Genomic DNA, 283,932 nt, shown 5'->3' with positions numbered 1-283,932 from the left:
AAAATCTCTGTGTTGGACACGGATCCGATCCGTGTAATCTGGACTGACCTTTTTACACTACAACATTTCAGCATGATGGTTATCCGTGTAGAGGGCTCGAACCGTGTCAGAACCAACCCTGCTTGGGATGTGGGTTGAAAGCTCTCGATCCATGTCGAACATTCCAACTCGTAGCAAAAGCCGTAGTGTGAACACTCCTGGGTTAAGTTTTTTATCTGTGTGGAGTGAGTGTTGAGCCGTCCCGGACTGTATTATGGGACCTTTCTGCTTCCATCCGTGTTAGGATTCTGGCACTAGGTGGGTTGAGAGCTCTCGATCCATGTCAAACATTCGAAGACGTGTTGAAAGCCGTAGTTCCTGGGTTCATGTTCGATCAGTGTTGAGTGAGTGTTGCGCCATTCAAACACTGTAGTATGGGAGTTTTCCCCTTCGATCCATGTTATGATTCGGGCACTAGTGTGAAACGATTATACAAGACATTGATCGAAAGTTACACGTGTAACCCTAAAAATAATTTTGCGCAGAGCTAGAAAGCAGAGTGATTTTGAAGCATGTTATAGGAGTGTTTTATGGAGTCAACAAAGATTTGACTTTAGCTGATTTTGACACAGATTGGACAAGATAGCGTGAAAAGATGTTTAATTACACTGCAGGTATCTTTGTCAGATTCCCTGTACACACAGGGACACTGGTTGTTTCAATTCACATTTTATATATAGGACTGTTTCACCTTTAAGCTCAGTTTGGTTACATTGGTTTAAATTGAAGACAAAAACAAGGTGTAAGTTGTTGAAATTGAACAGCTTACCGAGACAAATAATTGTGATGGAAAGGAAGCAGATTGTTCATTGAAAAAATGTCTTGTTTTTTAAAAAACTCATTATAAAGAATAGTTGCTCAGTGATTTATTCAAAGACAAATGTTTCTGCTGGTTGTAAGGATTGTATTGTTTGTCAGGTCGTACAGCTTCATGGCTAGGTTCATTTTCTTCTTCTCAGCATTTTGCTTATCTTCTAGCTGGAAAGCATAATTTTGTTTGACAGTTTTCATTGTTCTGTTTAGTGAAATTTCTTTGTTGGCTGCTTGGATTTTGTCAGAGTCAATGTACACAAACAGACTTTTCCAAAAGTGTACGAAGATGTTTGAGTAGTCAACACCCCCCCCCCCCAGGAGGTAGTAGGTAGTAACCTCTGGGACGGACTTAACCCTCAGGTTGATCATATAGTGTGTTACCATGCCAACGGCCAAGTTTGTAATCAAGTTATCACACATCAATCTGTCAGTGAGATTTGCTCTGTGGACTGCACTCTTGTTAACTCTTAGGGTGACTACGAGGGTCTATTAATAAGTATTGGCAGGCGGGGATCACAGGCACTGATGGTTATCGTTGAGGTGTCAGAATAGTCAGAAAATCTGCTGTCATACACGCACGCGCACACAATTCACTCTATATAGTGGGTGCGTTCGTTTAGCTTCCCTGGGTCGACCCCGGTGTGTGGTGGTGTTTTTTTCCAGGACGAGCGTGTGCAGATAATTACCCAGGCTCGTCCTGGAAAAAAAACCACACCACACACCGGGGTCGACCCAGGGAAGCTTAACGAATGCACCCACTATGTGAGTGATTGGAGATTGAGTAGAGAATTCTGAGGAAACATCAGTGTTGAGCTTTAATCTGAATTCAGTCTTTTTATGTCTGCCTGGTGAACAAAAAAAAACACTTCAATTTTCTTTAGATACAGATAAATCCTGCTCTTTAATCTAGGTACTTCTCTAGTGCTGAGTATACTGTTCCCAAAAGCTCCTTAGAATCTATAGCTCCAGGAGTTACTAAAAGATTGAAACGACATCATTTCAATGTACTGTGCCTCCTAAGATCTCGATCCAAGTTTCAGACTTTCTTTGTCAGCAATGACTCTCACCCCTGGTTCATGGAAGAAGTTATTAGCACAACAAAATTATGCTTATTAGAATAATGTTACCAGCCAAAGTACCATTTCACATGTACCATTTTGACAGGTATCCTGCTCATTTTGTAGTAGGAAACTTTTAAGCAATATTTTTTGCTGAAGCACCTCTATGGAATTGTGTCCAGGGTCCATGGAATATCCTCATTTAACACCACTTTGACAAATTTCCTGGTTTGTTAAATAACCACCGTGATATACCCAGTATTAAATTGGTTACTGAATCTATCAATGTGCCCCAGGGAGTTTCGATCCTGGACGGTTCAGTCAGTATTCAATAACAACTAATAGAAAAACTAAAATGCCAGGAAAACACTCATTGAGATGCAAGTCTATATTTCATGGTCTGGCTCCGGCAATAATGTTTAAATCTAATAGAAGAAAATGATTACAGAAGAAGCTATGAATCCTCATTCCACCTAATTGACTGTGTCATCAATCCCTGCTGACAGAGAGACATCGTCAGGTCAGAGGTCAAACTCACTGGAGCCAGCTAGTCTTAGTAGATATTTTGTAGGTCAGGAATTCTAAGCACAGCTGAAGTGTTTCCTGCAATCGTGCTTCATTTGGCTCTCCATAGACTTCAGCTTCCATCTGTCTCCCACCGAAGTCCTATATCACACAGTTATAGTCAGTCACAGAGTTCTTGTATTCATGGCTGCACAATGCACGCCAGGCAATTAACTTAGAGCAGCGTGGCACGGAGGCCTATACTGCACAGCTACATAAACTGAACCCATACAAGCCTGTAAGCCTGAGCTGGTGGATTTTGAAGGTAATTTCTTCGCTGGTTTTGTGTGTGTGAGATAATGTGATAAGCGAACCAGGTTTAATTGACTTTATTCTGCTACTGTGTTTCTGACATTTACTCTGGGGGTACGAAGTTGTATACAATCGCTTGAAAATTGAATTACACTACAGCCGCTCAGAAATGTGTTAATAACGTTGGGTTCTGAACTTAAAGATGCGCGGGTTCACTGCAAATGTAATTTATAATTTTTTTGCTACGTTTTGTTCGGTATTTTTTGTATAATATTGAAGTGAAATTAGGTGCATTTATTGATAAGGCTTTCATGAAATTACCAAGCTTGGTTGGCTATTTTTAGAGAATCAACCAATTTGGAAATAATTTAGTTTGAGGTGATGGAATTATTACTGTGTATTGGTGAGTGTGGTTACAGACAGCATGCCTTGATTTTATCTTTGAAGAGGGCAAGGCCATTTTCATTTTGCAAATGACCTTGAAGGGTTACCAAGGCAAAGACCAGGGGCCAATTTCATAGAGCTGCTTAAGCAAAAAATTTGCTTAAGCACGAAAATAGCTCGCTTATATTTCACATGTTACTGGCAAAAATTTTATGCAATATACATTGCTTGAGACTGGTATTTAGCTATTGTTTACTTAGCATAACAATTGAGTGGAGTCTTGGCTGGTAATCTTATTTTACTAAGCAAGGATTTTTTTGGTTAAGCACAATTTTGTGCTTAAGCAGCTCTATGAAATTGGGCCCAGTTCAATCCCTTGGTCTCCAGGTTCTATGTGTTATTCAAGGCTTGAGATGATGTTTTTTAGCATAATTATTACTTTTTGTTCCATATTCAGGTATTAAAAAGGCAGTGGACACTATTGGTAATTACTCAAAATAATTATTAGCATAAAACCTAACTTGGTATACGGGTAATGGGGAGAGGTTGATAGTATAAAACATTGTGAGAAACGGCTCCCTCTGAAGTAACAGAGTTTTTGAGTAAGAAATAATTTTCCACGAATTTGATTTCGAGACCTCAGAATTAGATTTTGAGGTCTCTAATTCAAGCATCTGAAAGCACACAACTTCGTGTGACAAGGGTGTTTTTTCTTTCATTATCTTGCAACTTCGACAACCAATTGAGCTCAAATTTTCACAGTTTTGTTATTTTATGCATATGTTGAGATACACAAAGTGAGAAGACTGGTCTTTGACAAATACCAATAGTGTCCACTGTCTTTAAGATAGAGGTAATGTGAACTAAAACAGTGGGGCAAACTTCTTGTTGAATACGATGATGAGATATTGGCAGATGAGACATCTTAAGCAATCCATCCGACAACACAACACATTACGACCGTGCTCCACAACCACTCCACAGCACGTTTGTTTTGAGGACCGTATTGACTTATTTGTCTTGAACCATTACACTTGTTTTCATCACAGCTACATGGCAAGATAGAGCAAGGGATAGCACTGGTGTTGATTCCCCTATGGGTAGGTTAGTGAGGGGGGGGGGGTTGGATTTTCGGAGAGGATGTTTTTGCATATTGCAAACTAGACCATGAGATTGGGCTGAGATTGCTTTTCGTGGCCATGCATTGGTAACATATTGTGCGTGATTGCGTTCAGTTTCATCATCATTCGGCATAGACTTGCGTCCGTGGCCGCCTCGTCCTCAGGTTGTAATGGTGGCGCACTCCTGGAGTTACCGCCATCACCTGGTGTCTTTCAATCGCTTCTCGTCTCAGTTCTTTGACGCTTCTTCCACTCCACTTTGTGACGTTGTCTATCCAGCGCAGCTTAGGGCGGCCTCTGCCTCGAATTGTGCCTGTAGGCAGACCATCTATAGGCCTCCCTGTCTCATCGCATGAGCGCACCGTTCAGTTTGCTCTACTTATTATCTGTTTACCTGTTGTCGATCACACTAGACCGGGTTGAGTGCTTGTTGCACTGTCTGATTGACATGTTTAACACCATTTTTTCCGCAGGGCCCCAATTTCAAACAGCCTGTAAGCACTAAAACTTGCACTAAGCATAGAAAAATCTTGCATAGCTTAAGCAGACTACCTGGCTAGAATAGGTTGTACATGTAGGAGTGCTTGATGCACTGTCTGATTGACATGTTTAACACCATTTTTCCTCGCCGGGCCCCAATTTCATACAGCCTGTAAGCACTAAAACTTGCACTAAGCATAGAAAAATCTTGCATAGCTTAAGCAGACTACCTGGCTAGAATAGGTTGTACATGTAGGAGTGCTTGATGCACTGTCTGATGGACATGTTTAACACCATTTTTTCCCGCAGGGCCCCAATTTCAAACAGCCTGTAAGCATTAAAACTTACACTAAGCACAGAAAAATCTTGCTTAGCTTGAATAGGTTCATCGGGTTTACATTGTTGCCAGTGGTTCCAAACTGTCAAAATCATATTTATAAGGGATCTATTTCTGGTCTAAGAGGAAAATATTTTCAAATTGTCTGGATTTGTAATTGTCCTCCACATTGCTGCTATGTTCAGTGCGAATGTCCACACTTTCACTTTAAGGACCTTGTATTGCTTTGTGGATCCACATAATGTCTGCTTCTAACCAGCCCTGAACAATCGCTAACATCAACCAACAACATCTGGAATTGAAACATGCCTCCTGCTCGAAATAAACCAATGATGCATCTCGCTGTGACTGACCCCCCCACCTCTCCCTGCCCCTCAAGAATCGTCACAAAATGATGACTCTATTGTAAAGCACCGACTTTGTTTTGATTCTCCACCGGGATGAGTTTTTTGCCTCGATAGAATCATGAAAACCAATGATGCATCTTGTCGTGACACCCCATCCTCACCCCACCTCTCCCCGCCCCTCAAGAAGCGTCACAAAATGATGACTCTATTGTAAAGCACATACTTTGTTTTGATGCTCCGCCGGGATGACTTTTTTCTTTTCGCCTCAACGCCTGACTTGCAATCATCCCAGTGTCCCTAATCTCTAACCATCTCAATCTGATTTTCTGATCTCACGGTTCTTGCTTTCGCTGAACTGACGTAAATCTTTGACGTAAATCTTTTGACGCGTTCACCTCCAGCGTGATAAGACGAGTAGCAAATTTGTCTGTATCTAAGTCACGCTATAAACCCCAGGACAAACTACTTTATATAGTGCACTAGGGAAAGAAGATGTTGGGTTCAGTTTATTTCCACTCCATATCAGTTTGCTTGGACAATAGTAAACATGCAGTACTTTTTGATTAAGTGGCGAGAGTGTCTCAGATTAAGCTTGTTGGTTGGATATCCCCCCCCCCCATATTTATGTTACTAGGTTAAGGAGGTACTGAGTAATGAACCTACAAGTATAATGTAACATCCAATGATTAAGTTTACACACGAGGAGGTCACAGGACAAACACTTACAGGACAACAAAAAGCTGGAGAGGCTCAATGCACTGCAGCTTTCACTATAAGTTAAAGGCAGTGGACACTATTTGTAATTACTCAAAATAATTATAAGCACAAAACCTTACTTGGTAACGAGTAATGGGGAGAGGTTGGTAGTATAAAACAATGTGAGAAACGGCTCCCTCTGAAGTGACGTAGTTTTTGAGAAAGAAGTAATTTTCCATGAATTTGATTTCGAAACCTCAGAATTAGATTTTGAGGTCTCGAAATCAAGCATCTGAAAGCACACAACTTCGTGTGACAAGGGTGTTCTTTCATTCATTATTATCTCGCAACTGCGACGACCAATTGAGCTCAAATTTTATTTTATGCATATGTTGAGAACACCAAGTGAGAAGACTGGTCTTTGACAATTACAAAAATAGTGTCAGGTGTCTTTGATACGAATGTGAAGAGTCTGTAACTAAATTGTCTTGGTAAACTTTTCTTCGTTTTTTTCCTCAAATTGTCACAGGTTAGTTTTATATATATCTACATTTACGTGTATATAGGATTGAAACAATTAAACTATTTCAAAAACCAAAGGTATACTTTGCCTTTAAATCAACTGCCTCAAGGAAGAAATGTAAAGGCTCTGCAAGTTGAGTTGTGTTGGAATGTACGCATTACATGCAACGCAAATGTGGCAGTCTGGACTGCAGGCCTGGAAGTACACGTACGCCACAGAGGCCATGGCCGATGTTGCCCCTGGTCTTGGCCTTGGTGCCCCTTCAAAAGTTTCCCATAGACTGTAAGATTTTCCAATGGAAGGGCCCTTTGCAAAATTAAAATTGCCTTGCTCCTTCAAAAATTAAATTCCAGGCAGTCGGGACTGGCTCGTGAAAATAGACACAAATATTTCAGTGTCAAAAGAACCATCACTGTAAAAACGGACTGGGGAGACTGGAGACGGGTGATTCAGTGAGTTCAAACTTTAATTTTAGATTTCTCTCTCTTAGTCATTTCAAAGCTGTTGAAAGATCTGAGGTGCGTGTATTGTATACTTCGGATATTTTTGCTTGTTTTAGACATTACATTAGTCATGTACTGTGCATTATTTGTAGATAAGAGTTAATTTTTTGGTTCATTTAAAAATGTTCAAACAATTGCAGTCAAATGACCAAATCGTATTTAAGTTTACAACTTCAAATACATTCAGTTCACAAAAAAGCAAAACTTTTAGAAAAAAAAGGGAAGATAGAGATTTAAATCAAATTGGTATCACAAAAGGTGGAAGGTGGCTAGTTGGGTAATGAAATCAGACTTGTAAATTGAACTGGAAATGCCGCTACTACTGAAATTGGCAAATACACAGGTTAGTATCCTCACAGTATGATGCATTATGCTAAAACAGTAGCTGTCGTCCTGTGCCAGTGCAAGCATGACCTTCTTAAGTATGCACCTGGCATATTGCTATTAGATAAACAAGTTCTGTGTATCTGTCTTGGAATGTGTCTCCGTGACCTACTAAGAAGGACAGCACAATTTTTGAGGATGCTCTTTGAGCAAAATCAGATTTTGTTGTTCAATGATATCCAAATAACACGTCAAAGATAAAAATCTTTCCTTGACTAAAAAAGGAATACGTAATCTGTACTCACTGAAGGTAAAAACCATCTCTACTTAAGACAAGAATGCCCAGGGCTTGTTTTTTTCCCCTTAAAGCCTTTGACAAGAGGCTACATGCTAAATGAAGTATCCTTAAGCACCGCACTGGCCTATGATGTGATTTCTACCTGCTGTACACATGCATCGGTAGATTTAATTGCTGTGTTTGCCACGTGGTTATTGCCCGCCACGGGTCACAATTATCACATTTGACTGGTTCGCACCGACCGCGCAAAAGGTGCACGCACCTCGCGGCTCTCACCGTACCAGATAAACACGTACTTGGGCGCTTCTTGCTCTGTGTCTGTCAGGCAGTAATTCAGCAGAAGTTTGACCAAACGGACGGATGCCGATGTGCTCCACTTGTTTTATTAACGGACCCTTTTCTAGGAATTGTCTCCCGGACATCACTCCTGTTTTTCTACTTCTTGATCCACGTCTTTTTTTTGTGTGGTTTCGTCGGCGGCGCGTTGAAAAGTCGCGTTTTGGGAAAATTGAAATGGCGCAACCTGAGACTGAAGAACAAACGGTGAGTTCTTGTGGAGTCGTTTGAATTATTCATGATATGGATTTTTGTGTGTACGTTTGTGAATAATGGATGGTCAAGTCTGTAGCTTTGGGTCTTTACAGTGGCAGGGTTCTCTGGCACATGTCAAGCTGGAAACAACTCGACATATACTCATGATTCTTATTATTATTATGCATTTAGGTACGCTATTCATGGTAAAACCATATCACAGCGTTTACAATAGAAAGAGCAATATATTAAACATTATACAAACAAAACAACAATAGAAAATCAATTAGGAAAGAGGTATGTTTTGAGAACCTTCTTACACGGCACATTCACTGATTGAGCAGATTTAATATAGGAGGGAAGTTCATTCCACTCTTTAGCTGCTTTAACAGTCAATGTACGATCTCTCGCCTTACTGTGAGTCATGGGAAAAGTAAGGCGAAATGGATCTGCATTGGAGCGAAGATTTGTACGCAAAGGTCGATACAACTCAAGACATTCATTCAAATACACTGGTGCCTGATGGTGAAAGAATTTGTAAACAAATAAAAGAATCTTAAATACATCCTCTGTTTAATGGGAAATGAACTGCTGCCTATGTAAGAAAATTGTCGTAAAGGCATGCCCTGTACTGGATAAGGGGTCCAGTCCTTGGACCAATGCTGCTGTCTATATGCCAGGAGTTCTTGGTCTTGTTTCAACACAAGATTTGTAACAGTTCATTTGGTCTCACAGCCTCCTTTAAACAACCACTTAAAGTGAAAACACACCTCAGGCCAATAGATCCACTATTTGGTATGTAATCTGTGTTTTGTTTTGAGCTTTCTTTGTAATAGCGGCCTGAGCACTTATGTGGATATGTTCGCGCTTTATAAAACTTCGTTATTATTACTATTATTACATGAGTGCATGGTTCTCTCCAGGAATTTTTCAAAACTGTGGGAGGTTTTAGAACTAAACTTTGACCTAAAAGCATTCAGTGGTTTCTTCCCTGCCTTTCACTTCTGTGGACCCTGGTTTGAACCCCACCTCAAACCGGAGCCTTGCATGTGGATTGGGTTTTCAGTCCCAACTGATTGCTCGGGTTTTCCCCATTTGGGGTTTTCCTCCCACATTTAAAACCAAACCACTTCTGGTTTCGTACTGTAATAAATAAATAAAATAAAAAGATCTCTGCTATTAAACTTCGTATTTTAATATGGAAATTCGCATCGGGGATAAAGAATATTTTGTTTTACCCATACACCGATGTGTGTTAGCACCGTAAACTCAGTACTTTCCCGAGTTCTGTGAAAAAAAAAATCACAGGCATATTATTCGGGTGGGATTCAAACCCATGACCTTTGCAATTTTAGAGCAGTGTCTTACCAACTAGACCACCGAGATTGCCCAGTACACACGTTGGTGGATACTGGGCCCAATTTCATGGCTCTGCTTACCGCCGAATTCTGCGCTTACGATCACGATTCCCCGCTTACTTGCAAGCGCCGAATTTCTGCGCTAGCCTTGTAAGCGTAGAATGCCTAGTAACGTGGAGTACGCACGCGCAGAAGCCAAAATTCGCCGCTAACCCGTGAAATACGCTTGCGTAAGCACAGAATTTCCTGCTTCCGTAAGCGCCGATTCCGTGCTTACGGTAAGCAGAGCCATGAAATTGGGCCCTGGTGGTGAAAACCAAAATTAATACACTTCAGTTTGCCAAACATAACTTAATTGGCACGCTCCCTTCATGGAGGAGATTCCAGGTCAATATGGGATGAAATTCTAGGCAATCGCTCCAGCCAAAATTCCCAAGATAAGGTCAAGCAACCTCACAGGTATTCAACGTACTTTTGAATGTAATTTTACACCATTCTTTGGTTTAAGATTAATTGTCTTTCGTTCAGATATAAACAATGGCTGTGTGAGGCTTGTTTTTATCAGGTCTCTGTACTATAAATGTAATTGCATATTTTTATTTATGCTCAGAGACGATTTTGTTTGCCCAATTTGTACATTTGGCACATTTTACTAGTTTGATGCATAGAAAACAAGTTTTGTGTGATGCTCATATTAAAGGCAGTGGACACTATTGGTAATTACTCAAAATAATTATTAGCATAAAACCTTACTTGGTGACGAGTTATGGGAAGAGGTTGATGGTATAAAGCATTTCGATAAATGGCTCCCTCTGAAGTGACATTTTCGAGAAAGAAGTAATTCCAAGATCAAGATCAATCCCAGCCCTTTGTGAAAACAAAATGGAGGACAATATATATTTGGTTTGCGGTAACACCATGTGTGTATCTACTTGCCAGGTAGAGTTTGTTCTTAGAGAACTGTCTTGCTTTATTCTACTACCGCGGAGTAGATGTTCGGGAGACTTCTCAGTTCTGAAAATAACTGTCCTGCTTTTTAAAACTATTACCGGGGCGGATAGTGTAGAAAATAGGCTGGGACTACTTGTACTTTAGCATATAGGATTGTGATTAACTGTAATACCGCGGAGTCCGTTCTTAAATTGGTCTCAACGTTTCGACTAGCTTGCTCCAAAATGGAGGACCTATTTATAACGAAGCAACTTAATCTGAGTTCATTTGGAACATTTACCTGAAGTTAAATGTCAAGTACTGATGAAGCTTAATACCTAGAAGTGATTGTGATTGACATTAACAGGTGCTTCACCCCACATGAATCACACTGCTAATCATATTGCCAAGCGCTGTCTGCAGGGATGTGAATTCTCTGTTTTAAACCGGAAGTCCGTTTAAAAAAAACTCCCACCCCCCCTCCCAAACAAAAAAAATAAATTTAGATCAAATTCATAAACAAATGAATACAAAACCATATGGAGTTGTAAACTGAAATTTTGATTTTCAATTATTTCTTTTGACCCACCCACGCACAATGAGGAGGGGGAAAAATAAATATAAATAAAACATTGATTACTCTGAATTACCCCTAAGGCTTTTATTGCTTCATCCAATCTCTCTTAGTCCAAACATACTGATATGACTTTCCTCAAGGCTGGTGGAATTCTGAGCTTGATCACCCGAATTTCTAGGGATTTACAATAATTTTCTACTCACAAAGAGCACTTTTTTATCTTTGTACAAAGGTTTATGCCTATCCTATCCGGAAAAGGTACATCTGTTCATTTGAAAAGAAGAAATTCAGCATTTAAGCTCGAGGAATTAGTTTAAATATGACTGTGGGTTTAACAAAGAAAAACTGATTTGCTGTCTGAAGTAGAGAACTTAATGATCTTTCTTTATTTAGAATGTAATCTGACGATAGACAATCCATTTATTCCATATTAATTATTCTTCACCCTTTTTCTTCCGCTGATTTATGTTTGTGAATGCCAGAAAATTTGTTCCCATCGCTGGATTTCTTATGTTGGGTTTCGCCAAATCAAAATAAGCCAACGGGGAGCGTGCACCAAATCTTTATCAAAACACGAACTGTGTTTTCTCAAATTGATGAAATCTTCACAAGTTGGTTGTATGATGTGCATTGGAAACTAGAGCATTGGAATAAATCCACTCCTCCAGAAACAATTGATGTATTATCGTTTTCGATTATTCGATCTGTTTTTTGTTGTAAGCTGTAAACAAAATAACATACGCAGATTGAGATTTTGGTTTGCAGCCCCAGTTAATATCATAAAATGCCTTAATTTGTCTTGTTTGATTGTTTCTTACACAAAAACATCTAATTCTAATGAATAAACTATGTTGACCCAATTCAACTAGGTCCATTTTCATGGCTCTGCTTACCACTCTTAGCACATAATGCTATGGGCTGTAAGCGCGGAATTATGCAGTTTAGGAGTGCCATGAAACAGGGCCTGGGCCCAATTTCATAGAGCCGCTAAAGTAGAGAATTATGCTTAGCAACATTCTGCTAAGCAAAAATAAGCAGGATACCAGTCACAGATTGTACATGGGACATGGTACTTTGGCTGGTCACCTTATTCTGGTAAGCATAGTTTTGATGTGCTTAACTACCTGTTTTGCTTAAGCAGCTTGATATCATCCGCCATTTGTTTTAGACAGATTCCCCCCATGGTGCTGTGCAGTGCGCATTCAAGGGGAAGTCTGTGCAATTAGATGCTCACTATATCTTTACAAAGTATTATTACATGCAATTTGACTCTTAAAATGGCAGACCGTGAGCGGACAGTAGCCGCCACTGACGTCAGGAGAAAAGGGTCCACACAAGGATTTGGACAATTACACATGGAAATAAATGTAAATGAGATTGGAAAAGAAAGAAAGAAAAGAAGAAAAAAAAAAACGAAGACGAAACCCCGTTATTGTAAAGGATAGGATTCTTTGTGGCCGGTAATAATGCAGGGAAGAGCAGTGCGCTTGAGTGAATAAGTAGAGCTTCACCTTGACACATTGCCTCATAGCTAACCTTGTACATCACTTCCAATCACAAGACTCCTCCTCGCGGAACAGATGGTCGGCCTCAAAAGGCGTTTCGTTATGACACAGTGGCAAACATAGAAATTGTGTCTATAGTTCTCGACAAAAAGTGGTCAAGGAAAAACTCATCCAATTTGCTGTGGCAAACCTTACAAACTGAGCTGTGGATGAATGTGTATAGAAATACAAAATAAATCAAGGAGGAAAAAAAACGTCCAATTTGGTATGGCAAACCTAGCAAACTGGGCTGTTGATTATTGTGTCTAGTTCTCAACAAAAAGTGGTCAAGGAAAAAACCCATCCATTATGTGTGCAGCCTGTTTGTGTGTAACACATAATTTAAAAGAGGGGCTCCGAGGTCAAATTGAGGTTTGTAATCCACTCAATTTCCAAAAGTCCTTATGAAAATTGGGCAACCATTTCAGGTCTCGAAATTCAAGTTAAAAGATGATCAGAAACATTGATCTGAAGTGTGAATCACTTTTAACTGCTAAGCAAAGTGTGGTGTCACAATTAAATACTGATAACTCATCTTAAGATGATAGATCTTTAGGAAATGGAACACTGTTAGAGTGCTGTAGACATGTATGACAATTTATGTGTAAGAAAAATATTCCTGAAACTTGGATAAATAATAATTCATTTAGATGTTTATTTCAAAGAACTTCTTGAGAACGATTAACACAGTTACATACCACCAGAGATCATTTTTATACACAGCTCCCGAACTCTGAAATCAGTTTCAAACACATGTTTTAGGAATTTCTTTCATAAAGCCTTTAGGCACAAAAAAACTGCTTAACAGAAAACAGGTTACCAGCCAAAATGTTTAATAAAGTTTACATTGTTGCAATTGGTGCCCCACTCAAATTTGTGCTGGGAAAGAAATTTGTCAAGCAGTATTTTCTGCTTAACAGCTTTATGAAACTGGGCCCAGATCTTTTCAAGAGTTCACTTAAAACTCATCTGCTTAGCATGTGACTTTTAACCATTTTCTCCGACTGTTTTGTTCACATCATCTTGTACAACTTCATCTTGCATTTTTGTGTATATTGTGTGCAGTTTAATGGACTGAACATGCTTATTGACAAATAACAATAACATTATAGCTTTTAATACTGGCGATTCTAAGCGCATTAACCTTAAAGGCAGTGGACACTATTGGTAATTACTCAAAATAATTATTAGCATAAAACCTTTCTTGATTACGTAATGGGAATTGATAGAATAAAACATTGTGAGAAACGGCTCCCTCTGAAGTGGAGTAGTTTTCGAAAAAGAAGTCAATTTCCACGAATTTGATTTCAAGACCCAAAGTTAAGAATTTGAGGTCTCGAAATCAAGCATCTGAAAGCACACAACTTTGTGTGACAAGGGTGTTTTTTCTTTCATAGTTATCTCGCAACTCCAACAACTAATCAAGCTCAAATTTTCACAGGTTTGTTATTTTGTGCATATGTTGAGATACAGCAAGTGAGAAGACTGGTCTTTGACAACTACCAATAGTGTCCAGTGTCTTTAAATAATTGCAAAGAGATGAGGTCTTTGACAGAGATTTGAATGAGTCGGTAGAAATTACAGACATTGAGACAGAGATTGAGGAAGGTTTAATTCTTCTTCTCATTATTATCATATTTCATCTCATAGATTATTTGGAAAAAGAATTGACAAATTATACCGTCCTTTCAAAATGAAAGGAAACGGAATCTACTCTACACACCGCGCAAGTTACACGCCACATTACGTGTAATCAAAACAATTATGATAAATCCAGTGCGATATTAAAAAATTTGTTCACAGGCATGCAGACACTATGCAGCTTAATGTCCCATACAAATGATGTGTGAATACCTAATACCATCTAAGAATACAGTCCTCTGTGTTAAAACGTCTCTCAAACTACGGGAGGTGTTCAGGGGACCATCTTTTCTCTTATTATAATTCATTAAGAATCATCAACGGTTACCGACTACGTGTGTGCAGCGTATTTTATTGCTTCCTGTACCTGGGCGGCAGTTACGTTTTACAGGACTAACTGTAGATTAACATCATCATTAGGTCAATCAGGGTTGTTTGCAGCAATTTATAAAATAGCCTAAGATCCACTCATTCAAATTTTTCCAGAGATACTAAAAAGGTACTTTTAACTTTTGCAAAAACAGCTGGGCTTATAGCTCAAACCATTTACAAGACCAGAGTTTTGTTGTACAAAACTAGAATTGAAAATAAAATAAAGAAATTAAATAAAAACTAAGAAAAAAAACCCATAGTAACAATTCAAGTCCTTTTTTCTTTTAACTTGAGTTTCTTTTCTTCAAGTGCTTAATTATTGCTAGCCTGATTAATGTTTTAAAACAACACCTCTTCACTTAATTGCTTTGCATGTGATAACAACGCATATTGTAATTCTAACTCGCAATGGGCAATTCGAGATGAGACATAATGATAATTTGCAAAGTTCAGCAGCATAATGTACATTTTGAAGTCTTTGTGGCTACCTGGAGCGATAAAGCGTGAACGTTGCCTTATTAGCGTCCAGGGCGATGTTTCATCACCTCGTTGTCATGAGTCCTGGCGACGTCGGCTCGTTGCATCTGATTGGTCACGGGTGTCGAGCAGGAGCTCTGCGGGGTTCGGTCTCTCTCTCTGAGCTACTACTAAGGTCAGAAACATCCCGGGATCTTGTCTCGTTAATACGAGGTGCTCATCTGAGGCTAAGCAGGGGGAATGTGATCCTGGTCATTGCTGTTTAACCCTTTCTCCGTTGAGTGAGAGTCGGGGTCTACAGGCTGCAATTATCCTCCACGCTGCGTTGGATGGGATTTATATTCTTGTGTTCAAAAGGATTGTTAAAATTAAAAGCTGAATTCTTTTGACGGTGGTTTGGCAGTAGTCAAAAGCTGGCATCATGATTCTCAAAGATGGTGATTTTAAGGTAGGCTTAAGATGTTCGGATCATAAATTAAATATTTGTTTGGATACAAATTCTCCTGCACATGACTGCAATTGAGACTTTTGCAGATGTACGTAAAAACATCCACTTCTATTCACTCTTTCAAAACATCACTCAAAACACACCTCATGTTGATAGATCCATTCTTTGGTATGTAATCTGTGTTTTGTTCTTTGTGATTTTTGTTTTGAGTTTTCTTTGTAATAGCGCCCTGAGGACTTTTGTGGATATGTTTGCGCTTTATTAAATTTTGTTATTATTACTATAATTACATGAGTGCATGATTCTCCCAGGAATTTTTCAAAACTGTGGGAGGTTTTAGAACTAAACTTTGACCTAAAAGCATTCAGTGATTTCTTCCCTGCCTTTCACTTCTATGGACCCTGGTTTGAATACCGTACTGGAGCCTTGCATGTTGGTTGGAATTTCAGTTAGTGTGTGTTTTTTTAATAAAGTTTTTTTCCTTCATATTTTGGGGTTTCCTCCCAAATCTAACACTGCTATTTCTCATCAGTTTTTCTACACATGTATCTTCAGGTGTCTTGGTTTGACTACAAGGAACTATGATAATAATGAAAATGGAATTAATGTTAGGATTTTATGTATCTGTAAAGCAGTCATGCATTTACTATATCCACTTCAGTCAACCCTCACTATTAAGAGAGCTGTTATCCAGAGGTTACGCATATAAAGAGCAAATTCTTATATCCCCCAATTGTCACTTCTGCTTTGGGTGTCTTCACTTTGATGTCAACGGTTCCTGTTATGAAGATTTGCCCCAGTCCCAGCAGTCTTGTTATTAACGAGAGTCGACTGCACGCCATAGGTGTTACTCTTAGATTAACTGTGTAGGATGATGATGACAGCACGTTATCTCATCATAAAACGGGAAAAAACTCATTCGCTCCTTAGACCCCAAACATAACCTGACAGGACCCCTTAGCACTCTGGGTTCATGCCCGCAGGCCAAATGTAACGAGTGCTTGCTAGTAAAAGTCTCCGGGCTGATAAATGATCTCATGATCAGTGTGTCTGACAAGGCTCCCGGAGATAATAAGCTCGGGATGATTCAAACTGATATACCCTGTGCACATAATGGGCACTACTCTGGGGACGACACAAGTAGTCATTACTGAAAAAAACGCCTGTGGGAATCCGAAATTGATGGGTTGTTTCTTATTGGAACGCACGCAAGACAGCCATCATTGAAGAAGTGAAAATGAACAGAGCTTACCATTACGTTTGCTTTGTGTACACTTGACGGAAAGATTTCCAAATCATGCCACTACTTTTTCACTTATTTTCCACCAAAGTAAATTAGATACTAATTTATTTCATAATGAATGAAAAATTGGTGGCGGGAAACGGATATTTTTCCCACTTGGCAATTGTTAATGACCGGGAACTACCTGGGACATGGTTGATTTAGCTTTATTGTAATAATAAATCAGGGGAACTGGTTCATTTTCAGGCATGATACTCTTTCTACCTTAGTCTGTTTTCAATTTCTTTTGCCCTCAAGAAAAAAATCTGAAAGATTGTTGTTTAAGGCCTGAGTCTCCTAGGTCCTAAACGGTGTGTAAAAATGTAGGCCAGCCCTGGTATTTGATAAAATGTTCCCACTTTGTCACAAGGACCAAAAATCATGCCTGCATTTTGTATTTTGCCCTTCCGGCCTCCATTTGGTTTTATTGACTGACTGGGTGACTGGGAGAAAAACAAAATGGCTTACTTCTACATGACATAGATCTGCTCAATGAGAGTATGCATTTATTTTGTGAAACATCAATGGAGCTGCACCCCTCAGTTGACCCACACATGATATTAGCTTTACGACCCCCCGCAGCACCCCGCCGGGAAATGGCTTTTTGAGCGTCTCTATAGTCTATCAACACATCCACAGCGATTGGTTTAAAGGCACTGGACACGTTTAGTCATTTTCAAAGACCAATTTTCTCATTTGGTGTATCCCAACATATGCATAAATAAACAAACCTGTGAAAATGTGGGCTCGATAGGTGGTTGAATTTGCAAGAGAATTATGTTGCGTTACTTTGTGTGCTTTTAGATGCATGATAACAGTTTTTAGCTGAAGTCTTTTTTTTTTATTTGAGTGAGAAATTACCTCTTTCTCAAAAACTACGTTACTTCAGATAGAGATGTTTCTTACAATGATTTATACTATCAACAGCTCTCCATTGCTTGTTTTTATGCTAAAAAAAATTATTTTGAGTCATTACCAATCGTGTCCAGTGCCTTTAAGGAAGTTTTTTCACCTTTGCATTGTAACTTGAGACACCTCTTCCATTTCCAATCAATCTTAGAATACCAATCCATTTTCATTTGAAGATGAAACCCATGGCATTTGGGGGAGAAATGAGGTGTGTTGCTAAAATGACAAGGTCTCCCCAACGAGCAATCAATGCTAATAAACCTCCCGCTTCGTACTAGCTACAAGGAGGTGTAAGTTTTACACAAGTGCTTTCTGCATTCTAATAATCTATGATGCATAATCACTGAATAATCATTTGGGAATCATTCATGAGTCATTGTCAGCAATATCACTTTTATGGAGAAACAAGCCAAAAATAGACCAACAGGGGTGAAGTTTTCAAACTTTTTTTCTTCTGAACCTTAAATGACAAAATGTATTTTAGTTTAACTTCCAGATAAATAACAATCAAATGTGCCGATGTAATTTCAATTAAACTTTAAGCCCCTTTTTCTCTCACACTTCTTGGTGGTTCTACTTTCACAACTTCTGAAATTATCAACAAATAAAAAATAAATAAAAAACAATTACCTCGGTCGATAAACCACTAGTTTTGCTTAATCACATTACATTTTCTTTCTCAAACTTATTTTATTGTTAGTCCCTACAAAAATTTGACCAGGTATTCATTATTTTCTTTTATTTACAAACACTGATCACCAATTCGTATATAACCTTGAGTATCATAAAATATATAACTAGGTTGGCACAGATCTGCCCCAATATACTCTATTTTTTTAATGGAAAATGTGACTCAGTGTACTTTTTGTTTTGGATAGAACAATTGATTGATCAATGATCTGGGTCACTTTATGGCATTGTTGTACAAAATTATTAATTTGTCATGTCTTTTACAGTGACGGCTGCCCATTCTTTTTACCAGCCAGTGCTTGGCAAAAAACTGGCGATCATTATATTGCAAAAACAAAGGTCCATAGAATGGAAGACTGTTGTTGTGGTCTGTATATTTTTTCTAGGCATGTTGGTGATGATGCCACTTGTACTATTCATGTACCGGGTATGCTTTTAAATATGGCTTTGTTTTAATAAAGATACTGGGTCCGATTTTTTTGCAAAGGGTGGCTGCAGTGTTTTTTTAATGCATTTAAACGATTAAACATGACTTTTTAAACCTGAAATATTTTGTTGTATTTTTTATTAAATGCGCAAATATTTTAAAAATGGTTTTCAAGAGATGAGGGGAACCCACCCGGCCCCTAAAAGGGAGCCTTCATTTGCATAAACGTGACGTCATGTCGGTAACCCGAGCCGTCGGGCCCCCTGGCTGTGTGATAGAGACGTGTGCACTGTGTGGCCTGGTACCTAGGCGCATGTAGTTCAGACTTCAAGGTGTGGGCTACAATTATTTTTGTCCAGAGGCTGTTGCCACCTACTCCTAGGGCTGAAACAGGGTTACCCCCTTTTACAGTCCATACGGATTATTATTTTGTATGCAATGTTGGGATACACCAAAGTAAGAATACTAGTCTTTGACAATTACCAAAGGTGTCCAGTGCCTTTAAGGAATGAGATAAAATGTCTCAGTGACTAGGGGTAAAAATATTCATGCGCCGTGAGTGTCAAACTTCCCAGGTACAAATGCGCCCTATAGGTTACTTATTATTTAAGAAACGGCAGACCCAAAATTGTGGACAGTAGCCATGTGTCACAGAGTCTATAGGCTTTTAGAATCTACTCATTTGTTTTTCAAGTTTGATTAATCATAGGGGTTGGGTATTGCTCTATAAATGTCAGAGTGAATATTGTTCTAATCACTCATCCCTCCCCCCCCCCCCCCCCCCCCCTGCAGAACGGAAATTGTTCAGTCTCAAATAGACTGAAACATTTTGGAAGGAATACGATACTGAATTATCGGATGATGGTCAGCTAGATCTTTTATTTTTTTCTCTTTAGAGTTGAAACTGTCAACTTTGAAAGATATTTGTTTTCCTCCTTATCTGTGATTATTCCTATATAATAATGGTTCATTTTGGAATCAAGATTTGTTTTATGTAGCTGTGTAATTTGTGCATGCAGTAAAATTCAGAGGGGTTGGAATTGAAGGACATTAATAGCCAAGGTTTAAAAAAAAATGGTTTTGGACAAACATTTATCTTTTGACACTTTATTCATACAAATTATTTAAAAATTGTCAAGGTTTCAACTAAAGTTTTCAACACATTTTTGAGACTGCTCAAAATATTTACTTTTATAAACGTTGGGTTTAGAAACAAATTATCAAGTTTTTGTGAATCGACATTTTTTGTTGGAACATTATTCTAAATTCAATTAAATTTTACTATTTCATCACAGTTTACAAGTAAAAAATGAATTTTGTTTTCCTTTTGTGCACTAAAAACATTTAAATAAACACAGATTGAAAGACAAAATTACAAATGCATAACAAATGCATATGTTAATCAAAATGCTGGATTTCTACTTAAACAACAAAAATATTTGATTGGAGTAGATGTTACGAGTGAATAAGATTCTTTATCGCTGCACCATCCCGTCGATATTAAATCTTGAGCTCTCAGAGTAATGACCTTTTCAGAGTAAAGAATTCATGAGCCTCGCTCACCATGAGGTCTTGGCACTCAGGAATGTTGCATCCTCATCTTCTTAACTTGGCAACATCATCACTTCTAGTCTTTATTCAAGGCGCACTTTGCATGCTACATGCTTAAAGACACTGGACACTATTGGTAATTGTTGAAGACCAGTATTCTCACTTGGTGCATCCCAACTTATGGAGGAAATAGCAAACTTGTGAAAATTTTGAACTCATGTGGTCGTTGAAGTTGCGAGAGAATAATTGAAGTAAAAACACACTTGTCGCACAAGTTGTGTGGTTTCAGATGCATTGAATTCGAGACCTCAGCTGAGCATTGAATTCGAGACCTCAGCTGAGGTCTCTAATTCAATTCAAATATTTTAGTGAGAAACTACTCCTTTCTCAAAACTACGTTACTTCAGAGGGTGCCGTTTCTACTATCAACAGCTCTCCATTGCTCATTAACAAATAAGTTTTTTTGCTAACATTTTTTTTGAGTAATTGCCCATAGTGTCCAGTTCCTTTAATAACTCTATAGACTGTCTAGTTTTGTGCATGAATCAAGTGTGCTGCAAATGCCTTGACTAAAGGCTACATTCGTTCATGTACCATACCAGGATCGAGCAGGAGGTACACATTCTGTTGCAAAAGTGCACTCTGCATGATCCTAGTTATGTGGTTAAGAACTGTTCAAAGTAATTACTCATAAAGATGCCAGCAGAAGTTGTTTTTGTTGAAGGTAATTTGCTGTCATGTTTTCATGCATTCAGCGTTGTTCAAGAAGCCACTACATGAACTATAAAAAAGTATAAAACATGCATACTGCAGATCAGTTTGATGCTTTGAATAATTTCTGAACATTTCACGCTGAAATAAAACTGCTTTTGTTCAAGGACGGAACTCAGTCCTGTATCTCGATAAAAGCCACTCTCTCTCTCTGCGCTGCAAACCCCTGGCATCCTCAGGAGTCAATTTAGATATGCATCACTAGTCTCCCGTGATAGGGCCACATCTAGGCTATCACCGCGTGCTATCACTAAATTAATAGCTTCATTGCCATGGTTACCTGGGAATAGTGTCGTCGGACTGTGCATACATGTCAATAACTGCTAGAGAAGATGAGTCTCAGAGGGATGGGTATACTAGCCCGTTTGGGGTATACTGGTTGTCCGCTTTTGAACTTTGTTCATTGTGATGAATGTATTGAGGTGTGTGATAAGTAGGGGGGGCTTAAGGAATACCCCCATCGGGATAAACATAACTGTTCTGTTAGAAACGAAGGGACATGTATACTACCTCGTTTGGGGTATACTGGTTGTCCGCTTTTGAAGCTTGTTTCATTGTGATGAATGTTATGCGATGTGTGATAAGTGTGGGCTGTAGGTATACCCCAATCTTTCCTTAAGCTCGTCTCTAGAAGTGGTTAGACTGCAGGACTTGCATTCACAAGGTTGTGGGTTCGAATTCTGCCAAGCTAACTGCTGATTTCACAATGAATATGTTTTTTTGTCTAGTTCCTGAGTAACAATTTCTTGATGTGTGCAATTCATAATTATAGAGACGTTAAGCAAATGTTTGTATGAAAGAGATTGGCTACTGCCAGCTTGGCGTTTATAATCGCCATGTGGGAGTTTACGGTTTTCCATTGTTGTAAAGACTTATAGTGACTGAATCACAAGTTCTTGATTTGTGCAATTCATAATTATAGAGACGTTAAACCAATGTTTGTATGAGAGAGATTGGCTATTGCCAGGTTTGAGGTAATAATCCCCGTGTGGGAGTTTGCCGAGTTCCCTTGATGTATTGTTGTCTAGTTACTGAGGCACAATTTCTTGATGTGTGCAATTCATAATTATAGAGACGTTAAACCAATGTTTGTATAAGAGAGACTGGCAGTTGCAGCCTTCACCTTGGTGTAAATATTTCCTTCTTTTGGGAGTTTGCCGAGAACCCACCTTGACAGGAAGTTCATCTTCAAAAAAAAAAAAAACCTTCCACACACCACTAGAATTTTGACCCAATACAGGAGCCATTTTCCGATCATGGTCAGATGCTTGTAATTGCTGGCAGAGATGATGTTAATATTTGCCCTGCTTTGAAGGGAAGCCCCAATGACAAAACCCAACTAAAAATCAATAGATACAGAACACTTGATGAGGTGGCCATGCTGGCAGGACTAAAAATCAATAGCCAGTGTATGCATTTACTGTGGTGTTTCTTGAAAGTAGTTGGGGGGGGGGGGGAATCGAAGGCGCACTTGTTGTTTTTCACTCCGTTGTGTTTTGAGCCACAGCTACCTTTGCAATTATGTCCAATGCTGTATCATCGCGTGTTAAAACTCCCAGTTAGGGAGAGGGGAGCAAAGGACGTGTTTGATGCTGACTGTCTTTTATTGGTTGCTGGATGGATGGGAGGAAAGACTGTATTCTCGCGTGTTAAAACTCCCAGTTAGGGAGAGGGGAGCCGAGGACGAGTTGACTGCCTTTTATTTTATTGATTCCTGGAATGGACAAGAGGGATGTTACTGTGATGGCTGGCAAAGGAGTGTGGGATTGAGCGACAGGCGTTGTGTTGATGAACGGTTTGGATGCGGAGACCTTTTCTTGGAATGGTGGTTTTTTTTAACAGAGAATTTTCTGTAGTATAGTGGCTTCATTATCAGCTGTGTAATACAGTGTGGACCTTTCAAGCTGGGGTATAATTTCTTTCCTTCAAAGTTATATTTAAATATTTCTTACTAAATTTTGGTATACGATGTCTAAATTCTTGAAGTGTTTTACTGTGAGGTTAACGGTTCTTCTTGTTTTCCTCCTTCTTATTTTCCTTCTTTAAGGATCTACTTTAAAAGTTTTATTTGGGGTTTCGTGAATTCCTGTTTATTCCAGTTGTTTTATGTATGTTTATTGCCTGCTTATTTTACTTATTTTAATCTGCAAAACGCATTGAGCGGATTTTGGGAGTTCCTGCTTGTGAGTGTGCATATTCCGCTTAACCAGGCATTCTTCGCTTACACAGCTAGCACATAAATTTGGTGCTTGGCCTGTAAGCGAAGAATGGTGATCGCAAGCGCATGCTCATAAATATAGCTCAGTGCCGATCGGTGCTCAGTGGAATTGGACCTTGGATGTACATTATATCGGACTGTTGGAACACCTGCACAGACTTTGTGAAATGTAAACACCAAAATTCCCAGAAGATGGAAAAAAACTACGCTGCCCCTCCCCCCCCCCCCCCAGTGTTGAAGAGTAGGAATTAGTGTACTGAACAAAGGAATGTCCACACAGTGTTATTTACAGTGTTGAAGAGTAGGAATTAGTGTACTGAACAAAGGAATGTCCACACAGTGTTATTTACAGTGTTGAATTATTTACAGTGTTGAAGAGTAGGAATTAGTGTACTGAACAAAGGAATGTCCACACAGTGTTATTTACAGTGTTGAAGAGTAGGAATTAGTGTACTGAACAAAGGAATGTCCACACAGTGTTATTTACAGTGTTGAAGAGTAGGAATTAGTGTACTGAACAAAGGAATGTCCACACAGTGTTATGTACAGTGTTGAAGAGTAGGAATTAGTGTACTGAACAAAGGAATGTCCACACAGTGACTGCATTACAGAGCTGTGTGAGTGTGAGTTTTTGCGTAAAACTCTGATACTCATATGTGTTTCTGTGAGGAGGTATACACAATCAAACTGGGGACCTATAAGAGGACAATAGGGTCCACGGTTCGGGAAAGGTCCACAGTTGGAAAACTGCCGGCGTATACACACTTACGTGAGCGGTTGTAGGCAATCTTTTGTATACATCTAACATTTGGATCTTCTCCTCTATTTGTTTTTTTATAGAGTTCTGACCCACTAGAAGACAACGATGAATCGTTTGTTCTAATGGCGGTCTTCCATGCAGTCGAAGATGGAAACCTTCAGGGAATTAAGGAGCTCGTGGAGAACCTCACAACCTTTGACCCCAACCAGAAGAACAAGGTATGTAAATGGTGTTTGAAGCTTTGCATGGTGTGGATAATAAGAGTAACTATAAATATAAATATGAATAGTAAACTTGCGGGTACAACCATGCGTAAAATCTCTTTTGAAGGAGCGGTGGCTCTGAAAAGAGCCGGTTTGGTCTCGACCTTGCGAACAGTATACTTTTCTCTGAAGACGAGCAGAGTATACTGTTCGAAACGTCAAGACCAAACCGGCTCTTTTCAGAGCCACCACTCCTTCAAAAGAGATTTTACTCATGGTTGTACCCGCAAGTTTACTATTCATATTTATATTTATAGTTACTCTTTACAAGGTATGTGTCTAATATTTATAACCGGCGTGATATTAGTGTTCTTCTTGGTTTGATTAAAATTATTATTTCATTTATTAATTCTGGTTGTGAAGCCAAGTACTCTCAGAAAGGCAAACTTTAATCACTATACTAGCCAAGAACCGAATGGAGAGAAGATGTTGGAGGAAAACCCAGGTGAATTAGTCCAGGGACAACTCATACAGTCAGGTTCGGACTGAAAACCCAACCTACAGAGTGCCCCCAGTGTGATTCGAACCAGGGTTCCAGAGGTGATAGGCAAGGCAAGATACCACTATGCCATCCCAACCACCACTGTGTTCAGTAAAATCAAAAAGACATTCTCTTTTTGAAATGAAACTGAGCCTTACCTTGCCATCAGATAAATCAAGTATATTTGTTCTGGGTTCTTTTACGTACGTTGCAAAATACTTGGGACCTACAACTTTTAATGGACGAAGCGGTACTGGTGAAGTGTTTTGCGTGTCAAGACCCAGACTCAGAAACACCAGAGCTTGATTTAGGCAGGTCTGCATACCGCTCGGTCATGACACACCTCTGAATTTCTAGATTTGTCAACTTGGTTTTTTCTTTCTTTTCTTTTCTCTTGCAGCATGGAGAGACTGCTTTGCATATGGCGTCAGGGCAGGGTCACAAAGACATTGTTGAGTATCTCTTGACTAAAGGATCCACCATAGATATCAAGGATAAGGTCAGTAGATTGCTAACCTCCACCCCAAGCGCTAGGCTTTATGCTCTACCCCCAACCTTTGGTAAAGCATCAGGGCCCAATATCATGGCTCTGCTTACAACCGAATTCTGATTTTTTTTTGGTCAGTTTTTCATCAGTCTCTCAGTAACGTTAGACTGTATTTACAACGTTTTACAAAGTTAATTATCTAAAAAAAAAAAAAAAGTTTTATTTCATTTTTTTTTTAAATGACTGCCTTTAATTAAAACTTTATGCTCCTTCTGTTATTTTTGATGCACCTGCAGGAAACGGATTTACATTTAAACTGTGATTTATGCATTTATTTTGTAATCAAACTGCGGTAGTAAAATCTTGACATGTAACAACGCCCCCCCCCCCCCCCCATGCAATGACTGACGATTTTTGCTGGCCTGGCGGATTATGCAAAGGGTCACTACTTGCCTTGACCAAAACATTTATTTTCTCCTTTTCAAATCATTGCAACCCTGATGCTTTTAGTGAAACACAAAATCAACCGACGCTGCAAGAGCGATGGATTCGCAGTTTGCGATATCATCTCAAGTGTGACAGTGATGGTCGCAAACAGAGACTCCTTAAAATCAACTCCGTGTCACTTTAGGGAATGAAACCCTCTTCCCACATGTACATTTTCCCACCGAGTTTATATATTAAAAAAACAGTTGACAGACTTGCTTATTTTTTCTCAGTCTAAAATAATTTACGTACTATGCCTTTAATGTCTATTCATGATTTTCCTTGAATTAAACATAACGTTATTTGATGACTATTTTGTCATGTTCCTTGACTGCATTGATTGCTACTTACACTCTTAACCATTTTACTAAAAGGGGCCAGACTGTTAATCATTCATTTCTGTATTAATCATCTCCATACGCCCAGACTTTGTTCATCTTTTTTATTTTTGCACCGCAATTTTTAAGTAAAATGTCAGGAAAACTAACAAGAAACAGAAATTACATGGGTATTTTTAGTTATAAATTCCATGTTTAACATTGGAAACATTGGAAAATGTCATCTCAGTCCCAAACCTTTTCTTTGACCCCATTGTTTGAGCAAAAATTTGTCAAATATTGTGGCCGTTGGCGGCCGCTCTGGGCATTTTGGTACAAGACGCTTGCAGACTCTATGGTCTAAATCGGTTACTAGTCAAGTTGATTTGTTGAAAACTGAAGGTTGCCGTGTGAATTTTGCAATTACTTCACCAGCGTCTTCACAAGCGTCTTAAATGCTAGCTGTCGCCGAGTCAGGTTGCGTTATCTTCACGTTGCTGAGGGCAGGTGCTTTGTCTGATTCCAGGTCTTGCATAGTAAATGATGCATTAAGATCGATGCATACCTACAGTACATGATGGTGAAACGTGCTCACCACAGTTTTGTCATTCTCAAGAAAGTACTTTGAAAAACAGACAAGCATGATAAATCAATAGACAAATCTATTGGACAGTGGCATAATTTTTATTTTATTTTATTTTTTGTTGGGGGGGGGGCTGGCATGTCCCTCCCTCCATTAAGCTTTGATGTAGTAGTTTCAATGTTTTTGAAACCATTTCCATATTAATACTCAAGCCAATGTATTGGTATTTTTCCTTTGAGTTAGATTATCTCACACAAAATGGCACATAGGTCCTGAAATCCACTTGTTTAAGAAAAATACGAGCGGAGAGTTTTAGTTTTTATCGGCCAAAAGTGCCCCCTAGAAAAAATGGTGCCCACCTTAAATTTGAGAGTTAGCCCAAATCGAGGTCTCTACTGTGTCAGCCCACTCTGTTTTGAAATCTCGCCTCATTGCAACACTCTTCTGAGGAGGAGCAACCCAAGACGGTCAGAGATAAGAAGCTCCACTCCTTGATGGAGGTTGTCCTCTCCTACTCCTAGATGCCCTTGAGCTTTCACAGTTAATCTAATTGTTTAAGGTACAGTCTGTGACGGACTGTTTCCCATAGTAAAGCTGCCGCCAGATTAAAATGTTATCCTCTCTCAAATCCCTCTCCAAATTTTTTAAACAAAACTAAAAGCGCAAGACTGTCTCTTTCTTCTGGCCAATTACATTTACTTTGCCAGGGGGGGGGGGGGTGTGTGCAAATCTGCGTCTTTGAACAGCTGTACGTGGTCGGTGCCGTAGGGGTCTTATAGGAATACAATTTGCATGAAACATAAGCTGTCTTGACCTGTACCTTATTATAATCTGGCATTTAGTTGCCGGATTCAACCCTCCTCGAAAGATGGATTAAAATTGCTGAATACGGACCCATTTTTGCCTTTACACTAGCCGTTAATCCACCTTGCCGGATTCAATCCGGGTCTGATCCGGGTTTTGGGATCTAGTGTAAACGGGGTCTTAGAGCCAGTTTTCATCTGATGTTTGTTTGTGTTTTTTTTTTAATTTTTTTTTTTATAGATGATCTTCCTGTCAAGGGAACTCGGCAAACTCACACAAGGGGATATGAAGGGGATAGTCAAGAAATTGTGATTCAGTAACTAGATGACAATACTTATTCTAGTCATTGTGAAATCGGGGGTTTAAGCCAAAAGCCATATCAAATAAGTATTGTCAGCTAGTTATTAATCTTAGTAATCAGTATTACTGTTGTTTATGAAATGTTCATTCTAGTCGTTGTGAAGTCAGCGGTTAAAGTCAAGATTAATAACTAGATGACAATACTTATTCTAGTAATTGTGAAATCAGCAGTTAAAGCCAAGAGTAATAACTGTTCTGCTGTTGTTTATGAAATGTATGGTTCACTTCACTGATGTCATTAACACTAATTCTGCAATTAAAACGCACGTGGCACCTTTTATTACGGTTAATCCTGTAAGGCCAAATTAGTGACCAAGCAAGCAGCTTCTATCAAAATGTTAATAACCGCTGCAAACCGCGGCAACTTTTAACCGCCCTCTAGCCTGTTTTGATGACATTACTTCCGCAGCAGGGGTCCAAATCAGCTGGCAAGTGGTAGATGTGTTGGGTTCAAGTGCCTGATATTTTCTATTGGGTCGTCGGCCTGAATAATTGCGAACCGCTTGCCTAAACTACATGTACAAATAGTTTCTAGTAAGGTTTGCGATCACACTTTGTGAGACAGAATCACTGCAGCCCAGAGACTGGCACAAACTTCTCCACCATGCAAAGTTTCAAACCCTACTCATGTACATGGGGTAACTTTGTAGAAATCAGGAAACTGTTGAACCAAATACTGTATCAAAACAAATTACTCAGAAAGTATTTTTGTAGAAAATATTCCCCCCCCCCAAAAAAAAAAAAAAAAATGAAATGAAAACATAAGTCATTATACTAAGGCTGTGTCTGAATGTGCTACTGCAGCTACGGCTATGGCTGTTGCTATGGGCAACCTATGTTTTATCATTGTTCATGTGACATGATTAGGCCGCAGCCGCTAATCTGGACACACGGTTTTATGCGTAATAAAACACGTTTGGTAACGACTCTGAAAAGTAATGGCAATAAAAAATTACTTGGTAAAAAGTATACATACATGTAGCAGCTTTTGATAGTATAATGCATTGCGAGAAACTTTTCATTTTGAAATATGGAAATAGGAAAAAAAAAAAAGGAGAACAAAAAAAGGAAAAAGGAACCTAAAAAAAAAAACCTTTAAAAAAAGGAAGCGTTACTGACAGAAATGCAGATTGTGTATTTCAATTGTCGATTATTCTTCCTGTTCTTCCAGATTTTCAGCAATATCTCAAAAACAGTACCACCTTTTGGAATGAATGTTTCACTAGTTAGTTTTATGGTATTGGCTACAACTAGGATGGAAACAATTGAACAGTTCCAAAATTCAAAGGTATGCTTTCCCTTTAAGCAGCCTCTTCTAGATGCAGGGAGAGACATACAGAAGAAAAGAGAAAAGCTTTGGGGTTTAAGAGGAATTTGTTATCCTCAGTTGGTTGCGTGCCTCGACGGAGGCAGACAGGGGATGGTAGATCTCCTTTCCACTTAGACCTGATATGAAGCAAGAAATTATCTTCCTGCCTGAGTGCTCTTTGGATGTAGCAGGATGTAACCATCCATCCCCTTTCCCCCTAGAACATATAATCTCATCTTGTAAAAATCTATCTTAATAAGATTTGGTACATGTCGTTCTCGACTCCTGTACGACCCAATATTCAAGTTGGAATGAAATTAAGCCGTTGCTGCTCAACCTATTTTACAACTGCTGGTTTTCAACGTCAATGTCCATTTCATTTTTAACATGCATGAGTCTCTGCAATCATCTGGTTAGTTTCAAAGCGATAAGCAAATTTTTGTGCTAACTGGGGCAGACAAATTTCCCTAAGCAGAAGTGTATTTCACAGGTTTAGCAAGAAAATTAGTCGGCCAGCTTGCACGTTCACCGTCAATTTACGATACATCATTTATTTTCACACAGGTATTTTCACCCTATTTGCCCCACAAATACACCAATCTCATTTCTAATATAATGAATATTTGATTAAATCTAAATATTTGATTATCTTGTTCTCTTGGCAGCATGGGGATAATGCAATATACTGGGCAGCCAGGCAGGGCCAGGTCGCCTTGATAGAGTACTTAAAGGAGAATGGATGTCCACTGAATGACCAAAACAGGGTAAGTTTTATCATGAGTAACGCTCGGAGAGAGTAAGAAGTAACTAAAAAATAGTCAACTTGTGCTGTACAACCATGTTTTAAATTTCTTTTGAGGGAGTTATGGCTCTAAAATGAGCCAGTGTTGTCTCAACGTTTCGGACAGTTTCGTCTCCACACCAGCTGTTTTCAGAGCCAACACTCCGTTAAAAAAAGAGATTTAATACATGGTTGTACCCGAAAGTTGACTATTGTTTTAGTTACTTCTAATTTTTCACACCATAAAAAAAAGCTTAAAACACCACTTACTAGGAGAGAGTGTTGCATAAAATACCAGGGTCTGGTACTTGTTTCCTGTAAAGGCAAGACAGCTTATCAATATGAATGGAACTGTCTCTATAGTCTTGTACCAGCGCTTTGTAACTTCTGCAAAAGGCGCTCTATAAATATTATTTATTATTATTATTATTATTAATTGAAATGTAAGCGGTTCATTGTGACTAAGCAAGTAATTGTTCCAGACATATTAAGCCTTCTGGATACATGTCTAGATAACTTTCTCTACCTCATATGTCTTGCAGACGAGAGAGACTCCATTGCACGTTGCCTCTCGTTATGGGCAGGTAGAGGCAGCTCAGTACCTATGCAGTCTGGGTATTAACGTTGATATTCAAGATGAAGATGGGGAGACACCTATACACATCTCGGCATGGCACGGTTACATGAATATTGTACAGACGCTGTGTAACACATCTGCTAACTTGGACCTCAGAAACAAGGTGGGTAGAGAAGCTGGTGTTTTTTCTGTAATTTTGTTCTAAACCTCTACATCTACATCTACATCTATCCAGCTACTTTTCAAAGCCTATTCAGCAGTTTGACAAGCTCTGCAGAGCTTTTGATATTTAATTGTGCTTTTCTCCAACTTGGCTGAAAACGACTAAGTTATTGACAAAATATGAAAATTCCTAAACACTTAAATACTGTAAAAGAATATCCAAGTAGAATGCAAATTAAATTTAAGTGACCAAATCTATAAAGAGAAAAGAAAAAATCCATGTAAATAAATCATTTTAGGTGTAACTGAGTTCTTTGATGTGCATTTTTACACAATACACATGGCCCATAGCTTAACTGCTCAGCCCAGACACACCACAACTCACTTCTGAGAGAATATAATTAGCTGTTGCAAACTGCTTACCAACCAAAAGGACCTATGGAATAAATTCAAAAAGTAGTTAATGGCCCGATATTTCGACCTTTGCAGAGTCTTTCTCAGGCTGAACTCTTTATTCTCGTTGGCTAAGTGATTTAAGGTCCTTAATTGCAGTTTCATGTCCCTAATGATCAAAAGGGCACTAAAGGAAAAATGCTTTTAAATATGAAACAAAATATATGGTAGGCAGTTTGCAACAGCTAATTCTATTTTCTCTATTTTTTTTCTATAACAGGATGGTGAGACGCCTCTGATCTGTGCCTCAGCCAGGGGCCACTTAGAAATCGTCTCAATTTTAGTCAAATCCAGAGCCTTCCTTAATAACAGCGACAAACAAGGTCTTTCAGCGCTACACCACGCTGTTAGGAGACACCACTATAACATCGTTAGGTATCTATGTGAAAATGATTGCAACGTCAACATGCAAGACAAGGTAAACTGCCTAACTTGGTGTCGTAGGCTTAGTGCTTTGAGGTCCTTAAAGACAGTTTCATATCCGTAATGATTGAAAGGGTGCTAAATGAAAAATGTGTATTAACATTTTTTTTTTATCCACACAAAATATGTTCTTCTTAGAAAGTGAATGTTCCTTTTTGCCTAACAATTATCCTGAGACTTCTCTTGATCACTCTGCAATTTCACATTATTTGTAATGATCAAAAGGACATTAAATGAAAAAGGCAAATAATCATACAAATAATTAAAATCAATAAGCAACAGTTTTACTTGATAAAAATAAAAAGCAATATTCTTCATCCCAATTGCAAATTTAACATCAATTAAAACTATTTGGTTTTCTTCTTACACTAAAATATTTCTATGTGGCAAAAATTATAAAATATTTTGTTTTTAAATGTTTGTAAAACTTTAAAAATTTTGTATTTTCATGTAAATATTCATTACGATAGCTTCAATAAAGCCCTCTTTTGTTTTGATTTGTGCAGTTTGGTGAGACGTCACTTCATGTGGCAGCAAAGGATGGTTCTCTTCATATCTTAGAATTACTGCATTGCGCTGGTTGTAATGTGGACACATTAAATAAGGTAGGTACACGGGTTTTTATTTTGTTTGCTACTCTATGGGTAGTTATTGGGCATTGGTAGTACTGTAATAAATAAATCAGTGACTAATTGAATGACTGTTTTGTGTATTCTAGTGTGAATCAACTGCCCTTCAGTTAGCTGCTAAACATGGCCACATAGAAATAGTCAGGTACCTGTGCCTTGCTGGATGCAAACTGGACCACAGAAATAAGGTACTGTACCCCTATAATCAGATTGATACAATACAAACTTAATTAATAAGAGCTGTCATGTTTATGATACTTTGTAAATGATTGCAAACCTTCTCCTAATATTCATTATCCTTGATGCAAAATTAATATCTTTCAGAAAACATTTCATTGGTAAGGCTGTACGATATCTGTCAGAGACTACAGGTTTGTTTAATTATCCCAAGTTAATAGTATATTCCTTCATATTTTATAACAGGATGGTCTAACGGCAGTACAAATAGCCACATTAGAGGGCCATGAAGATGTGGTGCTCATCTTTAAACAGTTACAAGGGGTAAGTTCTTCAGCCGTCGATTTCACCAAACTCTTCCTAACTTAGGATTAATCTTAAGACTTAGGACTGCACTGTATTATGTAAACCTTAAGATTAATCCAAAGAATACACAGAAGGAGACTTTTTCTGATCTCTTTGCCTCATTGGTCAGTTATCATTACCAAATTATGAGTTCTGTTAATTTAATTTAAAGGGTCTTTTTCAACAATTTGTCCATCTACAGGAGAAGATGAGAGAGGTTTACGTCCACCAGCTCAGCTCAAGCTCTGGCCCCCTGTCAAGAATCCGACTGAAGATCTTCGGCCACCAGGGGGTGGGAAAGAGCTCGCTCATTGACTCGTTGAAATGCGGCTACTTACGAGGGCTGTTCCGCCGTTCCAAGTCTAACCTGAGCCTGATCGGTCGGTCGGCGACGAAGAAGTACATGGCGAGCAAAGAGAACCTGATGGGGAGGTCGCTGTCGACGAGTAGCGCTGATCAGGATTATAACGGCACCAGAGGAATTGACGTGTCTCAGATTAATATACCAGGTAGGTTTGTAGGATAAGGAAAGGATCTTAGTTTTACAGACCAGGGCCCAAATTAATGGATCTGTTTAGCGTAAGCAAAGAATCGGCTCTTAGGGAAGCATGGAATTCTCTGCTTACGTCAAGCCTATTTCACAGGTAAGCAGGAAATTTTTGTTTGTGCGCTTGCTAGACATTCTTCCCTTACACAGCTAGCGCAGAAATTCTGTGCTTGCACAGTAAGCGGAGAATGGTGATCGCAAGCACATAACTCGGCGGTAAGCAGAGCCATGAATTAGGGCCCAGATCTGATCTCACAAACTTAATGAGGGATAGACATCATGATGTCATTAACAGACATTCTACTGATTGGACTTCACTGTTGGCCAGATGTTGGGTATGTTTTGTGCTAAAAGAAAAAGAGAGCCAAAGGTCTTGTTCAGTTTATCCAAATGTTTGTTACTTCGGTGTTTGGTATAGCAGCATTCTGCTGTGATTACCACAGTCTACTCAATGCATTCTGAGTCCAGTTTGATCAAACAAACACCACATTTTCACCCGACTTTATCTCACTTTTATTTTCCCTTTTTACAAGGTGCCGGTGATTACACAGTAATGGAGTTCCCCGGTGCCGAGTCGTATCACACCAGTTACTGTCACTTCATGGACGATGACGGTGCCATTAACCTCATCGTCTTCAGACTCGATGACACCTTTGAGGATCAGCTGGCACAAGTCACTTACTGGATGAACTACCTCAAGTCTAGACTGCCGGTGTCCGAACCCATCGGTATGTTAATAATTACAATAATACTGAGTTCTTATACTCAGACTCCAATAAAATAAACAAGACACAATTGTTGGAATACTGCCACAGTCTGCTCTCACTTCGTCACAGTCATTCGTAGGCCTTTTATCCTTTATGGTGATAAAAGGAATTGTAAAGCGCTTTATCACACCCCTAGGGGCGTATCGAAGCACACAGTATTTTTTCCTAGAAGGGATGTGGAGCTTTGTTTTGAAGTATGAGACCATAGACCTTTATCAAGGTGCAGCCATCTTGAATTTTGCCCATTGGTACCAAACCGAGGCTGGAAGAACAAACAAGTCTGGTTCCTAATTGCAAGATGATTATGAGCATTCATTATTGTTATTTGATACGAGGAACATGACCAAGATGGAGACAGCATGATAAGGTCTATTCCTTTAAAACACCGTGCTATGAATTACAAGGTGATGTGGCCAATCAGACCAGGAACTCCAGGGCGAACCCCTTCTCTTTAAGATAAGTGCACTGGGTTATTACGTGCATTACACAACACATGTTTATTACTTTTCTTTTTAACCTCAACCCATCCTGTTGTCAGGTCACTGTGGCAAGTACAGCCAGCAGATGAAAATTGCCCTCGTAGCGACCCACGCAGACTACCGTACCTGCCCCAAGCTACCCTCCGGTGAGCTGATCAGCGGAGAGGGAAACATCGTCCTGTATCAGATTAAGAAGAGCTTCGGGCGGCTCTTTGATATCTGTGAGATGCTGTTTGTTGTGGATGCTAATAACTCCCAGTCCAGAGATATGAAGCTTCTACGAACCCATCTGTCTAACCTCAGGAATGCAGTGGTCAAGGTACGCCATGATTGATACTAATTAATAATTATGGCTTCTTTTCTAGTGCTCATATCCGTCCCTCATGGCGCTCCAACACTCAGTATTTTCCTGCAAAGAAAAAAAAAGCTGGGTTCAGAATACGAAAAAACAAGCAAGCACTGAAAAAGTTAAAGGAACGCTACAGAATTGAAAAGGAACAAAAATGGTTAAGATCACAGATTTACATCAAACTTACACGGTCTAATGATCATGATAGTAGAAAACATCCCTTGAAATATTTCTGTCTGAAATGTCATATTCTATGAGAAAAAAATAATCTAACTTATCTTTCACTTTTATTTTAGCATCGATGCAATGCAAAATTTGTAATGGGTTTTTCACTATTCTCTCGTGACCCAGATGGCCAATCGATCTCAAACTTTTACAGGTTTGTCAGTCTATGTATATGGTGGATTTCATTAAGTGCTTACACTACCAGCAACTGTTTGGTTAGCAAAAACCAATTAACTAATGTTCCTTTAAAAGGAGTATGCCTTAATTTTTTTATATTTTTTTTAACATCATCTACAGCAAGAGCCCCCGCTTACAGTCCTCTGCGAGGCAGTCCTTTCCATCTTGCCAACATGGCGTAAGAATGAGAAGTGCCAATCCTTCCCGGTGCTGACGTGGCAGCAGTTTGAGGATATGGTTCACACCCAGATCAATCCGCTGGCTAGTGAGCCCCACCTTAAGGATGTAGTCAGACAACTTCACTACATGGGAGAGGTAAGCTCAAGACAATTGAACAACATTTTTGTATAGAGGTTAAAGACACTGGACACTATTGGTAAGTGACCAGTCTACTCACTTGGTGTATCTCAACACATGCACAAAATAACAAACCTGTGAAAATGAGAACTCAATTGGTCGTCGAAATAAAAAAACACCCCTGTCACAACAAGTTGTGTGCTTTCAGATGCTTGATTTCGAGACCCCAAAATCTAATTCTGAGGTCTCGAAATCAAACTTTGTGGGAAATTACTTCTTTCTTGAAAACTACGTCACTTCAGAGGGAGCCGTTTCTCACAATGTTTTATACTATCAACAGCTCCCCATTACTCGTTACCAAGTAAGGTGTTATGCTAATAATTATTTCGAGTAATTACCAATAGTGTTCACTGCCTTTGAATAACCATAACCCTGTCTCCTATTGGTGATTTAGGATCCATCTTTACTCTAACAAAATCCAACACTGTCAGTGACTCTAACACCCTAAACTGTTATTGTGGTATAAAGCATGATCAGTTAAAACAAAACCCTCTTGAGGGATTTCCAAAGATCCTTCGTCACTCTAACATAATCCAACACCAACAAATTCATCTTCCATTTATACCCCTGGGTGAAGACAAGCAAAGCTTTTTGCTCAAGCACACATGTGTCATGATCAGGATTCATTTAGTCCATGCATCACATGCTTTCTTTGGGCGCATTAAAATCTTTGCAAATTTTTGCTTCATGGATAGTATAATATAGATATTTTTGTTGCATAAAAACCATGTCCTCAAGCTCGAAACAGGGGTATTAGTCCCCTGCTTCACATTTCAAATAGGCTGAACTCTTACTGGTATTACTACAGTCAGCTTTTATTATTGGTCTGCAATCTGAGAACAATTTTTTTTCTAAGTTTGGATTTTGACACTGCTGATCCTTTGCAGAACCCAAGTTTTTCTAAGATTGCATTTTGTTACACCTTTTAAATGTTGCATCAAATCCTACTGGAGTGTTTTGCTTTTGTTTGACCAGGTTCAGTGCTTCATGAGTGAGCTCCTTCAAGAGATCATCTTGATCGAGCCTCGATGGCTCTGCTCAAACATCATTGGTCAACTCCTATCACCTGATACCACAGACCAGCCCTACGGCCAATATAGCGTCCATTACATCCAATCCGTCTTCCCGGAAACAGACTGTGTCGATATCGTCCAGTTGCTTGAGGCGATGGACATCTGCACGCAGGGAACGGTGTGCGAGTTCCCCTCGTTGATCAAGAGTAATACGCCGCTTGGGATATGGGAGAAAGAAGATGAGAATGGGAATTTGAACGTTTATGGAGGAGTACGTCTACAGATCGCCGAATGCACGAGTGTCTTGCCGATCGGACTGTTTGCTCGAATTCAGCTATCATTACGGAGGAACTTCCAGCAAGATGTGGAGGATCTGGACACAGATTTAGTCTTGTGGAAGGACGGAGCTAAGTGTGTGAGCGGAAGCATGGAAGCCTTACTTGTACTGACTAACGAGGGACAGGGGATCGAGGTAAGGGTCCGAGGGATCAGTGATACACGGCAGGGCTGCTTTGTCTTTATGGAGGATCTGGTCCACTTAGTAAAGAATGTCGTTGAGGAATCCTATCCGGGTTTGCTGCTCAACCAGGACATGTTGAGCCCAACCCAACTCCGCAACCACGATCGCTTCCTCATGACCTACGAGCCTAAGCACATCTTCCAGGCGCAGATCAGCAAGGAGCGAACCGTCCAGAATGAGATCACGGAAGAGATGGAGTCCTTCACCGATCTCTTCTGCTTCGGCAGCGACTCCATCGAGGCCAACACCATCCCCGGCATCGACCTGCACATTGTGGACCTCCCCGAGCTGACCCGGCGGCAACTGAGCATGCTCCTTGACCCCCCTGACCCCATGGGTAAAGACTGGTGCCTGATGGCGCTCTCCCTCGGCATGATGGATCGGGTACCTGTCTTGGATCCGTTGAATAATCGATGCGGTCCCGAGGAGTCGGACAGCCCAACGGAGAGAACTTTGCAAGAGTGGGGCAGTGACCCCGGGAGCACCATCGGCACCCTGATCAAGAAACTCAAAGATCTCGGACGGGAAGACGCAGCCAGAGTCATCCTGAACAGCATGCCATTGTATAAGTTTCTTCCAGACCCACAGGCTATGGAAGAGGGCCATCTGCGGATCAACAGCACCCCAAACAACTCGTCGAGTACGGTCGCTTCAAGATGAGGGGTCTACACATTTGCCACTAAGATGCATACGCACTTCATTTTTTAACTTGAACACACCTCGTGTTAGCCTGAAGGCCTTGTCACAGGAGGCAACTTTTACAGGCAACTTGGAGGCAACCAACTGCGCTGCATGCAAAAGGAACACTTTGATATGATCACAAAGAAAAATATGTGAACATTAATATGTGAATGCTTTTTCTTCCATGAGATTGCCTGAAACTTGTTGAATGTAAGTTACCTCGTGTGACATGGCCGTAATATCACTTCATCAAGCTAAAGTGACGATGTCATTAGATATGAAATGTATAGTTCATATAGCCAATGAAATATTTTGTTGTGCCCTAATACCAGTGTTTTCCCATAGCGTTCTGTATTCAGATTACTGGTGAGAACAATGCAAAGTGGCAACTGTTTTGGGACAGTTTCTAGATTGTAAGACCAAAAATGTGTTAACAGTAATTTTTTTGACTAGACTATCTCTAGGTGCTTTGCCATTAAGATTTTACATGTATTAAACATACAATGCAATTCTAGGGTTGTATCTTTTTTGTATATTTCACTTATCACTAAGAGACTGTTGGTTTCTTCCCCTTGGACCCTAACCCTCCAAAATCCTTCCATAACCTCATTCAAAAATGAAGGATGCAGAAGGATTGATCGCTGTTGGCCCAAATAAAATTTGCTTATCACTGGGTCAGGCTTAGCAATCTTCACCAAGTTAATGCAATTCACCAGACACACAAGGCCTGAAGGCCACTTCAAGGTGTGGGCTACACTTTTTTGTTTTTTTCCGGAGGCTGTTGCCACCTACTCCTAGGGCTGAAACAGGGTTACCCCTTTTACAGTCCATACGGATGTAGGCTTGGGTATCATCAATTCGAAGCCTGGCCGATAGAGCAGAAAGCACTACCTCCCCAATTTTACGTAGCAAGTGTCACAATCGGGATTCGAACCCACACTCTACTGATCAAACACCAGAGCTTGAATCCGGTGTTCTTAACCGCTCGGCCATGACACGCCACAGTGACCATAGATCGGAGTAGAGGCTGGATAGTTGAGGATTGTAGGCATATAACAATTACTTATTACTGGGTTAGGCAAACTAATCTTATCCCAAGTCCAAACTTTGTTGATTTGAATTGGCATAAGAGTGGAGGATAGTGGAGGATTGAAGAATGGAGGCTCAAATAACAAAGTGCTTATCATTGGGCTAGGCATACCAATTCTATCTAAGTCCAAACAATTTGAGATGGAGTGACACAGGATTTTGGAGGATTGAGGTAACTTGAAGGCAGATAGGCCTAGGATGTAAGTTAATGGTCACCTTGTGTTTGGTGTTTTTTTAAACACCTTCAGTTTCACGGGTTGTCTCACTTTGAATACACAAGAGATGGTGATAGTTTGTAGTCCATGCATAGTCCAAAATGCACTTGGTTATTTTTCTAGCAGAGTTGATTTGAAATGGGACGTCGGAACAAAACAGTCGTATCAATGCAAAATGACTACGAATGATTGAAAAATGTTTTATTTATGGATTTTTATAATTTATAAGAGGAAGATGTTTTTTGTTTGCTTGTGTTCTTGGTTTGCTAGATTGTACTCGTTGTTGTGTGTTAATTTTCCTGTTGTGTTGATTTTCTTTTTATTGATTTATTTAGTGTTTTTTTGATGGGCGGTGGTATTTAAGTTATCCGACGCATTTAACTAAAACACAAATGTTTCCCGACATGAAATTGTTGGATGTCAAAGGCTAAGAATTTTAATTTGGTCTGATGGATTTGTAATCTCCTTTGCAACAATTGCGAGTTTACTCTTAATTTTGATGACAAATAATAATAATAATAATAAGACATTTGTAAAGCGCCTAATGCAAAAGCCTCTAAGCGCAAATAACACTTTGTTGGTCCTAAAGCTTTACTTAGCCACATCTATCAAGAATTTTGTCAGAGAAATGTAGGGCTTCCTTCAAATGCCCACGCAATTTCCTGTTGACGGAAAACAAAAGATCAAAACACAAGAATTTTCTGAATGTGAAGAGAACTATTTACAGTGTCTGATTTTACAGTTATAATTAATTGTTTTTATTCAAAAAAGTCTTCCATTTTTAAATCTGGCACAAAGATGAAAACTGGTTGTTTGTTTCTAGCATGAATTTTTTCCTTTAACAAATGATCAACCTTTTTTTTCCAATCTGTACTTTATTGTAAATTTCCAAAATTTTGTGAATTTTTTTGTAAAAACCTAACAAGCATAAGCATGCATAATTTTTCATTATTTCAAAAATGAATCTACCACAAACCTGCCACGTGTATACAGTTGAACAGCGAATCAAATTTATATATAATTTTTTATTTTTTTATGATGTGACAGTTTAAAAAGTTTTCTGAGCATGGTTTGCTACAAATCGTATTCTATGTTGGATTGGTGAATTTTCAAACAATTGAGCTTTGTTATACACTGACTGTAGTTATAGGAAGTTGTGTTTGTTTTTGAGATGGTTTGTTTGTAACTTAGTTTGTCTCTTGGTTTTCTTGGGTTGAATGTTGCTTTTCTGAGGCTGAGTTTGTTTTCTGAAATTTGTTTGTTTGAGTTATGATTTAATTGCCATCTTAAGGTTTTTATTTTTTATTTTTGTTTTGTTTAATAGTCGAAGGGTAGTACAGAAAAGGAGTTTTTAAAAAGCTACACATGAAACAGATTGAATTATTTATTGAATATATACACGTCAAAATGTTGTCTGAAATACTTAAAATATGTGTGTACATTCACATGTTGACTTGGCATTCATGCATCGTTATATGTGTATTCACCTGCACTTACTTCTATTACAAGGGACTTTGAGTGACCAGAAGAGCGACCTATTTCCCGAGGCCGAAGGCCGAAGGAAATAGGCCACCTCTTCTGGTCACTCACAGGCCCGAGGGGGAATAGACGTACACTAGTTACCGAATTATGCCAGTCAATATGTGTTTTATAACACAGCTCGGTCTTAAATGTCAAATAAGAAGTTGTTGTTCACGGTTCAAGTCAAGAGAGGGCGCTGTTACCGCGGGCACTATATTCAAAGACTATTGCCCGCTCTGGTACTATTCCATTACTATATTAGTTCTGGTACTATAAATGGTTCATCCCACGTGACCGTGTTTCAGCCAACCAGAATACAGAACGAGCAAGAGGTGTGTTATAATAAATACCAGTTTTTTAGATACTGTTGATTACTTAAGAAAAAAATCATTACAAATAGTGCTATTAAGAGGATGAATAGGAAACAAGAAGAAATGTTCAGCTTTAGATATTGGAGGAAAACACGAATGGGAGAAAACCCACGCATTTAGATAAGGCTGAATACCCAATCCAAGTGCAAGACTCGAGTCTGAAGTGGGATTCGAACCAGGGTCCAAAGAGGTGAAAAGCAAAAAGACCGCTGAGCCAACCCGATCCACAAAATATAGCAACCTCCAGATTAGCAAAGACTGGTATCGCCTGTGCCACACATAACATTGGAAATTGTGTGTGAGTTTGCTGTTTAAGATTGAGTCGTACCATGCCACATAGCAACACTGGATTTAGTCAGAGGAATTACAAATATTGATAATTTATTTGGGGCTGAAACAGGCGTTGTACCAGATTTGATTCCAATCTAACACGCAAATGGCTTATTTACAGAATGGTCACCATAGATTATATACATATATTCAGTTTTTATCTTTTTAACTTAATAAAATTGTGCAATCCAGTTCCATTTTATTTAAGTTATATATATTTTTATGTTGAGTTCTGCAGTGTATATTTTTGATTATAATAGTCTCTCGTTGTTTTGGGATTTTATTTTTTAAAATAGAGTCATTTTGCTGAGTGACCATCTCTGAAGAGAAGTAGTGGTTTGTAGAGGGGCCAGTGGTCGTTTTTTTTCTTGGATGTTTTGATTGGTCAGTCCAGATGTTTGGACCCCAAATAATGGCAGGGTTCTGCTTTGGATTTCATTTTCCCTGGACACCATTGGGAGATAGATCAGTTACATGGTACACCGTATAAATAGACTCAAATCAAAGAAGTGCTTAAAATGAATTGCTTCGGATATCATTTTTTACTGGTAAATATCAAATTTTACATTTCGTTGAAAACCTTTGAAAGGAAATGGCAAGTGTAACTTAAAAATTTGGAAAATGTGTGGTGGTCGAAACTGGTGGTTTGGAAATCCTGAGTGCCGACCAATGTAAGCAGGATCCTTTAATGGTTTCTCAAGATGCCTCATGGCCTCTTTATAATCCCCATTTATTTATTTATGAACTTCCAAGATATTCATTCTGTGTGTATGTATTTGTTCATCGCTTTCATATTGAGAAGCTCAGGGTATTATAACTTGTATTTCTACAGTGAATTGGGAGTAGAAAAAAATATCTTTAGACAAATAGCCTAGCAAGGAAGGTATTAAACATGTATCCAGCACCCACCTCATTTTTTTTTTACTGACGCGGCTAAAATGTATTTGCTACATAGTCCGTGGTAAATTGACTGTGGTTATGATGGTATTTCTATGGTACGTGTTTTTGCTATACCCATGGTAAAGTGTGGTAATACTGCACTTTTGATCATTGTAATACAGTGTTTTTAAGGTCTAGATGTAGTTTATTTTAGGGTACCCTTTCTCTTCACCACCAACCACCCACCCACTCACTCAAATTCCAAAGTAATCAAACTTCCTGCCTCTTTGGACGAAGTACAAAAATTACTTCTTTATATGTGTTTTTCATGTTGGATAACAAGGTCCAGATGAATTTTAGATTTTTTGTACAACTTCATTTTTTTGTTTGCTCAAAATTTGTAAAAGTATAGCGAGTACAGGTTTTAACGGGTCAAGCTGCTACATTTGTATTTTTGTCAAAATAATGAAATAATTTCACATCGAGCCACAAACCTTGTTTGCCATTTACTCAACCTCATAATAAAAGTGCCTTGATTTTTGGCAAATTTTTTGTTTAGCTACATTTTTTGCTAAAGAAAGTATGAGCTGAGCCGGATTAACACCTTGTAGATTCATGTAAACAATAATCACATTTTGCCTGGAGCATCTGGGGCCTATACATGTAGTTTATAAAGCTGTTTAGCAGAAAATGCAGCTTAGCAAATTCCTTTGTAGCAAAAAATGAGTGCGGCACCGGTGACAACAGTATAATTTTTATGGAATGTTGGCTGGTGACCCATTTCTGGCAAGATTTTATTCTTTGCTTAGCAAGTTTTTGTGCTGACAGGCTTTATTAAAATTGGGCCCTAGGCCTATCATGGTGCTGCTTACCATAGAATTATGTGCTTAGATGTAACTTGAATTCCGCAGTAGTACATGTAAGCAGCGCCATTATTGGTCTTTGTATTTTCATTGATTCTTCTGTACAAAGTTGGGCAATGTTTTGGAGTTAACTGCTTCATATATGTATAGACCAATCCGATGCGCACCGGGCCCGCAAGTGTTGGGCATCGCGCGCCATTTGTTGCGGTGTCTTCAATGCCTAGATTGTGCACAAAAAGACACAGCTGTTGGTAATTTTCAATAGAAGGCGCTACCAATTTTGTTTCGTCGGATTGGTCTATAGCATGACACATTTCAATGTTAGCGGAGCCATTGTCTCTTCTTCACTGCTTCAATGACCATGTCAAATTTGGCGGCTACGGCTACGGCTACGGCTAGGGCTGGATCACCTCATCATCATGTGTTATTGTCCCTAACAATAGTTGTAGCCATAGCTGTAGCCGCCAACCAAGCCTGGTGTGATGTTAAGACAGGTTGTTTGGTCACTGTCTTATTCATTAATTGTATCCACTGAACGTCACAATGCATTTTATAGATAAACCAGAACCTCCATTATACAGCAAGAGCAACAGTAGGAACTCTTTTAAAGGCGGTGGACACTATTAGTAATTACTCAAAATAACTATTATCATAAAACCTTACTTGAGTAAGAGTTACATGTATGGGGAGAGGTCGATAGTATAAAACATTGTGAGAAACAGCTCCCTCTGAAGTGATGTAGTTTTCGAGACAGCACACAACTGAAAATGAGAGCACACAACTTCGTGTGACACTGGTGTTTTTTTCTTTCATTATCATCTCACAACTTCAACGACCGATTGAGCTCAAATATTCACAGGTTTGTTATTTTATGCATATGTTGAGATACACCAAGTGAGAAGACTGGTCTTTGACAATTACCAATAGTGTCCACTCTCTTTAATCGGTGCCTCTTGCAAAATATAAAGTTCATTGTATGGCAAAACTGAATCACATAGGCATTGTTGCACACACCTAGACATGGCCCTTGGTATAATGTTACGATTTAAGAGGGATTTTTGTATTACTTAATTTATTTATTTGGTGCGTGATAAGTTCAGGGCTGAATTTCATAGACATTCATGGAGCTTTCAAGCACAATAACGTTGCTTACCAGAATAAGGTTACCAGTCAAAATACCATATATTGTATACACACTGGTTTCCTGCTTATTCTGCTTAGGTGGCTCTAAGAAATTGAGCCCGGCTGTTATTGTGAGTTCATTGCCATTTGAACTATTCATAGCTAACAACTCTCATAAGTGGAGTTTCTCAAGAGAGTAGCTCCACATTTTATTTTTTTAAACACATTGTTATATAAAGTTGAAAGAGAACACCTTTGGCTTGTCTTGTTGTTTACCAGATGGGTTCATTTTTATGAAACTGCTAAGCAGAAAGAACTTCCGCTCAGCAAAGGTTACCAGCATGTCAGGTACCCTGTATAATTTTGCTTTATACGGCAAATCTGTTTTAATGAGCCATACTCTCTGCTTTGCAGCTTTATAAAAGTGGATCCTGGTTTTAAGAAAGTCTTTTGAAATGTTTGCAATGAGAACAATTCTATTTGAGGAGAAACTCTGATCACCTATAAGTAACGTTTGTACAGTGTAAATAATTCAGAAGCATGGACTGGTATGTACTTAAGTATTGCAATGTTCTTAAGAGAGAATTGTACAGGACTTTATTGTAAAAACACAAAGATTAACAAAATCTTCAGAACATTATTGAGGTATTCTTAAGGACAAGACACATAGTATTCTTAAAGGGGCATAGGATATCCTTATGTCAAGGGATAATTTTCTATACAAACTGTTGTTATTTATGTTCTTTGGAGCTGACAGGAAGACACCATGGATGTGGTTATTTGCCTTTAAGATTCATATTTATTAAATACACTGATTCTTGCAGTTGATAGTGAGAGAATTCTTTTGTGTGGGTGAGTGGAATGATTTCCTAAACTAAGACCCCCAACAAATTTAAAGCGTGAATTTTGAAAGTCCCACAAATTTAAAGCGTGAATTTTGAAAGTCCCACAAATCAACAACGTGTGAATACTTTTGATTCGTGAAATAAGTGCGTTTTTCAATTTTTGACAATTTTGTTATTAAAATGCTGGACTTACCCCTTGTGCTTTTTTCAATTTTTGACCAAAATCTGATTAAAACACTTGACTAACCCCTTGTCCTTTTTTTTAAATTTTTGACAAAAAAATGATTAAAATGCTGGACGTTACCCCCTTGTGCTTTTTATAATTTTTGACAAAAATTTAATTAAAATGCTGTAATAACCCCTTGTCCTTTTTTAAATTTTTGACCAAAATTTGATTAAAATGCTGGACTTACCCCTTGTGCGTTTTTCAATGTTTGACCAAAATTTGATTAAAATGCTGAACTTACCCCTTGTGCGTTTTTCAATGTTTGACCAAAATTTGATTAAAATGCTGAACTTACCCCTTGTGCGTTTTTTCAATTTTTGACCAAAATTTGATTAAAATGCTGGACTTACCCCTTGTGCGTTTTTTCAATTTTTGACCAAAATTTGATTAAAATGCTGGACTTACCCCTTGTGCGTTTTTCAATTTTTTACCAAAATTTGATTAAAATGCTGGACTTGCCCCTTGTCCTTTTTTCAATGTTTGACCAAAATTTGATTAAAATGCTGGACTTACCCCTTGTCCTTTTTTCAATGTTTGACAAAAATTTAATTAAAATGCTGTAATAACCCCTTGTCCTTTTTTAAATTTTTGACCAAAATTTGATTAAAATGCTGGACTTACCCCTTGTGCGTTTTTCAATGTTTGACCAAAATTTGATTAAAATGCTGAACTTACCCCTTGTGCGTTTTTCAATGTTTGACCAAAATTTGATTAAAATGCTGAACTTACCCCTTGTGCGTTTTTTCAATTTTTGACCAAAATTTGATCAAAATGCTGGACTTACCCCTTGTGCGTTTTTCAATTTTTTACCAAAATTGATTAAAATGCTGGACTTAACCCTTGTGCGTTTTTCAATGTTTGACCAAAATTTGATTAAAATGCTGGACTTGCCCCTTGTCCTTTTTTCAATGTTTGACCAAAATTTGATTAAAATGCTGGACTTACCCCTTGTCCTTTTTTCAATGTTTGAACAAAATTTGATAAAAATGCTGGACTTACCCCGTGTGCGTTTTTCAATTTTTGACCAAAATTGATTAAAATGCTGGACTTACCCCTTGTCCTTTTTTCAATGTTTGAACAAAATTTGATTAAAATGCTGGACTTACCCCTTGTGCATTTTTCAATTTTTGGCCAAAATTTGATTAAATGCTGGACTTACCCCTTGTGCGTTTTTCAATGTTTGACCAAAATTTGATTAAAATGCTGGACTTAACCCTTGTCCTTTTTCAATGTTTGACCAAAATTTGATTAAAATGCTGGACTTACCCCTTGTCTTTTTTCAAGTTTTGAACAAAATTTGATATGAAATGCTGGACTTACCCCTTGGGCGTTTTTCAATTTTTGACCAAAATTTGATTAAAATGCTGGACTTACCCCTTGTGCGTTTTTTCAATTTTTGACCAAAATTTGATTAAAATACTGGACTTGCCCCCTTGGTGCGTTTTTCAATCTTTGACCAAAATTTCATTAAAATGCTGGACTTACCCCTTGTCCTTTTTTTCAATTGTTTGACCAAATTTGATTCAAATGCTGGACTTACCCCTGTGCTTTTTTTCAATGTTTTGAACAAAATTTGATAAAATGCTGGACTTACCCCTTGTGCGTTTTTCAATTTTTGACCAAATTTGATTAAAATGCTGGACTTACCCCTTGTCCTTTTTTCATGTTTGAATCAAAATTGATTAAAATGCTGGACCTTACCCCTTGAGCGTTTTTAAATTTTTGACCAAAATTGATTAAAATGCTGGACTTACCCCTGTGCGTTTTTCAATGTTTGACCAAAATTGATTAAAATGCTGGACTTCCCCCTGGCGTTTTCAATGTTTGACCAAAATTGATAAAATGCTGAACTTACCCCTTGTGCGTTTTTCAATGTTTGACCAAAATTTGATTAAATGCTGAACTTACCCCTTGTGGCTTTTCAATTTTTGACCAAGATTTGATTAAAATGCTGGACTTCCCCCTTGTGCATTTTTCAATTTTTACCAAAATTTGATTAAAAGCTGGACTTACCCCTTGTGCCTTTTTTTCAATGTTTGACCAAAATTTGATTAAAATGCTGGACTTACCCTTGTCCTTTTTTCAATGTTTGAACCAAATTTGATTAAATGCTGGACTTACCCTGTGCATTTTTCAATTTTGACCAAAATTGATTAAAATGCTGGACGTACCCCTTGTGCGTTTTTCAATGTTTGACCAAAATTGATTAAAATGCTGGACTTAACCCTTGTCCTTTTTTTCAATGTTTGACCAAAATTTGATTAAAATGCTGGACTTACCCTTGTCTTTTTTCATGTTTGAACAAATTTGATTGAAATGCTGGACTTACCCCTTGGGCGTTTTTCAATTTTTGACCAAAATTGATTAAAATGCTGGACTACCCCTTGTGCGTTTTCAATTTTTGACCAAAATTTGATTAAAATGTGGACTTACCCCTTGTGCGTTTTTCAATGTTGACCAAAATTTCCATTAAAAGCTGGACTTACCCTTGTGTTTTCAATGTTTGACCAAAATTGATTAAATTGCTGGACTTACCCCTTGTCCTTTTTCAATGTTGAACAAAATTTGATCAATGCTGGACTTACCCCTTGTGCGTTTTTTCAATTTTTGACCAAAATTTGATAAAATGCTGGACTACCCCTGTGCGTTTTTCAATTTTTGACCAAAATTTGATTAAAATGCTGGACTTACCCCTTGTGCGTTTTTCAATGTTTGACCAAAATTTCATTAAAATGCTGGACTTACCCCTTGTGCGTTTTTTAATGTTTGACCAAAATTTGATTAAAATGCTGAACTTACCCCTTGTGCGTTTTTTCAATTTTTGACCAAAATTTGATCAAAATGCTGGACTTACCCCTTGTGCGTTTTTCAATTTTTTACCAAAATTTGATTAAAATGCTGGACTTACCCCTTGTGCGTTTTTTCGATTTTTTACCAAAATTTGATTAAAATGCTGGACTTACCCCTTGTGCGTTTTTCAATGTTTGACCAAAATTTGATTAAAATGCTGGACTTACCCCTTGTCCTTTTTTCAATGTTTGAACAAAATTTGATTAAAATGCTGGACTTACCCCGTATGCGTTTTTCAATTTTTGACCAAAATTTGATTAAAATGCTGGACTTACCCCTTGTCCTTTTTCAATGTTTGAACCAAAAATTTGATTAAAATGCTGGGACTTACCCCTTGTGCATTTTTCAATTTTTGACCAAAATTTGATTAAAATGCTGGACTTACCCTTGTGCGTTTTTCAATGTTTGACCAAAATTTGATTAAATGCTGGACTTACCCCTTGTCCTTTTCATGTTTGACCAAAAATTTGATAAAATGCGGGACTTACCCTTGTTTTTTTTCAATGTTTGAACAAAATTTGATTGAAATGCTGGACTTACCCCTTGGGCGTTTTTCATTTTTTGACCAAAATTTGATTAAAATGCTGGACTTACCCCTTGTGCGTTTTTCAATTTTTGACCAAAATTTGATTAAAATGCTGGACTTACCCCGTGTGCGTTTTTAAATTTTTGACCAAAATTTGATTCAAATGCTGGACTTACCCCTTGTCCTTTTTCAATGTTTGAACAAAATTTGAGTAAAATGCTGGACTTACCCCTTGTGCATTTTTCAATTTTGACCAAAATTTGATAAAAATGCTGGACTTACCCCTTGTGCGTTTTTCAATGTTTGACCAAAATTTGATTAAAATGCTGGACTTACCCCTTGTCCTTTTTTTCAATGTGTGACCAAAATTTGATTAAAATGTGGACTTACCCTGTTTTTTTCAATGTTGAACAATTTGATTGAAATGCTGGACTTACCCCTTGGGCGTTTTTCAATTTTGACCAAAATTTGATTAAATGCTGGACTTACCCCTTGTGCGTTTTTCAATTTTGACCAAATTTGATTAAAATGCTGGACTACCCTTGTGCGTTTTTTCAATGTTGACCAAATTTCATTAAAATGCTGGGACTTACCCCTTGTGCGGTTTTTCAAGTTTGACCAAAATTTGATTAAAAATGCTGGACTTACCCCTTGTGCTTTTTTCAATGTTTGACCAAATTTGATTAAATGCTGGACTTACCCCTGTCCTTTTTTCAATGTTTGAACAAAATTTGATTAAAATGCTGGACTTACCCCTTGTGCGTTTTTCAATTTTAGTGACCAAAATTTGATTAAAATGCTGGACTTACCCCTTGTGCGTTTTTCAATGTTTGACCAAAATTTGATTAAAATGCTGAACTTACCCCTTGTGCGTTTTTTCAATTTTTGACCAAGATTTGATTAAAATGCTGGACTTCCCCCTTGTGCATTTTTCAATTTTTTACCAAAATTTGATTAAAATGCTGGACTTACCCCTTGTGCTTTTTTCAATTTTTGACCAAATTTGATTAAAATGCTGGACTTACCCCTTGTCCTTTTTTCAATGTTTGACCAAAATTTGATTAAAATGCTGGACTTACCCCTTGTGCTTTTTTCAATGTTTGACCAAAATTTGATTAAAATGCTGGACTTACCCCTTGTGCGTTTTTCAATTTTTGACCAAAATTTGATTAAAATGCTGGACTTACCCCTTGTGCGTTTTTCAATGTTTGACCAAAATTTGATTAAAATGCTGGACTTACCCCTTGTGCGTTTTTCAATTTTTTACCAAAATTTGATTAAAATGCTGGACTTACCCCTTGTGCTTTTTTCAATGTTTGACCAAAATTTGATTAAAATGCTGGACTTACCCCTTGTCCTTTTTTCAATTTTTGACCAAAATTTGATTCAAATGCTGGACTTACCCCTTGTCCTTTTTTCAATGTTTGAACAAAATTTGATTAAAATGCTGGACTTACCCCTTGTGCGTTTTTCAATGTTTGACCAAATTTGATTAAAATGCTGGACTTACCCCTTGTCCTTTTTTTAATGTTTGACCAAAATTTGATTAAAATGCTGGACTTACCCCTTGTCTTTTTTTCAATGTTTGAACAAAATTTGATTGAAATGCTGGACTTACCCCTTGGGCGTTTTTCAATTTTTGACCAAAATTTGATTAAAATGCTGGACTTACCCCTTGTGCGTTTTTCAATTTTTGACCAAAATTTGATTAAAATGCTGGACTTACCCCGTGTGCGTTTTTCAATTTTTGACCAAAATTTGATTAAAATGCTGGACTTACCCCTTGTCCTTTTTTCAATGTTTGAACAAAATTTGATTAAAATGCTGGACTTACCCCTTGTGCATTTTTCAATTTTTGACCAAAATTTGATTAAAATGCTGGACTTACCCCTTGTGCGTTTTTCAATGTTTGACCAAAATTTGATTAAAATGCTGGACTTACCCCTTGTCCTTTTTTCAATGTTTGACCAAAATTTGATTAAAATGCTGGACTTACCCCTTGTCTTTTTTTCAATGTTTGAACAAAATTTGATTGAAATGCTGGACTTACCCCTTGGGCGTTTTTCAATTTTTGACCAAAATTTGATTAAAATGCTGGACTTACCCCTTGTGCGTTTTTCAATTTTTGACCAAAATTTGATTAAAATGCTGGACTTACCCCTTGTGCGTTTTTCAATCTTTGACCAAAATTTGATTAAAATGCTGGACTTACCCCTTGTCCTTTTTTCAATTTTTGACCAAAATTTGATTAAAATGCTGGACTTACCCCTTGTCCTTTTTTCAATGTTTGAACAAAATTTGATTAAAATGCTGGACTTACCCCTTGTGCGTTTTTCAATTTTTGACCAAAATTTGATTAAAATGCTGGACTTACCCCTTGTCCTTTTTTTAATGTTTGAACAAAATTTGATTCAAATGCTGGACTTACCCCTTGTCCTTTTTTCAATGTTTGAACAAAATTTGATTAAAATGCTGGACTTACCCCTTGTGCGTTTTTCAATTTTTGACCAAAATTTGATTAAAATGCTGGACTTACCCCTTGTCCTTTTTTCAATGTTTGAACAAAATTTGATTAAAATGCTGGACTTACCCCTCGTGCGTTTTTCAATTTTTGACCAAAATTTGATTAAAATGCTGGACTTACCCCTTGTGCGTTTTTCAATGTTTGACCAAAATTTGATTAAAATGCTGGACTTACCCCTTGTCCTTTTTTCAATGTTTGAACAAAATTTGAAATGCTGGACTTACCCCTTGTGCGTTTTTCAATTTTTGACCAAAATTTGATTAAAATGCTGGACTTGCCCCTTGTGCGTTTTTCAATTTTTTTACCAAAATTAAACTGCTGGACCGTGTGATCTTAAATTTAACCTTGTAGAGGGTCGATTACTTTGCCAACTATATAACACATTGAAGACAACTCAACTCATTTGCAATTTATATTTACAAAAAAAGTCAAAATACAGGTTAATTTACATATTATTTCAGCCAGGTACTATTCATCCTGGTTCCTGAAGACCAATCTCGGCAAACTGTTGCAGGATGCTGTACAGTTCATCCTGGTTCCTGAAGACCAATCTCGGCGAACTGTTGCAGGATGCTGTACAGTTCATCCTGGTTCCTGAAGACCAATCTCGGCAAACTGTTGCAGGATGCTGTACAGTTCATCCTGGTTCCTGAAGACCAATCTCGGCAAACTGTTGCAGGATGCTGTACAAGCTCTTCTCCTTGTCTGTTTGACCATACTCTGCTTTGAGCTCATGAAGACTGGTACCCAGCACGTCTGCACTGTCAGTGATGAGGCATGCTGACTGGGGCTTATCTTCAGACTCCTTGGTTACCGCCTGAAGAAAGAAACACAGTGAGCAAAACAAGAATAATCAATACTGGCCAAATATAAATTGGGACAAAACAAGCACAAAACAGTTCGTTCACTCAAGAATGGTTTTATTATTACTATTATAAGTCAATGAAAAGCTATCTTTGGCTGAGAGTTTTCTATTGTTTCACATGTAGACAGCCTCAACTGACAAACTACAGGCATGGAGATAAGCAAACAACAAACTGTCTAGCAAAAGCTGTATCACAAACTGTCGAGGTACCAGTCAAATACATTTTACAGAGCATGGCAATTTGGCTGGTTACCAAATTCCTGCACTTATTAAAAAACTGTTATTCTGGCATGATATTTAGTCATTGGAAAGGACTGACCTACATGTACATGTCGTGTTGGCTCCAATAGACTTTTCAGGCACCATTAATCACAAATGTTTTGTTTTCCTTTTTTTTCTTTTTCTTAAAGGCAGTGGACACTATTGGTAGTTACTCAAATTAATTATTAGCATAAAACCTTACTTGGTAACGAGTAATGGGGAGAGGTTGACGGTATAAAACATTGTGAGAAACGGCTCCCTCTGAAGTGACATAGTTTTTGAGAAAGAAGTATTTTCCCCGAATTTGATTTCGAGACCTCAGATTTAGAATTTGAGGTCTCAAAATCAACCATCTAAATGCACACAACTTTGTGTGACAAGGTGTTTTTTCTTTCATTATTATCTCGCAACTTCGACGACCAATTGAGCTCAAATTTTCACAGGTTTGTTATTTTGTTGAGATACACTAAGTGAGAAGACTGGTCTTTGACAATTACCAATAGTGTCCAGTGTCTTTAAACATCAAAACAGCGCAAGCTAATAACAAGACGAATACAAAAATATTCAACATTATAAAAAAGAAAAAACAGAAAAAGTTTTTTGCCAAGAACCAAAAAATTGGAAATCAAACTAGAGAAAGATTATCATGACTGCATTTTTCAGTACATACCTGTACTATGTCTGTGCGTAGACCGTGTCCTTCTACCACTACTTGGCTAGATAGGTGCGGTTCCTTGGACACTAGCTGGAGGCACAGACGCTGTGAATGAGCTCTTGATGATTGTACTGAGATACGAACCTATCATACAAGAACAATATTAACCACGGTGGCTTCTTATAAAGCGCACATATCCGTCACGCAGTGACACTCAAGGCGCTTCGACGTTCAGTTTTTTCGGTATGTAAGACTACATTTGAATTATGAGTAGCATGCACCAACCATGCCTATGTCTAAGGGGATTCTGTCACCCAAGTGTGCGTGTCCCCCATATGGTAAATCAACATGGGCTGAAGGAAGGACGTTATCAGACATAATTTCTACACAATTCGCTGTATGAAAAAACAAAATCTGCTGCCACACTGGCACTCAAGGTGTGATCAGGGTTTCACTTCAACAATAGGATTCCAAAAATAAAAAATTTGAGTTGATGTTATGATAAATAAGCCCATGGCCATGGGCTTATTTGTTTGTTTTGTTTGAGCCATGGGCTTTTCTGACACTACCCTTGCATAGGTAGTGCCAGATTTATAGTGGAAACCCATGATTGAATGAGTTGTTTAAAAAGGAAACTTTCAGATGGAAAGTATAAGTATCTTCACCCACAATTTGAATATTTTCCTTCACAAAATATTCTGAAGAATGTTTTGACTTACTGTTACATGGTCAAACAGATGGAAACTAGACTGACTGGTTGCGGATGTCACAGTGATGGAATAATCATCTCTCGTTATTGAGCCTGGATTGGAAAGATAAATGAACAGAAAAATAAAAAATACCACAAGTCAAAATCATTCCATATCATGAAGCAAGCATGAAATGAGACACACATTAATCTTTGAAAATCTAAGAAAAAATAAGGCATCTTTCTATATCTTGACACAAATCTTATACTAACCTGACGTCCACGAAGTCTTTCTATCTTCTGTGACATCAAAAACCTGGCCCTCTTTGTTCTTCAGTGTTACTGCTCCTTTTATTCCATACCTGAACAGAACAACAAAATTAAAGAAAAAATAAGCAACAAAATATTTGTCCTTCAGATGAGGCATTCAGCCATAAGTCTCACTGACCCAATATTTTTTTATTTATTTAATTTATTTATTATTGATATCCAACAGCGGACAGCTGCAACTTACAGGAATCATTATAAACTATATATAAATATGAGACTTTGGATCGTTGGTGGCAGCAGACTTACCAGGTAAATTCGCGTTGTTCACAGAGTTCTGAGCATGCGCACATAACTATGAAAGTAATAGATTAACCTGGTGAGTCTGCTGCCACCTTGCATCCCAAAAGTTCCACCTTTACCTGACGTCATTGCAGCAACATATCTTGAATGCACTTTTTTTTAAATCTTTTTTTTGTGTGTGTTATACTGCGCAGTGCCAAAATGAGGCTGTTTCTAAAGGCAGTGGACACTGTTGGTAATTACTCGAAAAAATTTTTAGCATAAAAACTTATTTGGCAATGAGTAATGGTGAGAGGTTGATAGTGTAAACATTGTGAGAACCGGCTCCCTCTGAAGTGAAGTAGTTTTCGAGAAAGAAGTAATTTTCAACAAATTTGATTTCGAGACCTCAGATTTAGAACATCAAGCATAAGAAAGCACACAACTTTGTGTCACAAGGGTGTTTGTTCTTTCATTATTATCTCGCAACTTCGATGACCGATTGAGCTGAAATTTACACAGGTTTGTTATTTTATGCATATGTTTAGATACATCGAGTGAGAAGACTGGTGTTTGACAATTACCAATAGTGTCCACTGTCTTTAAAACTACAGCTCAGGGTTGGCGCTGCTGCTCTGAAGTAAGGACAGCACATGTTTCTAAATAACCGCTGGACCTCAAGCCCAAGCAAAAGCCCCCCAAACCCTTCTCAGGCATTTGAAAACACACAATTCTATGCAACAAGGGTGTTCTTTCTTTCATTACTTCTTTGCAACTTTGATGACCAATTGCGCCAAAATGTCCACATAGTTGTTACTACGTGCATATGTTGGGATACACCACGTGAGGATACTGGTCTTTGACAATTACCAGGAATATACCCTGACTTTACACACAAACCTACGGTTCTTTTCACATGGTGTTACTACACACCTCACCTAATAACACAAACTACAGTTAAATCTTTCACTTCTACGGCTTCTATAAGCCTTTTTGAGGTATGGCGGACTTGATAGGAGTGCAATGTGTGGTTTGGGTATATACACACACCCAAACCTTATAGTGTTGTAGCATTGTGTCCGCCATATCTCAAAATGGCTTATGATTTTACTACCAGAAATATCAAATGTTTTGATATTTACCTGGGGATGAAGACCAGAAAGCCATTAGCCCTGAGGGTTTGGATGACTGCGTCCACCGTACAGCTCTCATCGCTCAAAGGGTCTCGATCCTTGAAGAATAATGTTTGGAATAACCCCTGGGAGTCCTGCTGAGCATGCTGAGAGGCCTGGGAAACAAATCAAATCAAATATCAAAATTATCAGTTAATAAAAGTAAGTAAATATATACATATTTACTGTTGTACTTCAACTGATACAAATGAGTTGAAGGCTTTCTTATTCACATCTACAAACAATGTATAACTTTGTAAATAGTGTTTTGTATAATCTTTTCCCGTCTCTATTTCCCGCCTTCGTGCATCACCAAGCTAATCCATCTCCACAGTACTTAAGCAGCATGCAGCATCAGAGTCCAGCTTTCTCCAGAAGACGATCAGAGCATACTGATCGAAACGTTGAGTTGAAACCAACGGTTCTTTCAGAACCACCCCAACTCATTAGAGATAGTCATTACATGGTGTTACCGCAAACTTTTCCATATCGTACTTCTACCATGCAAAGTTTCAAATCCTACTTATAGGATTGCAAGATAAATGCTATTATTGTTTTGTTTTTGTTTTTTTTTCTTCACTTGATTTGTTTAATTTATTTAATTTATTAAATTTATAATACACATTTCATTTTATGTGCTACATTTTGTACAGGCAAACAACAAGTAGTCAATAAAAAGCAACAAAAAACCCAAAATGTAACTATGACCGAAAAAAAAGAGAAAGAAAATAGATACAAATTTGCAAACTTGCATAAAATACCCAGACAGTGGTGCCAAGGAGGAACAGGTGACCAGCACCTCTACAAGGTCGGTTGCCTACCACCAAGATAGACAACTAATACCCCACCCAGAAGAAAGGATAGGGTAAAACAGGGGGGGGGGGGGGTCAAAAATAATTGAATATCAAATTTTGCTCCAAATCTCACCCTATGTTTGTTGTTTATGTGTACACATAACTCCTCTAGTGCATTGTTGCTAAGCAACTGCGTACTGTTGGCATCATCACCATCGTCAGAAATAGCAGCCATCAAAAGTCGATGCACCTAAACAAAAATTAATACTCGTAACATTGACATGTTGCAGTGCACAGTTTCATAACATTGAATAAGAATAAAATAACAAATAAAGTTCTTAACTTTGACCTTGTTAATTTACTTACAATAATATCAGCATATCGTCTGATAGGTGACGTGAAATGCGTGTAGCGATCCAGTGCCAGACCTATAAAAGAAAATTATTTTTGGGGGGTTATTTCTTCTTGCGTGCAGTAAAAAAGGATTGGACGAAAATGCACGGTGAATAGTACAACTACACACGATTTATAGTACAAAATACTCACGACTTATAGTACAAATTCGCATGATTTCTAGTACAAATACTCATGATTTATAGTACATATACTCATGATTTCTAGTACAAATACTCATGATTTCTAGTACAAATACTCATGATTTCTAGTACAAATACTCATGATTTCTAGTACATATACTCATGATTTCTAGTACAAATACTCATGATTTCTAGTACAAATACTCATGATTTCTAGTACATATACTCATGATTTCTAGTACAAATACTCATGATTTCTAGTACATATACTCATGATTTCTAGTACAAATACTCATGATTTCTAGTACATATACTCATGATTTCTAGTACAAATACTCATGATTTCTAGTACAAATACTCATGATTTCTAGTACATATACTCATGATTTCTAGTACAAATACTCATGATTTCTAGTACAAATACTCATGATTTCTAGTACATATACTCATGATTTCTAGTACAAATACTCATGATTTCTAGTACAAATACTCATGATTTCTAGTACATACATTGTATACTCATGGTTAATAGTACATACCCATGGTTTACATTTATGTCAGACGCCATGTAATGGTTCGAATAATGAATGCCATGTGACCTACAATCCTCCAATCAAATCACAAGAATCTACTCAAGTGCTGTGTAATATTTCTTATATACTATTTGTCAAGTTCTTACCATAGTGAAAGAACTGATCTCTAGGCAGACTACCAGTGGAGAAGTACAAAGCATTAGACATTGCTTTAGTCGCCAGTGAACGTAGAATCTTATTGTAGACAGGATCCTTGGGGTCAACGCACTTATCCAGAGACTCGGCTAAGGTCTTATTGGAGCTAAGAATACGAGACAATGATTAAGAACTCTTAAGAATACGAGACAATGATTAAGAACTCTTAAAAATGCTTGCTCAAGACAATCTTATAACAGTTTTGTTTCATTTATTATAGTTGTGAAACAAAGGACTCTCAGAAAAGTGAACTTTATGACTGTACTAGCCAAGAACCCAATGGACAGAAGACAAAGATGGAAGTTTCAGTTCTAAATATGGGAGGTAAGTTCAGAGAACTATTCCACGGGGAAACCCACGCAGTCAGTTTAATACATTTTTGAGTTGTTGATGTATTTTTCACGGATGGGGAAGAGTTTGTCAGATTATGCAAAAGTTGTTTCCTAGGTCGAAGCTTTATAAGGTCTTTAAACTCTTTTATGGAAGTCAAGGTCAAATTAAGTTTTGTAATAATGACCCTATAAAACCCCGGGCACATCCGCCACAAGCCTCGGCTTTTAGGATGATGCCTCCATGTGATGTGAATGTGGAAATAAATGTTTTATTGATTGATTGATTGATGGTCAATTGGGTCCTGGCACAAAGCCATTCATGGATATTTACACTAAGTTATAAAAGAACCTCAACAAATTTATGCAGCATCCGAAGGAAAGGAATGAATATTCATATTACATTCAAGCACTTGCATTTTTCTGTGACATGCACTCATTTTCCAACAGATAAAAATTCCTCATGAAAGTGGGAGACAAACTGCAAGTTTACTGACACACTAACCTTGTGTCTATCGTGAATCCTCTCGCCTTAGCGCTGTCCACTAAATCTTGAAACTGATCTTGCCTCGGAAGGGGATGGTGCCTCAACTACCAAAGGATAAACACAATAAATGCTCAAATACACCTCATAAGTGAACTTAGTCACTGTAGCTCCACAAGCTGACGAGCCTGAGAAAGCCTGTAAGGGTGCTTGCTATGTGAACTAGAAACAATGGGGTACTCTTCTTCCCTACTCTTCACGATAAGTGGTTTGGGTTCCTTTAAAGGCAAGGTACACCTTTGGTAATTGTCAAAGACCCGTCTTCTCACTTTGTGTATCCCAACATAAGCATAAAATAACAAGCCTGTGAAAATTTGAGCTCAATTGGTCATCGGAGTAGCGAGAAAATGATGACAGAAAAAACACCCTTGTGTGCTTTCAGATTGGAATAAAAGACTTCTAGCTAGAAGTCTTTTATTATTTTAGTGAGAAATTACCACTTTCTCAAAATCTATGCTACTTAAGAGAGAGCCATTTCTCACAATGTCAACAGCTCTCCAATGCTCGTTACCAAGTCAGTTCTTAAGTTAATATTTATTTTGAGTAATTACCAAACGTGTTCCTTCCCTTTTAGTGCACAACAAATTTGGGACCTACAGTTTAATGTCCGAAGGACAAAGCAATTATGGTAAAGTATCTTGCTCAAGGACACACGTGACAAAACTGGGACTCGAACCTACACTCTGCTGATTAGAAACACTAGAGCTTGAGTCCTTGGCTCTTAACCGCTAAGACACAACGAGCCAAAGAAAGCTTCTTTGGTTACTTTCAGTACCTACCAGTGCAAAGCTGGGGAACGTTTCCGAGATCTTCTTCGCTACCCAATGGTTGGCAAAGATCATACACTCTGCTATTGTTTCATGAATTTCCATTGTCTGAAAGTAAAAAAAAAAAAAAATCATCAATGAGGGAAAAAAAGATCAATAAAGTTATAAATCTTTTTAAATTACATCTGATGTCTAGAAATTCAAGTTCGCCAAGAAGCTTTATGAAGAAAAGGAGTTCTGCATCCAAACTGTTTTTACTGTTGCGCCCCCCCCCCAGCTAAATTAAAGGATTCAAACTGCCTCTACATGTAGCTACCTGTCAAGCTCAGTGGTTAAGTGGTAAGACACCAATAAGCCTTTTTAAGGTATGGCGGACGCAATAGGAGTGCACTGTTTGGTTTGGGTGTACACACACGCATTTACCCAAACCTAAAAGTATTGTAGCATTGTGTCCGCCATATCTCAAAAAGGCTTATGGCAAAGGTTGTTGGTTCCATCCCACCCAAGTTACGGGCGGTCAGGTTGGTGTAGTGGTGTCTTGCCTCGCCTTCCACCTCTGGGACCCTGGTTCGAATCCCCATCGAATGTGGATTAGGTTTTTCTGCCCATACATGATTGCATGGGCTATTCTCTGGAATTTTGCTAAAACTGAAACTTCTTCATTGTCTTCTCTCTTCTCATTTGGCTCTAATAAGTGTGTTGAGAGAGTATATCCAGAGTTAAATCCATAGTAAGCCTCATCCACAGAGCTTTGGGAAAGTACCAAGTATACATTGCTTTACACACATCGCTGTGTGGGTAAAACACAAATAATATTGAATAGATGTTAAATTTGCATCGGGGATAAAGAAGAATAACTTTGGTTTTACCCTAAAGCCCGGTTCATACTTCCTGCGATGCGAATTTCATTACGTCACAAAGGGAAATGGAGCGCGTACCAATTGTTGCGTCACCAAAATGCGCTTTGCATTCGCATTCGCAGGAAGTATGAACCGGTCTTTACACCAATGTGTGTTAACACTGTACACTCGGTACTTTCCCGAGCTCTGTGAACAAAAAACCACAGGCATATTACTCGGGTAAGTTTTGAACCATGCTCTAGAATGCCCACCCGAGTAATATGTCTGTGATTTTGTTCACAGAACTTGGGAAAGTACTGAGTGTATAGTGGTTACCGAATCATTGTAAGGGTCCAACCAAAATTAATCTAAATAATTATATAATATTGGATGGCTTTGAGGGGGGATACAAGAATATATTGCACTAGCTATGACAATATTGCACAAGTCAAAGACGAGTGCAATATTGTCATAGCGAGTGCAATGTACTCTTGTATCCCCCGAAAAAAAAGCCATCCAATATTACTATTCTTATTTATATCAGGCTGAGGACTTGATCAAAGCAACACTATTATGGCTCACCTGATTCCAGATTTTCAAATTCAATTTTAAGTTATTCAAAATCCTCATCGGAAACCGAAGCGAATCTCGCGCCGCTTGTAGAAGGAGCCATTGTTGATGATTATTATGTGCAGCTCCGTTCACTGGTTAACAACAGTGAGCGCGCGCTCTTGACTATATGGGAACCAGCGAAACTTGTTAAAATGCCCGGATGGAGCAATATTGAAGCAATATTGCTCCATCCGGGAACTTTTACTGACACATTATTGCTGTCATCCGAGTACTTTTTACGAAAGCATTCAATACACTGATATATTTTTGCCTCTGGAAGCCTGATATAAATAATAATCTTCTTTTGCCCAGATGCAAATTTACTAAAATTTAGTTTCTACCTGCTTGGGGACAAGATCCTCAATTTCTTGCTCTTCGCTCAGTTCCACTTTGACCTCTATTCCTTCTAGTTGAACAGCGCCCCCAACGACCCTGCGAGCCTTCAGGTTTCTAGCAATATCCATTAGCTTGTCCACGCCCCAACGCAGCTCTGATAATCTGAGGGGGAAAAAATTCCAACAAGTGAAGCTGAAACATCTACAGGTAAACTGTATTACATTCACAGTGAGTCAGGGTTCATGTCATGGCCAAAATATTGATCTACAAAAAGTATCCAAACCTTTTAAACAAGATACATTTTTGCACTGACACAATTTAAAAAAAATTAAAAAAATAAAACAGGCAAATATTTGTCCCTTAATGGTAAAACCAAAGAATGAACGAACCGTTTCTGCACATCTTCTTCACTCATTCCGGCCAACTCTGGTATGTCGCATCTCACATCTTTCCCATCATGCAAGTCTTGAGCAGCCTGGGAATAAAAATTAAATAAAATAGGCTACATTTTGACATTTCTCATTATAATTTTTTGTTGTGAAATGATAAAGTGGAATTATAAAGCAAGAGTACAACATTGATAAGATTATAATAGATGTTAAACTTGCATCAGGGATAATGGATATTAGTTTTGGTTTTTACCCATACACCGATGTGTGTTAGCACTGTATACTCAGTACTTTGGGACCAAAATTTGCCTGTTTTATTTTATTTTATTTTTTAATCATGTCAGTGCAAAAATGATAAGATTAAACCGTGTGTAAATCTCATATGGGAGGAGTGTTCGCTCTGAAAAAAGCCAATGTGTTCTTGGTGTTTCAAATACTCTGCTTGTCTTCAGGAGATTATTTGAAAATAGAAGTGTTCACAGATTTACAAACAACTTAAAACTCCCAATAAAAGTAATGGTGGAAAACAGTCCGTGAAATGTTTTTACCTGAAAATAGCAGTTTTAATTAGCTTTGATATCATAAGTCGGAATTCCGGTGTTTCTTCACCATTTTCTTCCGATTCAGATACAAATTCGGATTGAGCTTAAACTTTCAAAGGATTGTTATTATTATTTTTTTTTATTCAGGTCCCCAAAGGATACCGGTCTTTGACAATTACCAATTTGGCCTTGTACTTTAAAGGCACTGGACGCTATTGGTAATTACTCAAAATAATTATAAGCAAAAAACCTTTCTTAGTGACGAGTAATGGGGAGAGGCTGATGGTATAAAACATTATGAGAAACGGCTCCCTCTGAAGTGCCATAGTTTTCGAGAAAGAAGTAATTTTCCACGAATTTGATTTCGAGACCTCAAGTTTAGAACTTGAGGTCTCGAAATCAACCATCTAAACGCACACAACTTCGTGTGACAAGGGTGTTTTTTCTTTCATTCTTATCTTGCAAGTTCGATGACCGATTGAGCTCAAATTTTCACAGGTTTGTTATTTTATGCATATGTTGAGATACACCAACTGTGAAGGCTAGTCTTTGACAATTACCAATAGTGTCCACTGCCTTTAAAGAGCAGGTTTCTCATAGCTTAGGTCCTAAAGACCGGTTTATACTTTCCGCGAACGTGAATGCGATATGAATTTTGACGTCACAAATTCCCAAGGAATAATTCGCATCAGTTGAGTTGTGCTGAACTCCTGCAAAACATTTGCTGCGAAGACAGCCATGTAACGTCAAAACTCATATCCCATACGCATGAAGTATGTCCGCTGGCTTTTGTCGTTTTCTGGAGATAATTTTGTATCCAAAGAAGAACTCCCTCTGGGCAAAATAATGTATTGGAAGCCACCATTCAATTCATATTGTTTAAATTTTATTTATGAAAATAAAAATACGTCAAAGATAACACGGACCTCATAAAACATCTTGTGTGCGGATCTGATGATGGTTCGTCCATACCATACTTTGCGGACTTCGTAGGTCAGTGGGTCAAGTTGCCACATCACGCTGACCGCATAGCGATCCACTCCACCAATCAGAGAGCAGAGATCAGCGCTCAGTACCTCAGGGAGCATATCGTAACGTCGGTCAGCCAGATACACTGTGGTCGATCTGATTTAATAATAATATGAAACATTTACATGGCCAATATGATGAGCCTCTATGCGGCACACAAAGCATCAAACTTTTTTTTTTAAAGATACTAAAAGCAGTTGTTACAAAAGAAAAATTTAAACAAATGAGTCTTTAAAAAAAAAACTTAAAAATCTGAAGAGAGTCAGCTAGGGGAGTATGAAGAGGTATATCGTTCCATAATGAAGGTGCAATGAAGTGGAAGGCTCCTTGAACATAGATATTAGTGGAAAAGTTAGTTTGAGTCAGGAGCCAGCAAAGCGAAGAGAACGAACAGGAATGTTTGTATGTAGAAGGTCAGATATGTAGAGGTACGAGTGGTATTCACTAACCGGGAGTTTATTCAGATTTAATGTCGGGAACAATTGACTAGAACAGGATTTGGACAGTGCCCTCTGGATTAGTGTTCCGGCACTCTATCAACTGAGCCATCTAGCCCTAGTGGGCCATTACTTCTAAAATAACAAACCTGTGCACATTTGGAATCAAATTGTCATCAAAGTTGCAAGAGAATAATGAAAGAAAAAACACCCTTGTTGAATTACTGTATATGCTTTCAGATGCCCTAAAGGTGCTTCAGGTGAAGTTTTTTATTTTTTGAGTGAGAAATTACCTCTTTCTCAAAAACTACAATACTTCAGAGGGAGCCGTTTCTCACAATGTTTTATACTACATGTATCAAAAGCTCTCCATTACTCATTACCAAGTAAGTTTTTATGCTAACAATTATTTTGAGTTATTACCAGTAGTGTCCAGTGCCTATTAAGCTCAAACAAATGACTATATTTTAACTGTACCTCTGCCTGGCTTCTAGATCAGTCAGTGAGTTGGGTTGAACAAAATGAGACACATCGGCGATATGAACTCCAAGCTCCAGAACCTTTCCGTCTCTCATTTCGCTGTAAGGTAACAAATCAAAACAAATTGAGGTTCAATACAAAATACATGCAATCCAATGCCTATGTGTAAAACAATTTTGACCCAAATTTTGAGTTTTTGTTCAAAATCAAAAAAATCTCTCCATGTTGGCATGGTCAATTTTTCCAGATTTCGGGTAAAAAAAAACCCAGTGATTATAGGGTCTTAAATGATACAGAATGGACTACTGAATACATTTTATTTGTGCTGACTGGGTAAATAAGCCAAAGTTTGAGATTTATCGTGAATGTTTCAAGTTTAAGTAATGGTAAATTTGTATGATTTGGGGGTAAACAACATTTTAAAGTGATTTTATGTTTTCAAATGATACAGAACAGACTACTGAAGACAGTTTATCTGTGCTGACTTGGTAAATAAGCCAGAGATTTGAGATTAAGTTTGAGATTTATTAATAATTATTGTTTTGCTTGTCGTCAGTCTGTCCATCTGTTAGACTAGCTCACCGTATTGACAATGTATCATCCACATCTTCACATCCTTTAGGATCGATACTGAAGATAAGATGAGTCCGGCGGAGATCTCTACGTCCCGTCATCTCCTCCTCTGTCATCCTCCATGGATTCTCATCACTGTTGGTCGGCAACTCTTTAGTCTGAGAACAAAGATATGTAACACTTATTTCCGACAGGCGCGCATGAGTCGCACTGAACCAAATAGATTAGGAGCGACTCTAAGGCGACCCAAATAAATTTTGGTTTCAGACAGGCGATCTGAAAATAACATTTATATTGGCTTGGCTCATGACACAGGCATGCAACTGTAACTTCACCAAAAAAGAGGAAATAAAAATTAAAAAAATGATTTTGTATATTTCCTCGTTTCAACTGAAATTTCACAAATCCTTTTTTTTCCATTACAGGTCTTTGGAAACAAATCTTGATATAAAAAATATATAAAACCTTTAAGACTACTCACCTGTCCCTCAGAGAAAGCTCCGACTGATATATTGTTCTCAACTAAAATGGCGGCTATTTCTGTTTCAAGGCTTCCGATTGGTCCGAGTGAGCGTACAAAGTGACCATTGGGGTACTGGGAATCAGCTTCCCAGGTGTCTAGGCGTACAATAATCCTGAAAGAAACCACATAACAAGATCAAACTAGGGACCAATTTCATAGAGCTGTTGAAAGGAAGGTATACATTTGGTGATCACTCTTGAAATTGTCTAACTGTTGGTTAGAGCAGCTTTCAGTAATTAAGCATTTCTCTTTGAAGATATGTGGTTATGTAAAAAAAAATTTTTTTTAAAGCTATGCCGCTACCCCCAACGCTGGTAGTATTTCTATAAATTAAGAACTACACCCTTTCACCCCTCCTTAAATTTGAACTTAGTTTCTTTTCTCAAGTTCGTAATAAATCTTCGGTCTTAAACCATTGGGTAATTCCGGGTTGACAATATTGTTGCATAGGCCTGGATGATTTCTCTTAATATTTTAAAGGAACATTACAGTATTGGTTTTTGCTAACAATGCAGTTGCTGGCAGTGTAAGCACTTTATGTAATCCACCATATACATAAACTGACAAACCTGTAGAAGTTTGAGATCGATCGGCCATCTGGGTCACGAGAAAAAAGTGAAAAACGAATACAAATTTTGAATTGCATCGATGCCAAAATAAAAATGAATAAAACGCTCACTAAGCGATAAACTCCAAACGCGACAGTTAGATTATTTCTTTCTCATAAAATATGACATTTCAGACAGAAACTAGAGAATAGTAACGCTTCTCAGATTGAGTATTTCTATTCCTATAAGGGGTTTATTCTTCCTGCGGGACATATTTGTTACCTATGATCTCTGAGGGAGTCTGCCTGTTGTGTACTGATACGTATCTTAGGAAGGCGTTGATCCCAAGGGATGACAAGAACTCTCCCAGAACGAGATCCTTGCACCTGAAAATAAAACATAACAACTGAATAATAATAAAACATCAATCAAGCAGAGATCACACAGCATCTCCAAACTACCCAGTGATCTTGGTCCGGATTTCTTGGTCCATCCCGCATGCAGTAGCGCAGCTTCTCAGCGCTCACTGGCCAAGACGGTGTTCCAAATTCATAATTTCCATCACAAGATATTGAAATTTGCACAGGTGTTACAGTAACTCAAAGGACCAAACGCACCACGACAGGGCTTGAAATTCCCACTGGATAAGACCAGAATTCAAATGAGAAAAAAATTGCGTGCACAGTTTAACACTTAAATTGTTTTAATTTGGACAAGGTCTAAGAGCAGATTGATCTCATTTGTATTATGGGTAAGAATTCTTTAACACTCAACAGGATTTAAAGGAGATTTATCATAAACACTTAAAATAAAATTACAAGACTGCAGAACTTGTCCAGTCATGAGCTTAATGGCCCGATGCTAAAACTACTGGCCTTGGGCCTGGGGTCCAGTGTAAATTTCGAGCGAGCCCTGCTGAAACAGAATAACAGGGCAACATTTACTGACCTGCTTCTCCTCAGGAAAGCATGCCACATAATCCCTCCAGTGTCTCTGCATGACACCAACTACACGGCCGGTGGGTTTGCTGTTACTCCTAGCAATGTCTGATGTGTCATCCCCGGGGCCACCTGCAAGAATGAAAGGTGGAATCCCCCACAAGTTTACGATTCATCTTAAGATGAAGAATTATTAATGTTGTCATATCGATTTGTAATGTGACAAAAAATTGGATCCAGAATGGCCTCAGTTTTGAAAAATGCTGGCGAGAACCCTGATTTGGTTGTACTTACACACCGATTAGTGTTAAGCACTGTAATCTCATTACTTTCCCCAAGTTCTATGAGGAAAAACAAAACAATAGACAGCAAAACTAGTCTTACCAATGATAAAGTAAATGTAAGATACCCACCGACTGCCACAGAAATGGGAAACTTTGAATTTAGTAAAACATTTTTAATCTGCTCACCTGTTGTTGACAATGAACTGATTTTGCCCGTCCACTCGGACTTGGGGAGCAATTCAATGGCGACCTGATCTCCATGCACGGCTCGATTCCTTATCAAGAGAAAAAGGGGTTCAAATTCAGTTTCAGAAGACGGTCAGACCACAATGATCGAAATGTCGAGCACAAACCGGCTCTTCTAAGAGCCACCTTTACTCACAAAAGAGATTCTGACATGGTGTCACCCCAAACCCTACTCCAATTTCATCTCGCACAAAACGAAGCTGAGCACAACAAAAGTATGCTTACCAGAACAAGGTTACCAGCCAGAATTTCTCTGCCACATGCACAATTCTTTACTGGTATCCTGCTAATTTCTGCTTAACACAATAGTCTGCCTGTTTAAGCAGCTCTATAAAATTGGACCCTTACTACACTTTATTACTTCATTTATTGACACTGACCTGTTCTTCATTCCTGGTATGAGAATGTCTGAATCTAAGCGGATTCCACTGCCACTGTAATCAAGAAAAGGAGAGAAAATATAATAACCACCAAAAATTAAGCAAAATAAATACATGTTTACAATAACATAGTATGGTAGTCTAGTAGTAATATGCAAGTAAAGGAACACAGTTTGAAATTTATTGAGAAATTTGTTTTTGGTCAAATAATTTTTTGGGTGATTTTATGGTTTAAAATTATCCAAAACAGACCACTTTACACATTTGATATGGGTGGAATAGGTTGAGATTAATTGAGAATTTTGTAAGTTTGAAATGTTGGTCCAACAAAATAAAAAAAATCTGTGATGCCCGCATCACAAAATTTTCAGATTTTGGGTCAAAATATTTTCGGTGATTATATGGTTTCAAACGATACAGAACGGTTTACTCAAGACATATTATTTGTCTGGAATAGGCCAAAGTTTGATATTCATTGAGAATTTGGTAAGTTTGAGTATTTGGTCTAAACAAAATCTAAACAAAAACTAAATGCCGGCATCAAAAATAAAAAATAAATCGTCCAAAAATATTCGGTGATTTTATGGTTTCAAATGATACAGAAAGGACTACCAGTCGTTAGTTTACTGGCCCAACACTAAAACTGCTGACTCCAGGTCTATGGTCTGGGCCACATTTCATAGCGCTAAGCACACAAATTTGCTTAGCATGAAATTTCTTCCTTGATAAAAACAGGATTACCAACCATATTTCCATTTGTTGCATATTGCTTGTTACTTGTATTCAGCTGTTGTTTGTTTATCCTCAAAACCACGTGGAAATTTGGTTGGTAATTCTGTTTTTATCGAGGCCAAAATTTCATGCTAAGCAAATTTTTGTGCTTCACAGCGCTATGAAATTGGCCCCCTGGTCTTACTGGCCCGCCACTAAAACTATTGGCCTCGAGCCTGCGGTCCAGTGTACAACTCAAGCCCTGGGATCCTTACCTTCCTCTAGTCACATACGCCTCATCCTGGGCGTGGTATTTATTGACTCTTAAAGACCCCTCTATAAACAGTCCTGACTTGATACCGGCTGCTAAGACATCATTAGGCAAATAGTCCTGGTAGTCTTTGTTGCTGCCTGCAAAGAATAATCCATGGGAGAATGATGAGCAAGTAAACTACCTTCACTAAATCCCACCAGGGTAGAAGGATAACTAGAGCAAGCTAATCAAAATGTTGTGACCAATTTAGATGTCCCTCCACAGCAGTGAAGTTAATAATGAGAAGTCCCCTACCATCTGCCCAGGTAGCAGTTAAAAAGCAGCCGTCAAATTCACCAAACCTTCCTAACTTAGGATTCATCTTAGGACATAGGAAAAGCTAAGTTCCATATCCATAGTAGTTAGACGCATTGAACCCATCCTAAGTTAGGACGAGTTACTCATCCTAACTCAAATTAGGATTAATCCTAGCGTTTTGTGAAATCGGCTGCAGGACAGTTCCGAAAATCTAATTTGCAGCAGTACAAAAGTCTCCCGAATTCCTGAAAAAATCTACTCAGCGGTAGTAGAATATATAGCAAGACAAGTTTTCAAAAGAACATAATCTACCCAGCAAGTAGATAAACACATGGTGTTACCGCAAACCAAATGTACATTGATACCTCATCACAGGCCTTGAATTACACACAGTCTCTGGAGGCCATGGCCTCCGTTGCCCCTGGTCTTGGCCTTGGTGCCCCCTCAAACATTTCCCATTGACTTTAATATATTCCAATGGAAGTGGACTTTGCAATATGGAAATAGCCTTGCCCTTTCAACATGTTTGCAATGCCTTAAATCCTGTTACCTTTTTTTCTGTCCGTGGTGTCAGTCAGTGAAGCAGTAAGAGAGTCAAACATGTCATGAGCTTGGGTCAGTTGAGGCCAGAACACCTCCAGATATTGCTTTACGTTCATCACATGGACACCAACAGTTTCACTTCCATATTTGGCACCAGACTGAGACCACAAAACGACACATTTCAAACAATATTAATTAATATATTTAGTCGCTGTGTTAAGTACAGGATTCAAACTAGCCTCCTTCAACGTTGCATGCTCGATAGTTTCGTGGTCAAGACATCTGGACCTAATTTCATAGAGCTGTTCAAGCACAAAAAATAGCTAAGCATAACAAAACTATGCTTACCAGAATATTGTTACCAAACAAAATATGATCATCTCACATGCACTTTCTGTGGCTGGTATCCTGCTTATAGTTGCTAAGCAGATTCCTTTTTAGCAATATTTTCTGCTTAGGCAGCTCTATGAAATTGGGTCTAAAATGCAGGGTCATGTGTTTGAATCTCACTCAAGTTAAACTCTTGTCAGGTATTTTTTCAGTCGGACTCGGGACAATCCAGTGCAAATCACTTCGTTTTAATAGTGTACAAAAAATATATACTTATATGTATCTTGAAAGTGTCATTTACAAAATAATTGCTGTACTCGGAAAGTTCATGCTTTGCAAGAAAGCAAAACTTTGCAACTCCAAAGAAATACTTGGTTTGATCTAGACGCTTACTTCACCATAAAAATAAATTCTGCATGAATTGACAGATTTTGTAAACTAATTACAACTTACCTCAATGTCTTCCGTTAGAAACACAATGGGCTTCTGACCAGCTAGATGATTGTAATACCAAACACTGCTGTTGTAGACAACTCTGGTAATGACAACAAATGTACGTTAATTTCCTTTGTGGTTTAGTTTTAGATGTAGCAAACAAAAAGTTGAATCTTATTACGGTGATCCCACTGCTGCCCCTTCCCAGTGTCTTGAAGCCATTATACACTTTCGGTACAGAACAAAAAAAAAAAAAGTTCACAGATTTACAAATAATTTACAGGGTTTACAGAAGGTAATGGTGAAAGACTTCTCTTGAAATATTGTTCCATGAAATGCTTTACTTTTTGAGAAAACATTAAAACAATATCAATTCTCGATAGCGAGAATTACGGATTTATTTTAAACACATGTCATGACACGGCGAAACGTGCGGAATCTAGAGTGGGTTTTCCCGTTATTTTCTCCTGACTCCAATGACTGGTTGAGCTTAAATTTTCACAGGCTTGTTATTTTATATATAAGTTGTGATACACAAAGTGTGGGACTTTGACCATACTGTTTACCGAAGGTGTATAATGGCTTTAAACCTGGGTGTGGTCCCTTGCTGCACCGGTAGATACAGGTTGAATGTCTTCTGACTGGAACCACCAGGTAAACTTGGGTCTCTGACAAAGTTTCATTGGACACTTGGACACATTGGCCCCTTTTCCTTTGACCTTTCCCGACCTACCTGATAAGCCAGTGTTTCTCACTCTCTCCCGGTTCTCTTGCGCTATACGCAAAACGGCAAAACTCGTTGGCAAAGACGATGCAGTGATTCCTGGAATCCTTGACTTTATTTTGTAAACGCTTGTACACACGTTGTCCTTTGCTATGTAACACCTGATGAACAAACAATGGAAAGTTCTCAATATTAAAAACTTCATGACCTTTTATTTGAACAATGAAAATAGTCAGCCAACTCCAAAACAACAGGCAAAATGAGTTGTTTGTCAACCCAGCTCATTGTGTATTTAGCTGTGAAAGTAGAAACACCAAGAGATACGACAGAATAAAATCGCGATTCAAAATACATTGGCACATTTGCCTTCAATGCTAATGTAACAGGAAAGTAGTTGCTAATATAAACTAAGATATATTTTGGCATTGAACTTAACAAAATAAAACATTTAAAAAAATGTCACCCCTCTTAGCAAGTTTTGGGCTTGTTTCTTCAAGCTAATATTTCCGACACAAACTCAATTAGTTGGAACCCATCACATTTTTCAAAATTAGGTGGTTAGAAAGAAAACATGCAATTGAGAAATTATTTAAAATGGTACAAAAACTCTTATCCTTCTTACATGATGCAGCACTGTTTGCATGAAGACGATGCTTGTTAACTCAGGAAGTTCCATTATTTCTAGAAATGCTCCAGCAACATGACAGTCAGGGACAAGATAGTGGGTTACATCGGCCGCCACGAGGGAATTACCAGCTGTAGGAAAAATCACCATAAACATATCCGAATTTAAATATTAGGATTTGAAACTTTGCATGATGGAAGAAGTTGTGGTACCACCATGTGAATATCTCTTTTGAGTAGTGTTGGTTCTGAAATGAACCGGTGGTTAATTACTCTGAATTTAACTCAACTGAGTTTATTAGAATTACACATAGGCTGTTTTATACATTCCAAATGTTCTGACGCCCCTATGTTCAAAACCCTATAAATGCATTTTCCTAACCCTAGCATGTAGATCACAAACGGGGTACCGGAACCTACGGTTGTCAGAACATGGAGCAGTCAGCCATGCAGCTAGAGATATGGTGTTTTTCTAGCTGTCTGTGTGTCACTTAAAATGCATACTATACACGGTAACACAGAATCAGCCTCACAAAGGGTCAATATAAGGACTATTGTGGTAATGGCATAGATCTGGGCCAAACTGCAGAAAGCTGTTAAGTATAGACAAATACTAAGCAGGCTAAACAGGTTACCTGCCAAAAAACCATGAAGTAAGTGTATACTGGTTCCCTGCTAACTTTTGATCAGCAGAAACATTTGCCAAGCACCATATTTGGGTCTAGGCGAATTGGGTCAACTGCTTACTTTTTCTGCAATCCGCTAAGCACAGTTCGCTGTTACAAGGTACATCCTCCCGGAGATAAAGCTCCCTCACAAGTCTCACGACACGCCCCTGCCGCGTCTTCGTCTGTAACACTTTATCAGTTTTTAACATCTTGCGTGTGATGTCGTGTGCTCAACTTATTGAAGTCACAACACAAATCGTGTGATGACAGCGAAGCCCTTCCTTCATCTAGAAAGCTTTGAAGGTGAGCCAGAAATATTACCAGCAACTGGTCTCATTTAGTTCAGTAGGATTTCACCTTGTGTTTCTCCTGTTGTCAAATTTTGTAGAGCTCACATTTTCTTAGTGCTCGCTAATACTGGGAAAATATAAAATATTCAAACAACAAAATTCAGCCACATTTATTTAAATGGATTCAAAGAAATAACATGTATGCAGCTTGGGCTAATTTCATAGCGCAGGTTAACAGTAAAAAGGTTGTTGTGCAAACTAGACAAAACATATTTGCTTATATTTGCTTTGGAACAGGTTCCAAGTCTTCCAACAAGGCAGTGGACACTATTGGTAATTACTCAGAAAAATTATTAGCATAAAACCTTATCGAGTAATGGGGAGAGGTTGATAGTATAAAACATTGTGAGAAACGGCTCCCTCTGAAGTGACGTAGTTTTCGAGAAAGACGTTATTTTCCTTGAATTTGATTTTGAGACCTCAGATTTAGAATTTGAGGTCTCGAAATCAAGCATCTGAAAGCACACAACTTCGTGTGCCAAGGGTGCTTCTTATTTCACTATTATCTCCCAACTTCGACAACCATTTGAGCTCAAATTTTTCACAGGTTTGTTATTTTATGCATATGTTGAGATACACCAAGTGAGAAGACTGGTCTTTGAAAAATTACCAATAGTGTCCCGGGGTCTTTAATGATTGTTACCCAGGCCTTTTCATTAGTCATACTTAGTAATAATTATCTTTCATGGTCAAAATTATGTGATAAACCTCCCTTAACAATTTGTCTTGTTCCATGCCTTCAGTCAGCAAAATTTGATTAGTTCTTCTGCTATGTTGTGGAGTGCTAATTCGTTCAAGTTGTTCCATCAATAACAGAGGGCAATGCCATGTTTGGGGTTTCTTTGCAAGTTTGCCCCAAACAAGGCTAAATGACACACTTGGTATGGGGCTACAAAAAGACAACATTTAAGATAAAAATAGCTTTTTAGGAAGAACCAAGTCGTCCTATGCACTGGTGGCACATTTACCATAAAAATGGAAGTGTCGTGGCCAAGCGGTTAAGAGCACCAAATTCAAACTCTGGTGTTTTTGATCAGCAGAGAGTTGGTTTGAATCCCCAGCCGTGACACTGGTGTCCTGAAGCAAGACACTTAACCATTGCTTCGTCCTTCAGATGGGACGAAAAGCAGTTGGTCTCATGTGTTGTGTAACGCATGTAAAAGAACCCAGTGCACTTAACGAAAAGAGAAGGGGTTTGCCCCGGTGTTCTTGGCTTTGGCTGCTGTATATTTTGCCATACAGTAGACGTCATGAACATTGACCAATGAAAACACGTAGAAACACTCTATGTGCGACGCCATCTTGCCATTTTGCCATACACGCATGTTATGACACATAGATGATGACACATAGTGCTAGTAGTAGGGTTGCTGAGCTCAGCATTCTCCGAGTTCTATTTTTTTTATGGTCCAACCACAACTTTTGACCAGTGCAGTCATAAAACTTAGAAAGATTAAGTCTTGTTAGGTCTTAAAAAGAACCTCAAAGCCAAAAATAGTACAACAGTCAGTACAGTCGGAGTACAGCACTCTTGAAATCTTGTTGGCCCTGACTTAGTTGCGATAACGTAACCCTCTTTCTGTCGGGACGAGGGTTACGTTACTAGCCCTACAGTGAGTCATGACTGAGCATGATATTGATATTGTCTTTATTATTATTGATAGTGTATAACTTACACCTGTGGGACACTTCCAGTTTAAACTCACTCTGGCTGGATCTGTTGTAATCTATTAATTACAAACTGGACATGACATTGACAATGTCATTGTCATGATTGTGGTGTCATCAATTAAATAATCTTGGCGTGATATCCCATCATCATGGGACTTTGCCGAGTACTAAAGTAGAAGTAGAAGTGTCAATGACTCAACAAGGAACAAGCACAGTAAATACAATTACAATACAAATTACATTACAGTCGTCAATATACATGTCCAAAGTCCAGTCCAGGCTGGTAAAAATAACAAATACCGCCATATTTTTCAACTTTTAAAAGTTAAGGGACCCGCTCCTATGAGATTCAGAAACAAAGATAAGGGTCAAGGGTTAACACTTATCATACATACACAATAAATCGCCGCAATTCCGTCTATTTCAAGCAAGTGTACATTGCCCTACTTCTAGAAACTGTAAGTGTATATAAACCTTGCCCTTGGCGCGCACATGCACAAAATAACAAACTTCCTTAGGTGAGCCTCGTTCACTTAATAGTGTCAACTAGGATTCTTTCAGGCCCAAAATTGTATTTGTAAAAAATAAAAAATAAAAATTTCAAAATACTTGTTAATATTAAATATTGTTTATCTTCACTCTTGACTGTAAATAAACGTGAAATATCCAAACAACTTTAATCAATAAATAAGAATGGTCATTTATTATGTTTTGGCCATTTGGCACGTCTGAAAAAAACTAGGTCAACAAACTTTTAACCACTAAAGGTTTGTCAACCCCAAGTCCGTCAAAAAATGGTCAGATTGCATTGTTTATAATGTTAGACTTAATTTCAAGTCTGAGATCGTGGCTATTCCCTCCATGGCTTCAGCCACGAAAAACGCATCTACATGCGCCATAGAGTTACATGCGCGCCCAACTCGCAATGACGGATTTTTAATCTAACAAGCGGGCGCTATTTCAGGCAATAAAAGCCAAAGCCACGATCGCAGACTTGAATACAAGTCTATGTATGTGTCTGCGTAGGAGCACGCATGATACACATCATTACTGAATTCAGCTGCACGTCTATGTTCTTTAAATATGTTTACATTTAACTAGCTGCCGGTCTAAGTTTCTGCACACATGCAGTTCTTTAATCATCATAATCAAGTCAGATTTGACAGCTTAAAGTGAACCATTGTGTCTGCTCTTTCCATGGTCTGCAGTTACCTTCCACTCATCTATGATTTGGGATTTTTTCTGGACACAAAAAGGAAGATTTTTTGTTCCTGGCTGATCAAGTTCGTTTGCATTTCTACTCGAGCTGTAGCTCTGTGTAAACCGCGTTGACATAATTATCATGTGGTAAGTATGGTATAATCTTCCTCCGTCTCCCCAGAGCTGTGACCGCTGAATGCTGGCAGCTCTGTGTTATTTGATTGTATTGGCTGGCTGTTAATCATAATTTACACCAGGATGAGTGAAAATACGGAAATACACGAAGGAATAAAACCTGTTTACAGAATCAATAAGAAACCATCCAGAGTGGAAGTTATATATTCAACTCCATTTTACAAATCTATGATCAGTATTCTAATTTTATTGAAATGTTTATGACGAGTCTTAAGATTTTTAAAGAAAGGTAAACAACAATAAGCAGCCACAGAATGGATGATGAAGTGATTTTAACAATGGAGCACATACACTATGTTTTGTATTGAATAAAGTATTTTTAATATAACAATAATAATAATCTTTATTATTTAGTTACAGTTGCATGCCTGCATTTAGTAGGCCCTAAACTTTTAGTAAGACCACATAAAAAAAAATTGTTGATCTTCCCTTTTTTTTGCGAATGGGGAGGGAGGTTTTTTTTTTTTTTTAAGTTTTGTTGACATGCCAAATATGAAATCAAGAATAAAGAAATCATCACAATCACTATAAAACAGAGGGTTTGTGTGTTTTTGATGTTTTCAATAGTTTTGTCAAACCAATTTAACTCCTATATGACATTTTCTGTACACTTTTTCAAACAACTAAGCACAGTGTAGCCCAAGTAAATATTTGAAGAATTGTTCTTGCTTTGCCAACATGAATAAAAACCTTCTTTAAACATCTTTTCAAACCTGTACATTTTGAAAAAAATATCAGCTGAAAAGGTTTTTTATGATGGTAAAAAAAGAAAATGGGGTCGGGGGGTTTGGACGGTCGGGCTGGGACGCTCAACAATTTTTTTTTATGTGGCCTAACAAATCAAATCTATTTCTATTTTTGGGGGGATGAAGTCTTGTGAATTCCCCCCCCCCCAAATTTGAGCCCTGTACAATGAATGAGTAGACAATGAACTTGCCAAAAGGTGAGGTCTTAACCCTAACTGGGAATCAAACCAGATGTTCCTTTGTCCTATGGTTTCCTGTGGAATTACTGATCTTTGACCAATGCCTATATTTTATCATTGTCTCCCAGCCCAAGGATCCATTATCAGCCCAACACAACCACCTTGGTGTAATCAACAGCCAGACAGCATCTGGACTCCAGTAATTGATTCTTATACACAGTAAATCCCTTCAAAGATGTTCAAGGAGCTCAGCCATGGGAGTTCCGATATTGATTGGTGCGAGGATAATTACTCTGTCTTTCCATTCATTGCCGAGTTCTACAACACTGTAAGTATCACTTAAAGGCACTGGACACTATTGTTAATTACTCAAAATAACGTGTTAGCACAAGAACTTACTTGGTAATGAGCAATGGGGAGCTTTTGATGGTATAAAACATTGTGAGAACAGGCTCCTTCTGAAATAATGTAGTTTGAGACGGAGGTAATTTCTCACCTCAAATAAGCACACATATTGTGCAATAATGGTGTTTTTTATTTCATTCTTCTCTTGCTTCTTCAATAACCAATTGAGTAAAAAAAAAAATACAGGTTTGTTATTTTTATGTATATATATGTAGGGATACACCAAGTGTTAACACTGGGGTGCGTTCCACTCGCGCAAACGACTTGTAACTGTTTGCGCAAACGGTTTTTATCTTTTCAACGATTGGTGCGTATCGCGATGTCAATATGGCGGCGCCCTGAAATGAAGATGGCGCGCACCATACGTAGTTTTTTTTTAAACTTCGTTTTTGCTGCAATAGTCCTCTTTTTGACATCATTACATCAACTTATTAACTTTGTTATTCCAAATCTGCATTATAATCCACCGAAAATACAATGTAATTATGTTTGTGACAAAGAAATAATACCGTATGCTTGTCCGCCATTTTAAAAACCACTCGCCAACACCTCAGAAGTATGTTCGCCTAAAGTTGCCAACGTTTGCCAACGGTGGCGGCGAACAACTCGTTCCACTTGAAATTGTTGGCGAACGTGCGCAACTGTTGGCAACGTTTGCGCGAGTGGAACGCACCCCTGGTCTTTGACAATAATACCAAATGTTCCAGTGCATTTAAGGCAACCCTTTTGTACATTTGAATTTTAATCTTTTGGGCATGTGCAAAGATGAATGCCGGAATATAATGGATCTCAAAACCACATGTTACCCATTACCCAATGGCATGCTCCCACTTTCATGGTTGAATGATTACCAAAAGGGTCAATAATATTACACCTGGAATAACAAAGATGCCTCTGCCTTTTGTTGAACTGGTTTTGGCATTGATGCCCCTTAAAAAGTCCCCATAGAATATAAGATTTTCCAATAGAAGTGCCCTTTGCAAAATAACAATGGCTTTGCCCTTTACAAAGATGAAATTCCTGTCCTGCATTAATCCTCTATTTTTTGTGCACTTATTTATTTTGTTTATTTGTTTTGTATTTAAACCAATGGATCCTCAAAGGGTATGTTCAGACAGCGAACTATTAGTTAGACCCAAACCAGTTTAACTTTTAAGAGCAGCAGGGGGAGGTCAAAGCAAACACGACCCCATTACTCTAACATCCCGTTTGTTGGCCTGTTCATTGGTCACCGTGTGTTTACGTAATGATTACGGAGGTCAATGGGTCATCTGTTGTGAGTTAAACCGGATGTGGTCTGTTTTATTCTGTCCACACACAGTGTTAAAAGATAAACCCGAAGCAGTCTAAAGAATTAACCCCCTCCCTGGACGGTTTATTTTTTGTGAGTTGAACTCGATTCGAACTAACTTTAGAACCATTCAGACACAGAGTTGAACTCGATCGGGTTGAACCATGAGTTAAACTGACTTTAGTACTGTGTCTGAACGACCTCAAAGTGCCTTGCATTTTAAGTTTTTTATGTTTTCCTCGCCGTCCCCCTCTAGAACCCTGGTTCAAATATCGCTGAGGAACTATGTGGATTGGGTATTCATTCAGTCTGTACTTGATTGTGTGGGTTTTCCCTGGAACAATTCTCTGGGGTTTTTCACATATATATAAAACTGAAACTTTCTTCTGTTGTCTTCTCTCCATTGGGCTATCATGTAGTACAGTCACTGTGATTAAGTTTGCTTTTCTGAGAGTCCTTGGCTTTACAACCAGAATTAATAAATGAAACGAAATAAAAATGAAGATACCTGTAAAGAAAATATGTTGAAGAAATTTCAGTTAATTAGAAATATCAGTTAATCAGATGTGGGTGGAAACCCTAGCTAAGGAAAACCTATAAGGAAATCATATAGGGACTGATGAAAACCTATCCACTAACGAGACTCCATTGTGAAGTAGGGTTCAAACGAGTACGTAGACGGTGAACAGCGGGGAAGAAACCACTGAGCAAACCTTATTTTTTATTATAAGGGTCAAGGTTCAAATCACATGAGGTAATTTATAGTTCCACGCAATCTCCAAGAAGAAATTTCATTCTCACCGTGGCTTCAGTTTTCTCATTATTTTCTTGGGATAGTGAGTTACAGCTAAAAGAATGTCTGTTGTGCTGCCAAAGTGTTCCTTAAAGCCAGTGGACACTATTGGTAAATGTCAAAGACCAGCCTTCTCACTTGCTGTCTCTCAACATATGCATAAAATAACAAACCTGTGAACATTTGAGCTTGATTGGTCGTTGGAGTTGCGAGATAACTATGAAAGAAAAAAACACCCTTGTCACACAAAGTTGTGTGCTTTCAGATGCTTGATTTCGAGACCTCAAATTCTAAACTTGAGGTCTCGAAATCAAATTCGTGGAAAATTACTTCTTGCTCGAAAACTACTCCACTTCAGAGGGAGCCGGTTCTCACAATGTTTTATACTACCAACCTCTCCCCATTACTCGTTACCATGTAAGGTTTTATGCAAATAATTATTTTGAGTAATTACCATTAGTGTCCACTGCCTTTAAGCATGCAGTGCAGTTTATGGCCTCCAAGTTGCATGTAGTGTAAAAGTTGCCTCTTGTGACAAGGCCCTTGTACCAAAATGAGGTTGAGATTATTTACAGGCAACCAGTTCCAGGCAATCTCCAAAGAGAGAATTCAGTCACTTTTGAATGTTCACATAATCTTGTGGATCATTAAACATTACCCATTGAAAATTACCCAAGTGATACCAAAGTGGTCCTGAAGCATGCACTGCAGTTGGTTGCCTCCTCAAGTTGCAAGTAAAAGTTGTCTCATTTGACAAGGCCCGGCCAAAAGGAGGTCAGATTATAGCCTCGCTTCAGTAATTGATTTGACAGAAGGATAGCTCCACCTTATTATCTTGGATCTGCTCTCAGACATGCTGTCATCATTTTCAAGTGTTGCTTTGCATGATTAAGTTACAGATCAAGTTCGACAGCATCAAGTAACATTATCTCTTTAAAAAAACTAAAAGACTAAATTCTATGCAACATGGATGTCAGTTGGAGCAGATCTCAGAACTTACACGGGAATACAGCCCAGAGGCTGGTGATTTTAGCTTTGGGGTAGTAACTCATGACCAGACAAGTCTGATGGTCTTTGTGTTTTTAAAATTAATTAATTACACCTACTTGTCGAATACCTTTATTTTTGAAAAATGTTGTTCAAATGTTGGCTTTTGAATTGAACAGGCATTGTTATCTCATATCTTACTTGTCTTATAGAAAAGTAAGCTTTGAAAAATTTGAAAGATATTTATCAAACTCAAAATCACCATTTGAACAACATTTTTAGTATCATATTACCTTTATTTCAAAGACTTATATTTTTACCATTGTTACGTGACCCTTTCAGCTACTGCTGCTGGTCATTTTGTTTGTATATATCAGTAAATAAAGCATAAAGCAAGGATCTATTGTCAAATTTAAAGGCAGTGGACACTATTGGTAATTACTCAAACAAATAATTATCATAAAACCTTTTTTGATAACAAATAATGGGGAGAGGTTGATAGTATAAAACATTGTGAGAAACGGCTCCCTCTGAAGTGACAGAGTTTTCGAGAAAGAAGTAATTTTCCACGAATTTGATTTAGAGACCTCAGATTTAGAATGCGAGGTCTCGAAATCAAGCATCTGAAAGCACACAACTTCGTGTGACCATGACGCGACAATGGGTTTTTTTTTTCTTTCAATAATATCTCGCAACTTCGACGACCGATTGAGCTCAAATTTTCACAGGTTTGTTATTTTATGCATCTGTTGAGATACACCAACTGTGAAGACTAGTCTTTGACAATTACCAATAGTGTACAGTATCATTAAGTCTGACGAACGAACAATTTAACATACAGAGATTGATACAACTTAAATTTATTTAATGTAAATTTAAATGATAAAAATGGAAAATTTAATGTCTAAACATTGATGAAAGCTCCAAATTAGAACACTAACAAAAGATATACCGGTAATGATATAATACAACTTCCTTTTTGAAACCAGTAAGAGTAAAAAAATAAAAAAAAAGGCCTACGTGTTTAGTACCCGTACAACCCGTACTTTTTAGAAGGTCATTAATCAAACTCCAACTCCGATATCATTACTGATAATGATAGAAAGGAAATGAGCCAACTTAACCGTGCATGAAAACTATTCGAATTTAATAGGGATGGTGTTAAATTCGTATCGGAGATAAGGGATTAATTTGGGTTTACTCTTACACTGATGTGTTAAAACCACTATTCTAGTTTAACCGAAATCAAATAGAATTGACTGATTGATCATTGACCATCATCACAAAAAATGCATTAAGCAAAATTTTTCTGATTTGTTAAGTTTCCATGAAGTTCATTCAAACCTGTTGTCCAATGATATATTTCCTATTGTTCTACTTGTTGTTGTGTAAACTACGGTTTTCTTTCAGGCTGTCTAGTGTATTAAAATAATTACAAACAAGAGAAAAGTGTATGGGATTTGACAAGCGAATAGAAAAGTGCTTTATAATTGCAAACAAAAGTTTGTATTTTTTCCCCTCAGTTTTCCATGGCATTCAATATTTCACAGTGAATGAAAAAGATTTGTAAAGTCAAGAGAAAAATCAGCCGACAAGCTAGATTATCACAATGATTGTAATGTTTTAATTTGAGAACTATTCACACAGTTTGGGATAGTATTATAGTTTGTAACTTTAATTTTGACAACGTTTAAAGGAACACGTTGCCTTGGATCGGTCAAGTTGGTCTTAGAAAAGCGTATGTAACCGTTTGTTATAGAATGCATATGATTAGAAAGATATTTTAAAAGTAGAATATAATGATCCACACAAGTATCACTCGAAATTGCGTGGTTTTCATTTTACCTCGTCGACAAACACGGTCGGCCATTTATGGGAGTCAAATTTTAGTTAAATGGCTGACCGTGTTAGTTCGCACAGTAAAAGGAAAACCCCGCAATTTCGAGGCAAACTTGTGTGGAACATTGTATTCTACTTTTAAAACATCTTTCCAACCATATGCATTTTATAAAAAAGGGTTACAAACGCTTTTTATAGACCAACTCGTCCGATCCAAGGCAGCGTGTTCCTTTTTATATGCTGTTTGACAGCTGAATAAAGTATATTGTCTTGCTATACGAAATTGGATTTTTTAAAAAGAGACATTCGTATGTATATGTGAGCATGACAATTTACTTTATTCTCTCGGCCATGTGACGTCTCTTTTTAAAGCCATTGGACACTTTCGGTGCAGAAAAAAAAAAGTTCACAGATTTACAAATAATTTACAGGGTTTACAGAAGGTTATGGTGAAAGACTTATCTTGAAATAATATTCCATGAAATGCTTTACTCTTTGAGAAAACATTAAAACAACTATCAATTCTCGATAGCGAGAATTACGGATTTATTTTAAACACATGTCATGACACGGCGAAACGTGGGGAAACAAGGGGGGGTTTTCCCATTATTTTCTCCCGACTCCGATGACCGATTGAGCCTAAAATTTCACAGGTTTGTTATTTTATATATAAGTTGTGGTACACGAAGTGTGAGCCTTGGACAATATTGTTTACCGAAAGGGTCCAATGGCTTTAATAAATGCTCACTATGAATGCCGATCCATGGATTTCCACTTCAAGGGATAATTATTAATGATAATGTAACTGCATCAATGTTTATGCATCTCCGGATGAACTGTCAGTGCCAGTGCTATTTATAAACCTGAAGAATATTTAAAATGTATTTACACAGCATTAGGCAGTAGCCATTAGAGTTAGTTTACTGGCCGAGCTGTTTGTGGAATCTAAGAGCATCTGTGCATGACAGGTATTATGCATACAAAATAAAAAAATTAAAAATAGTGGAATTCATTCCAAGTTATATCAACGATTTATCTTATGATCATTAACATACAATTCCAGTTTAATATTTATCATACAATAACACCATTTATTAATAAAAAACATCTGTCAAAAACATACAATTTATTGATTGTCCATGACGTTTTTGCAGTGTATATGATATTGACTATTGTAACCAAGAAATTATTTAAAAATATTTCATTGAAGTTCATTTGGGCATTTAGTTTTTGGTGACATTATTATTGTAAAGAATACATCCGTTTTGTAGTTAAAAGCGAAATGAGGATATCTTCGCTCTGTCAAAAAATTCTGATCCTTTGTGATCGAAATAAGTCCTTGGGTTTTAATGGGATATTTTTTGCCAAATAAAAAACTTTCTTTGTTCTCCCATTGTCTGACATTTTTGCAGTGTAAATATATTGACTATTGTTTACAATAAATTATTCAAAAATAATTCATTCAAGTTCATTTAGGCATTTAGTATTTTGGTGACATAATATTTGTAAAGAATTCATCCATGTTGTTCTTTAAAGCGAAGTGATGATGACCTCGCTCTGTCAAAACACCCATTGTTAAACTGTCATTTTCAAAAAGAAGACGTGCTCTCACAAAGAAAAACTACTAATGGACATTTTCAGATTGCAATCCAGTTCCTACATTCAATTTCTTTGTGCTCATTTGGGGCTTGAACTCGTTTGCTCCCAAGGGAGTTGAGAAAAATAATTGACAGAGTGATGTGGGCCTTTTCCAACCTTCGGCTTGGGCTCATCAGGCTCTGATATAGATTTTGGGGCAGTGTACACTTTGCATGAAGTTTCCAACATCAAACAGAGCCTGGAGCCTGGGTTTAGAAAAGGCCTCATGATATGCTTTACATTGTAAACCATGTCCAAATAATATATAAATGCTATAACCATGACAACCACTCAATATAGAATTTCTAAATAATATACAGCTTGAATTTCTTCAACAGTGAGCTTCGAAATGAATTCTGGTCTTCTTGTCAATTTAATAGGGAACACGTCAAATTAATTTTTACTTGATTCACATGAAATACATTATTTATTTTTATATACTTCAAGAGGGAGCTTCAAAATGAATTCTGATCTTGTCAACTGAACGGTAATGCGTCACATCAATGTTTACATGATTCACAAAAAAACACATTATTTACAGAGATGCCAAGTCCAGAGGCCAGCTATGCGTGAGATTTTTCAAAGCTCACGACCTCAAGTTGATGGTTCTGATAAACTGCGTGCAATCTGAAGATTGTGCAAATTTTGTAGATTGCATTTTTTGTACACACGAGCGCGATTTGGCAATGCATTGGCATTCATTTTTTTTCCCGTCTGGCCCCAATGCGTGAGAAAATGGTCGCTGTGCGTGACTCTCATGCCTTATGCGTGAGACTTTTGGTAGGTCTGTATTTAATTATGTATATCATTTGACACATTCCCGGAACGTGTTTGGTTGAACACAGCATTACACTGTGGATGATCACTTAAATAATATTAAAGACGTCAAGTGTAGAATGGCCTTGTTACATATAGAGGAAGTACCTAGTCATTCACCTAGATATTCTAAATGTATTTCTAAGCCGAATTTGTGACCGATTCCAAAGCATTGCAGGACCGTTTGGCATTCATTCATCGTACAACCACTTTCCCTTATAATCGACAGAGCCACTTCAGTGACAAAAAATGAATGACTTTCGAAAGGGCACAATGTCAAAGTGTTGGCAATGTGTGCCTTCTTATGTTTTGGAATATTTCACAGATATTAATGCCTGCATTTTCAGGGTTTTACTAAATCGAAAGAGCCACTTTCCGAACAACCACTTCAATGACAAAATCTGAATAGCTAGAAAGGGCTCAATGTCAAAGTGTTGGCAATATTCTTAAATGTCTTGTGTTGTTCAAGTATTTCACAGATGCCTGCATTTTCAGGCTCATATTCAAATGGAAGGTATTTGGTAATCACTTTGTGAGAAGCTTTCAATACATGGTACATTTAGCATTTTGAGAAACATTGAACTTTGAAGAAATGTGGTTATGTTTATAACAGTTTGTATAGTATGTCCTTTGCAGATTGTGCATTTCTATTAGGGGTCGACATATTTGCGCTGAATTTTTGGCGATATCTCAAAAACGCGACCACCTTATGAATGAAATTTTCAGTTGTTAAGTTTAGTGTGTATAGGCCTACATGTACATTTGTATAGGATGAAACAATTCAGCGGTTCTAAAGACACAAGGTTTGCTTTTAAAACCATTTTGGTTATCGTGAAATGATGTTAGGGAAAACAAAAATGTTAAGCTTTCCCGCCTGTTCCTGTTTAGAGGCTGCCTCTTTTTTTTCATTTTCTTTTTTAATGAAAAAAAAAGGATATTATTTTCAAACTTTTTTTGGGGAAAAAAAGATACATTTTAACAATCTCAGACCACTTTTTTTGTTTAAAGCCCAGCCGATTCTCTTTACAACAAAGAGGACATCCTCCTTCCTTTTTTCAAAAAGACAGGATGCTTAAAAATGTTTGGTGTTTTTTTTGCCATAAGAGTGAAATGTTTTCTTTGATCTAGTTTTACCTATATTTCTTTGTCTCCCAGATCAGCAATGCCCTGTTCTTCGTGTTCCCGCCCATCATGTGGATCCTCTTCAAGGAGTACGCACGTCGCGTCAACCCCTCCATCAATCTCATCTGGATCTTACTGATGGTGGTCGGAGCAAGCTCAGTCTATTTCCACAGCACGCTTAGCCTCTTCGGCCAACTCCTTGACGAGGTCGCCATCTTGTGGGTGGTGTTATGTGGGGCGGGATTGTGGTTTCCACGGAGATACTACCCACAAATTTTGAACGGAAATAGGTTTGTTATTTTATGACTTCCTGTGTAACTAACTTTGAATTACTTGAATAACTGATTAAAAGCACTGGACACTATTGGTAATTACTCAAAATACTTGTCAGCATAAAAACTTTCTTGGTAACAAGCAATGGAAAGATGTTAATAGTATAACACATTGTGAGAAACGGCTCCCTCTGAAGTAACAAACTATTTAAAAGAGGTAATTTTCTCACTTAAATAATACAAGAATTCAGACCTGAAGCCATTTCTAGGCAGCTGAAAGCACATAAATTTGTGCAACATGGGTGTTTTTTCTTTCATTATTCTCTTGCAACTTCGCTGACCAATCGAGTCAACATTTTCACAGACTCGTTATTTTATACATGTTTCTGACACATGAAGTAAGATTAATAATGTGGTATTTGAAAAATACACAAATTAAAGGTGTCAAATGCCTTTAAATCATATACATGTACCAGCAACATTTATATTGACATTGACACCAGTATAAAAAAACACTCAAATAGTACAATGAATGGACATTTGCTCTATTATGTCTGACGTATGAGTCATGTCTAGCAGATCAGGGTATATTTTTGATAATTGTCATAGAACAGTATCCTCACTTGATGTGTCCCAACATAAGCATCATAAACAAACCTGTGAAAATTTTGCCCCAATTGGTCAGCGAAGTGATGCAACAATGGGACTTTTAAGATCAAATTTACAAAAATATCCTCACAATAACTTCTTTACAAAAAATCTGGGGCTTTTTTTTAGATCAAAGACAAACACAAGTATAAACATTCGGAGGACCTTATTTCATTCAATTCAGATCAGCGTCCTTTAGCAAAACTTCAACCATTTGGGAACAGAATGCACCACAGTTTTGAAAAATTCATGAGGCGAACACTGAATGGTGGTCTTTCACAAAACACTTTGCACTTGAAGTATGAACCAGGCTCGACTCAGTCATCAATTTCAGAGAAACACAAGTACATTTATTGAAACCTTTATAAAAGTCTTTCTAATTAGTTTCTCAAAAGTCAAGACCCATTCTAAAGCCCCAATGTAAAGGCTCTGTGGTTCTAATATGTATTTCCTTCCTCCATGGTAATACAAGGCTGTCTGATCAGTATTTAATTCCTATTGGCCTTTCCCAAACTATATAGACACTTTGCTAATAAAGAAGGGAACTGTGATTTCCTGTAATTTCCCAGGAGTAATTAGTAAGAATTAGCTTCAACTGTACCAGTTGGTTATCATACCAGATAACATGCAGGATGTGTTTATGTGATATTTCCAGCAAGTAAAACAAATAGTGTTTTTTTGCTCTAAAAGAAAAGAGAAACCTGCATATCTTGTCTCTTCATAACCTTTATAGCCATTGGACCCTTTCGGTACAGAAAAAAAGAAAAAAGTTCACAGATTTACAAATAATTTACAGGGTTTACAGAAGGTAATGGTGAAAGACTTCTCTTGAAATATTACTCCATGAAATGCTTTACTTTTTGAGAAAACGGTAAAACAATATAAATTCTCGTTAACGAGAATTACGGATTTGTTATAAACACATGTCATGACACGGCGAAACGTGCGAAAACAGGAGTGGGTTTTCCTGTTATTTTCTCCCGACTCCGATGTCCGATTGAGCCTAAATTTCCACAGGATTGTTATATATAAGTTGTGATACACGAAGTGTGGGACTTGGACAATACTGTTTACCGAAAGTGTATAATGGCTTTAAGGCTACCATTAGATATTTATATAATGCAACTCATGAATTTTATCTCAACTCCTTAGGCATTTTTATCAGTATGCTTCATGAATCTATCAGAATAAAAATCCAAGCTTTATAGATTGATTAAACTTTACAGGTATGGTTGTTGCATGCATAGTTGGTATGGCACAGCGACTTAGCTACTGGGGGCTGAGGGGGTTCGTGCCCCCACAATTTTCCACTACCTCCTTCCCAAGGTGCCCCACACAAAAATCAAGATTCATGTAATTATTGCCCATTAGCATTCCACTTCCACTGAGCAGAAATTCCCTTCATGCCCCCTTCTCTCTGATCTATTTCTGTAATAATGAGGTGCAAGGGTTTAGCCAGAATTTGGTAAAAGGGCATCCAAATTTGCTAGAAATTTTTAAAACTGTGTGTCCAAAATTGTTCATTTACAATCCATTTACACAAACAACAGATAGAACAGGGTGTCCAAATTTAGAACAGGGCATCCAAAAGTCACCCAGACATCCCTCTGGCTTAATACTATATGCTGAGGAGACTGTTTAGAGAAGCTCCTTGAAATCTATAACTAAGGGGTTGCCAAAAGGTGGAAACACCATCCTTTAATTTGGTACTAGTTTCAGACTTTGGCTTTTTTCGAGACGGCGACATCGGCTACAGCTAAGGCTAGAATAAGCTTGGGCGATATCGATTTATTTTATTCACGATATATATCGCCGACAATATATCGCGATGTTCGATATAATCGCGATTAATTAAATTTGACATCATCAGTCTTCAAACTCCCAGTGAAAGTTGTAGAAGAGACAGTCATAGCATAACCGATAGCATAATCGATAACGCGATATATCGCGATATTCACGAAATGATATAAAACCAAATTGATCCGATATCGAAATCGTTTTCAAATTAGTATCGTGATATTCGATGATATCATGATATCGCCCAAGCTTAGGCTAGAACAGCGCGTCTATGAGGCAAACGCGTAACGCGCTTGATCTAGCCAGAGCTGTAGCCGAAGTCGCCGTTTCGGACATGGCCTAAGTTTTCAGTGATGACTCTTACCCGTGGTGCTATAATGACTATTGTTATTGCAGGAAGCTGTTCCGTATCATCGTCACAGGATTTACGCTGTTCGGTACAATGATTGCATTCATCAAGCCAGCGATGAATTCCTTCTTCATGATGCTCATGGTCATCCCTGGGATCATTGTCATGTACTTGGAACTCAAAAGGTAGAAAACCCTCTGTATTAAGACATTCAAAAGGATCGGATTAGTAAATAAATTGACATATTTTGAAGTTGAAATCGTTCAATGCCCGTAAGTACAATGGTACTAATCATTCATGTACTTGGCACTAGGAAGGTAGTAAGCCATAGAACACTCTGTATCAGACATAAGAAAGGATCAAATTAGTAAATAAATTAACCTATTTTGAAGTTGAAAGCGTATGTTAATGCCAGTACCAGTAAGTACAATCATGTACTTATCATTCATGTACTTGGAATTCAAAAGGTTGGGACTAATCCATAAAACCGTCTGTATTAGACTCAAAAAAGGATCAGATTCGTAAATTAATTGAAATGATCCGGAGGCCAGCTCAATTCCTACATTTGATGGCCTATTGGTAAGACATCAGGGGTGGATTTCACAAAGAGTTAACACTTGTCTTATTTTGAGTTAGGACGAGTTACTCGTCCTAACTTAGGACTATAGCCTTAAGTTTTTTAATATCTCCTAGGACCAGTCCTAAGCTAGGACTAGTCCCAAAACTCTTTGTGAAACCTTGCTCTATGGTGAAACCGATCCATGCTCCAGGATTGGAAAAAGTAATTGGTGATGTACCAGTGGATTTTTCCTCGTGAGCCAGGGAACTTGCCGAGTATACAGTGCTTCCATATCTGTGCTGGTTAAAATGCAAATACTAATAATTGTTGTTCTAGTGTTTGAACTAGAAAGTTCATTCTATTTGTTTGTCTTTGTAATAAGGCACTTCACTTCACTACAAGCATCAGCTTCTAGAAGATGCCTCCATACTTATTTTGTCTGCAATATTTCAATTTACTACAATTTTTTACTATTTATAACAAATTCCCGCATTTGCATTGTTCAATATTTTTCTTTTCTTCAAGAAAGTATGGAAATAAGTGTGAGTTTGAATTGAATTGAATTGAATTGAATTGAATAGTGATGCCATAGAACAGTACACTCCAAATGTGGATGCAAATTCATACCAAGGACATAGACAATACATAGACAATATCAATAAATGGATTTTGTTTTAATCCATTGCAGGGTACACTGCCGACGTGTAGCCCGTTTGTGCCGTACCAACATGGCACTGTGGATCGTTGCGGTCTCATGCTGGGTCATGGATCGCACCTTCTGCGATTTCTGGCTCTTCGTCTCTTTCCCGTACCTTCACTGTGTCTGGCACATCCTGGTCCTTCTGGCCTCCTACGGATCTGTCGTTCTCTTCGCATACTTCGATGCCATGAACGAACATCCAGAGATGGGACCTGTGCTGACCTACTGGCCGAAAGATGGCTACTCAAATTTTGGAATTCCATATGTGGCGCTGAAATGTGTTTGTCCGAAACCATAAGACCATGGAGATTTTTTGCGGTTTCACAAAAGCAACTTGAGTTATAAAGTTCTATGTGTAAATTATGTATTGTCTGAAATCACAGTACCTATACCTTGCTTTAATTTTTAACGGTAAGCAAAGCTAGCACTGTACATGAAGAAAATATTATTGTTTTTTATAGTGAGTGACTCTTGCGAAAGAAGACATCTTGATTGATTAGAAAAGCTGCCAAAGCTTTAAGGTATACAGCCTTTTTATCTGGATCTGTCAATATTTGTAGTGAAGCAGTAGATCTTTTTGGAAGCATTTATTTGCCAGTGAAAAAAAGGTCACAAATTAGTTGGTTGCTGCCTTCAAACAATTCTTGCCACTGGTATTCAGCGTTATTATTGTTGATAATGGTGCAGACTCTTCTGACTAGGAATGTGGGCTGTCTGCCATGCACTTGTACAGACACATTTTTACAAGCATGCCTAACGCTGAATGGCACTTTATTAAAGTGCCATTCAGCGTTAGGCATGCTTGTGCTGCTCTTGTTAATGTGTATGTGTGAAACCCACAAGATCACAGGGCTTGTTGCTCAAATTATCTACTGGACCGAAATTTTGTGTGAAAGACCAGAATTAAAGTGCGAAGAAAAAACCACCAACACAGGTTAACAATTGAACTGTTAGAATTTTAAAAAGCACTATATAGAACATTTATCTCATTTTTATATTATGTAAGTAGAATATGTGCATAACTGTACAAAAAACTGAGTACAAAAAATGTAAAGGACCTGCAGATTTTATGGTAAACTGTCGTACTGCTTTACAAATGCATCAAAGTATAATCAAAACATTTTTAATCTTAAATGCCAAAATCATCTATGTCTAGCGCAACTCAAACATTTTTGTGTGCAATATTTACACAATGTTAAACCCTTCACAATAAATTCGCAAAATTCAATGTTATGTTTACATACACTTTACGCTGTGCAGTTTTTGTCTGTGAACTACATCGATTGATGACCAATTACTTCAAGGTCATTTATGACATGTTAGACCATCTTTCAAAAACACAGCTGTTTTTTATCTAAAAAGGACATTGTGCAAATCTCTGACTTTTCATTGGAAAGAGCTTAGAAGTTTAATAATAATAATAATAATAATAATAATAATAATAATAATAATAATAATAATAATAATAATAATAATAATAATAATAATAATAATAATAATAATAATAATAATAATAATAATAATAATAATAATAATAATAATAATAATAATAATAATAATAATAATAATAATAATAATAATAATAATAATAATAATAATAATAATAATAATAATAATAATAATAATAATAAAGAAGGAAACAGAGGGCTTGATTACTGCGGCGCAAGACCAGTCTCTAAGGACAAATGTAATGAAGGCAAGGATAGAGAAAGCAAACGTCTCTCCTATGTGTAGAATGTGCAATAAAGCAGAGGAGACTGTATTTCATATTGTTAGCGAATGCAGTAAGATGGCCCAGACGGAGTACAAAGGAAGGCATGACAAGCTGGCCAAGGTGATTCACTGGGATCTGTGTAAGAAGTATGGTGTCAAAGTACTTGCGAAATGGTACGACCATGTTCCGGAGAAAGTTGTAGAGAACGACCAGGTCAAGATCCTATGGGACTTTAACATTCAGACCGATCATGTTATACAACATAGGCGTCCGGATGTTGTGCTATTAGATAAGACGAAGAAGATGTGTCATCTCATTGACATAGCGGTGCCAGGTGATATAAGGGTAGCTTCGAAGGAGATGGAAAAGATCGAGAAGTACCAGGACCTGGCCAGGGAACTTGGTAAGATTTGGCAGGTAAAGGTAAAAGTAGTCCCCGTGGTGGTTGGAGCACTTGGCACCATTCCCAAAGCACTGGGGAAACATCTAGATGAAATAGGGACAAATGTGAGGGTAGATCTATTACAGAAGGCAGCGCTTTTTGGAACAGCGAGGATCCTGAGAAAGACCCTTGAGATCTAAGGCTACGGGACGTAGCCCGGCTCGAGGAGTTACCGGCACAAAGGAAAATGAGATCTTTCTTTTGCATGCTGTGATAAAATGAAATAATAATAATAATAATAATAATAATAATAATAATAATAATAATAATAATAATAATAATAATAATAATAATTGTTAGCGAATGCAGTAAGATGGCCCAGACGGAGTACAAAGGAAGACATGACAAGCTGGCCAAGGTGATTCACTGGGATCTGTGTAAGAAGTATGGTGTCAAAGTGCTTGCGAAATGGTACGACCATGTTCCGGAGAAAGTTGTAGAGAACGACCAGGTCAAGATCCTATGGGACTTTAACATTCAGACCGATCATGTTATACAACATAGGTGCCGGATGTTGTGCTATTAGATAAGACGAAGAAGATGTGTCATCTCATTGACATAGCTGTGCCAGGTGATATAAGGGTAGCTTCGAAGGAGATGGAAAAGATCGAGAAGTACCAGGACCTGGCCAGGGAACTTCGTAAGATTTGGCAGGTAAAGGTAAAAGTAGTCCCAGTGGTGGCTGCAGCACTTGGCACCATTCCCAAAGCACTGGGGAAACATCTAGATGAAATAGGGACAAATGTGAGGGTAGATCTGTTACAGAAGGCAGCGCTTTTGGGAACAGCGAGGATCCTGAGAAAGACCCTTGAGATCTAAGGCTACGGGACGTAGCCCGGCTCGAGGAGTTACCGGCACAAAGGAAAATGAGATCTTTCTTTTGCATGCTGTGATAAAATGAAATAATAATAATAATGATAAGACTTGTAATGCGCACGTATCCACCCTGCTGGGTGTTCAAGTTTGTCCACTTACAGAAGTTTGTCGAACTTGCAGAAGTCTATATGAATCATAACGCCCTGAAATCATCCGATTCGACTGCTATGACTAATTTGTCATGCATTCTAAATGAGTCTATGATATGTGTGTAGACTGGGGACCAATCACAGCAGTGTGCTCTTTTGTTAAGTAGACTTGTGGATTTTGTGGATTTTAGAAGTAAAAGGAAATAGTTCATTGTTTTAATTAATTGTTGGAAAAGGTTTTATGGTATTAAGTTTGTTTATTTTTGTGTTTTTATTACTTTGCATTTAGTTGTTGATAAGTGTTATTATGTTGTAGTAGCCCAAGATCATGCAGCTGTTTAAGCACAAAAAGTAGCTTAGCACAACAAGAATGCTTACCAGAATAAGAATACCAGTGAAAATACCATTCCACAAATACGATTTGTGTTCGGTACCCTGCTCATGTATGCTTAGTGGAAGTGTCGTGGCCAAGCGGTTAAGATCACCGATTCAAACTCTAGTGTTTCTGATCAGCAGAGTGTGGGTTCGAATCCCCAGCCGTGACACTTGTGTACTTAAGCAAGACACTTGACCATTGCTTCATCCTTCGGATGGGACGTAAAGCCGTTGGTCTCATGTGTTGTGTAACACATGTAAAAGAACCCAGTGCACTTATCGAGGTGCTAAGGTGCTAACTAATTGGGTCTCAGAATTCATCACTGCAATAACCTATCTTTCTGAAAGTTTGTATATACTCAGCGCCTTGAGTACCTTGTTTGGTAGATACGTGCGCTATATAAGACTTTGATTAGACGATATATATATATTATACTATTAGATGTAAACTTTCAAGCAATATTTGCTGCTTTAAAAGCAGAAAAATAGCTTTTAATAATTCTCTGCTCAGCAAAAATAGACTGAACATTTTTGAACAAAAGACTGAAAAATCTTATCCCTGTCAATAGCATTCAGTGTACACAAAACAAATAATGTCTAAATATTTTGGTAGGCAAAATTGCTGGTCAAAATTGCTTCCTGCTTAATATATAAGTTAATATAGAAAATGTCAATTCAACATTATTCATCAGTGCAATAAAGAGCTAATTGAAGTATTTCAGAACAGGGTCCAATTTCATGAAGGCTATCAGCACAAAAACCTGCTTAGCACAACAAAATCTAGCTTGGCAAAAACAAGTTACCAGCCAACATTCCATAAAGTTTGTATTGTTGTGACTGGTGCCCCACTCATTTGTTTTTCTTAGCAATGAAATATGTTAAGCAGTATTTTCTGCTCAAATTTATGAAATTTGGCCCTGACCTGGTAATCGATACCACTCAAGTTGTTAAAGCCTGTTCGCATTTCATGACAATGGGAGACTTTCTGGGAGGATAGAGGGCAGCAGACTTACCGGGTAAATCCATTGTTCTCAGAATTATGCGCATGTTCAGAACTACGTAAACAATGGAAATTTACCCGGTATGTCTGCTGCCACCTAGCGTTGGAAAGTCTCCTATTATCTGTGGCATCTGCATTGCGAGATTTTTAGTTCTGCAGTGCAAAGAGAGGTGTAGCATATTAATGGTCATTCAAGAATTTTGAGAAAGAACTTTAGAGTTGTGTAAACAGATCAACCGTGTGTGTGAGTCAAACATAGTAAGTTATATTTAACTTGTTGCGGTACCCACGGCTATAGGATTCAAACTGCCTCTCGCTACCACACAATGTGGTGGTCTAGTGGTAAGACGTAGATGTGGTTTAGAATGGCAAAGGTCATGGGTTTGAATCCAACCAGAGAAACATGCCCAGGTAAAGGTAAAGGTTGGTGACCTCTTGCTGGAATAAGTTATGTTAAAACAACAAGACTGCTGTACAATTAAGGATACCTTACAGCAGCAAGTTAACCTTGGTTAATTATGATGTCTGTTTTTTTAAGTGAACTGTATAATGCAATGTGTAATATTAATGCATTTGTTGGTCAGTGAATTGAGGAGTCATGTAATAATAATCAATATAGATTTATTCCTATTTATGTGATTATCGAGAGTATTCTTCTAGGTTACTTCAATCAATAAGATTATCAGTATTTGTATATTGCAGTTTGCTTTTTAAAATGTAACAGATTGTGATTGTTGGTTTACTTAAAGGAACGTTACAGAATTTGTAAGAAACAAAAATCGTGAAGATCACAGATTTACATAAAACTTACACGGTCTAATGATGATGATAGTAGGAAACATCCCTTGAAGCATTTCTGTCTGAAATGTCATATTTGATGAGAAATATTCGCGTTTGACGTTTTATTCATTTTTGTTTTGGCATCGATGCAATGCAAAATGTGTAATTGGTTTTTCACTATTTTCTCGTGACCCAGATGGCCAATCGATCTCAAACTTTTACAGGTTTGTCAGTTTATGTATATGGTGGATTACATAAAGTGCTTAACACTGCCAGCAACTGTTTTGTCAGCAAAACCAATTCTGGAATGTTCCTTTAATCTTGGACTATTCATGAATTCTACCTCGGAGGTAGAAGCCCCTCCATGGATCATTAGAAATACAAAAATGGAACTCTTCTCTGTTCGCTTTTCTAACAGTTAGACTACTATATCAAGTATAAAGCAGGCATACATTTACATTTACAACGGGAAAATGTGAAAGCAAATTACAAGTTATTGTGGAATTGACAATTCTTGCTTTTTTGGCACCTGATCTGCGGTTGGTTTTTAACTCTTCTAATTCTTAGTACATGTATTATAGATTTTTACTATGGCTGAGACCAAAGTTTAAACCAAAAATTTGAAAGTATGTGCCCAAAATTGGGGTAAGTTTTATAGGTTTTTTTATAGTGTCAAAGTTTTGAGATGAGAAATTGTTAACATCCTGAAAAGATGAGGTTGAACTAGAGAGAATTAAGCACAAAGACTGGCTTGAACAATTATGTGAAAAACACATTGTTCAGCAGCGTGTACCATCTAGTTCAGCTGTTAAGGCTGGCTTTAAGTTTAAAGGATTCAAATCCTTTATTTTTAATACTTTTTTTTTAAAAAGTTGTCTACATTTTTATCTGAATTGTGCATTTTAAGGCCTACATAATCTGAAAACAAAACTCCAACGCCTTGATCAAGGCTATATTATTATTAAACGTTCTTATTTTTGTTTTATACATTTTTATAAGTAAACTCTGAAATAGACTGGAAATATACAATGCATACATCTTATGGTAAATTTATAAGTGTATGACTTTGAGAAATGGGAAGGTTATACAAACTGAAATGGCACTGTGGCTGGCTGTGCATTGTATGGGACAATTACTTTTGAAGTGATAAGATGGGTGGACCTTCTTTCAACCTTTAACCAGAGAATGCTTGGACTTATCAGTTGATTGTGCATTGCCTTTTATGGGTATGAGTAGATGAGAACAATTTTACCTGAGAGATTAAAACCAGAAGGGTTGCTTTTATAGCTTGGGTTTTCTAAAGTATTGTTTGTTGATTCCTTGGGTTTTCTAAAGTAATGTTTATTTATTCCTTATTATGAGGTTGTTTCTATCAATGTTTTTGATCATTGTGCAAGTGCTAGGAATGTTTTCGGAAATCCTCAAAATGATTTTGTTACTTTGTTTTATAGTTTTGGTTTGAAGTCATGTAATTTTAGTAAGATTTATTTTGTTGTGCTTATCACTTTGACCTAATTTTTTGAGCACCAAATGATGGTAATCACTTATATCCTAAACTGTAATTAAAAACCCTTAAAAGTTCTTCGCATCAGTGTAAATAGGCTGTGTCACGATTTTGCGTTGTATCTTGCACGAAAATGCCCCGAACAAAGAGTTTGTTGCGCATACTTGTTTTGTGTGTACATGTTCCGGGCTATTTTAAGCGTGATATAATGTTTTGAGAATTTCAATTGTGCAGATTGAAAGTACTACTTTAAGTGATACAATGTTCTGCACTGACATGACTAAATGAACCTTGATCATGAAAGAAATTTTAAAAGGGGGAAATCGCAATGAAGACTTTGGTGTATCCCATTTTATTGTCTTATTGATAGCACCTTATAGCCTTGTTGTGTTAATGCAGTTGCCATGATTTTGAACAGTATAAAGTGCTTCCAATGCGAAGGTGTTAACATTTTGAGACAGTGTTGTCTTAAAACAAACACAACTGGGCACATGAAAAACTCATGATCTCAACAAGCTAGAAAATAGCTAACTTTATAAGGGAAGTTTTGCAAGCCCCCAAAATGTGTGCTGGAAATACCAAAACATAAATAAATCAATCAATCTTGCCATTTGCGATGATGTCAGTGTGCAATATTTAGAAACTTCTGAATGAATTTAGGGGAACATGTCTCAAGGTTTTGTTTAAAGGGCAAACCTTTGTTTTTTGGAAACGGATGATTGTTTTATTCTTTATTAACCTAATATGTATACAATAAAACTAACCATTGAAAATGTTATTTCAAAAGGTTCTCGCACTTTTTAGAATATCATCGAAAATCCAGAGCAAACATGTCCACGCAGCGCAGGGAGAATATCCCTATAGGAATACACAATCTGATATGCTTTACTGCAGTAAAATTGTTTGGATTCTAATTTTGGGGCATAACAACTGACATCTTTTTCCATAACCACATTACTTCAAATATTTCTCAACATGCTTTATACTATTGAAAGCTGATTTAGGTTTCTATAATAACCAAAGGTTTTTATTGCCAGTAATTATAAGAGTGATTACAAAATTTGTACCTTCCCGAAATCTGACACTGTGTACACTTTGAAAATCACTTCACTATGCCAAAGTTGAAAGTTTGTATGCAACGTCTCATTTAGTTGTACCATTTAGGATATAAAAGAGTTTAACATATATTTTAGATTATATGGAATTTTAAATAAATGTATGGCTTCATAAAGGGTTTTTTAAATATTGGTCGAGTTGAAATATTTTAAAATCTTTATTCAATGTAGGTATTTCAGGGGTTATAAACTTCATCTTGTATGTGGCAAGGGGATGGGTAAAGCACAGGTCACATCTTTTTAGTCTGGCATTTTTAAGGGTTAAACAATGGAGTCACTGAAATCTTAACAAGTTTGGTTTCTTTCCTGATTATGGATGTAGTTGCAAAACGATCAACGAACTTTGTATTTTAGCAGGTTTTTACTGGTATTTTTGTGTATTTAATCTAATCTAAACAACCATGGAGTAATATTCTATCCTGCTATAATTTTACCGTCAATGGTCTTTTGGATGAACTGTAGGGCCTACGCTTTCTTGATCATGTAAGATGTATTATTATAAAAGTACTACTTTTTTTCATCTTGGACAGCAGTATGTACACAAAATTAGCTTACTTCAGAAATTGTTTTGGTTTTTGTCACTCTTTAGTAAATATCGTCATAATTTGTTTCTTTTTTTTTCATTGTGACTTTGAGGCTGAGAAAAGTTATGGATAAACTTTCCGTATGGCGCCACCACTTTTTCACAAAAAGGGATGTCTATTATTATTTCATATCGAATGAATAAGTGGTGGCGCCATACGGAAACTTTTCCTAAAGTTATTTATCAATGTGTTAAGCGATGTTCAATAATAGTTGACAAATTTGTACCACAGCATTCCCTCCCTAGAGTACAATTCAAGAGGTTCAATGTCATTCTGATCAAATAATGTATATTATTTTAATCATAATATTTAAAATTTAATCATGATAACTTAAGAGTATTGAAACTACAGTATTATTTCCTTGTAGATATGTTATGGGTGATTAAAAAAGTTTAACGTTTCATTTAGGAATATCGCCAAATGAACTCTCACAAGTGTTTGTGTTTTATTATTGAAGAATTCTGTTAAATTTCATTAGGCATGTATCAAGGGAAATCCCTTGTCTTTATCCAAAATCGTGCATTTTTGTTCATTATAACATAACATGCTCATGTTGACAAATTACTATTTTGAAATGTCATAATAGTTTACAGATGAGAACAAGGTCAGCTTGTGGCAAAATTTGCTATGGCCTATAGTCCAAACCTTTGCCCCCAAAATCTGTCTTAGTCAAGTATGTGGTTAGTTTCTTGAACTGCAAAAAAAACCTGTTACTGCTTACTTACATAGTCAAAGTTGCGAGCCATGCTGTGTCTCATAGGGAAATCTGTCCCCTGGAGATTCTGATCTGTCTGGGCCCCTGTCTTTATCCGCAAGGCCTCGAAGAATGACGTCAGACGTTCAGGCTGATAGCTGTCCACTGCTGAAGGAGGAGGATTTAAAAGAGGGCGCTATCACAAGAAGAAGACTTGCTTCGCCCACAGATAGACATAAAGGTTTTTTTTATGTCTGTGGCTTCGCTCTACTGCTGGGCACGATTTCATAAAACCTGTATTGTGTAAAGCATGACATGAATAATAATTGCTAAACACAGATAGTGAGATACATTTTTCTAAACAGAAACTGGTTCCCAGCCAAATAGTCCATTCAGGCCTGCTGTGTTCATATTACTACAGTTTCCTTCGTTGCAACTGGTGCCACACAATTTTTTTTGCTTAGAAAAATTATTTAAATAAAGACAAAATAGCATAAAAGTACCCCCCCCCCTCCTGACTGGTCCCTCAATGATATTAATTATCATGAGGGGAATCCCCCCCCCCCAAAAAAAAAAAACAACAACAACAACAACGCAACTTTGGGAAACACGTTTCTCTTGAGGGCGCTGTTTATGCTTGTGTGAATAATTTGGCGCTATCATCACTCATCACACATGCATCGCGTACGATGAAATCGAGAAAATCTTGCATTTCTTAAGTTTCTGAGAGTGATACTGCGGTTCTCCAATAGGAGAATGTTGCACGAGTTGCTTCTATGCTTGGAGGGTTATCCAGGAAGTATTTTCGTGGAGGGAGAAAAGGGGATCATAAAGGTAAAAAAAAGCGATCAACTTTCAGACTTTCTTTGCCGCTTTAAGTTGCTTTTGAGTTGTTATTCTTCTTTTTATTTACACCGTGGTTAGAGTTAGACTGCAAGACTTTCAATCACAAGGTTGTGGGTTCGAATCCCTCAGCTAACCGCTGATTTCACAGTGACTAGAATAAGTTAGTATCGTCTTCTAATAAATGAGTTACAATTTCTTGATTTGTGTAAAACATAGAATAGACTAATAAGTAATTTAGAGTTATACTAAAGGCGTTTATGTTTATATTTTTTTTATATGAGATCGAGAGAGATTGGCTGCCAGCTTGGTGTTTGTATCCCTTTGTGGGAGTTTGCCGAGTTCTTCGGGAAGATCATTCAAACAAACAAACAAACAAACAAACAAACAAACAAACAAACAAACAAACAAGCTGTAAAAACCTACATAAATGATTGGAACAGTCTCCCACAAAAAATAGTAAATGCCAAGACAGTGTCCAAGTTTATAAGAAAGAGCTTGATATGCCTATTGTAACTTGGGGTATGGGGACAACCTTGAGAAGATCTTTATGCAAGGATGTGTTGCAGGTAGTCGCCGACGTGGTTGTCAAAAACATTGTTGGACTGACGGAATCAAAGAACTCACGGGCTTATCAATAAACGTTGCTTATCGATCTGCACTGGATAGACAGAAGTGGAACTACATCATAAACAGGGTCACAAAGGGTCAGCCATGACTCATAGGACGACGACGGGGTCTCAAACTAAATAAATTATCTCATAAATCAGAAGTAAGTAATAAGAGATTACAGATACTTGGCGAACAATCTTTCCCCTAGTTGCGATAACATAACCCTCCTCCGACGGCTCCTGCGATAATGGAACCCTCCTGCCGACGTGGAGCCGTCGGCAGGAGGGTTACGTTATCGCAACTATCTTTCCCCCAAACTCTCCTATTATTTTCCCGGGATTGTTGATTTTTATTACAGGTGGTTCCAGATTTACCTTTCCTCCACAGCAGTGAAGTTTGTGTGTTGAACAGGCTTTGTGTTTTAGGAATGTACTACAAACAATTCAAAGCGTTTATCAAGGAGTACGGTAGCTCCCCCGGTCAATCATTGGAACAGTCCAACTTGCCAAAGGAGGCCGCAAAAGGTAAGAACGTAATGAACAAACTTTTCAATGCTGGCATTTTTAAACACAGGCCCGATACAACCCAATACACTTACACTAAAACAGAAATTGCTGTGGTGCACTGTGCTTTTGCTTTGCAAAGTTCCAGTACAAACTTCAATTTTCCTCATAGAAGTGCCCTTACCAGAGGGGATAAGTTATGCCCCTTCGAGAGCAGAGGCCTGTTAACACAATATTAGGAAATTGATGTTGGCGCCAAGCAGCCAGCGTTTGAGTTTGTTACATTTTATAATCGGTTCAACATTTGTAAACTAAAGATCACATTCAAGAACAGAAATACAAACAGATAGACTAAAGGGATTTGACCAAAAATTTGTTTTTATTATTGTTTGTATTTTTTTTTTAAAGATCTCCTGAGACTGAAAGATGGGCTGTACCTACGAGCTTTCTGCTCTGGTCTAGATGATGTACTCAATCCGTACAGAAAAATACTGCTTCAATTAGAACAAGAGGTGAGTGTATTTAAACCCCTAAGGGTGTCATGGCTGAGTGGTGTAGAGCATGAAATACAAGTTCTGCCGTCGATTTCACAAAACTCTTCCTAACTTAAGACTAATCTTAGGACTTAGGACGAGTCCCAACCCTGCACTGTAGCATGCAGACCTTAAGATTAATTCTAAGTTAGGAAGAGTTACTCGAAGAGTAATTGGAGTGTGGGTTCGAATCCCAGTCATGAAACTTGTGTCCTTGAGCAAGATACTTTACTAAAAATTCTTTCCTTCACCATTTATAAAAAAGTACGGTTACGTAAATGCAACAAAATTAACAATATATAATTTGAGACATTGCATGGTGAGGTATCAATACATTTTGTAGTTTTTTAGTACTTGCCGAAGTGAGTGGAAAAATCCAAAAGTGAAGAGTGGAAGTTTGGTGTGTTTTTTTTCTTCCCACAGATTCTCACAGACCCACACCTGACTGCATGTCATATACAGGAGGTTCTGGAACCTTATCAGCTGCTCTTCCCAGACCTGTGGGAGGTGGTGGAGAAAATCCGATACCAGAGGGGGCATGGAGGTCATATACTGGAGATCATACACCATCATTGTAACTGCGGTAAACCAATGGTCAAGGATACCTTTCTAAAGTAAGTATCTAGAGGAATAATGGCAAGAATTTGTTCGTAAAGCGCAAGTTGTTAGCATTTTTGTTACAAGGTTTCTTTGAGGTGTTTTACATATTGGTTTTCTAGTAACTGCTGTGAGTTTTTGTTGTTGTCAACCAATTATCCAAAATCTCTCCTGGGCCCAATTTCATAGAGCTGCTTAAAGGCAGTGGACACTATTGGTAATTGTCAAAGACTAGCCTTCACAGTTGGTGTATCTCAACATATGCATAAAATAACAAACCTGTGAAAATTTGAGCTCAATCGGTCATCGAACTTGGAGATAATAATGAAAAAAAAAACACCCTTGTCACACGAAGATGTGTGCGTTTAGATAGTTGATTTCGAGACCTCAAGTTCTAAACTTGAGGTCTCGAAATCAAATTCGTGGAAAATTACTTCTTTCTCGAAAACTATGGCACTTCAGAGGGAGCCATTTCTCACAATGTTTTATACTATCAACCTCTCCCCATTACTTGTTACCAAGTAAGGTTTTACGCTAATAATTATTTTGAGTAGTTACCAATAGTGTCCACTGCCTTTAAGCACAAAGAGTAGCTAAGCATGATAAATTACTGCTTATCAAAATAAGATTACCAGTCAAATTACCATGTCACAAGTAAAAATTGTGACTGGTATCCTGCTCATTTCTTGTAGGCCTAAAGGATTATTTTCTGCTTAAGCAACTCTATGAAATTGGGCCCTGGTCAACACAAGTTGCAAGCTTATCATCAAGCTAAAGCCGAATCATCATTAGTGGCTTACAGCTGATAGAATTACATGCTTTACAAGAGCCATAAGTACTGGTAAGCAGGGTCGTAATTTTTGATTCAAGGTTCTGTCCTTGGCTAGTAGTAACAGTCCAATTTGGGTTTGATTTGTGCATCATACAGGATCATGTTTGTATGTCACTGTGTGATGTATCGTCAAGTCACAACCTGGCTTCTCCATGGCATACTCCTAGACAGACACAATGAGTTCTTTATTCATGAGTCAGCCGCACCGAGCCAGGTGGAGAGACAGCACGACGACGATGACTTGGGAATAGGCGGTGTGACTGGCAGGCAAATGAAAGAAGTCATGGTATAAACTTACTGAATCAATATACATGTTTGTTTGTTTGTTTGTTTTGTTTGTTTGTTTAGATGATCTTCCCGTGAAGAGCACTCGGCAAATCCAACGAGAGGATAAAACTCCAAGCTGGCAACATCCACTCTCTTATACAAGCATTGGTGTAGCGTCTATGAAAATGAATTGCATAAACCAAAATAAATTGTGATTCAGTAACTAGATGACATTACTAATCTAGTCATGGTTAAATCAGCGGCTGGCTTGGTAGGATTCAAACCCACAACCTTGTGATTGCAATTCCTGCAATCTAACCACTGGACCACAGTGACATAAACAATCTCAGCTTTTCGTAAAAGTAATCAAGATGTCAATAGCTTACCAGAATTCAGGTTCACACCTGAGCTTTTTTCAGCAAAATACATTTTTACAATTTCATTATAGCATGAACTTAAGTACTATTTTTGCACTGACACAGCGATTTGTGTAATGTTTGTTTTCTTTTTAAAGAGTAAATTAATTATCATCCCATACCTTTCAAAAATCATACATTTTCTGATGAGTTGACCTTTGAGCCTCCATTGACCTTCTTCCTTGTAGCAATTGAATGAAGTTGGTCGCCTTCCTGAGCGACCTATCTATACCCACTTTGCCATCAGACCAGCCATGTTGCCGAGCTATCTACCAGTCAGAATAGCAGAGAAGATTCTGTTTGTTGGAGAGTCAGTACAGATGTTTGAGAATCGTAAACAGAACATCGCTACTAAATATACAGGTGCGTGTGAGTTGGCAAGTCTTGATTGAGTCACTTTTTAGGGATTGGTGCCGGGGTAGGCATCATTGCTACAAAATATGCAGGGCTCTGCTTGTCGTAAGCAAAGAATTCGGTGCTTACAGAAGCAGGGAATACCACGCTTACTTCAAGTGTATTTCACAGGTTAGCGGGAGGTTGCTAGGCATTCTTCGCTAAATTTAGGGCTTGCACAGTAAGCGGAGAATGGTGACATGTCTTTATTGAGTCACCTCACAGAGAATTGCGCTGGGGAAGGCATCAATTTAACTTGACAATATTACTGTGTTTGTGTGTGCTTTTGTAACGGTACCCTTATTAAACACTTAAATAGCAAGTTAAAACTCTGTTCAAATGCACATTGTTGATTTGATTTAACCATAAGAAAAATTATGTGCCCCAAAACAAATCAAACAGTTTCGGCCTGCAGGGACTGATTGCCGTGTAGAGACTTATTTGGTTACACACCTACGTTCTGACACCCCTATGTTTATTTTTCTCATCTTTCTTAACCCTAACCCCAACCCTAAACCTCTTCAATAGATTTAATATTGATGGTGTACCTGTATCTACTAATAAATTTCCAGATTCCGTCTTGAGGGATAAAGAAGACATCTTTGCCAGCAGATTCCATCAGCTCAGACAGGAGCCAGACTTCTCCATCAAGAACTTTGGTGATGCTGTGGATGAAATCAGAGCTTGTGTAGCTGAGGTATTTATTCACATATTTATAAAGAAGAACTTGATGTTTTTTCATTTGTGTGCTCTGATCGTCTTCAGGAGCACACTGATTAAACCACCATCATGGCTCTACCCACCGCCGAAATTCTGCGCTTACGACCGCCATTCTCCGCTTACTGAGAAAGTGACGAATGTCTGCTGTAGTTTTTAAAGCGAAGACTGCCTAGCAATGTGAGGTTCGCACGTGCACAGGCAAAATTTTTGTTATCCATTGAATTACGCTTGAGGTAAGCACGGAATTCCCTACTTCCGTAAGCGCTGATTCTTTGCTTACAGTTAGTAGAGCAATGAAGTTGGGCCCAGTTCTTCTCAGAACCACGACGACTTGTAGAGAGGTTTATGATTGGTTTCTTCAGAAACCTCACTAGATTATATTCTCAACATGCAAGGTTTCAAAGCCTACTTTATATCTCCTGGTTTAAAAAAGGAAAATTTTGAAGGATTTAAATTTCTGTTACAAATTTTGTTGAATCGAAAATATTTAATCTTCTTACAGCACCTGTGGAAGCTTGTAGTGGAAGATTCTCATCTCATGGGACAGCTGAACACACTGAAGGACTTCTTCCTGTTAGGGAGAGGGGAACTCTTCCTCGCCTTCATTGATCAAGTCCAGAACTTGTTGAAAACGCCACCGATTGCTACAACAGAAAACGGTAAGTTTCAAACACCCAAATGAAGGATGCCACAATGAAACGCCTTTCTTGCGACACCATTATTATTATTAAATCCAAAATGAGGGTACAGGCGCACCGCTAAATGATGATCACAGATTACTAAAAGAGTGTATTGGTGACACTTCACCAATAGCTTAATTTTCGATTAAAAGGATGATGTCGTGCACAAGTATTCAGAAAAGCGTTACACAAGCTTAAAACAGTCCTCCAGTTTACACAATCTTCAAACAAAACTCAAAGCATTGATCATGGTTAGAATCTATAACAAAACACAAACACAAAAACATAGAAGACGAATCCATATCTGAAATTGACTGTTGATTTAGAATAGTTATTATTATTATTTTTTTATCTTTGAGAATTGTGATTCCTGTTAATTTTGTTTATATGCAGTAGCTACCAATCTTTGACCATCAAACTTCACAATGGGTTTATTTTACTTTCAGATGTGAATCTGGCTTTTCGTCAGGCAGCTCATAAAGTACTTCTTGAAGACGATACATCCCTGAGCCAAGTGTATCTCACAGTCGCCACCAAACCAGCCACAAAAGCTAGCGGCAAAAGTAAGCCATCCCTCTACAACAGTCTTGAAATTCCAAGACTCCTTAAGATCAAGTATCAAGTAATAAACCAAGAGGGTAAATTAAGTAATTTTTGTTTGAACAAAGTTGACCAGAGATGTTCAGGTTTAGATGTTTTAGAAAAACCCGAATGGGGAAAACCCACGCAATCCAGGTTGGGACTGAAAACCAAATCCACATGCAAGGCTCCGGTCCGAGATGGGATATGAACTGGGTTCCTTCAAGGTGAAAGGCAGAGAAAGAAACTATTGAGCCAAACTGATTCTGTTTTTGTGTTTTGTTTTTGCAGAAGGAGATCCTGTACAGCCATCTAAAGGCAGCGGTGACATCGGCTGGAACTGCCTTGGAATGACATACAATGTACAATGGCCGCTACATACAGTCTTCAACCAGGCGGCTCTGGAAAAGTAAGTGTGTCCTGTAAAACATTACTCTGTAGCGTGGCTTGGTCGAGCGGATAAGAGTACCGGACTCGAGCTCTGATGTTTAGCAGAGTGTGGGTTCGAGTCCTGGTCGTGACACTCATGTCCTTAAGCAAGACACTTTACCATTATTGTTGCGTCATTCGGATGGGATATAAAGCCATTAGTTCTGTGTGTTGTGTAAAGCACGTAAAAGGACCCAGTAAAAAGAAGGGGTTCGCCCCAGTGTTTCTGATTCGATTGGCTGCATATTGTGTCAGAGCACCTTGTAAACCATTCTCATACTTCAAAACGTAGCGCCACCTACCTTGCAAGAAAAAATACTGAGCATGGTGATAAAGCGCTGTATAAGAACCCAGTATCGTTATCAGCCAAATTTATTTTGTTGTCAAGAATGTTTTGTGAACCTTTCTTTCTGAATTTGATTTCTACAAACCATAAATACATTTTAAAAAAACTGTTGTCAACTGAAATACTTTATCAGCTCGTTTTTACCAAAGCGTTTTTTTTTTTTCTCTTCATATTTTATCAACAGGTACAACACACTGTTCCGTTTCTTACTGAACATCAAACGTGTCCAGCTAGAGCTACAGCAGTGTTGGGCTCTTCAGATGCAACGTAAACACGCTCCCGTAGACCAATCAGACGCAAGTAAATGGCGTCTCCGATCCCACATGGCGTTCCTTGTGGATAACTTACAGTACTATCTGCAGGTAGGATTAGCGAAAGTGTTGTGCCCGTGGAGTTTAAACGTGCTTTGGAGGCAGGTCCTAGTGTTGCGTTTTGTTTGCTTTTTTCTTGAAGGGCATTAAACTACTTGCAATCATTACTTTTACTATAACCAGTTACGATATTCCTCCTACTTTTATACGAGTTTTCATTTTTTAATTAAACAAAAAATTGCTAAGCACAAATGAATTTCGCTTAGCAAAAATAGGTTACCAGCCAGAATATAGGAAATGTTTGGGTGGTGTGCAGTAACTAGCAAATGGCTGTAGCTTTTTTTGTAGGTTTTGGGTATACCCCCTCGTCTAAAATTATGTATTTTTGTACCTTCAGGTAGACGTCTTGGAGACGCAGTTCACCCAGCTGATCGACAAGATCAACAATACCAGAGATTTTGAAGCTGTATGTCTCGCTCATGATCAGTTCTTGACGTCACTTCTTGGCCAGTGCTTTCTTCTCATGAAGCCGGTATGTAGAAAAGTACTCTCTCTATTATTTGAGAAATAAATTTGAATGAGTTTTAAAAGTCGTTAATTCTCTGAGTTATGAATTATATTTCTTTAAAGAAAAATTGTTGTTTTTCAAAATCTTCCAGCAAGAAACAATCAAATGTGTCAAAATCCTCAGAAATTGTTATTTTTAAAAACACTGATGTTTTGGTTTTCTCTTAACTCTTTCAGTGCCCGATCTTGTTTGCATTTTGAACATAAAAAAAATGCACCAGAGCTTTTTGAGGTTTAAATACAAATGAACATTCTCTAAAGGGTTAAACAAGTTTGAAAGTTGAATTTCTTGTTTCTTTTCACAGGTGAGTCACTGTCTGAATGAGATCATGGAGCTGTGTCATGCATTCTCTATCTTACTCATCACACATTCTGCTAGTATGACTGAGAGAGAAATGGCTCAAATGGACAAATTATCACAGGTAGGATTAAAAACTACTTCAATTTGAATGAATCGGCATCGAGATGAAGAATAACTGTTGTGTTGTTAAAGACACTGGACACTATTGGTATTGTCAAAGACCAGTCTTCTCACTTGGTCTATCTCAGCATATGCATAAAATAATAAACCTGTCAAAATTTGAGCTCAATTGGTCGTCGAAGTTGCGAGATAATAATAAAAGAAAAAACACCCTTGTCACACGAAGTTGTGTGCTTTTAGATGCTTGTTTTTTTTGAGACCTCAAATTCTAAATCTGAGGTCTCAAAATCAAATTCGTTGAAAATTACTTCTTTCTCGAAAGCCACGTTACTTAAGAGGGAGCCGTTTCTCACAGTGTTTTATACCACAAACAGCTCCCCATTACTCTTTACTAAGTAAGGTTTGATGCTATTAATTATTTTGAGTAATTACCAATAGTGTCCAGTGTCCTTACCATACACTGAAGTTTAAAAATAATAAAAGTCACCTGTAAAAGTTTCAGTTGAATTCGGTGTCCACAGTGTGTACCAACTACATCTCTGGCCTCAGCAGCATTTCCCAACAGACACAAACCCTCGGAAATCTCATAAATGATTCAAGCATGGGGCAATATCCTACCTTTTGACCTCTAGCTGAGGGCACCCTACTCATGCGACATGGTGTGCAAGAGATTGGTTACAGTTTGATTGCACCATAAGCAGAATTGAGATAGTGGCCTAATGTTTTAGTGGCCAGGCATTTCGACCCTAGCAGAGTCTTTTTTCTGCTAGGGCCAAACTGTCTGGTGACCAACTGTTTTTTGTTTACATTTATACCAAAGAACCGAAAGAACATGTGCTCAGGTTCTTTTGGTTGGTAAGCAGTTTACAACAACATTTTATATTTTCTACTAAGCGGAGTTTGTAATAATTTTGAAAATAATTCCCATACAGGGTTTTAACCGGCAGTCATCTCTGCTCTTCAAGATTCTGTCAAGTGTACGAAGCCACCATCAAGCAAGCCCGTACTTGGCGCAACTACTTCTCAGACTGGATTATAATAAATACTACAGCCAAGCAGAAGGGGCTCTAGCAACATGAATTGGGTTCTACCTAGTGAATAGCCTGAACAATAGCCTGAACAACCCAGCGAATAGCCTGTTGCACACTTTAAGGCTGCCTTGAAACCTGCCTTGGGCCTAGTCAGAATCCTTACGGATGTACCTTTGAACTTGCATTCATTTAACATGGAGATTAGCAGTCAAATCCTACATACTTGTATAAAAAAAACTTGCATGCATGTACATGTTAATAATGTTCATTATGCATGCTGCATGCAGACAAACCATCACATTGGACTAATCAAAACACAGATACGGAAAGCTTACATCAGTGCACGATTATCCTGTCTTTAAGTTAGTGGTAACAGTTAAACTTGAGGGTCTACATGTATTTGAGATTTAATCTAAAAGTGAAATCTGAAGAAAACAGTGAGTGGAACTTTCACTCTCAACAAAATGAATATGTTCAACTTTGTGAATTAGCTCAACTTTTATTTACAGTTAAGTTTCAAATCAAACATATTCATTCCCACCAGGAATATGAGATGTAAAAAATAAAGTTTGTAAATACATCCTTTATACACTAATAGTTGTATATTACCTGTAAAAAAACTAGTATAAAATGTACATATTTCATTTATTCTTATGATATACAAAATTCCCATCACTGAATGTATGGGAGCATAGAGTTTGGTCTCCTCCAAAGACTACGGAGAAATACTTTCTTTCTGACATTTGTACACAGATCATCTACACGGTAATTAAGGCTGTGTTCAAAATGGCTGTCATTTGGCTTTTTCGCGTGAATTGTTCCCTTTTGACCCATGTCTAGAGGTTGGTACCAAAAGTGCATTTTTTCTAAATTACAGGTAGCCAAAGTCAATACTGAAGTCATGGTTTTGAAAAGGACCTATGTTACTTAATAATAGAATGATCCCTGCCTAATGGAATGATTCATATCTTGGGGAATTACAAATAAATGCAAAACAAAGTCTTGAACTTGGAGCCCTTTAGGAACGCTAGGTGGCAGCAGACTTACCAGGTAAATCTATTGTTCATGGAAATGTTCTCAAAAAATAATTATATATGGTGCTACCACAAGCCTCACATAATTTCTATATCTGTATAATAAAGACTCAACAAGACAAAAGACCTTGTGGAACTTTCTATTTTTCTTAGTGTCTTAACTTCCCAAATGAGTTTCTAATCAAATTGAAATATGAGTGGTTTCCTTTCTTAGAGATTGCCTGTAAATTTTCTATAGAAAAAGTCCTATAGAGATGTAAAATCAGCCATCTTCACATGCAAATCAATCATATTATGACCAAAATGGCCACAACACTTTTCGCCACCTCACGATAAATTCATTTTCAAATTATTGAATTAACCTTTATTTATACTATTTGGCAAAATCACAGGCAAATAACTACAAAGCACTCTCATAGTAGGCTCTTGTCTTAGGCTTTGTCTCCAGCTTCATATGGGGTGTAGTGGACGAGCGGTTTAGGGTGGTGGACTTAAGTTCTGTAATTTACAGAATATGGGTGGGAATCCTAGCCTGGTCAGTCGAGACACTCGTGTCCTTGTGCAAGGCACTTTATCATAATTGCTTATCTCCATCCGGGAGTACAAAAGAGTACCGGCAAGAGCGAGAGATAATTCTATTTATGTATTCTGCAGAACTCTCCATCACCAGCTACCCAATCACCTTGACGGTTTCTCACAAGGCACTTTATCATAATTGCTTATCTCCATCCGGGAGTACAAAAGAGTACCGGCAAGAGCGAGAGATAATTCTATTTATGTATCCTGCAGAACTCTCCATCACCAGCAACCCAATCACCTTGGCGGTTTCTCACGATAGTTCCATTCATACTTTGCATGTCCACGGTATGGTACCCTGACCCCATTAATGAGGCACTGAATGACCCATTCACAGGAGACCATTGGTATCTTGAGGGAGTGCGCACGATGGAGGAGTGAACGAGGGCAGGAAGGGTCCGTCACAATCACATCACAGTCCAGACAAAGATCTGCCAACAACAGACAAAAAACAAAAATTTTTCAAAAGATACAAAATCTTAATTTTTAACAACATGCTGATACCGGCAACATTGAAAATCCTAAAGAAGAAAAATATAGAATAATTTTGCTTACAACAGGGCCCAGTTTAATAGAGCTGCTTTAGCACAAAAGTAGCTAAGCATAACCAAAGTTTGCTAGCCAGAATAAGGTTACTAGCCACAAAATAATATTTTGTGAAAGACCAGCCATAATTTGCAATCCTGGGAATAGAGTAGTATAACAAGGATTTTGTCTACAACTTGACGAACCAGGGTTCTTGGTGAAGTCTAGATGAGATGGGATCTTGGAGACAATGTGACATCCAGCCGCTATAAGTATAGATCTCCAGGAGTTCTGAACCCCTTCATAGTCAGATACCATGTAGATACTCATTCCAGCGAGGATGGAGCGATTAGGCTGACTGTAAGAATAATCATATAGTGGGTTGGTGTGTCAAAAGAAACAAGTGAAAATTGAAATTTCATTTTCATTTAAAAAATACATACATGTTAACCCCCCCCTCAAAAAAAAGAACACAAACCACACAATTTTTAATTTTTAAAATAATTTGTGGGTTGACTAGGGCGGGGCTTGGAACCCACGACCTCCTGGAAACAGACACAGTGTAAGGATTCAGGCTGAGCGAAAGCAGGTCACTGGCCAAATTACTATTACCGGCCAAAATACAATTTTGAAGCAAAATTGACTGGTTCTCTCATTACAATGGTATCACTACTGCGAGTACTTACATTTCCATCAAGGTGTTTTCTTCGATACTATCTCCGGCCGGCAAAAGATAGTTCTTATGATTCTGAAGTCTCTCCTAATACAAGAAATACCCAACACAGATAAATCAAAACACTAAAACTTAAAGACACTACAGCCAGTCAAACTCAAAACCTACTTTGAAACTTTATCTCCCCTTCTAGTTACCTAGATTTTCTGTTTGTCGAGCTGGCATTATGCGGACACCCATGTGTACTGTAGTATCCTGTGGTACAAATCAAAACACTAAAACTTGAAGACACTACAGCCAGTCAAACTCAAAACCTACTTTGAAACTTTATCTCCCCTTCTAGTTACCTAGATTTTCTGTTTGTCGAGCTGGCATAATGTGGACACCCATGTGTACTGTAGTATCCTGTGGTACATGTTACCCTCCTATGCACGGGCCAAATAGATTGCCCAAAAGTACCATACCTTCCAGGCTAGCACTAAGTTCATGCTTTTCTTCTGTGGACTTAAAGCCATTGGACCCTTTCGGTAAACAGTGTTGTCCAAGGCCCACACTTTGTGTACCACAACTTCTATATCAAATAACAAACCTGTGAAAATTTAGGCTCAATCGGTCATCGGAGTCGGGAGAAAACAACGGAAAAACCCACCCTTGTTTCCGCGCGTTTCGCCGTGTCATGACATGTGTTTAAAATAATAACGAGAATTTATATTGTTTTGCTGTTTTCTCAAAAAGTAAAGCATTTCATGGAATAATATTTCAAGAGAAGTCTTTCACCATTGCCTTCTGTAAACCCTGTAAGTTATTTGTAAATCTGTGAACTTTTATTTTTTTTCTGAACCGAAAGGGTCCAATGGCTTTAATCTTCACAGTCTCCGGTGGCATTGGCCAGTAGGGCAGCAGAGTGTACAGATTAGAGCACTGTATAATTACTACTCACCGTTTTACAGCAGTCTCTCAGCCAGAGATGCGAGATACACGGAATACCCGCTGCTAGCGCCTGGAAATATTTCTTAGTGCGACAATGTGTGTTAGAAATGAGCAAGACTTTCATCTTTGTGATCTACAAGAAAAGAGTAAAAACAAAAGAGTTCCATTAAAATAAGTATGCTTACCAGAATAAGGTAACCAGCCAAACTACTATGTCACGGACTGGTTATCCTGCTCATTTCTGTTTAGCAGACAGTGGTTTAGCAATTTTTTCTGCTTAAGCAGCTCTATAAAATTGGGCCCTGGTTCATACTTTACAAAAATGCAAAATCTAATTCGCTCAACTCTTGTGTCAAATTCGCTTCCCATTTGCTAGAAGTATGAACCGGGTCTCAGGTGGGACTAGAACCCACCAAACAACTGCCAGGTTTCTCCTGTTGATGAGGTCTGATGATATTAAAAGTTGAGAAAATAGAATTAGCTGTTGCAAACTGCTAACCAACCAGAAGGAGCTATGGTATAAATACAAACAATAGTTAATGGCCTGCATTTGAAACCAAGCAGAGTCCTTCAAGAACATTAAAATAATAGTTGTAGACTAACCTGTGACTTGTTGAAATCAGAGAGAACCAGTCCCCCTCCACTCTGTATCTGCGTGATGGCGTAGGCGCGATCGAAAGGCACTGTCTCGACCTCATCTGAAATAAAAAACAGTTTAAAATCAATCGTGGGTTCGAGTCCCACCGAGTAATATGCCTGCAATTTTGTTCACAGAGTATACAGTGCTTACACAAATCAGTGTAAGGGTAAACAAAACAAATAATATTCTTTATGATGTTAAAGGGAAGGTACACGTTTGGTAATAACTCAAAACAATTATTAACTTCAAAACTGACTTGGTAACGAGCATTGGAGAGCTGTTGATAGTATGAAACATTGTGAGAAACGGCTCCCTCTGAAGTAACGTAGTTTTTGAGAACGAGGTAATTTCTCACTTAAATAATAAAAGACTTCTAGCTGGAAGTCTTTTATTCCTATCTGAAAGCACGCAAATTCATCCAACAAAGGTGTTTTTTCTTTCATCATTTTCTCCAACTTCGATGACCAAATGAGCCCAAATTTTCACGGACTTATTTTATGCTTATGATGGTATACACCAAGTGAGAACACTGGTCTTTTACAATTACCAAACGTGTACAGTGCCTTTAAACTTGCATCAGGGATAAAGAATATTAATTTTGGTTTTACCCTTACACAGATGTTTGTAGCACTGTATACTCAGTACTTTCCTGAGTTTACGACGTAAATTTAACATCTTTTTAAAAATCAATCTGGGGACATTAGCTTCAGCATGTACAGCTTTCTATAAGGGTTCAACTTCCATCTCATTTTTAAGGTTATCAAACTCTCACCATCTCCGCTGCTGCCATCCGTAGAATCCGAGGAAGATTTCTCTTTGAGGGTTTGTCTTTTTACCTCACCGTGGGTGACAAGGAAGGCGTGATTGCGGAACAGAGTGGTTAGCTTTGGGACACCTCCCATGTGGACTGCGATCGGGGGCGAGCCTGCTGCAGGTTGATTCTCTTGCTGCTGGTGTTTACGCGGAGAGCGGCGTGGGCTTGTAGTAAGATCAGGACTGGGGAGTGCTGCTGCTGTTGCTGCTGCTGCTAATAACATGATTTATTAAATGGAAAGATATAAATAAGTGCTTTGGAAATAACACATAGGAAGAAACCCAAAAGACTTTAAACACAGGCATGATATTTGGTCCTTGGAAAAAAAGTTGGAAGATTTTATTGAGTACAGAGGCTGACTGCTAAGTAAACATTGTGTTTACTTTAATGCACTTTTCAGGCTATTTAATCACAATTTTCTGTTTTTTCTGTTTCTGTTTTCCATGAGGTCCTTGGCTAGTACAGTGATTCAGTTCGCTTTGCTGAGAGTACTGGGCTTCACAACCACAAATGATAGATGGAAACAAAAATGAAAAATGCAGAATCACCGACCTTTCTTGGCTGGGCGTCCTCTTTTCCTCGGGGATGGTGTTCCCTTTCTTCCCTGTTCTTCTGATGCCACCAGCTTCCTCTTGACAGCTTGACGTGATGGCGTTGTCTTCTCTGGTTGCTGTGGCGACTGCTGCTTTAGTTTCTCTGCCTTGCTGCTCCCCGGAGTGTCTAGAAGACGACTTCGTACTCTCGTCCGCTTGTTGTACACAACATTATCTGGGTACGTTATGGTGTATTACGTGTTAAACTGATTGTGATAATTGACAGGTCTAAGAGAAGTCAGCATACAAACACAAACAAAAGACCGACGGGTTTGTCTGGTCATGAGTTTACTGGCCCGATGATAAATCCAATGGGCTCGGGGCTGCAGACCAGTGTAACATTTTATTTCCGACAAGGGCCAAAATTCGTAGAGCTGCTTAAGCTGAAAATATAAAATAAGCACACAAAAATCGTGCTTACCAGAATAAGGTTACCAGCCAAAATACCACTTCACATATACCATTTGAGACTGGCATCCTGCTCATTTCTGTTCAGCAGGAATTTGTTTAAGGAATATATTCTGCTTAAGCCGCTGTATTTTATCAAGCTAATTAACAGCTGATTTTGTGCTTACTGTACAAGTTTCCATTTCATAGCGCTGCTAACAGTAAGCACACGTAAATGCCTTTGAGGGCTTACTGTTTTAAAATGAATGACAAAACGTACAAACAAATCCATGGTGACTGCGCAAGATGGTCGCCTAAATTTCTTGCTAACATATGAAATACACTAAAGCAAATTTTTTCTGCTACAGTTAGCACAAAGATTGCTTACCATTAAGCAGCTCTATAAACGTGGGCTTAGGTGAAAGCTGTGCTTACCCAAACTGATGACATTATTTCCACTGGTGCTGCTGCTGTTACTGGCACTACTCACAAGACTCGCTGCCTGGTCTTTAGTAAGAATCACCCTCTGCCGTTCATACCTGGACGTCTCCCGAGAAACAGTCTGCTCTATCACGTACCCGCTGGTACCCTTATCGGGGTCTTTGTAATAACCAACGACCGTCCCTGCGTAGTAGTACCCATCTCGGTCCTCCGCCATCACCGTCTGACCTCTACTCAGCCATTCCTTGATGATGATATCCGCCTCGTTGACTGATCGATGATCTCCATCGTCAAACTCTATCAGGTACCTGGTGATTTCGACAGAGAAATATTACAGCATTTGGCGGCTAGTGCATTTTCAGTCATTGTGTTTATTCAATGAAACTCCATTTGGACACCCATACAAAGATGTTTTGTTATCTACAATAACAGATTTTAAAGGCTGAAGCACAATCACACCATTGGAAAGCTACTACGTAATTACCGATCATCGACCAAGGCTTAATTGAACAGACAGCATCTCAGAGACAAATGATAGGTCTAGTGACCAGGCAGTATTATAAGTCGCCTTTACAAAATATTGACTGGTATGTAAAAAAAAAAAAACATCCAGAGATTTAGTCTATCATTGTTTGCAGTGCCTTTTCACCAGGGACCACCAAACACCTCACCACAGGGACTCAATGAAACAGTTTCCTGTGTACGCACATTCTGACGCAGTGCCTCACCACACATGGACTGTTGACATGACTACTACCAAAATACACACAAAAACTCTAATGCCTAGTAAATAAGACCACAGCTGCATGTTGCATTAGAGTTTTGCACGTTATTGTGCCCTCCAAAGCGAAATGGTTACCAAGAAAGTTAGCAAGAAGGTTGTGAGTGAAGTTGACTTACCTCGACAGTCTTTCTTGGTGGAGGATTGTACCCGGATACCAAAACCCATCCAACCACTTGGTGTAAACTTTCAGTCCAGGTAACAACAAAGCAACATCCCCTTCAACTACTGGTAGAGTCTCACCCGGTGGTGGCTCATGTAATGTTTCCAGTGGTTGGGAAGTGGAGGGTTCAGAGGTCAGTGGCCTGGTTGATTGTTGTGGAGGGGTGGACTGTCTCTTCTGACTTGAAGGGGACGGCGATGTTTTCCGGGATGCACTTGTTACTAGAGAAGATAAATCAACAAATCTTATCGTACGTTTTCCCAAACCCAAAACAAAGAAGGCTCTCATAAAAAAGATGTCACCATTTTGGATAGGGAGAGCTTACATAAGCAGAGTATACTGTTCGAAATGTCAAGACCTTACCAGTTCTCCTCAGAACCAACACTTCTCCCAAAAGAGTCTTATACACGGTTGCACGAATAGTTTTCTTATGATCAACACCATTCAAAACTTCAATCGTCACCTAATACACGCTTTTTTAAATATTACTGTCAGCTAAGTAACTGTGAAATGTGGCCCCTTGGTGTATTGCAAAGCAAGATTGATGTCATTGGAAATGTTTCCAGATAGCTTACCTTTTCTCCTTGGGGAGCTTCTTGTTGAGTCTGGTGTAGATACCACTTTTTCCCTTGGTTTAGAATCTGTCCTACCAGATGGTGAGGCGACGGGCGCTGGTGACAAGGAGGAAGTATCTCCCCTCGTCTGCCTTCTTGATGTTCGAGTTTCCAACTTAGGTGATTGATCTTCTTCATTCTCTTTCTCCAAAGTAACATCTGGTTGGGACGACTGCACAAGTTTGACGACTGTTGCTGCCGGTATTCTTTCTCTTTGAGGCGAGCGTTCTTCTGGACTCCTGGAGTCTTCGGGAGCAGTTACGGACAGCCTTTTGGCAAAGTCCGAGGACTGCTGTTGGTTAATCTTTCGTCTTGGAGTCTGCTGTGGCTTCTGGAAGATGGTCTTTGTTGACCGAGCCTCGCCGTCGCTGCTGCTAGACGACCTTGTAGCAGGGTGAGTCTTACTCCTCGTCAATGACACCCTTCTTGGACTTGAAGGGCTTACCTTCTCCCCCTTCTTCCCGATACTTTTATCCGATGCAGGGGAGCTCAAACTTCTCGTCAGGCTTGGAGTGCTCTTGTCTGATCCCGGCGAGCCCATCTTGCTGCTGGTACGGGAGATGCTAGAGAAGCTGCTTTGTTTGGACAGAGTGCTTCCACTGAGACTCTTGGCGAGGCTGGGGGTGCTGGAAGACGTCTTGGAGTACAGAGAGCTGATGTCACCCAAGGAGCCAGACGTTAAGGAGCTGCCAGAGCGAGCGGGGGAAGGAGTATCAAGACTTTCTTCCTCTTCAACAGTCTCCACAGGTGGCTCCATTTGTTTCTGTAAAAGGAAAAAGTGTAAGAATTAACTATAAAGTGAAAAGTAAATTTGCAGGTACAACCATGTACTAAATCTATTTGTGGAAATGTTGGCTCTGAAAAGAGCCAGTTTGGTCTCTCTCAGGCTTTTTCATAAAGATTAGCAGAGTACACTGTTCAAAATGTCAAGATCAATCTGGCTCTTTTCAGAGCCAACACTATAGTTAATTACTCTTATTCACACCATGCAACGCTTTGAACATCACTTAGAAAAAGTATGTATATAAATCAAATTGGAAGGCAGTAAAAAGTCAAGAACACTGCATAAATAACTTGTTTTCTCAGTTAAGAACATACAAGAACAGAGATACAAGCGAGGAGTTTGTGTCATTTTTTGTTTAAAGTTTGGCAGTAAAATCAAGAACATCCTACCTCTGTTTCCCACGACTTAATCACTTTGCCATCACTATGAAGCTCAACCCGAGTTCTCCGGTAGATACCAACTATGGTGTGGCGTGTAATCGTCTTCTGAGGTGGTGGGGGATTCTCACTGGGTTTATCCTCCGGCTAAATGCAGGCAAAAATCAAACCAAGATGGTTTTGCATAATCTAATAGTATAGCACACAATTCTTGGGCCGATTTCACAAAGCAACCACAATTTTCTTAAAAATGAGTTTGCTGCTCAGAACTATAAGATCATTAATGGAATTTCTATAAAATTAATGATCATAAGGTCATTACATACATATCATACCTACCAGCATTTATATGAAATAAACAAAAATGGGGATAAACTTGAAGATAAAAAAACAAGTCAAAATCACGAAATGAATTTTTTCCTTGCCAAACAATTACTTTGATCAGCAAACCCCATTTACCAGGAGCTCCAAATTCAGTTTGAAGCAGTTTTCGAAATCCACACAAATTGCACTATAAAGAACCTTATAACATGCTTTGCTAAGCAATTGATGGTGGGGTCATTTTCCCTCAAATCACTCCGTTTGTCAATCCTCGTTGTCACATACAACACAGAGTAATTATAATTCTACCATTAATACTCACTGATTTCACTGGCTCTTTGGGCGGCCTTTTACGAGGTGACTTCCTGAACTTCACTCCCTCTTTCTCTCTGACGGGCTTCTCTGTCGTAATCTCAGGGGAGGATTCATCAGCTAATTGGGCTTGGACTTGCGGGGACGCATGCCTTGCTCGGGAGGTCGGGGTCCTCTTCCCTCGACTCGATGGGGTCCGTCTACCTCGTGCTGATGGCGTCCTTGTGGCTGGGGTCGACTTAGAGGCTTGACCTTTCCCTCTGACGGGTGTTACAGTCTTTGGTGGCATTCCAGGTGAAGATGCAGTCGCTGTGGTATCAAATTCAACCCTATGTTTGGGTTTCGGCTCTATTTGAGGTTGTGCTCTTCGTGAGAGAGAACTTTGTGGGGTAGGCTTTTCCTTCGTCGATGTTGGCTGGCCAGCAGTTTTCTTCATCGGCGATGGTGTTTTGTTCGATTGTGAGTCCGAAAAGTCGTATGGGTCTCTCCTCCCAGCAGAGGATGTCCTCCTCGATTCAACCACTTCATCAGCAAACTTAGCTCTTTTTGTCGTTCTCTTCGGTTGACCCTTTTCCTCTGGCTTCCCTTCTGGTACGGTCCTCTTCCGACCACTTCTCGTCAGTCTGTTGCTTGAAGGTGTCCTCGGTTTTTCTGGAGTCTTCTCTGGACCTCTTCTGCTGGTCTCTCTCCGAGGCTTCTGTTTCTCCTGTCCTCTAGCCGTCCGTTGGTCTGCCCCTTTCCTCCCTCCCTGGATCATCTCTACATTGTCATCTTCTTTCTCCAGGAAACTAAATGGAATAGTCTCCTCATCATCCTCATCCTCAAGTTCCTTCTGTCCTTCTAGAACTGCTGCTTCAGGTTCCTTATATGACTTCTTAGGAGCTTTCTGAGAGAATACAAACAGATCATCGCTACAAAAAAAAAATAATAATACAAATAAATAATAAACAACTCCTTTTTGTTCCCCCTACATAGTTACTACGTACCATAGACTGCCACAAAGTACCATACCCTCCAGGCTAGCGTTGGTGCACAGGTTTCGTTTGTTTGTACAGCTGTATGGTAGTGAAACAGGCCTGTATGCTCCGTTTTTGAAAGGGCAAGGGCATCAGGGCATTTTCTTCTAAGTAAAGGGCACCCTATGAAGAAATTGTAATATTCTAATGGACCAACTCAAGTGCACCAAGAAAATGACCCGAAGGCATTTTCTCCTAGGTAAAGGGCACCCTATGAGGAAATTGTAAAATTCTACTGGAGCGATTCAAGGGCACCAAGAAAATGACCCGAGGGCATGGAGGCAATCGCCTCCATTACCTCCATGAAGTATCAGGCCAGTGACCACCCCATGGTTTGTGTACTATGGACTTGGTCTTAGCAGTCTCCTGTGGAATGTGGCAGGAGCGAGTTCGGCAGAAGAATGAATCAACAGTTATAATCCCAGGCATTTTTGACGAGAATAAAAAACTCAAAAAGTTTGATATTTTCGGTTAAAAACACCAAAACAAGAGGGCAATGAAAGAGGTAATACCTTTCGCTGCACTTTGCAGTTAGTGAAGGACGACCTTTGACCTTGGGTGGACTGGCAGCCGTCTTTGTTGCCTGGACCTTTGAGAAGACGGACGTTGACTTCTTGCTCGGACTCTCATAAGCTGCTTTCAACATCTTGTTGGAATCTTCAGGTCCTAACATAATGTACCAAACACTTCACAAGTCAGATTTACTCAACATTTACTTGTTTTTTTAATTTATGTTATTACTCACTGTTCAGCAAAGAAAAAGAATCTCCTACATTGCATGGGTTTTTAACCCTTTAGAGACCACAGCGGTCCGACTTGGCTCGTACAAAAAATGCACATATTTATTGAGAACTGTGTGAGTTTTTACTTCTTTTTTTTATATAAAAAAAATCCACCATGCCGGCTTGGTCAAGTTTTCAGACTTGGGGTCAAGTTTGTTCGTGTTCACTTTGTAGTTTTAAATGATACAGAACAGACTACTGAAGACATTTTATCAATGCGGACTGGGTAAATATGCATAAGTTTGAGATTTACTGAAGAGTTTGGGGTTTTGGTCCAAAACAAAAAAATCTGCTATGCCGGCATGGTCATACAAATTTTCAGATTGGGGATAAAAAAAAAATTATTCAATTTGACCTACTGAACACATTTTATCAGTGGGGACTTGCTAGTTTAGTTTAAGTTTGAGATATATTAAGAATTTTGTGAGTTTAAAATAATTTTAAAAAACCCGCCATGTACTCACTTGCTAGCTGAAAGTCTGGCATCTGTGTGCTTTCCTGTGTGTCTGGATCTGTACAGAGAGTCAGAGTACCAGTCTTGACTAATCTTGGAGGAGCCTCCTTCTGTAAAGGAAACAAAAAGGCTAGATTTACAAAACAAAAATATTCTTGAAACTTTCAATCTGTTTGCCTGTTAAAAAAAAAAAAAAAAAGAATATTACCCGATTGCCTGTTTATGCTTGTTTCTCCATAATGATATAATAATAATAATACGGACATTTATATTGCACAGTGACCTATATAAATATACTCTACTGCGCATAACAAGGAATACAATCAATGCAGAGAAAAAATGAAAAAACAAATACACAAACAGAGCAAGAATGAATTAAATCGGTGAAGTAAACAAATGGGTTTTTAACTTAGATTTAAATACATTAAGTGAAGAAGACAGTCTAATGCAAGGAGGGAGATTGTTCCAAAGATTTGGAGCGGCGTATACAAATGCCTGATCACCTAAAGTGACCCTAGATTTCCTAGATGGGTGAGACAACAATGTGGGGTCTTGCGAACTCCTGAGACGGTAGGTTGATTGAGAGAACGATTTCATGGTTATATTTAATATTTCCAACAAACAACGTATTTAGCTTGATTGTACCCCATCATGAAGATTTGCCTGGTGCTCTGCTGGTGCATCAGCTCTGCGGAGTGCCGGGTCCCGATCTAAGCTCTCATCCTCATCCATTATAGGTGTACTATGTCGGACTGGTGGACGGGACGACATCCGTTTCTCTCGGCTGACCATTGAGGGTAGGGTTGGACCTCCGATAGGCCTGAAGCCTCCGTCCATAGGAAGGCTCAGATGGAAGTCAATACCTTAAGGATGTGAGAAAAGAAATAAAGGATTAATCCTAACCAACCTATCAAAATCCAACAGCAACTTAATCACTGAATTTGCCATGAACAGCCCTGGCCAAGAACCCAATGGAGAGAAGACAAGGAATAAGTTTCACTTTTAGAAAACCCCAGAGAATTATTCCATGAAAAAAACCAACACAGTCAGGTAGGGACAGAAAACCAAATCCACATAGTGCCTCCGGTGAGACTCAAATCGGTGTCCCAGAGTTGGAAGGCGAGAAAAGACACCACTACGCCAACTTGCACACCCCCCCCCCACCCTAACAAGGGAGTGTTTCTTGGTACTTTACTTACTGGAGTATTCCGTAGCGTCTGTACTCTGAGACATCACACCAGGCATAGCCCCTAACAAGGGAGTGTTTCTTGGTACTTTACTTACTGGAGTATTCTGTAGCGTCCGTACTCTGAGACATCACACCAGGCATAGCCCCTAACAAGGGAGTGTTTCTTGGTACTTTACTTACTGGAGTATTCTGTAGCGTCCGTACTCTGAGACATCACACCAGGCATAGAACCACCTTTTGACTGAGGGTCTTGTTTCAATTTGTCATCACCACTTGGTGATTTCATTCTCTGTTCATCTACTGCTTGAGAGGCTGCTGCTACAAGTTCATAAAAAAAATATTTAAAAAACAACTATTACACAAGTCAACAAAATTGAAACTTGTCTTACAGACAACAATGGACCCTTCCCATGAAATATGCTAATTACATTCACGCATGCGTACAGACCCTGTTGGTTGACAAACGCCATAGAGTTGTGCACTAAGCAGACGCGCGATCGCGGCTGTGTCATGCAGCCATTAGCCGTGTACAAAACAGCACGATGTTCCCTCATTTTGCCAACCAAAATGTTAGTGCGCACACACTATAATCAATTAACATATTTCATGGGAATGGTCTATTTAATTGAGTCAATGATATTTGCAGACATGCAATTGTGTTGTATCGTTAGGGGGGCAAGCGCGGGAGGAACCAGTGACACTGTGGCGAAAATGCGTATGGCAATGGATTGTTGAATACATTGGTACCGATGGTTGACTAGGCTTCCAAACGAGTCATTTGAATGCGTGCCTCACTGCGCATGTACAGTGCAACTCAGTAGTCGACGTGCGCAATCTAACTTCTGCTGTCTTCTCTCGATGGTGTTTTTGGCTAATAAGCAATTATGTCCTTGGCTTCAAAACCAGAATGAAGATTTAAAGTGAAATGACTCACCATGAGTATTCTTCTTGGCATCAGATGAGGCGGTATCAGTGAAGCTCATCAGGGTATGAGTAGCAACTTCAGAAGTCTTCAAGACTGCTACAGGATCTTGAGGATGTCTTGAGGTAGATGGCGCGGCTTCAGGTTGTTGGGTCGGATGAGCTTCAAATACAAGACATTAATTTCTTTGTTTTAATATATTTGATTACACATTACACATCCAACATCACAATTAGCGCCAATAACATGATGCATAAGAAACAAAAAGAAATGTTCAGTTTGAAAGGGGAAACTCAGCTGTTGGGTTTTGTTTAGGTTTCCAGATACAATTTCCTTGAATTTAAATTTATTTCAGAGGAAATATTCCACAGAAAAGATTATTCTTGTATGATCTAATTAAGCTTTCAGACTCAAAATTAAATAACTTGTAGGCTCAGTGCTAAAAGGTCAATAATTGCAATTTCATACTTGTAATGATCAAAAGGGCATCCAATGAAAAATGTGTATCAATTTTAAAAACAAACCAAAACCAATAAATAATTGTTTTGCCAAACAATTATTTTGAAGACCACTCTTGACCAATAAAAAAACATTTATCAGGAGCTCCAAAATACACAAATATTTAATAAACCCCATACAAATTGCACTAATGACCTTAGTGTCCTGAGCAGACGAATTGTGTTGTTTGTACACTTACCAGTCCTGTTTTATATCTTTAAGAGGGTTTGTAAGACATTTTTTCAATTGCACAATTTGTTATAAATGCTGATCGTTATCCTTACCTGGTTGCCTAAACCTCTTTCTGGTCTGCTCTTCCGCGTCAGTCTCCGTCTCCGTCTGTGTAGGGGTATAGTGGAGCAGCCATTCATCAGATGAACCCCTCCTCCCGCTTCCTCTCTGATCCGTCTGCATCTTCTCCTCCTGAGATGACGATACTTTCTCCACATTCTGCTTGCTCGCTGTCTTGGTATTGCTTGGATCTTGGTGGCTTTGAGGCATTGAGGGGCGGACACTTCTTTCAAGAGCCTTACAGGGGGGCTTCTCATCTTGCAACTGAGGAATGGTTAGTGGAGCCTCCGGCTGTAATTATAAGAAAAAGACGAGAAATTACCTGATGTTGTCAGCAACAAAAGCTAAAATTAGTGAAGTAGGATTTTCTTTGCACGATGGGAGAGTAAGGTGAGGTCTGAACCATTCTGTACCTGACTTTGTGACTTTTGTTTCTGTACATGAGGCTCCTTTTCCAGCCTTCTATCCAAGGCACTTGCAGACCTAGGTTTATCAGCGATATCTCCCTGATCTTGTTTCTTTCTTCTTGCAGTGTCAGATTCTTCGGTAGTTCGACCAACTGTTGTTGAGGGCGGTCTACTCCTGGGGTTCTCATCGGATGTCGCTGAGGTAGTCACTTGAGCGCTCGGTTGCCAGGCCTGGGTTCAGTTAAAAAACAAAAAACTAATGATTTATGAACCAGCTCTACATCACCAATATACTAACCTATTTGAGCAAGTTTGTCAATGTGAATAAGTTTGCAATCATTTGAAGTGGTTATCTGTTTTGTGCATCAGGATTAACTTTACACTTTGGAATCGACTTGTGGAACTGACCGCACTGCTTTTTATGCATTTAAACTTTTCCAGGTTAACAAGGTTAATTCAGTAACTAGACGATAATACTTAATCTAGTCATTGTGAAATCAGCACTTAGCTTGGTAGGATTCGAACCCACATTTTTGTGATTGAAAGTCCTGCAGTCAAACCATTGGACCACGTTGACCACTGTGGCTGTGTCCATAGGCTGCAGCTGCAACAATGAAGAAGAAGCCTTTTTTTCTGACACAGCTTGATAGTCATTGTGAAATCAGTGGTTAGCTGTGAAGATTCGAACCCACAACCTTGTTTATTGTAAGTCCTTCAGTTGAACCACAGGACCATGGTGACCACTGTGGCTATGTCCATGGGCTGCAGTGGCAACAATTAAGAAGAAGCCTTTTATCCGACTTGTGAACCACCTGATTCCTGAAAAAGATTGACCTACCTGAAAGGATTCAGACTGCTGTCCTTTCCACACAGCTGAGGATCTGCCTGATGACGATTCTGATGATTGCTGTGATAATGACGTCCTGTTGCTTGATCTACTGCTGGACCGAGACTTGGCGAGCAACTCCTCTTGATTCAGAACTTGTTGCCATTTAGGAATCTTTGGAGAGAATAGAAATAATCTTATAAAGTATGCAATAGTTGCACTGAGAATAATCAACCCTAACTTTAGCTTTTGAACTAACGGCACATGCTGCTTCACATAGTGCTACCGCAAACCTCACCTCATTATACTCCCACCAGTGGCATCAATGAAGAAGAAGCCTTTTTATCTGACTTGTAAACCACCTGTCTTGAAAGAGCAGTGCTACCGCAAACCTCACCTCATTATACTCCCACCACGCTAAGTTTCATAGTAAAACCACAAAAAGAGGGAAAAAAAGCTTACTCCATCTTCGTCATCATCTGCTTCCTGTCTAGTGCTCTTATGCGCTTTAGGAGCATGCGTTGTCATGGCATCATCAGCATCATCATCTTGAAGACTGAGTTCCATTGGCTCTTCCTCTGAAAAAAAATCATACAAAATAGCCAAAATCAACTAAAGTTCCAAATTTGTTGTCAATACTACATGAAACATTCAGAATTAACTTCTTTCAATTTCTTTTTTAAATTTTCCTCCCAAATTTCAGTTTGATCCTAATCCCAAATCTTCACTAAGACACACAAACCTGTGTTGTGCCTTTTTTATAATTTGATTTCTATGACCAATTCCCACAAACAATTTTAGAAAAAAAAGAAAGAAAAAAATTAATATAAATAATACTTTAAATATCTAGGATTTGTATAACAGAGATATTTGTGGTTTATGAATTATGATAGGCTTTCTCAGTGGTAAGGATTAATGCAACAACTTGAAAGACCTCCTCACCATCTTGCTGAGTGGGTGTACTTGGAATCAGCCCAGGAACGGGTCCATATGCCCCCAACGTTGGAGGCACAATGGACCCGATGCTGTCCTGGGATAACGCTTGTTGCCCTGATAGGTGTAGACTACCTAGGGTTACTGAGGGCGTACTAGGGGAATGATCACTGTCCCCTCTGCTGGTAGGCGCTGCAGAGGAATGGGTGCTTCGGGAGTATTGCTCTGAAATAAGGAGGGAATAACAAAGATAACGAACGTAAAAATAAAATAAAAAAGAGCTTGCTGGCCTGGGCTCCAATATATTACAGACCCAAAACCTCACAGATGTTACAACTCAGGAGTTTACAGACCCTATGCTTCACAAGGAAGACAAAACTACAGGTTTTGAAACAATGTAGATTATGTCTTATCCACTTTTGTGACTGCTTCACTTCTTTCAAATAAAGTCACTGGCTCAAGGACATTTGAGAAAAATCCCTGAGAAATCACATCCCTGAAATAATTGAATGGAGATGTTTCATTCTCTTTTATGTATCTTCTAAGAAAGCAAATCAGAGTATAAAGAAAAAGTACCAATATTCACACTGGCGTAAAAAAAAATTATAACACCAAAATGCAAAGAGAAAACAAAGAAATTAAACATTCATTTACTGGTTATAAGATTCTCTACACTAGAGCGATCTTTAAAGTGGTTGCACTTACCTATCTTGTCTGGAGGTGTATTAGCGATGACTGTCCCCCAAGCCTCTGGTGATGGTTGGACGATAGTGATAGAGGCATCATCTGATGTACTTGTCTCATTCACTAAGACACTCTCCCCTGCTGGCCGATGGACATACTGCTCACTGTGGTATCCACCGCCCAAAACGTCTTCTGAACAAAGATTAAAGATGCCCAAGAGAAGACATGGAACCAATTCAAACATTTTAACTTTATAAATTAGACCTAAAAGGGTTTGGGTATGACACAAAACACAATATCCACAGATTCACATTAAACTTACACGGTTTGAAGATAATCATGATAATAATAATGAATAGGGTAGATGGCCTTAGCTTTCGATCCAATCCGGACCTTCTTCAGAGGCATAAAAAGATTTGAAGATAATCATGATATAAAGCTTTTCTTAAAATTTTACTTGCCAAGGTGCTGTCGTTTTTTTAGCAATAAGTAAAATAGTGTCAAAAAATAATTTTTGTCTCATTGAGACAAAAATTATTTTAGCATGTACACTGTGTACGTGACATTCCTGAAAACATTGCTCTGTGATTTTCACTTTTTTTCTCTCAAACACTTGACAACTAAAGAAGCAGAAACTTCCACAGGTAAACTAAATTACACATCTTCATATACAGTGAGTAGGGATTCAAAGTCATGGCCAAAAACTTGATTTTAAACAGGTATCAAAACACCTTTAACAATGCCATCATGAAGAAAAAAAGCATCAAGGGGAAGCTGCTGCAATTGCCGTTTGTTGTAAATAACCTCTTGTTAGGTGTCAAATTTGTCGATACAAAAAAAACACAAATCAGTGGTAAACAATGATTGAAATGGAACTTGGAGAAAGGAATCTTTATTGAAAAAAAGAGAGGAATCTTTAATGAAAGAAAGGCATGTTTAATGAAATAGTCAATAACAATTGAACAAACAAACGTGTAAACAATGGTGTTAGTGATGGAAAAAAAATGTGTCAAAAAAAGATGAGTTACAAAATTGGGGTGTACATGTACCATTCTTATAAGGAGGGGTTTCTTGAATTCCGTATTTGAAAGCTTCAGGGGTGGGCGGAACCAAGTTAACCGATGCGTCGTCGGAAGTGCTTGTCTCGTTGGCTAGTACCCGGACTCCATGGTAATGAGGGTGCAGGATCAGCTGGTTGTAGTCTGCTTTGGATATACATGCAGTTGGAGAAGAATTTAATGGTGTTTTTTTCATGCGGTACAGACCATGAACTGTGCAATGACACATCATTGGTGTGTTGTGATGGATGAAGATTATGATATATATAATAATAATACCTAATATCGAAGTCTTACACAGCGAACGTATCTACCAACAAGGTACTCAAGGCATTTAGTTTATACATTTTTTTTAGAAAGATAGGTTATCGAAGTTATGAAATTCTGAGACCCAATTATGTTTATCAAAGGCTTCTGAACCATTTACACCTCGAACCGTTTTGCAACCATCAAACGGTTGCCAAACTGTTCTTATTTGGACTAGGCGCCTAGCCTAACACCCGCCCCCCCAAAAAAAAAAAAGTTAAAAAAAAGTTTAAAAATTACGGTCTAAATACGAAGGAAATAAGACTTCTGTTTGTACCTTTTCTCTCCTCAGTCACCTCTGAGAACAAATCTTGCTGGGATGACTGAGGATAATCTCTCTCAGCATCTCCATCTTCGTCTTGTCTCAAGGAATCAACATCTTGACGGAGCGATGGAGAGATGGAAGATTTGGATGGGTGGTCTTTGATATGAGTGAATTTTCTGAGGATAGAGAGCAAAATTGATATCAAAACAAGTCATATATATTCTCTCTGAAAACCCGCACATGGAGTAGCCTCTTGAGGTGGTCAGACGTTAACCTACAAGGATTGTGATGTGTGGATGTGCTTTTGTTGCAGTCCAACAAGAGTCGACTGATGATGATGATGATGATGATGATGTATATATCAAGTCATAAACCATGAGGAAAACCGACTAGGCAAATTTTAAATAATTTTTGATTGATCAAAGACAAATAGATCAAATGAAGACTTATAACAACTGAGTTATCTAGCCCTAAGTTAGCAGTCTCCCTGTTTTGCTCATAAAGTAGTCAGAAGCCATTCAACCTGTCTCGGTCAGATAAACCAGGAATCACACCCAAGTTTATGATACAACCTGGGAAGTGGCAGCAGTGGGATCACCTTAAGGGGATGCGACTTTTAATTTAAAGTATCAAATAATAAACCACAAAGGAAACTGACTGGGTAATTTAACAAGATTTGGGTTAATTTATAAGTGAGACATGCAAATTTGTATTTGAAAAAAAGAAATGGGAAAAAAATAAAAATCGCCCCCAAGTCAGTGTTTTTCCCTTTGCTTTTGCAAGACTTATAATAATGTGTGGAATTCAAACGGTGTAAATTTAATAATTATGCAACTTCAGTTCAAGGGGGAAAAAATTTAAAATAAAATAAAATGTGAGTCTAACTTTGACATCCCCAAACTATTTTTCAACAATTATGCACATCTCAACTAAGGAAAATAAGTTGTTTTTAGTTGGGCCCAATACTTTGCTTCACATGAGCAGAATTGCGTCAAGTCTAACTGGCCTCTAGGCGCCCACAATGAAGTACTTTAAGAAACTTACAATGATGAAGTAGCCTGCAATCCACTACTACTACAAGATGAGCTGGATGTCAATGAGCTGAGTAGACTGCTTGATGCACTGTCATGTGAGGCTAGATAACTACTGGAATGATGGCTGCCACTATTACTGCTCAGACTACTTGAGTGGCTGTCTGTACAAAGCAAACGACTCAAATATAATTTAAAGCATAAAGTAAAAAAAAAAAAAATTCTCAATATTTTCGCTTTCGAAGGAGCACAGCAATAGGAGACTTTCCAACGCTAGGTGGCAGCAGACTTACCGGGTAAATTTCCATTGTTTAGGTAGTTCTGAACATGCGCATAATTTTGAGAACAATGGATTTACCCGGTAAGTCTGCTGCCCTCTATCGTCCCAGAAAGTCTCCCATTTCCCTCTGGTAAGGGTCACATAAGGGTTCTATGAGAGAAAAAAAAACAATTTGTATTGGAACTTTGCAAAGGGCACCACAGCAAAATCACAGGGCACCATGGCCATTGCTGTGGGTGCCGTGGGTTCATTTGAGGCCTGATAACCTACACATCGCACCAGTAGGCCAAAAAGGGTCAGGCATGCAACTGCCCGTTGAAAAAAAAAGAGGAAAATTTTCAAAGGCACAACGCAAGTGCAGAGCGAGGCAACCGAAACGCCATGGGACATGATACCCACAATGGTACCCTAGAAAATGTTGAGGTTTATTATGCTCTTAGGTGCATTTTAAGCATGTACTAGGCTTATTTTACATGATTGTAGTTGTACACTGTTTTTTTTTTTTTTTTTTCACGAAAAAGAAAAGAAACAAGAACGCGGAATTTCGCGGAAACGCGGAATTCCGCGGAAACGCGGAATTCCGCGGAAACGCGGAAGAGTTGCATGCCTGGAGGGTAGTGGCAGCTACATTTTGTTCTGATTCACCCATTAGTCGGGTGGGATTCGAACCAATGACCTTTGCAATTCTAGAGCCGTGTCTTACCGACTAGACCATAGTCTTGGTGCAAGACGTTTCTCGTTTCCTTTTCACGCACACCGCGGCCAATTCACCGACAGCGCGCGCACCGACTCACCTGACTTATAGTCCACTCACCGCCCCGGAGAAACGTCTTGGTCCGTGTGCTGATCGCTCGGGAAATTCCGAGCACATTCCAATCATGCCGTGCTGCGCTAGGCCTGCATAGCTCTGACGTAGCAGTATCAGCATAATTTCCCACAGTCTGGTATCTGTACGTCTTTGGTGCAACGCAACCAGAAACAGCCAGGCTTCCTCGTATGTTAGTTGGTGTGTAGGGCTTGTACATTTACGTTCGTCTTTTAATTTTTGTACATGATTGCTGCTAAACGAAGTGCGAATTTTAGTTTGCCCTAAAATACATTTTTAGGGAAGATTTTAAGAATTTTGAAAGTGCAATTAATTGAGGGGAATGGAATCTTAAAATGTTATGAACGAGGATGTTTAGCAACAGAGCTAACAAAAATAGATCCATGTTCACGAACATGGGATTTTCTGGCATTTTTAGTCTTAGTCCAAAGGGTAACTTTGTAGGTAAAAAAATGTATAGGGTCACAGTGCCTGAAAGTACTTTTTATGCAGAAAAAACTAAACGCTACATCCGAAACTTCCGTATCATACTCACACAGAGCTTGGTCAAAATCAACCGGTGGTCGACCACCATTAAATATCTGAGCCTATGAGTAATTTGACACGTCTTCGCGAAGATAAGAAGCCCAGCCACAACACCTCGTTGGCATTCGGTTGTGGACTGTGTGCATGTGTACAAGAAGGTACATGTACATGTCAGACATATCCTTTGCCGACACACTTGGCCACAATTAGACGTGACATGTAATGGAGGACAATTTTCGCCCAAAACTGTGCTTTATAGTTAAGTGCCGATAGCCATGCAGGATATCTTTCTTTATTTTCGAAATAATGTGCAAATATACCCATACAAGTTACAAGTTCTCTCATCCGCAAATAAAACTCTCGACTCCTCGAGTCTTGCCGATGCGGTCAGCAATATTGTTATAGTATTTGTTCATTGACTGACAATTTCTTCCCTCTAACAATCGATCGCAACCGCTGATCTCTAATTAACAATAACATAAAGATCAGTGATCGCCTTTGCATGCACAACAAAACGCACATGGTGTGTATTTCCCATAGAGCTACTTTTATATAGCTCTATGGTATTTCCCCAGGTTCCTGCCGGAGCATGATGCAGCGAGGCTTTTACTCTACTCGTCGGGTGCATGCAAGTTACCAGGCTGGCCCGCTTGTCTGTTTCCAGTTGTTGACCCACACATTGAATATGTATGTGAGGTCACATAACTCAAACATGCACACGGACCAAGACGTTTCTCCGGGGCGGTGAGTGAACTAAAGTCAGGTGAATCGGCGCGCGCGTTGTCGGTGAATTGGCCGCGGTGTGCATGAAAAGGAAACGAGAAACGTCTTGCACCAAGACTAACTAGACCACTGAGATTGCCCGGTACCTAGAGGCAATTTGAATCCTATATATTAGCAGCAGGTACCGCAAAGATTTAATAGATTGCTTGGTACCTCTGTGTCGGTTTTTATTGTACAATATATTTTTGCCTGTAATCTTGCTGTATTTTTGCTTATCTCTTTTTAGCTTAAAGCCATTATACACTTTCGGTAAACAGTATTGTCCAAGTCCCACACTTCGTGTATCACAACTTATATATAAAACAAGAAACCTGTGAAAATTTAGGCTCAATCGGTCATCGGAGTCGGGAGAAAATAACGGGAAAACCCACTCTTGTTTCCGCGCGTTTCGCCGTGTCATGACATGTGTTTAAAATAAATCCGTAATTCTCGCTAACGAGAATGTATATTGTTTTACCGTTTTCTCAAAAAGTAAAGCATTTCATGGACTAATATTTCAAGAGAAGTCTTTCAGCATAACCTTCTGTAACCCCTGTAAATTATTTGTAAATCTGTGAACTTTTTTCTGTACCGAAAGGGTCCAATGGCTTTAATGTTTTTATGAAAAAACCATCTGTACAGCGTTTTGAGATTTTTAATGTAAAATCCGACATATTAAGAATAAATTGTTATTATTATTATTGTTACCTGAGGTCCTCTTCTTGGGTATCCGTACGGGTGGATCCATGATGGGAAGTTCCCCCGGGGGTCTTGGTTCTTCTCTCGGTGGTGATGGGGAAGTAACTGCTCCTTGATCTTCCTCATTTGAATCCCCAACGACGGCAGTAGGAGCATCACTTACTGCACCGCCTCGCTCACTGCCTGGTCCTGGGTCCTCTTCACTCTGTTGTGGATCTGAAGAAACCAAGAAAGTCTGAAACTTCTCATCACTGACCATGAAGGCCTGATTAGCGTACTATAAGGGAGGCAGTAATGCTTGACAGTCTTTCTTATATGTGACGATGGCTCTAGGTAAATCGGCTGGCTCAGTTGGCAGAGCAAGGGCTTGTCCAGTTTCAAATCTATTTTTAAAATTTCTCATTGTTCATCAAAAATGTATTGCCTTATTTATTATCACAAATTACTATTTGTTGAGTGCCGGCACAGTAGGTCGTAGGTTCATTTCTGCTCTAGTTAAGTTTTTCTTTGTTCTGCCAAAATTATTTAAAATGTATCCAGTCAGTTTGAATTGTTTTTTGTTTTAAATAACAGTGTCATAGAATGTCATAGAAAATAAACTGTACAAAAAATTGTGGGCTTGGCTATTCCTTATTTGTTTAGCATTCACATGGTTTGAAAGTAGTGGGGACAAAGGGCAGTGTCTTACACTGTCCGATGTTAGACAGAACCCCGAGATAGCATTGGAAAATAAACTCACCAGATGACACGGCTGGACTTTCCTCTTGCAAGATTTCTTTCACTCTCACGGTCCTTGGTGGTGTGTTCAATACTGGGGCTGCTACCAGCTTGGGAACAGGGCTACATACAAAAGTACAGAAATTTATAACAGCAGGCGTGTTTATTTTGTTTGTTTGTTTTTACCAAAACACCGATGTGTGTTAGCACTTTCCCCGAGTCCTGTGAAAAAATATCACAGGCATATTACTCGGGTGGGATTCGTAACCACGACCCATAGAGCAGTGTCTTACCAACTTGACTACCGCGATTGCCTGGTACATGTAGCTAGAGGAAGTCAGTCAGTCATCTGAAACTATTTTGTTTTCAACCCTACACCGATGTGTGTTACGTACTGTATACTCTGTAAGTTTGCTTTTTTGAGTCTTAAGGAAAAATAAATCATACTTGGGCGAGATTCAAATCCATTAGTCGTTCTGAGATATGGTGGACACTATAAATATGCACTGTTTGGTTTGGGTAAATCAGTCTGTATACACCCAAACCAAGCGCTGTACTCCTACAGTGTTCACCATATCTCAAAAAGGCTAATCATGTTATCACATGGTTTCACCTGTTACTGCTATTGGTGTCTTGAGATGTCTCCTCTCCAGTTTCCTCATGCTCTTCTTCATCTTCCTCCTCTACCCTGTCTCCTCCCTGACCGCCATTCCCATCGTCGCCTCCTCCAGCCCCTCCTGCACCACCAGCTGCACCCTCTCCACCACCCCCCGCGGCGTCACCGCCCTGATCCCCAGCAGCGTTCTCCTGTTGAGCATCTCCTTGGTCTGGCGAGACGTGATTCGAGGCAGGATTTTGTTGCTGGTCTGTTGGTTGTGACCTTGGCTTTGTGCGTACTGTTACTTCATCGGTACGAACGTCAACGTTTGTTTTTCCAAAATATGATTTTTCTTCGGGGACTCTACCAGTTACCTGCAATTTGAAACAAAAAGTGTGAAACTCGGAAACTAGTTTTTGACCAAAGTTAAATCCAAGGCTATTGAGTATACCTTATACAGGTTCAGGTATGTACATTCAAAAATCGATAAATCCTGAAAGATTCTTTCAATAAACTTTGTCAATAAAGAAACACCCAGTGAACAAGTTTCCTTTTATGAAATTAGTAAATGCATTCAAAAAGTTTTCAACTTTGAAAGATGATATATCAAAACTCTTTTTGCTGAACAAGTCCTTAAGAAAAGTATGATTCCAAGAACCACGGTCTGAAGAATTATCTCTCTGACAGATCAACCAAATACAATTTATTTATCATCAAGCAAAACATGAACCGTTTGCAGGCCGATACTCCACAGAGGCAATTGCCTTAATTGCCCCTGGTCATAGCCTTAGAAGCGCTAAGCCTTAGTGCCCCTTGAAATGTTCCCTAGGAATTTACAATTTCCTCAGAGAAAAAACACCTTGGTGTCTTTGCCCTTAAACAAAACTGAATCATCAGCCATGAGTTTGGCTCTGCAATGCCGATTTCGTCAGAAGCAAGTATAACCAGCAGTTGGATTTGGGTTATTAAGAATGAATAACTTACCAGAACCGGGCTTGGCTGGGTTCCTCTGAGTGCAGTCAACTCCCACAGCATTCTCTGCTTATAAGGCCCACTTGTCTCTGCATTTCTCAGAATGACATCTTTCATGTCGGGGACGTCTTCGGAGTGTTCAAGCTGGGAGTTCATGACCATGAAGCAGGGCCCATCCCCTTGAGTGCCAAGGTCCGTCTGGCTGAATGCCAGGCTGTCCATCTCAACTGAACAATGAGAAAACAATGAGAGAACAATGAGAGAACAATGAGAGAACAATGAGAGAACAATGAGAGAACAATGAGAGAACAATAATAGAACAATGAGAGAACAAAGAGAGACTATGAGAGAACAACACGCGTCTGGGAACCAGACGTCGGATCCCTAGACGCGTGTCCATATGTTTTGTACACAAAGCACGGATTGAGTGGTTTTTTATTCGAGGACGAACGTGTGCAGATAATTCTCCACATTTGTCCTGGGAAAAAAATAATATGCGCATGCTTGTCACTAGTTGCGATAATCGTAACCCTCCATCCTCCCGACGGTCGGAGACCGGAGGGTTAAAACACTAATGATATTATCGAGACTGATATTATCGGTGTAACTAGCAGTTTTGACAACAACCAATCAGCGGTACCCAACCAAACACGCATCTGGACGAGCCATGGCTGTCGTATGCGTATCGGCCATTCCAGCTTGCAAACTCACCGCCTGTGTGTGTAAGCACCGATCCCCCGCACCGAGTGCGCAGCATGCAGGCATGTACATGTACATGTACTGTATGAACATCGTGCGTGCACAAACTATACAGCTCGTAAGTACCGTGTGCTGCTCCATACCCCCACATGGGTCACGCTGATTGGTTGTTGCCAAGCAAGTGCGACGTTCAAAATCACTAGTTGGCCCCGCTATGGATTATGGATATATTCGGTCAGTCTTTTGATAAGTTTTTGTCGTTTTTTCTGCCAAATATTTTCATGATGTTGTTTTAAGGGTTCCAGATGACGTTGTCATACAATAAAGATCAACTCCATGTGTTTAGAATGTCTGTCATGATTTTGGAAAGTGGAAAAAAAGGATGAATCTGATCACGAGTCTGGCAAAAACTGGTCAAAACTGCTAGTTACACCGATAATATCAGTCTTGTGTCGTAACCCTCCGGTCTCCGACCGTCGGGAGGATGGAGGGTTACGATTATCGCAACTAGCTCGTCACGTATCGTGACTTCCCGATGCGTTCGGCAGAGTTCGGGGACAATCAGCATTTGTAGTGTAGTGGTAAAACGGAGAAGTTGGGGACTGATTTACGGTAAGAATTTATCATTTTTAACAATTTTTGAGATTGCTGAGTGGATTCTCTGGTCGTCCCCTCGGACATTGAGATATCAAAGGACACATCATAAAGCCTAATTTTGGCGAGATTAAAAAAAATTAAGAGAGATTTGTGATTCCTTCGTCTTACGCGTGAGAGATATAAACCTATGAGGTTACGGGAGACGATGGAAAAGTTTCCGTATGGCGCCACCACTTTTTCATTCGATATGAAATAATATTGTATTTAATTAACCTCAATGAGATATCCCTTTTTGTAAAAATGAGTGAAAAAGTGGTGGCGCCATACGGAAAGTTACCCGAGACGATAGCCGGACGAAACCAAAATAGTTCTAGGAGTACTCTAGTCTAGGCCTACATGATTTACAAAACAAAATCTAACTATTGTCCGTAAACATGGTAAACTAGACCACACTGTCAGTGGCAGTGTCAGTTTTCCTCCCTTTTTTTCCCCACCAACAATAACTAAACTTACTGAAATTGTACTTACGATGTTTCACATGTGTAAAAACAGGAGAGATGTACCACTCGTTTTTCAAGTTTGTAACAATTTATGAGGGACAAGTTTTTCTCGACGACAGTCGCGCCATCCTTGGTCAAGTATCAACATGCTTTCAACCTCGTACCCCAAAACCGCCAATGACTCGTTGCGCGTATCCCGTCGGTCTCACCCTAAGAAGCCCTTAATCGCTGGTTGTCCAACACGTGTCTTGATCACGAGGATGATATACCTAACTGAGCACCCCTCCCCCTTGCCCGCCCTCAACGTTAGTTAGTTTAGATTTTAGTCATAGAGCCGCTCAAAATCCATACTTTTCTTACTTTATGCTTTTATATAGTATATAAAAGTATGGATTTAGTTTATTTCGGGTGGTGTCCCCGAACTGTGATGGTACAGAATCTCCGGGGAACAGAATCTCTAGTCGACCGGCACTGACACTCAACTATAATAGTTCCTTGACGTTTATATCTTTTCATTCCTCTACATACACCCGCCTCCCACAAACAATGTCAAAAGAGGGAGCCCTTTAAAAATGTTGTCGAAAAAAACCCTACATGAACTAGATTGACTGGACTAAACGAGTGTTTGACCGTATCAGAATTGGCGGCTACGGCTACGGCTGTTGCTAAGGAAGTCTTACACTTCAATGCATGATGACGCGTAAACCTAGCCGTAGCCGTAGCAGCTAATTCGGACACGGCCATAAACTGGCAATGCCACACTTATCCCTATAGCTCACACTCAAAAAAGGGCTATTTCTCTATCTATTGAGTTGTAGGCTATTATACCTTTGATTCTGCTATCCCGTGCATAGGGGTGGGGCATGGGAGACCGGTCTGCTGATTGGTACTTGAAAGGGCAATTTGTGTTGGCACAATCATGGAGGTATGTACTTTGTAGGCCTATTATAACATTGTCTCCCTCTTTCCAAAGTGATCTTGCACTCTAAAAAGTCCTCTGTCAGGATTGACCCAGGGGCATCACCCATTTCTGGGTCAGGCTGCTGACCAAGAAGCTGGTTTAAAATAAAGGGGGAAAATGATCCTCGGATTGGCGTCAGTTTGACAGTTCCGTTGTGGCAGGATCAGAGATTCTGTCCCCCGTAGATTCTGTCCCCACATATATGACAAACTGTACACATTGAACTTCAAAGAAGTAGGGTCTTTATTGAAACCGTTTTAAATTAAAGACACTGGACACTATTGGTAATTGTCAAAGACCAGTGTTCTCACTTGGTGTATCTCAACATATGCATAAAATAACAAACCTGTGAAAATTTGAGCTCAATTGGTCGTCGAAGTTGCGAGATAATAATGAAAGAAGAAAAAACCCTTGTCACACGAAGTTGTGTGTGTTTAGATGGTTGATTTCGAGGCCTCAAGTTCTAAATCTGAGGTCTCGAAATCAAATTCGTGGAAAATTACTTCTTTCTCAAAAACTATGTCACTTCAGAGGGAGCCGTTTCTCACAATGTTTTGTACCATCAACCTCTCCCCATTGCTCTTCACCAAGTAAGGTTTTATGCTAATAATTATTTTGAGTAATTACCAATAGTGTCCACTGCCTTTAAGGACACCCTGTTTTATCTGTCTTTTACTTGATGTTGTAAATGTATTGTAAGTAAACAATTTGGACACCCAGTTTTTAAACCCTTTTACCAAGTCCTATGGCTAAAATTTTGGGCAGAGGGTATTAGGCCTAATACTTCGTAGAGGCAATGAAGGCGATTGCCTCCATGCCCCCGGTCATTGCCTTGGTGACCTTTCCTCATCTCTCTTAATTTAAAAGAGTGAAAAACACCACTCTTTACATTTCGAGCTGTCCCTCATATGGCTCTTCAAAAAGAGTGGTGGCTATTTCACTCTTTTAGAGGGGTTTCACTCCAGGACAGAGTGAAAAATCACTCAAAATGATGCAAACTTCAGTCTAAAAGAGTGGAAGACCACTCGAAAAAGAGTTGTCCTTCATATGGCTCTTCAAAGAGTGCTTTTTCACTCTTTTACATTAAAAAAGATAGGTTGCCCCTTTCCCAAGGAGAACATTGCCTCCCTGCCCTTGCCCTTTCACAAAATGAAGCATACAGGCCTTGGGTATCCTCCAATCTCCCCATAATGAATACACTATTTTCCTCTCGTACGGAAGTACCCCCAGCCTGATATTTCACAGAGGCAACGGAGGCAACACTGGGCATTGCCTTGGTGCCCCTTGAAATGTTCCAGTAAAACACAATTTTTCTCATTAAGGTGCCCTTTACCAAGAATAAACTACCTTGGTGTCCTTGCCCTTTCAAAAAGGAAGCACCAGGCATATACCCCCTTTAAAATCCTCTAAAACATTCCAGAGATCCAAAGCACACAAACAATACACAATAGCGGGGATCTAAAATTAGTGTGAAACCACTCGTTTTGTCCGCCATACTACTCTTTCAAAGAGCCACATGGCGGACAACACTTTTTAGAGTGAAAGACGGGTACATGTACTTTCAACTCAATTAAGAGTGAAGTTCGTTCCAATTTCACTCAAAAAGGAGCGACACAGATATATGCACCCTCGGACAAGAGAGTGAATCTTTCACTCCATACATTAAGAGAGTACTACGCCAAATTGAGCACCAAATAGAATCTTAAAGGCTATGTAGTACATAATATTACCATTTGAAATAAAAATGTCCACAATAAATTGAGCACAAACATGTTTAATTTTTTACCTCAAAATTTATTTATTTTCTTCAGAAACTGCAAAATCAGCGATTTCAGCAAACATGACTAAAAACGCCACAGGTAAAAGCTGTCATACTTTATAATGTTACGTGTTTAGCCTACATCCGTTTAAATTTGACGCATATTTTAACATTAGATAATATATTAAACTGAAACCCAGTCACACTCTCAAACGCACGATACGTGCATTCATTTTTAGTACGTGAAAACTTTGGGGTAACTTAAACCATTGTTATTTTACTCAATACATGTACATGTACTTCGTCATGGGAAGTTCTGTAATTTTATTATTCGTAGATGGAACTCAATAACTATCCCGTGAAACTTTCTTCGAGAGCTGCATTTTGGTTACAGAATACCTGCTGAGCTAGATTTCAAAACGAAGCTAAAATTGATCTTACCTGCAAATTAGTCTCAAAGGCAGTGGACACTATTGGTAATTGTCAAAGACTAGCCCTCACAGTTGGTGTATCTCAACATATGCATAAAATAACTAACCTGTGAAAATTTGAGCTCAATCAGTCATCGAAGTTGCGAGATAATAATGAAAGAAAAAAACACTCTTGTCACACGAAGTTGTGTGCGTTTAGATAGTTGATTTCGAGACCTCAAAGTTCTAAATCTGAGGTCTCGAAATCAAATTCGTGGAAAATTACTTCTTTCTCAAAAACTATGGCACTTCAGAGGGAGCCGTTTCTCACAATGTTTTATACCATCAAACCTCTCCCTATTACTCATCACCAAGAAAGGTTTTATGCTAGTGACCACTGCCTTTAATTGCTTAGCAAAGTGTGATATCACAACATAAATCTTTTTTTTATACAGATGAATCCAAGTGATTTGTGAAATCGACCCTCAACAACGTGATTATGTTTGATCACCTTCGAGACAAACTTAAATTAAAGTTGAATGAAACATGTCCATACATCTGAGCGATGGTTCTCCTTCTCTCCTGAATATCCGATATGATACCGAAACGACCTTTCCTGTTAAACCATAAAACCCCCATGAAAAGATCACTTGCATTCGCCGTAATCGCTGAAATCAAACAATGGTTACGCACAACTCTCAGCAACTCGAGGGCTTCTTTCATCTGACCACTCGGGCGCTGTTAAAGCTCTGACGTCACGTGCAAAGTGTCTTTAAAATTGAGCCAAAATCATAATTTCCCAGCGCCCAATTTGACCTCATTAAGCGATTAAGTAACAAATAAAGTAACAAAAATACTGTTGGAAATTGATTTTATTTGGAGTGTCAAATTGCTATGCACCTCTCAGTTAGTTTTGCTCTATCAAAACCAAAGGACGGTACAACATCGGTTATAATAAAGCATTATTTGGAAGCTCAGGCTTGTCAACTTTAAAGAAAACTAATTGTTGATGTTCCAAGTGACACAATGATAATGTGACGGATGCATCATTTGGTTAATTTTACGAGTGTTCATGTACAGTAATTAATTCCTCAAAGCTTTCCGGAATTTGCTTGTGTTCTTTTTAAATGAAATGCATTCTTTGAATTTTAAAACTTGTTTGAACCATTAAAACGAGTGAGAAATAATAACAATGTCACCGATGGGGAAGTTCAACGTTATTACAAAAAGAAAAGTCGCAACTCAAAACCTAACCACAAGCGTATTTAGTTTGGTTCAGGTTCATTTAATCCCCCCTTCTCAGCATACACTCGTCCCATTCAGAAGTCATGTATCTCAATATCTGCCTAGTGTCTATACTTTGCTGTTCTCTTATAACGATGTTCTTGTTAAAACGAAGTAATTTGGCCAGTCCCGGTTTCGATTTTTTCCCCCAAACGACATTGCAATATTATTTTCTTCCCCTGCCGCTGTGATTAGCTCTTTCCATCAGATTACGTCACAATGACATTGGCCTGCTCTTTTACCAAATCATTACAATGTCGTTTGAAGAAACAAAATTAGCGTCCCGGTTGTCTTATAATTATGAGAGCCGACTGTAAATGCAAGCAAAATGTGACAAAATATCTAACATTGCATGGAAAGTATGTACCTTTGAATAAGAAGTTTTCCACATTCTGAGATATGACACACATAATAAAGTTCTGGTAAAAATGTCAAATTGCCGACTTCCACAATGAACAAAAACACATTGTCTCCCACTGTGACTGGGTATCAAAATAAAATTATGAGCATTATGGTATAAAAAAGGAAGAACAATTAGCACATAATATAATAAATTATAATTCATATAAGATTTTAAATAATTAGAGACGATTAATTGATAAGAAACAAATCTTTTGAAGCCCAAGGCCCCACCGGAAGAGTGAAGCACCTCTTTATAACCCTGACAAAATCAGCGAATTCCGTTTTTGTCCGATGTGCATTTATGCTGAACAATGTCATCTGTACATTTCCCCCCGTTATGGGACCAGTATTTTATATCTTGAGTACAAGAAGTACGTAACTTTAAGGCAATGGACACGTTTGGTAATAATTGTCAAAAACCAGTATTCTCACTTGGTGTATCCCAATATGCATAAATAACAAATCTGTAAACATTTGGACTCAAGTTGTCATCGAAGTTTCACGAGAATAATGAAAAAAGAAAAAAAAGAAGAAAACAAAAACAAACTGAGAATTTGCCTCTTTCTCAAAAACTACATTTCTTCAGGAAGGGGGCCTCTAATACGGGTGTTATAATATCAACAGCTCTCCATTGGTCGTTACCAAGTATAAGTAATTATCAAGGGTGTCCAGTGTCTTTAAGATAGGCCTACATAAAAAAAATAAAAAATTGTAACTTAACAGGAACAGGTTTTGCTAAACCGTTCAATGCTGCACCACGTAATGAATACAGTTCGGCTCAAAATGATTCAATGAAGAATTTGTCGAATAAGTAAACACAATACAGGAAGAATTAATTTAATTTAAAATACAAAATGACTCAAAGCGCCTTCATAGTCTCACTCTACAGCAAGATTCAAATTAATGTCAGTTGATTTAGGAAGATGTTTGAAGCCCCCCCCCCCCGCCAAAATGGCATCCCACAACCTCAATCCAGAGAACGATTTCGTCCATCAATTTTGTAAAGCAAAAAAAAAAAAAACTTGTTCACACTGAATATTAATATTGAGTAGCAAAAGTTGTAGCATTTTGCTGCACCCCACAGTACAAAACACTAGCTGAGCTGTAACCTTGCGCAGCTTGTGTGTGGTAGATTTGATATGCGACGACACCAGGAAATGGAATGTGGTCCCTGGGTTAAGACCAAAACAAAAGGTACCACAAAAATGGGAGACTTTCCAACGCTAGGTGGCAGCAGACTTACCGGGTGAATTTCAATCGTCCCAGAAAGTCTCCCGTTGAATCTGGTATTAAGACTATAACACGTAGCGGTGGAATTTCATAACCGATTGTGTAGAAGCTCATTTGATGCTCGATCTGCTTTGCGTGATGCATGGTCTTCACTGTGTGATTGGACTATTCTTTCGAGGTGTTTTTTTTAGGGGGGGGGGGGTGGTGTACTGCAGCAATCAGCACAAGTAGAAAATAATGTGTTAAGGTGTGGGAACATTGTCTTTCGCACCATACCAGGCATGGTATATATAGACATTCTAAAGCAACCCAAATAATTATATGACCCGGGACATTTTTTTTCAAAATTTGTTTCAAACATTTCCCTAAATCACTTGGACAATTTTAGCAGAGAATTTCTCCAAAATCTCCATCACCAGTAACACACGGTGATACCATCGTTCGTTATTTGCGGTAATACAGTCTCTTCTGTTGATAATTACAGCAAAATAAAAAGTAAATACACTCCAGTTCATATAGTATTTCTCGTCACCATTAATATGTACATCTTTAGCAATAATTATAAACGGTGGTACAATGTAGCTAGCATTTTTTAAATCTGTATAGTTATGTACACTTCCTATATACAATATATATATCAATAGTCTTGCAAAATAATATAATATTTTAAACACATTTTTAAGTAGCATCCTATATGACGTGGTTACAGGTTGTAGCTAGCCGATGCGACGCCCAAAGAGTCAGTAATACTATTGCAAAGTGTGTGTGAACCGCCATAGAGCTGAGCGTTCTTGGTGGTGAACCACCATTCCGTCTTGGCGGTAAAACAGCCAATATTTCACTGTCTTCAAACACACTAGTTCTGTTGTGGAGGGAGAGTGATGCGTTGGGCTGCAGCCTTGAGATATCTCGCAATGCACTCTCAGCAGCATTGGTGAAGTTGTCGTCGCTGGTAGTCAGCAGATCAAACACACACGAGTCAAGGTACACGTCAATGACGTTGGTCTGGCGACACTTTTCGATGGCTCTCTGTAACTTCTCCTTGTCTACGTCTTTAGTCTGTTTTAAAAACTCCACATAGTCGATCTTCTCGCGGCCGGGACAACCCCGGACGCAGAGCTGAAGATCCTCCGGCCCTTGCCTCTTGATGATCTCCTCCGGCATCCTGACAGAGAAGAGCAAATATTCACCGATTTGTCGGATGATGATCACGGTACCAATGTACCTGATGTGAATCTCCACGTGTTTCTCGGGTACAATCTCCGAAACGTACACTCCCATGCCCCGGGGTCCTGTACTCCGCGTGCCGTCCACGAAGGCTCCCGGGAGGTTACCGGTCTGGGCGAGGTACAACTTACGCTCGGCGCACTCCTCGTGTCCCTTGATGATCACGGACAACTGTGAAAATACAAACGACAACACCACCGTTAAGGTTATTGGCGAAATTGGAAATGGTGTTTTATCAAGGCTTTGTAATAAATAAACCGCATAATATAGAAGGGCCGAATACTTTGGCACGGTAATAAGGGAAATGAGGATGACTTCATCTTCTCAGGGCTAAAGTAATTGCGTTTGGTCCCAAGTGTAAATGCAGAGTGTAATTTATGTAATGAGCATCTGCTGGCACGCCGCCGCTATATTACGACGAGTCCATAATAACGGTGTGTGTTGGAAGGCGCGATGGGAATTAAATGCAGTTAATGTCGGCAAACATCAATGGCTTGGGCAGAAGGGCTGGGGCTGAACGGGGGAATATTGTATAAGTGGAAATTCATTATGAAGATCGTTTACCTAATCCTTATTCAATAACAAACACTCCTATACCATCAGATCAAATGTTAAATCCATACCAGTTAAATAATTCTATAAATGCGCAGCGGCCAATTGCAATAACTACAGATAATGCAGTTGGAACGTAAATTGCATCTTCCAAAGGTAACTTTAATAATGGTAACAAAGCTCAATATTTCTGTTAAAAGAATTTAAGAATGAACCAACGGTGTCCTTGACATGTCTGCAAATCAGCATTGGTAAACCAACAAAACACATCAAAAGGCTGCTAAGAATAAGCTCGGTTTTCAATTTAGGTCACTATTTATTTACGGGTCACATAATATTATTTGCAATTCGTGCAATGGCTTCATCCGGTTTACATATATATTTTTTAAGGAGCTTGGCATGCCACCAATCGTTGATTTTGTCGTAAATTCTTAAGTATAATTTAGCTAATTGATTAGCAATTTTTCTATAAATCTGCAAAACAAAATTCCATTCTGCAAATGCTCAACACAAACTTGATTTTTGTTCATGATTTCTTTCCACCCAAGACTGTGCTTAACTGCGATAAGACTCACTGTGACGTCACTCTGTTTTCATTGGTAACTATAATAATTGATATATACATACTTGTGTTTACATTGGTAACTAGAAGAAATTTGATAGATGGATACTTGTGTTTTCATTGGTACAACTAGAATAATTTGACCATGATTTGACAAATGCATAAATACTAAACAGCACGTGAGATATGATTACTGTGCAAATCACAAAAGAAAAAACAGTCAGCAAGCAAGCGCGCTCAGCTTTGCTCATTACATCCCTGATTTGCGTCTTCATCTTGGTACAACCAGCTTTATTGTGCACGAGGCAAAGTAAACATGGAGGATGGCAATGCTTTTGTTGTTGAAGACGACATTATGGCGGTTTTACATGACACACGAACATGTGTTATGGTGTAGGCTTATACTGTACTGGCTGCAAGCACAAAAGCCGCCTTCCAATGTATGTATTGTTACGCGATTGCATTGACGCGCAAAGCACTGCATATAATTGGATTTTTTGGTACCCTTTTGAACCTCCGAAGTAGAATATCAGAACACCTTTCATGCGTGCAATGTCTGAATAACTATGTACAATATACACATAATCTGTTCAATATAACATAGCATCTATCATACAGAGTTGAATTGTTGTGGAATAATCATTGTGATAATAACACTACGTATGAGTTGCGGAATTTGGCGGCCATTTTGACCACTAGCGAAAGCATAGAATTTAAGTGAATAATCCTTTGCTTGGGGCACAGTTCCATACTTAAGCCATGCAGCTTTTCATCCACGGCATGCAGGCATAAATTGTGTATTAAGAAATCCTGGCATCTAACAACACTGCAAATTATATCTGGGGACTGGGTTAGCCCTGACCGAGTCTGCTCAGTTGAGCGTTAAACAGGATATTCAGCTAAAAATTGCAGGCCAGCCAAGCGAAAAATGAGGCTTGGACGGCACTGGCCTTGCCACACCAAACCAGGGCTGGTAACAAAGGAGGTGCGTGGTGCTAGCGGGAAAAGGCAGCGGGACTCAAATGCGGTAAATACAGCTAGGCTTGCCCTGCTTGCCATGTAAACGGGAGGGGAAACAAAAAAATCAAATCGGTTTTGTTAAAAATGCTACATGAGTGTTGAGCTATGTTATAACGTGCAGACGATCATGAACTTTAGAAGACCTTTGAGGGTGCAAATAGCATGATAATGATGCTTGAATTGAGCCCCAGTTCGAAGTTAACCACATAGACAAAAACACCGTAAAATAAACATATTTGTGGACCGCACCATCCCCGACATTTAGAGCTGTGAAGTATAAGGTTCCTGTTGGTTTATTGATGTTTGACTGGGTTATATATAAATACAGTTCGATTTTTTAGGACGTCAACGTGAAGAAAATGACCAAGTGTTTGTTGCGTGATCGGCAAGAATTGGTTTCTACAACAGAACGAATTGAGATGACAGCAAGTATTGATTTATCGATCAATAACAGTTGCGGAAATGATCGTTGCATGACCCAATTACGTACTTAAAAGGTTTGAGATATTAATCAATGGTCAATTCAATTCGGACAAAAGGGGTTTAAAATTTGAAAAGAAGTAGAAAGCTATTTCGTTTTAAACTTCGTTAGGTGTCGCCAACTAATCTTTAAAAGGCACTGGACACTCTATTGGTATTTTAAATTACCCGAATATTTTTAGCATAAAACTTATTTTGGTAACGAGCAATGGAGAGCTGTTTATATTATAAAATATTGTGAGAAACGGCACCCTCTGTAGTACAGAGTTTTTGAGAAAGAAGTCACTTCTTACTCAAATATTAAGAGGCTTCGGGCATGAAGACATCGAATGTATTTTTTAGGCATCTGTAAGCACACTAATGTGTGCAAACTAATTGTTGCTTTCTTGTATTATTCTCTTGCAACTTCGATGACCATTTGAGTCCAAGTTTTCAAAGAGTTTTTATTTTATGCATAAGTTGGGATCTTGGCAAAATGGCACCAACATTCTTGACGAAATTGAGTTCCTGTCAGGGGAACCAACGCGTTTTACGTCAATCATGATATTAACCTTTCTAAAATTCTAGTGAGTTTTTGTTTCTTCTACTAAGCAACACTAATCAAAACTTATTGCAAATGTATTAGCAATAATTTTAACAGCGAGATTCTTCTTAAGTAGGCCGATGTAGAAAAAGATCGATCCCCCAAACAGATGTCAAAGTTCAGCAGTACTTATTCACCAGGCAGTAGAGATGGAAATTGGACTGAGGCGTCCAGTGAAAGAAGTGCAGTGTTGTGTGTTTCCAGGAGATTTTATCGCAAAATTTCATTAAATTAATAATCAGTTCTCGGCGATTCAATGGTAACCACGACGCCTTCCAAAAGGTTTGCCGTGGGTTAAATGTTAATGCTGCATCGCTAGCTTGGGAATGTATGTGGGTTGGAGTTTAAACGCTAGTGGTGCAGTGACTCACAAGACCCATGCTACCCTGGGCCATGATTATTATTATTGACGTACACGTACGTATCGGTGTTGTAGGTTCGAGGAAATAATTTTAAAGGCAAAAGTACTTTCACTTTTAATGAAAAACAGCTATATCGGGAATTTGTGGTAAATTTGTTTTTAGGCGCCAAATATGCCACCAAACGTTCAGAACTAAACCAAGTTTAAAAAATGTATTTGTTCTCCAAAACTTGATAACTTCTTTCAAAAATGTGTACACTCGAAAGCATTAAATAATGTTCTTTAAGATGTTAAGAGCGAGGCACGAGTGAACGGGTATCTGCAACTGCAACTGTTGTGGTAAAGATTGTGTATTAAGTTAACTAACATGAATTTAGAAACTTAATTTAACTTAAGTAACTGACTTAAACCCCCTGATCTTAGCCAATAAAATGCTTCTGGGAAAAACTTATTGTGCCTTGTATTTGCATGTCGCTACAAAGGCGCACTATACAACGAAATCCAAAAACTCCACTGGGCACTGCGGATTAACAATGGCGGGCAACAATAAAGAACACAGTTTCAGAACAGGGCAAAAGCCTGCAAATTGGGTTGAGGGGAATTAAAAGAAAACACTCAAGCTGATGGCTGGGCGGACAAAGGAGGCTCAGGATCGTCAACTGGTTTTTAGATCGACCGGCTTAGAATGGATAGTTGTTTGCCTACTGGCCGAACAAGGGGGGGATTTTGTGGCAATTTCGGCAGGGCTGTAGAGTTCGGCCGTACAACAATGCGAGGTCCAGTGGGCAGTTTAACCCATGGTTTAACCCGTTGAAAGTCCTTGGTCCGGCTATGGAATTGGGTGGATTAGGTGGGCAAAATACATGTGGGGGACTGATGCAAGTGATGACAGGGTGGATAGCGGAACGAGTGACGGTGGCTAGCTATCCACGGGGTCACCAACTGTACTATTATTAGTAGTACCAGCAGGCTTGAATTGTGCATAGTTTGCTGATGTTTCATTGGGAACCTTTATTCTTTGAATATATACATCAACATCAACAACAACAACAACAACAACACATTTCGATGGATACGCAGTTGTTACAATGAAAAAATCCCAACCGAGATTACTTATGCAGTTCAAAAACTATAAATAGACCTGAATGGTGCATTTGTAATAGTTTGCTGCTGTTTCATTCCGAAACCTTATTCTTTGAAAAATATGGCAGCAAAAATATACATACAAATAACACATTTCGATGAACATGGAATTGTTGTACCTTGTTTTTCATATTCAATCTTTTTCTTTCTCAACAATGAAACAAAACCCTAACCCAGATTCCCTATACAGTTTGGACTGTTTAACTATTATTAAGGTTAGGGTGATCCAAAAGGTTAGACCATGGTTGGTTAGCCGTGCAGGAATGAAAATTAGACCACCATGGACCCACCACAGCGAAAGAAGAACCCATCGATACGCCTTGGCAAGAATCGCACCTCCATGGTCAACCCCATTTACGAACAACAATATCATTAAAACTGAATTCAGATCTTGTGAAGAGATCTGAGTCATCGAAGATTTTCTCATTTTCACACTCAATTTACTCCTCCCGTCCAGTCAAGGGTGTGTGTTATAAAATAAGCAAGGGCAGGGGGCTTTAAGTTCATCGATCCGCATAAGGAGTCTGTGCTTGTATAATATTCTTTTCTAAAACAGGGCTAGCTGCATAACGAAAATGCTGTGTGCTTCAAGAAAGAGTCCATGTAATAATATACTTTTCTAAACAGCGCTGCATAATGCTGTGTGTTTCAAGAAGGAGTCTGTGCTATAATATACTTTTAAAAAACACCCTTTTTAGACAAGTATATTACAGGGCTGCATCATGACAATGCTGTGGTTTCAAGAAGGAGTTTGTGCAATAATATATTCCTCTAAAACAGGGCTGCACAATGAAAATGATGTGTGTTCAAGAAGCAGTCTGCGCTAAGTATAATATACTTTTTCAAAACACCGTTTTCAGAAAAGTATATTTCAGGGCTGCATAATGAATAAGCTATGTGTTTCAAGTAGGAGTCTGTGATATAAAATACTTTTCCAAAACGGGGCTGCAATTAATATACTTTTCTAAAACAAGGCTGCATTATAAAAATGTTGTGTGTTTCAAGAAGGAGCCTATGCTATATCATACTTTTCTAAAACAGGGCAGCGTGATGAAAACGATGTTTGATCCAAGCTTGTGTGCACGGTTCCTCTACCGCATTGTGCCATGTACATGTACCAGTTCTAAAAATGGCCGAGTAGCGACACTTTTGACCTTCCATCGCGCCCTTGACAGAACAAGGAGAGAGTGTCAACAAATTGCTCCTAATGTGACGGAATGTGGATGGCTCTGCAATATTGCAGCCAAGCTGGAATGATTTGTTGGGGAGTCGAGCTAGCTCGGCGTCCATACTCAAGATGGAGCATGGGTCTGCACATTGTGAAGGGGGTGGACGGCAAGGGAAGTGCCAGGCTAGGGGAGCTGGCCTTCTGGGGAATGAAATTGGGGCGACGTGCTGCTGCGAGAAATTACTGCCGACGCCACGGTGAATACAACATCAGCGTGCTGTGGTGTTTTCATAGGCATGGCTGTCAGAATAGCCAACTAAAAACCTCACCAAATCCATTATTCATAATAGGTGCTTTAACAGTTGATGAAATTAATTTCAGTTCATGATGTCATCAATAAAGGGGGGAAGGGTTGTGCCTTTAAACGGGTCTAGAATAAACACTACGTCTGTTTTTCTTCTTTGTATACACAACCCAGGATCAAATTGATAAGAGTGGTGCAGCTTGATTTTAAAGGACACTCCTATATTATTATTTTAAAAACACAAAGCATGAGCTAAAGCAGGTTACTAAACAGCAAGGTCAAACTGCCTTTCTGTCCACAAAACACTGACAATATTCATCACCTTGTAAATGCATTAGTCTTCTTCAAAATGACAGATGTCCTTGGCTGATTTTTCTTTCCACAAAGAAGTCCAAAAGACATGCTGGCAAACATGTAAGAATCAATTTCGAATTCTTTTATACTGTTTTTTTTTGCACGATCAATTTAATATCTGCTGATCTCATCTTAAATTCTTCAGGCTTTTCGTCTATCCTAAACTGACACTTATACATTTTTTAAAAGTATGTATGCAGAGCATGTAATAGTTTCATATAGGTCATTTTTTGGGTCAAAATATAAAAGATAATAATGGTTTATGGACTGACAATTTGACCCAATAGGAGGAGAGTCTTTATTGAAGGCTACCAAAGTCATTCTTGTGAATTGCTGATATGCATCTACAAAAAGCACCGTTTGAAGAAACTTGTTTAAAAACTAACTTAAGAGAGTCTGTCTTGAAGGCTACCAAAGTAATGCTTGTGGATGGCGTGGGCATATTATATAAAAATGGAAGCGATGTTTAGAAAAAAAACTTTTGTAAAATACAAACCTTGGTAGTAGCTGTAGCACCAGACCCATGAAGCAACTGGACATTGGTCACCTGGGCAGCGACATACTTATTGTAAAACACCGGCCAAGCTCCAGCCACCCGACACGTCTGAAAAGACCCATCGAAAGTTCTGAGGTGTGGATCCCCGAATAAGCTGCAACTCTTGAAGTTACTCTCGCCATGATAGTCGCATTTATCGTAATGTTGGACCTCTTGGGTCCGGGTCCGCATAGGAGGGGTGGCCCCACTAGGAAGAGGCGATGCTGTGACCTCTTCCTCGGCTAAAATCGCCTCGCAATTATTGGATTCCATGAGATCGGGGATGATGGAAAGGGTGGAATGGTAGTTCAGCTCCCCACGACATGACCGCGGTGGGATTCCCATCACACATTTGTTGTAGTCGACAAGGGCCTGACAGAATCTACGATTCGGTGTTCGCCGGTCGCCGTCTGCGAGTCTCTGTGAGTATTTTTCCGAACATTTTTTCAATTTACACTCCGAGGAAACTGTAAAAGGAAAATGCCAAAAGTATTAAGTTATCATTACTGATTATTTGAACATATTTTAAAAGGGGATACGCAAGGTCAAAACATTTACAAAACCACAACAAAATATAACGGACATTTCCTTTAAAAAAGTACGACAACCATGATTTTTAGTAAAAAATCTTTTCCAATCTTCTTGGCTCTCAAAAACATCTCACATAAATAAACCATAATAAAATCTAAACTTCATAGAATGAAGTGGTCATGTTTATTACATTAACCACCACAGGGCTTGCTTGCCTTTAGGAATTTTGTCCTGCTTTAAAAAAAATCCTATTTTCATTATTAACAAATCACAATAAAAAAACTTGCACTTGGATGTGGTGTTTGAGTTTTGTTGACAATGTTCTGGCAAATAAAGGAAATTCTTATAAAACAACCTCCTCAAATAAAAATTATAGCACATGCTATCACAACTATTTTCTTGATAAATTCAAAATTTATCATGGCTTTACACTAGTTCAAGGCAATCAGGTACTTATATACATTTAAATGAACTGTAAAAAGCCAACAATAAGTGCGTTTATACCGGCGTGCCAACTGTAAATTCGGGTCTCAAAGAGTGTTATACACTAAGCATTACTTCTCTTTGCTTGTCTATGCATGGCGATTTTGAACAGCTAGCACAGATCTTCATAAATAAAATACAATTCGTACATCATGTCACGTCAAAGATTGACAATGGTGGAAAAGAAAGTGTAAGGATCCTACACTTGACACGGTACACAGAATCAGTGACAATCGTATAAAGCAGTCACTAGTGTTATCCAATCATTGGATTTAATTGCAAATCAAGTCCAACACGACACCACCATCACCCTATCAGTTAACACTATATCGCAATTGGAACACTCACGGCCACAAAAGAAAACGGCCTTCAATAAGCGCTAGCACAACACATTTTTATCGGCAAATGTAAATTGCATTCCTGACAAAAGAGCCGCCAGAGAATCGCTGATCGTTTGTCCCTGAGAAGGAAAAAAAAAAAACGGCAGCAAGCAAATGAGAATCTTACCTGTGGAGATTAACATGGCGACAATGACGAGAATGTAGAGAACAACGGCCGTTGCTTGGCCATGAGACGCGCGGTGGAAGCGCTGTCCTCTACCCATAACCATCCATGTAGCTACCGCCTCACCCGGCTGCGACGGTCGTTCTGCTGCTGTAGTGATACTGCTTACACGGTTCACTCTGTTGGTACGAAAATAGAGTGGCATAGTCACACATCAATCATGCTGTCACGCCAGGCGGCGAGCTGTACGGAGCTCGGCCCGGGTAGCACAGTTTACATGGTGTCTTGGCCTTGGCCTTCCGAAACCCCAATTTTCACGACTGAATAGAAGAGTATATTGCCGCCGAGGGGCCCGGCGACAAATATAATACCGTCTGCTCACAAGTTAGAGATCGGGGAAAAAAGCGCGACTTTAAAATCCGGTTTTTCCTGGGCGCGGCAAAGAAGTTGAGGCGTACACATACAGAGCAGTGCGGAGTGAGAACTGAGGGAGTTTTCCTCCAGCGTGTTTGCCTTCTGACTAGTGACTGAGCGCTCTATACTCTTAACACACTCTCATGGCCTCTCGCCAGCTGTCACACCTAATAGAAAATAAACACCGTACGGTATGTGCTTCTCGCTTATTGGACCTCCACTCGCTGCTGCCAGCAGCACGCACAAAACAACCAACTTGTTAAGCGTTAAGCTCCCGATTCCAAGTGCACTCTATTCTCTGAGCGCTAGGCGTATTCTCAGCGGATCAGCGCCGGTGAATGAGGAATCAGGGGCATTTGTCCCGGTAAATTGTGCAAATTTCCAGCTCAATGCCTCATTCTACGGCTGAATGGTGACTTGTGAACGTCCTGCCCGGCATGAACCATGGGTACTTTGGTGCAGAGCCCATGGGCTTGCTTCGTAGATAACAAAGCCTCCCGTGGTCGTTATCGATCGTTCAGACCACCTCTTTTGACACAACGTGAACACCATGATCCAATAATCACAAGATCCTTTGCTTGATGAAGGTTATGTCAAGATACTTTACATGTACATACATGTACATGTTTGTAGTTCTTATGTGGTGGTATACAATGCGTATTCAACACGGCAAAGGAGACTTTATACATGTAACCATGGTGAACTATTTTACTATGCCATAGTTACATTTCAAATTACAACAGGTCTACCCATGGGTCTACCCAATTATAACTCAATTTTGTTCCTCTCCAAAGAGACATTGATACCCAAACCATATTATACAAGTGAAAGTACTTTACTAGGTTAGGTTAGCATTTACTCAGAAACTACCAAATTTAGAAACACAGTGCCATGAGGTACTCAACGTGATCATTTTTATTTGAGAACAAGTTTGTCAGTTTCCAAAACCGTCCCCTGATCTTTGAAAACCCACCTGCCAAGTACCTTTAAACTTGATGGCGATGTTTGCCAACCACGCAAGTCAAGTTGACGTCACATGTCCCCGATCGAACACGCCACGCATGCGACAGTTCATTCTCACTGAGTGGTAACTCCATTTAACTTGATTGTTATAAACTTAGGATTAAACGCAACGCGGAAATTAAAGGCGCAAGTATTTGATATTTAATATTTAATCAAATTGTTGAAAAGGGGGAAAACAATTGTTATTACATTATTATTAAACTACTACAACACGTCGCAATAATAAGTCCCAGTAATAATTTATCAGAATGGACAAAATTGTTTTACAACGGCGATAGTCATTGCTGACAAAAAGGTCAACTGTTGAAATGATTCCCACCCAAGTCAGATTTCAAGGAGCTTCTTTTCCTCCAAGAAAAAGGTTTCGCTTAATAATGGCACAATGAGGTCATCTATAGTTTCCTCCTGTAGCGAAAAGTTTAATTTTGGTCATACCCACCATAATGATGGAATGAGATTGTCGCATATAAATTGAACTGAAAACGTGCCCAGCTAATGACAGCATCAACAAAATATAATCACACTGACATTGTGGACAAGCTGTTACAAAAGAGGCAGCCTACACATACCCGCACCGATTTATGAACCACAATAAAAAACTTTGCCTATGTCAATTTGAATAGAGACTCTAGGTGATTTTCTGCGAACCGCCTTACGTCACTTTACTCAACGGTAACCACAATCCTTTGTTTATTCTCAAGTCCCATCACCGCAATATTTGTTTATTGAAGCACAGAGGTAACAAGTTGCGGCCAAAGTAATTAGCAGCATAGCTCTTGAGTATTTTGTTTTCGTTTTTTTTTTTCGAAAGATGGTGTTAATTGAACGTTCTTTTGGATTCCGGAAGTCTTTGCTTCAAGTACCAGACGAGCAAACAAGGGATATCGACTGCAGTGTCGATGATGTAGCGTAATGCCTGGTTCATATGTCCTGCGGATGCAAATACGATACGAATTTTGGCGTCACAAATTCAAAAGGAATATTGTATCACTTGACTTGTGCTGAAACATTGGCTGTGAAAACGTCATTCGCTGTGACGTCAAAATTCGTATCGCATTCGCATGATGTATGTACCGAACCGGGCTTTACCCACTCCTCAGAAGTGGGAAACAAGCATGATATCTGGTCCTTAGAAAAAGAAGTAGGAAAACAAAATTTGAGCACAAGGAAGAATATTATGCACGAAAGTACAAGTCCATTCTTAACCTTTAAGTAGATCGCAGAAAGGCATTACCACTAGCCTAATTGCCACACTGGACACCTTTCACATTCAACTTCGGGGGAACCAACTGCACTGAATGTATGAAATGAGGTAGTACAACCATGGTATATCCATACAAAAAACGCAAAGATAACAGACACATTTACAACACTATCTTAATAAGCTCATGTTATCTAAAATAACATTTAAAGACCACAAAATCACAATTTTGTTTTTGTTGTTGTTGTTAGCACTAGCACCAACAGGTGAAGCACGACCGTGTAAACGCAATGAGCAAACCAGAAACCATTTACTCTCTCCAATATACATCCAGGACTGTATGCTTAGGTTTTTTTTTAAGGGCAAGGGCACTGATGCATTTTTTCCTTGTTAAAGTGCACCCTATGAAGAAATTGTAAGTTTCTACTGGAGTATTTCAAGGGCACCAAGGTAAAGACCAGGGGGCATGGAGGCAATCGCCTTCGATTGCATCCGTAAAGTATCAGGCATTTACATTAGCCTGGACCCCTGTCTTTACCCGCAAGGATAAGCGAGCCTCGAAGTGTAACGTCAGATGTTCAGGCTAGCCTGTACATCACAACAAATGGCATTGCAATTGTCTCCGCATGTAAACGCAGAACATGTTACAAGTCAATTCAGGTTATTAGTACATCATTAGCGGTGCTTGGAAAACCATTAGCGGTGCTGTCTAGTAGAAAAAAATGACTTTACAAGGCTGCCCAGATCGCCCCCCCCCCCAATGGAATTAAATAAATGATTAGTTCTGGGCTGGTGTGAGTGTGGTGATTACTCCAGTTTGTCGACATTGACATGGGGTTGGAACGCCCCTGAAATACATTTGAGATTTGAGTTGAGGATATGGAAGAACCAGATGTACAATTGATGCTAAATACATATTTCGTAAAATGCTATTTTATTTTGATATGAATGTATCGTCGTATTCATTATTACTCGTTTTGTTCATGCAGCTTTTTGATCAACAAAGAGAGAAATAAACAATAGCAGGATAAAACAAAAATAACCTAGAAACATGTAAATTGTAAACAAGTCAACAAAAACACAAACATGTAAAACCACAACAACCCACGCTTGTTTATTTTAGTTTGATTACAGATAGTAAGAAATTCTGGGACATCAAGAAGAAAATGCCTTGGTGCCCTTGTCCTTTCACAAATGGAGCATACATGCCTGACAGAGTAAACTATTTATTGAGAAGATGTGTCCATCTCAGCTGTCCATCTCTCATCCAGATGTGAAAGAGGAGAGAACACAACAAAAAAGGGTCTTGTCAATCAAAGATTCATAATGGTGTTAATCAATCAATCTTTGATTGACAAAGTCAAGGAGCGAAGCCCACTGCGTTCCACACCGGGAAGCAAGGCACCATGGACCCCGTATCGAGTGCCCAATGATTGGAACCGGTATTCAAAACTCCTCCATTGGAATTCAAAAGAGCGGTGACGTAATGGCACAGCTTGCTCTCCGGATTGTTGGTTCCCAAAAGCCAGACGAAGCCCTGCTGGCTTGAGGAGTTTAATTGCTGTAAGCCCAGTTGCATAATTGAATAAACAAAATGAGTATTTTTCTTTGTATGGGCAGGTTCGTTGACCCTAATAATGTGTGATATACAAAGTTTGTTTGTTTTTACAAAGACTATAAATATAAATATCCATCTTAGAATAGAGATCTATGCAATAAGTCAAACTCTTGCGGTGGAATTTATTCTTCACACAAACATTTACCATGGAGGACGGATATTTTTCATAAATGGTTTTACCATGTTGAAGTAGATCCTTGTACATGACATGGGCAAATCCTAGCCCACTCGCAAATTTTACATAATTTATTCATTTTAAAGTCACTGGAGACACCTGTAGAATATTTCATAACCAAAATTAAACGTCTTTATTTTGTAATCAATATTCATATTTCCCCAAGATAATAATGTAATAGTGGAGCAAAGCTTCCTCACAAACGTTGACATATGACATTGTTTCAAAACGGAAAAAAACACATACAAAATATCTTAAAAAATACATGTTTGCACATGGCCTAATGTCAAGATCCTCACAATAACTAATTCTTAAGTATTGTTAACTCAATAACAAATTTCCAATTGGTCAAATTCTGACCACACATTTTTGAATCGCAGCTTCTGTGTTCAATCACAAAATATGAAATCGACCAGCTCTCTTTCTCAAAAAAATAACTGACTAACAAAATCTGAAAATGCCTTTTTATCATAAGGAAATGCATTTTCATTTTACTAATTTCACCTATCGATGTAGGCCCAACTTACAAGATGATACTCAAGTTGTACCTTCTTATAAGAAAAACGGTCAATGCTGCGCCATCTGGTGCAGGCATACATTATATTTAGTGTTGAATCCAGATCGCTCTGGACCAATTTAGACCTAAAATCGGATTATAAAAATCTGCACTGGAGCTGGCCAACATGAGTGCTCAACATGAAAACCGCCACAGCTTCTCTCCTGAGGCCCAATGGAAATGCGTCATTGCAAGATTCAGGCTCTTCTCATTCCAGGGTGGGTTTCTGTTCATTACCGTTAGAAAACAGTGACAGGGAATTCTCCCCCTGTGGATATTCAAGAGTGCAAAGCACATTCAGAACGGCATCGCATTTCAAATAAACTCTCTTCCGTGATTTAATAGACGCAATATTTCAAAGAATTTAATTGTCAAGATTAAAGAGGCAAACTTTGCAGTGTTATTCCGCAACTACGTCAGAGCATCTGTAGGAATACGTACGTTGGTTCTCCTGCATATCATTGGTATATAAATTATCCAATGGAACATACCCAAGGCTATAAACCCCTCTCCCCATGAGCTAATCCGTTTATGCTTGCATTAATATCATTTCATTAGTTTGGTCGTATTGGTGACAGCGCGAGTATTTGGAAAATCACACCGCCAAACGAAAAAATGGAGGAACACTAGAGTCGTTACTAGTCGTATCAGCGTAGGAGCCCCGTCAAGACGGAGAGGCACCAAGAACAATTTTATGTGAATGGCATTTATACTTTCCCCCCAGAGATCTGTAAACTGGGCGATACCGAAAAACGAACTCAAAAGGTGGACACAAAAATATAAATAAAACACTGAAAAGGTAGCGGTATGTAGCTCCGGTCATCATTGATGGGAGTGGGAAGTTGGAAGTCTCTTTGCTGTAGTTACACCCTTCCCCCAACAGGTTCTATGTGTTTACTATTTTGGTGGTATCGACGAAGTTTTAAACAGGTATGATATGAGTAAGGCCAGGAATACGGCCACAGCCTCTGTAGCCCCTGATCTTTCATTGGTGCCCTTTCAAAGCTTCCATTGACTTTACAGCCTTTGCCCTCTCAACTCAAGGATGAATTTTCGGGCCTGAGTGGCGAGAATGTTTTAAAGAATGTTTCGGCACCGATGATGTACAAGTTTCACATCAGCTTTGAATTCAGAGCTAAGTTTGACTTGAACGATAAGTAAATTTTGTCACCGTTGTTGTGTTAAACTGTCTGCTATTTCAGCGTGCTTTTAATATTAGTTGCATGTCATATGCTGCGGCATATGGCTTAAGGTCATATAAGCCAAATACAGTGTTTTCCTTTGAAGGTTGGATTCTGGAATAAGAAATAGTCCCCCGGCCCTCCACACCCGATGGCAAACTTTCTTTAAGAAAAATACAGAGAAAAAAAATTAAGCAACCTGATATACTGTTACAACCTCCCCCTGAACACACCGAGGCAAACCAAGGGAAGACAACCCCACGGCCAGCGGCCATGACGGGTCTCCATGGGGGTAGACCAACAACCAAAACATCTTGGAAATTTCAATCATGAACTCACGATGCTCATCTGGGAATTACATACAAAAATAAATGCTCAAAATATTAAAGGAAATCTTATAGCGCTGGGCCAGTACTATAGCCACTGAAATAAATATACAAGAGACTGTTGAAATATGAACACTATTGCGCTCATACACTGTAAACACATTGGGGTGTTAAATTTACACCGTGTGTGTTGTCAGTTATTCAATGGATGCCGAAGATATAATACAAATATGGTGTAAAAATAACACAAATGTAATTGTTTTGGCAGTAATAAGCGTATAGCCTATAAACACCTTTATGGTGTGAGCTTTGATTCTTGGCTGTATAATATATAATGTGACAACACTCATGGCGTCCATTTTAACACCCCAACAATGCGGTGCATTTGAATATTATGGGATATCGATTCATTTGATTCCTGACGTATTAAGCCCTGGGATTAAACTGCACCAGATTTCAGCCACACTCTGTTTGAATGTTTTGCATAGGTGTAGTTAGTAATTTTGTGACCTCATCGTTGTTATTAGGTTGTTATCAAAGACGTGCGTTGCATAATAGTGTCACCTTTTATCTGAGCAAATCAACACCATATAGTAATTCAGAGATGATGGTCCTTAAAAAAACCTCCAAGCTCAAGTTGGGGTGAACGACACGCGTCTACATCCTGGGAGTTGTGCCAAGCAAGCCCCCCGACACACATCGGCGACGGTGTTGGGTCGTGTTACGAGCAGTTGGCTCTGCAGGCGATAGGGGTCGCGGTGTGGGTGCACGGCTTGTGTCCTTGCGCCTGTTTCGCGCCACACGCTGCCTGCAACTCCACCACCAACAAAACAACATTACAAATTAAAATCCTTTCCAGGACGGCTGTCATATTATTAATAAAGAGTTCAACTTTCTTGGCTTTAATACTGTTTGTCAGGTAATTCGGGGTGTGGTAGTTTGTGTGAACACAACATGCTTGAGAGTTTACTAAGGAAAATGTTCAATCGTGAACTATGGGTTATTTATGGCCGAATTAGGGCAGCGACTCACAACATATAGTTTCAAAACTATTCAAGAAACAGGCGTTGGAAACCGACATAACCGATATTTATTATCCACCACACAAAAGTAGCACTGAATTACGTTCAATTTTCTCAATAGTATGAAAACCGACGTACGTCTCCCTGACATGGATTTCGGTCCATTTGTTTTATAATATAAATAATATTCGTCTCATCTTCGGCTACCTTTCACATAGAGCAATTTAGCAAGGGCCCATTGCTAAAATTGTAGTGTGGTTGGACAACTTTACAAAACGTGTGTGAAAGGACTACATTGCTACATTTTACAACCATGCTAAAATTAGGCAAGGGACCTAAGTTTAATTGGTGTCGTGTGAATAGTATACAGTGGCTGTGTTTTAATATCAGTTGGTGTTAGTTCACGCTATCGTTGGTTCAAGCAAATCATCTTGTGGGCTTTGTTGACGGTGTTGAGCAAACACCAAACGATAACGCCTTTTACAAGATAGCAACACATCTTACATGGTGCGAACGTCTAGATGTAATGGAAACATACGTGCACGTAAAAACACTCCCGATAACGCATTCAGACCTCGATAAGAAAAATAACACATATCGCTGTTGCATTACCGGTGGGGGTGTTAAACAGCGCCTCAAAACAATGCATAAACAACTCGTGTACATTTGAAAACCGCCACAGAACTTCTTCGTCTGGTGAAAATTGTGCACTTTAGCTGAGAAATAGAATGAATAGCTTCCTTTGTTTTTGAGCTTTAAAAAAAAGGATCGTTTTAGTGGGACGTCCATTTTGGCATCCTGTGTGGTTTTTCGTTTATTATATGAAAATATGGCCGACTTGAGGAACACACAAAAGTGAAACATAACAATGTGGGAGCCCGAGGGACACGGAGGAGTTTTTTTCCATACACCTGCGTAGAGGGGTTTAAATGGTCCGTGGTTTCATGGTCACCTTAATTGAAGGCCAAATCAAATAAAAAACATGTTTAGCGTCCCCGCCCGCTTCCTTTTAAGAGGCCTCTGTTTTTGTTTCTTAAAGGATAAAAAGAAGGAATTGTTATTAATTTCATTACAAATTATACATTTTAACATCTCATCGAATTTTCTTTTTTTAAAGCCAGTTGTGTTTTTAAAATGTGTCGGGGAGCCATTTTGAAAAAAAAACCACCCACGCTAAACACGTTTTTAATGTATTTGGCCTAATCAGTGATTTCGTTGGCATCACACTATTGCTTCAAGCACTATAGGGTTTATAGTTAGTTAAAATATTAAGAAACCATTGGTGCCCCCAACTACCCACGCTGTACCAACTGATGACTATCTTTGCACAAAGTACAATGAACGCTACCCTGTTATTACATTTTCCCCATAATGTAATGGGTTGGGCTTGTTTAAATAAATTTGACGCAACCAGCTATTGACCGAAAAAGAGGAAGGAACGAAACGAGAGAAAGAGAGAAAAAAAAGAAACACGACAAAAACTGTGCCAATAACAAAACAACATTGCGACAGGTCTTATTTGCCCGTAAGAAAGTACATTCACTTTTAGCTCGCGGCCAATGGCGGTGTGGTGGGCACTAGAGAGCCGAGAGTGCCCCCGTCCCATCTTAATCATGATGATTCACCCAGTGTCGAAACTGGATTGGTTCATGGCTTTGGTGTCAACATGATTGGAGGTTAATAACGAGTCGACACGACAACCCATGCGAACAAACCTCAGACCATGTTTTGACAACCAGTTTTGGCTCATTTGTCAAAAGAAGTGTCGCTATTTATCATTCCCATTGAAGACTTTAGGACCACATTATAACAACATTCATGAATAACACCAATAGCAAAAAATGATCTCTGACGTAACTTTATAACCACAGGAAAATACACAAATAACCCAACTTTCTACATGGAGGAATTAAATTCAAGGACACCTATAGAGAAAGTCGTCGAAACATGAATGGAAATCGACTGCGACAATGTAATATTATAACATGAAAAATGCAAACACAGGGCATGTTTATATTACATGCCGTAGCCTACAAATCCAACTATTCTGTGGGGAGAAGGAAACTACTGCTGTAACTGACCTAACCAATCGCCACACCACGGCTTCCCAGTCCTATACGATAAATTCACTCGCAGAGCAGACGATAATATCTTTTCCCGCCATTTCGTGACTGCATCATTTAAATCAATGTGGTTCGGCGTGGTGGATCAAGTTGTCAGCACATGGGCAGAAGAGAATGGTTTACAGGCTCCTGGTCGTGACATTGAGTTCAAGTGTTGTGGCGGGCGATAATAAATGCTATGGCAGTGAAACGAAACAGCAAGGGGTTGTCCGTAGCCTTTATTCAAGACAGTCGCGGCAAACTGCATGATTGTTTGTAGTCTTTATTCTAGGCAGTTGTGGCAAACTGGATGGTTATTAATCGGGAGCGTCAGTGACCAAAGGCTAGGCCTGTCCGTTCATGCAACGGGATAAGAGATTTACATATAGTTAGGTTTGCCAATAATGGTTTCTATGCCTCCATTGGTTTCACACAGCCACGTAAACACTGAACCAAAGTGATAATTCCGAATTAAATTGTTTGTACTTGGCTAAGGCAGTAGGGAACAATTTCATCCAACACTTTTGAATTGAACAGCAAAATATGTTGACTGAACAGATTGTGCACACACAGAATGTTGAGTAGCAAATGGTGATATTTTGATCACAACTGATACGTTTTGCTTAGCATTGTGCTATCCTTTATAATAAGGAAATCGTTCAAAGTATTATGTTTCTACAGAATTAGCTAAAATTAGACCAGAGATTGCACTGTTAAAACTAGCACCTGTCCTTTAGTCTCTCGTCTTAAACTGAGATTAGTTATGGTCAAGAAATGCAGGAAAGTCCACATCCAAACAAACCCTTTCCTCCTCTCAATCAATACCCATAGAAAATATCCACCCAACAGCACTGTGAAATCAAGTGATGCACAAAAATAAGAAGCCAACACATTTCACAAATTCCTCAACACCAGTAACGTATTTAGTACACGAATTGATGCCCTGTACTCGGGTTGGGTACAGCACGGTAGACACGTACAGAGGTCAAATGTTATGTTGTTATAACCGTTACAGCATGTTATGTACAAACTCGTATTATAAAAGGATGATTGATTGAATGTTAACCCTTGTGGGCACACCGTTGAGGCCGCACAGTGTTAACAACGAGAATGTTGAAATGGTTGATTAACAAAGCCATTTGCTTGGCTATTATGTGAGGCTTCCTAATTACTGTGGTTGTATTTTAGCTGAATATAAATTGGGTGAATGGCTGAACGGCAATACGGAGTCTACCGCTGGCAACTTAGTAACACAGAGGGCGACAAACTGGAAGAATCAATCAAACTTCATTTCATTTGCTCTTCATTAACTCATAACAAGTGAGTCTATAAAAACAATTAGGTGATTGCTGATCATCATTGTTTCATTCTTGATACGAAGCGCCCTCTCTGGATGCAAACATGTCAGGCAGTGAAATAATTCAACAGAGGGCGCACTTTGATACCACCGTAACTCATTATGAAATGCTGTCCTGTACGCTTTGAAGGGGGTAGGCTCGTACATGTACATGCATATTGTTAATGTTTGTCTACACAATAATGTAATTTACTCCACAAATATTGTCACCAAAAGAATACCACATATTTCCCTCATTGGTTTATTTCCGCTTGAGAGAGAGTCATATCGATTAAGAAACGATCCAGCCCAACACACAACATTCTTCACACTCGGCTTCAGATTTCCCACGTTCCCCAAAATCTTCTCCTGACAGGAGAGTGATGGTACACAAACGGGAGAATGTCCATTATAGGAGCAAACTGTCAACGTTACATTTTGTTCATTCAAGACGCTCATTTGTCTGTTGGTTTCCAAAAATCCATCTGCCCTCTATTGTTTGCTCGCATCCTTTTTTTAATTTGCAAGCGTCCGAGAGGTAAACATGGTAGGCAAGGCTATGCAAACACCACATTATTCAGCAGAACCCCGTAGTTTTGAAGGCACTTTTAGTTGTGTGCTGATAATAGCATGTGCGTTTGTTTGCACACAGGCGTTCTACATACAAGGGAGCAATGGTAGTGATTGCGTCTCGGTAAATCCCACTTACATGTTACATTTTTAAGTGTCACCACAGGTCCGGAAAATAAAACACCGGTTTCCTTGATAAAGTTTTGAGAACCAACTGCAAAGTAATGAATAAACACATCTTCTTCAAATGACCCACCATGTTCTGTTCGACTGTGGAAGGCACTGGACACCTTTGGTAATTGCCAAAGAAAAGTATTCTCACTTGGTGTATCCATGGAGGAATAAATTAGGGTATCCCAACATAATTATGCATAAACAAACAAACCTGTGAACATTTTGACTCAATGAGACCTAACTCATTATGAACTGTTGTTTCCTGTATGCAATTGGTCATCGAAGTTGCTAGAGAAAATTATGACAGAAAAAACACCATTGTTGCACAATTATTTATGTGTTCTTAAAATGAAGACAGTCGTCATAAACAACTGACGTCAGTCTCGCTGTAAAAACTACACCGCCGACAGACAACAAACTCATGAGACAACATCCTCTTCATCAGAAAGAACCATCCAGATAAACAAGGATTAAATCAACTGGACGTTATTCTCCTTGCTTATCGGAACCTCACTGCATGGAACTCCATCGTACTCGATCATGATCCAACACCGAGAGTATGACTTTTTCTTTGAACCGAGTCAAACCGTGCATGGTCAAACATAATCAAAGGGTAAGCTATGGCACAGCACAAAAAATACACTGAATCTAAAGTAAACTTGGGAAATACTACCGGAACCCTCTAAAAAGAGTAATTAAACTGCGAGTTGAGTGCTATGGCAGGTGTATGGTACCATCATTAACGCCAATAAAACCCCTTCAAACCACGGCACGATCAAAGGGCAATAATGTCCCGATAATCTAGTCTATGTGTAGTAGATCCACTTGCATCACAATACGACGACTCTTAATTATAGGGGCATAAACCACTTCGGGAAACTACAATGAAAGGTTCGGATTCAATCGAACAATTGAATGACGAATAAAGTCAACACACCAAGGTGGGCATGCAGTCAGAGGCGCCCTTTGTTCTGGACGTCATAATATCTGGAGCGGAATTTATTTACAAAAAAAATTAACAATGGCATGAACTAAAGATATTTCATAATTTCCATCAATGCACAACGCACAGTAGCTGCTAAGAATGTATGCTTTAGTTTGATCTGACTAAATATATGATTTCACAACATTTTCCAGCAGGGCCTTTTACAAATCAAAGGTTTCGTAATCTGTTATGGTAGACACATGAACAACTAAATTACAACAAATGGGGAGTAACAATCGTCACACTTGGTGTTGTTGTTTTATATAGATAGCGAAAAGAGAATCACAATTAATATCTTGGCGTTTCAAAATAACACAAATGGAATTTGTTTTTCAGAATTTGTGTTGTTATGACACCATGGTGTAAGTGTTGTTGTTGTTGTTGTTGTTGTTTTTTTGTTTTTTTTTGGGGGGGGGTATAATTATGATGTAACAACACCAAAGATGTCCATTTTAACACCCTAGTTTCTGCAGTGCAGTTAACATGAATAATCTGTATACACATAAAAGCAACAAGGGCAAAAAGTGGTGGATGTTTTGTGTTTATCCTAAAAAACATTTAAACAAATACAATTATGACGGTTTTTCTGTTTTCAGATATCAACCATAATATTCGTACTCATATACGTCACAATAATATTTTCCCAAATGACAAAATAAATTTCTTCTCAATCTGTCAAATTTGTGCCATCAGGACATGGGGAAGATATCCCCGCAATCCCGATGAGTAATTGGCCAAATATGCCGACATCAAGAAAATCTCCTCTGTCCTGATCCCATTTTTGCGGTTATTTTCATAGGTGTTACTTCTTTCAGAATAGAGCCACTTAATTTATTTTGGCAAGCTATCGGAAGCCAGGCCGTCAAAATGTATTGATCATCACGGCAGGGGACGCTAATGCACGCATTATTATTGTTGTCACCGGCGCGTATGTCCGTAAATATAATAAACCAATGAACAAAAATCATTCTCTGTTATTATTATTAATAATGCCTAAACACTGATTTTATTGGTTTAAATACTTGAGTCTATCGTATATCTGATTCTCAGCAACCGACCGTTATTTTTTTTCCTTCTGGTAATAAAATGTAAATTTATTGGGAACCGCGGAATAATGCACGAATATTATTCAGAGGAGCACCCCCGGGGCGACCGAGCATGAAATACATTCAATCTAATATTCACACCTCAATTTGCCGATGAATTTAGTTTTGTTTTCACAGTCACCCATGAAGACTGTTTAATGATAGATCTAAATTGGAAAATACATTTGTCAATTTGATTGTTTTCGCGAGTTGGAATAATAATAAACTAGCTGGGGAGTCTGGATCTGGAGGAGTATAGTTTCGGCGAACGTTGCAGGCAGCATGTACTGCAAAAACTGGGATGTTAACACTGACACCGCGGGTCTTGTTACATTATTAACACCGAAAACAGAATCAAAACCAACATCTTAGGGTGTTTAAATTCTAGAAATGTAACTGTTTTGGCATAAATTCGTGTTGTTTAAACACCCTAAGTTGTTAATTTTTAATATCTCTTTTAGGCCTATAGCCAATGTGACAACACCTCAGGTGTAAATTTAACACTTCATTTTTTTTTGCAGTGTGAAACATGTGTGGTCACACTCCCAGAAAAGAAAATATTTTAGATCTTCTTGAAAACGGCTTTACGTTGATCTGGAAAAACACAATAATTATGACTGTTGCCGAATTTACGGCTTATGGCTACGGCTACATTGCCGTATCATGCGTTCAAGTGTTTGACGTACTTGGCAACACTCTTAGCAATAGCCGTAGCCGTCAATTCAGATACAGCCTACGGCTCGCAAACTGGACCCATGCTCCAATTATTTAATAAAGGTATCGGTAAGCGTGCAGTCGTCACGAAATGGGACAACAGCAACCACAAAAACCTTACAACGGAAACGATGATTAAAATGAAAGTAACTTGATCCCGTCGACCCGTTCTCCTTTCTTCTAAACGGATTTCAGTGAGAATTCTCTTTTTTCCCCCAATTTGACAAACATATAATTTATTTATGAAAGCCCCCAAACCTCTGCTCTTTACAAAGGAAGAATGTCAAAAGATATCAATTTCATGCTCCGGGGGTTTCTCCCTTGAAAACCACCTGGCCAGCCCAAGATCTTTTTTGTGTTTTCAAAATATGTGAAAATACGCTACGCCTGAAGGGTGAAAATGAATGCGGGGATTTTAAAGTAGGGAATTGTATACAGACCTAGTTTGCAGTTGAACCTTTATCGTAGCCCTGATGTGGCAAACAATGTTATTTCCTTCTTTGACGAGACCCAGGCCTATAGCTTGTTTAATAATTTTTAAGAACAGTTTTATATACCTCCATGGTTTAATTTATGAATATAAAAGCGACACTGCAGCTGCTTCACTATAAAACTGATAGTTTCCAGTGGCATTGTCTGTTTCTAGAAGGAAATTAATGCAACAAAAAAGCAAAAATTTACCTTTTAAGGTATTATGAAATGATGATAAAGGGAAAAGGGGAAAATGAGAAGTCAGGACAGTCAACAACAAAACATATCCGCAGTTACAAGAAACTACTCCGTAAACCAAAGTAATACGATGTTTTGATGGCATTGTCACGAAACAACTGCGGTTCGTTGTATGAAACATGAAGTTGATAATGAACTGACATATAGATTTCACTTCAGTCAGTTTACAGAACGAGAGGGTTGGACAACCCCTTTTAAGTTGGACAACCCTTTGCATATTTCTTTCATAACATGAAAATACCGATTATTTTCAGATACAACACTATTAACAAGTGATTTACACATGGTGCTTACTACCGCAAACCTCGCTTAATTATACTCCCCATGCAAAGTTTCAAATCCTATTCATGTAATCATCTATACAGTTGTTATGCAATTCCAACACCCCATACTAATACACAAGTGGTTAATATCCAAAAGACCGTAATAAAAACACTTTTAAACTACAAGGCGTTTTCGAACAGCCATAAAAGATAGGATATTGTGAATGATAACAAAGGAAATACCACAATCAAATATCGAGGGCTGTGACAAAAATAAAAAAACACTGGCGATGAAACTTTGACCAAGGCTAAATCAATCATACTTAACAGTAGGGAATGGGATTCTGTGAACGGCTCTGAATAGTTTTTATTAGGTCTCATCCACGGTTGAGCAAGTGCAACAGAATACATTTTCACACCCGGGTGAGTTTCAGGGGTGTCAGCGTGAAACGAAACCCATCATTAAAGGACGATCGCTTGCGGGGATTGCCCTCACTTTCTGGGCTGTAAAATTCTTTACAGAGACCCCCTTTTCATCTCGAATCATTATTAAGTTTTATTGCGATTTAATACAGGGATCATTCGGTCTGAGCGTTATTTAACGTAAAAAAACCCAAAAAAAACAACAAAAAAACACAGCAGCATCAGCCAGCAGTTTCAACAATCCAACAACTTGCCTGTAAACACACTTAGGTCTATAGTGGTCTAACCCTTTGAAAGTCATAACAAAATAAAATAAAATAAAATAACAATAAAATAAATAAATAAAACTGCCAATGTGTAGCTATTCCTGCAGGGCACAAATGAATTTTGCTGTTGTTGTTTGGGCATCTTGGTAAATCTTAAAAAAAGAAACACAAAAAACAAACACATTTTCTATAGTTGCATTAAATGGTCCAATGCCCATAACAACAAGTTAGTATAATTTTCCCTGTAGACCTATATCTTTATGGCAACATGACCGCAACAGTTGGCCTTTGCTGTGTTATGATGAAAACATATGCATAATAATTAGACGGAATAGGTAGACTAGATAGATGGCGCATTATAAATGCATTATTATTATTATTATTATTATTATTATTAATATTATTATTAGACAATATTTACAGAACCTCCGTCAAATCAACAAACATCATCCCCAGCCAAATGATTACAAATTACTGTATATGTTTCAGGGATGATAACTATTCACTAAATAGAGTGTGCTTTATTAATGAGTGAGACAGACAGACAGACAGACAGACAGACAGACAGACAGACAGAAAGAAAGACAGACAGAAAGACAGACAGAGTGGTCCCTCCTTGCCACAGGCTACATGTCGGCAGCCTTTGTATCCGTTGATGATGTCCATCATTTAACACATGATGCCCATACTACGACACCCCCATCACACCCCAGGCTAGTGTGATCATGAAGGTTACCCACAGCCTAGCCAGGCCTCTCTTACGGATCGACAAACAAAAATCACGACAATCTCAGGTTTATAATTTGGACATCGGGGATACATTGATAACAAAATGAGAGTTTCTGATAGAAGTGGCATGGCACTTATGAAGCTTCTTACTTCTGTGTGTAGTTTGACGCACAGAGTTTCTGAATAAGTGGTATGGCATTTATGGGGCTCCTTACTTCAGGGAGACCTTTAAGTTTGGCACATTATAGTCACACTGGGTGCGTTTGAATCTTATGTCAAGTACACAACACAACAGTGGAACTCAACCGCATAATAATTTTATAAAACCTTGTTCGTATATTTAGATGGCCACACATTCTCTTGAACGCGGAACAAGAAATATCAACAACTATAGTAACTGAGTTTCCGGTTATACTTAAGTATAAACTATATTTAAACTATATTTTACTTTATTCTTTTTTTTGATGGCCACACATTGTTTTGAACGCGGAATTAGAAATGTCAACAACTATATTAACTGAGTTTCCAGTTATACTTAAGTATAAACTATATTTCACTTTATTCTTATATTGGATGGCCACACATTGTTTTGAACGCGGACCAAGAAATAGAAACAACTATAGTAACTGAGTTTCCGGTAATACTAAAGGATAAACTATACTTTACTTTATTCTTATACGTTGATGACCATACACTCTTGGCTATAGTATACTCAACGTGCCGCTAATGGCATTTTTGCTTGTGTTACTGTTTGAACACCCTCCCCTGGTCCGATCGATTTAAGTGGAGCAAAATGGAACATTGTTTCTCCATACAGTCCTGCGCCAGGCCCAGAGTCAACATGGCCTCGATGGCTGCTTAAAAGTGTTTTCATTTGCTTGTCTAGCTCCCCGCGTCCCCTGCTATTATTATGCTGAGTGTTGCTCATGCATTAAACATATACCAGTCTTTATTATGTCCCACAGCCAGTTCTTTCAGTTCTGTAGGTCTGTTTGTACAGTATCCTATAGGTAAAACATAAAGAAAAGAAGCAGTCTGCAAAAAACCGCTACAGAATGTGACTTACGGTAAAAAATAACCCAGTACTCAAATGGTCAACTGGAACGAATTTACTACACATTAAACATATATCAGTATTATTATGTTCCAACATAGGTTCCAGCCAGTTCTTTTCAATTCTATAGGTTTGTCTGTACAGTATACATGCAAAACATAAAGAAAAGAAGCAGTCGGCAAAAAACACAGAAGAACTCACTACTCAAACTGGTACGACTATAAATACACAGTAGGCCTACATGCACTCGGCTTGCTAGTTTTGCCACCGTTAGTAGTTTATTATATTTTTTCCACAAGCGTTTCTAATCAGGCACACGTGTCAATATACCACATTTAATAGTAACGGTAATTTATCAAATTTGAACCACATCAGCATCATCTGATGGTGGTGGAGTTTATCTAGGTCTCATAGAAAGCCATGGATATATAGGTCTTTACTCACATGAGTTAACCGGGGTAGCCACTATAATAATAACGCCACACGCCCCAGTAGTGAACTTTGTTCACTATTATGCTACACGATCATTGGGTGTGATACCAAAGGCAAGGTTGTTGTAATCATAATAAATTGACACATTTTTGGACCTCCGTATTACTTTGGACTTCGCCCCGAATTCAGACCGTGTTCCCCGGCAATCCTATTGAAAGCGAACTGCCTGATGATGGAAATAACTACGTGGGATATGCACTTTATTTGAAAAAAAAAGAAAAGAAATTTTAATCAACCAGAATCTGCTTATGGAGCGAGTCTTCATGGCCAAGTTCTGGGATACGCTTTTGTTTTCAGTGCACTTTGGGTGTGAACTTAACCTCTATAGCACTTATCATTTTACTTGTGAAAAGAAATGTGTTAAACAACCAAAGAACAAAAGGCAATCGGTATGCTCACAGAGTGTGCTGAATACAGATGTGGTGATTGCTTTTTTTCACATGGCAAATTCCTGTGTTGAATAAATCTGATTGTATACAGGCCAATAGAAAAATAGCTACTACGTCACCGCAGTTTGAATATTGCCTTTCTCACATATTCCATTGTAAGCATTAGTGAACAGTTTCCAATAGCAAAAAGCTACACAAAAATGTACCAGTAGCTACTCAGTATTGGCATTCAGTATGTACAAAAAATGTTCTGTCCAAATATTTCGCTATGCAAAATTGCATGAGAAAAAAAAACTGTCACTGAGCATAATCATTCATCTTCGACAGAATGGAAGTCAAGTCTACACCATAGAAATCTGTCATCTTCTGTGGGTTAATAATTGACATCTTTGAACATTTAATTTGCACCCCATCTTACTTTTCAGACCTACAAAGGTGTATCTCTCGAAATATTTTATAGGTGTGGTTTTTGAGGCAGCATACAAAATGCATTGTGCCAACGATTTGCTGTATCTGTCTGCACACAAAGGTATAGTGTCTTTCTCCGAAAGCGGTATCATTCCGTGCTCAATTGAAAATTCTTAGCACAGTTACTTCATCTTTGGCGATCGTTCCAGGGTGCCTTACAATCAGCGAGAATGTTCTAAAAGGATTGGCGCATTTTTAGTCTCTTTAAAAAACCTTTCGGCTGGAAGCCTTGAGAAACACGTAAATGTCTTGCAATGGAGCCGTCGGGCTGGATGCGGCCTCGTAATCACCCCGTAAAGCGTGCCGATCGTATGGTGAGCTGTCTCTCGTGAGCAAGGTACAAAACCGCGGATTTTGTAACTATTCTTGGAAAAGATTCTCCAAAACCTGTTTTTGTGTAAGACTATCTCTAATGGTTATATTAGGACAGAAAACGGCCTTATCAACTCATACGCATTAGAAACCCTGACACTAGTTAACGATGAGGTTTTGGATACGAGGTTGTAGTCAATACACGGCCTTGAAACTTGAAGCAAATCATACGCGTTTGAACAAACTAGTTAACGATAAGGTTTTGGATACGAGGCTGTTGTAGACCTGTTTATAGTAATGGTTTCTTCAAAGCAGAATAATATAGTTTCCAAATTTTGAGTTACCAATTACACTGTTCGTTATTGAAATAACTCTCGATACAACACAATCGAAAAGAACATGAGGTCTATTCTCTCCTTAAATGTTTACATTAATGGATATAAGCAACATGACATTTATTCTTATATGCAACCGCAAGTAAACAACATGGACAACAAATCACGTCCTGTATTACTGGAGACACGACTACATCCCATGCACGCGAACGCATCCGACATATTTTATTCCTTTTATTTACGCTTCACACTTCCAATTTTGCTGGGGACAAAAACCGCCCGCGGTTCCCCAAGCCAGTCGTGCGGGCCGAAATTCTTCCTCTCCCCGCTCTACGCATGGATTAGAAACCCCTAAGGCTGTGCAATCACAACACACATATAAACCCGTATAGTGTGTGTGAGTGTGCAGATTTGCCAAATCCGAGATACCATGCTTCGGATGGAAGCCTCACTACAGCAAAGGTGTGCAGTGGGTATTACAATGTATTAGAGAAGGAATGTGCACAGCATTACATACATAATGTGCGCACGTAAAAAACATACGTATAGCTCAATTAAGAGATCGCCTACGCGGCACATTGGTAGTAAACTAGGGGAGACCTTGTGTGACATTTCATGCGTACTGTGCCTAGGAAGGTTAATTAGATTGGCGCAAGCCGCCAAAAACAACACCTTGTAACGCCTCAGTATGTAGACGCAAACCATGGGATACACACGCACACAGAGATGTCCTTGGCCTTATGGCTTATATACAGAGAGAATCTACGGTTGGACCAATGGTCGGGACTAATCTTATATCGATGATGCTGAGGCCCTTCCCAGGACAGGGTGAAAAACACTGAAGAATATTTCTACCTTCATGCGAATACATACATAATGGAAACGCCTTTACACAGTTAAAAAACAACCATCGTATATAAAGGACTGATACCTCACGGAGGCCACGAAGGCGATTGCCTCCGTGTGCCCCATGGGCAATGCTTCGGTGCCCCTAAAATGTTCCAGTATTAACAATAATTTCATCACAAGATGCCCTTTACACGGAGAAAATGCCTTGGTGCTCTTGCCCTTTTAAAAAACCAAGCACACAGACCTGAGTATAGCTTTGTTAACTGTATGAAGGCAATAATATACATCATATAAAGAAGCACTGTCCACAATTTGAATTGACGAAACAGAAAATCTTCATAAAAGAGACCTACACAGTTTCCTGCCGAGTTTCTTACTTGTGAGATGGTGAGATTGCTTGTTAAATTACAGAGGTCTCTTAACGCATAGGATAACATTGGCCCAGGTATCAGCAGTTTCAGGCACTATTTTTGTAAGTTACTCATCACAAAGATGACGGTAGCGGCTAGTAAAATACGCACTGCGAAATTATAAAGCAACATTAAAATCACCAACTACACTGCACTAATAATGCTGACTGGATAATACGTTTCGTTTCCATGGTAATCAGAATTTCAATGTCACATACAGACATTATAGTTAATCACTCGATAAAATATTGAAGATTTGGTAAATCCATAATAAAAATGCTTACTTGCAATCGATTGCAAAGTGCTGGGGGATGTCAGGCCTGTATGCTTCGTTTATGAAAGGGCAAGGGCACCAAGGCATATTCTTCTTGGTAAAAGGCACTCTATAAGGAAATTGTAAACTTCTTCTGTACATCAAGGGCACCAAAGCATATTACCATGGGACAATCGCCTTCGTTGCCTCCGTGAAGAAGCAGGCTTGACTGCAGATTTGGTTCATCTTTAAGAATTATCAAAATGCAAGCGATTGCAAAGTGAACGGGTTACACTTTGGGAGAGGTTATGGACTTAAAATCAAGATAAAGCAGGGCAGACCATTCTATGTTTAAGTCACTGTTTAGGGAGGTACCTGGGGCCTTTGCAGGCCCATGGTACCGGTATATTATACCCGGATGCCCGGACTCGGCGCTTCGCATAGTTACACGCACACTGTATTGGGTGTACCATATAATATTACACCGTTGGGGGGGGGGGGGGGGTTGGAGCTTTTTATGGCAATGTTGGCGGGTTAGGATTGGACACTAAACCGTCTCAAACTGCGAAACTTATCACCATCCGCTGCCTCAGCTGACTGACTCAATTACGGAAGCCTGACGGAGACATGGAGGTTTGGCCACTGCTCTACGGGGAACATGGGGTCGACCAACTTCACCAGGCTTATATTTGGCAAGAAAATAAATATATTTATACTGCTTGGAAATAAAATGGTATATCGCACTAAGAATTGTATTATTAGAATATGTTATTTCACTCAGAATAGTATATTGTCTTTGTTTAGCCTTCGAGAAAGACTCTGCTAGGGTCGAAACGTCAGGCCCCCAACTGTTTGGTTTGCATTTGTATAGTATAGTTCCCTTTGGTTGTAGCAGTTTTCAACAGCAATTCTATTTTCTCGTCACTGATATCAAAGAACTGATTTCCAAACGCACTGTACTCCATAACGTATGAAGTAGAAAACGAATCCGACATCGCAACAACGAAGGTCCCTAAGTACAGAATAAACTGGAGCGGCCGAAGTCGAACCCTAATACCTCCCCTCAACAGTTGAAACTACTGTAGCAGCAATTAACGTGATGGGGATATCCAACTGGCCTTCGACCACCCAAAGCACAGCTCTACCTTGAGTAGCATTGTATTTTTTTCTCATGAAATCAACGCCAAGTGCATATTTTATGATAGTAACAAAATTAGTTATGATGATGATGAATGGTTATTATCACAGATGCATTAGGCGTTGATTTCATCAGAACAGTAATATAAATCTGTGGTCCATATACTTATCTAACGTGGTTCCTGCATGATGGGCGGAACCATAACGTGGTTCCTCCATATAATGGGCGGAACCACGTTCGATCCACTTACTTTATTACACATTTTAGCGTGATGCACGGATATACACATTAAATCGTTTGGCAAAAGTGCATCAACCGCAATTTGATGACTTTTTTGAGGTGTGAATATTTGATTCAAATGAACTTGTCTAGAAATGGGATATATTTTCGGATACAGCTACACAATAGTTAGTATGCATTTCTCATAATAGTGCGACACGTGTATACTCAACAGACTCGATTATGATGTTCAAAACTACATCCTTGTCTATAATATACCGTCCCGTGCACATGCAGCGATTTCCCCAATCATCTAACAACTAAATTTGCTTCTCCACAACATACACAATAATATCGAGTAATAATAAGGGATCGACTTTTACAAAATGGTGCAATGCTTTCGCATTACTTATACCATGATTAACCGTCATAAAGCCCGAGCCAATGGTATAAGCCACCCAATGATAATAGAACTACACCATATTTGTTACGCTCGTCTCGTCACGACAAGGTTATAGTATGCGGCATGGCAGCCCATACAATCGGTGCCTCACAATGTCAATGCCAACGTGTATAAGCCGTCGTTAAAGTGAAGTTCACGTTCACAGTGTTGTCCGTGTTTATCACCAAGAGTTTCTAAACGTACAAATAAGTGTTTGGAGAGCTCATTTCTGACGAGCAAAACTTCATTTACAACTTTCTGAGAGAGGTTTTGTTCTTGGGGCAACAGGAAAAGGGTTAGGGTAACATGCAAATGTATTGCTTCGCATGAAAAAGCACAACAGATACAGGCACTGTTTTTTTCTTCAAATTGGTGCTTAAACATTACACGTTGTTTTTGGAAACCGCTCTCGAGAAAGTTGGTAGATATCATAGCAACAGGGATTTGTTAAACTGTCCGATAAACCCAAACAATAAAAAGGAAAAATTAATTTTAAAACTTTAAGGTAACGATTCAAAACTTTTTCACATTTTTTTATTTTTTTTTATTAACAATTCCTGCATGTTGGAGTTTGACTTTAAGTCAGGTTATATTATAGCTTCACGGGCGCAAGAAGTATAGCCTTAGGAACGTTCATATTAGAACTTGAATTCTCGCCAGGAATTTGAGTCAATTTGAAGGGATCTCTTGAGTGCTGACCAAGGGGCAAACTACATGGATGGTATGAATTTGATGTGGGTTTACAAAGTGACAGGATGTACAGTATATATGACGGTTTTAACACTAAAAGCTATGTAGTAGATCCCAAAGACTATCCCGCAGCAATGTTTTCCTGTAAATTGCTTAAGTTGTAGTGCTTTTCAATGGGGACAATTTTTGTTTCTCTAAATTTTGTTTCTGCAAAAAAGGGAATCCTTAAAAAAAATCAGGACATTTGTGAGGATGGCAATTCTATACTCTTGAAAAAAGTTGCTACTTGGCACTGCCCAAACAAAACAAAAACATCGTTGATGGAACACTTTGTACGTTTCATCTGGCAGTGTTGGGGCAAACAAGTTTTTAACCGGTGGAACTTTTGATGTGTGATAAGGCAGGCAGGCCTGAAGGAATCAACACGGCATCATGGTTTTAGGCATGATCGATACGTGTAAAAAGGCGCTAAAACCCACCAGAACATAACTAAAAGAAATGCAATGCAGCTCGTCTGTCAAGACAGCAACATTAGTTCGATCGGATCGCTCCAAGACAAAAAAAAACCCGACCCCATTTAGAAAATAAAACCCCTCTGAGATTGTCGACCGAGACCTTTCTTTAGAAAGCTCCGCTCTGCATGCTGTGCACCCTGCCGGGGGTTTAAAGTCAACTTTTCACGCCGTATAGCGGAGTAAGAGCATGAGGGGCATCGGCCTCTGCCGTGTTTTGCTGTGGGCTGTTTTCTCCGGACCCGCTTGGTGAAAGAGGAGCGGACACAAAAGGTGGTATACGGTGCCCAGGCGGAGCAAAAAGGGGGCATTCCTCAGTCGGTAAACAACCCGCTTGGGCCGTTAGATAGCCTCGGCAAGTATTCTTAACAACCACCATAAAAAGTAGGTTGTAAAAAAGGCAATGGATGGGTCAGTGCTATAACCATATAACGTCCAGTAAAGTGCAGTTACCGGATTACAAGTGAATTATACAACGAACTGATCAAGAAGGTAATGTTCTTGGTTCAAAACTGAGAAATAAGTCATCAAGTCCGCTTATCGGATGTTCAAGCTGTAAAGTTAGTTTAACTTGTTTATCGAAGCAACTGCTACTAAGACCAGTGACATTTTCCCAATTTCGATCTTGGTGCATAAGGCAATCCAGGGTCTCTAGCCAAGGACTTGATGACTTATCACTAATATTTATATGAATTAGAAACTCACCTTTGGTTCCCCATAACCGTTCAGTCTCGTAGCCAAATCATGAAAACTGGATGGACATTCAGCGTATACGAACAAAATCAAAGCCAAACCGAAACTCCACGTGCAAAAGCTGGAACTCTATCGGGGTTGGTAACGCTGTTCAACGGTATAAATCCAAAGCTTTGACGGCTGGTCGCTCTGCACAATCTGGTTTTAGTCGGTGAAGAAAAATCAAGTAAGGTGCAGCTATCCACTAAGAGTTAAGAATCGTTTACACACTGTATGTGTGAAGTCAAATCACCCAGGGATTGTTGTATGTATACATGTATATTGCTCTTCATTCGGCCTCTCAATAGTGGTCTGTGTTGATTCGCAGCGGCCTCCGTAGTATAATGATGTTGTGTGCAGTTCCTGCTTCAGGAATGGACTTTGCAATGGGACTGAGAAGTGGCTGGACCATAGTCGCTGTACACTGCGAGCTTGATCACGTTGCTTGCGCTGTGTACACAAAGCGCGTTCCATTCACACCTTGGGGGTGACATTTAGCGCATTGCAGGTGTGCTATAGCTGTTTCACAAACTGAATTAATCTGTCGGTGCCGTGCGCTACCTTTTTTCTCTTCTTCTCTCTCAGCCATTGGTGGGTACCCGACGAGGAAGTCTGCCTGTCATTAATCATTGATATTCACTGGGTTATGATTTATGAATTGAGCTATTCCAGGCAAATTCCGCCATCAGTCAGGCGCGACTAATTTTGTACAACGTAGGTAACAATCTGGTGCAGACAAGATTGATGTGTTTCATGGCGGTACCTCACCTCACCTAGACTCCTCAGCAGCGAACGGAGAGAAATTGCTAGCTGCAATTTGGACTTGCCTTGAAACAATAGGCTACTCGTTTTTTTGAAACGAGAACGAGCCAAGATGACGGTTTCAAAAGTCTCTCTTATTCGAAGCTGATTCGAATGCCAACAACTGAGACGTAATCGTCGGCACAAGGGAACAGTTAAATACAAATCAATTAATTCAAGGCAGTCAATAAACGTCCACGACACAGATATAAAAATTACAGTTTTGTTTTTAAATGTAAAATACTTCTGTGCAATAATATTTTGTGAAAATATTGCTGGAAAGGGGTCTTTTATAGAAGTAGTATTTAGAAATCAGACATAAAGATGGTAACCAACCAAAGTGCTAAAAACTAAGGTACTTTGTGGAATATTATGGGCATATATTTATATTAGGTTTTTTTCTTTCTCTTTGCTCGAACAAATTGTCTATTATAGAGACTCGGCTTGTAACGGACGGGTGTACTGCACACTACCCCCCCCCCCCCCCCCACACATGTTGTGCTTGCGTGCTCGAAACTATAGATGGGCCAGGATACCACGCTCGAACTTCACGTCCACCTAATTGGTCAGGACTGAAAAAGAGGGGGTGTATATAATGTATGTGTGGATTAACGATGAATGGGTGCCCCCGCCCCTTCCACGCTAACCTCTAAAATTGAACCGTGGTCCCAATTTGACTGGCTGAGGCAACGCTCAAATATTGGAACAGGGCAGGTTGGGTTAATTGGTTTGGCTGGTGTAAATGTTTTCTCGTTGTTAGATCAGGCCGACTATTGTGTACAGGTGTTGGTGGGTTTGATGGTCGGGTTTGATTGGAAGGTGTCTCTTCAAAGTTTATTACTTAATAGCAAGATGGAATGCTCTGGGAAGAGCACCTTGGCACACCCTACGTTTCTATTTAACGGTTAGCTTTTAGGCAAGATGGTCTTCATTTTAGTGAGGGATTCTAACCAGACGTTATTTAAGGGATGTTCAAATGTGTTTGTTTTTCAAACCCCATAGCATAAGAAGCCTTGAAACTTGGCGAGAGTTAAATTAGGTAGTAGCACCAAGTCCATGTGTGAATCTCTTTTGAGTATTAAACGAACCACAGTGCTTTATTCATATCAAGGTTCAATTGGCATGTGTGAAAAAGCTGAAATAAATGTGATATTCCATCGACACTAAAGTCCGTTAAAAGTACATTATTGGCAATGTTGCGCACATCATTTAGCCATAGCCCACCTACGCAATGTCCTTCAATTCCAGAAACTAGTTTATATACCAATGATGGTGTCACCCCCATGTTAATCATGCCAGTCACGCCGCAAACACAGTGCCCCTTTTTAACACAAAAACACCACAGACAATCAAGTTTTTGGGAAGACCGAACAGCAGTTATTCCGCGTAGCTGCCAGATCGAGCAAGCGGGAACCGCTGAGGGAGCCTTTGTCAATCCCACCGACAATTGAGCACTTGATCGGCCGATTGAAAAATGCGATAAAATTCAACAATACCGGGTAGTTGTGGGTCCATTGTTGGTCCCCCTAGCGAGTCGGCAAAGGCCTCCACTGGATATTGCAATTAGGGAAAGCTGTCAGATTACGGCACCTATTTCTTTGGGCGAGGATCTACTGGGTTTAAAGGAAGAAAAGAAAGTTACAAGAAAGGGGGAAGACTGAAAATAATCGAGTCCAGCTACAGTCAGATTAACGAAATCGGATTGAACTGAACAGGGTGCAAACCGTTGCAACTATGCACCGAGGAACAAACACTGTGGCCTACAGCTCGTTCGGAATCAAACATAGACAAACTGATGAGAAATTAATGACAACAACCCAATTAATTGAACAATTATCAAATGACCAACTCCTTGAATGTTAGAAATATCAACTATTGAGGATTTGGTATCAACGTGAAATCCACTTTTAGAATGAACAGGCTATAATGGAAATGTCTGCCCTATGACTTATGCTTATAGCGAAGTTTTACACGACACTAAACTCAACAAAACCTTTCTTAAAAACATTATGAGAAAAGGCTCCCTCTGAAGAAACGTAGTTTTTGAGAAAGAGGTTAAAACTTCCATATACAAAATTTGAATCTGAGAAAGAGGTCAGGCCTAGGGCCGTTCTCATGCGTCTGAAAGCACACACGGTATATTTTATGCAAGTTGCAACATGGGCGTTTGTTTCTTTCAATGCAACTTCTATGACCAACTGAGCCAAACTTTTCACATATTTATTTTATGCATTATGTTGGGATGCACCAACTTTAGTGAGAATACTGGTCTTTGACAACTACCAAAGGTATCAAGGGGTGGGTTTCACAAAGAGTTAAGAGTAGTCTTATCTCGAGTTACTCGTCCTAACTTAGAACTAGCCTTAAGTTTTAAATATCTTCAACGACAAGTCCTAAGTTGAGACAAGTCCTAACTCTTTGTGAAATCGACCCCAGTGCCTTTAACTGATTGACCGTCAAATCATAAAGGGTCAGACTGACCATGTAGGTTCGAGCAAATTAGAGAAGATACAAATCAAGTATAGTGCTTTTTAGTGTGTTACTCATGACAGCAGCTGAAAAGTCACTTCGTCATTACTATCCGAGACCTTCCTGACATAACTTGTCACTCCCCTCCTCTCAACTTGTCGGCACCTTCAGGTTGCTAGAAGAGGTGGCAATGGCCGGATTAGCGTATGTCCGGCGTCTTAAGGTGGGATTAATAACGGATCCATCAAAGAATTGTTGATGGATAAGCTGACAAAAAGGTTTAGGATTAGATAAGCTACAAGACGAGTAAACTCATGGGCTGGATTTTGCTTTATTATCTTTATTTGGTCGTAAATGGGTTATCGTTGTATTTAATGTCTTTTCAAACACTGTATATCAGGAAATTATTTAACTTTAATCGGTCCTCACTCAACAATTAAGTTTATCCATATACAAGATCGGGTAGATATGTTGATGTGCATCTTTTAGTTGTACGGATGTTTTTACAAAAAGACACGTATAGCCCATAGGCCCTTCGGCTACTCAAATCATGTATTTTATTCACCATTTTCTGGACGACGAAAATTGCTGGCCCGATTTTCGCAGAAAGAAAAGAAAACCGTCATCGAAAACGTTCGCATGTTGACCACAAACGATGCATAAACACGCAACATGCAAACAAAAATTCTGCATGGCTGAAGGACATGGGATAGTGTCATGATCTCAAAAATAATTAATTTGTATATAGCTCGTAATCAACTCAGACCCTGCATTGACGGGTGTCTCTTTGCAAGTTGGCTTAGCTTTCCCTGACGTTGTTCACCGCTGTTGACTTCGGTTCGCATCCCACCTCAGACCGGAGCCTTGTATGGGATTTTCAGACCATACCTGATTGCGTTAGTTTTCCCCTGTTCTCGTTCCTATTATTCATCATATTGTTAGTAGCGCTGAGAAATGAAAGCTGATAACTTTCCCGAATCTATATGATTTTTTTTTTCAAATCTAAATAGTTGGCTCAAATCAGCGAAAGATCGGAGTTAGCATTTAAAATCTTGAAATGTTTCCGTATCTTATCATTACAGACTGAAGCCAGGCCAACGGTAGATCACAGTTGCAAGAAGTTGTTGGTTCTGCCGTTAAGGACTCCTCTTGGATGGGTGGGAACTAATATGTACTTCCTCACCTCGGACTAAAAAGGATTTAGGGTCTTAAAATTGTTGTCATGACTTAAAAAATAACCAGTACATCAATAATCCGAAGGTAAAATAAGCTTTTCGAGCAGCTCATTTTTGAAAAGGCTGTTAATGGAAAACTCAAGAAAATTACATCGCCTTCAGGGTCCATTCGTGTCGCTTCACATAGACCTTATCGCAAATACCAATGCGCAAGCGCAGACTGTTGAATGAGGTGCATTGTGGGATAGATATGGATCAAATTTGGATACCAGCTAGACCACAATGCACCTAATTCCAAGCTTAACGCGCGCGCCCCAGTATTTGCGAAAAGGTCTATGTTGTGTCGTAACCTTGTTTGTAATCACTGGATATATGGCAGTCACAGGTTGTATGGCTTCTGACTGGCATCCCGAACAAAGATCTAAAAAAACAAAACTGCTAGATATATAGCTCAGTTATGAGCACGTTCGTCCGGAGGTCACAGGTTGAAATCCCGCTCATAGTCAATATTTCTTATTATATTTCTTTATCGTTTATTATAGGCAGTGATTTCCACCTATTCACGGAACGAGTATTGCATAGGCTAGGCCTAGTTCATTCGCTCTCGCAGGACTAAGCTTGGAATAATCGGGTCGGATGCGGCATGCACCACGGTTCAATTAACGTTAGAACAAATACGCCATTTTCGAAACTTGGGCTTACATAAAAAAAATAGGCTCCGGCTTCATCCTGTCAGTGAGTAGTATTGAACACTTTCGATACGGGAGTTCAAACGGACGGACGATGCCTTTGCCACGAGCCGAAGGCTAAAACCGTGGTTTCGAAAACGGCCACATGCTGCCTTTAATGCAGCTTCAAATGCCTGTATCCGAATTAGCGGCTACAGCTATGGCTACGGCTGTTGCTAAAGGCGTTGCTGAGGACATCCCATGCCTCAACGCGTAATGACGCGGAAATCTAGCTAGCCGTAGCCGCCAATTCGGACATGGCCTTAGCCGTGGTTTCGAAAACGCTAACAGGCTGCCTTTGCTGAAGCCGCCAATGTGGACAAGGCCTTTTGCTATGCACTTGGAATATGGACAATGTAGACTCAAGCTATTTTAATTATCTTCCATGATTATACCAACGGAAAGGAACATGGATGCCTGGCAACATACCAATTCCACAAAGGTATACACTAAAAGATAAGAGGCAAAACACATAAACAAGTCACTGAACTCCTCTGTCCTTACTCTATGCTCAGACAAACCGGAATAGCTTTTCGGTGTATAGATGGAATACTAAACGACGGCATATTACCAAGAAATGGACATTATAGAGACAAGTAAAGTGTTACATAACCAAGTTTATGAAATGCAATTAAATACCACTTGGTTATTTTATTGCATTACAAAAGGTATAGGCCTAATGCCGTGGTCAAGCAGCCTGTAGAGTATTTGATGATATTTTAAGCTTTGCGTGGAGTGGATCGTAATACAGTACATGTATATGCATACGCTAAAAACTCTTTCGGGAGAAGTGTTGGTTCTGAGACGAGCCTGTGCCCGGCGGTTCTTCTCAGAACCATAGAGCAAGGAATTTGTCAGAACACTTGTGGTGTCGTGATAATGTATCATTGATCAGCGCGTATACGTTGTTGCTTGTGCAGTAACTAGACCCTTTATACAGATATACCTTCAATGCAAAAAAAAAAATACTCATTTATTTGTTGGCGGCCACTTCCAATATAACGTATAGTTCAGTGAATCTCTTCATGTGTGATTAACAACCACACACAGCTGACCTCATTCAATACTTTTAAGCTTAACTTTTCCACGAAAATTCAGACAAAATGTAGGTCATAATATATGATGTTAACCTCCAAAAAGTGTTAGTGAGTTTCCGTTTTAGTATCATACGACACATGTGCGATTTCAGGCAACGGTAATATCCTTGGGCGTGAACGGTTGTTGTACAGGATATGAACATATTGTAAATTGAGATTTTAGTAAAACTCTCCAATCCAACTCCAAAAATACCACATTCAAAAGAAATCACAACCAAACTCAAACAACATGGGACGGGGCTGCCAAAGATCTAATCCCCACATCCTGAAATAAGGTGATCAAGGCCTGTGCTATTTTCAGACATGCAACTTTCTAATTGCAAAAAAAAGCAGACGGAAATTGCCGATCACGCTTAAAGGCAGTGGATACTATTAGCAATTGTCAAAGACTAGCCTTCACAGTTGATGTATCTCAACATATGCATAAAATAACAAACCTGTGTAAATTTGAGCTCAATCGGTCATCGAAGTTGCGAGACAATAATGAGAGAAAAATAACCATTGTCACACGAAGTTGTGTGCGTTTACATGGTTGATTACGAGACCTCAAGTTCTAAATCTGAGGTCTCGAAATCAAATTCGTGGAAAATTACTTCTTTCTCAAAAACTATGGCACTTCAGAGGGAGCCGTTTCTCACAATGTTATATACCATCAACCCCTCCCCATTACTCGTCACCAAGAAAGGTTTTATGCGAATAATTATTTTGAGTAATTACCAATAGTGTCCACTGCCTTTAAGTCTTAACTTTTGTGCAGTGTTTTTCAGTTTTTTATGACACTGTTTTGAAAAGATGCATGCCTGTATTTTCTAGATACCATGATGATACTATACCTTCGTACTGAATATGTCAAGAAAAAACATAACCTACATCCAATGCACCTAAATGTATTAAAGGCCGAGTATTGTACACAGAATGTCAGAAATTCTCAATAACTTGCAAAAATAATGGGCAGGAGTGCCGCCACTTTTCACGCTTGTGACATACTTTTGCTTTGTTCGGTCTTCAATATTCAAAGTGGAGTGTATACCAAAAATACTTCATTTTTGAATTCCACTCACAGACTCGCATTATTTTCACGAAGGCCGCTGACCGCAACAATTATCCCTAAAATATTATCCGGCATTTCGTTCAAATTATCAGAACCGCAGTATTTCTTTAAACCCCAATGTGGACTGCGAACCATAAACTGCCAAGTTCCGCATTGTAAAACCAGGCAATAAAAGCCATAAAACCACGTGAATGAGCTAAACTCCATTCACAACAAGCCAGTCCATGATCTATAAGCACCATGGCACCATGGTTTACGAGTCACCGAGTAGTAAATATGATGGGGGCAATACAACTGACAGAATGATATTTGTTTCCCGGTGTTATCTTTCCATCTCTTTGATACACCCCGTCGTAGAGGCCCATAAAGGTACCCTATATTGCGTGGATGGAAGTCGGAACGATTCCATCTGCGGAGAACATAGATTCAAAAGATAAAACTTTTTTTATAACTTTGTGTAGGGGTGGTCCATTTTGAATGGTGGAATAATTTAAGAATATGAGGGGAATAAAATAGATGATGACTTTTATTTACAAAATATTTATAATTAGCGGTGTCTTTTCAAATAAGTTTCTTTGCAAAGGGGGGCCTTCTACTTTATCGGCGTGGGGAAAACATTGCTTGCTGTAATCTGACGAAAGCTAGAGCCAAAATTAAAACTGATGTAGAATGTCACATACAATTAGGATTCTACAAAATTATCCCCAAATTAGACCGTGACCGAATTAGCGGCTGCGGTTGTGGCTTGATCTTGATTGATCATGCAATGAAGTATAGTCACACCCTTAGCAACAGCTGTAACAGAAGCCTTAGCCGACAATTCGGATACGGTATACGTTAGGAGTACTTTTTGCCGATTGCAGATACAGCTTTAAAGCCATTGGACCCTTTCGGTAAACAGTATTGTCCAAGGCCCGCGTCACTTCGTTTATCACAACTTCTACATAAAATAACAAACCTGTGAAAATTTAGGCTCAATCGGTCATCGGAGTCGGGAGAAAATACGCCAAACCCACCCTTGTATCCGCACGTTTCGCCGTGTCATAACATGTGTTTAAAATAAATCCGTAATTCTCGATATCGAGAATTGATATTGTTTTACTGTTTTCTCAAAAAGTAAAGTATTTCATGGAATATTATTTCAAGAGAAGTCTTTCACCACTACCTCCACTAAACCCTGTAAGTTATTTGTAAATCTGTGAACTTTTATTTGTTTTCTGTACCGAAAGGGTCCAATGGCTTTAAGTCAGCCGTATGTTGCTCCCGTGACGAGTCATGTTAACAAATGAATATCTATGAGCTAGTCAACTTTTCGGTTACCGAAAACGATCAGATCATACCGATCGAAACGTCAACCACCGTTTCTTTTCATCAAAAAATACCTCATTATAAGAGATTTGCATATGAGACTACCGCAAACCTCACCTTAATATACTCACACGATACTTAGTTTCAAATACTACTGGCTACCGAAACGAAGAATTTTAAGTATTCACATTATTAGTAGTCACCGTAGGGGGCATATTTTTGTGACCAGATTCTGCAAAATAAGCTCTCAGAAATTCACGCAAGTTTAAAGATGAACTTCATAAATGACACTTCTTTTGTTTGTATAGAGCCGCACCATTGATACAAATTATCATCAAAAGGTCAATGCTCCAGAAGACGTGTAACATACTTTGCAATTTCTACAAATCATATTTGCATTATGCTGCCTCGGGTTCCTAAAATACGGTGGATCTGGACATCCGAGATGGAGGGATTAATGCCATTCCCAATTGGCTCTGTGAAATTTAAGCATCATGTTTAGCGTCCTCCGTTTTTGAAAAAAAGGGAGGGCCACTTTTTCAATAACGGCTCTCCGACACATGTTCAATCCAAACGGCTGTTCTATTTTTTCAAAATGGTTTTTCTTTGCTAAGATCGTTAATAAAAATCCTCTTTAAGGGGTTAAAACAAACCTTATCCGAAAAAAAAGTCATTACAAAAAAAGAGAGAGAAAAGGAGGCCACCTCTAAAAAGGAAGGATTTTATTTTGCCGTACAGACTTACTATTTTTCTTGTATGGAATCCTCGAACTGACCGAAGATGAGGTCTCAAGTACGGATGTCTCCGCCACGGTACGGAGACATGCTCTTTTTATAAGAGAGGAATTAATCTTGTAAACTTTACTCTCCAAGTGGACGTCAAACACGTATCTCTTCGGTGAAATATAAACACTCGGGAAAATAAGTACCAAATGAGCACAGACAACAAAATGAAAACGGTGATTATAGAAAAGAAATCTATTCTTGTGGGATAGAGGTTAATGAACAGAGCAAATATGCACTGGCGAGAAAACAACCGTAAAAGAATCTGAATGTTTTTATGGGCAATGGACACTTTTTGTAGTTACTCTAAATAATTGTTAGTATAAAAAAAAATACTCGGTGTAGAGCAATGGAGAGCTGTTGATAGTATAAAACATTGTGAGAAACAAATCCCTCTGATCTGAAGTAGCGTGGTTTTTGAGAAAGAGGGAAAATCTCAATCAAATAATAACAGACTTCATCAGCTGAAGCCTTTTATAATGCAGCCGAAAGCACATATCACAAAGTAATGTAAGGGTGTTTTTTCTTTTATTCTTCATCTTGCAATGACCGAAAGCCCAAATTTTCACAGGTTTGTTATTTTAAGCATTAGTTTGGATACACCAGGTGAGAAAACTGGTCTTTGACAATTACCAAACGTGTCCAATGCCTTTAATGGAAATATGCCCTTGGAAAAAAAAGCGTAATCGAAGCTGAAGTTTTTTTAATATCCCATAACGATTACTGCACAGGGAGCGAGAATCGTCTTAAGGATAAAACCCAAGTTGATGGGACGTTTTTCACCTGTGCCACGGCAGACATTCTAGCGGCACGAAGCAACTCTTGATTGATGTACGCCACGTGGTGTATAAATGTTCCTCATAAAATTGATTAATCGCCGTTATAGAGAAGCTTTATGTTATAACTGAGTTGAGACATAAAATGCATAAATCTCATGGGATCGTGTTTTTTCTAGTGACGTTGAGTTGTTTTCTTGTGGGAATAAACACTTGTGTCTTGCGGGAAAACATCTGCTGTACGGACACGGTTGTTCCATATTACATGATCATTATTAACAAATAAACCGAAGGTTTCACGAAGGCGAATGTCTATACTTGGAGATTCCCGATGTATTTATTCACAAAAATTGCCAGGCAGCTAGCAAGGATCTACGCTTTAAGGCGCCATGTTAAAGGCATGCATGATGGACACTATATTGGTAATTACTCAAGGTAATTGTAAGCAGAAAAACTTACTTGGTGTAACGAGCAATGGAGAGCTATTGTGACAAACAGCTCCCTATGTAGTAACCTTTTTGTTTTAGTGAAAACAAATAATTTCTCACTCGAGAAACGTATCTAAGAGGTTACTTATCACTCAACATTCAAGTATTCTACTTTTTAAACATCTTTCTAACCATATACATTTTATAACAAACGGTTACAAACGCTTTTTATGGACCAAGTCTTCCGATCCAAGGCAACGTGTTCCTTTAATGAAGCATTTTATGATGCATCTGAAAGCACACAAAGTTTGTGCAACCACGGTGTTGGAAACAACAGCATGTATGACAACAAACTATACACTACAGTAACTACACTCAAAATACTATATCAATTTGATATCTGATGAGTAAATCACAGTGACCTCAACCTGTCACAACGTATCGGTAAAGGTGTTAGTGATGTGAACGAACTGCCCTGGACACTGAGGTGAAACCCACGGGTTGAAACACGCCCCCTTTCACCCAGTCATTCACCCAGTCAGAGCATCCCCCACATGCAAAAAATGTAAGATCACTGACAAATCATTTCATATGTTGTATGAATAGCCTTAATGGAGTTTCCATATGTGGCTTGTTTAATGTATGATTTTGTTTCCCCTACAGATGGTGTCCACATGTATGGTGAAGCATTATGGATTAACCGCATAAAAACCATGAGTTGATATGAGATTCGAAGAACGGTTAAACGAAGAAGAAACGTTTTCTAGCTTAGCGGGGGATTTCACATCCATAGGGCCCAAATTCATAAAGCTGTTTAGCAGAAAATACTACTTAATGATACCAAATTTGGTTGGGTTGAGTTGAAACAATGTAAATTGTATGTATGTTGGCTTGTAACATGGTTCTACTATTAAGCATGATGATTTTCCTTGATCAAGGCAACTAAATCAACTGACTGAATGTGACAAAATAAAAGACCACACAAAGCGTTTCAAACCGTTAGAAATTAATTCCTCATAAAAACTACAAACCATTAACAAGTTGTTTGCATTTACCATCTGTCCTTTGGGTTGGTAATTTGCAACAGCTAATTCTATTTTCTAAAAACTACATAATACTGTAAATATAAAAACACAGAAAGCATCTAAGGACCTCAAACAAAAATGGCTGGAAAAGAGAAGAATGTTTTAACACCTGGAACTATTTTGAAGTAAAGACACAAATGCTTTTTTGTTTTACTCAGACAACAAGTGAACTAATTTACAACAAAAAAAGTGGGCCACCTCGTCCACCGAGCTCCTTTAATCCCTTCCAAATGTAAGATGGTGTCTTGACCCTGGCCTCCAGACGACACTACCATAAGCCGCCAAGTTTAGTTGAAGACATGCAATTTGTAGTGAGTGCCGACCGACAAGACGCCTGGCCCTATCACACGTTTCTACATCACCCCAACTTGTCAGCAACTGCTTGTAAACGGCGCCCTTGACTTCGATGATGAATTACACACATATCAGACCACGTGCGTGGCCGTCCCATACGCAGTTTTTGTTTCTGTAGTATAGAGTTGCCAACCTAAAGATTTGCCTGGTTTGTTTTTGAAAGAACTCTCTTTTTTGAATCGATTTAGAAGAAGAAAACAACAATCACCATTGAAAAACACTGCGACAGGGGAAGTTTGTATGTACAGAAACAAAAATTGCGGCCCGTACATACATGTATATATATTGTTACTACCAATTTGGAGAAGTTTGTTTGTGAACCCTGTAGGACAAATCGGCCTGACGAAAGCTCAAAATCGGTCCGATGAAAGCTACTTGGATTTATGCAATGATTTGTCTTGGTCAATTATTTATAAAAGTATCAAGTGACAACCACATTCTTGGTGGTGAGAAAATGGAATTTAATTTCATCACTTCATTCAACAGAAATGGCAACTGTGGGCTAGTTCTCTTTGAGTGGAATTCCGATTGCTGCGTGAAACAAGACACGGGGCGAACCGACCGAAGAATAATCAGAAGAAATGAAGCGTTGAAGACTGGAGACAAATTGACATCCTTATATGTGACAAAGGAATCCATAATTACTCAACATTTATTTTATTCATAATCTTGCGATTTGGTGCGAACTTCCCACCCTTCAACAAAACTCAAACTCAAATCTCAACGTATGAATATTGCTGAAGAATGATATATTATAGGCCCCCTTTCATGTTATTAAACATAAATGCATCAATAAGTGAGTTGTTAAAATGAGCAGGCTAAAATGATGATCTTCCAATCAAGGGAACTCAGCAAACTCCCACAAGGGGATATATTTAAACACATATTGGTTTAACGTCTACGATTATGAATTGCACAAATCAAGAAATTGTGATTCAGTAACTTAACGACAAAACTTGTGAAATCAGCGGTTAGCTTGGGAGATTCAAGCCTAAAAAACAAACCTCAATTCATAGTTAAAAAAGTCCTGAATATGAAATTGAGGTCATATCAGTGCAATTATTATGGGAGTTGGCTAAGGCCTGTTGCTCTTGCGTTCTGCCGAAGTTGGTTTTAGAGAGTAAATCTCCAAGGATGGAATCCAAACATGATGATTCAACCGGTTGCCTCCCCGGTCAATCACGCGATTTCATCCCATGGCCTCAACCCAGGGCGATAACGAAAATATTCCCGTACTCTTCAAAATGAGCTTACTGGGATGCACTTATAAAACACAGCGGCAAAAGAATAACACTGGATGTTTTCTGGACAGTTTAAAGCCATGGACACTTGTGTAATTACTCAAAATAACTGTTAACATAAAATGTAAACAGTTATTTTGAGGCTTACTTGTAACGAGCAATGGGGAGCTGTTGATAGCATAAAACATTGTGAGAAACGGCTCCCTCTGAAGTAAAGTAGTTTTTGAGAAAGAGGCAATTTCACACTCAAATATAATAAAATAAATAAATAAAATAAGCTGAAGCCTCTTATTATGCATCTGAAAGATTCTGCGTTTTTTCTTTCATTACCCCTCGCGAATTTGATGACCAATAATTGAGCCCAGATTTTCCCCAGGTTCGTTATTTTATGCATTGTTTGGACACACCAGGCGAGAATACTGGTCTTTGACATTTACCAAAGGTGTCCAGTGCCTTTAAACACATCAGCAAAAGGATAACACTGATGCTTTCTGGACATAAGTAGTTTAACCTTTTCCCCCGAAGTGGAACAGCAGTGAGTTCTGCATTATTTCTCCCGAACCCATGCATCTCTGCAGGATGATCGAGTTGCGACTAAGAAGAGATTTACATCATTTAAGAAAACAGTCTCAGGAATAGAATGAGGAGCGAGGTTGTTCAACTTGATGAGGTACACAGTGAGGTTGCGAATGACATGCTCGCAGAAGGTTCTAGAAACAGTGCCTTCTGGGGTTGTGAAGAGATTTACATCATTTAAGAAAACAGTCGCAGGAATAGAATGAGGAGCGAGGTTGTTCAACTTGATGAGGTACACAGTGGGGTTGCGAATGACACGCTCGCAGAAGGTTCTAGAAACAGTGCCTTCTGGGGTTGTATAAAATAGCATATCGGGAGCGGGAGTGGTCATCTCTTATGGGTGTTCAGTCATCAGGCCAAGGCCGTTTTCACGCGTTTAACACGTTTTTGAAAGGGAATGGGCACCAAGGCCTTTTTGTCCTTGGTAAAGGGCACCCTATGAGGAAATTTCAACTGTAGCTTTTTAAGAGCACCAAGGCAACGACCAGGGGAATGGAGACAATCGCCTTCGTTGCCGTGAAGTATCAAGCCTGAAGAGAGGCAAACTCTCATCGTTTAGTATATCATAGACCGTTTAGTATATCATAGCAAAGGGGAAAGATTCAGTACTGGAAGAATGGGAACCAAACTGGGAGCAGAGACTGGGAAAACTTTTGGGTCAAATCTCTGTATGGCTCTCTGGAATCAATGTTATGAAAGAGATTATCCTTTGTAAATGACCATTTCCAATATCATATATCTACAGCCTGCAACTGTTCCATTTTACACAGATCCGAAAATCATGAATTAACGTTTAATTCGTAGAGGTATCAGAGCCCATTCCGGGTATAATTAAAGACAAACTATAAACGAACACAAGAGACTTGCGTGCGCCCGAACAAAAACAAATTAGCACATGGCAATACTGAAATAGTGCGAAACTCAATTCAACCTCGAACCCGTTGTGATTCAACCCACTACCCTCTCTATGCTCGGGGCGATGGCTAAACCGTGAACAAGAGGATGTTCGGGCGGAATGTAATCTGAAGAGTGCAGGCAAACTGGCACCTGACTTTTGAGCTGAAAAATTATCCCAAACTGCACGTATGTTTATTATTTCTGAAAAACTAAGGCCTCCCTGGATCACGAGGTATGTAAGTACACGTCAGATTTGACGACACGACTTTGGGGAATTGATGTAAACAGGCATTGAATGTGCACGTCTGTGACGCACTTATAGGTAAAAGAAAAAAAAATAATCTTTGAAGAAAAAAAAAAGTGGTGCCAAAGAAGTGAACTAACTCAAACTGATTAATACAAGGTAGGCAAACCCTTCCATTATTTGACACAAGGGAAACATCTCTAAAAAGGCTAGGAAACGTTGCAGGAGAAGCAGTGCGAAGTGTCAAAATAATCAACCACTCTGGAAGAAATGAAAACTAAGGGTATATACTTTAACCTGCACATTTGCCGCCCCCCCCCCCCCTCCCCCTCACCCCAAGCACTCTTGGTAAAGGCGTCGTGAAGAAAAAATATATCATATGAAAATAACTCAGGGAAACTGAAGGTTGAATTGATTTTCCTCTTAAAAAGCTAGATTACTGTAGATGGAGAGAAACATGCTCAGGCAAGGAGTTACAAAGAGATGCAGTATACGTTGAATAAAGATGTTCTACATCTCAGCAAAGCAACACTCTAAAACTATATTAGTCAAAACAACACTAATTAGTCGTACGAGACTAATTAGCGTTGTTTTGACTAATATTTTTTTTACAGTGAAGAACGTATGAGAGAGAAACCGAAACGTGGTTTCATCACCCTCAAACACTCTTTTATAGAAGGAACTATGTCGGGCACCGTTTCATCGTGCAAAAATCTGTGAGGCTGGTTACAGACCTAAGAAAGAGGATGTAATGTAACCCTTCACAAACAAGATCAAAAGTGACGCTTGTGCACTAATAAAGATAACTGACAGCTCCAACCCAAATGTGACAGCAGTAGCCTATTACATTGGGATGTATGGTTGTCAGGAGGTTAGAACCTCCGACTGAAAAATAAGAACCGGCGTTGTCTCTAAATAAAGAGTGATGAACTATACTAAAACAAACAAGCAAAACAGGGGATGGGTGGTTACAAAGTATGGCGGGAAAAGGGCGTGAACGCCACAATACTATCCTCTCCACATGCATAGTCCCATTGTACAACATACGAGATCAGGTTTCCATCAGGGAGATTAACTTGAACTAAGAGAAAAGAAGTATTCGAGTCTGAATCCGGCTCACGTATACGTTATACATGAGGCGTTGGTTATACAAGTACCATCTTCAGTGATGTGAGTGCACTAAAAGCTAATGCAACTTGTGTATGTCCGTCGATATGGAGGACACCCCAGGGCCCAGCACAGCTTCTAATACACGAACACTTTAGATACTATCGGGTTGATGATCATATGCACGTACGTGGACATGCATAATTCGGCAGCTGGAAAAATCCAAGGATGTTTGTGTGAGATACATTTTAGTTCAACGAGCATAGGCCACAAGTAGTTTTTTTTTCTTCAAAATGTGCGGAGGCACAAGGAAAACTTAACACGTGGCGCCCATTTTGAATGGAAATCAATGATGCAATATTATATTCAGGAAGCGCATTCAGGAACATGCCGTGCAATGGGGTCACCCACACAGAGTGGGGTTCAGCAACATTTAAACAACACTTTATAGCACACCACAGAACACTACAATAGAGTGTATACAGAAACATTCTGATATATTCAACATTCTACAGCACATACAAAACACTTTAAAAAGCATGTATAAATACAAATTGCAATTTCTGTATACAAAAAATCTGGACGTAAGGAGTATGCCGATGGAACGGCTCAAACAGAGTAAGCGTGCTGTGCTGCCGGCATCTTTCGGTAAAATCACAAATGAATGCACTCGTGCATGAATCTGGCCGTCTCCAGAATTGTTTCTTGATTGAAAATTCCCCAAATGGCACACAAGCTTCTTTTAGAAGAACAGATTTAACTGTGTTTTTGTAAGATTACATTCGCTTCGTCCTTCTTTTTACTTTCAAGGTATCATTACATTTTCATCTGGAAAGGTGCTCACATTTTTTTTCTTCATTTGAATCCAACTGGTGTTTTTTATGTAGCACCTGTTTATTTTCTTAAGAACGAAAAGGTTCCAAAACGGGATGATTTATCGGCGCGATTGTTTTGCTTCTCGATCCATCTTCACTCCGAATGACGTTTCAAATGTTTGCTTTATCACGAAAGTCTAAATATTTTTTCCCTGTTATAGTTCTCGAGTTACAAGCATGTGAATATCTCGATATTTGAAAATCAAGAAAGTGCATTATTAAAAAAATAGGACAGACTCTTTCCGGTGCAGTGTTCGCTCCGATCCGCCATGGTTGTCTATCATGCATGGGGATATCAATGAGCGCGCCCGAAAGCTCCCACACACAAAACGCCATGCCATAAGTGTGTGTGTGATAAATGACCGGATTCTCGAAACACATCGGAGTGCCTAAACCAAATCTTCGTTTTAAAGACCAACTTGAACGAACACGGCATAGGCGATCTTTGCTGAGATTCATATAATATGTTTTTAAGGAAAAAGGAAATCAAACAGATTTTAACTGTAACCCCCCCCCCCAATAATTTCGAATGTGCGAAAGCGCCGTTATACGTCACCAGCCATATTACGTCATTTTGTGGGAGCTCCATTTCGTGTATCCGCTTTGTTGCAATTTTCGCCCTAGAAGATATTTGAACTACATCATGACAATGTCATCACCACAAGAACGTTCGAGTACAGTAGTAAAACACAGGTTGACGGTCAAAATATTGGTGAAAATTGGCAGATTCGAAAATCCATGAATCGGGTCAAAAAAATATTTTAGCCGATTTCGATAATATTTTGTTTGAATAGCTTGAAAGTAAACAACCGGTCTCACACTTATAGTACATGACATACGAGCAAATCACCCACGTCATTGGGCACATTCCAAAGTCAATTTTGAGCACGAGAAGGGACTCACGACTTTTCATTTTCAATTTCTGCGACGAATATGATATTTCACGAGGTTCGTTCGTCCAGATTTGATTGAATTAATAAAAGCAACGACAACTGTAGGCAATGCTTGCTCTAAATAGACACACTTGATGGATTTGATTTGGGAGCAGGTTCGAAAACAAGTTGATTTTTTTGTAGTGACAGTGCAATTGGACTGCCCTTTTGCCCTAATCAATGAGTTTCTGACTTATTAGGGCCATATTAAAGGGAGACTACACAACTGTTTCTGGAAAAGTACATTCAGTTAATGTTTTAACGGTATAGGTTATTCGATAGATTTGCAGTGACATTTTTTAAAACACATTACACAGGCTTATGTAAAACAATTTGTTAAAAAACCCTGATTGTACAATGTTTGTATGGTCAAGTTTTGCACGTTTCCCCAAATTTTAAATTTCATTTTCGACATGCGTTTTGGCTGACATCGTACGATGGTCATTTTGGTTGACCAAACGATATCTTTGAACCTAACTGACTATTCCATTGGTAATATCTTTTGAGAGAGTGTTGGCTCTGAAAAGAGCCGGTTTGGTCTGGACGATTCGAACAGCTATTATACTCTGCTTGTCTTGGTCTGTGAAGGAATCAAGTGCTAGAAGTGAAGATGATGATCTTTTTAAAGTCTTAGCACGTTTCTTGTTGAAGTTCTTTATTTTGTAATCTCCAGCATGGACCACATCCAGCCCCAGGCAAAGCACGCACAGCCCATTTTATTGCAACTCAAAAACACACCTCAAAAACACTTCTTTTCTTTACCAGCAATAATAATGTGACAACAGCAGGAAACATGATGTGACGCACATCCGGTTATATATACGTGCAGCAAAACTGGGTTTGTTAAGAACGCGCGCATTTTTTTTTTGCGCATCCTCTTTGCACTGGACTTTAAGGGTACTGGACATGTTTGGTAATTGTCAAATGACAAATTCTCACTTGGTGTGTCTCGACATATGCATAAAATAACAAACCTGTGAAATTTTGGACTCATCAATTGGTCGTAAAACTTGATAGAGAAAATGGAAGAAAAAACACCCTTGTTGCATTACTTAGTGTGTTTAAGATGCATAATAAAAAGGCTTCAGCTGAAGTATTTTATTCTTTGAGTGACAAATTACCCCTTTCTCTAAAACTACGTTACTTCAGAGGGAGCCGTTTCTCACAATGTGTTATACTATCAACAACTCTCCATTTCTCGTTACCAAGTAAGTTTTTACGCTAACAATAATTTTGAGTAATTACCAATAGTGTCCGTCATGCCTTTTAAAGGTGTTCGAGGCAAAAACAGTTTAGTAATTGCACAGCAAAACTTTACATAGGGGTACATTTTCGCTGCAGGCTGCCGATGGCAGTTTAAAACACACAAATGGATACAGTTTGTTTCTAGCAATCAAAACATGAACAAATTCACCCACATTGGCAATAATGCATGTTAGCTTGTGCCAATGACCAGGAGTAACCCTTATGTGTATTTAATTCAAGTATAGTATCAAGGGATACCAAACAAAATACACTAGGAGTTTTGCTAAAAATGGATTGAAAAACCGTTTCGCCCAGGACATTAAATGTCAAAATAACAATCTTGTCTATCAAGTTAATACAACTATACTTCAATTGACAGACCTTGTCATAGTGTGTGCTTTTAGGCCTACACTTCTGTTGAAGTTAAGAGTTCTGCAGTGACTCTGCAACGATGTACAAACAAAATATCTTCCCTTTTTCAAACTTTTGAGCCAATTAAGCCTCAGAAAAAAATGCCGTGGACGGGAAGAAACAACCAAGATGTCAGAGTGGATTTTTTTGTGCTTTAAAGCCTAGGCCAACATCTCCGCAGTAAAAGAAAAGGACAACGAACTGGACATCTGAGTCAAAAAGGAGTTCTGCAGTGACTCGCAACATTGTAAAGTAAAAATATCTTTCCCTTTTTTCCAAACTTTATGTGCCACAGGAAGAATTTGCTATGGACGGGAAGCATGATGTTTTATGTACATTAGAATTGCCATCTCAAAAAAGGTTCCTGATGTTTTTTTTAAAGGATTCCCTTTACATTGATTTAGAATATCAACATATACCCATAGAAAAGCTCTACAACAGTGGCAATTTTGATGTCAGTAACAAATTAATTGCTGCGGGAAGAACAAAGATGAGCCCATTGTGATACAGCTCCTTTACATTGTAAGTAAATCACAAACAGTGCAGCAAGGCACGACGTGTTACCCACTGTACATACAAACACCATAATATTACTTAAAATGCAGGAAAGGGACTGGTAAAATAATATTTTCCGATCGGCTTCACCTGACATATATTGCCCCATCGATGTGACAGTCCGTGTAGGACATCTAAGCGCACCGAGCGGACATCTTTATTGCCAAAACACACCTGCAGCGCCTACGTGATACCACATAAACATATCAGCTTTAAAGCATTTTCTGTCAGTGTTCTAAAAAACATGTTATTTTTGCGTTCAAGCATTTTCTTTCAGTGTTCTAAAAAACATGTTTTGAAATAATTGCGGCACAAGTTGCGGCACAGTTCGGCACGGCGATGATAAGTGTGGACAAGAGGCTGTATCGGGGGTGTTTTGTGCTGTGTGATTTTCTGAAGTGTTGTGTCTAACGTTCAAGGAGACCGCGGTTGTTTTCAGAATTAAAGGAACGGTATGCATGCAGTGCCGTAATATTTAAATAGTGGTAACATTTTTTTTTTTTTTTTTTTTGGGGGGGGGGGGGGCATGCACGAGGGGATACACAACAAAATTCTGGGGGCACTCCAAGTTTCTGTTTTCCTTTTACCATCTTATCTGGGCCAAATTTCATAGAGTTTCTAAGCACAACAATTTGCTTAGCATGAAATTTCTGCCTTGATAAAAACAGGATTACCAACCCAATTTTCATTTGTTGCATATTGCTTGTTACTGGTAATCATCTGTTGTTTGCTTATCCTGAAAATCACGTGGAAATTTGGTTGGTAGTCCTCTTTTTTTATCAAGGCAAAAATTTCATACTTATCAATTTTTTGTGCTAAGCACCTCTATGAAATTGGGCCCTGGACGGTGACAACATTAAGGTGCTTTTGCGTTCCCATTCGTCCACGACGTGTGTGTGTGTGTGTGTGTGTGTGTGTGTGGGGGGGGGGGGGGGGTTATAAGGATCGCAGTTGACTTCATTGGATTTGAGTAACCGGTGACTGTTTTATCACATCTTAAAAATGAAATTTATTGTATTCTCCACTCCACGTACTCTGTACAGTCATTAAGAGCTACAGGCATTTTCGAGAAATCGTCGGTTTCATTTACCAAAAAGTGTGTAAAAACAACAGGAGATTTATAAATCAGCGATATTCTTTCAGGTCACATGGAGCCAATACTGCGGGGGAATTTTCTTGTATGTCGCCACAAAAAATATCAAATTTGACATTTTTGGTGCCCGTATCGTAGGGGCTATCCATCTTGAATTACAGAAATATCACCCGGTAAAAGGGTCACCGAAATACAATCTGAGAAATTTGGCCCCAGATATGACACCAATCTGAAATTGTGTCGACAGCACTGGCTGAGTATTAAATGAGCACTGTAGCACTTTGGCATGATCCCGAACCGACGGGTTCAAGAAGGAGTTAAGGAAGGAGGAAAGGGTATCGTATTTTGCTTGTCATGTACCTTCTGAGAGCGGGGGGGGGGGGGGGGGGGCACAGGACAGTCGATGCTGCAAATTCAAAAGAGAATCTGACAAAAGACCGGTCAGAACCTGCCAAGGTGCAGTACTTAGGACTGCGTACAAAACTCTGTTCTAAAATGTTCTGTATTATTGTATAATAAAGCCACAAGAAAGGTGGGATTTCAATTGAGGTCCACGTGAAAGGCAGGAGAACAAAGTAGAGAGCAAACACGAGGAAAGTTTCTCCTGAAGACGAGCAGAGTATACTGTTCGAAACGTCGAGACCAAACCGGCTCTTTTCAGAGCCACCACTCACCCTAAGAGATTTACACATGGTTGTACCCGCAAGTTTACTATACTATTTATATTGTTAGTTGCTCTTATTCTCCACACCATGCAAAGCTTCAAACACCATTTACGAGGAAAGTTGTCCACATCTTTATACCATTATGCTCACAATTTTTCAACCTGTTGTGAATTTTATATGATTGCACACACCTTTCATAACACCACTCGATAATTACATCAAATGGGAGATCTGCTTCAACACCTGAACAGGCTCATGGAAAATTCATGTTTTCGTATAAAATGGAATCATCTCAAACTCTCACACGGGGTGGGCGTAACATTGTTCACTGATTCTATGGAAAAGGTCGGCTCACAAGCAGCTCAATTACTGTAAGAGTACCTGGCAGTTTGCTTTAAGTGCGATTTTGTGATAGATTTGTCGCGAATCCCCAAGTCACGAACCCGCCGCGGGTTCTTAAAAATTCACATTTTGGGTCCCTTCGGAAATAAGACGTTCACTCACTCCGGCAAATCTTTGAATATTCCTCTGCGACAATACTCAGAAATTTCCTCTTGGGTTGGGAGGGACAATATCATAAAGCAGTGGGTCTGAATATATAAAGGAACATTACAAAATTGGTATGAAAAAAAACTTGTCTAAGATCACAGATTTACGTCAAATTTATATACACGGCTAACGATGATAGGTAAAATACATTCTTTGCAATATTTTCTGTCTGAAATGTCATATTTGATGGGAACTAAATAAAACTAATTTCCCGTTTTGAGTTAATCGCTCAGTGAGCGTTTGATTAACAATTTTGTTTTTTAAATCGATGTCATGCAAAAAGTGTAAAAGTGTAACTTCTACAGGTCTATCAGTTTATGTATATGGTGGATTACACAAAGTGCAAACACTGCCAGCAACTGTTTTGTTCCTTTGAATTGTGGCATCAGGAGATTAACTTAATAGCAATAGTTGATTTTTTTTTCAGGGGTTCTATTTGGGGTTTTTCTCTCCTATGTGTATGTCCGTGCTTTCTTTTGCGTTCTTTTACCTGTGAAATTAATAAATGAATGAATGAATGGATGAAACAGCATCAGCCGACAGGAGAGACGGTGACTAAGGGTTGGGAAGCAAAGACCAGCTATAGTAGGGAGCTGAGAGGCTAGGTTATGGAGAGTTGTTGAGTCCTCCTCATATGGGATTGGTGTCATGGCATAGGGGCACCTCGTGGTTCACGTTACGGTAATCGCAGATGTGCCGGTGTCCTGTAATTAAAATGATCAGAAAAAACTTGCAGGAATGGAGTTCCGAGAGTATTGGTTGGTGGTGCACGCAATCGTCGAATTCGATCATCGTTGAACCATAGATCTCTTGATTGAACGTGTGGGTCTATACAGCTCTGGGGGATGTGTCCCTGGCATCAAATATACAGAATCCTTTGCCATAAGACAATACTTCTCATTGGCTTACATCTGTTTAGCTCTATAAGAAACTTAGAAAAGGTAACCACATCGGCAAATTTATCAGGCTCCAATCCTAATCCGAATTCGATGATCGTTGAACCATAGAGATCCCTTGATTGAATGTGGGAGTATTATGAAGCTCGTAGGTTATTTTCTCGCCAAAAATACAGGCTCCTTTGCCATATAATAATAAGACAACACTTCTCATTGGCTTATAAAGTCAAAAATACAGAGACATTTGCCAGATAAGACAACACTTCTCATTGGTTTACATCTGTTTAGCTCCAAGAAACTAGAAACGGTAACCAAATCAGCCAACTTTTAACAGGCGTCAATCCTAATCTTCCTCAATTAATTGGACATGAATGCGAAATCATGCGGTAAACACGCACCTGTCAAAGACTCTTTGAATATTTTAAACGAGATACGCATACCATTATTATGTCAATCCAAAAGAACATCATGATATGTTTTTTATCAGTGGTCAGTTTGAAATTTCTTGACCATCATCTTTAGTACAGAACATCGGTACCAAAGAAAAGGACTTCACAAAAATCAGGGATAATTTTACTGCTAAAACACAGGAGCTGTTAGGTGCATTAACATCCAATGCATTTGGTGACAGTGGTGGGATACATATGCAGCTGTCCCACCAAAATGGCGAACGTATATACCATACTCAGTAAGTATCATCTGTCGAGAATTTGTTTGTGTCACTTGAACCGCTGGGAATAATTACATGCATCATCTTTCAGTATATTAACAGATGATCTTGTATTAATTGATTACAACACGCACCTTACAAGAGCCACAAGTTCCAATTTCCAGGGTGGTCTAAATCAGTTTACAGTACACTCAAACAACAATCCATCAAATACTTTCGCCTTCGTTGCTTCGTCAATGACCTTAATTGCAGATCAGTCTTTCACTATAGCAGAATTTGAAGGGTCACGTTGCCAAAGGAACTCCTGATACTTTGGTGCTAAGTACCAATACATCACTGTTCGAATACTTCAACTTGTTTTCAAGTTGGACGAGGAAATGTTCGGCATTTAGCATGTTTCAAAACAGACCTGGGTGCTGCATTACCATGCAATTCAGCGCTGTAAAACGTGTGAATTTTTATGGGACATACTCTAGAAAGTCTCGGGTCAAAATTGACGATTCTGGTTTCGGTTCTATTTGGTGAATGGTTGATTTTTGATATGAAAATTGATGGCTTTCGCTGAAAAGGCCTACACTTCAATGTTGTGGCTGCAAACTGTCAAAGCCGTAGCCGAAGTCGTTTGATTCGGATTCGACCCTATTACTAGATTGAATGAGACGTAGTTATTTTTCAAACAGAAATTGTGCTATATCCCCTTAGGAAATTAAACTGGCCCACATGGCAATTCATTAACAGTAACAACACCTAAATATTCGATTCACTGGTTTTTATGAAAAGAAGAAGAAGAAGAAGAAGAAGAAGAATTCTAGAAGGAGAAGAGGGGAGACATAAATGCCTAAGAGCAACTCTTGCTAAAGAAGGGGGGGGGGGCACTAATTGCCTGAACGTGGTGTTGAATGGGCTCAATTGTCCTACGTGAGATTGAGGATATTTTCTAGCACTGGTGCATTGATGACAAATGGGAAGGCTGCATCAACATACCAGAAGGGATGTGGTACAGGGTGATTGGCGTGATACGTCAACACCTCGTGCTGTATGCATTAATGTGATGTAGAGCTCGGGTCATGCCTTGATCCCATGCGGTCTAGAGACTGCAAGAAATGCCCCTGGCATCATGGATGCAATGACTGAGCGTATTGCATCAGGATAGATCGCTCGCCCATAGGACTAATCTTTTGAAACACAGTGATGTAAGTCTATATTTAGTATCTCGAAATTATTGCGCCCATTTCCATCGTTGATTGAAAATTTCTTACTTACCCATAATAGGCTATTGCATCAAAATAGAACACCACGTCATTAGTATATCTCTATCTAAAATTAACACCTATTAAATTACTTGGTATTGTTTGCTCACATTTGTCATCTACTACAGAGTAGGTATGTAATCCGTACATTACACAACTTACCCATTCCCCGGTTAACAATCACTTTTGTTTAACAACTAATTTAATTCTAAACAGTTAGAAAATCCTTGAATGGGAAACAAAATTAAACAATTCAGCAATTAATGGCCAAACTAGATTATTCCTCTGACAAATAAACCATAAGCCATAACATGCCACCGCAGCCTGCTAAATGCCACAGCATCGACAGAAAAACCTTGGCAGTAGCAGCAGCAGCTCGCTAAATAAAGAAAAAAAGGCCTCGTCAAATCAGGCAGGAACGTCAAGCTTTTCAAGTCAGGCAGAAAATGAGACATTTCTATTCACGAGAAGTCTTTCCCAGGTAAGCCAGTTAATAAAAGGAGAGCCCGGAGACAGTATGCACAGCAAAACAAGGTGTATAGAAGTATAGGATAATTCTCCCGTAGATATAAAATATATGTAGAAGGCCAGAGTGAAAGAATTAGCTGCAAGCTTGATTGGAAGTATCAATCTTGCGGAAAATGGCACGCTGGGTTTGCACGAATTGGCTTGACTTTAACAGCGGGCCGTCAATACGTTCCGTGTTTCATGTGCAACACTAGTTTTTTTTCAATCGCCCAGAATCAACAAAAGCAGGGAATTCGGAAAGTGGTGTGCAGGCTGCCTCTGCATATGAAAAGCCTCACAGTGTGTTGCATTGCTGAGAGCGATTTCCCTTTTGCAGTAATGAAGACTTTAATATAAAAAGCTCAATGAAAGCTTTGACCCCAAATACAAAAACATTCACCTCCCAGAGGTGTTTTTAAGTGTGACATTTTGAGCTATATTTTGAGTTATTTTAACATACCGAGCCTTACGTTTAAACAGGGGCCGGTCCAGGCGATTATACGGGCAGGGCAATGCACACGTACACCGGTGCTTATAGGGTAAAACGACTTGATGATGTCAAAACGTTATGCTGTGTATTTTCTTGAGTCAAGATTTCGTATGGAGCAGATCTTTTCGATGTCTGGTTATATCTTTCGTAGTTCACTCCATTAATAATATTATTCCCAAACCCAAACTCTTATATAGGTACCTTATATAGCAATAAGGCCTAAATGACCGGCGAATTAGGCCACGGTAAAAACGTATCAACATATTTTGTTGGGCATCCACCAGTCAACGTTGAAGTAAGATATAAGTCAAATCAAGCATAAGTTGGTAAAGATTTCCGAAAATCTCCGTTTTCCCTCGCCATTCTATAAGGGTTATACAATCAAGTTATACCTAACTGGAACCCGACACTAGCCCGAAGGACAGCTGCTGTAGGCTGCCTTGAACAATACTGTAACGACATGAACAAAATTGGAAAAGTTGGTATCCCCAGTTGAGAGAGAGGCAGAGAGATATCTTTTCACGCGGAGGAGTGATGCGAAATGGTCACCGTAAGCTTAGCTCCATACGCCCCGAAGCAGTCCCACGCAGGGCCCATTCACCCCCACACAACAGACGTCTACAGTTTGCTTCCACTGTGGTTTTTCTTGCCTCTTTCCATAATGCAGGACAACGGTGTGAATCACCTCGATCCGGCCAGAAGAGGCACTCCCGTTCACCGGGGTGAATTCAATCGGGGCCCGGCGGTTGTGCTGAAGCCCTTTACCCAACCCCTCAATGCTCGAAGCGATCGGCACAACCCAATTCTCTCCAACACACACACAGAGAAATCTATGTTGCGCTGTGATGGCCTTTTCTCCGGTTACGCGTGCTAGATTCTCCATCCACTCATTCTATACTTTCAAAGCCGGAGGGCTGTTCCAGAAACAGGAAGCGCGAGGATGAGAAAAAGAGAACATTCTCAGACCTGGATAAACCAAATCGTTGCTTACTCAGTTTTGGATTGAACGGAACAGCTGAAATAAACAAAGTCGCACCAAATTGATGAAACGAGATACAGTCGGGAGCAAATTTTCCCTGTTTGCAAATTGTCAATAACCTGTTCAATACAAACACAGGGCGTTTAACTTCGGGCAGAACTGCAACCGGGAGTTGGAAATTAAATGATAAAGGCTATACCGTAATTCAGGTTATCTCAACAGGATATATTCTGAAGAAGAAAAACAGCCCTTAAAAACACTGCACACTATCGGTATTTGTCAAAGACCAGTCTTAGATGCTTGATTTCGAGACCTCAAATTCTAAATCTGAGGTCTCGAAATCAAATTCGTGGAAAATTACTTCTTCCTCGAAAACTTTGTCACTTCAGAGGGAGCCGTTGCTGACAATGTACATCAACCTCTCCCCATTACTCGTCACCAAGTAAGGTTTATGCTAATAATTATTTTGAGTAATTACCCTAGTGTCCACTGCCTTTAAACATAAAATTATAATTTGAACTAAATAAAATGCTGGAGAGTAAATTTATGGAAAACTGTTCATTCCCTCAAAATAAAACATTTTTTCTTCTCAGGTTAAGTTAATGAGTAAAAGTCACGATGTAAAACACATGAATTGGCTACAAACAACAACTTCCGAAGCAAATAAAAGTGGGGAAAGTTTAAATTAAGTTGGATTCATTAAAACTGCCAGACTTATAAATACACTTTCAAACAATATTTCTCCGTGTGACATGCAGCTAATGATGCAACATGCCTGTCACAATGCAAAACATGTCATATATAGTTTATATATGACATATACGAATACCAAGGCAAGAACATGCAAATTGAACATACGGAAGAGCATCAATGCAACCCATTTTATAATCCTCTCCCATGGTAACACAACACAGAGAGCCAGCAGTAGGAAGAGTTTGACAAACACAATCTCCCCACTTGACAGTTTTTTATTCTACCAACCATAATCTCATCACGCCACGACCTAAACACGCCCAAAAGCTTCCTCGCTCAGAATTAAGTTATCCGGGATCAAAGATCTCAAGTATGTGCCGGCAATTCACCGGGGCAAACAAACCCTATTCAAGGTGTACACATAGTTTCACACCTCCAACCCTATTCAATATAAAACCGAGGACAAAAGAGCGGGGATTTTACCGTGAGCCGGTGTTGGTTCGGTTACCGGTTGCCGAGCTCCGGAAGGCTTGGTCAAATCCGTGGTGTGCGCTGGGGGAGCCCGGACAAGATTGTCAACACGGACATGAAAAGTTTGGAGGGAAATATGGGGAAGTCTGCCCTGGTTTCTTTGGTAATAAGATATGGTAGTCTTTGTTGGGGGTACTGAAAGGACAAGTCTCCCTTTTAAGAAACGTCTGAAAAGAACTCACCTAAAAAAGTAATTGTTGGAAATTTTTCTTCGGGAGAATTTTCCCCAGAGGCCCAGATTTCGTAAAAAAATGTATGCCGTGTAAAGATTTAATCGATCGGCTGCAAATTTGGGGTGCAAATGACCAGTCTTTACTCGCAAAACTAAACTTCTTTAAAGGGAGTCGTTTCTCGCCAAATTCAACAGTTGTTCAGTGTTCTTTATACCAAGTAAGTTTTATGGTTATTTACTTGCTACATACTCTACCTTTAATGACTTTCATTTCACTTTTACTATTTGCATTATAGTGGATGGCAAAATCAGCGTGCACAAACACATTCTGAGCCATTTTTTTCTTTTTTAACTCTCTCATCTTTGAACGAAATTGAAAATCCCATCAATGGAGATTTTAAAAAAGGTCATAAACAGTCTCCATAAATTTTCGTATCGAAATTCCGCGACGGTTGAAGTTTTGAATCATGTTTTGCCTTTTTTGGTTAATGTGAGATTCGGCTCATCTGAGAAACACATTTCCCCTGGGCCCCCATTTCTTTTCCCTGTCTAATGACCATGATTGACATTTCACAAGCTTGGGTGTCAGGGCTAGCCAACACCTGGCCTCAGACGCTCGTGCACCGTGTAGAATTCCAGAGCGGCCACGGCACATTCTTCATGAGCAAATCATTCTCAGATCTTTTTAAAGCCGCGCTTTATATATTATAAAAATCCAATTGGAAAAACAAATACTTCGCACCGCTGGGGTAATTAAAACATCCCCTGTTGACGTGAACACATCTGGAAGCCTCTGTCCGCAACTTGGAATTTTGAAAAACATGTCCGCTCAAAATGAAAGATTGGAAAGGAATTTTAAAATCATCAATTTAAGGTAAAGGGTATGTTGTTTCTACAGCTCATTCCGCACCAAAAAGAGACCATTTCTCACTATACAACATAACATAATCTTGGAAACAAATTAACTCAAGTTGGGTTCAACAATAAACATAGATAGAGGCCCCCATGCTAACAAAATTAAAGTGTATTGCTCTTTCAGATTGGTTTGCTCAAACACGCGAGAGCCTTACAATATTCTCCTACATCACAATCACCTTGTTCAGGTGCCACGTTATTTCGAACAGATTTGAACACGTTGCTGGAATGGCGCGTGTTACACACCCTTTTCTGCGACCAGAAATGTGACACCAACTGGTGGTGGGTAGTGACACTATTGAAAAAGAAATTTCCAACAATTAATAAATAACATCTGTTCACAGAGGCTCATGCCCTTTAAAAAAAATGAGTTCCATCTTTAAAGGAACACGTTGCCTTGGATCGATCGAGTTGGTCTTTGAAAAGCGTTTGTAACCATTTGTTATAAAATGCATATGTGTAGAAAGATGTTGTAAAAGTAGAATACAATGATCCACACAAACATGCCTCAAAATTGCATGGTTTTCCTTTTACCTCGTCGACTAACACGGTCGGCCATTTATGGGAGTCAAAATTTTGACTCCCATAAGTTGACTCCCAATGGCCGACCGTGTTATTTCGCACAGTAAAATGAAAACCACGCAATTTTAAGGCAAACTTGTGTGGATAACTGTATTCTACTTTTAAAACATCTTTCCAACCATATGCATTTTATAACAAACGCTTTTGATAGACCAACTCGTCCGATCCAAGGCAACGTGTTCCTTTAAATCCCAACCGTTTAATGCATGTGTGCCACATTATTTCGAACAGATTTGAACACTATAGCATACTGGCCATGGCGCGTGCACACCCTTTTCTTCGGTCAGCATGTGACACCAACCGGTGTGGCTGGTGACAATTGCAAAAGAACTTTCAAACAACCAATAAATAAAATCTGTTCGCGGAAAAGGGAGTTGTATCTTTAAATCTGAAATACCATCCCGTTCTGCATTATATTATTCATATTTCATGAGGTATTTTATCGATGTATTGATTGCACTATTGGAGGGTTAGGGTAAAATCTGTCCAGCGGCATGCGCTAAGACCGAGGCGCAAGATTACACGAACAAAATAAGCCACCGTTTTCTTACGATTTAATATGCGTCAGCAGGCCCACAATAGGCTTGGTAAAACCTCCATGGTAAAACCAATCCCGTAGGGACTACAAAATCACTGGTCTTGGGAAATGCAAGATTCTCAGGATTTATCAGGATATTTTAGTGTTTTCTAACTTTAGAAAATTATATTGGAGCGGGGTGGGGAATAATTTGACGCGCGGAGCAGGTTTGGGGCCCGTTTTAAGGTTCCGGCTTAAGCGGGAGCACAAGCCACAGCCGGAGCCCAGGCCAGGGCCCAAACCGTAGCCTAAACGGGACACCAAACTGGAGTCAAGCCCAAGCCAGAGACAAAACCGGAGCCCTAAGACCAAGCCAAGGTTTCGAAAAGGGCCCCTGTTGCCATTTCTTTTAGCACGAGATTGGATAATAATATCGGGTTGAGAATTTGTTACCAGCTGGCCTCGACATGGTTACACTGAATTCACTATGAAAAAAAAAACCCAAAGATGGCTGCACCATGCTGATGTATCATGCAGGAGGCCCTATTATAAAGTCATTTATGTAGGGGGAGAAAAACACCTTTCATTCTGAGTTGGCTAATGCCCTCTTCTGGCGTCATGATTTTCTGATAAAACACAACTTGGCTAAGCATGGCCTGGGGAAACCATGCAAATTGCCACATTTTGGCAAGATAAGCATCAGATTTAGTTTAGTTCCTGCCAAGAAATACTTCTCAAAAGTAACAGACGGGGGTCTAAAGCGATGCTACGGGCAACATGGCCTATATCAAACAATCAAAACACGTCAACACTTCTGACTTAACTGTTTTTCCTAAACTTAACTCAGATCAACAAACTCTTGAAATGACTTTTATCGAAGTGGGCCAGCCATCTTGATTTTCTCCAGATTCTTCTGGTTCTTTTAGCATGTATTACTGTTATTGTACAGAGGGAATGGCCAACATGTTTGAGTAGAACATCAACATTTAAACAGGCACATGTTTTATTTAGGACCTTATACTCATCTGAAATCTGCACGTACGAACACCAATCTTAGCTTACTGTGCAAGCAACAAGTTTTTGTACTAGCTGTGTAATGCAAAACTCCAAAACTCACAAAACTTCAAAATTTCAAGAACGCTGCTGCTTGCGTATTATCTAAAACATGTAAATATGATCACATCACACCTGTATTGAAACAACGAATAAACAAATAAATTGTTTAGGGGGTTATATGTATTGTTTATTTTTCATGAAGTATATAGAAACATGTGAGCTTACATTGAGTTGAATTTAATTCTATTCACCCACCTTAAGATTTGAATAAAGTATGGACGTTTCGCACACAAAGGTACAGGCCTCAACCTTCCTACGCAATTCCGTGAAATAAAGGTGTGCTGTATCAAGATTCAAGAGTGCCTACCACCAAAGCATGGAGTCAAACAACACGGGCCAATTTCACGGCTCTGCTTACCGTAAGCACAGAATCTGAGCTTACGGAAGCAGGGAATTCTGTGCTTACGGCAAGCGTATGTCACGGGTTAGTGGCGAACTATGGATTCTGCGCGTGCGTACTCCACGTTACTAGACATTCTACGCTTACAAGGCTAGCGCAGAAATTCGGCGCTTGCACGTAAGCGGGGAATCGTCATCGTAAGCGCAGAATTCGGCGGTAAGCAGAGCCATGAAATTGGGCCCTTGTCTCTATGAAGATGGGGCTGATGTGGGACTGTCGCATAACTCAACAAGTTAACACCAAATGTTAATACCTGGTTTTTAAAATGGATTGATATCAATTAATTTAATATTAGGCCACATAACACTCCTCTAAATCGAGGAGAGTCAAATCAGTCAATATGCTTTATAAATTCATATAAGCTTCCATCTGCCAATCAAAACAGTGGTCCCTAACACGGATCCAGGGGCAGTTCTTGAACCTAATGAATAATTGATGAACGTACAGATCCAGTGGACTTTAAGTGGACTGCGGGTAGAGAGAGGGAAAAGGGAATGCTAGAAAAGTAGAAGGAACGAGATGGAAAAATAAGACTGTCACACTAAAAGCATCTGCAAAGATACAGTGCACTCAAGGGATGTCCATCTGCAAGTCAAGTTTCTTTTAGAGATCTGAAGGAAGAGTATAGAAGGGATTTTATAATGCATGTACATTTTATGCAGATGTGGGGGAAAGTCAATCTTGAGAGGTGAGAAGAGGAATTGTAAAGAAGCCCGGGGAATACAGGAGAAGGAAAGACATAACAATCAGATGGGCACGGCATTTTGTATATACTATGTTCAGAATGGCATGACTAGTGTCAGAACATTCATCTGACTTGCATTATATATAATGTTGGAAAGGTGAACTTCAAGGAGGTTACTCTTGTTCGACCAACTCGGGTGGAGAGAGTGTTTTTGGGAGGGAAGAATTTCACAGCTTGAAAAAAAGGTAGTTTGGGTAGAGGAGAATGACACGACAACGCAAGTGGAGAGCAAATTTTAAAGGGGGATAAATTGTATTAGATAGAGGCCTAAATTCTTTTATCATATCATCTAATTCCTATTGCTATAAATTCCACTGACATCTGGGCGACATCAATGTTTAAGTAAACAAAAAAACTTAACATGAGGTGATGGGAAGATTTAACAGAAAAGCCTCCTTGAAGATGGAAGAGGTGGCAGAGCTATTTGCCTGGCTCGCTAATCTCTACCCCCAACAATCTCATTCTCTAGGTTGATTGACAGCCCCTCAGGGACCCTTATTATAGCCCCAGGCAGTACAATCACCTGAGAATGGGGTCAACTCATTTCCCCTCTTGGTTGGTAAAAAAAAAAGGGGGGGGGGGGGGCACAACAGCTGTGATGGTGAGTATACCTGTGTAGCTAGGTGTGGCTTCCCACTGGGTATTAATGAAGCCAATTTACTGGGGGTAATGGCTAGTGAATGATTGGTCTGATCAGGGAGGTAGACTGTGAGAGACTAGTATGGAATATTCTAGCATGTGTCATCATGGGGTAGGATTCTTCTACCCAAGTCCCCCTTGCTGTGCATTTCATAAATAGGTATAGATTTGTCCAGAGGAGCTCATTGTTTTGATTGTAAATAGAATTTCACCCCCAATTTATCGTATTGAAGTGTTAAACAACATTGTTTGTCAATTAACAGTATATTTTGACACCTTTTTGTTTTTTTTTACAAATTCTTGCAAAAATCTATTTTGGATTTTGAATCAACACAACTAGTTTTTACTATTAAATGTGAATGACATTGAAAAATGCTCTCTTTTCAAAATGTTGAAAAAGAAAAGAACCATTGAACCTTCGACATCTCAACAAAATGCGCACATTAGTGTGATTTTGTTATCAACCATGTCCATTTTCTGCAGGCAAACCAATGAATAAGCTATGAAGTCATTTCAACATTTTGTTGAACAAGTAAGTCCTCAAGTAATTGCATCGCAACATTTAAAGGTAGTTTTTTTTAAAAATATAAATGAAGAATTATTCACTCAATGTGAAGCCCTTGTTTTATTCACTAGATCGTAATATATGAAATAAATTCAAAATCTCTCCTGCTGAAGCATTTGCCACAACATTATACCTCAAAAGCTGTTTCAACATTTTCAAGTATAGCCTACAATAGACCTTATGCATTGACGTCATCCAGCGGCCATCTTAGTGGAAAAACGGTGACGAAACAATCAAAACGCACAGATTTGTACGCGCGGCGCACAGGGTTGGCCAATGAACAACCTCCTTTTGACCTCTAGACGAGGGCACCCTACTGAAATGACGTCATTTGCATAAGGTCTATAATAATAACCCAAAGTAAATAAGTTCAAAATCTCTGCTAAAGAATTTGCCACAACACCCCATGGCTGTTTCAAGCATACCCTATAACAACAGGTGAGTTCTTCAATTTTGAATCGTACTGACTGCTTCACAAAGATTTATTTACATATGAAGAATTATTTACTCAATGTGAAACCCTTGTTTTATTCACTAGCTCAAAAATCTCCAGTGCTGAAGCATTTGCCACAACATTTGTACATCAAAAGCTGTTTTAACACTTCCAAGCAAAGCCTGCAATAACAATAACCAATGAGTTCTTCAATTCTTGAATTTCAGAAAGCTCTACAAAGGTTGATTTTGATGATTGATGATTCATATTCCAGTCAAAGAATACTTCCACATATAAGGTGTCATAAATATAAATATCTGTCATAAATTATTCACAAAGGGGTTATGACCAGGGGGCAGGGAATCTACAAATTGACAGCGGAAATCAGTGACAGTGAGGCTATTTTGCAATTCCGAAGCAATCAATGAAGACAATTGAAAACTGCGATTTGTACAAATTGAATATTTGACCCCAAGGTAGTCCAACCATGACATTGTCTTTTGACGAAATTATACGGCTGCGAAACGCGAGCTATGTCATCACTGCTTGACTGTGGCATGATGACATGTATTGTATAATCAGATTAGACCCGACAGTTAATCATGCTTGCAGTCGACAACTTGCAATAAATTATTAACCAATAAAAAGCTGGAGGAATATTCGAATGGTTAAAGGCACTGGACACTATTGGTAATTCCTCAAAATAACTGTTAGCATAAAAACTTACTTGGTATACGAGCAATGAAGAGCTCGTGATAGTATAAAACATGTGAGAAACCACTCCCTCTGAAGTAACATAGTTTTTGAGAAAGAAGTGCTTTCTCGCTAAGACCTCAGCCGAGGTCTTAAATTCAAGGCATCTGAAAGCACACAACTTGTGCGACAAGAGGGTGTTTTTTCTTCCATTATTCTTTCGCAACTTTGACGACCAATTGAGTCCAAATTTTCACAGGTTTGTTATTTTATGCATATGTTGAGATACACCTAGGGAGAATACTGGTCTTTGACAATTACCAAAGGTGTCCAGTGCCTTTAAGAGAGACCAACACTTGCATACCTTATAATAATCCATATCGTGACAACGATGTTTATTAAGACCGAACTGTCAGCTACCATTCTAGGATTGATAAATAACTTAAGTCACCAGATTAAGGTTGAGTGAATGGGGCACTTAACTGACACTAATGGCAATTTGAATGTTGTCAATAGAATGCTGCACATTGACTTTGTACCAGTAGAAATGAAAAAACCTCCCCCTTTAACCAGTGGGGTAATGAAAATGTACTACTTTCATTATCACACCTATGAAAGCAAGTTACCATGGGCCAATTTCATAGAGCTGCTAAAACAGTAAATATTGAAAACCACTTTAACCCCCATTTTTTCGTAGCAAACCTCAAGCTATTATTACCATTATTTTTTTTAGTGGATAAGCCTACTACAATTCAAAAGGAGAGTCCGATGTAGTACAACATGTATAATTTCTTGTCTTAATTTATGATAAATACTTCCAACACTTATTGATTATTCGCACTAAAAAGCATCAAATTTGGTTGGTTGTGGGTAGACAACAAATGACACATCATGCACAATACATAATGACCTACAATCCCGCCCAAAATGCTTCGGCCACCCATTCCTAACGTTACATAAAACCATTCCCTGTACACTTCCCACTGACAATAATCATTCTCTTCCCCCCTCCCCCGCGCTCAATGTTGACTGTAACACAGAAGCTACCAGAACCAACATTGAAAGTGGGCAGGGGGGGGGGGGGGGCATTGAGATATGGCTGGTACTGTAGCCCACCCTCCCCAGCTTTTCCTTGCTAAACGTAATACCCAAACTTACTTGAGTTTTCTGTCATTCAGAGCTAAACAATCACATTCATGTTGTTATCTATACACTTAAAGAACAAGTAATGTTTTGACTTTAGGTCAAAGGGTTACATTAACAATCAAGTCAGTCAAAATAATGTCATATCCAAGCCTGATTTCCTGTCAACAGACTAAACACTTACAGTGTTTTGTTGAAACTTTGCATTCCAATATTTTCTCTCAGCCAATATTTTTTGTTAGACACAAGAAGAGACTAAACAAATCTTTCCTCCAGATAATATCATTTCATAAAGATATAGATGCTGGTTTACTTTTTGGAGTTGAATAAAGAAAATAGTTGGGCTTTTATGTTCATCCCTGAATTCCTACTTTTGTTTTCATTCAATTGGGAAAAGGTAGGTTTAAACTACGCAAACACAAACATTACTAAGTGCTCTATGATGACATCATTGTCAAAAAGTCTTGTCTTCAATTTCACTCAAAGTGCTTTCATTTATTCAATGATTCTGATGGATCAATGGGAATGATATACACCTGGATTCAATTTCATGAAGCTGCCTATGCACAAAAAAAGAACTAAGCACAAAGCAAATTTGCTTAAGAATAAGGTCTACTGTGTACTAGCCCAAATGCCATGTCACTTGTATTGTGACTGGTGTCCTGCTAATTTTTGCTTAGCAGAAATGTATCAAGCAATATATTCTGCTTAATCAGCTCCATGAAATTCCCTATGCAGGTTGAAACAACCTTTCTGGACAACAAAAATGTGAAGCTATGCAAGCAAGTAAAACTTGTACTATTTTTTGCTAGTTTCCTGCTCTTTTTTGCTTAGCGGAAATTTCTCAAGCAACATATTTTGTTTAAGCAGCTCCATGAAACTCTGCAGGTTAAAACAATTTTTGTATAGCAACTGTGAAACTATGCAAGCATATTAATACAATTCAAGTGTGTGTGTGGTAGGCACTATTGGGAAAACTATAGATAGTGAAAATTGAATTCCTGTTGATCACACAATGTCAGAGTCCCTTGTTATTCAGACATCACTCATGCCAATCACCTCATCCAAACCTAGACCAAGACAAAGTGACAGTCCCCGCCTTCTCAAAAACAGCTCCCTTAAAAACAAAACACATCAAGAAGACGAGAGTGGAGAGGGGAAAGAAAAGAAGAAGAAAAAAAGTCCTGTTTCTTCATTCCAGGAGTGAAGTGTCACTTTATTCATCCAAGTCGGCCGTTTCCTGCACGCCTGCTTGATGATTGAAGGAGTTAGATAGGGGGGAAGCTTGTCTTAGAAGGAATGGTGCCACTTACTCATGCAATGTGGGCACGTACGTGCTGTCTCTCTGGTGTTAATGGGATACCCTAACTAGAGTCTGTTGTAAGATCTCCGTCATCTACATTAAGATTGCGGCATGGATAATGACTGGGTTTTTTTTCCTTTGAGGGAAGGTTTATATGATTCAACTACTCAATTAAACTGATCAAAGTCATGCAAACTCAATGCCACACTGATGTTAAAGGAGTACGACCAAGTAAACATGAAATAGGTTTGTTTGGAATATTTTCCCCTTAATTCAAGCTACTGAAAATGATGATTTGTTGCAAAAAAGGCAGAAAGGTAACTCGAAAAAGTAAATATATTTTGGGTTGGACTAAGACAAAACTTACTAGAGCGGGATTTGAACTTGCCACCTCTGGATTAATGTGCAGATTAGTCCTTATGGCTTGTCCTTATAGCTAGGAACTGACTTAAGCCCGGTTCATGTTGACGTCACAAAATTCACAACAACTATTCGCAGCAGTTGAACTCTGCTCGACTCCTTGCGAATATCGCTGCTAAATGATAGTTGTGACGTCAAATTCGCTTTGCATTTGCATTCGCAGGAAGTATGAACCGGGCTTCAAGATGAGACTAGTCTATAATCTCTTTGTGAAATCCCAGTTCTGCTTCCCTTACATTCGTACAGTCCTCCACAGCAAACAAGCCGCAGAAAAAAAAATTGGGTAAAAACTAAAACTCTCCAGCCACCTGCAAAGCACAGTGCTGATTCTGTAACAACAATGCCACTATCCAAATGAAGATGCAATCAATACAGATGACATTTTCCTTGAACGGAGACCTTTCAGAAAGGGAATAAATTGAAGCACTTCCCCCCTGAGCCATCGCAAACACAATCACAAACGGGCAGGATGAAGCCATGCATGGCGTATCAGCTTTCCCTAGATACAGTGTTTCTCCTTCTCTCTTTCCTTTCTTTTACTCCAATTAAAGTCCCCGTTGATCAATAGAAGATATCCGCTCCTGCCAAACTGTGCAAACCTGTCTGTCTAAATATACACTAGAGCGGCTGTGAGTACTCGGACAACATGGATTTTGGTTCAAGGCAAACTTTCCTCTTCCTTCTCTTTATTCCTTCATTACCATCATCCCCTCGTATCAAAGCACAGACAACATGCAATGACTTCCCCCATAGGGGAGGAAGCCATTGCCAACAGAAACTTATTTAAAAACATAATATAAATGAGGAAATCCAAGTCGCAACGCCAAACAAAATACGGCAAGGTTTAAAAAAAAAAAAAAGTGCTGTACACTCTTCAAGATCTTCAAGGTCCTACTATTTTCATTTCCACCCTTGTGCTCAAGAACGTTTCCTGCCTCCTCTAATGCTCTCATTTAAAAATCTTTTTGCAGCCGCACGATAAAAGTTCCATGACCCCATACTCAGAAGAAAATGCTCACTTAAAGCTCCCCCAGTGCTGAAGTATTATTTAATCCATGCCTCAGTAAATTTCCATGATCCTACCTTTCTCAGTCCCCCCTCCCTCATTGAATGTTTCCATCACCTTTTTTTCCCTCAGTTTTCCAGCACATGTTTCCATCCTGGATATAGAGAGTGCCCCCCAGTCCACATTGTTATTCCATGAAAGTGCACATGACATGACTAATTCCTGCACTTCTCAGTGAACAGCTAAGCTAGACGCTTGTGCAGGTGCAGAAAAGCACGAACATGAAAACACCAGGTTTAAGCCAGCTCACTGCTGGATTTGGGAGATTTACTGCTGGTCTTTCATTCTTGTGGAACCTCAGGAAAACCATGTGTCGTTTGTCTAAACACCATGTATACAAAAAGTGCAGCATAAACGTCAGCTCCATAAATCCATCAATATCCATGTGAAATAATTATATTTCGGGTTCTGGCTGGTGGACGGGGAAATTTACGAGCGAATACCTCCAGAAGGAAAACAAAGTAACCCAGGATCCCAAGTTTAACCCTTTTATCACACACCCCTCTCTATGTTGTATAAATGGTTGCCCAAGTCTTCAAGTACAAGTCGTAAACTTTATAACTGTTTGTTGTGGAAGTGTAGTTGAGGCAGCGCCCCCCCACAGCACCTGCGCCAGAAGGTTTATTTTCTCTTATCATGTGACCAGATGTGAGGTCATGAGAAACCAGACACTCCAGTAATTTGTCAGATTGTGGTAACACCTTTTAGAGGAGGGCGATGGCAGGTATAAATACTAAAATGTTGTAGGCAATAAAAATGCAATGGCCCCCACAGCGAGGTGACAAGGTAGTTTAACATCTCAACATTAAATAATAACTGTTACTGATGAAAACCACATTCTATGGTAAAAACCCCCAAAACACCAACACTACTCATGCTTCTGTTCTGTTTTTCATACCCTGACAAATAATTCGAACAACCATGGTTTTCAGTTTTTAACAAACCAAGGCTGTTTTTCTCAAACTCAGACAATTTGGCTGACACACACTGCACAGTACCACACTCAAAAGAACATTATCTTGAAGAAATCTTGAACAAATTTGGACCACTAACTTATCAAACTCAATGACATTTTTGAAGGCAAGGTATCACTAGAAAGAGACAGATATTTTCAGGTTTTCTAAATGAGCTTGTAAATGTACACAACTTCTTGTATTCTGTGGAGAAGACACAAGATGGGCAAAATATTTATGAGACTTTTCTTAGGGCAAGGTAATTTTCCATTGATTAGGCCTCAGGGCATCTCTATGAGGTAAATACAAATTTCCACTTGATCATTTCAAGGGGCACCGAGGCAGTGACCATGGGCATTTAGGCAATTCTTTGTATGAAGTATCAGACCTGAGTAAAGTTACTTGCTATGTGCAAGATGATGTTTGTCATATTAAAGGCACTGTCAAAAGCTCGTTACCAAGTCAGTTTTTAAGTTAACATTTGTTTTGAGTAGTTACCAAACGTGTACCTTCCCTTTAAGGCACGCAGATGTGAGAAATGTTCCCGACTTGTCAGGTTTCTTTTGCAGGTGTGGTCTCTTGACTGAATTGAGGACATGGCAAGTTTGACCTTCCTTGCTCTATGGTTTGATGCAGCACCTTTCGAGGAAAATCTCAAGAAATGTAAAAATCAAAACTGGTGATTCACCAACGTTAATAAAAGTGTCTAAAATGAAATTGAAACCTTTGTGGCAGATATTATAAGTGGCGGTGCCAAACTCCGGATGGAAAAAGAGCAATCTAAAAAGTTAATAGAAACAAAACTTGTTGAGGTCAAGAGATACTTTTTCACCCACTACAGCAGCTTTATAAATTGGTTTATGTGTCACATTTATCATTTAAATTCAAATGTTCAATGTTTTTGTTCAATTACTGGAACCATTAGTTTTAAATTGTCTTGAGGCAAAACTACAATGGGAGTTCAGAGGTACATTGTCACTTTGGATGGAGTTTATGTCTGTTTATTTGTGGAATGCAACATGATTTATGCAATGTTTGGAACTTGTGCTTGGACTGAGACAAAAGGGTGACATATCCTTGCCCTGTGTAGTCTGCTGCCATTTATAACATGCAGGCAAAGTGTACCATTCGTAGAATACAGCACGTTTGTGCCGGGCGGTCTCACATACCAGACTCAAGTTCCGGCGGATGAGTTATTAGAACATGGGTTCGAATCCTGGTCAAGACACTTGCATGTCCTTGAGATAGACACTTCAGTCTACATCAAGTCACCCATGAGTTGCTAAATGTGAATTTAGTTTACCAGAGCTGCCTACCTGAGGAGAATGAAATGGTTCATACAGGAATGCCCGATGATACAGAAAGAAACAGGATGGAATTGAATGGCCGATCTGACACTTGGGGTTTGTGCCATATAAAAGCCTATTATTATTATTACTCAAGGACATTAAACTTACCTATATCCCGACATAGCAACGAAAACACCTGCCCGATGATGGTATCCATAGCAACTAGATGGGAGTCCAATTCTCTCCTTCGAGTGAACTATTTGTGCTGGATGAGTGATACTGAACCTTTTAGTAACATTACATCAAGTAGATCTGCAAAGACAAAAAAAATATATTATGTGATGGCTGCCATCAAAAATGAAACACAAGTGCCCGCTGAACTATACAAAGAGTACATTTTACAATTGGACCATGGGGCATTTGTTGATGCAGTGAAAACCAAGAGTTATTTGAGAGAGCTTGAACAGGGTATTAAGAATGTAATGACGGATCAAGAGTTCTGTTTTGCTCACCAAAGTGCAACTAAATGCATTACCCAAGAGTTTTGTTTTGAACTGGAAACAGTGAGTCTTATGAACTCAAACCTTTTAGTAGGAAAATAAGATAATTTGTATGTGGGTGTGAGTGGAGGTGTCTGACAATGGAAACCAATGAAGGGTCTCAAGAAATAAACCCCTATAAAACCTTTCATAAAAACCGTTTCATGCCTCCACCCGTTGAAATCAAGGACTTTGACAAAAGGGATCCGGGGCTTTTGACAAAGTAGGTCTTTTGTCGACCAAGTGTATGTATGAAGGGGTGGGGATGTTTAGGATGGGGGGGGGGGGGGGGGCGCCATATCTTTTCTTTTTTATTTAAGGTCTACTTGAACTAGATTTGTCGATTTGGATCTATTTCATTGCGGTTAATTTCAAAGTGAGAAAGATCATGCATGACAAATCTTAACTAAGCCGGCATTTATGCATGGCAAAGGTTATTGATCATCAATCTTTGATCAAATTTAACTATGGACCATGGCCAACATTATTTTATTATGGATCAATTAATAGTACAAGACAAAAACTTGGTTCCGGTTTGCTTTCATGGAAAATTAACTTTTCCGCATCTCTTCCTGTAAAGCAAGCCCCTCGCCGGCCCCTCAAGGGCTGAAGACGACGACTATTTTATTGATCTCTCAAAACAGCTGACCTTAAAAAGAAAAAATCAGGCTTTTACTTTCTCCTTATATGTTTTTCGTTTTAGGCCCTAGTGAGTCGTCCATGGCAACCGCATCAATTCATCACAGATACGGACAGATTTGTTTTCATGCGTAAAATTGAGTGAGAACCAACAGGGCGAGAAGATGATTATTGCCCAGGAAGTTGAAATGTAAGACTGGAGGGAAAAGGTGGGGGGAATATGAAAAGTGCTACGAACTTCAAGAGAGGATCTGGGTCATGAGGAAATGTCTGAGGATTAAAGATTGAATAAGGTTTTGACAACATGAAGACTTTTGTTGTGTGTTCATTTAGTCACACAAAAACACACACACACACGCCCTACACTATAAAGCTGAGGCATCATCAGATTGTTAAAGGGAACACCCAATGGTGAGATGGATTAAAGGCAGTGGACACTATTGGTAATTACTCAAAATAATTATTAGCATAAAACCTCACTTGGTAACGAGTAATGGGGAGAGGTTAATAGTATAAAACATTGTGAGAGACGGCTCCCTCTGAAGTGACATAGTTTTCGAGAATGAAGTAATTTTCCACGAATTTGATTTGGAGACCTCAAGTTTAGAACTTGAGGTCTCGAAATCAACTATCTAAACGCACACAACTTCGTGTGACAATGGTGTTTTTCCTTGCATTATTACCTCGCAAGTTCGATGACCGATTGAGCTCAAATTTTGACAGGTTTGTTATTTTGATGCATATGTTGAGATACACCAACTATGAAGGCTAGTCTTTGACAGTTACCAATAGTGTCCACTGCCTTTAAGCCCTATGTGTTCGTTCCACTTCTCTATATAGTTTGTTTACCATTCATCAAACTAAGCAAACATAATTCACTAAAGACACATGGTGTCGTTGGAATAGTATATGGTCTGTTTTTGAAAAATTACATGCACTGCTCTTTTCAGCCATAAATGTTTCAAAGATAGGTGATTTCGAAACATTGCTGCCTGTTTCTTGAAACTATCATGATGTACTCGGCAGCCATCATGTTTTTCTAACATTCAAATAAATGCCACTGAACTGAGGCTATAGAAGAGCGTAATGGACTGAAGCCTTGTTGGTACACTGAGAGTCACTATTCAGTTGTTCTTATTGCACACAGGGCCCACTTTCATAAAGCCTGTAAGCATAAAAAACTTGCTAAGCACAGACAAATCTTGCTTAACAGAAACTGATTACCAGCCTTAATTCCATGATGTTGATATTGTTGCAACTAGTGCTCCAGTCATTTTATGCTTAGCAAAGAAATTTGCTAAGCAATAATTTCTGCTTAACAGCTTTATGCAATTGGACCCTGGTCACAAGACAAAGAGTGTGGGCATTAAAATATCTAAGTACAACATTTTTGAGATTTTGGTTCACCTTCTCACACTTGCATTACCAGCCCTATACTAGGAACTCATAGAGATATTTACCCTAAAAGTAGCTACCTCTGCTTGAAAAAAAGGCTAGTCAGTCATTTCAACCTTAAAAAGTGATTTTTTTCAATGGAGATAGCAATGACCCCGATGCAGCCAGAGCCTGGAATTTAACCTTTGTGAGTGCAAGGCCATTTTCATTTTGCAACGGGCACTTCTATTGGAAAATCTTTAAGTCTATGAGAAACTTTTGAAGGGGCATCAATGTCAAGTCCAGGGCAACTTAGGCCATCCCTTACAAAAAAGTCCTATCTATAGGTGAACAACATATAGAATCCTATAGGATTTATATATAGGATTCCTATAGAAATCCTATAGATATCCTATAGATTGTTCGTCACTTCTTTGATTCCTATAAGATTCTTATAGTTTTTTCTTGTAAGGGATGGCCTCTTTTGCCTTCATAAATTTCCAGGCCTGGCAGCTCACATCAAACTAACTGACACATCATATTGGACCCTGGATAGGTTCTAGAAGCATTATTCTCACAGGCAGCTCCAAAATCTCCTATGATTAAGCCTCTTTCAAGTTAAAAAGTGCCGCTGTTTAAATACGTTAAGTTGCAGCATAATCGTCCAAATAATTCTGAGAAGAAATAATACCAAATGCATATACGAGCTTAGGATTATGATAATTAAAAAGCGATATCATAATCACATGCTGAGATAATGGAAGGGAAAAATTTGATGAGCTCCCTCTTTCTATAGACACAACTTATTGTTTTTCACTGATTGTAAGTAAATATTTTTCAATTATATTGTTTGCTAACAATAAATGAATATAATAGTTTGTAGTTTTGTGAAATATTTATGTGACTGTTTTAATCATTGACTAAAATAAACATATTCTTTTCTATTTTGAATATGAATATGAAACAACTGATACCTATAAATTATTGTAATATGTGACTGGCTCTTACAAAAACCTAAATTTTGACCAAATTTTCAACACTTGTCAAACAAAATGAAGCTTCATTTTGTTTGACAAGCGTTGAAAATTTGGTCAAAGTTTAGGTTTTCCAAAACGAAAAAAAAAGGGTATTTTATGAAATCCTTCTGTTTTCTTAGTCAGCTGTGGGAGCAAAAAACAACTTAAAGAAGATCCACTTTACACTCAAGTATATTTAAGTTCACCGCATTTCATGCATTTACATGAAGCAAAACCAGCCTTAAGGCCTATTCAATTTCAACTAAACTTCCCAAACTGCCAATAAAACTACTAGCTCAGACTGAATATAAATTTGACCAGTATTTACAATCAATACAATAAGAGCAGACAACACACACATAAATCAACAGAATGAAAAGCCTGCAGTTTGACCAATAACTGATGAAAGATAAAGTAACCTTCCGAGTTTTTAAAGACACTGGACACCAAAAGAAAAGCTTCAATCAGGCTTCCCGGGCTTGAAGTCTTTTATTATTTGAGTGAGAAATTGCCACTTTCTTTGTTACTTTAGGACTCTTATTAAATTCAAACATTTTAGCGAGAAATTACTTCTTTCTCAAAAACTACATTACTTCAGAGGGAGCCATTTCTCACAATGATTTGTATACTATATCAACAGCTCTCCATTACTCGTTACAAAGTAAGGTTTTGTGCTAAACATTATTTTGAGTAATTACCAATAGTGTCCAGTGCCTTTAAGCTTGAATTTAATTTTTCATTATTAACCAAACTGAGTACAGATAATGCATCTTGAAGCCGAGTTTGTGGACATTCACACTTCATTCAAGTCTAATGAATGGAAGGTGTGATGGATTATGGCCAGGCTTAGGCTGTGCCAATAGAATCTGTAAGTTGGTCAACAGTACTGAGATATAGGTGTTATTATTACCTTCCTATCACAGTAATACCAGAGATTTGGTGATTAAACAATCTGTTTGATTTTCGTCTCACGCTTAAACCATGGAGGTGGAATGCAAATAATATGAGAGATTTATATGATCTCTAGTATGATCTGCTTCCTGGACCTCTGGTTTGAAAAATTACCCACTGCACTATTATAACTGAGGAAAGGGTGATTTCAATGATTTCACAGTGTTTCCATATTCTAGCTCAGTAGATTTTGGAAGATAAGTCCAATTCAGGGACCAATTTCATGATTCTGCTCACCCACAGAGTTGAATCACAAACACAATAGCTTGTGTCCAGTGTGCATAAAAGTGTGCATGACTGATTGGCCACGACACGCCACTGATGATTTAAGGGTTTCTTGAGTTCAAGAAGGGCTCCAAATGATGAAGGTGGGGAGGGGAAACGATTGAAATGCTCTTTAAAATAAGACTCATTTGATTGAACGCATACATTTTATAAAGGGCGTACAGATTGTTTCCCGCCAATACTCATGTTTTAATCAAGATATTTGGCAACATCCCAAACCCATCATACCTTACAGATTATTCTGGGTTTCTTACCACTTGGTTTGCGATAACATTTAATTTACTCAATGTATTATTCACCTACATTATTATCTCACCGAGTCTGGTAACCAGACCCTATACAAATCAGAGATGCAGGTGTTCATGTGATACTTGAGTTATGTTGACATAGTCAGATAAGTGCCCCAGGGTTTTTTAATTTCTTATCATCGTCAATAACTTTGTTATTTGCCGATTGTTTTTAACACCCCTGTTATTCCAGGTGAGAGATTTATGACAATGCAAACGATAATGTAGAAACTTAAGCTTTGGACACATACAAACTGATTAATCAAGCAGCATTGTCTGAAAAAGCAGTCTCAAACTTTCCGCGACAGCCCTACCCCTCTACCTGGGTTTTCCCCTCACATTAAACTGTGGTAGGGCCAGGTGCCACACTCCAGAGTCAGAATTGACCTGGATCCCAGTCCCATGTTCCCAGGGCCCAATTTCATAAAGCTGCTAAGCAGAAAATACTGCTTAAAGTCACCTGGAAGTGGTATTTTTTCAAAATAAAGCTTTTGTCACTAATATATGTGTTTTGATGAGTGGAATGTGAATAAACAGTTAACTAAGTTTTAAAAAAATCAGTTCTTATGTTATTTACAAATTTAAGAGTAGACCCCGCGTTGAGAGGGCGCTGTTCGTGACGTCAATCGAGGCAGACTTTGCCTGTAATGCGTAGAGTAAACACAATTGCAAAGTACATGTACGGACCAAGTCGTGAGTTTGTACGTTTCAAAAAAATGCAGAAAAACACTTTTTGAAATGTACTCACGACTTGGACGTACATGTACTTTGCACGTGTGTTTACTATACGCATTGCAGGCAAAGTCTGCCTCGATTGACGTCACAAAAGGGGTAGGCGGAGTCAGCCCCCCAAACAACTTTATATATTTTTTAAACATATAAATCGTGACAAACAATTACTAAAAAAATTGTTTTATTGTTCGTAAGCATATACTCTAATGTTTGAAAGAAAAAAATATATATTTCCAGGTGACTTTAACAAATTTGTTTGCTCAGTTAACTTGAGTGGGGCACCATTCACAACAATGTAAACTTGATGTAATTTTGGCTGGTAACCAGTTTCTGTTAAAGGCAGTGGACACTATTGGTAATTACTCAAAATAGTTATTAGCATAAAACCTTACTTGGTAACGAGTAATGGAGAGCTGTTGATAGTTTAAAACATTGTGAGAAACGGCTCCCTCTGGTAACGTAGTAATTTTCCACAAATTTGATTTTAAGACCTCAGAATTAGATTTTGAGGTCACGAAATCAAGCATCTGAAAGCACACAACTTCGTGTGACAATCGTGTTTTTTTCTTTCATTGTTACCTCCCAACTTCGACGACCAATTGAGCTCAAATTTTCACAGGTTTGTTATTTTATGCATATGTTGAGATACACCAAGTGAGAAGACTAGTCTTTGACAATTACCAATAGTGTCCAGTGTCTTTAAGCTATCCTTTTTTATGTGCTTAGCAAGTATTTGTGCTTACAGGCTTTATGAAAATGGGCCCTCACCTGTTTCAGGGTCAGACTAGGTCACTATGAGCATGAATCTGTGTCCAAATGACTCAGAAATGGACCAACCTAACAGAATCTGGGTTACAATCTGGGTCAAATTAACCCATAAATTGGTCAGTACACCTAAGACCCGGAATCTGAGTCAAACCTGGGGGTATTTTTTAGAGTGCAAGGGGTGTGCACTGTAACTCCTGAACAAAAAAACCATTGATCCTTACTTGTTTGATGGTACTTTATCAGTATATCCAGCCCACTATTAAACAAGGTTTTGATTATATTACTGGACTTGCCCCATCCCAAGGAAACAAATGTTTTTCTAAATAAGGTTAGCTTGGAAAAGGCCTACTGTGTACAAGGTTCAATGGGACAAATTAATTAACATTAGTAGTGACATTTGTAATTGATGGTCTACATTTGCCTACAGTAGAATATAGGCCTACTGGTTTATTTTTAACAGGAGCAAGAAGAACTCTTCCCTAGTTCTCTCAGCAGAACTCTCATGTAAACTTGAGAGGTGCTCAAATTTTAAATTTCACAAAAAGTATTTTATATTGTAGATATCCAAAAGTACCAAAACATGAGGTTACATTATAAAACTAAAACAAGTCTTCACCTACTTAGAAAAAATTCACTGTAAAGAAAGAAAATTGTGGGACAAGTAACATAAAGACAACCCTTCATGTGATATTCATGCTGGGCATGAGGAATAAAGAATTGAAATGAATTGAATTGAATTGAATTCATATTCCTAAAGGAACCGATTCTTGTAGTGGTTTTTCAGTTCTTGAATTTCTGCAGTGTTCTAAACTCGCATATACATCACTTCAAAATCAAGTACCATTTAACAACTCGGAACAAATCATGCCATTATTTCCAGGATTGAGGTACAAAGTGCGGCTGCGGATATTGGGGGGTAAACACAAAGCAAATAGAATTTAACAACTGCATAGTAGTAGCCCTTCACACCTCTGAGTAAACGCTAATTTGATTGCGATATCGATAACATATCTGGATGTGGTTGGACAGGTGCACTGACTACATGCCACTTGTTGTTAACATTTGCCTGTTTTGTCCTAATGATGCTTTGACACATGAATGGAATTTAATAGCTTAATAGAATCAAGTTGGGAATAATTAACTTTGTTGCACAGTGCCCCGCTTGATTTAACTTGCTTTATCTTATGGCAGTCCATTGTTGGGCTCCCAATTGAATCTAAATATGAGGGTCAAAATCGCAACAGATGTTGGGGTGAGCTGAGCTTTCCCACTTTGAAGCTGCCTGGATAAACGGGCAGAGATTTAATTTGAACATTCAATGCATCACCCAGTATTGATCAATCATGACAAGTGATTGGCCAAGTGTTCCAGCATTTCAATAATCTCCTGTAGTGTCACCACATGCTTAAAAAAATTCCCCTGCATGTTGACTTACTAGCACATTAATTTCTGTAGTTATTATCTTTAAAGGCAGTGGACACTATTGGTAATTACTCAAAATAACAATTAGCATAAAACCTTTCTTGATTACAAGTAATAGGGAGAGGTTGATAGTATAAAACATTGCGAGAAACAGCTCCCTCTGAAGAGACGTAGTTTTCGAGAAATAAGTCATTTTCCACGAGTTTGATTTCGAGACCTCATGATTTAGAATGTGAGGTCTCGAAATCAAGCATCTGAAAGCACACACCTTTGTGTGACCATGGTGCGACAAGGGTGTTTTTTGCTCTCATTAATATCTCGCAACTTCGACGACCGATTGAGCTCAAATTTTCACAGGTTTGTTATTTTATGCATATGTTGAGATACACCAAGAGAGAAGACTGGTCTTTGACAATTACCAATAGTGTCCAGTGTCTTTAAATTTCTACACATTGTATAACTGTTCATTTATCTGGCATCCATACTTTATTATTATTATACTCATTGTTGTTTGTTTTCATCCACTGTATGCAAAATAAATATATATTGATTTATTGACATGCAGGCCTGTTGATCAAAGTTTGGAATCATTGTTTTAAAAAGTCGACGATAGTTAGTACATACCATCCATCTCGATGGTTAAAGTAAAGTCAAGTGATGTCTGATTAATGTTTCACATGAATAAAAAGGGAACAGTCTAAGGTGAGACACTTTAAAAAAAAACACACACATATCTGACACTTTGTTCTTTAAAGTGCACGGCAGATCACCAAGTTGCTGTTGTAAGCACCAGTCCCTCAATATATGAACAACTTGGGGGCAGCCATAATAAATACAATTCAGGACAACATTCAACAAAATTTTCTGTTTCTTAAACAAGTTTAAAATAAACCGAGCTAATTTGATAAAAATGCGCACAAATAATCCAATTTGAGATAAATAACAAACTCTGACATTAATGATATAATGACATGTTGTGAGCGCGAGTTCCTAGTGGATATAACATCCAAAACCCAACGGGATAAAGTCATGCCAAATTAAAAAAATATAAAAATAGTCATGCTTTTGAGTGGAGAAAAGGCTTACATAAACTGGGTTAATGGATCAATGGGAATAGGGTACTCCCTTCTCTTATCTGTACATCTTTGCTCTCGGGCAAGTCTCAGCAGAACAAGCCTTGATGAAATGCGATCAGCTCAGGCAGATAAGAGGCCAAAGAGAACGTTTTAATGAAAACGAGAGGGGCTTTCAGAACATCCAGAAAGGAAAGTGATAACCTACCCCAGCTAAAAGGAGATGTCGTTTATATTTAGAAGTGAAACGCCAAAGCTGTAGAATACTCCAGGAAGCACTGGGAGACTTTATTATGCATTGTTAGTTTCTTTACAACATGAGTGAATGTAGATCTTTCTATTTATATAAGCAGTCAGTTGTGAAGAATTTGTGTAAAAACAGATTCATGTTATGTGATATGCATGTTTAGAAATTAGGTAACTTTTGAATGCCCTTTCTTCCTTATTCCAATTTTCATTCTTACAAATGCTTATAGCAAACAACTTGATAACCTAAGAACTTTATCTTTTTTTGGGAAATGGGCCTATAATCAAACATCATTGACATCTGATGCCCATTAGACTTTCCAAATCTGTGATGGAAAAGTAACCTTAAATATAACTCTCTTTAAATGCTGAGGGTATCATATTGTACAGCCATCTTGTTAGGTTCACTGTTAGTGTTAGAGAAAGAGTTCAAAAGAAGAAAGATAACTACTGATGTTGTTTTTGAACTGTGAGGAAAATACAGTCTTGAATCCCATGGAGACCACTGTGCCCTATATGGTCTTGGTGATCCTTCAAAAGTTTCCTATATACTTTAAGATTTCCAATGGAAGTGTCCTTTGCAAAATGAAAATGGCCTTGCCCTCTCCCCTCTATACAGGATGAAGATTTCCAAGGAATTCAAACAAGACACACTATGTGATTGAACACAACATTGGCTTAGAGAAAAACAACCTGTGAAGTATTCACCTTTGGGCAAAACAATCGAAGGAAAGCAATCAAAGATCGATGAAGTTCCTTCATCACTAGGGACCTGCTTTAGATGCCTAAGATGGGAAAACAAGTTTAAAAAAAATAAATAAATAAATAAATCAAAAGGTCATGGAGCTTGGCAATTACAGTTCTACAGCCTTGCAAAGATTAGGTAAATGAAACCAATTCTCAAATTTTTCATCAAACAAAATTTACTCCAGAGGCACTCTATAAAACATGATTGGATCGTTCGTTCAATTGCTAACATGTTTTGAACAAATCGATTTTTTTTACAGTGTCTTACAGAAATACTGTAGGAAAAAAACATCCCAAAACAAACTACTTTGTTATTTATGCCCTTTTCAATCTAATGAGTCAAACAGTGCAAACCGGTTATGGTTTGGTCATAAAAATTGCAGGCAAATCAGTTTCCAGTTGCAACCACAAAAAAACTAGGGACAGATATTTGTATTCATGTGCACAATCGCAGTTGAACTTAAATGTAAAGAGAAGTGAATTCTTACTATAATGGATGCTAACTTTTTTTTCAAATCAAAATTATTTGACAAATGATTTCAGCTATAGTTCTCAATCAATCAAGGTTAGTTGTGCCAAAAATGGGTCAAGAGATTTAGAAATTGAGAGTTATATTTATTGGTAGCAAATTTATTAGTAATATTTGACAAATAATATTTTCAGCTAGCTCTGAATCAATCAAGGTTAACTGTGCCCCCAAAAATGGGTCAAGTGATTTATAAATTGAGAGCTGCATTTGTTGGTATTAAATTAATAGTAATTTATTTGAATACAGTAGAGTTGAATGGGTTGAAAGGGATACATTTTGTGCTTTATAAGGTTATGTCAGTTAATTCATTGCCCATTTTGACAGAAGGCAAAACGTATAATCTACATTAGGCTAATTATATATGAATCTGCTGAATTATAATACAAAGTCTCTTCCTTTTTCAGATTTTTATTTTAAAATAGTATGGACAAAGAATTTTGGCTTGCCATCTGTGGTGCCATAGTCAACTAACACAGATTTGTTTTTGTTTACAAATTTGCAAATGAAATTTCACTGAGAATATTGAAGAAGGCCTAATGGTGGAAAACATCATGAGAATGTCCACATCATAGAATACAAAATATATGTAGTAGAAGACGAACTGGCTTTAAGGAACAAATGAATCGGTGTAGATCTCAGCAAAAAATCTTGTTCAGCAGAATTAGGTTACCAGCCAATATACCATGTAATGTTTAAATTTGTGACTGGCTACCTGTTTATTTTTTGCTTAGTATACAATAATGTGCTCGGCAGCTTTTTAAAATAACGCCAAAAACCAGAACACAGAGTCTCCATTTAGTGATGAAACACAATGACAAAGGATGGCCAATATAACTTCATGGACCTACTGACTATAAACCATGGAGCTTTCCTCTTCCAGCCACTTGGTCCAACCAAAACCTCCCGTATTCCAAACCTCCACCCTGGATAGACTTAATGGAAGAACCTGACTGACAAAACTTTTCACAGACATCTTCTCACTGCTTGTTAAATCAATTGAAAAAAATGATGGCACCCCGGGGAGCAATAAAATAATTTGTTCGGTGACTGGAGGATTTATGCCCTGGGATTTTCTCCAAACACTTATGGGAAGAGAATTCAGCACCTCATATGTCACTTTACAAGAAAGATTTCCCTATGGTGCGTGACTTACATACATGTATGGTTAAACCATACTTCAATCGGTGATATTAAACTTTCAAGAGTAAGGATTGCCATACCTCATCGACATGAAGTAGGTCATGCAAAAAATGTACATTCACACAAATACTTAGTTTTTAAAGTTCAAATTATTCACAGGCATGTCTATTCTTAACATCCGATGTAACTTTAGAATGTCAACTTTATAGTACAGTGTGTATGTCTAGAGGATAAGCACGTACTTCATTGGCTGGAAGTTGATAATGTTGACACAAGACTAAGGTCTTTCACTCAACTTGGCGTCGTTTATTTAGGGCAACTTCTGTATCTTCAGACATTACCCTGGAAAAAAGCGGTCCTGCACCATAAATATCCATGGGACATCCTAAGTTGTCTTTTACCAGGTACAAATAACACCCTGAATGCATTGTGCATCACTGGAGAGCCATAAGCGAGCCTCAATTTCATTTTCTGCATAACCTGAAGTATCGGCGGAGCCAGTGGGTCCCGCTTTGAAAACATTGCTCGATTTCACTTTGTAATTCAATGTTGTCTGCTGGCCTCGCTTTCCTCAAATAAAGAAAAAAAAAAGAAACCTGCCTGTTCCAGTTCTTTGCAGAATAACCAATAGCATGAGAGCATGCGCCAATGGGTTAATCAAATCTCTGGGCCTTCGATGTGGTCCTGATTGCATGGGTAATATCCTCTCGGGAAAGAGAGGCTGTTTTTCAACAAGTTAGGAGAAATGAGTAGCATCTCGCAACTCAAGGGATAAGTCTGTTGGTTAATTTCATTGTATTTGACGAGGAGAAAGTGCCGAAGGAGACAGGGGGATCGCTTTGCGAAAACAACAGCTGCCAGAGAAAGAGAAAATGATGTATATACAAGATAACGTTGAGAAGTTGTTGTTCCTGATACATGAGGTCTTCGCTCTAAAACACGAAAGGAGGGCAAAGGGGGAGGTGCAACTTCCATACCCTTGAGACAAGCTAGGGGAGAATTGTGCCTATAGATTCAAAATGATAATTTGGACAGCTTGCTGTACTTGTTTCGCCCCAGGTCCTTTAGTAAGCAGGGATAGGGGAACCATAATTTTTATTACATAGAATTATTTGGTAAATCGGTTTTCATGTCCTTAGTTTTCGATAGGTTGTGATGAGGTGCGACAGCGGGGAAGCCCAAGGGTAAAACATGGGGGTGGGTATGCATCTCCTCCAAACCCACACAAAATCAATCACACTTGTGCTGAGAAAATACTTAACCCGATTTCTCCTCCTGCAACGAAGCTCAGTACAACTTCAGTGTTTATACCTGTTTGTTCCTTTCGTCTCTAAATGCGGAAATGTTGTTCACTCCTCCCTTGTTAGGGTTTGTCACACCTGAGTATCGACTCCGGAAAGTAAGAGGGAGAGGAGATGGAACAGCACTGTGATGACAGGGGATGGTTGCTAGGTACTGGCATGCAGCAATCGCTAGCAATTTCTCTGTCAATTTGTCAGGCTGGTTGTTGTGCCAGAAACACTTAGGCAGCGACTACGAACATTCAGTTGAATAAAACAGAAACGGGCGACTTAGAAATTCACTGAATGTACAAATTGATTGGAAGTAATGAATGATCAGGTGAAATGAATTTTCCAATGAAATATATATGTGTGAGCACGATGAATGAAATTGCCAACTGGTCCATCAATGATTTTCTCCAATTGGCTTTATAATTTCACTGAAAATCTTACTATCAAAAATGGGTAAATGCCAATGAAACCCCTCTTAACGTAAACACCAATACTATTTTGTTGTGGTTATTGGAAAAAACCCAGTAAAACCGCGGATTCACCACGGATTCACATCATCGCAGATTTTGTTTTTAGCCCCACTTTTTTTTTTACACGCGGAAATTCGCTGAAAAGTTGCATACCTGCACTAGTTAACACTGTGCTGTTTACTACACATACATGAATGCAGCTAAGCCTCCTGTAATAAAATTCATGTGTTTGACATTTTGCAACGAAAACGAAGGAAGATTTGAATCAGAGATACAACTCAAATTTAAATATTGTGAAGTGAAATTGTTGGAGGTGAAGATAAAAAGATACCAAAGTGTTAGAATATATTATGCTAACTTGCTGTTCAGTCTTGTCTTCCTTATTTTGCAAGTAATCTCTAACAAGTCTCCTGACGATGACTAGAGCAAGCTAGTCGAAAGGTTGAGACTAATTAAAAACTCAATTTGCGACAGTGAAGTTAATAATAATGATCCACTAAAAGCCTAAGTAGTTAGTCCCAGCCAATTGTCTACCTCCCGCCCAGTTGAAAAGCAGGACTGTACTTTTAAGAACTGAGAAGCCTCCCGAATTCCGAAAATCTACTCCGCAGTAGTAGAATATAAAGCAAGACAGTTCTCTAAAGAACAAAAACTACCTGCAAATAGATCCAAACATGGTGTTACCACAAACTACACATTGATACCTTACCATGCAATGCCTTTAATCCCATGTAATCAACCTGCTTGCCTCACATGGGACAGATTAATGCACAGACAGAGTCATAAGAGCAAACCCCCCACATGATGAGCAGATGTCGTAGTTTAACACCAAACCGGTGGGTTCAAATTTGCAGTTTTAATCAAAAATTGCTTGCTAAATGTGATAATGAAATCTGGGCTGACCTATAGTCGCGTCAGATCACGCACGGTCCCCTAATGCTTTCCCATGAGTCACTTTGATCTTGTCATCAGGACAGGCTTTTCACCCTGCTCTCATTTCCTCATTTGTTTCGGATGCTCCAAGGCGTTAATCTAGTGTTGAAAGGTGTAACTAAGTTCCATTGAACCGTACAGCCTCTTCCTAAAATTTTGAGATTTGGAGGTGGTCTAGGAGTCTTTTTGATCCCCTAATGAAGGACTGGAATTTCATTTTTAAAAGGGCAAGGCTATTTTCATTTTTGCAAAGGGCACTTCCATTGGAAAATCTTACAGTCAATGGGGAACTTTTGATGGGGGCACCAAGGCCAAGACAAGGGGCAACAGTATCCATTTAATTCCAGGCCTGTGACAGGGTACATACAAAGATAGAGTTAAAGAGGGGCTCTAAGATCAAATTGAGTTTTGTGATGCACCCAATTTTCCAACAGATGTTAAAATCAAAGTTCATACGCTAAACTGTGCTATCATTTTCAGTTCTTTTCTTGTCTTTTCTCATTTATTTTTTGGTCTTGTAAAAACAATTCTGGTCCAGTGACTTCTTTTGTGAAACAGCTCTTGCTTTTGTGGATTTCCCACTAAATTTAGCCCTGTATTAGCACAAGAGACATCAGGGAAATTGTTTGAAAGTAAAATGACACTGTTGCTGAGAGGTTGGAACCAAAACTTAGAACATATTAGAATAGCTTTGCCCCTACAAAAGGAGCACTGAAATTATACAATAGAGGAGTACACATTCAACTAAAACAAATGCAGCCAGCACAGAGTTTCCTTAATATAGAAACTTGACAAGAAATTCAATCACCAGTACTGGCCCAAATTAATTTAAAATATTGTCAATTTAAAGTTTGAAAGAATAGAATTCTAATTCATTGACAGAGAGTCTATTGGGTATTGTTATGTTATAATATAAATTGGAGACATATCTTCAGAAAACGTCCAATTGATGTCAAATTAATTTTGTTATCAATATTCATAAATGAGGAACTCCTATTCCTCTTTATTTTCGTTTCAAAATTTAGGGTCTCCTTTTCCTGATCAGGGTTTTGAGAATCTAGTCAGGCAGATTCCACAGCAGAGGGTTTCTAAGATTACAGCGGTAAAACTGTCTGAAATTGTTTACTTTACATTTACTGATCCCGCACACAAAAAATACCAGATATGAATAGTAAATCCACAATCGAATGAAATTAAACACTATAATCAAATCCTTTGCTTTCAACAATCGACCTCTCCACCAATTCATGTCAACATGCCATCCAAGAAATCAAAACATGCATTTTTTTTTTCTCTCGAAAAGTGTGCCATATTGCCTCGACCTCATTATCATCATGTCCGACGATGACTCAGACTTGATCGGTCAGTCACTGCAAGACAATCCCGAACTCCTTGTCCTCTTTCCAACATAGATCTCTTATCTTCCCCTACAGTTGTATTCCCACTCCTCGTTTCCCTCTTGTTTCTTTCTTATTAAGCGTTGACCGATCAATAACTGGCCCGGGGACTGTCAAGTGTATTTTATGCCGAGTATAAAGAAGTAAAACTGTGTTGTGCTCAGACCTTTAAGAATGGAGAAGGCTTACTAAGTGGATCCAGCCCACAGCTTCCTCACAGGAACGCTAATGAGAAGGTTCACTGTTTAATTTGGGGACAAGTGGTGAGGTTTTTGCGAAAGCTGGTTTGCGGAATGTATATACTATTGATTTTTTGTATTTCTGTTCCTAGACTATGTATATGATGCGTTGCAGCGGTGCATGCATTCTTAATAGCATTTGCTTGATAAAGTTTGTAAAAGTTACAGGAAAGTGTAAATAGTGTTCCTTCTTTTGACAGAATTTTTACAAAAACCAGAACCGAACTATCCAATATTTTGGGCCGGTCTGTAAAACTTTAAATTGTGTGCACCTATATTTATACATCAGTATAAACCACAAGGGATATTTATACAGCACTTTAAAGGCACTGTACACCTTTGGTAATTGTCAAATTTGGGCTCAATTGGTCATCGAAGTTGCGAGAAAATGATGAAAGAAAAAACACCCTTGTTGGACGAATTTGTGTGCTTTCAGATAGGAATAAAATACTTCTAGCTAGAAGTCTTTTATTATTTTAGTGAGAAATTACCTCTTTCTAAAAAACTACGTTACTTCAGAGGGAGTCGTTTCCCACAATGTTTTATACCACCAACAGCTCTCCAATGCTCGTTACCAAGTAAGTTTTAAAGTTAATATTTGTTTTGAGTAATTACCAAACGCATACCTTTCCTTTAAGCATATAAATTATTTGTGGCCATGGGACTTTATTACAAGACGCAAACAACTCAGTGCTCTATAAACTCGTACTTTGTCATTGTTTTTGAAAATGGCAGAATTAGCAAAAAGTCTGTGCTGAAACGACTTAAAAAACATAAGAAAACAGAGATAATTGGCTAAATCACAAGGCAGAACGACCACTTCAAGGTTATGGCTAGACTGGGGGCACATTTCCACCTACTCATAATGGGACTGAAACAGGGTTAAACCCTTTACAAGGATTTAGGCATGGTATCAACCACTCATAGCCTGGCTGGTAGAGCATAATGCAATACAGTCCCAACTTGCCCGTAGTGCTTATTATTATTATACAATGAACTCTTATTTGTATTTCACTCGGACAAGGTTTTTTAAGTTGTTACATCAATAGAACAGTGCATTAAACCTTGGAACATTATTCAAACAACTGCGCTGACAAACACGTCCATTACAGGCCAAACAAAAATCTTCCAATCAATTTGGCTAGATAACTTAATTACTAATCTATCAACTTCCCTGACAACACATTCACTAATTAAATACATGGGACTTCAATCAAACAGTTCTGGCAAAGTAAATACACATGCGCTTTTGGCTTTTGTTGGAATATTGAAAGTGAAAACAACATCAAACATCTGTTTTAATTAAGATGCACTGAATGAAAATTTGAAACCCTCCAAAAGTAAACAAGCAACATCGAGGGAGAGTAAATGGTGACTGATGATTGATAACAGAAGATGAGAAGATGAAATAGTAATATCCAATATGGAACTATTAAGAAACACTTTTTATTGCATCTGTTTTAATTTTCATTAAAGGCAAGGTGTACCTTTGGTAATTGTCAAAGACCACTATCCTCACTTAGTGTATCCCAACATGGTATAACCAACCATCAGAAATTTGGGCAGATGCCTGAGAAAGGAAGGCTTCATGCTTAAAACCTTCCTCAGATTCAATGTATTGGATGAAACATTACCTCTTTCTCGAAAGCTACATTACATCAAAGGATATTTTCTAACAACCCTTCCTTTAAATAAACCCCAATGTTTTGCTAATTGAGATTGTTCCTTATTTGAACACTGCATTCTAATTCTTGTCAATTTGTAAGACTGCATGCATTTTTCTTAAATCATCAATTTGAACTTTTACCAAACTCAACTCACCTCGCCACCAGGTGTCCTAATCAATTTATCAACGTCTATAAGCCCCTATGTGGATTTGTTTTATCTACATTTTGGGGATTTAAAAAACATTTAACAGACTAGATCAATAGTAAGAAGATATTATGTAATAGTATGTGTCCCTCTATATCACCAACCAAAGTGGCATTCTAAATCCACGACAAGATTTTACTCCAGGACAAAATCATTGACTACTGTGAAGATTTATTTTTTTTTAAAGAAGAAGGAAAGCCAGTGAGGATCAAAATTTGAAAACCCGGATCAAGATATTAGGAGGGTACATCGAAATGATGGCATTTCCACTTTTCGATAACCAATTGTGTTGCAGATTCCAATGAGCTTTTTGGAAACAGTATCCTTAGTGATATAGAAATTGATCAAAGAGCATAACTTGTTTTCTTTATTTGGAGAAAAATACAATTTTTTTTTTCACCAGTCCGACTTTAACAAGTTTGAATTCAGATAAAAGTATGAAGTTTCTTGTCCAGGTTACAGTTTTAAAACCGTCTGTTGCCAACCCACTCCTACATTAAATGCAATTTGATACCAAAGTAACACTTGTCGATTTGCATTAGGGTTAGACCATTCGTTTCAATGCCTGACCATGCATAACTTAAACAGAACACTATCCATTGCGAACTGTTATATTATTCTAAGCTGAAGAAATCTGTAATTCTCTTTGATTTCTAAGGAAATCTAATCGTGACAAAATAACCCTGGGTTGAATATACAGTTTATTTTCCAATTGTACAACAAACTCAATGATTAAGTTCGGACACCTATTTCATTTCAACACCGGGCCACGCTTTTAGCAATTATATGAGATATACAAAATCTGTCGTGTATGTCACGCGCAAAGTGCTGAATAACGTGCCATGGACAGATATATTTATATTATATTCCGCTGTCAGATTTGGAAATGCATAACAGGCAGTCAATTCAGGGGCAATTATACAGACCTAAATCAAATACGAAATCATACAGGGGTCTTTGCTTGAGCTGGCGTTTCAACAAGAAGGGAGACGAAGGGGGGGGGGGGGGGGGGGGGGGGGGGGTGGCCAATGTACCCACTAAGGAAGGAAATAGGATTCTGATCAATAGCAAATACAAGTCGGATAACAGTCCCAATATTGACAGTTGGCAGGTCTGCCGTGCTAGTCTGCGTGGTTGCCCAGATTTGGAGGGACACTGCACGCGCTCGCGTTTTTTTTTTTATATTGACGTGAGATCGTCAGGAAATGTGGTCTTAAAAGGCTGGATTCTGATGAAAGCACGTAAGGTCATATTTACTGATGGAGAAGTGCACGCATCTAGCAGCCTTCAAATAGTGACATTCATTCCTGTTTATCCACATATAATCTTAAAGGGAAGACTTCACACTGCAGTATTTTAAGCGTGTTAAAATCCAATCCACTGAATACAACAAACACTTCATAACAACAAGTGATACTTCAATGTAAATTGACAGTTTGAAATTTTGCTAGATTCAATGCTAAATAAAATCTGTGCTTTTAGTACTTGCATTAAATCTGTCGCAACAAAGCAAGTTGTTGATGATAGCGTTTTTTCTCTTTTAAAAGTGACATCAGGTTGGTAAGATTTTACAGTAAAACTCTTCTCTATATTTAAATGGTATTTCATGTAACAATGTGACTCAGCCTATACTGATGACTATCTTCAACCGTGTCATGCTATCGAGGAGTGCTTGACCAGGTGGTTTAGAAAATTAAATTCGGGATAAGCTTATAGCTTACTCAAATTGATAATCTTTCTGATATGAAGTCTATTATGAATGAAATGACTAAAATTGTATTTCCTTTGCTTATTCAGTCACATACACAACGGTCAAACCCACACATTCAGTATAGTTTTCTATCTCCCTGATTTTCTCCCAAACAAATACTGTCGCAAAACCGAGGCAACTACGAAAATAGACTGGCCCATAGGTTACTAGTCCTAACTGTATTGGCATACAAGACATGCTTTACAGGAAACCAAACTGGATAGGTGCAGATGTTCAGTTTGGAAACCACTGTCTGCCGATGGGTAAATAAAACAGGGAAGGTCAGCTATCGGGACTCTGAGCTGAAGGGGAAAGCATACATACTTCACTATGGCAAGTTGTTTGAATTGGAAATGAAAGACATCTCGGCTTACAACTCAATCATTTCATTTTGGAGGAGTTGCTGCATAGGTCAGCAAAATTAGCATACACTGATCAAACATAGAATACAGTCAGTACATTTGGAAGACTTCATTTAGAAGTGTTTATATCGGACGAGTTGGTATTTGAAAAAGCGTTTGTAACCGTTTGTTATAAAATGCATATGGTTAGAAAGATATTTTTAAAGTAGAATATAATGATCCACACAAATATCACTCGAACTAACACGGTCGGCCATTGGAGTCAAAATTTTGACTCCACAAAATGGCCGACCGTGTTTCTTCGCAACGGTATAAGGAAAACCGTACAATTTTGAGGCATGTGTGTGTGGATCATTATATTCTACTTTTAAATTATCAATCTAACCATTTGCATTTCATAATAAACGGTTTCAAACGCTTTTTAAAGACCAAATCGACTGATCCAAGGCAACGTGTCACTTTAATATCTGAACTCATTTAGATTGAGTACTGATTCCAAAGAAGAACTGATTACAAAAAGCTGACTGAAACTGCTTCACTTTAGTATGTTATATTTTATCAGGACTTAAAATAAAATTAAAATAACGTGACACTTATAGAGTGCTAGAAAAAGACCTGTTGAATATGAAGATCGGAAATTTGAAGAAAATATTTCCTGGGTGCTATGTGAAATAATGACCCACGCCATCACAGCTGTGTAACTTTTGTTTTATTATAACACCTAGAAGGGGATCCTTGTCATGGGGCATTCATTACTCAAACAATTTCACGGCATACATCACGAACCCTGCGTACTGGTGCATTTTCGTCCCATCCTATTTTACTTCTACATGCCAGACCACATCATGCATTATAGTAGAAGTAGTAGGCCTCCATCCAGCTCGAAAGGCAATGGACTTGTAACTGGGGGACATTGTTAGGCTAGGAATGGCACTTGCGACTGTGGCTTGCAAGGCCTACCGAGAGTGGCAGTCGCGATGGCAGCAGCCCCGACAGATGACTGTTGATCATGCATTATACACAGCACTACACAATCTGCCCTGATACAGGAATGCCAGATTTTTTGTCTTCCTACAGTTTACCAACCAACCAAAAGACAGAGATCTACTTGGATGTTACATCAAGTTTGTTGCATTTGTGCAATGGAGAGAAAGGAGGAATGTGTTTCAAAGAGGTTAAATTAAACATTCCATATTTGAACTTGTGAAAATAAACTCTGCCATGCACTCATAAACATTTACTATTCCTCTACCATTTTCCAATAAGGGAGACAAGCCATTCTTCCTCAGAGTATCTTTTCTTCGTACAATTTATCCACCAATAAAAAAGACAGAGATCTACTTGGATATTTCATTGGTTTAAAGACACTGATGGACACTATTGGTAATTGTCAAAGACCAGTCTTCTCACTTGGTGTATCTCAACATATGCATAAAATAACAAACCTGTGAAAATTTGGGCTCAATCGGTCATCGAAGTTGCGAGATAATAATGAAAGAAAAAACACCCTTGTAACACAAAGTTGTGTGCTTTCAGATGCTTGATTTCGAGACCTCAAATTCTAAATCTGAGGTAATGAAATCAAATTCGTGGAAAATTACTTCTTTATTGAAACTACGTTACTTCAGAGGGAGCCGTTTCTCACAATGTGTTATACTAATCAACAGCCCCCCCATTCTCGTTACTTTATGCTAATAATTATTTTGAGTAATTACCAATAGTGTCCACTGCCTTTAATTGCATTCATGTAAATTGAGAGAAAGGTGGAATGTGTTTCAAAGAAGAGGAAGAGCAGACTTGAATTGAACATTTCATATTAGAACTCACGAAAATTAACTCGCCATTACACTCATAAACATTTTACTTTTACCACACCATTTTCCAATAAACGAAGAGTGACCACTCTTCCCCAGAGTATCTCGTCACGAGGATCCTTGGGTTACTGTCTACCCCCTACCAATCCAGGCCAAACCCTCAAGGTGTGAACCACTTTGTTAATAACAGTCATTACTGATCACCACATGTTCAATATAGCAGCACCCCCAACCAGTGACCTCGCAATATCTGGGGAGGGAAAGGCAGGCCAACAAAACCAATAAACCTAGTGATGTGAAGGGTTACTGATACCTGTTCATAAATCAGTACCTTGTCAGCTCTTATAAATGGACTGAGACTAATGGCTTGAACTTTGCCAGATTTTCTCGATATTTTTACCTGTGCTGTTTTATAACACAGGGTGCAGGAATCTTTGGTACAAGGTGCAACCATGGTTCTTTGCATACAATTTTAGGGTCAGAGGAGAGCCCACCTGTCTGAGAATATTTGGGTCTCATTGTTGGAGGGATTCAATCAAAGTTTTGATAACAAATGAGAAGAAAAGAGCAAAACATATTATCATAATCACATTTTTACATTAGCAGACTCTTTGTGGAGGATAATATTAATTTAGAAATCGGTTTTCAAATTTCATAACCTGCACTACAATTAAAGCCAATATTGCCCTGAATTTGTCAGACTCAAGTTGTCTAACCCTTGTTTACAAGTGAGACCGGGCCTTCACTTTAAAGCAAAGAGAAGTCAACCAGGCAGAATGAAAACTTTCATTTCTGTATTTCATTTTGGATGCTAAACACATTTTTTTTTCTCTGAGGCAATTTTTCTTTCTTTCTTTTTGTTCTCGAATACATTTGTAGTTGTTGCAAGTTTTATGTTGCCCAAGTCTAGGCAGACACACCCAAAACAACCAAGCTTTGAGACAAAGTTGTTGTTATAATTGTCTCCATTTCAAAACGGTTGTTTCGGCAGTTTATCTTCCGGATATCAAGCTTCAAAAGATTTAAATTTATGTGGGTTAACAAGCTATATCCTGCAAGTAGGAAGAAATTTGCACTATTTCCCATGTATACAGGGCCACCGTGTTGATTCAGCAATGCCATGTGTCCTTCGCAATCTAGGCCAAAATTGCAACCAGCCAGGAACTGCGTGCTATTGTACTTTCAGGTGCGTTGTTTTAACCTTTGCAGATTACAAGTGCTTGCATTGGTCTCCGAGTAACCAAGCCTAAGTAACCAATTCATTGACACAATATTGGTACAAATCTGATGATTGCAGGTGTTTCATTGTTAAGTAGGGACACAATTTGTTTTAGGGCAAGTAGTAGGAGTAGCGTTTTCTTAGGTATAATGCAGAGTGCATTGGCATATTATGTGTAATCAAAACAGTTTATAAACATTAATAAAGATATGTGATATAGGTTCATTTTAGGTGGATGAAAGAGTTAAAGAGCTATCCTTTGTTTAGCCTACCTCTCCTCCCAACAATTTGAAAAAGTAATACCTTTTTGAATTATCCCCTCTGTAGTTCTAGCACTTTAAAACAGACTCCTTTATTGAGATTGTTAAACCTTGTTCCCAGACTTTTCTACATATTAGTTGAAGAACCTTGAGTGTCACTGAGCGACGGATATGATCGCTGTATAAGAAGCCCCTATAACTAATACATAAAAAAATGTAAGGTCCCAATATTTTGTTTTGCTTCACTGGTGTCCCAAAGCTTTCTGAGTAACCACAGCATATGCTTTTCATAATTTTTAATTTATGTAAAGAATGCTGGCAAGAAATTCATATTGTCACAATTTTATTGCTGACAGAAACAAATACTGTCAGTATTCCATTCTGTACCTCCCCTTGATTGCATGTGGGAATTTTAATCAGGCAAATTTGACAAGATGAGTGACAGGACGAACATTCCATCTTTCCATCTCCAACTGCTCACTCCACTTCAAGGTAGGAGCACACTTGTTTTTAGACATGCTATAACTTGCTATAGTTGATGCATTTAAATTGGTCAAATCTGCTCTGAGTCTGAACTGGTGAAGTGGTGAATATAATCAGCTGCTAAGTGTGTTACAACTATTGAAAGCTAAATGTGATTTTCACTGAACTTAGTATCTGAAATATGAGCTTTTGAATCCATGTAATTTGTGGTTCATGTGTGTGTGTTTGGGGGGGGGGGGTAATTGAAAAAAAGAGAAAATGCCAACAGCCTCTGCTTTTCTTTATATTTGTCAGTATTTTAGTTGAGGGTCACTGTCTGAGGTCCCCTACAGGAACAAAAATGCAGTAATATTATTACAATGATTTGATAAAAGGTATCTTGAAAAGTTTAAAAACAAAAATATTATGACATATCAAAAATAAAAGGTCACCATCTTGGTATAGCTTGTAATGATAAAGTGCCCAATTAGCTTATAGCTGTCCCAAGTCACAGACAAAACAAAATAAAAACCTGTCCCCCAATAAGACAGCCTGCCAATCAAGCTGTCTGGATCCTCTAGCTTCTTGCCAGAGTCCAGACATTCCAATCGGAAGCGGTGACCAGTTGTTACCTTGCATTGCAGGGATAGCTATCACTGCAGGAGCAGTGTCACTCTAGCTATACACCTGATGGTCAGTATGCGTGTCTGGCAGCCCAGTGGCCAGACAGACCACTGGCTCAATTAAGGCTAATTTACATGACCACTGTTGGAAGCCAACTGATTGGGATCAAGGGCATTGTCATCAATTAGGTGCAGACAAATTATTCAATCTCATCAATCTATGGCTCAATTAGGACCTAATTGGTTGGTTCCTCAAGAGCCATTACCATTATACAACATAATGCTCTATATCTTGTATGATAATTAGCCCTTAAGAATATAGGTAGGAACATTTTCTTGAGTACAAGGGCCAGCCTACATAACATGCTTTGATACGTCATTTAAGGGTACGATAAAACACAAGACAAACAAAAAAACTAATCAGTCAGAAATCAAATTGTTTTATTAACTTCTTTATCAATATATCGACAATACTTCATATAAAACAAAGGAGGAAGGAAACAGAAAACTACCACCATTGAAAAGTGTTTAAATTTAGTGCAATGTGGGTCATGGTTTATGCCTTTGGACAACAGTGATTGGTGACTGGGTTTGTGCCTTGGACAGCTGTAATTGGTGACTGACAAGTACTCAGAAACTTTGGTCTTAGGTTGTTTTCTAAAAACTATACCACAAGGTGTTGGCTTTATCCCCTCCATGGTTATCTTTATAAAATGACAATTAGATGATAAATGTAAGAGTTCGTGATCATCACTTTCTGATTTAGGTTAACTGTATAGATAACCGGCGGTGATGTTTTTGTCTCTGTGAAAGTCAGATAAGCTGTCTTATATGCAGGAAAAAACGGCACACCAGGATTATAGGTTAAATCTATTGTGAAAGTCCTATAAGGATGTCAGACCTTCATAACAACTAACGTGTGAGAAGGATTTGCAAGATCTCAGTAAAAAAAAAACATGATTGAGAGAAGTTTATATTAAGTCCATGATGTGGTTGAAGCCTTATAAAGTAAATCTTCACGTGGTCTTTGGATTTCTAACTGCTTATTAAGTACAGAATGCAAGCCACCCATGTCTACTGACATGCAATTTGGTAAAAGCCAATAAATAAAGTGTCAATCAACTCTGCTCTGTTTGTTTGCGCAAAAAAAAAAAAAAAAAAAAAAAGAAAGAGAATGAATGGAGGGTACTCTCTTCACTCTGTCATAAGCACACTCCAGCTTGCTTGGAGGTTTATTAGTCATATGCTTTAGTTTCCCCGCCAAATATTGCGGTTTCTTTTGAAATACCACTCCGGCTTAGACTTGGGAGAAAATCCGCCCCAGTTTTCCCCCACTGACAACAAGAGCAGAGGGTTGTACCACGGTAGTGATCATGCATACCAATGAGGGTGGTGCTTTTGTTTGCGGTTTGGTCCCTGGGCAAACAGGGGGGCGGCGAAAGACAGGAAAAATACTGGCATTTGCATTTCAATTCACAGCGGAAGGCTGCCGTTAGTGCTGCGTGTTGACCAAGAGAATTAGTCACCAGGGTTTATATTGCTATCAATCTCCCCTCCGCTTACCCCTATTTGGTTGAACTTACTCCAATTATGAGAATAACACAATAGGTGTGGTCCATGATACACACTGAGTCGACCATTGTCTGTCAAGCAAACTGTTTTTTAAAAACAACAAAGATTTTATAAAGATTGTCGAGAAAATTCCATGCATTAATTTGTAAAATGCTGAAAAGGCTTTTGGCCAACTTAAATGCTCATATTGCTTGAGTGTGAAGTATATTCAATACATGAAAACATCCAACAAAGAAAGCTATAATTTTATACTTTTATCAAGATGAAACTAAGTAATTTTAAACTTGTTATCACTTCAGCATTTGGCCATTTACAGAACTTTTACTCACACTCACTTCTATCCCCATGCTTAAACACAGTGATGATAATGTATACCCAGGTTTGATACTTAGCTCTAAGGGTAAGGCAGTTTTGCCCAAGTAAAGGACACCTCCATGAGGAACATTTTAATTTCTACTGGAAGAGGCACCAAGGCAACTGACCAGGGGCATTGCATCAAGGGGACACTTTGGGGTACTCTAGGTGGCAGCAGACTTACCAGGTAATTCCATCGTTCTTGGAAATGTGAGCGTACTCAGAAGGGCATAAACAATTGAAATTTACCTGATGAGTCTGTTGCCACCAAGCGATCATAAGTCTCCCGTTGCTTTTACAATTATCAGGCACTGTACAGAGAAGGGAACAACTTATAATCTGCTATAAAGTTTTTTTTTTTTTTTTTTAAGTTGCACTTCTTCAATTTTTGGGGAGGGAGTGGGAGTTAGACATGACCTTGTAGTTCATGCTGTGAACCAAAATGACCTGTGGTATAAATGCAATAAAGGCCCGGCCTGCTATAGGGTCGCAACATCAGGCCATTTACTATTTTTAAACAGACTTCTACATTTCAATAACTTTCAAGCCATGAACTAACAAACAGGTCTGAAGTTTTAACTTCTCTCCCACCATGTTCGCACCCTCAGACAGTTATGCTTAAAAAAAAAAAAAAGGAATTTTGACTCAAGGCAAGAAAACCTAGACAACTGTTGCTGGAAAAAATAGGGGTGGCATTGTCCACATAAAAGCTCATTCCCCTATCTTGCATACTAAATCCTATAGGCTACCATTGCAGACCCCCTCATCACAAGCACATAATTGATACGTCTCAAGTGGTTCAAGCAATCCGCTGTGACAGGCAATCACCAGGCAGTTGAAGTCGCAAATGCGGAGGACAAAGGCACCAAGGTGCAAGAGGGAAAATCTTGAAATGGACAAAAGAGAAAAGGCGGCAAGTTGGGTGTTGAATAATCCCCTCTGACAAGTGGATGCTGCTGGAAAATGAAAGCCTTTTGGAATTGCGAACAAAGGGGGGGAGAGAGAAATTTCTCAAAGAATGATGTGCCTGGAGGTGGTAGCATGGATCCGCGAATGGGGAACTGCGTTGTATGGTCATGATGAAAACAGGCAATGCAAATAAACAAGAACTTTCTTGAGCTAAATTCAACAACAAGTTTTGAACTGTAAGAGACAGGAGCTCTGGTGACAAATATAAGTAAAGTCCAATGAGACTGTCAACAAGGTTAAAATCTACCCTAGTTTTGAAAGCCAGCTTTATAGGGAAAATTTGCTAGATTGTGTTTGGCATGGGTAGATCAATAATGAAATTGGGCACTGGTGGTTAAAATAAAGACCTTATTTGAAATTCTAAAAATGGAAACCCTGTTTGAGAATGCTAAAAAGCGTCCATGATTGAATCATGGACCCATGTTGACTCAAGGATCCCTGATGCTGACCTATTCTCTCAGAATCCTTGAGGAGGAGATATTTTTGGCAACCACTTGAAAATGTGGTTCAATCATCTGTGAGGAATTCTGTCCCCACAGCACTGAGCCAGAGAAAAAAAAACCCACTAGATCGTTCCAACTAGTAAGTACTTCAAGTAAAGGAAACTGTGAGCCCCAATTCAATTACACACCTGGGCATCAACCCACTGAATTTGTAACAATAGGGGATCAAACAGACCAGCTTCGCACCTCTGTGGTGGAGGGAACACTGCATGCCACCCATGACCATTTGTCTGCTTGATAAACACTTTCTAATCATCTTGCTTGATTGGAGAGAGGACACCATGATGCCAAACCACCTCCTCTATGGAACAGATAATACCAAGAGGATGCACAAACAAACCCACCCTCCTTGAAAACTTGAAAGGGTTATGCAACGGATTCTAGCCGATGAATGCATACCTGTTCAGATCGCTTGACAAGGGTGTGGGAGAAGCGAAGTTACTTTATTAGCAGTGTATGGCTGCGGACAATGGGAGGGGGATAATCTGTTGGGATGTGTTACCTGCATGGCCTGGGGGGGGGGGGGGGGGAGGTGTTTGAAGAAGAGAAGCGGTTTAGTCGTTGGGTGTAAAAAAGGTGGTGTCAGAGGACTTAGTAAAATGGACACATGCATCATCTAAGTATCTTTAAAATTTTAAAAAAGACTAGGTTTCATGACTGTCATGTTCATATTGTATGGTTTGTTTTCCAGAAGAGAATACTGATCTTTGACAATAACCAAAGGTGTCAAGTGCCTTTAATGAAACCTGGCTGTTTATGAACATCCAGTTTCAATCTGTTGCTGAAAGTGAATGGTATAATCGAACATAGACGAGCATGAATAAAAAATGGTCAGCTACAAGCTCCTATCGACTCTGAGTGCAGGTGTTTTAGAAATCCCCAGGCTTCTTAGCTCATAAAACACACACGATATCCTCACTGAACCAATCCAGGGGAAAAGGGATCTTTTTCTAGCTAAACCACCCAACACTTTCATTAAAAAAACGAAGTCAAAAACTGCAGGAGGAAAACATGATGTGTCCATGGGGCAATATCAAGATGTTAAATTAAAGCTTGGAGATTAAAATGTGCAGCCATGCGCACTATGTCTGCTGAATACAGAGGTGGCCTACACACTAACAGACCTTTCAATTGCAACGTCAAAGCCCCAGTTTTTGCCAAGCGTGGTTGGAAAACTATGGAAAGCCATTAATGCAATGGCTACTGTTTGTAAGAATGTTACACAGATATTTAAAAAAAAATAGTGTTGAATTTGTTGGAAACAAAGCAACAATCATGGCAGATGTTTTATTTAGTTGAAAGTTCGCAGAACTTGTTGAATTTGGTTAAAACAAAACACATCAAAGTTGTTTTAACTAACATTCGGCCATCCATGCCAACCGGTTAACCAGCACCGTTTGTTTATCAACAATGGAAAGGTCTATAAGAGAGTTATCTTTTGTCCAATCATGGTCCAGAGAACTAAACCTCTCTAGAAATGAACACAAGAGGGCAGTGTGATGAAGTATCAATTCACATAATTATTCATTAAAATCGTCATGCAGGCTACATATGACATCATCAGACTAGATTAAAGGCAGGGTACACTTTTGGTGATTGTCAAAGAAAAAATCTTACTTGGTGTATCCCAACGTATGTACAAAACAACCAAAATGTGATAATTTTGGCTCAATTGGCCATCAAAGTTGCAATAAAATCATGAAAGAAAAGCACCCTTCTTGCAAAGAACTGTGTGCTTTCAAATGGCTGAGAGCTTCAAATGTTGGGGTGAAAAACTACCTCTTTCTCTTCCGGTTCAAATCCTACTTCAGACCGTAGCTTTGGATGTGGATTAGGTTTTCAGTCCTTGATTGCATGGGTTTCCCTATTAAGGTTTTCCTCCCACATCTAAAACCAAACATTTCTTCTTGCTCCCTTTCCATCCTGTCATTTGCGCTAATTGTGCAACGTTGGATGTGTAATAAAAACCCCAAAATAAAACCATTATTGGATTTGTGGTAGCAGAATCAATACTTAAATTGAGTTTAACGTTGTCATCTGAAACTAACTTAGGGACACTTTTTCCTGAGCAGAACAATAAAATAAATTTCCTTCACCAGAAGTCAGTTTGTATAAGTTTTTCTCCCATAGAAATGTTTACTTCTAAGTGACTGAGTAGCACAAACAACAACACATACAAAAAAAAAGAATAAATTCACTTTGACACTATGAGAATGACCCAAACACCTTTATGTCAAAAGTATTTTGAATCTCGGTTATAAATTTGTCTCTGAATTACTTACAGCAAAGCCCTACTGAAAGGTATGTCAAAACATAGTACCTCCCTGGCCTAGATAGCCACCCTGAAAATAAATCGCTTCAAACTAAAATGTCAGAGTGGATTTCTGGATTGGCCACTAAGGCCCTGTTGTTCCATCATCCCTGTGTTTTCCCGAAATCCTCTGCCCGCATTTCAGCTGTCCCTGCCTCGAGGCAACTCGCGACCCGTAAGTGACATTTTCATTTTGATTTTAACTTCCACCAATTACGCTCTGACATTGACAGGGGAAGAGGAAAAGAATGAGAGAGAGAGAGAGAGTAAGAAAGAGAAAGGCTGGGGAGATCTTAATGTTGGGAATGAAGGGGGGGGGGGGGGGTTGATGGCAGGTGCAAGGCTTTCTGAGGGTTAGCGTTGCTGTTAAGACAATCGCCTGTGATCACGCTTGAAATTTTAGAGTTTTATTTTGATCTAATACAGGTATAAGGATACAAATAAAACCACAGAATTTGTACGAGAGGCCGATAGGAAGAAATTTTAGACAGGTTTCCTTTAGAAAACATTGTACTCAGTAAAATGTTCAATAGTCACTAATGTCACTAATATGAGAATGCTTTAGTCACTGCTTATAAAGGCAGTGGACACTATATATTGGTAATTACTAAAAAGAGTTATTAGCATTAAACCTTGCTTGGTATAACGAGTAATGGGGAGCTGTTGATAGTATAAAACATTGTGAGAAACGGTTCCCTCTGAAGTAACATAGTTTTCGAGAAAGAAGTAATTTTCCACGAATTTGATTTTGAGACCTCAGATTTAGAATTTGAGGTCTCGAAATCAAGCACCTGCAAGCACACAACTTCGTGTGACAGTGGTGTTTTTTTCTTTCATTATTATCTCGCAACTTCGACGACCAATTTAGCTCAAATTTTCACAGGTTTGTTATTTTATGCATGTTGAGATACAGCAAGTGAGAAGACTGGTCTTTGACAATTACCAAAAGTGTCCAGTGTCTTTAATTAATTTGTTTTACACAAAATTACAATTCCAGCGAATCTATCTTTATTTTCTTTAACAAATAATTTGAACATTCTGTATATAAACTGGATATTCTGATGTAATTTAATGGTGGCAAATCTAAAATGTTCAATAGTCACTAATCAGAGAACACATGAGAGTGCTTTTAATTGGTCACTGCTAAACTTATTTGTTTTACACAAAATTACAGTTCAAGTAAATCTGTCTCTATTTTTTTTGAAAAATCATTGAAACATTCTGTTTATAAACTGGATACTCTGATTTAATTTAAAGGAACACGTTGCCTTGGATCGGTTGAGTTGGTCTTTGAAAAGCGTTTGTAACCATTTGTTATAAAATGCATATGATAAGAAAGATATTTTAAAAGTTACAAACGCTTTTCAAAGACCAACTCGACCGATCCAAGGCTTCGTGTTCCTTTAATGGTAATAGCCATTTTTTCTTTTAGGATTATGTGCTGCACAATATTTGGAAAGCTTACAATCAAACAGTCTAGGTAATGATTATCAACAATTATATCTCAATCTTTCAAGTAAAAGTATCTTAACAAGGAAACTACAATGAAACTTAACATATTGCATTTAATAAAAGAAGAAACCAATACTTCAAATAGTGAAGGCCCACTCTCGTCTCTACAGGCCATCCTCAGATGGAGAATTTGGTCACGGATTAGATACTGTGCAATGAGATAGGATACAAGATTGTTTAAACTGCAGTTTTTTCTTTCCCTTACAGTCTCAATGTATTGGGTTTCGACGTCAATTTCAGCGGAAATGAGATTTTCTGAAAGGGGAAGAGGAGAGCAAATCCACAGGCTAAGTGACAGTCAATTTGTTGTCAGTGTCTTGTTTCAAGTTTGCAATAAAGTGAATTGATGGAGGGATGAGAAAGAAGAAAAAATAAAGAGAGTGACCTGGAGAAGATATGAGACAGTGCTACATGTAGCCAGGTTAAAAAAAAATTGTGGATGAGTTGGTTTTATCAAGAAATTCATTGTAAAACATTGAGACTTGATTTAAACTTTCCTCCATGGTAGGACCAATAGGCCGAGTTGAATTGAAAAAAATAATTGAAACATAATAATGGCAAAATTATATCTTTCAACATCAGCAAGTGCCAAGTTTGCCCTTGGTAACAGGAATTTGACAACCTTTTTTTATGGACTTGAAGTCTTGAAAAGCTGGAAAGTAACATTTAGGGCGCAGTCAACTAAGCATATTAAAGAAAATAAATAGGTCTCCTTCATGACTAAATAACCCAATTTCTTATAAAAAGTAGGTTATTTTTTTAGTGGAAGGACACCTAAGCTGGTCCAAGGAGAACTAATTGAAGCAGAAATGTAAAGAATTGGGTGTTCATTTGTCCAGAACCAGTCTATAATTGAGTAGGATTTTTCTTCAATTAAGAATCCTTTAGAAGCGATTGGCAAAATCATGCCCATTACACGTAGTAATAGTGACCATCATTGATGAATGTAATCTAAATATTTGTTGGCGTAGAGGAAAGCATGACTTTATTGAATAGCTTGCTCTACTATATAGCAGTAAATATTTGTATGCTTTCCCATGGTCTATGAAAACAGGGGCGTACAGTTGCGACAAATATTTAATCGAAGTAAAGTTGTGCTAGTTAACATGGTGTTAACTTTTTGGGCCGAGTTTGCATGTTTGAGTAGTTAACATTTTTATGGGCTGAACAATCATTGATTAATTGATAAACACTGCAATTTTCTGATTTTTTGTTTCAAAGGAGAAGAAAAAAAAAAACAGAAACTGGACTTAAGTAGGAAGAATGTCACTGATTTCTCTAAAGTTGATCAGGGATTATGGGCAGAGGGGCGTGTGTTGCCCCACTGCCCCCTCCATCCCCTAGGACAAATTATAGTGACAGAATAATCACAATAAAACTCTCATAAAGAGCCCCAACCAACAAGCTGGTTTGTCCGAATGGTTCTGTAAAAGAAGGGTTTTGAGTGGCTCAACACTCTCTTTTTTTTTTAGTGCAGGAGAACTTGAAGGAATTTGGGTCGGTTTTGAGCACTAGGGATGAAACAGGAGATGACTGCACTACAGAGGGGCCAATCCCTCACCTTACCTAGCCACGTGAATAAACATTCAGCCGGGACTGTAAGATCCCTACAAGCTATCCATAAAGACGGGCTGACCCAGTAAAAACATGGCCCAAAGTTGGTAGATATAGGAACAGTGTTATGCAGTTTTAGCAAATACCTGATTGCGGTAAAGGGAGTGTACAGGTTAAAAGGCAGTGGGCACTATTAGTAACTACTCAGAATATTTATTAGCATAAAAACTTACTTGACAACGAGTAATGGGGAGAGGTTGGTAGTATAAAACATTGTGAGAAACGGCTTCCTCTGTAGTGGGGTAGTTTTTCGAGAAAGAAGTAATTTTCCACGAATTTGATTTCGAGACCACAGATTTAGAATTTGAGGTCTCGAATTTAAGCATCTGGAGCTGAATGCACACCACTTCGTGTGACAAGGGTGTTTTTTCTTTCATTATTATCTCGCAACTTTGACGACCGATTGAGCTCAATTTTCACAGGTTTGTTAGTTTATGCATATGTTGAGATACAGCAAGTGAGAAGACTGGTCTTTGACATTTACCAATAGTGTCCAGTGTCTTTAACACCGAACTGACTTTATGAATTCTAGAGAGTAAACAACTTTAAGTGTCTGTGAGTTTTCAGCCCCTTGTCCCCTTACTTTTTTGTTAAATGATTACCATAGCAACAGGATCTTTTGTAAAAAGCCTACTTTTCATTCAGTCAAATGTGAACAAACATTGCACAGTGCCACTGGCCAATGAGAAAAACCACTGGTATGCACAGTGCCATTGGTAATAACCCACAACCTAGAAACAACACTTTGTAGCACGGAATGGAACAGGTACAGGGGGTGCTTAGAGCATTTTTTATATTTATAAAAACAACAATACAAGGTGGCTTTACACTCTATTCTTAATTTCAATGTTTCATATTTCCTAAGGGTATCCCTGTTCTGCAAGGTGTTCCAAACTCATTAAAGAAGTCAAAAGCCTCTGAAATTGGGATTTTAAATCCAACTTTAAACTGAGAAAATAATTTGAAGACTGAAATACTTATCTTGAACCTTATAAATCCAACATGAAAACTGAAACGACAGGGAATAAAACACGCCTTTTAGAGCGGCGAAAAAAAGAGAGTGGAAAGTTGAGAACGTAAATAAGTAGGTCAATGAAAATATGTATCTGGGCAAGTGATGGATCACGGATAGCTAAAAGAAAGAGGAGTGATTTGCGAGTAACCCACTGCACACGTAACATGGTCTACCAATCAATTATGTATACTATATCTTTTTTCTTTTACGTTTGAAGTGAACTTCTCACAGAAAGTAACTTTTTTTTGTCTGCCTTCTGGTGATTTCAACAACTCCACCTCCCCAGGCTAAATGCAAAAGCTGGAACTTGGCACATGAGCTCAACTAATAGACTTGTGTTGACAGCAGGCCCCATTCCACAAAGGCCTTTGCTGATAAAAGAATGAACAAATGGAGCGAACACACACAACTGGGAACTCAAAATACTGAATTCTGAAACACCATGAAGAGACTATACAATATGAAGATGTTCACATAGATATTGTTTATCATCGGGTGGTGAACATAATGACTTTTCAAATAAATTGCTATGAGTCATTGACCCTCAATAGCTGGGAATCAAGTCACACAAGTTGTAGGGAATGACTGCAGTTGACCTAGGTCACAGTTCTTCATCGGACGATAACCATCTCTTTTAAAATATCCCCTGATGTTCATGTGATGACACCATAAAATTATATCATGTCTTTCTTTGGTTACATTGATTTGTACAATACAATTAAAATGGACATGCCATGGTAGTCCTTTTTGCACAAGACACGATCAAATATTTGATTACGGTATTAAAATACAATATGTATTTACATCAAATCCACCGAGGGCAATGGCTTCTGTTGCTCTAGTCTTGGCCCTATAACCCATCATTTATGGGTGTTTTTAGAAGTTTAGATATTTGAATAAACATGCCCTGGTTAACAGCAAAAAAATTAAAGTTCCCTTACTGCAAGAGAATTTCCACAGTAGTTTTGCCCTACATCGGAAGTGACAAGAGCAATAATAGTCATTTACAGGATATCGCAATCCCTTTAGCACGCCATCATGTCACAAGGAGATCTCAATACCTGTCATACTGACTCTGCCCTTCAAAAGAACCTTTTCCAAAAACTGGTCAAAACAAGTAGCCTCCCAAGTCATAACTGGGTGTTCTCTTTACACACAATACCAGTATGGTCCTGCCAGGGATTAGCTCAGAGTGTGAAGGGGGTCAAGTTGGCTAGACGTGCCTGCGGGCGGCAGAGAAAGCAAGCCTTGTTGAGAAACAAGAGCTTATAATGGATTGCAGGGATGGTAGGGATTAGGATATTCGTATTAATCATGATTTGATTTTAACAGAAGACCTGTGATGTGAAGAACACATGACATATCATAACAATGTTATCATCAATAAAAAATTCTTGGAATCTTCTATTCAAGAGGCTCGATAGAAATATATTCTGGTACCGTAATAGTTTACATACAGCTCGTCTATTCTAATTGTTAATAGATGCAAGGAACAAGACAACATGGACTTGGTCTTGATAAAGTCTGTACAAAACAAGAACAGGGCCCAATTTCATAAGCAAAGGATCAGCGCTTACATCAAGCGTATTTCATGGGTTAGCAGGGAATTTTGGCTTGAGCGCGTGTGTATCCGCACGTTTTGCTAGGCACTTGCCTTGCACGCAGAGAAAAGTGATTGTAAGCGCACCATTCGAAGGCAGGCAGAGCCATGAATTTGGGCCCTGGTTATGAACCTTGTTTTTTCTTGAGGTGCTGAAATTAAATGATAAAGTGTTTTCAGTCAAGTGTACATTTGCTTTTAGACCTGTACTCTTTTAAGGGATGAATATGGCTGTCAATGCACGAGAGCACTTTCACATCAATACAAACATTTAAGTTGTCAAAAATAAAAAAGTATTTATGATACCCTGGACTCAAATGAAAGCTTTGATATTCCCTGAGGAAGTACTGAACTGAAAACCCTGTCCACATCAGTAAATCTTGTTCAATAAAGATATACATTTCTCGCTATCCTCACTTGGTTTCATTGTGTTTTCCTCAGAGTTTCACTGTTTCCAGTTTTCTTGTCCAAATTTACAATGAATTGGCCTGAAAAATGTGTTTCGCTACATTAAAAAAAGGGAATGTTTTAGGGGTCTTCTCTGCCGGCCTGCATGCACGTGTATTATGCTCCCATTTTATCCTCAATGATACCAACACGTAGCTCAATTATCAAGCAAAGCACTTTCCAAAAGGATTTAATACCAAACTCATCAACACAGAGGGCTTGCAGGAGATCCATAATGATTGATGCTACTGTCATGTTCTATAAGCTACAACCAGATTACACTCCTGAATGTTGGGGAGGAGAGGAGGCCAGCTTGCGTTTGGAGGTAGGGTACATACGCTCACTTGATGCTCTCCCCAAGGTTGCATTAAATAAGATTAAGAGTGATAACTCAGGCGATGGTGTTGTCGACGCACAAAAGCAGCACAATATCTGCTTGAGAAATGTCACTGTACTATCCCGGCTCAACAGTATTAATCCTTGGAGCTGAAATGTTTCAATTTACGCACCCCGAGTATGCACTGATACTGAAGGCACTAAGAGGGGAGACAATGTACCCCATTAAAGGCTGTGGACACTATGGGAGACTTTCTGGGACGATAGAGGGCAGCAGACTTACCGGGTAAATCCATTGTTCTCAGAATTATGCGCATGTTCAGAACTACGTAAACAATGGAAATTTACCCGGTATGTCTGCTGCCGCCTAGCGTTGGAAAGTCTCCTATTGGTAATTACTCAAAATAATTATCATCGTAAACCTTTCGTAATTACAAGTAATGGGGAGAGGTGGATAGTATAAAACATTGTGAGAAACAGCTCCCTCTGAAGTTACATAGTTTTTGAGAAAGAAGTATTTTTCCACGAATTTGATTTCAAGACCTTAAAGGAACACGTTGCCTTGGATCGAACGAGTTGGTCTATTAAAAGCGTTTGAAACCGTTTGTTATGAAATGCATATGGTTAGAAAGATGTTTTAAAAGTAGAATATAATGATCCACACAAGTATCACTCGAAACTGCACGGTTTTCCGTTTACGTCGCGAACTATCACGGTCGGCCATTTCTGGGAGTCAAAATATTCCCATAAATGGCCGACCGTGTTAGTCGACAGGGTAAAAAGAAAACCACGCAATTTCGAGGCATATTTGTGTAGATCATTGTATTCTACTTTTACAATATCTTTCTAACCATATACATTTTACAACAAACGGTTACAGAACGATTTTCAAAGACCAACTCGACCGATCCAAGGCAACGTGTTCCTTTAAGTTTAGAATTTGAGGTCTCGAAATCAAGCATCAGCAACTTCGACGACCAATTGAGCTCAAATTTTCACAGGTTTGTTATTTTATGCATATGTTGAGATACACCAACTGTGAAGACTAATCTTTGACAATTACCAATAGTGTCGACTGTCTTTAACCATTCATGGAGGCAGAAGCTTTTTCACTGTGGCTTCTAAACCCTATAGCAATGTCCAGGGGTGGATTTCACAAAGAGTTAGGACTAGTCCTAACTTAGGACTAGTCCTAGGAGATATCAAAAATCATATAGCTAGTCCTAAGTTAGGACAAGAAAATCTTGCTAACTCGAGATAAGACTAGTCTTAACTCTTTGTGAAATCGACCCCTGGACCGATTAAATTGTTGGACCCTTGGACGTTAAATTTGCCATAATTCAAACTGCATTTGTATTGTGTTTGTAATCATGTGAAAACTAACTTTTATAAAGTTCACGATTAATAAAACCTACTCAAAGTTTGGGAACTCAGCTTTGAACTTATGTATGGCTAGGCCGAGGTCAATGTTTTAGTAGTTTACAGCTTCAAATGCACATCATTACAACAACACAAATAGTAATGAAGACCAAGAGGCAAGGTGCCAGACAGACCACCTTCGCTGTTTGGGTTACCAAGAATGTTAGAACTTGTCGCTACTCGGCTACCTAGCGGACCAAGACCTTGACTCAAACCCAGATGTTTGTTAACCTTGCAACACAATACCTGGCAAAGACAACAGATATTTGTATTCTCAACCTTGAGGGGGTGGTGGGGGCAACAGGGGTGCATTCCGGAGAAGCCCTGAAGGGGGCATTTGGATCTAATTATCATCTCACACACAACACTTCTATTAATAGTGTAACACTACAAAATGTTAGTGTTCACTCTCCATATAGTCAAGTGCATTTGCTGATTACAGCACATAATTTATTAGTAGATTTTTATATAGTATAGATCAAAATAATTTCTATCATGTACAATATTCAATACAATTTCTCAAAAGAAAGAACTTAAACTACCAGTAAACACACACTGACACACTGTTACCGCAAACCAAGTATACACTGCAAACCAAATATGACCAATATTCACTCCCTCTTAAAACATTACTGCGAAGAAATATCCGATGATAAAGGCAACAAAATTGGTATAACAAAGTGATTTAAACTCTACCTACTAGCTAGTGGAAACAAAAAGACATGTATGGAAATCCTGACAAGTGCAAGATGATTTTGTCTTTTCAAAAAGTTATTGAAAACATGTAATCTATTGGTCCCCAAAATCCTACACTTTCAAAAATGTTTTGTTAATGCATTCAGAAAAACACACCACCAAACAAAGAAATGATGGCATTTCCCATCTCCTTAACATGTAATATCTTCAGTTTAAATAGTTTAACAGTACAGTTCTGACCCAAACGGTAGGGCCTATCTTCCCACCAGCATTCATATTGGACAGCTCCAATGCCACTACCAATTAGGACATACCTCACCTGTCACACCACTGTCCCAAATCAAAACATGGTGTGTGGACTTGACCATGGTGAAGGGACAAAAAATGTACTGGTCAGATACGGTAAGGTAACATTATTATCTCATATCAACAGCCCTCGGTGTCTGTCAAGAACTAGTTGCTGCATGGTTATTAAGCCAGGGTCCGTGACAGAACAGCTAAAGTAGACTTGAACCAATCAAAAGACATCTATTTTCAGTGGAGTCTACCATTTCTAGGAGAGGGGGTTACACCTATGCCAAGAGGAGAGCTCTAGTTTTACTCACCCACAAATTTTCAGAGTGATTAAAGAGCTAGCAACGCTCAGTATAGTTATGAGGCTATTTCAATCATCTAGATTCCTAAAGCTTTCTTGAGAATATTTTAGAAAGTTTTTTTCCCCCCAGAAAACACAAGAGATACAATGCCAATGGAAACAATATTTGCAGTAGTGGGGTTACCACATTTTCTTTGGGACTTTTTTACAGCACAAATCATTTAATTTCAGGAGATTTTTCTTGAAATCATGAAATCAAAGAACACAAAATTGAAACATCTTTCCCCTGAGTTCAAATTGTACAATTGTTATCATGGCCTTCCTGTCCATTGCCAACAATTGTTTTCTCTCTCAAACTTCTTTAAAGGCTGAACAATTTTCAGCACAACTTCTTATTATTTTTTTACTTTTATAGGGCATTGTTCAAAAAGGTTAATCCGCAAAAATCTCAGACCTCAAGTATTGGACCCCGCGAAGCATTACAGGCATTTCCCACAACACGTAGGTTGGACCTCCCTCATCCTCCACCCAAATGAAATTACGGAAAAATGTGCCAGGCACAAAACAACAAATCGCCGCGGCCAGTTAGCACCTCTTAGAACATGCCGAGAAACATGCTATTTTCTTACAGCTCGCTAACTCCGCTGGTATGTCTGCACCTGTCGTACATAGGAAATTCCACCTTCCACGCCCTTATTTGTCCCTATTTGTGCCAGGTACCCCCCGGGGAGTATCACCCCAGTTGTCACACCTCCTGTCACTCCCCTGTCACTGTGAGATCTCACACATGAGTATTTGCAGGCAGATTATTCCAAACATTGTTACAGGGCTAATTTTTTTGTTTTTCAGCGGTAAGAGAAACCGAATCTTTGGTGGATGATGACTCTGGAAAGTCTTGTTAAGATACCGTAATTGAATTACTTTCATTAGATGCGGTAGATTAAGTTTGTTTAGGTCGCTCATTGGGCTTTTGTTGTTGACCTTGTCCTTAAAGTACAAGGTGAAAATCCTGTGACAACTTTTTCTTTCCAAACATTTCAGTGATAGTTTTGATTTTACAATACATACATATAAAATAGCCATAAAGTTGTAAGAGTGGACATAAATATTGTAAACAATGTACTGATATTAATCAGATACACTAAAACTAGCGAACAATTATTGTTAAACAAAGAAAAACGCATGCCATTTTAATTTTTTAACGGAAAAAAACCCCAAAAACATGAATAAAACACAATTTGAATTTTAGTAGAAAAATAAAATAAAATTGCAGGTCTTATCATACAGCCTTTCACTGTTGACATTTATGGTTATAGAAACTTGAAAAACACAAATTGTTTTCCTGAATTTGAAACAGATTTCCTTGATTAAAAAAGAAACGAGTTTTGCATGACTTAAAAACTGTAAGAAAATTTGCCGCGACCTACATCCCTCCACTTTACAAGTTTGACTATAGTGATATTCACACAACAGCAATTTAACTGGGGTCCCTTGCCTAGTTTTAGCATTGGTTGTAAAATGTAGCAATGTTTGACAATATTTTGCAAGAGAACTTAGACAGTAGAAAAAATGGTTGTTCTTTCACACAAGGTACATGTTGTAAAATTTTACAACCATGCTACAATTTAGCAAGGGACTCTTGCTAAATTGCTCCTGTGTGAAAAGGGCTTATGCATGCGGCACCAAAAATGAACTCTGACACCTTACCACAGATATGCCACTGAAACCACTCCTCTAAAATATCTCTGCTAATCCCCTAATCTGGATTTAAAAGCCTGAGGATAGGCTAATCCAGAATTAGTCCCCTGCTAGGCTGAATCTAGCGAAGGGATTGAGTCTTTCATCAGCACTGTTGGATAGACCTAGTTTTCATTCTGTCATTCTGTCTTTTTTTTAATTTTTATTCTAACAGCCGCTAGCCTATGACGGTAACGTCGTGTTAACTTTCTTCAGCCCTTACTTGTTTGAATTTAATGCTCGAAATAAAAATATAAGTGACTTTCGATATGTCGTTTATACATATTTACTAAATATATTGAGAAAAGCTGCTTGAATTTTGCTTGTAAGTTTAAAATATTCTGTTAAAGTCATAACCAGCTGTTGGCTGAAACAATAATGTTTGGCTGAACAAAAAAGAAGGATATTCTGTTAAAAACTATGTAGAAGCCAAGCTTTTTTGTTATAATTTGTTCAGTTTTGAAAAAAATAAGCAGGTTACTAATATTGTGACTAGATGAACATTCAGAGTGAATGATCTTAAATGCACGAGAAGCACTAATTGTACCACAATAATCTTCATAAAACTGACCCCCAAAAAAGTCCAATTTAAAAATGAATTCTTTTTGACAAACGGAAGATTCTTCCACGTCTGTGAAATAAAATAATAAAGTGAACTCTCGCGACCCTTCGGAGGTGAACATTCCAGATCAAAGCTGACACATTAACAAATGAGCCCTGTCACTCAGCTGCTAATGTTACATGTTCGTGTCACGAACATGGTGTGGTGAAGTTATGTCAGGGAAACATCATCCGCCCGACCCCTGACCCCTATGATGAAATCATATCTGCTTATATGACAGCTATTGGGGTTAATCAATAGCGCAGTCTCCTATATACAACATATCGTTTGTCATGTTGTTGAAACAACACCATGTTTCACAAGTCGTAGCTGTGGCAATAAATTAATCATGAAAGGGGCAACCCTTAAGACAAATTCTCCTGTCTAACTTATTTTCTTGGAGTTACAAGTCACATAAAGGGCCCAATTTCATGGCTTACCATGGAATTCTGTGCTTAAATGGATCATGCACTAACATGGCTTCGGTAAGCAGAGAATACTTTGGTAAGCAGAGCCATGCAATTGGGCCCAGATCAGTTTGTTTAATTGGCTGTCCCTCAAACCGGGTACATTAATACTGCAGGGAACTTAAAATATTACTACATGGTGTAATTAGCCTACTGCTTCAAAGTGCTCATACCGCTCGAAGTCTGATTATACCCTTTTAACACCTTTGTAGACGGCGCAGCCCGAGAGGAATATCGAATACACTTGAGCCAAACAATTTGCGGTACGACCCGACACAATATATTCCCCCAGGGCAAAAATAAATGAAATAAAAATAAGATATTCATACCGAAAGTTGAAATCTAAACATTTGTAGCATTCCACTTCATGGAATTAAAGAGATGATAATAACCTTAATTTCAACCCTATGGAATAAGTAAAAAATATTAAGGAAAGTGAGTGACAGTTAAGATTGTGTAAACCAAGTATTTTCTTTACATTTTTTGTACTATTGACATCCAACAGCGGATAGCCGCCACTCACAGGAATCAATATAAATTTGGGGTTAGGCCTAGACCTATTCCTAAGAGTGGATGTATGACTTGGGCTAGTTATACAAATAATGTGATTGAAAAGATGTTGTAAGCCAAATGTTTTGGACAAAGAGTGCATCTACAATTGGCCCCGAGGATCAAACTTTGAGTAAGTTTTAGGATACCGGCTCAATGTAAAGGAACCCAGACTTTCTAAGGTTGGATAAGAAATGCTTCTCTCAGTGGCAAACCTCTAATTTGAGATTTCTTATCATCCAACAGTGACATCTTTTTGTGAATCAGTCATAGATTTTACTACTTACCGTCATTGCAGATCTCCAATCTGCTCCAAAGGAATGGCTTTCAAGTTACAATTCTTCCTGCAAGATTAATGCAAAAAATTAAGAAGAAATAAAATGATATCAAGTAGATTACTTGCTCCTCAAAAATTCAAGTTTGGGTTTGAATTGAAAGAAAAATTGAGTGAAGTGGGACTTGAACCAATAACCTCCGGATTAAAAAACCGGCGCTGTACCTAAATTAAAGTTGTCAGAAACTGCAGTCCAATATTAGAATGTAATTAATTATTAGACCAAAACACATTCAGATTTACTGTACTAATATTTATCAAAATACCTAGATTTTACTGTTTAATTTACATCTGGATCGGCTTATGACCCCCCTGCACACAAAGAATGGGAGACTTTCCAATGCTAGGTGGCAGCAGACTTACCGGGTAAATTTCCATTGTTTACGTAGTTCTGAACATACGCATAATTCTGAGAACAATGGCTTTACCCGGTAAGTCTGCTACCACCTATCGTCCCAGAAAGTCTCCTATTGTATCAGCAAGGTCCCTTTAAAACACCCCTCCATTCACAGATGACTGATTAAAAAAACCTCTTGAAGATGCATTAGTGCCAAATCCTATTTTGTCTCTTTTCTAAATGATTTTTTCTTTTTCCATAAACACTAGGTTAGTCCCCCCTGGGGGCATTTGCCCTCTCAGGAAATGCCCTATTGATGGGAATACTTCCTGACACACTTCACATTTAGGCCAAATAAAAAGAAATACCAGCTGATCGTCCTGTCCCTCCTCCTTTTTAAAGGCTGCATCCTTTTTTATCCTTTTTCATTTTACAATTTGTTTTTTTAAGACAAATGTTTTCATTCAACTTACTAATCTTTAAAGAACTTTTAACTACATAAAGTAAGTGGTGACTTTAAAACTGAAGAATTGGTGGCCAGTTTAAATTAAAATGCTTGGCGGCCACCTTTAAAAGAAATAAATAATTATATAAAAAATAAAAAGGTCCTCATCCTCCTCTTTTTGGAAAAACCTGGACGATCAACTGGTATTCTTTTTTACTTGGCCTAAATATCACCTGGACAGTGTACAGGCTAGGCCTACATGTCATGCATGTATTGTATAACTACAGCACTGACAGCAAGCATCCATCTACTGAGTGAGAGGGTGTTTTTAATAGTACAAACAAACAAGGTAATCACCAAATTAGTGTCTCTCCACCAATGACAGTTCCCCTATCACAGTTTATGTCTGTCTGTTCCCCTTATAAACACCAAGCTTTCAGGATCACCAGCTTCCATTACCTCAGTAATGTAAGGCAGAGTATTATGTCAGTCAAAGGCTCTTCAGCATGCGCTGGCTGACAATGCGTGTAAAGCAGAAATTATGAAAACAAACATGCACTTTTTAAAAGGGGAAAAAGCATGTTCAGAATGGTGGGCTTTCAGTGTGTACTGCCACCTGATGACAAGACAAAGAGAGTATCTTAAAGCAATTGGACACTTTCGGTAAACAGTATTGTCCAAGGCCCACACTTCGTGTATCACAACTTATATGTAAAATAACAAACCTGTGAAAATTTAGGCTCAGTCGGTCATCGGAGTCGGGAGAAAATAACGGGAAAACCCACCCTTGTTTCTGCACGTTTCGCCGTGTCATGACATGTGTCTAAAATAAATTTGTATTTCTCACTAGATCGAGAATTGATATTGTTTTATTGTTTTCTCAAAAAGTAAAGCATTTCATGGTACAATATTTCAAGAGAAGTCTTTCACCATTACCTTCTGTAAACCCTGTAAATTATTTGTAAATCTGTGAACCTTTTTTTTTTCTGTACCGAAAGTGTATAATGGCTTTTAAACTCGTGGGGTTATTTGGAAAAAAAACTGTCACCACTCGGGGTAGTTTGTGCAGTGATATCTGCATTTTTGTTCATATTGCATAATTTCATTTTTTTTTAAGGTGAAAAAATAAACATGATGGGAAACACGTTTTAAAAGAATCAGAGGATATGAGTTGCATTGTAAATGGAAACATGCTTTGCTATGGCTGATTAATTGCTTCTAAATTATGTTTATAAAAAAACTGGCCATAAATGTGCAAATCTTAAATGTCAACAAACATGAATATAATATAACCAGCAAACAGATTGGTCATTTATCCATAAAAACAGTAATAAAAAAGCTAATAAAAAACTTTATCTTTCACTCTGTATATTTTGTTACAGATATTTTTTTAAAGATATACCCACTTATAATTGTAAAGTAAAGCCAAATAATTAAAATCTAACCGCTTTTTAAATATTTCCAAATATAATAAATGTAATCATTCACACTGAAAAACAAAAAAACAATAAAAACGTTCACCTACAATATTTTGTGTATGCAGACACTAGCACCAGGTTCATTACATTATGCTGCATTTAGTCCTGGCTTAGGCCTATTCACAAGTGCACACAGTAAGCTAGCTCTTTATGATGTGAAAATTGGTTTTTCATAAGGTGTACATTATTAAACTACAATTCCATCCACAGTCATCCACACACAAAGCTTCTGAAGTATGCTTCTCTGACCAGCATTGGGGATAGGTTTCCCTTTAAGCGTTCCCCTACCCAACCACCTCCACCAATGCTAAGTAAGTAAGTCTGTGATTGAATTTTTTTTAAATTAATATAACGCACAAAAAGTAAGAACTGAAAATTTAAAAGTGGAGTCTGCATTGTAACAGCAATCATCCAGTCCGGAAATCGACCTCACCAAAAATAAACACGACAAGTGTTTTCCCAAGTTCCAGGCATTAGCTCTAAACTAGAGCTTCAAAACAATAGGAGTTGACAGACAGACTTAATGGGGGGTAACTGACCTTATTCAGGTGATGAGAATGACCCCAGTGACCCTATCTGACCTTATCTTGCCCAGTACCTATCAGGAAAAATACCTTAAAGGCACTGGACACTATTAGTAATTACTCAAAACAACCAGTAGCAACTTACTTGGAAACTTACTCGGAGTGCTGTTGATAGTATATCAAACATTGTGAGAAATGGCTCCCTCTGAAGTAGTAATTTCTCACTCAAATTTTATAAGACTTCAAGCCTTTTATTATGCATCTGAAAGCACACAAGGGTATTTTTCTGTCATTATTCTCTTGCAACCTTGATGACCAATTGAGTCAAATTGTTCACAGATTTGTTATCTCATACGTATGTTGGGATACACCAAATTGAGACTACTGGTCTCATGACAATTACCAAAGGTGTGCAGTGCCTTTAAGGCTCTTTGATGTTATACAGGGACAGTTATGGAGCACTTCATTCCTGAACATGTTTATACCTCTGATTGCCAAAAACTTGACTCTGGCACAGTTGTCAAGATAACACTTCCTGGAGACAAGACCATGCACTTTCTAGTCCTAGTTTTTAACGCTTGTTTGACATACTTTTGTGATGGTTTGATATTTTCCTTTTTACTTGAGAGACCCCATTCTTCATAATCTATCTCTCTGATATTTTGTATAGTAATATACCAAGGCAAATTATAGATCTAACTCAGCCCTATACCCCTCACACAGATCATTTTGTCATCGCTTATTTTGCTATGTAAACTGCCACGACGCTCCAAATATAGGAGTCCTAGTATGGATAATTCTAGGCCACTTTTGACTGGCACCCCGAACAAAGATATTAGGGCTAGATAAAAGTAAAAGCTTAGTAAAAGCGTTCGCATATATTCTGGAGGTCACAAGACCTGCTCAAGTAAATTTTCATTGTTAAGCCAAAATTTGTTTTCAATTATCCTCTAAAACACAAGGTTGTTTTAAGTTTTAAATCAAAAGTCCAATTCTCATCACACCAGCAGTCTATCTTACTTTTAAAAGCATTAAAGCAACAATTGTATTAACAAAAAACAAAACTGTAAGTGTTTCTTTTATTTTTTTTTAAAGGTTTCATATCCTGCCTCTAGTCTGGTGAGACAAGTCCTTCACATCACCAGGTATATTATATCCCTTACCAATAACCAATGAACAACTTGTCCCTGAACAATTCTGACACAATATTATCACAATCCCCAACAACAGGATAGAAAAACTGTATACATCAGTCTAGGTCATTACCCTGAGGCGCAAAGTAAGCCTTGCCTAATTGGCACCATAACAAGCAAATGTACAAGATGGATAAATACAAAGGTTGAATAGACACAAAGGAAGGCAATTCACTCAACCTGAATACAACTTGCTGTAAGAATGTTTTACCTGAAGATGTTGTAATTGGGTTTTCGCTTAAAGTTTGAGATTGTGTTTAGTAAACATTGAAAGAAGCAGTTAACATTATTGTAATTACCAAGGCCATGTCACACAAGTCAATTTACAGGCAACCAGTTCCAGACAATCTCTTATAAGAAAATAAATCCACATCTCAGTTTTCTCATTATCTTGTTGGGGTTTGTGAGTTACAGCTAGAAGAAAATTACTTTTACTGAGGTGTTCCTTTTGCAGATGAGTTGGTCGACTCCAGAAAGTCAAAATAACAGGCACCCACATCAATTACTGTGGTACACTTTGAAAAGTTCCAATACAAATTAACATTTTTCCTCATAGAAATGCCCAATACCAGGAGGAAATTGATGTGCCCTTCAAGAGCAAAGTTCAAGACCTGCACAGGGAACAAATCCTCACTAAAAAAAAATCTAGTTTTAGATTTACTTTTTCTCTGTCATGTATATGGACAACACAGAACCTATGAACTACTTTAGGAAAACAACCCAAATGTAACTTTGTAGACAAGAGAGGGCGCTATCCCCTTTACACAGTTACCTTTTTAGTTTGACCAGAGATTTACTTTTGTAAAAGCCTCAATGATAATAGTCTAATAATCCTGCAGATAAAAAGCTCACAACAGTCAAGCAGGTTGAAACACGGGGTGAAAACTTGCCAGAAATCAACAATTGAAAGAAACCAAGATTTTTCGGGGAAAAAAAGGGAAACCCATTTTTAAGGAATTCTACTTCTTGACAATTAACTTCTCTCAGGTCCTACAAATTTATGTTGCAGATTGTTTGTAAAGTTACTAGTCATTTCTTTATCCATCTGTTCAGCATGAGACCTACAATTTCTTACCAAAGCTACTAGAATGTACGGCCAGGAACCAAACATGTTTTTCACAAAGTGACAATGAAGAACATATTGGTGCAAGCCACAGCTTTCATATCACCCATGAAATCCAACTTACCGGTAAATGTACACCAGTGGCCAATAGATGGCGCTATTGCATCTTCACAGACCAACCAAATCAAATGCACCTTCTATTTTTACAAAAAGGGAAGTGATTTTCTCAACTAAGAAATCAATACACTCTCTAATTTTCTAACATAACTACAAAACACATGTGAGCCAAAGCAGAATTCTTTGTTTTTATAAAGCTTCATACAAGCAAATATAAAAACCTAGTCAGTTTATTTGTATAAAAAAGCCTTGCTTCACCCTCCTATGCCTAGATGTTGTCCTGTTTGTTGATTATTTACTCAACTTCGGTGTAAATTGTTATTGTCTTTACTTCATCTGTGGTTTGCCATTATTTATTCATTACCATGTATATTAACTTTAATGATGTACACAAATGTAACTTTATGGCAACATTGAAATAAATGTATTGAAATGAATAAATTTGTTTGGGGTTTCCACTCAATTCCAACACTGCAAAATCAAAGTTTGTCAGAGTTAATGAATAGTTCAACTTTAAAATGCAAAACGGCTATGACGCTCACTGTAAAAAACTAATACTCACTTGTTGCAGGGGTGGTCAGCAAGTTATCACTTTGTAATAAAAGGAAAAGGTTTTTAAAGGATTTTTTATCCTTACTGCTTCAGATATCAATGTCAGTGCTAGTCAGTAGAGTTAGAATTAGAATTGTGGAACACAGGTTATTGTAAATAATATCTCGAACAAAACTTCTTACTTTCATGAAGTGTCATACTTGGATGAAAGTGTCAAGTGATAATATGCTTGGTGTGTTCACTGATAAGTGACAAAAACTAGAGATGTTTACTAAAACGTAAAAGAATAGTCTATGTTAAAAAATGTAATCTGTGAAATGAAATAACCACTTTTTATTTTATCTAAACATCTCCCCTACTAGTTTGTATTAGGCCCTGTAGAAAACTAATGATGTTGGAGACCTTTGATCTAAAACATCTGGTTCATTGGAGGCATTTCTTTTATCTTCAGTGTATGGATTGTATTATGAAGCCATTCTATATTTACAAATCTAAATTTGGGGTTGGTGGATCGAAACAGTTTCAGACAATAAATAAAGAAATAAATTTGTCAATAAAAATTTGTTAGTGGCCTCTAACAAAGTAACTCACTGATTTCCAGGATCAGGTTGGCTTGTTGGTCTTGCCCTGCCTTTCACCCCTGTGAACCCTGGCTCAAATCCCACTTTTGCAGGGACTTGTGGATTGGGTTTTCAATTTTTACCTGGTTTCATGGGTTTCCCTATCTGGGGGGTTTTCCTCCCACAACTATTGACCTTTTCTATCATGATTTTCTCTATATTCAGGACTACAAATAACAGGGCTTCTGAGTTGCTTTTAGGATCTCTTGGATTCATTACTAGAAAGATTCAAAATAAATAAATAACAAAACAACAAAGCTGTACAAATGTAATGTTTAAATAAATAAAATAAAAAATAAAAAGGTTAAAACCACAGAAGATAAAGAACATTAATTGTGTAAACATTTGTATTTGAGAAGATTTGTTAAGAAAATCCATCAACAAATTAATTAGAACTTGATTCAAAAAAGGTTTAAAAAGGCAAAAAGCAAAACAACAGACAAAATATTTAAAATGCAAAAAACAAAAAACCCACAGCCAGCACAGAAATTTGATAACTTAAAGACAATGGACACTATTGGTAATTGTCAAAGACCAGTCTTCACACTTGGTGTATCTCAACATATGGATAAATATCAAACCTGTGAAAATTTGAGCTTGATTGGTTGTCGGAGTTGCGAGATAACTATGAAAGAAAAAAAAACACCCTTGTCACACGAAGTTGTGTGCTTTCAGATGCTTGATTTCGAGACCTCAAGTTCTAAACTTGAGGTCCCGGAATTTGTGGAAAATTACTTCTTTCTCGAAAACTACGTCACTTCAGAGGGAGCCGTTCCACACAATGTTTTATACTACCAACCACTCCCCATTACTCTTTAGCAAGTGAGGTTTTATGCTATAATTATTTTGGGTAATTACCAATAGAGTCCACTGCCTATAAGTGCAGTGTTAATTTTAAAAACATGGTACATTTTGTGAAGAAAAAACAAAACAAGACTAAGGTAAATTTAAAACAAAAAAATAACCCTTGAAGCTACATTAATATATGTACCTGTTCACACTTGTTTTCATATACTCATGAATTCTGCAAATTACTAACGTTAAAGGCGAGTGAGCCGACACAATAACAAACTGATAACCACCTGCATCTACTACAGCAATCAGGGTGTTAAACCACCCTCTAATGTATACAAAACTAACAACTAATTTCACGCAAATCAAAGAAAAAGTCATACCTGTTAATTGTTCTGCATTCGGTGTTCCTTCCCCACTTAAAACCTGTCAAGCCCACCAATGTTTTTCTCAGGTTGTCTGAATGTAGATGAGATGATTATACCTTGGTGCAACGTTGTGTTCCCAGTGTCATTGGAGCTTTACCGATTGTGTGTACACATGTGTAGCGTGACAATGTATGACGCATGCTTAATGCCCAGATGGCGATAGCGCTGCCGACTGGAGATACGGTGTGACACCTCCTCACACGCTCACTTCACTGCAATGATGATGAAAATGAACTTCTTTTTCGGAGCGTACGCTGCTGCTGCCTCCGGGGTATACACGCTTCACACATCCTCTCCAACTCAGGGAGGATGTTAAAGGAACTATGTAGGAATTGTTTTCACTCTGTGGGTGGCAGTCTGTACTTTTCTCAAAGTCTGCAGGAAAGAAAGGGGAAAATTAGAACTTTGAGTAAATATTTTTGTCTTGCAATGATTGCAGGCTTCATTGGTTAATGATTTTGTATTTTGAGAAATGAAATAGATGATCAACCATTCACAAAATACTGCTAAAGATTGTTTGAGTAGTTTTTTTTTAATATTAACCAATAGTTTTTAGATTTTGAACTTTTTGCTTGGTGAATATAGAAACAAAGTTGAAATGGAAAATAAAGGCAGATAGATCATATTCATTTCTTTAACTTGTGGTCACTTTGTGTTTGTTCTCAGAAAGTTTCAAAAACACTTGTTAGCATGACATCACCAAAATCAAAGTGACAAGGTATTTTTAATTAGTACATTGCAGCTCTATACGACTTTTTCTAATTAAAAGAACCCAAAGAACACAATTTGTGGAATTCTGTATTTTGTTTTTATATTGACTTTGACATTGATTAATATTGATAGGTGGAAATAAAATTAACATTGGAACATTGACTCACCCTCATCTTCTCAAAATGTGCCAAAAAAAACCAAACATTATTGTTATTAACCTCATCTATCAGCCAACTATTTAGGCAGACACTAAATGATCACGAGGCAAAGAGAACGATTTATTGTACAGTATTGTACAGGATTGGCAGAGTTGACAAAATAGTCGCAAACATTCTTAACTGACAAAAACATTCTTGTATGAACTTCATAATCAGAAAATAGAATTTTGCAAACTGCTAACCAACCAGAAGGACCAATGGTACAAATGCAAAAAACGGTTAATGGCCTGACTTTCTGACCCTAGCAGAAGGCTAACTTCATAAAAAGCTTTAGACTAAAATTCATCAATGATGTAGTTAACCTTTTTTTGGTTCTGTGTAACGCCTTTAATGTACCACCTCAACGAGCACGACAGAAGATGAACATGCATACATAACCATGAGCATAAGATCCCATTTATTAAGAGCAAGAATTGTCTGATTGGAATGATTGATGTGATGGGTCTCTTCATAGTGATTAATCTTGATGAGCCGGCAGGGAGGGTGGAAAACGAGAGGGAGGGAAAGGCGATTCGCTGCTTCATTGGAATTACAAATTCAAGAACGATTGATGCACCCGATAATTTATGTAGGCCTACGTACTGTGTGGAATCAAGTTGAGATAGATAAGCCAAGCCACGATGTATGTGGGGAACACTTCAGCCGAACCCCGGGCAAAACCACCCCTTCCTCCTAAATAAAAAATCATGAATAGATTAAAATTGATGACTGTGCATGTGTAGGTGAAATAACCATTAATTTAGCCTTTTTCTGTTGCTCTTTGAATTCAGTAAAGAAGAAATAAATAACATTCTGATGCATAAAGAAATGAATGGAAAAGACAGGTGGGTTCTCTTTGTACGATACAATCTCAATCCTTGTGATTTTCCTGAACACTTTTTCCTGGTTGTGTTGCAAAATATTAAAGGCCAAGCTTGAGGAATGGTATTCGCCAAATGCTGCTGTTCTTGATTGCTCATTGAGCATGAGATCAAGCTTTTATTCTATCGATCTTGGAATTCAGTAAAGAAGGCATAAATAACAAACCGATGCATTGAAATACGAAAGGAATGGAAAAGACAGGTGTGTTCTCGATCCTTGTGACTTTCCTGAACAATTTCTACTTCAATTTCCCCTGTGTGATGCAAAAATATAAACGCCAAAGCTTGAATAATGTTACACCAAACACGGCTGTTCTTGATTGCTTATATGGAACTACTATTTTGTCACTCAGTTGTAGAGTAGGTCAAGTAACAATTACATGCACCAAATAGACCTCCTATACGCCCACCATAGCTACTATCTATCAACAGCGTCCAAGTGGTTAGCGTGAATGACACATGTGTCTTTCTCTGCCCGGTACCCGTACACAAAACACACAGTGCAATATTCCAAATATTATTGTAGACACTGTAGTTGACATTTATTTTCAGAATAGGATTTTAACCTTTCACTTTTGAGTACATTTCCATGGTTATGATTGGTCAATGAGATAAGAGGTGGATCTTATATCTATCTACATGTCTAGACAAAGTGAAAAGAGATTTTACCTCAATAAGAGCTTTGTTTGTTTATATATTTTGTATTGTTATTATTATTATTATTTTTTTTTTAAATGTTTCAAAAAAAAGTTGTAAGTCATTTTGTTTCCTTCAACACTATTTAAAAAAACAAACGAAAACAAAAACCAAACAGACAAACAAACAACCACAAGTTTTGCAACCTGAGTATATATACTATGTAGTTGAATAATTTGGCAATAAAAAGTAACACCTACACACCACATGAGAGAGTACAGGGAAATTGCAACTAATAAGATGTTTTATTCATAACATTGTAAGTGCCAATTTCTGACTCTTGTCAGCTTCCCTGAGAGAATTGCCCAGTCCACTGCAATGTATTGTTACCAGTAGATTCCAGTGCTTTATAGTACATTAACCCTGCATGCACTTAGATAAATGCAACAGATTTTAAAGAGTGTGCAATTGATTGTTGGATTGTTTCTAACCCATCTTCATAATGAGATACTACATGCATAGTTATATCTGCAATATTATTTGCAATTGGGGATTTCAAAGAGATGATGAGAAGCAAATAATATTGCTTTTTTAATCATTTAGCACTGGCAATAACAGTCTGAGGAGCTTGGCGGCTGGCATTTGTTAATGGACTGAGCTAAGTACCATTTACAACGGCCAACCACGATCCTCACACTGTTATTGCCATTAACAAATACTTTTTGTGATTTTTTTTTTCATCAAAATTTGTAATTTTCGCTGACAATGTTCAACCCTGTCCACTCTAAACATCTCTCTCTATCTCTCTCTTTATATGGTATTTTTTCTTCTGTATTCCAAAATAAAAATTTCCTTGGAAGAAATATGTTACAAAACCAGCTCAATTTGCAACATCTGGGCTGATGCATACTTAGTGAAAGTTAGTGCAGAACAATGCCAGGGCAACACACTGTAATAACATTGGTAGATATTGACTTATTTTCTCTGGAAAGAACCCCCAAAACACTAGCAAATGAACAGTTTTAAAAAAGAAAATCAACAAAATGGCTTAGCTGAATCAGCTATTACAGCTGAATTTCCTAAAAGAAACAACGTTCTGTCCAGGACACTCTCCTCCCTGTAGCTGGCACACACACAAATAAATTTTAAATAAAACTACACCACAAACACAGCCAATTGAGTTTTCTCAGTTTGAACAACAATTGCCCAACTAACTTTGTTCCAGTCTCAGTCCCAGACCAAAAATAAAAACAGAAAGGGGGAAAAAACCTGACCCCCCCCCCCCAGCCGATTATGTATTGTCAGTCTCTTTGTGATTGCCATGGCGAAAAAGAAAACATGAAGGTGGTGATGAGACGTGGGGCATGTCACCACAAACAAATGAAGCAACCTCGATGACACACCAATAGATTATATATGTTGTCTTCAATTGCTCCTCTTCTGTAGCAAACCTGCAGATGAGGTGGTGATGACACTATAAGGGGCCAGTAAAATATTTCACTGTAAATCTATGATAATTCTTAATTGCCAGATTACACTTTTATGGTAAAAGGTCAGAAATATTAAGTCTGAAAAAGGAGCTCTATAGGCCTAGATGATGGCTAATAAATAAGGATTGAAAGTCACCTTTGAGGGTATTATTTGGGGGTAGGGGTAACGTATCAATTAAAATGACAGTACAGACTAAATGCAAACTCTAAATGTTCTTGTCAGATATAATGTACAATTTACAGGCTAGGGATCACACAGAAGCCATGGTCTGTTGCCCTAGTCTTGGCCTTGGTGCTTCCTCAAAAGTTTCCCATAAGTTTTTCAATAGAAGAACCCTTTGCAAAGTGAAAATTGTCTTGCACTCTCAAAGATGTTATTCCTTGCCTGAGAGTATACCCTAGCTAGACAAGCTATTTGTAATCATCAACGTTGATGTGTGATAACACATTGCAGACCTACATTGAGCCAAATGAAAAAAAAAGACACTCAACTGTGAATAAAACAAAAAATATCAAATTCAAATTACCAGTTCATTACTTGTTGTGATTCATTTGGTCACTGTCAGACCTGTAAATTCAGTGAGTAGACAGCAAGGGAAAGTTCTATGCCTGCACACACAGCTGTACTGCTCCATCAAAAAATCCCAGTTGATTTGATAGAATCTTCATTAAAAGTACATAGAGCTGATAGAAGCAGGACTGTACTTTTTCTAAGAAAGTTAAACTTAAATTGATAGTTCATTGAACTCTCTTGTATGAGACTTGTTTTTAAAGACATTGGACACTATTGGTAATTGTCAAAGACCACTCTTCTCACTTGCTGTATCTCAACATATGCATAAAATAACAAACCTGTGAAAATTTGAGCGCAATCGATCGTCGAAGTTGCGAGATAATAACGAAAGAAAAAACGTTCTTGTCACAAGAAGTTGTGTGCTTTCAGATGCTTGATTTCGAGACCTCAAACTCTAAACCTGAGGTCTCGAAATCAAATTCGTGGAAAATTACTTATTTCTCAAAAACTACTCCACTTCAGAGGGAGCCGTTTCTCACAAAGTTTTATATTACCAACCTCTTCCCATTACTCGTTACCAAGAAAGGTTTTATGCTAATAAATATTTTGAGTAATTACCAATAGTGGCCACTGCCTTTAATTGGTATATACTCAAAGGATTAATGACCATCCAAATATCCGAGATGTCAAACTAACATCTATGGCTTGCGGTACCCACTGCTAACACATATGTTTTGAGCTGTCTTCTTGCCACCGGGCTAACTTGGTGGTCTAGTGGTAAGACACCTGCTCTGGCAATGCAATGGTCATGGACTCACATCCCATCCAAGTGCTTTACCTTTTGGATTTGTTTTCACTTAACTCAGGAAAGTACTGAGTATACATCCCCGATGCAAAACTAACATCTATTAAAAACAAATCTTAAAGTGTAGAGTTGTTTTTTAAAGACACTGAAAACTATTGGTAATTGTCAAAGATTAGTCTTCTCACTTGGTGTATCTCAACATATGCATAAAGTAACAAACCTGTGAAAATTTGAGCTTGATTGGCCGTCGGAGTTGCGAGACAAAGATGAATGAAAAAAACACCCTTGTCACACAAAGTTGTGTGCTTTCAGATGCTTGACTTCGAGACCTCAAATTCTAAATTTGAGGTCTCGAAATCAAATTCGTGGAAAATTACTTCTTTCTCTAAAAACTACGTCACTTCAGAGGGAGCTGTTTCTTATAATGTTTTATACTATCAACCTCTCCACATTACTCGTTACCAAGTGAGGTTTTATGCTGATAATTATTTTGAGTAATTACCAATAGTGTTCACTGCCTTTAATTTGAGTGCATGTACAAAAAATATAAAATAAAAAGGTTTATTGGCAAAGTATAAAAGAAAAAAACAAACAAACACCCAACACAATCCAGACCGACCATTCAGTTTTCAGGCCAAATTACAAAGTGCAATCAGTATTGATATTTTGTACATGCAGTGTGCACATGGTGAGAAGATAATAAAGGTTTATTGTGCCAGACCTTTTGAAAAAAATAAGAAGGAGAAAACCAGGCCAACCGTGCAGGAATTATTTCTCTAATGTGAGAAGTCAATTTATGATTATCTTCAGTGTTCAAAATTTTCAGCACCACCTACACATTCTCTGTGACCAGAGACAGTCTGCTAATTCCAAAAGATAAAAACAAGGTTTCTGGAGTCTTTCAGAAAATATGACAGTTATTAATTGCTGTTTCGTCACTAGAATAGCTAACTGAGAATCTTCCACTGAGGGTCCACAAGGGACCATAAACTCAACCTCAAAGATAAAAAAACTGAAGAAAAAAATTATCGCCAATTCCATTTTCTCTCTACATACTGTGCCGTTTCATCTCGAGCATAACGGGAGGTGAGTCATATAAGACCACCCCTGGGCCCTTCATATTTTACATAAATGCAGTGAACCCTTTGAATATTAAAAACATAGGTGATGAATAACATTGAAAAACCTGATTGAGTATTTTTTGTACAATTAAATATATTTGAATCGAAGCTGCAATTCTAAAATCAGGAATACCCCTTCTGTCGCCATTTTCAGGAAACGTCTTAAAGATGTGTTGTTCTTGTAACTCCCTTCTTTGTATTTCGTTTCGCATCTTATTCTGTTCATCACTTTCAATTCTTTTTGTAAAGGCGCTATATTTTAACCTCTTTTTATTATTAAGAAAAACAAGGGGGGGAGCAGATGTAGCATTCCCTCCTATTGTATCCATTGCACAAAGAAAATCTCAAGGTTAAAGTTGAATTCCATAGAGAAAGCCCAGACTTCACGCTGAGATTGATTTTGATTGGCATCTCTTGTCAGTGATATCTGACCGCCTAATCAAAATTTGATGACCACCACATGGCAATGCACTTTAAAACTGCCACTTGAGGCTTGAAGAAGTCATATATGATTCATGTGCAGAATGCAATCTCCTTAAGTTATAATGTACGCCTCACGGTAATCTTTTCGAGAAGAGAATTCACCTGAAAGCAGATGGAGAGTCATCTCGCAAATTTTATTGCATTTTTGCTGGGCTACAATTACAATTTTGACAGTCTAGAGATGCTTCTTAAAAGGGGGAGGAGTAGTCGCACAGAGGGCCTGCTAAAGATTGCTCTATTGTTGGGTTACCCCAGTTACAGCTGGAAATCTGCCTCGTTAATATTTTAACAATATAGGTTCTGGATTTGACAGCTCTAGGTTATATTTGATTTGGATATTTCTTATATTTGATACAATGAGTAGGTTTTTCTTCCCCAACAGGATCAGCACACAATTCACAACATGAGAAAAACCAAATTTGCCAATGTTCAATACAAGTTTTGGTTACAGAAAAGCTGAGATTTGTAGACTTTGTTTTTAGCCCTTGTTCTATAAAGAACCTTGATTGAGTTAACTTGGTGTTCATGATTTTCTGACCGAGTCCCTTTTTTTTGGGGGGGGGGGTTACCCCTGAGATCGGCCTCGGCCAAGTCTCACGTAAGTTTAAGTCCCAAGAGACAAGTCTTAAGCCAATACTGAACCATCTCAAGTGCTTATGGTCAAATCTAAACTCCTTCAGGGCAAGTCTTAACCAAGTCAAGTCTAAAGTCAATTGTAGTCAAGTACAAATCAAGTTCCAAGTTCCCAAATTTTTGGTTCTCAAGTATGACTCATCAAGTCCAAGTCAACAACTTAAGTTGCGAACTGTATAACCAGAAAAAAGTGCAAGTCTAGATACAAAAACTTAGTCCTTAAGATTCTTTGGGTTTTACACATCGTTGGAATGTTTAATGTGGGTCCTCCCAATAGGACTAAGTCTATAGGGGATGCTCTCTCCAAAGCTTGGGTGTAGTGAGGCATTAAGCTGTCATTAAATGGAGACAAGACAATCCATCGGTGGAGATACAAAGCCCCTTATGTGCACAAACCATGACTGATTGCCACACCATTCTCCCAGGTATCTGAAAATGTGTTTTTTCTTTCACTTTCAAAATATGACAAGAACATGACTCATTATACAAAATTAACAATTGTAAATACATGCACAAAAATTAGCAATCTCAGGCACATGGTACGTTCACCTGTGTATAATCAAAGTGTCTCTTGCACTCTAGCGTGGCAAGCTTTTGCACTTCAGCAAAAGTCAATTTGGGTCATTCATGATGTGAATCCGCAATCAAAGCAAGGTCTTCGTTCAATAGTACAGCAGGCATGTGCATGAACTTTATTTTATTCATGGTATAGTATTATATTGCAGTTGCATTGAAACCAATAGAATATATCTCCATAACAATTGGCACTAGCAGTATCACCAAGTAATAATGAAGAAATATCTCTGCATGCTTTTTTTCAGTATGATGATAATAAAAAAGTGGATTATATTTGTATTGCCCCATGCCTGTCAAAACTGACCCCTCTAGCACATAACTCTGTAGTCTTGGTTCTAAGATCATTTGTGGGATCCGGAAATCAGAAATACAGAGCGCCCTCTACGTTCGTGCATTACAACTTACAAGCGTGAACAGTTTTTGCCGTGCATAGATCGGAATGTTGGTTGTGTGTGACCGCCCATTTAATAACTCTGTAAATGAAAGTACGTAAGGCCTTGAATTTTGTTCTTCAAGGGGCACAGCAATTTTCCTCTGGTTGTAGGGGCACTTTGAGGAAAATTAAACTTTGTAAATAGTTTTCGAACATAGCATTCGAACTGCCTCTAGCTACCTCAGTAGTCTAGTGTTGGTAAGACACTGCAGAATTGCAAGGGTCGTGGGTTTGAATCCAACCCGAGTAACATGCCTACGTGATATTTTTTCACAGGACTCGGGAAAGTACTGAGTATACAGTGCTAACACTATAAGTAAAAACCAAAATTAATAGACTTTGTAAAGCTGTGAAGCTATAGAGAGTGTTTGTAGTGTTGTATGAGGTTTAGTGGAAGACAATTACAGAAAGATTGGAGATAGTCCCAATGTTTCCAAAGAAATAAATTAATGTCCCAATAGTTTGTACCCTAATTCTCTCAATTCTACATAAATAAAGTGTGTATGATAGACCTAGATTTAAATAGAGGGTACCCCACCTTTGGTAATTACTTCATGACCATGAAAACTTACTTGTCAAAGAGCACAGAAGGGCTGTTGATAATACAAAACCTTGTTAGAAACAACCCCTGAAGTAAGGTAGTCTTACAGAAAGAGCATTTTTCTCAGGCATCTGAAAGCTCACTTCTATGCAACAAGGGTGTTTTTATTGCAACTTTGATGACCAAATGAGCCCTATTTTTTTATGCATATGTTGGGATACTCCAATTGAGAACACTGGTCTTTGACAATTGCCAAAATCATCCCGTGCCTATAAATCAGCTGCCTTTAAAGATGCCATATCAGATTTTTTGCCGATTTGACCCAAAAATTTTGATTTAAAATTCAATAGGTATTTTGATGGGGGTCGAGAAAGTTACAAGCTTTCATTTGAGCCATTGCTCGAAAAAGTCCGCCAATTATTAGTAGCAGTGAAACAAAATGCTCAAAATTATTATATATCACGTGACCAATTCTTATGTGTTTTATAAGAAACGTTTTAAGTTTTTGTCATGGTTCCTGATCATTAAAAGTAAAAGTTAAACTTTTTTTTTGTAAGAGCGGGTGATACTCTTTGAAACACCATTCACTCAAAAAAATCTATTTTTTAATGTTTGGGGCAAAAAATCTGACATAGCATCTTTAATTTAACAACAGTTAGTCACTCTAGGCATGGAATTATTTTTTCATAGGTATTTTCTGTTTGCCCCCTTAAGCAAAACACGAGTACACGACCACCACAGGTATAGAATTTCTGTTGAGCCAGACAAGCTCATTAACTCCTAGCATGTTAACAACAAACTGTAATAGCATTTTTGGAGAAGAACAGGCAGTAGAGTTAAGTCTTTGGATTGTCCTTTTGCCCCAAGCTAAATATGCTATTTGATGATTGAACAGATTACGTGGCTTGTCACCCTGCATCCAGTACATCACTTTATTAAATTTTGTGTTGTGGTACAAATGACGTTAATAAAAGTATTTTTAAATCCTTCCAGATGTGCTAGTGTGAACTAGATTTGATAAGAAACTACATCATCTTCATGCTGACCTTTTAAATAAGAATAACAAAGTAACGATGCACAGAATTGTGTGAAATCTGGGATAAAAAACCCAAATATCATCCAATGTGCATGCTTGAAATATGATGTCAATATTGCATGCTTTGCATTTGACAACTTTATCTTCATTTTAAAAATACTATTTTTAGTTTTGTTTTATGATACAGGCAAAGAATCACAATGAGGCCGCCTTTGTGCCATTTCAAAAGTTTCACACAGACTCAAAGATTGTTCGATGGATGGAAAATGCCCTTTACAAAATGATAAAGGTGTTGCCCTCTCGAAGATGAAATTCCAGGCCTGACAATATCAATCTGTTTGTCTTTGTTTTATTTTGGAAATTATTTACTGACTTATTTTGTAAACCAAATATATTCTGTACATGCATCACCCCAAAACAAAGTTTCCAAAGTACAGTATTGGAAAATGGAGTTCCTTCCTCCATGATTGAACTTGCTTCATAAGATGAGTTTAGTCGACTTCTTAAGGGGGTGGGTTTTGAAATTTTACTGAGTTCCAACATGGAGAAAGGACCACAACCAACTACACAAAGCAATAAAGGCAATTTGAAGCAAGATAATTAGTGTAATGTTGTGACCTCGGGCTCTCTTCCAACACAATAGGTTCACTCTGAAAAACTAATAATAATAGTGTACAAAATTAAGTACAAAGAAGGCCTACTATCAGACTATATGCCTTAATCATGCATGCACATAATGCACATGGGGGAGATACACACATATAGGGAAATACCAAAGTGTGATATTTTTCACTCACACATTTAAGTAATCATGCATGAAGCTGTGAAAATGAATAATAGTGACTGGAACAAGAAGTTGGGAAATGTTGTTATTAGCAAATAGACCCTGGGCCATATGTTCAAAATGTAACATTCTTCAATGTTTTAAGCTTTGCCCATGACCATCTGCTGCTTGACTTTGTGCATTGTGCACTTAATTTAATTCATTGTGTCCATTGTCGTTTGATTAAACCATACTCCATTGTAATAAAATGGGTTTGTAGGGCATAGAAAAACACAAAAGTTTTGATATTGCACCGGTGACCGTAGTGGAGGCCTTGAATTTTATATTTGAGAGGGCAGGGTCATTTTTATTTTGCAAAGGTCACTTCTATGTAAAATCTGAAAGTCTATGGGACACTTTTGAAGGGGGCGCTAACAAGGCCAGACCAGGGGCCATGGAGGCCAAAGCCTCCTCAGTGTAATTCCAGGCCTGCAAATGCTTACAAATGAATTAAAAATAACCTGAGAAATCGAACAAGCACCGATCAATATTCAGGGCTTGAATTTGAGCGAAAAAAAGACAACAAAAAGCTTCTTGCTCAAAATGTTTGTTGGCCCTGAATTGTTTATACAATGAGCAAAACATGCAGATTGCCGAACAAGCTGAACATACAGATGGCAGTGCCTCAAAAGTAATGATATGGATAGGCCTAATTGTAATTGCAAATGTTTCTAATTTCTCAATGTAAGTGTTGTTTTTTACATACAATATAATTCAACCTCCCTCATAACCCATGGGGTTGTTTTCAAGTCATCATATTATAGAGTAGCAAAATGCCACTCGCTATTATTAACATTTAGGAGTACATGCAAGTTATTTGAACACTCTGGGTTCGTTTTATGCGAGTGACACTGTACAGCACAACTACCATGACTACTTACTTTGCATAGCAATGTAAGCAATTTGTACACAAGTTCACTGCGCTGTAGGTGCTCTATTTCGGACACGAAAGAACTCGGCAAAGCTCAAACAATGTGATATAAAAAATACATAGCTGGCAACAGCAAATCTGTTTCATACAAACATTTTACGATCCCCAGCATGATTAAATACAAGTCAATAAATTGTGATTCGGTGGACCTTTTTGTTTGATCACGTGCCTTGCCCTCACTTGCAAAACAACTACTAATACTATTACTACTTACTACTACTAGGAGTAGGCCTGAAAAACCTGAATACATTTAAGAAAAAGCAAACAGATTTTACTTACCATCTATCTCTTACATTGTACAAAGTCTCTGGAATATATTTTGCGGGCTAACTTCACCGAATAATCAGCCCCGTTCTTTGCGCACACTTCAGCGCAGACAACTTTAGCAAAAGTGGCGAAATTGTGGCGCGCTTTGGGAATTTATTTGTTCGTACCCCCTCTCACGTTCTGTATTACTTAACCGTGTAGGTACTTCCAGGTACCATACTTAACTTTTTAAAGGGAAGATATCGTCTGCAAACAATTAGCGATATCAAGTTACAACACGTTGTAACTGCTTTGCTACCGTTGTAAAAGTAGCAAAATCAGTTGCCCGCTTGTATACAGTGTCCAGATGGTTGCTTTTAGTGCAAAAATAACTCACTCAACCCTCGTTTGGTTTGACAGAGTGCATTTTTGTGAACGGTCCTAATTTTGAAACCGAACCATGCTAACGGTCTCTTTTTAATTGCCTAACCTTTTTTGGTCAATATTTATACGTCTCCACCAATATGCCTAACTTTGTAGCTGTGAATTTAACGGTCTTCATTAATCTGCCTAATTTTACTGCTGCCAAGAAAGAGTTAGGCAAATATCTGAGACCGTTAGAAATAGACAACATAGTTAGGCAATAACTAGCTAGACCGTTAAAAAAATATCAGGTGAAAAGTTAGGCAACGTGGGGAGACCATAACATTGATTTGGTGAGTGTTAGGTAACTCGGGGGAAGACAATAATGTTGCATTTTGGTGAATGTGGGCAAATGGGGAACCACACTGTTGCATTTGGGGAGTGTTAGGCAACTTAGGGAGACCACATTGTTGCATTTGGTAAACGTTAGGCAACTTGGGGGAGACCATAATGTTGCATTTGGTGAGTGTTAGGCAACTTAGAGGAGTCCATAATGTTGCATTTGGTGAATGTTAGGCAACTTGGGGAGACCATAATGTTGCATTTGGTGAGTGTTGGGCAACTTGGGGGAGTCCATAATGATGCATTTGGTGAATGTTAGGCAACTTAGGGGAGTCCATAATGTTGTATTTGGTGAGTGTTGGGCAACTTAGAGGAGTCCATAATGTTGCATTTGTTGAATGTTAGGCAACTTAGGGGAGTCCATAATGTTGTATTTGGCGAGTGTTGGGCAACTTAGAGGAGTCCATAATGTTGCATTTGTTGAATGGTATGCAACTTAGGGGAGTCCATAATGATGCATTTGGTGAGTGTTAGGCAACTTAGAGGAGTCCATAATGTCAAGTGTTGTAAAACTTAGGGGAGACCATAATGTTAAAATTGGTGAGTGTTAGGCAACTTAGGGGAGATCCATGCTGCATTTGGTAAGTGTTGGGCAACTTGGGGGAGAACATAATGTAGCCCGATATATTTAAAACTTATCCAAGGGCGTTTGTCTAAAGAACTCAACACAAGGAAAACATCATTGCTTCTTTGAATCTCTTTAAAATAACCTTTATCGTGTTTATTTGGATGAAACGTCAAATGGAAAATCGAAATAAATAAATTCTATTAAAAATCAAACAAATAATTGGATATTAATACCTTACAACATGATAACATATGCCAAATAACTATATACAGTTATTAAGTAACTTCCAGCAAAGATGCCTTGCCTGGTTTTGTGTTACTTTTCATCAGCTTCACAACAAATTTGACAAAGGAATTTACTCCCAAATTGGCGGAAATGGTGGACTTGTATTGTCTAGAGGTGCGTTGAGCATCTGCAAGGGGTCAGTAGTCCAAAATGACAATAAACATGTAGAAGGAATGAAGCTCTCAAAGTTGATTTCAAGATCGATCCTTAGTAGAGTCAGTTTGGAAAAGATTGGTCTGAGCTGCCGACTCCAGGTTGAGAGTCGCAGCTGAAAAATAGGTTTATCTTCAAATAGGCCTGAATCCTTGATTCTGATTGGTCGATCCATAGCAACATGAGTGTGATATAAACCCATATTACATGGCCCATATGAGCCATGCGTCAAGTTTGCTTGAAGATAAATACGTTATCAAACACGCGCTCCTGGAATATGAAAAAATAAAGTGCGTCTGCATCCCAAATCCAACTCAGCCTTCAGCCTTGTTGGATATGGGACGCAGAAGTGCTATATTTTGTTGTATTCCACTCGCGCTGGTGTGATAACTTATACTATAACTAGGATACAAACAGAAGTTAGTTATGTTG

General features: G+C 38.6%; 6 protein-coding genes and 1 long non-coding RNA gene across 14 annotated transcripts; 3 read left to right on the top strand and 4 right to left on the bottom strand.

Moving 5' to 3' along the window:
- Window positions 1-2,633: 2,633 nt before the first annotated feature.
- Window positions 2,634-38,756, top strand: LOC117295939 (death-associated protein kinase 1-like). 3 transcript variants are annotated; one of them, XM_033778744.1, is made up of 14 exons: window positions 2,634-2,739; window positions 24,306-24,443; window positions 25,370-25,468; window positions 29,981-30,079; window positions 30,639-30,836; window positions 31,509-31,706; window positions 32,218-32,316; window positions 32,430-32,528; window positions 32,764-32,841; window positions 33,065-33,371; window positions 33,943-34,137; window positions 34,715-34,974; window positions 35,527-35,721; window positions 36,739-38,756. In XM_033778744.1, exons 2-14 carry the CDS (start codon window positions 24,348-24,350, stop codon window positions 37,954-37,956), a joined length of 3,141 nt encoding a protein of 1,046 aa, XP_033634635.1. In that variant the 5' UTR covers window positions 2,634-2,739; window positions 24,306-24,347; the 3' UTR covers window positions 37,957-38,756. The 3 variants fall into 3 exon arrangements, with proteins under 3 accessions (XP_033634635.1, XP_033634633.1, XP_033634634.1); XM_033778742.1 differs by lacking the exon at window positions 2,634-2,739 and adding an exon at window positions 8,213-8,282; XM_033778743.1 differs by lacking the exon at window positions 2,634-2,739 and adding an exon at window positions 15,476-15,617.
- Window positions 38,757-51,641: 12,885 nt separating this feature from the next.
- Window positions 51,642-72,394, bottom strand: LOC117296141 (DIS3-like exonuclease 1). 2 transcript variants are annotated; one of them, XM_033779019.1, is made up of 27 exons: window positions 72,068-72,394; window positions 71,319-71,452; window positions 70,706-70,857; window positions 69,991-70,072; window positions 69,215-69,365; window positions 68,369-68,504; window positions 67,383-67,436; window positions 66,943-67,031; window positions 66,483-66,604; window positions 65,817-65,920; window positions 64,945-65,098; window positions 64,473-64,621; window positions 63,888-63,989; window positions 62,871-63,069; window positions 61,403-61,488; window positions 61,019-61,175; window positions 59,239-59,334; window positions 58,421-58,506; window positions 57,538-57,692; window positions 56,689-56,750; window positions 56,456-56,572; window positions 55,499-55,644; window positions 54,081-54,169; window positions 53,839-53,921; window positions 53,135-53,263; window positions 51,929-52,155; window positions 51,642-51,818 (listed from the first exon to the last, which is right to left on the bottom strand). In XM_033779019.1, the coding sequence occupies exons 1-26, from the start codon at window positions 72,195-72,197 to the stop codon at window positions 51,976-51,978; spliced, it is 3,144 nt and encodes a 1,047-aa protein (XP_033634910.1). In that variant the 5' UTR covers window positions 72,198-72,394; the 3' UTR covers window positions 51,642-51,818; window positions 51,929-51,975. The 2 variants fall into 2 exon arrangements, with proteins under 2 accessions (XP_033634910.1, XP_033634909.1); XM_033779018.1 differs by having other exon boundaries at window positions 51,642-52,155.
- Window positions 72,395-75,085: 2,691 nt separating this feature from the next.
- Window positions 75,086-90,283, top strand: LOC117295403 (alkaline ceramidase 2-like). The gene is made up of 5 exons (XM_033778042.1): window positions 75,086-75,356; window positions 76,458-76,657; window positions 85,254-85,510; window positions 88,334-88,471; window positions 89,534-90,283. The coding sequence occupies exons 2-5, from the start codon at window positions 76,565-76,567 to the stop codon at window positions 89,841-89,843; spliced, it is 798 nt and encodes a 265-aa protein (XP_033633933.1). The 5' UTR covers window positions 75,086-75,356; window positions 76,458-76,564; the 3' UTR covers window positions 89,844-90,283.
- A 9,093-nt stretch (window positions 90,284-99,376) lies between these two features.
- Window positions 99,377-109,035, top strand: LOC117295409 (gamma-tubulin complex component 4-like). The gene is made up of 14 exons (XM_033778054.1): window positions 99,377-99,552; window positions 100,532-100,697; window positions 101,085-101,188; window positions 101,633-101,823; window positions 102,735-102,924; window positions 103,510-103,684; window positions 104,287-104,411; window positions 104,937-105,093; window positions 105,561-105,677; window positions 105,985-106,102; window positions 106,653-106,830; window positions 107,177-107,311; window positions 107,652-107,768; window positions 108,700-109,035. Exons 1-14 carry the CDS (start codon window positions 99,475-99,477, stop codon window positions 108,844-108,846), a joined length of 1,998 nt encoding a protein of 665 aa, XP_033633945.1. The 5' UTR covers window positions 99,377-99,474; the 3' UTR covers window positions 108,847-109,035.
- Window positions 109,036-109,134: 99 nt separating this feature from the next.
- Window positions 109,135-136,733, bottom strand: LOC117295408 (nascent polypeptide-associated complex subunit alpha, muscle-specific form-like). Of its 4 annotated transcripts, none has more exons than XM_033778050.1 (31): window positions 136,629-136,733; window positions 134,817-135,031; window positions 133,848-134,206; window positions 133,257-133,357; window positions 132,527-132,733; window positions 129,439-129,589; window positions 128,407-128,570; window positions 127,815-127,970; window positions 126,787-126,957; window positions 126,091-126,306; window positions 125,611-125,726; window positions 125,161-125,322; window positions 124,329-124,553; window positions 123,909-124,206; window positions 123,139-123,288; window positions 122,385-122,522; window positions 121,661-121,878; window positions 121,026-121,125; window positions 120,292-120,445; window positions 118,774-119,674; window positions 118,143-118,277; window positions 116,931-117,732; window positions 116,312-116,576; window positions 115,406-115,719; window positions 114,543-114,758; window positions 113,949-114,203; window positions 113,140-113,234; window positions 112,547-112,669; window positions 111,620-111,693; window positions 111,140-111,291; window positions 109,135-110,839 (listed from the first exon to the last, which is right to left on the bottom strand). In XM_033778050.1, exons 2-31 carry the CDS (start codon window positions 135,024-135,026, stop codon window positions 110,646-110,648), a joined length of 6,822 nt encoding a protein of 2,273 aa, XP_033633941.1. In that variant the 5' UTR covers window positions 135,027-135,031; window positions 136,629-136,733; the 3' UTR covers window positions 109,135-110,645. The 4 variants fall into 4 exon arrangements, with proteins under 4 accessions (XP_033633941.1, XP_033633943.1, XP_033633942.1 ...); XM_033778052.1 differs by having other exon boundaries at window positions 113,949-114,200; XM_033778051.1 differs by having other exon boundaries at window positions 127,815-127,967.
- Window positions 136,734-141,925: 5,192 nt separating this feature from the next.
- LOC117295496 (repulsive guidance molecule A-like) lies at window positions 141,926-178,141 on the bottom strand. 2 transcript variants are annotated; one of them, XM_033778178.1, is made up of 4 exons: window positions 177,614-178,141; window positions 152,457-152,632; window positions 150,897-151,402; window positions 141,926-144,044 (listed from the first exon to the last, which is right to left on the bottom strand). In XM_033778178.1, exons 1-4 carry the CDS (start codon window positions 177,625-177,627, stop codon window positions 143,337-143,339), a joined length of 1,404 nt encoding a protein of 467 aa, XP_033634069.1. In that variant the 5' UTR covers window positions 177,628-178,141; the 3' UTR covers window positions 141,926-143,336. The 2 variants fall into 2 exon arrangements, with proteins under 2 accessions (XP_033634069.1, XP_033634068.1); XM_033778177.1 differs by lacking the exon at window positions 177,614-178,141 and having other exon boundaries at window positions 152,457-153,030.
- Window positions 178,142-245,581: 67,440 nt separating this feature from the next.
- LOC117296171 lies at window positions 245,582-281,850 on the bottom strand. Its single transcript, XR_004519719.1, has 4 exons — window positions 281,763-281,850; window positions 269,628-270,047; window positions 262,077-262,133; window positions 245,582-245,729 (listed from the first exon to the last, which is right to left on the bottom strand). It is a non-coding gene; the product is annotated as an uncharacterized LOC117296171 (long non-coding RNA).
- Between the last annotated feature and the right edge of the window lie 2,082 nt (window positions 281,851-283,932).

This window comes from Asterias rubens, chromosome 10 (genome assembly GCF_902459465.1).
Source record: "Asterias rubens chromosome 10, eAstRub1.3, whole genome shotgun sequence".
Lineage (NCBI taxonomy): Eukaryota > Metazoa > Echinodermata > Asteroidea > Forcipulatida > Asteriidae > Asterias > Asterias rubens.
Note: the sequence above shows the minus strand (reverse complement) of the source record. Positions and strands in the feature narration are given on the sequence as shown.

What these genes read in the sequence shown, in the direction of transcription:
- LOC117295409 (XM_033778054.1), top strand. Translation starts at nt 99,475, where the DNA reads ATGTTGCACGAGTTGCTTCTATGCTTGGAGGGTTATCCAGGAAGTATT. An exon ending in GAGAAAAGGGGATCATAAAG is followed by an intron (nt 99,553 to 100,531) that starts GTAAAAAAAAGC and finishes TTTTTATTACAG; the next exon opens with GTGGTTCCAGATTTACCTTT. An exon ending in GTCAAGGATACCTTTCTAAA is followed by an intron (nt 101,824 to 102,734) that starts GTAAGTATCTAG and finishes TGCATCATACAG; the next exon opens with GATCATGTTTGTATGTCACT.
- LOC117295408 (XM_033778050.1), bottom strand. Translation starts at nt 135,026, where the DNA reads ATGGACAGCCTGGCATTCAGCCAGACGGACCTTGGCACTCAAGGGGAT. An exon ending in TACACCCACTCAGCAAGATG is followed by an intron (nt 125,727 to 126,090) that starts GTGAGGAGGTCT and finishes ATTTTTTTTCAG; the next exon opens with AGGAAGAGCCAATGGAACTC. An exon ending in AGACTTCACCAAGAACCCTG is followed by an intron (nt 110,840 to 111,139) that starts GTTCGTCAAGTT and finishes TGTTGTTGGCAG; the next exon opens with ATCTTTGTCTGGACTGTGAT.
- LOC117295403 (XM_033778042.1), top strand. Translation starts at nt 76,565, where the DNA reads ATGTTCAAGGAGCTCAGCCATGGGAGTTCCGATATTGATTGGTGCGAG. An exon ending in CAAATTTTGAACGGAAATAG is followed by an intron (nt 85,511 to 88,333) that starts GTTTGTTATTTT and finishes TTGTTATTGCAG; the next exon opens with GAAGCTGTTCCGTATCATCG. An exon ending in ATGTACTTGGAACTCAAAAG is followed by an intron (nt 88,472 to 89,533) that starts GTAGAAAACCCT and finishes AATCCATTGCAG; the next exon opens with GGTACACTGCCGACGTGTAG.
- LOC117295939 (XM_033778742.1), top strand. Translation starts at nt 8,253, where the DNA reads ATGGCGCAACCTGAGACTGAAGAACAAACG. An exon ending in CACTGAATGACCAAAACAGG is followed by an intron (nt 30,080 to 30,638) that starts GTAAGTTTTATC and finishes TATGTCTTGCAG; the next exon opens with ACGAGAGAGACTCCATTGCA. An exon ending in AACTTCACTACATGGGAGAG is followed by an intron (nt 35,722 to 36,738) that starts GTAAGCTCAAGA and finishes TTGTTTGACCAG; the next exon opens with GTTCAGTGCTTCATGAGTGA.
- LOC117296141 (XM_033779018.1), bottom strand. Translation starts at nt 72,197, where the DNA reads ATGTTAAAAACTGATAAAGTGTTACAGACGAAGACGCGGCAGGGGCGT. An exon ending in TTCTAACGGAAGACATTGAG is followed by an intron (nt 69,366 to 69,990) that starts GTAAGTTGTAAT and finishes TTGTGGTCTCAG; the next exon opens with TCTGGTGCCAAATATGGAAG. An exon ending in CGTTCCCCAGCTTTGCACTG is followed by an intron (nt 58,507 to 59,238) that starts GTAGGTACTGAA and finishes ATCCTTTGGTAG; the next exon opens with TTGAGGCACCATCCCCTTCC.
- LOC117295496 (XM_033778177.1), bottom strand. Translation starts at nt 152,658, where the DNA reads ATGCCACTCTATTTTCGTACCAACAGAGTGAACCGTGTAAGCAGTATC. An exon ending in CGCCATGTTAATCTCCACAG is followed by an intron (nt 151,403 to 152,456) that starts GTAAGATTCTCA and finishes TTCCTTTTACAG; the next exon opens with TTTCCTCGGAGTGTAAATTG. An exon ending in GTGCTACAGCTACTACCAAG is followed by an intron (nt 144,045 to 150,896) that starts GTTTGTATTTTA and finishes GTATTTTCACAG; the next exon opens with TTGTCCGTGATCATCAAGGG.